This window comes from Prinia subflava, chromosome 13 (genome assembly GCF_021018805.1).
Source record: "Prinia subflava isolate CZ2003 ecotype Zambia chromosome 13, Cam_Psub_1.2, whole genome shotgun sequence".
In the NCBI taxonomy this organism is placed as follows: Eukaryota; Metazoa; Chordata; class Aves; order Passeriformes; family Cisticolidae; genus Prinia; species Prinia subflava.
In genome coordinates this window covers 14,422,472-14,635,087 of record NC_086259.1, presented here as the reverse complement: position 1 = coordinate 14,635,087, position 212,616 = coordinate 14,422,472, and the positions used below count along the sequence as shown (strand labels likewise).

The 212,616-nt window shown below is 52.0% G+C and overlaps 15 protein-coding genes and 2 non-coding genes across 27 annotated transcripts; 10 read left to right on the top strand and 7 right to left on the bottom strand.

Moving 5' to 3' along the window:
• Nucleotides 1-871: 871 nt before the first annotated feature.
• Nucleotides 872-22,618, top strand: NUTF2 (nuclear transport factor 2). Its single transcript, XM_063411145.1, has 5 exons — nucleotides 872-1,022; nucleotides 9,433-9,557; nucleotides 11,446-11,517; nucleotides 15,580-15,678; nucleotides 22,027-22,618. Exons 2-5 carry the CDS (start codon nucleotides 9,459-9,461, stop codon nucleotides 22,138-22,140), a joined length of 384 nt encoding a protein of 127 aa, XP_063267215.1. The 5' UTR covers nucleotides 872-1,022; nucleotides 9,433-9,458; the 3' UTR covers nucleotides 22,141-22,618.
• Nucleotides 22,619-23,254: 636 nt separating this feature from the next.
• EDC4 (enhancer of mRNA decapping 4) lies at nucleotides 23,255-55,504 on the top strand. Its single transcript, XM_063411144.1, has 29 exons — nucleotides 23,255-23,423; nucleotides 27,406-27,562; nucleotides 28,348-28,459; nucleotides 29,103-29,202; nucleotides 30,687-30,876; nucleotides 31,890-32,037; nucleotides 32,535-32,639; nucleotides 33,055-33,164; nucleotides 33,692-33,775; nucleotides 34,309-34,404; nucleotides 35,413-35,515; nucleotides 35,976-36,156; nucleotides 37,426-37,498; nucleotides 37,925-38,016; nucleotides 38,663-38,859; nucleotides 39,583-39,671; nucleotides 40,418-40,571; nucleotides 41,678-42,141; nucleotides 42,856-42,957; nucleotides 43,930-44,082; nucleotides 45,381-45,417; nucleotides 45,805-45,985; nucleotides 47,880-48,035; nucleotides 48,720-48,835; nucleotides 49,510-49,675; nucleotides 50,811-50,997; nucleotides 52,170-52,389; nucleotides 53,075-53,238; nucleotides 54,503-55,504. Exons 1-29 carry the CDS (start codon nucleotides 23,345-23,347, stop codon nucleotides 54,693-54,695), a joined length of 4,209 nt encoding a protein of 1,402 aa, XP_063267214.1. The 5' UTR covers nucleotides 23,255-23,344; the 3' UTR covers nucleotides 54,696-55,504.
• A 712-nt stretch (nucleotides 55,505-56,216) lies between these two features.
• Nucleotides 56,217-59,305, top strand: NRN1L (neuritin 1 like). The gene is made up of 3 exons (XM_063410915.1): nucleotides 56,217-56,342; nucleotides 58,640-58,802; nucleotides 58,883-59,305. Exons 1-3 carry the CDS (start codon nucleotides 56,285-56,287, stop codon nucleotides 59,154-59,156), a joined length of 495 nt encoding a protein of 164 aa, XP_063266985.1. The 5' UTR covers nucleotides 56,217-56,284; the 3' UTR covers nucleotides 59,157-59,305.
• Nucleotides 59,306-66,701: 7,396 nt separating this feature from the next.
• Nucleotides 66,702-96,877, top strand: PSKH1 (protein serine kinase H1). Its single transcript, XM_063410593.1, has 4 exons — nucleotides 66,702-66,752; nucleotides 68,115-68,270; nucleotides 69,357-70,379; nucleotides 90,818-96,877. The coding sequence occupies exons 3-4, from the start codon at nucleotides 69,444-69,446 to the stop codon at nucleotides 91,133-91,135; spliced, it is 1,254 nt and encodes a 417-aa protein (XP_063266663.1). The 5' UTR covers nucleotides 66,702-66,752; nucleotides 68,115-68,270; nucleotides 69,357-69,443; the 3' UTR covers nucleotides 91,136-96,877.
• Nucleotides 96,878-97,698: 821 nt separating this feature from the next.
• On the bottom strand, nucleotides 97,699-100,110 carry CTRL (chymotrypsin like). Its single transcript, XM_063410855.1, has 7 exons — nucleotides 99,721-100,110; nucleotides 99,475-99,578; nucleotides 99,248-99,327; nucleotides 98,921-99,002; nucleotides 98,655-98,835; nucleotides 98,112-98,245; nucleotides 97,699-97,884 (listed from the first exon to the last, which is right to left on the bottom strand). The coding sequence occupies exons 1-7, from the start codon at nucleotides 99,770-99,772 to the stop codon at nucleotides 97,723-97,725; spliced, it is 795 nt and encodes a 264-aa protein (XP_063266925.1). The 5' UTR covers nucleotides 99,773-100,110; the 3' UTR covers nucleotides 97,699-97,722.
• Nucleotides 100,111-101,197: 1,087 nt separating this feature from the next.
• EXOC3L1 (exocyst complex component 3 like 1) lies at nucleotides 101,198-110,102 on the bottom strand. The gene is made up of 13 exons (XM_063410846.1): nucleotides 109,097-110,102; nucleotides 107,976-108,136; nucleotides 106,795-107,014; nucleotides 105,841-106,501; nucleotides 105,542-105,659; nucleotides 105,240-105,365; nucleotides 105,022-105,122; nucleotides 104,509-104,619; nucleotides 104,265-104,394; nucleotides 103,185-103,307; nucleotides 102,727-102,882; nucleotides 102,278-102,402; nucleotides 101,198-101,863 (listed from the first exon to the last, which is right to left on the bottom strand). Exons 1-13 carry the CDS (start codon nucleotides 109,137-109,139, stop codon nucleotides 101,677-101,679), a joined length of 2,262 nt encoding a protein of 753 aa, XP_063266916.1. The 5' UTR covers nucleotides 109,140-110,102; the 3' UTR covers nucleotides 101,198-101,676.
• A 52-nt stretch (nucleotides 110,103-110,154) lies between these two features.
• Nucleotides 110,155-122,439, top strand: E2F4 (E2F transcription factor 4). Of its 2 annotated transcripts, XM_063410852.1 has the most exons (10): nucleotides 110,155-110,356; nucleotides 112,155-112,264; nucleotides 112,723-112,886; nucleotides 113,377-113,418; nucleotides 116,087-116,148; nucleotides 116,295-116,580; nucleotides 117,008-117,172; nucleotides 118,283-118,330; nucleotides 119,860-119,904; nucleotides 120,170-122,439. In XM_063410852.1, the coding sequence occupies exons 1-10, from the start codon at nucleotides 110,180-110,182 to the stop codon at nucleotides 120,283-120,285; spliced, it is 1,215 nt and encodes a 404-aa protein (XP_063266922.1). In that variant the 5' UTR covers nucleotides 110,155-110,179; the 3' UTR covers nucleotides 120,286-122,439. The 2 variants fall into 2 exon arrangements, with proteins under 2 accessions (XP_063266922.1, XP_063266923.1); XM_063410853.1 differs by lacking the exon at nucleotides 118,283-118,330.
• Nucleotides 122,440-122,548: 109 nt separating this feature from the next.
• On the top strand, nucleotides 122,549-130,550 carry ELMO3 (engulfment and cell motility 3). 4 transcript variants are annotated; one of them, XM_063410847.1, is made up of 20 exons: nucleotides 122,549-122,774; nucleotides 122,846-122,886; nucleotides 123,015-123,087; nucleotides 123,162-123,212; nucleotides 123,677-123,846; nucleotides 124,656-124,755; nucleotides 124,860-125,011; nucleotides 125,093-125,171; nucleotides 125,551-125,601; nucleotides 125,958-126,080; nucleotides 126,235-126,366; nucleotides 126,639-126,743; nucleotides 127,240-127,348; nucleotides 127,561-127,697; nucleotides 127,790-127,953; nucleotides 128,073-128,185; nucleotides 128,436-128,540; nucleotides 128,867-128,949; nucleotides 129,157-129,237; nucleotides 129,401-130,550. In XM_063410847.1, the coding sequence occupies exons 1-20, from the start codon at nucleotides 122,697-122,699 to the stop codon at nucleotides 129,611-129,613; spliced, it is 2,160 nt and encodes a 719-aa protein (XP_063266917.1). In that variant the 5' UTR covers nucleotides 122,549-122,696; the 3' UTR covers nucleotides 129,614-130,550. The 4 variants fall into 4 exon arrangements, with proteins under 4 accessions (XP_063266917.1, XP_063266918.1, XP_063266919.1 ...); XM_063410848.1 differs by having other exon boundaries at nucleotides 129,157-129,230; nucleotides 129,401-129,561; XM_063410849.1 differs by lacking the exon at nucleotides 129,401-130,550 and having other exon boundaries at nucleotides 129,104-129,212.
• Nucleotides 130,551-131,072: 522 nt separating this feature from the next.
• Nucleotides 131,073-136,270, top strand: TMEM208 (transmembrane protein 208). Its single transcript, XM_063410854.1, has 6 exons — nucleotides 131,073-131,135; nucleotides 131,207-131,302; nucleotides 131,389-131,448; nucleotides 131,563-131,699; nucleotides 134,683-134,767; nucleotides 135,817-136,270. The coding sequence occupies exons 1-6, from the start codon at nucleotides 131,130-131,132 to the stop codon at nucleotides 135,952-135,954; spliced, it is 522 nt and encodes a 173-aa protein (XP_063266924.1). The 5' UTR covers nucleotides 131,073-131,129; the 3' UTR covers nucleotides 135,955-136,270.
• A 643-nt stretch (nucleotides 136,271-136,913) lies between these two features.
• On the bottom strand, nucleotides 136,914-148,332 carry MATCAP1 (microtubule associated tyrosine carboxypeptidase 1). Its single transcript, XM_063410851.1, has 6 exons — nucleotides 147,861-148,332; nucleotides 143,797-143,940; nucleotides 139,768-139,900; nucleotides 139,070-139,375; nucleotides 138,219-138,316; nucleotides 136,914-137,722 (listed from the first exon to the last, which is right to left on the bottom strand). The coding sequence occupies exons 1-6, from the start codon at nucleotides 148,257-148,259 to the stop codon at nucleotides 137,558-137,560; spliced, it is 1,245 nt and encodes a 414-aa protein (XP_063266921.1). The 5' UTR covers nucleotides 148,260-148,332; the 3' UTR covers nucleotides 136,914-137,557.
• A 245-nt stretch (nucleotides 148,333-148,577) lies between these two features.
• Nucleotides 148,578-155,089, bottom strand: LCAT (lecithin-cholesterol acyltransferase). Its single transcript, XM_063410528.1, has 6 exons — nucleotides 154,861-155,089; nucleotides 152,302-152,458; nucleotides 151,719-151,834; nucleotides 151,293-151,388; nucleotides 150,981-151,205; nucleotides 148,578-150,211 (listed from the first exon to the last, which is right to left on the bottom strand). The coding sequence occupies exons 1-6, from the start codon at nucleotides 155,006-155,008 to the stop codon at nucleotides 149,589-149,591; spliced, it is 1,365 nt and encodes a 454-aa protein (XP_063266598.1). The 5' UTR covers nucleotides 155,009-155,089; the 3' UTR covers nucleotides 148,578-149,588.
• A 1,372-nt stretch (nucleotides 155,090-156,461) lies between these two features.
• TRNAK-UUU (transfer RNA lysine (anticodon UUU)) lies at nucleotides 156,462-156,534 on the top strand. Its single transcript has one exon. It is a non-coding gene; the product is annotated as a tRNA-Lys (tRNA).
• Nucleotides 156,535-158,496: 1,962 nt separating this feature from the next.
• On the bottom strand, nucleotides 158,497-158,568 carry TRNAH-GUG (transfer RNA histidin (anticodon GUG)). The gene has a single exon. It is a non-coding gene; the product is annotated as a tRNA-His (tRNA).
• A 1,563-nt stretch (nucleotides 158,569-160,131) lies between these two features.
• Nucleotides 160,132-162,337, bottom strand: LOC134557516 (C-signal-like). The gene is made up of 6 exons (XM_063410596.1): nucleotides 162,191-162,337; nucleotides 161,783-161,834; nucleotides 161,392-161,579; nucleotides 160,918-161,076; nucleotides 160,464-160,583; nucleotides 160,132-160,245 (listed from the first exon to the last, which is right to left on the bottom strand). Exons 1-6 carry the CDS (start codon nucleotides 162,335-162,337, stop codon nucleotides 160,132-160,134), a joined length of 780 nt encoding a protein of 259 aa, XP_063266666.1.
• A 1,690-nt stretch (nucleotides 162,338-164,027) lies between these two features.
• LOC134557515 (C-signal-like) lies at nucleotides 164,028-166,277 on the bottom strand. Its single transcript, XM_063410595.1, has 6 exons — nucleotides 166,050-166,277; nucleotides 165,599-165,650; nucleotides 165,248-165,435; nucleotides 164,773-164,931; nucleotides 164,546-164,665; nucleotides 164,028-164,228 (listed from the first exon to the last, which is right to left on the bottom strand). Exons 1-6 carry the CDS (start codon nucleotides 166,194-166,196, stop codon nucleotides 164,115-164,117), a joined length of 780 nt encoding a protein of 259 aa, XP_063266665.1. The 5' UTR covers nucleotides 166,197-166,277; the 3' UTR covers nucleotides 164,028-164,114.
• Nucleotides 166,278-171,865: 5,588 nt separating this feature from the next.
• On the top strand, nucleotides 171,866-177,197 carry LOC134557681 (C-signal-like). Its single transcript, XM_063410871.1, has 6 exons — nucleotides 171,866-172,134; nucleotides 174,393-174,444; nucleotides 175,202-175,392; nucleotides 175,698-175,856; nucleotides 176,129-176,239; nucleotides 176,903-177,197. The coding sequence occupies exons 1-6, from the start codon at nucleotides 171,994-171,996 to the stop codon at nucleotides 177,014-177,016; spliced, it is 768 nt and encodes a 255-aa protein (XP_063266941.1). The 5' UTR covers nucleotides 171,866-171,993; the 3' UTR covers nucleotides 177,017-177,197.
• Nucleotides 177,198-180,430: 3,233 nt separating this feature from the next.
• Nucleotides 180,431-212,074, top strand: RIPOR1 (RHO family interacting cell polarization regulator 1). Of its 7 annotated transcripts, none has more exons than XM_063410941.1 (24): nucleotides 180,431-180,562; nucleotides 181,319-181,746; nucleotides 200,249-200,375; nucleotides 202,301-202,450; nucleotides 202,766-202,844; nucleotides 203,152-203,175; nucleotides 203,652-203,705; nucleotides 203,785-203,937; nucleotides 204,027-204,090; nucleotides 204,173-204,216; nucleotides 204,430-204,555; nucleotides 204,840-204,988; nucleotides 205,188-205,317; nucleotides 205,524-205,664; nucleotides 206,385-207,197; nucleotides 207,460-207,599; nucleotides 207,907-208,081; nucleotides 208,230-208,365; nucleotides 208,536-208,697; nucleotides 208,835-208,993; nucleotides 209,327-209,523; nucleotides 209,630-209,713; nucleotides 210,020-210,110; nucleotides 211,110-212,074. In XM_063410941.1, exons 3-24 carry the CDS (start codon nucleotides 200,275-200,277, stop codon nucleotides 211,205-211,207), a joined length of 3,270 nt encoding a protein of 1,089 aa, XP_063267011.1. In that variant the 5' UTR covers nucleotides 180,431-180,562; nucleotides 181,319-181,746; nucleotides 200,249-200,274; the 3' UTR covers nucleotides 211,208-212,074. The 7 variants fall into 7 exon arrangements, with proteins under 7 accessions (XP_063267011.1, XP_063267008.1, XP_063267007.1 ...); XM_063410938.1 differs by lacking the exons at nucleotides 180,431-180,562; nucleotides 181,319-181,746 and adding exons at nucleotides 188,797-189,421; nucleotides 210,330-210,393; XM_063410937.1 differs by lacking the exons at nucleotides 180,431-180,562; nucleotides 181,319-181,746 and adding an exon at nucleotides 188,797-189,421.
• The last annotated feature ends 542 nt before the right edge of the window (nucleotides 212,075-212,616 follow it).

The window sequence follows — 212,616 nt, the reverse complement described above, 5'->3', positions numbered from 1 at the left end:
CCTCCAACCGAAATGGTGAGCTTGGTACTGACATCTGAGCCCAGATAAATCCCAGAAGTTACTTGGCTGGGAATAATGAAGGTTTGAAAGCTCTGGAAATGAGAGAGCTTTTGGGAGGGATCTGTTCTAGAAGGTGAAATGCTGGCAGGTTGTCCAGGACATCCTCGTGCTGGGCACATGCAGCTCTCAGGTTGTGATGAATGCACTGATCCATGGAACTGCTCATTCAGCTAAAAGCTGTGACACTTTCTTCTGTTACCTGTGGTTTGCTCTGTTCCTTATGCTTCCATCAGCCAGTGAGCTGAGCAAAGACTCCCCTTTCCTTTGTCCCAGGTGAAGACACCCACACAAGCCTTCAGGGAAGAGCTGTGGATGTCCACATCAGGCTGAACAGGATAGTGTGACATTTGGGAAGACCTTCACCACACTGCCAAACCTCGCAACCGTGGCCATCCACAACCAGAGTGATATCACAGCCCGCTTCCAGTGGAAGGCTTTCGATAGTCAGGAACAGGGTACAACCAGAGGGTACAACCCTGTTCCAGAGCGGCGCAACCCCGTCACAAAGTGGAACAACCCCGTCCTAGAGGGGGACAACCCTGTCCCAAAAGGTACAACCCTATCCCAGAGGGGGACAATCATATCCCAGAGGGGGACAACCCTGTCCCCAAAGGTACAACCCTATCCCAGAGGGGGACAACCCTGTCCCCGTTACTCCCCAGACGCACCGCGCCCTGACTCCGCTCCCCCACTATCCCACAATGCTCCGGGGCGCCGCCGCGGGGCCAGCGGCGCGCGGGCCCCTTCCCTCATTCAAATGAGCCACCGCGGGGTGCGCCGCGCGGCTTGTCGGGAGTTGTAGTTCTGCTCGCTCCCCCCAGTGCGCGTCCGGCGGCCGGTGTGACTCGCTGTCCCGGCATGCCGCCGGGCCGGGCGGAGCGGGGCGGGAGCGCGGGCGAGGGAGGCTGAGGGGGCTCGCGCCGCGCACGGGGCCGCTGCCGCCGCCATAGTGGGAGCCGCGGGTGAGTGAGGGGGGCGCGACCGGGAGTGGCAGCGGGACTGGGACCGGCACCGCCCGCGGGCCGGCACACGGTACCGCCACACCCCGCGCTCGCCCGCCGCGGCCCCGTGGCCCAGCCCCATCCCCGCCGCGGGGCGCTGCCGGCTGCCGCGGGCCAGGCTGGGCGGGAGCCGCCGACCACAGCCGCCCTGACCTTCCCCGTCTTTGAGGCGCCGGCAGCGCGGTCCCGGAGGGGCGGCGGCGGCGGGAGCCGAGCCATCGCCGGCTGTGCCCGGGAGTGGCGGGCCCCGCGTGTGGGTGGGCTGAGGGGGGTGGGCGGCCCCGACCCAGCTCTCCCGCGGGCCGCGAGGGGCCTCGGCAGGTTCGGGGGGGCAGATCGCTCCGGCGGGGCCGGGGGGTAACGGGGAGGTGTGGGCCGTGTCTCGCCTCGCCCCGCCGGCAGCCCCCGACACTCTCCGGGCGTGCTGTCCCCGCCAGCCACCCCGGCGGGCCCCGGCGCTGCCAGCGCGACCCTCAGAGGCACCGAGGCTTCTCGGCCTGGTGCCCGTGGATGCTTCTGTCTTGCTTTGCCACCGCTCGGTATGGCAGGGAGGAGAGAAAAGAGGGTGAGCCGGGAGCTGCGAGGAGATGGTTTGTGCAGGGCAGAAGGTGTACTCGGTTTTAATGTGATTGCTGTTTTCTGTCTTGCCAGAAGCTTGTGAGAGGACTGAAGTTACCTGACATGGTTGAAGCACTTTGTCCCATTGAACGTGAAAGGTTTATGCTTTCTTGGAGTGAAACTAGCCAAGTGCATGTGCTCAGTGATCTGCTGCAGCCATGTAGTTTTTTATTTTGAGTTATTCCAGTATAATCTGCAAGAGAGAATTTTTTCTTCCCTTCTCTGGCTGTTGTCACTTTTCAGCTTTGAAAACAATCAAAACCTGCAAAGGTGTGCAATAGCAAGGAGCGTGTGTTACATTCAGTTAATATGAGATAGCCTTCTGAAGATATTTAAACCCCAAAAGTCTGTTCTTGCAATTCATATTGAACTTCCTCTCAGGCTGAAATAATAATTCAGCTCATTTGAAGTCCATAATTTCCAATGTAAGCATATCTTAGAGATAGATGTACTGTATTGCAGTTGAACTGCAAAAAAAAAAAAACAAAAACCAAAAAACAAACGCAAAAAAAGCCCAGGTAAATGCTCGAGTAGGAATTGGTTACAGAAACGTTACTTGAAAGTGAATTCTGGTCCCTTAATCAGCTGCCATCTTAAGTTAATACTCTTTTACCTTCTTGAGAAGTTGTGTTCCAGCAGTGATTTGTGTGTAGTGACTTTAAGGTTTCTTTTAGCAGCAACAAAAAAAAGGCATTTCATAGATCTTCATCTAGAAGTAGCAAAATTACTGTATATAGTGAAATGCCTGATCTCATTTAAAGTGAGGTGATATTTTGGCTCACTTTTGGGCTATTTTCCAGCAGGCCCCTAATTATTAGTTGTTTAAAAGGTTACAAATTATTTGTTAGATGGTTTGAAATATATTTGCTTAACATCTGTGTTTGTTCAGGTATTTAGAAAAATGCAAATGGTAATAACTTTCTGCAGTTCTCTCTGCTGGTATTTCTTTTGTCCCTGTTAACAAGAGGATCCTTTAGTTAGTGAAAGTGTAGAGTATGGTGAGTTTAGGAATTGCAATATGTACTGATAGCTGGTAACATTGCAAGTATAATTCTTTCAGTTTGTTTTGAAACTCATCGATATTGTGGCAAGTTTGGCCATTAAATGCTTTGTTACTGTGTCTATAAGGTAAAGAAAAACAAGGTGTAGCAGTTCTCCCCTCCAGTTCCTCCCTGCCTCCACTGTTTTTTCAAACTGAGCAGTCCTGCATTCAGTTTGGGGAAAGGAAATGTGGCTTCAGCCTTGCAAATTTGAATTCAATTTTTGGCTTGCATGAAGAATACTCTGGAAAAAAAGCCCGTTGTGTAGCATTGTGGTTTTTGCTTAACAACAAAACATTATGTCCTCCTCTGCAGTTATGTGTAAGAGATGTCTGTATATTTGAAAATCATCCTGCCTGGCTCTGTGTGGCTCTCTTGGGTTGTCAGGTTGCAGCTGGAATGAGCATCAAGCTGCAGGCACAGGGAAGGTTTTCCCAGAGTCTTCCTCAGGTGCTTTGTGTGGCCTTACACTTGCTGACATTTCTAACAAAAAAATATGTACTTCAGGTTGGCATAATTCCCTCATTAATTTGTTATAATGAAGTTGGAGTAGAGGAATAAAAAGACTAAGAAGGGGAAAGTAAATGTATGTCCCAGAAGGAAATTGTCTGGACCTTGTCATCTTCCTCTTTCTCCCTTTCCATCCTTTCACTGTTCACGTATCTAGACTTAATTATTTTTTACTCTAAAAGCATATTTTGGATAATGTAATTTCTTGCACAGAGCAGTCCATGGCAATTGCTTGGTGGAGATTTCTGAAGTCAATGGTTTCTGACTGGCCTTGAGCTGTAGTTCACAGAGGGTTCTCCTCTGTGGATCAGTCAGCTGCTGTGGAGATAATTGTGAAAATACATCAGAGAAACACTTCTTTCCTTCAGTCTCTGAATGCATAAATTTATTCCTCAACTGGAAATTTTATAGGTTTTCAAATGGAGAAAGATTGACTGCTGAATTGGCATTTACCAGACAGAGATGCAGTGTGATGAAGATAAATGGCTGGTGAGGCCTCAGTGTGTTCCAGTGTTTCTGCATCCCTGTGTTACTGTGCATTCTGCCTGGCCTGGGCTTGCTTACTCTAGGAAAGGCTTGAGCAGGGCTTAATCACAGCCTCCAGTCTCTGTCAGGCCATTCTCTATCAGGAGAAGGGAGCCACGATTTTCTGAGGGTGCCTCATGGCAGGGCAGGACACGAGGGGCAGAACTGGAACAGATGGGATTCGGGTAGGACACGGGACAGCTGCCCTCTGTGTGAGGGCAGTCAGGCGGTGGAACAGGTTTGTTCTCCTTTGAGCTGGAGGGGGCCCCTTGCAAACGTGCATTATTCTGTGATAATTTGCATGGTTTCTCTGTTGGGAGTGTATCCTTTGCTAGAGGAGGATGATCTGTTATCAAGTGGTTGTTGGAGTTGAATAGCTGACCTGTTTGAAAGAAGATGAACTGGTCCTGTGATGCTGGTTTCATTGTGTTCCTAGAAAGTGCACGCTGGAGACACTCCTGTCTTTGCAAGTTTTAGTGGCAAAAGAAAAGCAATTGAAGGAAAAATAGTCTAAAACTGTCTGCTGCTTTACTTTACTCACCAGCCTAAAGACTGCTGACTCTTTAATCTGAGTGATCTAAAATACCTGCGTGGTAGAAATTGCAAGAGTATCAGGAACTGAAAAAGCTGAGAGTGCTTTCATTGTCTTTATTTTCTCCTGTTAATCAATAGTGAAGGGTGCAGCAACTCATGGTCCAACCATGTCTGCTGTGGATTCACATGTGTCACTGGACCAGCAGCACAGATTTAAGGGCAGTGTTTGTGCTATTTTGTTGCACTGATTCTCAAATCTTCCAGAAAACAAGCTTGAATTCAATCTTAAGAGAGTTTAACTTTGGTGGTGTGTTGGGCTGGCTTTACTATCCTGGGAGTGTGATTTATTTATGCTGAGATTACTTGTGGAATAAATATAGTCATAACTGGATAATAGAATACAATTTTCTCCTCTAGCATTAGAATGTATTGGTTTGAGATTTTTCCTCTTTAAATTCAATGGGTTTTTTCTTAGTGTTTTGCAGACCAGAAAGACATAACAGACATTCTCTGCCTGTGGTGGTTGTTCATTGATTCTTTGAATACAGCTTGCTTTTTAAATGTGAGAATCCCTGGCAGACCACCTCTGTTTTTCTTTAGCAATTTATCCTTTACTACTGCTCATGCTAGTTTTTGTTGACTTTTTCAGAAAATGTAGCATTCTTTTAGAATCACAGGCCCACCTTGCTCCAGTTCAGAATGACTTAATTTTTTTAATTGATGGCAGCAAGCTTACATGTGCCCAGGTCTGATAATGTGGTAAAGCACAACTGCTGGCTGGAGCAACTTTTTGTTCTTTCTCCATACTGCAGAGCTGTGACAGTACCTCACCTGCTCCAAATGTCACTGCTGTGCTGAGTTTCAGAGAAGGCAATCTCTTCATTAGTCTTTTTTTCCAAGTAAAAAAGTTACTTTTCTTCAAGCTACCCCTCTGAGTAGCTCTGATGGTGCCGCATGCGCAGAAAGATGGACTCTGTGCTGCAGCAAACTGAGAGAGAATCCTGTGGTTTGTAGCCTGTGAAGGAAGCAGTAGGAGGAGGTTTCATCGAGACCCGTGGCAGAAATGAGTCTGTTGAGGTATGAGTTCACCTTAGGAGTTATGGGCAATGTTGTGTGCTTGTGCTAATCTCACAGCCAGAGCTAAGGCAGGAGGGCTGGAAGAGGGGTGAGTGCAGACAGACACCAAAGCTGGGACAAGCAGTGGAAAAGATTCTGTATTTTTGGATTTTGTGGATAAACAAGTCTGCCTGAGGCGGTGTAACCCTAGTTTTACTCAAGGTCACTCATGGCTCATGTGGAAACTCTGTTCTCTTGTAAGTCTTCGCTGTCTAATGGGTGCAGCATTCTCTTTGCTGCTGCTGCTGAGTCCTGCAGCTTGTCCTGCTCCTGGTGCAGTCTGCCATGTGCCAAAGCAGATGGGTGCAAAGCAATCACTGGGGATGCCCTGGTACCTTGCAGGATGAGATGTGTAGGGACTGGGATGAGAGATGTGCAGAGGAATGGAATTTACTCTTGATATTTCAGTGTGTGGCCTGGCAAAAGTATTGGAGAATTTTACTTTGATGTCACTGCAAAAGGCTCCTGCAAAAGCACTGCAGTTCAGCAGTGTCAGTATATACCTGATGAAGCTGTAGTTTTTGTGCACTATATTGGGTTTCTGCTTTAGCACTGACTGTTGGGTGGTATTTGGGGTGGGGATAAATTCTCTAGTATGAGCAGATTCCAAGAAATAGAGTGAATAATGTGAATCAAGTATTACACTATGTGCTGGTAGCTCAGTCTTACCACTGCGTTTTTGTGAAGAAGCTGTAATCAAATGGATTGTGATGTTCTTAAGTGGATGTGAGGAGGTAGGTTTGAAGTGATGAAGGCAAGGAAATTAATTAGTTTAAGGAAATTATCTCTTTTTCCGTGGGGAACTAAGGTGGAGTATCCAGTCATGCATTTACACAATAGTAACTGGCAGCAGCTGCCTTTGAAAGGACAGGTGTGCCACATCTTAGAAGCTTTCTAGTTTATTGAAACTTCTTTTATGTGGCATTATATTAAGTGACTATTATTGTTTGTGTAACCATGGACAGATCTGAGTAAAGCACTGATGGATTTGGCTCGATGGCTCTGAAGCACCTCTGTGTTGCCCTAGTGTTTGACAACATCAGAACCTGTGTTTTCCTCATAGGTTTGCAATAGATCTTAAAGCCTTTTATATTTATCTCATTAAAATACTGTACTGATAAGTGTGTCAATACAGTCTTACATGAGTTGTGTCTCGCTGAAAAGGACTGGGCTTGATGACACAGATCATTCCCATCTTGTTCTTTCTTTAGGTACATCTCTAAGCTTCTTACATCTGTAATGACAGGCAGAAAGTACAAGACAGCATGGAGGAAAAGGTGACAAATCAGAAAAGGAAAATAAACCTTTCCAGGAAGAATGAGTGTTCAGCAAAACCATATATGAATGGCACAGGAAAGAAAGTAAGGTTGTAACAAATGAAAAAAAAAATAGTCAAGGGTCATTAATTTCAACACTTTTTTTTAAATCTTGTTCTCATTTCTGACAAAACCTTATAAGTGGTAAAATTTATGCTGTTCTTTATTTTATTTATTTAATAGTATTTTACTGATCAAAATACAAATACTTTTTTTAGGAGATAGCCAGCTAATGTACTAATTTGTAGATCTAGAAACCATAATTCTACTTTCCATATTTAAAATAAGAATTCCTTCATTCCCTGCAGTCTCTAAGGCTTTCTCACAGTTTCAGGATTGAACAGAAGGCATCTGGTGCTTGAGTGAGGCTGTTGTGCCTTGAGGGACTAAATGAGGTGCAGTGCTGGCTTGATCTTGCATTTTTATGATGGTACAGGGAGCTGTTAAGGGTGAATGCACATCTTGTGTGTGGGGAAGTTGAATATGGCAATTGCTAACTTGCTTTAGCTTCAGAAGAATAAGCTGGTGGTTATTCTGTTGTCCTTGACTTCTGTTCAGAGTTAGATGTGTGACTGCTGAGCATCAATACTGTCAACTAGATATGCCCTTAAATGTGTAGGAATCCCTGATAGTGATGTAACTTCATGTGTTGGAAGTTGAAGCTATGATGATCCATAAAAAGTGAATCAATGTGATTTTCACCTGTGCTGATTGTTGGCTCCATTGCAGCTATCCCAAACTACAGACTTGTAGGAACCCACAGGTCTGGAGTGGAAACTGCAGGCATCAAACTTAAGTCCTACTACTTCTGGTTTCCAAATATGACACGAGTCCTGCCTCTCAGCAGGGTGGGCATCACTCAGTGGAGTTTCCAGGGAGTTGGTGCCATGGTTTGGGGTGGTTTTTCTTCAACATAAAATCCCCTCATACATGCTGAAGTTATTTGATTTCTAGATCAACTCCAGATTAGGCTGGTATGCAGCAATTATGGATGTGCAATCAATACAACCTTTTAACTTATAAAGGACTAGGTTTAAGTTGTTTGAGAGGTGGGTGTGGGGTTGGATTTGGGTTTTTTTTTTAATGTGTTGTACTTGGGTGTTTTTTTTAATGTGCAATGTGTTTGCCCAGAGGAGTGACCACACTGGGTAAACTCCTCCAGACTGAGGTATGTAATGCAAGTATCAGGGGAGTGCTCATGATGGTGACTAACACCAGATGATTGATCCCTTTGGAGCAGTTGAAACAATAGTGGGGTGGCAACAAGACTGCATTTTCAAATTTTTATGTTAATGTGCAGTCTTGGTGAGTTTGACGCTGACTTTACTGCCTAGGTGTCTGATTGTGAAATAAGGATGTTCAAAGCTGTGATAGCAGTTGTTCTTGGTAGTCAAATTTACCACCCTGAAAACACAGATGTTACCTGCTGTTCTGTAAGTCTGGCCAAATTTGTATGACCTTAAAACTTCCAACCTAGACTCTGAACACATTTCAGTTTCCATTTGTATGAGTAAAGCTCAGACAGCCAAAGGCCTAAAATATGAAAAGAGCTTTCTTGTCCAACTGTGCCCAGAAAGCTGGGCCTGGGAGTGCTCTCTGTGGAGCTCTTGGGAATGTGTTTTGCTTCTTTAAGGAATTTGTCAAATCTTATACAGGTATGTGAGTTACTGATAGCTAAAAGAAGCCAAAATAACTATTATGTCCTGTGTCCTAAAATGGAATTTCATACCTTTCCAGGCTTGAAGGGCAATTTAAACCTGTAACTCCAAGGTTCCTGGACAGGGATTGCAAGGAGGGACTAGTGGCTGACAGATCTAGTTAAGCAAGTATAGTTTGCTTGAAGTGAATTCAGGTCTTAAAATACAACGTAATGGGGTTTGAGTGCAGCATTTTTGTGTTTTGAATTTTAGCACAATTCTTCAGACTTTCAGAGACATCAGCATAAATAAAAATTAATTTGCTTTCCTGAAAAATGTAATGTTGAGCTAAAGCCATCAGCTTCGGCCTGTCTAGTCTCTGGAACAGAGGGATTTGCGTTCAGAAGTGTGGGATGTGTTCAGCATCTTCACTGGGAACTGCACATTCTCACCACTATGAACAATCAAGATTTGTATCTTGAAGTTATTACTGGTTCAAAGATAAACATCGAGTCTACTTCAGCCTCATTGACAGGATAGAAGAGGATGGGCAGTAAGCTTGTGTTAAACAACGAGCTAGTGAATTAATTCTTGTTATGTGCCATTGACAGGACACTCTTAGAATGGCCTGTGGATGGTGAAATACCTGAGGAGCTAAATACATAAATCAGTTGGTGTAAGCCACTTGCAGACAATCCATGTGAAGAGGTCAGTTGTTACAGCAAATGAGATCAAGTTGAAACAGCGAGCACGCAGCTCGTTCAGATGGTGTAACTCCAAAATATGTGAAGGCAAGGTGGTAACACTGGGTTTTGTTCTGGTTCTTCACTTTTGTACATGAGATGTGACCTCACACTGAAATAGTACAAACTGAATCTATAATTAGAAATTAAACCATTCAATATCCAAGACTTTTATTTACAAGTCTGGGGTACGGAGGTGAGTTTGTCCTACTTATCCCAAAGAAAAATTCAGGCCAGTTGAGAGGATCTGTGTTTCACGATGCTAATACTCAAGACAAGTGTTACACTTATTCCTGTGATCTTTCTGATGATTTTGTTTGTTTGTTTTACAGTCACTGGCTCTGGTTGAGGATTCAGAATGGGAGACAAGCCTATCTGGGAGCAGATTGGATCCAGCTTTGTACAACATTACTACCAGCTTTTTGATGCAGACAGGACTCAGTTAGGAGCAATATACGTAAGTATCCACAGAAAGAGGGGAGCTGGGGCTCCATCCTGTTATCTGATGTGTGAGAATACACAGGGTGAGATAGTGGGCCTTATCCTGACTCTGGAATGTCAGTCAGTGCAATCACACTCACTTTTATTTATTGCATTTCTTTTATGTTTCACTTGTGTTTTGAGCTTTGTTTGCCTTATAGGCAGTCAGACTCACAAAAGCCCTGTTTAGCTGTAGGCAGTGATTTGTTTTGGAGGGGTTTGATGATAATCGTGTGATGAAGTGCTCTGTAAAAGCAAACATTCTAATCTTAGTTTGCCATTAATTTACAGGCATGGAATTGCTTGGATCCCTCTTGAAGTGGGACATAATTTAGGTCCTACCTTGTGTTTAGCAATTCTTGCAGGTGTTTCAGGAACCTCATGCTATATTAATCCTCTGAACATTAAAATAAGTTTACAATTTTAAATCCAATTTAAACATGTATATAACATGTTAAATGAATGTAAACTTAGTTTAAATTTCCTCAAACATTGGGTTTTTATCTTTGCTTCTTATTTGAAGTAGACTTGGATGCCAGAATTAAAAACTGTAACTAACAAACCCAAGGAACATCAGCTTTTAGTTTTGGGGAAGATTCCTCCAGAGCTTGCAAAGTGCTCTGTGTGTGGAGTTGATTGCTGATGGTGAGGAATGCTGCTGGGTGGCTGAGGAGTTGCAGCAAGGCATTCAAGACTGACATGTCTCCTAGCAGCATAGCCTGTTTTTCTGGCTGGTTTTTCATCCGCTGCATGAGCTGTGTGAAGTTTCAGCAGGCTCTTGAGGATTGAAATGGATTAACACCCTCTGACACCCCTTCTTATACCTCACAGTATCCAGCAGCACTGATACCATTTGCTCTTGAGATTGTTGTGCACTTGCTACCTGCCAGGTTGTTGGTTTACTTTGCCCAAGAAGCTGTGTACAGAGCCTAGAGAGGAAGAAAACCAAGCAGTTTGTGTTCTAATCACAGCTCTAAATATGGAGGCTCTTAGTAGTTTGTATTTTATTACCAAAATACATTCAGTCCTCAAAATGGTGGTAAGTACAAACTAATTTAAATTCCTGGAGATAGGGCCTTCCACACAGTGAACTCCTGGCTTTTTTCACCCTTGGGTCTTTCTGCCTTCCATCATTCAATGAGGAGTCCTGTGCACATGTAATTGGGAGAACTATTATGCAGGTCACTGATGTGTGTTGTTTTGTGGAGTTCCAGGACTGTGCAGAATGGGACCTTGTTTTGTGTGGGTGAAATGCACCAAGGTCACAATCTGTCTAAATTTGGGGAGATTCTATAGAAATGGGCTTTTAATGATGAGACCCTGGGGAAGCAAACAAATTTTATAGCATGCAGGAATGCAGCAGGGAGCACTTAGATATGGTTTGTGTTCCTATATCACTTCCACCACAAGATTCAAGGTTTGTCTTTAGTGGTGTACTCCAAGTCAGTTAAGACTTGTCACCTATTCCAGGCAGGGATCTGGCCAGTCACTTTTGAATTGCTTGAGTTAGATGAGTTGGAGCACTACCCTGGAGGTGTAACCCATGTTGTCAATTTTCTTCATGTATTTTTCTCTTTCCACATGCTTGACTTTCTGTCCATAGAATTTTTTTTTTTTATCCCTTAGATTTTCTTCTGAAAGCTGACTTTTATCCAAAGGCAGGAAATCTTTTTGCTGGTAGACTTACGATAATGAAATGTAGTCTACTTAATTTTTAGTTGATTGTTCCAAACTTCAACTGATTTTGCTGGTTTCTTTCTATGTTCCTTTGAGGTAGTTTTCAGATAGCTGGATTCTGAGGGTTTATCCTAAATTAACAAGGATTGCTTAAGGGTTACCTAAGTTGATGACACTTTTCCCCCCAGATTGATGCATCATGCCTTACGTGGGAAGGACAGCAGTTCCAGGGCAAAGCAGCCATTGTTGAAAAACTCACTGTAAGTCTGCAATCCTTACTGAATGTTTGGGGAAACAGTTAAGAAGACTTGACTATCATTGCTTCTGAAAATTTGAGTTAGACTTAAGCAGTTCAAAAAAATCTTGAACTTGTGCTTTCACCTTAGACCTTTAAGAAATGTTATGAATTACTGCTGTGTAGTGGATCATTCCACTGATGGCTCTAATGGTGAAATGTTAATTGATTCCGTAGTTTGCAAGGTTATTTTGTGACTGCAATTGTATTTGACATTATTGATTTATTTTTTTTAAAAGGTCTAATGCATAAGCTGCCTCTGATCTAGAGGAGTGAAAGGTGCCTTTGCTCTTTTAAGGCATGCCAAGGAAGAAGCAATAGCAAACCTGTTACTTGGATCTGTCTGTGATAAAGGCTAGACACATTACAGCAAGGAACAACTTGTTTTCTGATACGTAAACTGCAAATAAGTTCTGTAGTGGAGAAGCTGACTTATCCTCAATGCAGATTTGTCAGCAGTTCAGATATGAGCAGGTATGGTTCAGGACTTTTAAACATGTGTTTCCTCTTCAGCAAGTGAGAGGACACTGGAATTCCATATTCATTTAGTTAAACTAAAAGAATTTTTATCTTCTTCGGTAAATCCATGCTTCTGTTATAAAACTGGGGGTATTTGAAAGCTGTCAGGAGACCAGGAAGTTTGTTTCTCTTGCAAGATATGCAGAGGACATGCTTTTTAGGTCACCAGACAGTCTGCTCTGAGTATGGTATTTCAGACATTTTTATTACACATTGAGAAGAAAAATAATTGTAACTTGACACTTGGCTTATTGCATAGCTACTGCTCCTGTGTTTTGGAATTGCTTCTTTTGCCTAAGGCATCTTAACTGTAAAGACTGAGGTTTGCCCTCGGGTCTGTGCTTTAGGTACCTGTGTTGCCTTTGAGAAGGCTGCACATCTCAGAAACAGCAGCAACTGCTTGCTTGTAGGTGAGGAGATACCCAGGCTCCAGGGTTGCTTGTTTGTGTACTCAGTGTTCTTCAGACTTTTGGGCTTGCAGCCACTTAGATACCCAACCAGCCAAGCATTTGCTTGGCCACAGTGTCTGATTGCTGCCTTGGATTCAGCCCAGTGCAGATCCAGCCCCTTTCCCACTGTGACACAGCTCATCTTTACCTTCCCTATCTCTGGTGCAAGGTGGACTTTCTGGATTTATGTGCCTGCTGCAGTCGTAATTGGTGAGTGAAGACACACTACTCTGCTTTAGGGAATTCTTTTCTGTCTTGTATCCTCTGCTTAAAGTAAGGAGGAAATGCACTGAAGTTAATCTGTGCCCTTCCACCGCCGTGGCTCATTAAGGGCTGTATCAGCTTACAGTGCCTCTAATGTCGTTCAGCATTCCTCTGTCAGCACTGAGCTGCCTGGGCTCCCTTTGCTGTGTCAGCTTCATTGCTCACCTACTCTGCTTCTGGAGCTGCTTAGTCAGTTGAGCACATCCCTGAAAGTTTGACACTGAAGTTCTTATGCACTTCTGTGGTCTTGTGTCCTTCAGTCCCTGGCTGGTGAACTGATGTAAGCACAAAAAGGTGGCATTTTCTTTTAGATCAAATTCTTTGCTGTGTAACAGCAGTGGTATGGCAGCTTTTCAATCTGTTAATACAGTAGGGCAAGGTTGTATGGGCATTGCTCTGCAGGCCTGGCACATCTGTACCTTGTTACAGCGTGGGAGCTGACACTTGTTCCTTCTGTCCTCATTGGTGCTGGACTTGTTTCACATAGAGTGCCTGTGCTAATTAGGGGCAGCTTGATTTACACTGAGCATTTGAGATAATAATTACGTAGTTCTGTGAACATGCTGGACCAAGGAGGAAGCTGAGACAGGTATTCTTGCTGCCAGCAGGGAGTTTATGCTACTCAACTTTATTCTTGCCTAATTTCTCTTACCTGACTTCGAGGAGATTCCATGGTTTTCATAGCGAAACACCAGTCAATTTGTAATGTCAGAGGATGGTAAAACCTTGCTTGTCTTGTGGCTCCATGCTTTTTAGACACTTTGATTGTACTTTTCATACCACAAAATCCTTTGCTCCAGTACAGATGGATGTCTATAAGCAGCTATCCTTTTGAGGTAGCCTCTGCCTGTCCTAAAAATCAGTGATTTTCCTGTCACCTACACTCCTATTCTTTCTAGTGGGATTTCTCCCAGGGCATCACATGAGTAGCTCACTAGGCTGGCCACCTATGTGGGGTCCTTTCCTCTGAAGAGGACAATTACAAAATCTTTAAGGTTGGAAAAGATGTCCAAGATGGAGTCCAACCTTTGACTGAACACCACCTTGTTAACTAAGCCATAGCACTAAATGCCCTGTCCAGTTGTTTCTTGAACACTTCCAGGGATGCTGACTCCACTGCTTCCCTGGGCAGGCCATTCCAATGCTCAGCCTTTTCAGTCAACAAATTCTTCCTGATGTCCAACCTGAACCTCCTCTGATGCAGCTTGAAGCCATTTCCTCTTGTCCTGCGGAATCAGATACTTGAAACAACCACTGTCTTACCCAGCCTTGTCTTTGGTTCCTTGTCACTGTTTTGCAGAGCCTTTCCAAAGCCTTTCCTTCTTCCCTGGACACAATTGCATTCATTCCCCTTCATCCCTCTGCCTTTTCAAGAGAATCTTTGCAGGGCTTGTTCAATAGGAAGCTCTTGTGCTGAGGTGGGACTAGGCTTTGGAGTACCCTTTTATCTAAGGAACTCCCAGTCCATGCTGGTGCAGGCTGTGTGGGCATTTTGCACATTCGAGTTCAGGATGGTGACTCTGGAGAACAGTCTGCTGGTCATACAGAAAAGATGGCTCTGGATTTGTGTCGTTACTAAGTGTCTATTCCATACTACAGAGCAGTCGGATCACTTTGCACTCCTGAATTGGTTGGGATTGAACTCCCAGCCAAGAGGAAACACCTCAGGCTTTACTAAAGGATGCTCTTGAATAGTGTCCCTCTAATTAGAGGGCAGCTCCCTATACTTCATTTGCTTCCTCAGGTCCTGATCCTTCCATAGTTTCTGTGTTCTCTGTTATCCAAGGATTTAGCTTCCTGCAATTCTTCCTAGAGCTTTAGGCTTGTAAAGCCGAGACTGTAACTTCATATCCATTACAGCAGGACTTGTGTCTCTACCTAGGCCTTCTTGGAAGTCTTTGAGGCTCCTTTCACTAGAGGGAATGTTGCAGTTATGCATTTGGATCTGTTTCAACCCATTTCCAAATCAGGGAAATGCAGCAAAGGCATCCAAGTCCCAGTTGAGGTTTGAATGTCCATGTGCTGCCATCCTGTGCAGTTCCTGGACTTTGGATATCTGCCACATGGTCACCCGGAGCTCCATCCATGCTGAAGTGCCACTACAGCACCTAGCACTAATGCAGCTTTTGGGAGAGCAGTCCCAAAATTGCATTTGTGTGACAGGACTCTGAGATCTCCCAGATGTTTTATGTTCACTGTTTGGCATTGTCCATGTTGGAATGTGCATGTGGTCTAAGTTGAAAGACAGGAATTACTCTCCAGTGCCTGGTGTCTCTCCAGGTGTGTTCCTTGCACAGGTACCTCCATGGGCTACCTGAATGTCAAGGGAATTAAAAAGGGGAAGGATGGACATATGGATTTCAGGTCTTGACAATTTCATCCACTTTCCTTTCCATTCATAGCCACTTTAACAAAGAAGCAAATTTGGAGTTGTCTGGTAAACCTCAAGTATTGGATGACAAAGTCTTTTAATACAGTTAAGAGCAGAGGTTTGTTCCTTCATCATAAGAACCTTGAGCTTACAGATGATCTGAAGCTTTTCAGGCATTGCAGTTAGAGTAGGAAAAGGTACCATTTGCTGTGTATGGTGACATTATTTCCTCTTTTGGTGCTTGAGAAACACACCTGTTCAAATCTGCCCCGCATGAGTAGTGCCCTCATTTGCAACAGTTCTCTGTGCAGTACTGCCACAACAGTCTAACACTTCATAATGTTGGATTTGCTCAATCTTTGTTTTGTAAGTTAAAGAATTCTATTACTGTACATTTCCTTATTTTTATTTTTTTTCATTGCAGAGCCTCCCTTTCCAAAAAATACAACACAGCATCACAGCACAAGACCACCAACCTACACCTGATAGCTGTATACTCAGTATGGTAGTGGGACAGCTTAAGGTAAACTCTTTCCATTACAGGTTAATGAGTGCTTATGTCTTAGATTTTTGCAGGATTCTAAATATTCTGATTTCTGAATACATTTAAATGCTCTCATGGGTGGGGAAGGAACAGGGGTAAGCTTGCATTGGAATATTGTTCCTCTGCTGTTCAAGACTGTCAAGAAATGCTCCTTCCTTCAGATTCCTAGTTCTAGGCAAACCACTTGCAATGTGACAGTCATGTCCTGCCAAGCAAATTATTGTGGATTTTACTGTGCAGACAAATATGTGGGTTTTAGAGCCATCAGCATTTCCCTTACCCTGATGCAGTAAGGTTTTGGTGTCTTCTGTTGCATTTAAAAGCATTTTCACAGTGTTCTTGGACAATTTAAGCACATCTAGGTTAACATCCTCCTTGATGTAACATTTGCATTGAGCTCTGATTTAGCAGACTTCATTTTGTTTAACAGACCACCCTTCAGTGAGTCCATATTTTCTTTACTGTTGCAGACACAAGAATAAATCCTGGTGTTAGTGCAGTCCAGTACCTCTGTAATCAAAACTGATTCAGCAGTGGGAATGTTGCCTCTGAGATCAAACACTTATTGTTGAAACAGCTGCTTCTTGTGAAGCATCAGATTATTTTTCAGGCTTAGTATGACCATATTGCTGTGTGAGTGATACTAGTGAACTGTGTAAACTTACCCAATATACCAAGGCCACATACTTGTAAATTAATGAAGCTGCTTATGAATGAAAGACATTGTCCTGGAATTTGCAAAAAATACTCTGTATGTAAAGTCAGCTGCAGGCAGAACTTGGCTCACCGTGGGTGGTATTAGTTTAAAAAATGTGAAATTATGTAGCAGTAGTTAAAGTTACGAAGAGTTGGTTTGGTCCAGCCATGCTGTGAAGTTGGGCCTCCCATGCCATCCAGTCTTTAGAGTTACCTGCACCCAGTTAGTTTTAAAATAGCTGTTTAGATTTCCTTTTCCTGCTGACTCAATGGCACCTCTAGTATCAAAGCATTCAAACTTGCACTGACACTGTACTGTTTACTAAGCAGACATAGGACTGAATGTTTGAATCTGCTTGCTAAGCTGTTCTCTGTTTTGGGCTGGGCAGCTGAGAAGAGCAGTGCCCAGTGTAATGCATTCACTGCTAAACCTAACAGACAGCTTTGGCTCTCATTAAAGTTGCTCCTGCTTCCTAGCTGCAAGTTGGAGTCCAGCTTTTCTGTTGCTCAGTCCCACCTGCACACACTCTGTGGAAAAGCAGCCACATGTGATCATGGAAAGCGCTGAATTACAGGACAGATGTGCTGATCCCCTCAGCATTCCTCTTGGGTGTGCACAAAATTCTGTGACGTGATCAAGACCATCTGACTCCATGTCTTGGGTCAGTCACGTCTGCACTGAGTTTTGCAGTCATGTTTTTAAGGTTATTCCATGAGTATCAAGCAGATTGCAGCTGGCAACAGTGATTGTGTTGGCAAGATACCAAGTTCTAAAAGGTTCTGTAAAGCTATTGGGTTTCCTCAAATCATAATCCATTAATATGGAGGGATTGTAAATGCAGTCTGGGAGCTTTCCATAAATATCATGACTTGGAGTATTTTTTTTTTAACCTCTGAGTAATTTCAGCTTGCTGAAATTACTCAGTATAATTTAGGGATCATGTGTTAGAGCATCCAGGTATTTGGAGAGAACATACTGGGTTAAAGTATGCCTACTGTCATGATCAAATCCAACTTGCTCGTGAAATTTAGTAGCTGAGGAAATGTTTTTCCACTCTTCACATTTATGTGTCTCAAACCTTAGCTTTAAAAATCACATCTTAATCCCTGGGAACACTGCTTCTCACAAGTGTCCAGAAAGTCAAAGTCAACTTAAAACTTCACGCTTCTGCCCTGTGTGGTATTTATAGAGGTGGACAAATGAGATATCAGGAACAGTCTGTGGCATGAATGAAGCTGGCTGTCGTATGTAGTGAATGCTTTTTTCTCCTCCCAATTCACACATGTTGACAGCTATTTTACTGCATCTCAGTGCTGCTCTGTGTACTATACAGTAACTGACAACAACTGGGTGCAGGTGATGCATTTTAACAAGTGGCTGACATGTAGCTTGTTGAGCAGGGAACACTGTAACAGGCAGACGTGGAGCTCATACTCACTGTTATTTAAAGCTGCCTTCTTAATGGTGTGGGTGCTTAGCCTGCATATGTTGCTCTCGAGAACTGTAAGAGAATTTTGCACAAGGAAGGGCACTTCCAAGACCACCAGTAGCATGCTAATATACCCGTAAGTACTATAAATAAGAATTAAAAACAACAACAACAAAACCCTTTTGCAGCAGAATAATCACCTGCACTGAGGGGCCTAGGCACAATAGCTTCAAGAGGATGCTGCAGAGTAACAGAGCATCTAAGTAGGTGAATGTCACTAGCAGGGATCTAACTCAGTGACTAAAGCAGTGCAGTAATTGCTTTCAAAGATCCTCTTTAATGGATGCTGCTAGGTATTAATGTTTGGGTGGGGTTATCCTTTTGTAGAGGTATCGTAAATATACATCCATTTGTTCTAATCCTGTTGTTTTTTATTGCTGTTCTTTGTCTGAGTGCTGCTTGCTTGCTTCAACTAGGAAGAGTAAGCATCAGTTTAAGCCTTTAGGAGTGAATTCCTTTTGGTGTGACCCTGCTTTGCTGATGTTCATCCAGAATGTCACCCAGTATCTTCAGCGTGCTTCACCTAGTAACGTATTTCTCCTGTCATGCTCAGGCAGATGATGACCAAGTTCTAGGCTTCCACCAAACCTTTTTGTTGAAAAATTTGCAAGGTGCCTGGGTGTGCACCAACGAAGTCTTCAGGCTAGCCCTCCACAACGTTTAACCCTCTGCCTTACCTGTCTTCCAGTCCTCGCTGTCCCGGTTGAGTAAGGAGTGCTCTCTTCTCGCCCTTGTGTCCCTTGAGCTCAGCTGAGAAGCATGGCTGTGGCTTGTGTGTTCTCAGAGCCATGTGGCAGATGTGTGGCTCTCCCCAGAGTGTGATTTCTGAAGTGATGATGCAGAATTAATTGTGAATAACTAATTGTTATGCGGTGTTTCCCAGTCTTAAAAGGAAAAGGAAATTTGCAATTAAAATCACTGGATATTTTTGTAATGCATGCTGAACACTTAAAGCATTGCTTAAAGCCTGTTAAATAAGGCTTAACATCTGAAAGAACCCGCAGTCTCAAGTAATTAGCCTTTCCTTTGAGGTAAGGGTTGTTGCAACCCTTCAGTTCAATCAATTGCTGGGGGTGCTGCTGAAGAAACCTGACCAGGCAAGAGGAGGAAAGTTGTGTAGCTAAACCTGAAATGCAAAGCAGTGTTGCATCTCAAACTCTTAACATGACTCACTGCTCTGTGAGCTGAGGACTTCCTTTTAAGCCTCCAGGTCAGAAAGGATGTAGAAAAACTGACGGGTCAAAAAGCTGCCAAGATTGTGGGCGATGAGGAGCTTGTGGAACTGGGAGAGGAGGTGGCTAAGAGCAATCTGCTTGAAATGTCAGTGAAAAGTAATGGAGTACTTCCAACAAGCTGAAACCAAACTCTTCTCAGTGGTACTGACAGTGTAACAAGGGACAGTGGTTAGAAACCATAACTTGGAAGGTACAGATAGGACACAAGGGAAGATTTTCATGATATTGGTCTGTGTTTTCTGGGGCATCTTGAGTCACTGAACTGTGAGCCTTTGTGCTAATATTACATAGTCAGAATTTGGGAATAGACTATAAAGGATATACTTCACCTTGAATATAGTCTAGGATTTTCCTTGTTTTTAAAGTATACTGCTCCTCTATGCTATGAAAGGAATAAAGAAAATAATAATATACGACTTCATTGTGGGAATTTGCTGTCTGTACTACAGCAAGTGTTTTTGGGAGAATTCCCTTTTAGTCTTTCTTCATGAGTGCAGCCCTGAATTTCTTAAGAAAGGAGGAAATTTTCCTTAAGCCAAAGCATCAAGAGCTGCAGTGCTCTTATCAGGGTCTACCTAGGCTTATCAGAAATCAAGGAGACCTACACTGAAGCTTGTCTGCCTATGGTGTGGGTTTTTTTTCCAGAGGTGTATTTTAAAGCGTACTCATGTCAGTAATGACAAGCTCAAATTTGGTGTGAAAAGTACTTACGCAACTTGTAGTAGATACCTCAGTGATCTGCAGCAAGGAGGGCAACTGAGAGCTGAGAAGCTGCCAGCTCCCAAGCAGTGGTGAGGCTCTCTTGGGATGGGTTACATTGGATACCCAGGAGAAGCTGGGAAAGGCACAAACTCACAGGCTTCAGTGCACAGGCCACCTCTACAGCACAGACACGTGAGCCTCTCTTCTGGGCATTTGTAGTAGGGATAACACTTCTTTTGGAATAATTGCCATGACCGCTGTCATATGTGCTATGCCCGAAATGGACAGCTGGTCTAACCCAGCAGAATTGCTTGTGTTCACACTGGGCTCCTTCCTAGGGAGCCTCTGCTCATGCAAAGCAGGCGTGTACTGAGGGAAGAGCTGCCCTGTTTGTCTGCTGGACAGTCACTGCTGGCACTTGTCTTGCTTTGAGGATTTTTCTCTCATCCAGTCATGTATTGAACACTGACTTGCTCATATTCCTGGCCTTACTTGTTGCCTTAATTTCTGGCTGTAGTAGTCTCCTCATTGACTTTGTTCTTCGTGGTTTTATAGTAATTTGTCTTGCCTCTTCTCCCCATTGTCATTATGTTTTTGCAAGCTGAAGAGTTGTACTCAATTTACTTTCTTCAGTAAGAAACTGTCCCGTAGCTGGATCATTTTTCTTGTCCTTTTATGACCTTATTGTAGCTTTTATTTTTTTAACTTTTTTAATAAGAAATGCATGCAGGATTTGATATGTGGGTGTTCTTTGCCTATTTATGCATTTGCTTACTTCTGGGTTTTGGTTCTTTGTTCTTCCCTAACAACTGCTAACCCTGTGTTTGCCTTGACAGCTTTAGAGCCCTCAGCTGGTTAAATAAATATCATTATTTCAGTATCACTTTCATGAGGGGCCATTCTAGGGTCCACTTTGGCTTACCTCTGTGAATTAGCATATATTTACTGAAATTGCACTTCATGTACACCACTTAACTTCCTAGGCGGTTGTCACTGCGAAATCCTTGCAGTGATTTTTGGATCTGAATGCTTCCTTTCCATGCCCCTAATGCCACCAGTGTTCTGACAGACTTCCTATTCTGCAATACAACTGATGTCCTTTGCAAGTTGGTCCTCAAAGCTGACCTGTTTCACAGTCCATGAATATTACTTTTTAAAAGTAAAGTTTCTTTTTTGTTTGTCTGCTTTGCCCTTCAGACTTCTCACTTGTTCTTGGTGAACAGCAGCAGAGCATTGCCAATGAACATTCAGTGCTTTGACAGCCTCTTTCATGAGTGGCTCTGGCTGCTGCTTTTCAAGGCTCTTTTTTTATAAATTTCCTCCTTTTCTGAAGCTGAATAGTCATGTATTGAAAAAATAAAGCTTAAATTCCTCCAAATATGCTGAATTGAACACAATACAGCCACCATCAGAAGATTGTTTTGTAGTTTGTTCTGTGTGCTGTTCAGATTAAATCCTGTTGTGTGATTTCCAGCTGATTGATTTAGGAATCATCTGTGTTATTTTGAGGGTTTCATTTCTGCACAATGTCTCTGAGAAGATGGGTAAATAAACATTAGGTGGGAGTACAAGTCTCCCTCTAATACTATTTTCTACTTCTGTAGTAATATTATAAATAACCAGACATATTGTCAGAGGCAGGAGTGGAGCCATTCCCTATGCTTAGAACACATTATCACAGCTGTAGGGAATGCTCTGCTCCCTTCCAGCCAGTGGAAGTGGGAAGTACTGTCCCAGTTTCTGCCCACTGGACCTGCTCTGGCAAGGCTTTCAAAGCCCAGATCGCCTGGATCATCCAGGCAACGTCTTGATACCAACCTCTACAGAACTCCATTCTGCCATCAACCCAAACTTCGGAAGCTAAAAATTGAACCACCTTCTCCCAAGCTTGATTCCTGGGCAAGGGATTTGTGATTAAACACTGAGGCAGGCATGTTCCACCAGTGTGGTGAGGGACATGTCAGCAAACCTTCCACAAACGCCCAGCTTCAGCTGCCATTGCAGGATTTCCATGTCTCTGGGTGTTTGCAGAGCCCCTCAGAACAGACCCTCTGGTGGTATTGGTGTCTCCCGGAGTACTACACGTCTTACAGCATGTAATGTCACTGTTAATGTTAGCTTGAAGTTGTCTCATCATGAGTTTTGGAATAAGTTTCTCAAAAAATGAGTGTTTTGAACCTTTCCCCCCCCCTCTCTTTCTACAGGCTGATGAAGATCCTATCATGGGATTCCACCAGATATTTCTATTAAAGAACATCAACGATGCCTGGGTTTGCACCAATGACATGTTCAGGCTAGCACTGCACAACTTCGGCTGAGCTGTCCATCCCGAGGCACCCGGGCTTTTTTTTTTTCCTTTTTCTTTTTTCTTCCTTTTTTTTTTTTTTTTTTTTTTTTTTTTCTTTCTTCCCCCCATTTTCCTCCTCTCCTCTTAACTGGTATTATTCACACTCACGGAACATTCCAAATATCATACACAAACCTGCAGCACTGCAGAGCGTGAGCAAGCAAGACTTGTGACCTGCCCTTCTGCTGAGTTTACATTGTCACTAGATGAGTTTCTTGTGCATGATGTTTGGAAGTTAGACTTAGCTGCATTTGATAAGAGAAATTTGTGTTGTACCAGCATGCCTCGGAAAGAACTTATAATGCAAAGGTTGTTGTTTATGTACTGACAAGATGCTCTATAACCCAAAGAAATGAAAGAACAGCAGCCTGTACAGCCCAGTTATTGATTTGTCAAATGTTTCAATGCTACATTACACAATAAAACAGAGATTTTCTTAAAAGTTTAAATTATTTTTATGAGTTGGCTGTGGAGTGTGTGATGGTGCTTGCTGGGGGTAAGACTGTGTCTACTGGGGAAATTCTGGCAGAGCTGGATCTCGAACTGAACGATTCCTGGCAGTGTTACCAGTGAGTGCAGGGCAGCTCTGCCCTCCTCCATACACCTTTTCCTCTCCTCGCCAGCTTTCCTAACTGGTGCCTTCTGGCTCAGTTTTTAACACTGACTTAGCTTAGTTCTCACCTGTTGTATTTTACCAGTGCAAATTCCCCACGTAGTACAGGAGGATGAGAGCAGTGATAGCCCGTAGTCAGTCTCGGTGCCCTCTCGAAGCCAAACACGACACCGGTGTTTTCTGCTCAGGCAGACAGAGCAGCGGGTGGGTCCCGTGCCGCCCTGCAGGAGTTTGTGCCCGAAGCTCTGCTCGGGTTCCGCGCTGTGCTGTGTGTGCAGCCCCCTCTCGTTTGGCGGGAGCCGGGGTGTGCAGGCTGCTCCCGGGGCGGCCGTCCCCAGCCCGGCGGTGGCGGAGGGGGCGGCGGGGGAGGCCCGGGCCGCGCTCCCCGCCCCGGCCCCGCCGCTCCCGCTGCGGCCCCGCCCCGGCGCGCCGGGAACGCTCCGTTCGGGCGGCGGTTTCCGCCCGGCGCTCGCAGGGCCGCGCCGGAGGCGGAAGCGCGGGCGGCGGGGCCGGGCCGGGCAGCGCGGTGGCGGCGGCGCGGGCGGGCGGCGCGCCGGGCCCCATGGCCTCCTGCTCTAGCATCGACATCGAGGACGCCACCCAGCACCTGCGGGACATCCTCAAGCTGGACCGGCCGGGAGGTGAGGAACGGGGACCGGGGGACGCGAGAGGCCGCCGGGCCCGGCCGGGCGGGGCCTTGTCTCGGGCCGGGCCGCGGGAGCCCCTCGGCCGCTGCGCCGCCGCCCCGCCGGGTGTCAGCGGTGGCGCTCGGAGCCCGGCCGGGACCGCTTCGCCTCGGGGCGCCTGGCAGCGCCCTCCGACCCGCCCAGGGCCAGCGGGTCCCGCTCGGCGCTGCCAGGCTCCCCGCGGAGCCCGGAGCCAGCGGCGCGGCGCGGACCGGCCGGGGAGGAGAGGAGCCCCCGGCCTGGGGACCCTCGCTTGAGGGACGGGGGTTGTTGGAGCGAGAGCCGGTCGGCCCCAGAGCTCGCTGCTGCGGCGGTCCCGGGGCTCCATTCAGCTCAGAGGTGTTGCTGCTGGGAGCTGAGCAGCACCGACCTCCGTGACACAAGTGTCCCCCCTGAGCTGGAGTACTTGGAGTGTTTCCCAGGAATCTCACTGGGCTGAGTGGAAGGGGCTGTCAGGCCGCTCTGAGATCAGTGCCGGCTCCGTCCTGTACAAAAACTTTTCATTCTCCTTATTTGTATGTGAAAGGGGATCACAGATATGTCTCCTAAAGCGGTTGCAAGTCTTCTCGCTGTGCTTTGAACTATTACATTTCTCTGCGCAGAGTTCGGCGGGCTCCCTTCTGCCTGTAAGATTATCAGCTGTGGGCTCAGGAGTCCATTGGATAGTGTTCCCACTCTCCTGGAGCTTTGACACTCTCTCATCCCCCTTTTTGAACCTGAAATGGTGTTTCAGTCAAACGTGGTGAGGTAACACTCTGAAGGAGGCTGAGTCGTGAGTGCTTTGCAAAAAAATCTTAGCCTCAGGGTAGAGGACAGAATTATGCCCCTCTTGTGCTCCCTTCAAGGGAAAGGCAGGATAGGAATAATATAAATTCTAAATGTCCGGAGACTCAGCAGGAATGTGCTACCTCCAGAGTTACTGCCATGTGTGCTGCCTTTTGCTTGGCCAAAAGGAGGAGAGGTTGGGTGTGAGATAGTTGTGGAGGGCTGTAGAGGCACGTGAGGTGATGGACCAAACCTGCAGGAGGGCAGCTTCATTAGCTTTACTACCCTAAGAGAACCTTCTCATTAATTGGAATAGTTTCTCTGGTGTCTGAAGTGCTGGCACATTCCTGAATTCTAATTCTTAACAAGAAAAATACATTTTTTGTTTGCAGCACTGTACTTGAAAGACTGAAAGGAGAACCAGTGCAGGGATGGGGAACACTCATTTCACAGGCGGTTTCTGATCTGAAGGGATATGTTGTGGTTGGGAAATGGTTGGAACTGTTGCTCAAGATTACTTGAATTTCTCCTGAAGCAGCTTCTCCTACTGGTTGAAGTCAAGGTGCTACTGACAGAGTGTGACTTATTTCTTTTCATTCTTTTTTCCTGTTCATTCTCTTTTTATCTTCTCTGTTGACTTCAGTGCACAAGAAGGCAGTTGAGAGGAAAAGGAGCGAGTGGGCAGGAAGTTCATGGGAAGAACCTGTGGTGGTTCTCAGCAGAAATCCCTGCCTGGGTAACAGCAAATAAACTTGAAAAGAATGACATAATAATAATAATAATAATAATAATAATAATAATAATAATAATAATAATAATAATACTTCATGTTAGCTTAAAGTCTCTGAAACTCCTGTTAGGATGCCAGGGAAAAAGAAGGGAGCTTTCAAGTTTTGCAGTACTAGGTGCACATAGCTGTGAGCAGTGTTGTGTTCCTCTTGATCCTGTCCAGGCAGGCGACAAGAAACACTCCCTGCTGTAAAGAGTTTATACCTGTCACAATACTTTTATAATTCTGCTGGGCTTGATGATTGTGAAAGTGTAATCCACTATCCAGTCTTTCTCTCTTGACACAGTTTCTCCCAGTTTTGGCAAACTTCATCCAATGCTTCAGTAGCTGTTGCCAAAGCATGGACCTGCCTGCTAGAATGCAGAGACAGGCTGTCAGTGCCACTGTGCTGGGGAGGGGGCAGGATGCTTCAATCCATGCAGAGATCTCTGCTGGTGACCAGGTGTTCTGTGGGCTCACCCTGCTCATGTGTGTCAAGGCCGTGTTCTGTTCAGTACGGGCTGGCATCTCCTGGTGCAGCTGATGGGGGGAGCAGGGAGAGTTCAGTGTCTCAGCTTTGACTTCTCCTGCTTTTTGAAAAAGTCATGAATACAAACACACTTCTTTCCCTTTGAGGCCTGGATCTACCAGTCTGGCTTAACCTTTTGGTTTAGTTCATGTTCTTACTAAATAGAGCCTCTTCCCTTCTTTCATGCCTCCAGGATTGTGCACAGGCAGCACCATTCCTGAACTTTTGTACTGTTGTTGGGCCCAACAGTCTCTGGGGAGTGTTTCCTCCTTTCTTTTTCCCATGGAGCAAACATCACTATCCTGCTGTCTGGCAAAGAGCAGCAGTACTTACATGAGACACTGCTGTGGCTGCAAAAAGGGCAAAGCACATATCATCTTTCTCTGGGAGACTAGATGCTTTTTCTGTAGGGAATATTTTCCTGCCTTTGGTCACAAAGGATAAAGGGCTGTCAGTGGAAGGAGCTGCAACTGGACAAGCACCCACCATATGCTGTAGGAATAAGAGGCACATCTTATTGTGACAGCAAGCACAGCACCGATGTGAGGTGGTTACAGGATCACATTCCCTCACCTGAGTCTCCTTGTGCTGTGAGTGTTGCTGCTTTTTCTTCATGCACTGCAGGTACACTGAGGTGAGTGCTCAAGTTGTCCCTGCATTGGGGTACCCTGTCACTACACATTTCTGTGTCCATAATGACTCTTCATAAACAGGCGAGTTTAAAATACTCTTCTGGCAAATGAATAGTTGCAGGTGTGTTTTAGCAGCACTCACCCTGACCTGTTGAAGCCTATTTGGTAGCGGAAAGGTTGTGTCACTTTGGAAGGATCTGCCTCTAGCCCACACTCATGTTTAGGTTTGTTGCATGTGCCAGTGATGGGGGAAATTCTGGTCCTGGGAGCAGCCATTTTGCAGGAGCTCAGCAGCAGCTGTTACCTGGCAACAGTATACGAAATTTTGGGTTTCAAAACCAGTGAAAATTCCAAGCGAGGATTCGCTGAGATAGGCGGCTTTTCCTTGGGTGTGCTGATGTGGGGGTGCACACGGAGGGGCCTTGCTCTCCAGTGGGGATTGTCAAATTTTTGCCTTGCTAGTGAAGAAGAAGTCTCCTTGTTATGTCTGTCCCCTGTTAAAGCCTTCAGAAGGCATGGAAGCCACCAAGCAGCTTGTGCTAGGCCAGATGTGCAAAGTCAGGGCACACACACTCTTCAAAGCACAGCTGGGGCTCTGAACAAATGGCTGCTTTACACAGAATTTGAGTGCTGTAAACTTCCATGTGATTATTCAACCAAGGGAAAAATATGGGAATCCCATAGGCACAGCTGCAGAGTTTCCTAGCAAAGTTACTTAAACACCTGGACTTTGAGGTCAGGTGTCAAAGTCAGAAGCTGGTTTTGGAAAGTAACAAATGTATTGTTTCCAGCCAGCCCCAAATGTTGCAGCTCATCCCTGCACTGCTGGACTTCAGAGGTCTCTCTGCAGGCCTGAGGGTTAGAAGGGACCTGTCAAGAACCTTTTGGTCTGCATTTGATTCAGTAAACCTGAATTACCAGCTTCGTCTTTCTGATCTAAGGCTAGTTGCTCCTTGAACATGGTAAGTTCCTTGCAACATGTTCTTTGGTGTTTCTCTGATCTGCTGGAATGGCTTGTGTAAGAAGAAGATCTGTTTCACTCAGATGTGTGGAGGTGAGTTTCTCATCAAATGGGAGGCCTCTTACACATCCTTTTGGCAGAACACTTCTCCCAGCCAGTTCAGCGTATTCTACCTGACAGACCAATAGAGGCTGACAAAAAGCATCTGGAGGTGGTGTATTTCACACAGTGCTATTCCTGTTAAATGCATTTTGGGCACACGTGGTTGTGCTTTCCCTCAGGTGCGGTGAATGAGAACCAGAGGCCGTCGAATTCGTACAACGGGGACCTGAACGGGCTGCTGGTGCCTGATCCCCTGGGCAGCGGAGATGGACCCGCGCTGGCCAAGCCAGGGCATCGCAGCATCTCTCTAGGAGCCCTGCAGGAGAAACAAGTCATGTAAGTTGTGTCAAACAAATGCTGAGAGTGAGTAGAAACAACTCAAATTCTGTTCTCTTGAGCGTGGACATGCGTGCTGGGGGTCTGACAGTGGGTTTTATGTTCAGGTCAGGGGGCAGTTGGGAGACAGTGCCTTTGATTAGAGCTTTTGTGGCTTTTGTGAGGCTGATGCATGGAGTCTGCCATCCTTGCAGCTCAGGAACTGAAGAATATCTGCAGAGTTGTTCAGAGAAGGGGACCAGGACTGTACATGGTGAAATTTGGAGATCAGGGTGAATGTAAATCGTGAGGGCTCTGGTTGAAACTTGTGGTTCCTCTGTAGGTGTCCAGCAGGACTCCTTCAGGAACCCAAAGTCACCTGAGGTATTGCAGAGCTCATGGAAGTAGCTTTTGCTTGGGTTCTCTGGTCATGGTTTTGAAAGAGGATGCCATGAGGACCACGAGCAGTATGCAATGTTTTGTTGATGAGGTTCAGCTAGTTTTGATTTTGGTTTCTTTGCATCTTCCAGTGTTGGGGACTTAAATCAAATGTAAGTCTGTCAAATGAACTGAAGTGCTCAAGCCAAATGAACTGAAGGTTTTTAGGCTGAATAAAGCAGGTGTTTGACTCTCAAACCAGTGACACATAAGGAGGGGAGACTCAGCTGAGAGGAGTTTCTGTCTTCAGTTGTTCAGCTCAAGCTCTGCTGTGTTGCTGTTAAATTTATGAATTTAACATAAAGTATTAAGTATTCTGTTCCTGTGAGTCCTCTCTGATTTTTCCCCCCTCTTTGTTTTTTTTAAAGCTGCCTTTCTGGTGATGACAGCTCCACATGCTTAGTGATATCAGCAAAAGATGTGGAGATAGTGGCCAGCAGTGATTCCAGCATCACCAGTAAGGCCAGAGGGAGTAACAAGGTAAGGAGCAAGAGAAGGCATGGTCTGTCTCTTTTAGTCACATCAGCTCATGCTTGAATATTTTTAAACAGAAATAAATATCTTCTTTCCTGTGTCATAGGAGTTTTTAATTAGATAGAAGTTTGTCAAAGAGTTTGACTAGGAGAAAAAAGTCGGAGCAGAATCTTGTAACTGATTGTTTCTGTTATTCCAGAGTCTGGCCAAGTTATCCTCTAATTTTCAGAAGTCAATGATCTAAGCTGTAGATTCCTGGGAAAGTGTCCTTTTTCACAAACAAGATTTTTCTGCTGGTTGTTTCCTCCCTGGACCCTGCAGGGAGGGCTTCCCTGGCTGTTTTGCTGGCGTCAGTCCTGCTGAGGGCTCTGGCCAGGAGGTCAGAGCTGCAAGAACCAATATGCTGAAATTAGAGCTGGTGCTGAGCAGAGAACTAAGCCATGCTCAGAGCAAATGCTGATTATTAGGAGAGAGACCTCTGGTCTTGATCCACCCAGTCCTTTTCCACTTTGTTCCTTAATTTTCCATTTTGTGTTTTTTAATGTTCCATTCCAGTTTGTTCCTTAGTGTGCAGTGAACTAAGGGACCACAAAGATGGGAAAGATAATTCCAGACATTTCTCATGTTTTATTTTCTTTCTCCTGAACAGGTGAAAATACAGCCTGTTGCTAGATATGACTGGGAGCAGAAATACTATTATGGCAATCTGATAGCTGTTTCAAACTCTTACCTGGCTTATGCCATTAGAGGTGAGATACCTTCTTGGCTTGGGTGTGATTTGTATTCTTTTGCTCTGTGTATCATAGAGAAAGGCAGAGTTTACATCAGAACAGTATAACTGGCACTAACTGACTGCAAATACCTTGCAATACCCAGATCAGAGTGCTGTTGCAGAGGGAATATAAGCAACAGTGGAGTGAAGAGTTTGTTATGGGGGAGAGTTAGAAATAAAAGAGAAGGGCTCAGTGGGGATGTAGGAAGAGTTGAAGGACTCCATTGGTTTTACTGGAGAGCTGATGTTCAGATTCCTCCTCTAACTAAATATTTCTGCAGCAGACAAGTTGCTCTGTAGCTAAGCACAGAAGCAGCCCCATGGTAATTTGAGCAGATAAGTGTTTGTGATGGATTTGCTTGCATAAATTTAGAGCTGAGTTTATGGCTAAATTTTGAGGATCCTGAGCAACACAGATGCAGTGTCTTGTGCAATAGAGAGAGGAAAGCTGAACAACGCAGGGAAAGATTGATTCACAGCATGTGGAAAAGAAAGTGACAGGATGAGAGGAAATGGTCTCAAGTTGTGCCAGGGAAGGTTTAAATGGGATATTAGGATTTTTTTTTCATGGAACAGATTCCAAAACATTGGAACTGCCCTGCCCAGGGAAGTGGTGAAGTCACCATTCCTGGAAATGTTAAAAAAACATGTAGATATGGCACTTGAGGACATGGTTTAGTGGTGAACATGAGGGTTGTGCTGGTTGGACTTGATGATCTTAAAGGGGTTTTCCAGCCTTAAGAGTTCCATGAAATGAACACTTAAATATCTATAGTGTCTCTTTCTGCCCTCACAGAAGCACAGAGTGTCTGCGTCTCTTTGTTCTTAGTTCTCGCACCAGTTTGTCTGGTCTTTTATGAGATATACTACTCTGCTCTTGTGGTTTTTTCCTAGCTGAGGTTATTTTAGAGTAGCTTAAGGATGTCTCACCCTTTTAAAAAATATTTTTAAAGCTTTGGTGCAATAACACTGGGAAGCTGAGTGGTTTGCTAGGACTGGCATGGGCATCAGGAACTGGAATCACCGTGATCTCTGTAAGACTGTCTACTTTGTAGTGATTGGTGTCTGTCTAAAAAGAGGAAGCTGAAACTTTGGCTAGTGTGCACATGAAGCATCTTCTTTTCAGTCATGCAAGCCAGAAAGCAGTTCTTTTTGCAGGGTGAATGTTCATGCCCTTTGCTTCCCCTTTACAGAACGTGTACCCACATTATCTGCCTCTCAGTGACTCCTTTTCTCCAGTAACTGAAAATTAAATTGTAAATAAAACTAACACACTGTCACCGGAGGTCAGCCTTGAAAGTGCTCAGGATGAAGGTTTAGTCCTGGCATTTAATTGCGGCATCTTTAATGAGGATAACCCCGGGAATTACGAGAAATTGATGAGAGTTATGGGAAGTTTATGAGAATTATGCAGAGAAACCACAGCCCTGAACGGTGACTTCTCTCTCTGTCTGTCCACAGCTGCCAGCAATGGCTCTGCCATGGTGCGGGTGTTGAGCGTCAGCACTGCTGAGCGGACCCTGCTGAAGGGCTTCACTGGAGGCGTGGCAGACCTGGCCTTTGCTCACCTCAACTCCAACCAGCTGGCCTGCCTGGACGAGGCTGGCAACCTTTTTGTCTGGCGCCTGGCCATGGATAAAGAGAAAATCCAGTATCTTGTCCAAATACATCTCCTGTCAGTCTCTGTGTAATGATTAGATGTGAACACAACCTCCACGTCACCATTTAAATTGTAGCCTTTGCTGAATTGCAGCTTGCAGGGGGAAGATCGATAGTTATGCCCCTTCCAGAGTATCAAATCAGTCAACTTTTAGCTGCATTCAGCACAGTCATTACTTGATATTGCATTGCTTGAAATTCTAGGAGCACCTCAGTGCTCCTGGTCCAGGCAAAGTAGACAAAGTGAGAAGTGTCAGTCGGTACCAGCTGGCCTTGGGCATGGACAGTGTCACCTCATGTGTGTGACAGAGGTTTGTCTTGTCTGGTTCTAGCTCTTTTCCTCAGTTACTTCTCTGGGGAAGAGGATGTAATACCTCCCATCCACTCGCTATCTTCCTTCCAAACCTGTCGTCCTTTTGGTGGCCCTGGAATTTATTTTCAGTGCTCATTACCCTCAATATTTTCCTTTTGATTGCTCAGTGCTTCTGGGAAACATGTGAGGTATGTCACCTCGGAGTGTAGCTTTTTAATTTTAATTGTGTACCATCATTTCAAAAGCAAGTGGAGCAAAGGTGGTGGTGGTTGTTGAAGCCCTGATTTGTAGTGGTGCACTTGAGCACTCAGCTGGGGGCAATGTGGCAGCTCTTCTGTCTTTCTCTGGTAGCGTTGCAACGCTAACAAATAATTTAATTGTTAGCTGTCACATGGATTGCACATTCAGATGTGGCTGTGTACCCCTGTTGTGCTTATGCTGTCACTGCAGCCTGCAAGAGAAAACTGGGAGAACCTGTGAACTTTTGTAAGCTGAAGCTGTTCTGATAGTAAAGAAACTCTAGCTTGGCTGCTTTTTCAGCAGAATCCCTTTACCTGCTTTCTTTTTGAATCAATGGCCCAAAACCCCTTGAAGTTTACCAGTTATTAAAGCAGCAGACCAAGCCTGAACAGGTTACTGCTGGGCATTAGTAACAGAGCCAGAGTGTTACATTTCTTAACCCTGGTGATCAGAGAGGAGATCTTGGTTAACATCAAGCGACCTGACACTACCCCCCTGAACACCTTCCGAAGAATCATCTGGTGCCCCTTCATCCCGGATGACAGCGAGGAGAGCGGGGAAGAGGGGAGCCAGACGCTGGCGCTGTTGCATGAGGACAGGGTAAGGAAACTGCTGTGAATACGTTGCCCTAATTTATCATTAGGAGAGAATTTAATGGAGGAAAGAGCTGAGTTTACAATGGAGTTGTAAAGGCTCCTGTCTCGTCCGTATTTGGGATCCTCCTGTAAGATGCTGGATTCCTCCCTTCCCAGGAGAGATCATTCTCTGGGCCTTGGGAGGATGGAAAGGGAACTTCTGCTCAACATCAAATACCAAGGACCACTTGAAACAGAGAAATCACTTGTCTGTTCAGGCTGAGCAGTACCTGAGGGAGGGCTTGGTGGGCAGCAGCTACAAATGCCAAGAGCAACTCCCTGTGTTATGTACAGTGCCAGGAAAGCATCTAATGGCCAGATTGGGTGAAAATGGGAAGGTTTTAGGTCACACACTTGCCATTGGGTGGTGTATCAGGCCATAAGATAAGGATCTAAGAAGTTATGTGGTTCAAACCAGTGGATATAAAAATAAACCTGTGTGCCTACATGTTTGTTTTCCAGGCAGAGGTGTGGGATTTGGACATCATCCGAACCAACAACAGCTCCTGGCCGGTGGAAGTGCCTGATATCAAAGAAGGTTTCATTGTGGTGAAAGGCCACAGCACGGTACAAACTTGGGTTTTTTGGTTTTCTCTGGGTTGTCTCAGGAGCTGCAGTTTTTAGGACAGTTGGCTGTAAAAAAACCAGCTGTGAGGCAAGTATGATTGTTAAAAGCCAGAAGATCCCAAACCAAAAGGAACTCTATTCATAACATGAATAACAGTAAGAGCAGAGGCAACAGAATCCAATGTACTTGAATTTACTGTCTGGAAAAGGTGATAGCTTACTACCAAGAAGGAGGGTGCCTGTCTGCTGTTCTGTGAAAGGTGAAAAGGCTTAATGTTAGAAGCTACCAGTTTCTGTTAAAAATCATTCTTAGATTGTTAGTCAAATTCTTGTTTGAAGATAGAGCTTTTTCTTCCTGTAAAATAAGAACAGCTATAAAATTACTTTTCTGTGTCTCTTTTCCCTCTCTGTATAGTGCCTGAGTGAGGGAGCACTTTCTCCAGATGGAACTGTGTTGGCCACAGCAAGCCATGACGGTTTTGTAAAATTCTGGCAGATATATATCGAGGGACAGGATGAGCCAAGGTAACTGGAGAACTGGAAAATGAAGGATCTTGGAACAGAGAGCAGTATTTTCTCTGGGAGAATTTCCTTGATACAGAATCATCTGTGATGGTCATTCTCAGGACATTGTAAAGATACAGCATAAGTGTAATTTGTTGCTGAAAAATTGCATCGCTGAATATCACAGGATTATGGAAAGAGCAGAGAGCTTTGTCTGGAAACAGGAATTTTGTGCTTTGCCCAAACCGTAGTCAAACTCTTTTGGACTGTGTAAATGCAGAAAGCTGCTCTGAGCTGTTCTTCTCAATGTTGACTTCTTTTTGCATTGGATTTTTGTTAAAGACACCAGATCAAATGGCAACCTGGGATTTTATTTATTTATTGGTAATAATATTTGTCTTTGTGATCTCCTTATTTTATATAAGACTTGTAAAGAGCTACAAGTCATGCTCTGTGCCTTCTGGACAAGGAGTTGTGTATTCAGTGTCAGTATCCTCCTCATTTACCACTCCCTTCACACTTGGATGCTTTGTCTGATTTATTTCCAGGTGTCTTCATGAGTGGAAACCCCATGATGGTAGACCTCTTTCCTGTCTGCTCTTTTGTGACAACCATAAAAAACAAGACCCAGAGTAAGTCCCCAATCCTGTGAAGTATTAAAGTTCAGCATTGTTTTCTAACTCTGCCTTGCCTTGAGAGATCCTTGTAAAGAAATCATACTTAAAAATTTTAGCTTTGTAGCAGGAATGAGTTCTGTCATCTTTGTAGTCAGTTTTCTAGTGATGGAGAAATCAGTAAGACTCTGAAGCACAACCTAAAGTGACGTTATTCGTAGTACCAATTCCATAAAAGTAATGAGAATTCTAAATTGTGGAGTCCTCTCAGGTTTGTGTTATGGTCAGTCCTAAATGGCCTGTTAGTCCTCCAAATTTCAACTGCCATTGCTGAAAAGCCAGCTTTTATTGTTATTGTTTCTTCAGTCAGTTGTGGCCTTAAGGTCACACCTTTCTGAGAGGTGTAGTGGTTTGTAGTCTGCCTCAGAGTAGAAATTTGCTGGGAACTTCAAGCCATGGTTGGGCAAAATCAGCCGTGGGCAGCTTGTGAGGAGCTTTTCTGGGAAGGACCAGATCTTCTTTAAGAGACTTTGGGTCTGTTCTTTCTACAGAGTTCCCTTCTGGAGGTTTCTCATCACAGGAGCTGATCAGAACAGAGAACTGAAGATGTGGTGCACGGTGTCCTGGACCTGTCTGCAGACTGTTCGGTACGTGTTGGTGGATGCCCCGGAGGGTGGGGTTTAGGGGTACTGAACTTGCAAAGGTGATCCCTGATGCCCAATGGATTCTACTCCAGCCCAAATTTGAGCCTACTCCTTTGCCATTCTGACCTGTCGTTGGAAGCTCTCAGCTGTGGCAGACTGTCAGGTCAAGCTTTGGCAAGACCAGGGAAGTTTATACTTTTAATATTTGAGTTACCAGGATCTGCTGTCTTTGCCTTGTTCTGTAAAGCAGAGACATGGCTCTAGCATGAGAGGAGGTTGCACAACAAAACTGCACACCCTGAGTGTTTTCTTCTCTAGAAATTTTAGATTTAGATATTCAATAACCAATCTAGGATCTTTTCCTATTAGTTCTTTTTCTGTTTAAATTATGAGAAGCTGCTATGTTGGGAGAGCTTAAGAAATTATCCAAGGCTTAAATTATCCAAGCTGTGTAGGTCCAGAAATTTAAATCGTGCTTTAGTCCACCTCTTGACTCAGCTTAGGTTCCCTGATTTTTTTTTTCTGGTGGTGGATCATGGCCTCTCTCACCACACACATGCCTAAGGCCACTTCAGATTTTCCCTCTTTAAGTGAGAAGAATATGACATAGAGCCAAGTGCTGCTTTTGCCAGCTCTTGCTACAGAAAGTCCAAAACTTGTGGAAGGGTTACTTTGATTTGGTGGATTTTTGGTTTTAAATCTGTAGCTCAGATAAATTGACTCTTGTACTCCCATGAAAGTGGAATATGTTGAGTAATGACAAAGTCACCTTTCACTTCAGTGCTCAGAATCCATAACTTGATCCTATTGTGCCATCTCCCAGCTCCTTTCTTAGCTGATGTCAGCACTGATGGTATTTGTGTTCTAGTGGGTGGTTGCACTGTAATAGGGCTGTAAACTCCTTAAGGTTCTGTGGGAGTTTTGGTAATTAGTGCAGTTTCATAGCAATCATGCTAGTTGGGCTAACCTACCTTGCTGTCTGCATCCCCTCCCTTTTATTTGTATATGTAGCTTTTCTCCTGACATCTTCAGCTCCATGAGTATTCCTCCCAGCCTGAAAGTCTGCCTGGACCTCTCTGCTGAATATCTGATACTGAGTGATGTACAGAGAAAAGTAAGTAGTTCATTTTATTGCTGCCTGTGGGAAATGATGGCTGAAGCAGAATTGGCCTTGTGTGTGACTGGTTCTGCTGCCTAGGTCTGGGATTTGCATGTTAGTAGATAAAAATGCAGAAGCTGACTCAGCAATTTCACTGTTAGATGAGAAAGGGTAACAATTCAACTGAGTAATCCTGAGGAGCCATAAGGATTATTTCTCATCCTTTGTAAAGCTCTCCTTTGGAGGTACTTGTATCTGTTATGGTAGGATTGACTTCTTGATCAGCATTGACTCACCTAAGAATGTGGTGCTTGTGGTTCCCTTGAATGTTCCATTTCAAATTTCAAGACCCAGGCTTTATTCCTCACGTTACTTCCCTTGTTCCAAATCTGGTTTTGATGCTCAGCTCTGTATTCCCCTCACATGTGCATGGTCTGCTGGGAAAGCTCTGATTTACCATTTCTGGTTCTTCCAGGTCTTGTATGTGATGGAGTTGATGCAGAACCAAGAGGAGGGCAAGGCTTACTTCAGCTCCATCTCCGAGTTCCTCCTTACCCACCCAGTGCTGAGCTTTGGCATCCAGGCCGTGAGCCGCTGCCGGCTAAGGCACACCGAGGTGCTCCCAGCAGAAGAGGAAAATGACAACTTGAGTGTAGGTAGGTGACAAAATTTGGCTGCTGTATGATCAGGATTTCTTTTCTGGCTGGTTCTGACTTTCTCATGAAAGGCTGGTCACTTCTGACAAATAACAAGACAAGAGGAAACAATCTCAGGTTGGGCCCAATGAGGTTTAGATTGAGTGTTAGGAAAAATTTCTTCAGCAGGCTTAAGCTGGGTTGCCAAACATTGGAACACAGGATTCGAGGTATGGCCTGGTCACTGCCCTGGTCCTGCTGGTCACACTGTTGCTGAAACAGGCCAGGATGCCAGTGGCCTTCTTGGCCACCTGGGCACACACTGCCTCATTTTAAGCTACTCTCGACCAGCACCTGCAGGCCCTTTCCCACTGGGCAGCTTTGCAGCCACTCTGCTCAGCCCGTGGTGCTGCAGGGGGCTGTTGTGACCCAAGCACAGGACCTGGCACCTGGCCTTGTTGAAACTCACACAGTTGGCCTCAGCCCATCAGTCCAGCCTGTCCAGACCCCTCTGTAGGCCCTTCCTGCAGATCAGCACTCCTGCCTAACATGGTGCACAGCATCCTCAGCCAGTCAAGGGAGGGAATTGTCTTGTTCTGCTCTGAAGTGGTGCAGCCTTGAGTCCCGTGTGCAGTTCTGGGCACCACGACATAAAAAAGGCATTTAGCTGTTAAGAGAGTGTCCAGAGGAGGGCCATGAGGATGGTGAGGAGAAGCTGTGTGGAGAGTGGCTGGGGTCACTTGACCTGTTTGGCCTGGAGAAGGGGAGACTGAGGGAAGATCTCCTTGCAGTCTTCCAGCATCCTCACGAGGGGCAGGCACTGATCTTTTCAATCTCAGGACCAGTGACAGGACTCAAGGAAATGGCAGGAAGCCAAGTCAGTGGAGGTTTATGTTGGATATCAGGAGGAAATCTTTCATCCAGAGGGTGGTTGTGCACAGGAACAGGTGCCCTGGGGCAGTGGTCATAGCACTGAGCCTGTTTGATTTCAAGAAGCATTTGGACAATTCTTGCAGGCACATGCAGTGATTCTTGGGGTGTTCTGTGCAGGGCCAGGGGTTGGACTCAATGATCATCCTGGGTCTCTTCCAGCTCAGGATATTCTGTGAATCTGTGGAGTTGTCTGCAAACTTACTGATAGTACTCTTGATCCCCTCATCCAGATTATTGATAAAGAGAATCTGTATTGTGCTGGTTCTTTGCTCTCAGTTCATCCTGCTGTGATGTTTTTGTAGTACTTTGTGTGTAGCTTCCATGCAATTTCATGTTTTACCTTTGTCTCCCTTACAGAAGGTACCCAGGGCTCTGGGGCTGTTGAATCAGCAGCGGGTGTGCTGATAAAACTCTTCTGTGTTCACACCAAGTGAGTATTTGTGTGCAGCTGTCTGTGGTTGTCCTAACTCTGCACTGACCTGTAGAAATTTAACTTAAATTCTTTTGCTCGTAACAAAGTTACTTGGCCCCATAGAAATTTCTGGCTGTGGTGCATTGGCCTCACCAGGAGGTAGCCCTGAATGGTGTGACAAGCTTGTATTTCCATGGCCATGAGGGATTTAAGAATTGTGCTCACACACAAGTGTTGGGAAACATCTCGAGTACGCTGGGTGTCAGAGCTGGGTGACACAGCTGAGTGAGGATCAGCTTCTGCTGCTTCTGTGACAGGCAGAAAACACTGAAGCATTTTCCAAGGGAATTAGTTCAGTAAAGAGAAATCTTCTGAGCCTTAATGATGCCTTAAGTCTTCTCTTGGTGGTTCTTAAGCTGATCAGAGATACTTGTTTCTTTCTAGGGCCCTGCAAGATGTGCAGATTAGATTCCAGCCTCTTCATAGCCCTGACACAAGTGCTTCCATGCCTTCCCACAGCTCTCATGAAGAATTTGGTGAGCATGTGTGTTAAATTGGTCTTCAGTGTTGCTGAGCCTTTAAAAGGTTATTTTTGGAGAGAGCAGGAGGGTGGTTTTGGGTGTTTGGGTGGTATTACCTTTGTGGGTAACCCCATAAAGGGTTCTGAGTATGGAGTAGTAGTGAAGCAGAAAGTTGGTTAGACCCTGGTTGCATGGAGTTTGGGATGTGTTAGACCAGGAGTGCTAATGCTTTGTGCATGCTTGAGTTCACCTTCCTGGGTGATTTGGCACTTGTGAAAGAAACTTGAGGATTCTCTTGTCAGGTGGAAGAGATCAGGGTGACAGCAGAGCTGTGGGAGTACAGGGGGCTGGGCTGTCTGTGATGAGCTCTTTCAGCTCATTCACCATTCTGGGATGTGGCAGTTCAACTGGCCTTGCTTTTAGGGAAGAAAGGCACCTTGGACATTTTGTTATCAAAGCCTGATAAAATCCAGTCTGGCATACAAAGAGAAAGCATAACAGGATTTGCTTTGCTCTAAGCTTTGACTGGAACGTTGCAGGGTTTTTGCTTGTTCTTCTTGGAATCAAGCATGGCATGCAATGGCATAAGTTCATACTTCGTGGAATTAGAGGTTTAGTTTTGGAGGGAAGTTCCAAACTGATTTGTGTGTCTCCCTGGAAGCCTTTCCAGACCACATGGCTGATCTGAGCACGGAGGGGCTGGGATCTGAGAAGGAGTCTGTGCACGGCTCGCAGCCAGACCTGCGGCGCATCGCTGATCTGCCGGTGCCAGCAGACTTCCTCTCTCTCTCCAATGATGCCAAGCCCAAGCTGATGACTCCAGATGCATTCATGACACCGAGTACTTCTCTTCAGCAGGTAATCTGAGATCAGCACTGTTGCACTGATGCAAGGGGTGGGGGTGAATTTTGGTACTTTTGGACACATTTTTCAGCTGGAATGACTGTGATAAGCTCTGCTAGCTGGATGCAGAGCTCACGGGAAACTCTGCGTGTAACCAGACTGAGCACAGATCTGTTGGCACATCCAAAATGCTAAACTGGCCTAAGCTTGTGTTGTAAATGCTGTGTTTAACTGCAAAACCACTGATGTAGGTGTGCTTTGTAGAAATATGGGTTTGCTAAATAACTCTGTCTTGGCTGGGAGACTGCTCTTACTGGTTTACACGTGTGGTTTGGGGTTATGATATAACTGTAGTGGAAGAAAACATGCCACCTCTGCACATGCTGTCTGATGGGGTCCTATGGGAATTCAGACCCGAAATGATCACGTAGGGGGGGATGGGACTGTTCAGACTTGTGAGGCCCTGCTGGAGTACCCCACTCTCTGCCATAAGCCCTCTGCCTCTGCACTGGTGAGGTCACTTAGGGGACAGCAGCTCCTCAGTAAAAGCAGCCATATGATGAGGATGTTTTGGGACTTGCCTTTGACCAGCACCTGACCACCTTAGCAGAACAACCCAACCTATGGAGGTGTTTTCTAGTCCCTCTTCACCAAGGACTCTCTAGGAGTCTTTCTTTGTCTGGTTGAGGAGTGCTGTTGCCCTCTGTCCCATCCTGACTGCTGTGTGGTTCCTTACAGATCGCTGTCTCTCCAGGCAGCAGTGTCAGTTCCCTGACTGCAGTCACAGCCATGAGCAGCACTTCTGTCACAGATGCCTCTCTGCCCAGGTAAATAGCACAAGTTGAATAATACCTCTGCAACTGAACTAAAGCAGGCCTTTGGGATAGCACAGAGCTGTAGCATGTCTTGTAGGAGAGGAGATTGTAACTGGAGTTAGAAACTGGCCTGAGTCCCAATGTCCCTGTATAGGCAGCTGTTTGGATCCCTGATGCAGCTTGGAACATGTCTGTTGTCATCTAGGGGCCAACAAGAGTGGTTTTTGTGTGCCTCATAGGGATTCTTTTATTGCAGCTCAGTTTTGTTGCTCTACATGCTTTTCCCAAAGGGCCATTGTTGTTTACAGGTAAGAGAACACTGCAGCCACCAAGGACAGGGAGAGAATTAGGACTGGTAGGAAAATCTTACAGTGTGACAGTGGGTTGGGCTGCGTAACAGGCAAGAACTTCACTTCTAGGGGCTTGGGAAAAGGAGGGAGATCTATCTCATAGTGTCCTGTTTCTCCCTGTACTCTGTACAGTGGAGATATAGTTGGTCCCTTCTCTCACTGACCCCTCGAATTCTAAAAGATTGCAACGACCCCTTTTTTTTCTTTTTTGTTGTTTCCACCTGGTATCTCTCTGGGCTGTATGGGGACTGGGAGATGCAGGTGCTCATTGACAGGGAGTAGCTGACCATGGTGGAAAGAGCAAGGGCTCCTCCACTGACCCTTGTACCCCCTCTCCTCACCTCGAGTGTTTGATGCAGATCAATCATCTCTTTGGGCTGCTTGATTTGCTGGTGTCTGTTTCTGCAGAGCATCGGAAGACTTGACTGTGAGCCCCAAGATGCAGCTGGACACCAGCCTCACGCTGAGCAGCAGCAGCAGCAGCCTCCAGACCAGTCCTAGGAGTCACTCTGTTCTTATCCCAGGCCTCCCTGACAAGCTAACACCAAAGGCACCTGTTCCAGTAAGGCTCCAAATGCTGCTCCCTTCCTTCTCTTGGGCCAAGGATCCTCCCGGTGGGCCTGTATGGGCTGAAATTGTTCAGCTTGGAGAACAAAAGGCTCTGAGGAGTGGAGTGGCCTTTCAGAGTTTAAAAGAGATAAAAGTGCCTTTTTCCATGGGCAGACCAGGGGCAGGGCATGGCACTTGCCTTTGACCAGCTTAAACTAGAAGAGGGGAGGTTTAGGTTATGTGTTAGGAGGAAATTGTATTTTCAGGGGGTGTTGAGGCACTGGCATAGACTTCCCTGGAAACTGTTGATGCCTCATCCCTGGAAGTGTTCAAGGCGAGGCTGGATGAGGCTTTGAGCAGCCTGGTCTAGTGGAAGGTGTCTGCCCATGGCAGTGGAGTTGGAATGAGATGAGCTTTAAGGTCCTTTCCAACCCAAACCTTTCTAGGATTTTATAAAATTACACTTATTTGGGTGTTAGCAGGGAGAGTGTGTGCCCTTTGGAAAACACAGCTGCTGGCACAGATGTGCAGCCCAGTGTACTCAGCCAAATTGATGGAACTTGTCCATGTATAGAACAGTGTGTCTCTGAAAACCAGACAGCTCTAGCTTATGCTGTCACTATCCCAGTGGCTGGATGTGGTCAGCCTTTGTGTTGACAGTGCTACCTGGAAAGGTTTACAACCAAACCAACAACCTGCTTGTTGGTCTGATGAGTCTGAAATCATGATTTCCTATCCCTAAATTTTAATTTCCAGGTGTTGTGTAAAACAGATCACGACCAAAGCTTGAAATTGAAACAAATTTTCTGTCCAGGAGATGTTCAATATTAAAACTAATGTTTTCCCTCAAAGAGGAGGGAGTCTGGAGCAGAGCAGGGAAGTAGAATTACTGTAACATTTGTTTTAAAAGTGAATTGAAACTAGCATTGGCTTAAGTGTGCTGTTAGCCTAGCTGAGAGTCTGTTACAAGTCCTGAGGCTGTTTTCCATCGGTGAAGGAGTGGGAGACAGGGATCACATGAGGAAAGGATACAGTAGGCTGTTTCCAGAGGCAGTTAGTGTAAGGCACCTGCAGTTGTTATCATTATCCTAAAGGCTCTTGTTTGATTTTTGTTTCCAGGTCGCACCAGGAAACTCCTCTCTAGCACTGGAACTGCAGGAAGTGGAGCCCTTGGTGGTGCCCCAGGCTTCTCCCACCCGTGAGCGCTCCCCAGACGTCATTTCCTCTGCCTCCACAGCCATGTCCCAGGACATCCCCGAGATCGCCTCCGAGACCCTGCAGCGCAGCTTTGCGGCGGCGCCGGCGGGGCTGCCCGGGGAGGCGCTGGAGCCCGGGCACCACGCAGACAGCATGGCCTCTGCTGCCTCAGCCCTGCACCTGCTGTCCCCCAGGAACCGCCACAACTCCGAGCACAGCCACCACTCTTTGGACATGCCTCCAGTGGAGGTGGACAGACTGAACGCTCCGTCGTTACTGGAGACTGCTTTAACTCAGGAAAATGCATCTTCTGACAGTGTTGTGAGTCAGCCGTGGCCAGCAGCTCCTGACATAACCCGGGAAACCAGGAACAGCATGGCAGACAGGTGAGCACTTGGGTTCATCTGGCACAGGGCAATTTGTTTGCACTTGCCAAATTGGCAGCTTGGTGAAAAGCTCTTACATTGTGATTAATCCAGAGCGGTTCTCCATCCATCTTTCCCTTAAAGGATCTGATGAGTAAGCCTTCCTGTGTGCTTGGTCTGGATGCTGTGTCCTGAACTTCCTAGACCACCTCTAATCATTTTTGCTCTCTGATACCTTTTGCAGCATAAATTATCTCTTTTAAGAAGGTGAAAAGTCTACTTTGTTGACCTTCATGTTCACATGGAAATTTGAGATTTTTTTTGTGTGTGCTCTGGAAATCAAACCAGTACAAGCTACATTCTGCCCCAGGTGATGCATTCCTGCAGGCTTTTGTTGAATCAGTTGGCAACATGACTGACAGGTTTGCTTATAGGTTAATTGTATGTCTCTGTTCTAGGACTGGCTCTCTGCAGCTAGTGTTATAAATAAATAAAGTACTTTAGGAGTCAGAAGACAAATGGCAGTGGAGCAGAAGTGAAGGATGCTGCAACATCACTTAGGCTGCTTAGAAGGAGCAATCTGTTGTGCTGGACCAGTGCTGGGTTTCATCACAGAATTAGTGTCCCTGTCTCGTAGTGGGATGAGAACAGTGAGATGCATCTGGCATCTCCAGAGACCACTTAGGCTAGGGCTACATCCACCAATACCGTGATGGTATTTTCTCCTCTTTCTAGCCCAAGGGATGAGGTTGAAGAAAAGCACAAGAGCTCTTCCTACCATCGACACAGCTACCACCTTCTGCAGCATGACAGCCAGGATGCCAGTGCAGAACAAAGGTACCAGAGTGCTCAGCCCCCTTTCTTGCCCTGCATGGACTCAGCTCAGGCTGCGTTTGTGCCTCTGTCCCCTGCCAGCCTTCATGTATGGAGTGAATGTCTCTGTTTTGTCTCCTGACTTAATCTGAGTTTGCAGCCCAGCTTCCCTCATGTTCTCGTGACATCAGCTTATCTCAAGATTGGCCCCTGGGCACTATTCAGTTTATTGTGTGTAGGGAAGGGTTTAGTTGTGCATGCTGCTTCTAAAAGTATGGACCAAGCTTGGTTTAATTATCAGTAAAAACCTATTCAGGGATCGGTTTCCAAATATTGTGCCTTATATAAGGTAGCAAGAGTACCTCAGGAGTAAGTTTCCTGCTTCTGACATCTTTCCTCCCTTATGAGTCCCCCTGAAGTTCTGTGGGCACATTCTGTGTGCCTGACAAGCTCAGCCCTGTTTGACAGCTGAGGGTTGTCCACAACCCACATGTAAATTCCTACTGAAATGCGCAGCCTGTATTGGAAGCTGGTGAGCAGGAGAAAGTCTCCAAGGTACTGAGGATCACAGATGTTTTAAGCTCACCTGATCCTCCTCTGTTCTTGCAATGTGTTCTGTGTCCAGTGCTTGCTGTCTGTACAGCATTAAGGACGTGCTGTGCTTGGGCTCCCTGCTAGGCCATCCTGGGGCTTGTGTGCCACAATTTGCAGCTAAACAGGCACGGTTCAGCCAAGCTGCCTGGGCCCCTGTGTCCCTAGTGCAGGGACCCTCCAAGCCTTGCTGCACAGCACTCGAGCTCAGCTTGAGCAGACCTGCATCAAAGCAGAGCAGCCTGTTCTGAGCTCTGTAGAGGTGACCGAAAGGTTAAGGTGGGGCTGTGTGTAGCTGACTCTGGCCGTGTGTGGATGAAGAGCTGTGTGAATCCATCCCCGCAGTGAGGGCTGGCACAGTCCAGTGTAGTGAGTGATGTCCTCTCCCCTGCTGTTCCTTCACAGTGACCATGATGATGAAGTTGCGAGCTTGGCTTCTACGTCAGGTGGATTTGGTGCCAAGGCATCTGCACAGAGGCTGCCTGTGAAGGACTGGAAGGTCAAGGCATCCCCCCGGGCTTCCCCAAAGCTGAAGCGGAAGGGCAAGAAGGACGACGGGTACGCTGGGCTTGCCAGGCCACAGGGGGCTCTGGGACCAGCCTCCTGTGCTCACAGGGGTCTGAGGCAGCAGCCAAGTGCTCCCAACCCTTGCTCCATTTGCAAAGGGCAGGAACCCCACAGAAAGCACTGCTGGTTACTCAAACACTGGCACTCAGCCCTGGGAATAGGTCTGCACTGTCTCCAGCTGGGACTCAAAATCCAAAATATAGCCTGGGCTTGAGAGGAGTGTGTGAGAAATGAATTATACATTGTGAGGGGACACTGGGCCCTTTCACTGCTCTCAGTGAAGGCTTCACTGGAACTGTGATGCTGTGAGTGGCTTCTGAATTGGCTTCTGAACAGTGGCATAATGCCCTTGTTCATCAGTATCTGTCATATTTGTTACCTGTTTGCTGTTTCTGTGTATTTCTAAACATGCCTATATCATATCCTGTAAGTGAAAATTGGTGACTGGAAAGGTCTGCCCATGGCATGTTAGACCAATCTGTCTGCATCAGTGTGAGGAGAGCAGCACAGCTGCACAGGGCTTCCTCCTCTTCTTCTGTTCCCATAGCTCATGATTTGGCTCTGCAGATCACAACAAAGATGGGCTATGGCATTTAATTCTGACTGTGGTCCTGCACAGTGACATCCAGAAACTCTTGGCCTCTTAAATGACTTCCAAATTCCTGCCTCAGTCCTTTTAAAGTTGCTGAGTAGGTACTGTCTGGGAACTAAAAATGTTTACTTTTCTTCATAGATCTGTGACTTTGATGGAGATATGCAATATTAGTGGATCAGTTCAGTGTTTTTCTTTATTCTGCTCTATGAGCTGGAATGTGGCACTAGTTTCTTCACCTTCGCAGCTGGAATCACACTAGATGATTTGTGCTAATTCATTCTAAATTTTAACAAATGAATACTTGGGTTTTCTTTGGTAAAATATTGGGAGACCTTCAAAAGGTGTTTGGCAAAGTCTTCCCTGGCTTCAAATTTGGACAAAACTGAAAAATCTGTGTGCAGTAACAGTCCTCATTAACACTCGGTTCGGGTCTCTTCCCTGCAAAGGGACCAGTCTGGAAAGGAGTCTCAGGCTCCGTGAACAGTGCAAATGATAGTGTCACAGTGCTGTAAGGACTGGGATTTCATCACCTTCCCATCATTCTCATGTTACACAAGGCAGAACAGAGTTATGAGCTAGAGTGTAAAATCTAAAGCAACCATAAAATGCGTGATCTGTTTTGTCAGAAGACTTGGATTATAAGAGGAGTTAATTGACATAATTAGGTTACTAGTCTTCCTCTGTTTATTTCCAGGGATATGAACCAGTCACCAAGATCATCTAACAACCAGGTGAGTCATGATGCTTCATATCTTACTAGGAAAGATCTAAGAGAAAGTTCATCCTAGTGCCTTGAAATATCATGGGTCCTACCAGTACTGAGCAGAAAGCTCAGCTGACCTCCAGTCCTGTTAGAAATGAGTGCTTGTGCTCTCCACGTGTAGGTGACACCAGAGTTCCAGGATGAGCTGATGTGACCTCCAGTCCTGTTAGAAATGAGTGCTTGTGCTCTCCACGTGTAGGTGACACCAGAGTTCCAGGATGAGCTGATGTGACCTCCAGTCCTGTTAGAAATGAGTGCTTGTGCTCTCCACGTGTAGGTGACATCGGAGTTCCAGGATGAGCTGATGTGACCTCCAGTCCTGTTAGAAATGAGTGCTTGTGTTCTCCACGTGTAGGTGACATCGGAGTTCCAGGATGAGCTGATGTGCATCCTGAGGAGCCAGCAGCGGGAGCTCTCCGAGCTGCGGCAGAACCAGATGGAGCTGCTGCAGAGGCTCACGGATCACCTCGACGCCATCCAGAGCTCCCTCATGGGCCACATGGAGAGGGTGATCGACTCCCAGCAGGAGCAGGAGCGTATCCTTGCTTGCAGGTGTTGAGTGGAAGGCTGCAAGGCAGACTAGAGGTGTGAGGAAGGTCAAGGATCTTGGGAGCTGTAGGTGCAGTACAATTGCCTGGCTGCAGTACAACTATTTCAGTTCCTCTCAGGCATTTTCTAAGGGCAAGAAACTCAGCAATAGAACGGAGAAGGACTGGCACTTTCTCTGTACCACTAAATCTTAGTTCCCCATGAAGCTATAAGTGCTGCAGTGCTGGTGTAGACCAGAGGTGCACTTGGTACTTTATCCCACCTCAGGCAGTGGCCTGTTGCACAAGAGTAATTATGGGCTGATCCTTTCCTTCCTTTCCTCCTTAAGGCAAGTCAGTACTTGCACCAGAAATAGCATCTGGCTGCCATATTGCATAGCTGGATACAGAATTACCTTGTTTATCCACAATTATTCATATGGTGGTCCACAGGTCCTTATTGTGTTGTCTGAGTATTTTCTTTTGGTGCTTTCAAACTTGGTATCCAATTATTTGGTTTGTATTATGACTCATTGGTTCCTGTGTACATTTGCTGCACTGAATTTGGTTATGTTCTCTAAACTGAGCAGCTCTAGCCAGCCTCATGTCTGGAACCACTCTTAACTTCTATGACAATAGCTTTCTCTGTTAATGAGTCTTGGATCTTCCTTTTTTGACCATCAGTCTGGTATTCACAGATCAGATACCTTTCTACTGAATTTCTACTGAATGTCTAGAGCTATATTGTAATACTAGAATAATTTTTCCTTTCTCCACAACTTTGTGCATGGACTGAATTTTCTCAGCAGCTGAATTGTCATTTCATTGTTTGTTTTCTCAGAGTTTGGTGTTAGTTTGTTTAAGATGTGTTTGTGTGTTGGCTCCTTCAGAAAGGTTGCTTGCTTCATGAGGTGTGGGTAGCCTGAAGCCTGGGTTTGCTCCCATGCACTGTGTCATCTCCACTAATTCCATGCTGTAGAAACATTTTTACCAAATTAATGTTTATGGATGATAAACATTGGACTTGATGGTTTCTGGTGTCCTGGTTTTGGATCAGATGGAGTTAATTTTCTTCACAGCAGCTCATGTGTGTTATGTCTTGGATTTGTGACCAGAACAGTGCTGGTAACACACTGATGAGTTTGCTGGGTTTGCTTTTTCTAAGCCCTGTCAAGGCCTTCTCTGTTTCTCACGCTCCTTCAACAAGCAGAGGCTGGGGGTGGTCAAAAGTTGTGAGGAGCCAGAGCCAGGACAGCTGACCCCCAGTGACCAAAGGGATGCCCCACACTGTGTGATGCTGTGCTCAGCAGGAAAGGCTGGGGGAAAGGAGGAGGAGGAGGAAGAGGGGACACTGGGATTGATGGTGTTTGTCTTCCCCAGCCACCGTTAGCACAGGGGAGCCCTGCTTTCCTGGGAATGGCTGAACACCTGCTCACCGATGGGAAGTAGTAAATGAATTCCTTATTCTGTTTGGTTGGCATGTGCAGCTTTTGCTTTACCTCTTAAACTGTCTTTACCTCAACCCATGAGCTTTCTGAGTTTTACCCTGCCAGTTCTCTCTATCCTGCTGCGGAGAAGTGAGTGAGTGGCTGGCTGGGGCTGAGCTGCTAATGGGACAGCCAAGTTAACCACAGTATGTAGGAAACAGTACTGTCCAACTTATTTTAGCTGTTTGACTTTCCTATCTTCCTTCCAAAGCTCTTTCCTCACCCTGATGAATTGTTTAAGAGCACTCTGTTTCAGAAACTCAGCAGTAATGTTTTGAGACCACTCTTTCTCCAGAGCTGCACATTTGCTCCCACTGAGCCTCCGGAGGTGAGGCTACTGTCCACCTTTGTGGACAGGAGTGTTGTGGGTAGAGAGGAAATCTGTTGTTGTAGTCCTTAACACAAGTTCTCATTAGAGAGAAGATTGGACCGGGTGCTGATGGAAGGGCAGCAGCGCAATGGGCAGCTCCAGGAGCACCTGTCCCAGCAGCTCTCACAGTCCCTGTCCACAGCTGTGTGTAACCGGCTGGAGAGGACCGTCCGGGAGGAGATGAAGAAGACAGTGCCCCAGTGTGAGTGTGGCTGCCTGCCTCTGGGAGCTGGATCCCTACAGCTCCGTGGGGATCAAAGGCACAGAAGTGCTGGCACTGTATGAAGCAGGAGTTAGGTTGTGTGAACACCAGGCCCCGCTGTAATCTGAGACAAGGGGCTGTGGTTTAGAAGCATATGAGGCTCCCAGAGGGAATGCCTTTCCAGAGAGTGTGGTCTGACCTTCCATTACAATCTCTAAAGCCTTTGGAGTCTGTTCAGTGGAGGAAGGTGAAAGAGGCTGATGAGTTTGGAAATGCTGAGATTTGGCTGGAGCAAGCTTGAAGTTGTCTTTGCCCTTTCTCGATGCACTGGCACCATGCATGTAAGGAAATGTTCCAAAAACTGCTGATGGAAAAGCCTGCAACTGTAGCTTCCTTAAGGACAGGGCTACCTGCTATCCTGGATCAGGTCAACCGTGACTTTGTCACACCAACTCTTAAAAACCTTCAAGGCTGGAGGTCACTCCTGGTGACTTCCAGAGCTGTACCACCTTCTTAGCAAAAACTTTCTTCAAATGTCCAACCTTAGTTCCCTGGGCAAAGTTTGTGATCATTGTCCCTTGCTGTGTCATATCCAAGAATCACTTATTCTGTTTTCATTTCTGGGCTTTGAAGTGTGACTTTAGGCTTAAAGTTGCAATTTTGTCCTGTTTTTGTTATGCCTAGGCATTTCCAAGAGCATGGACCCTACCGTCAGCCAGCTCAGCAATACTATTGCTGCCAAGCTCACTGCTGTGGAGGGGACACTGAAAGAGAATATTACCAAGCTAGTGAAATCAAAGGTAAGGAGTACCAGAGTAGCTTTTCCAGGGCACACTGAGTTGTCACCTGACTGGGTAGCAACTTCTTAAGCCTTTTCCCCTCACCTCTGTCTCTAGGTAATGCCAGTTTAGCTGCTGGTAGCCAAAGCTTTTTCATGGTCTCATTAGGACAAGCTCTTTGTATGCTCCCCTGCCCACTTTGCCTCATTAACACTCTTTTCTTTTACCAAGTTGTTCATTTTCTACTAGAGTAGAAATTCTCACCACAGCAGTGACTTTTAGGGCCAACTCAGTCAGTCAAGTGGTGAACATTTGACTGGCTCCATTCTGTTTTCCATATCTACATTATTTAGGAGGCACAAGCTCCTTAATTACCTTGGCAGGGCATGATGGTTTTTTGGGATGGAAGGAGGAGAAGGGGAAAGGAGCTGTGCCTGACTGTGCCACCTTCCCTTGCTCTACAGCAGAAGTAGAGAGAAATAGTGCTGGTTTTGGGCAGCCCCTGAGCACGCAGAGGTTCTGCCTGCTGGAGTCACGGTGCAGCCTGGCCAGGGGGAAGAGCCAAGGGAGCACCCTTGGACACTGGGCTGTCCTCACCTGGTGTGGGTGTTGTGGGGAACTGGTGTTTGCTCACACCCTTAGTCTGGGAACAGACTGTAGTTAATTTTCTGGACTCTTCTGTGTGTGCTTGTAAGAACCTTACAGACAGTGTTGTGAGGGCCACAGCTGACAGTCTGCAGGGACCCATCCAGTCAGCCTACAGGGAGGCCTTCCAGAGCATCGTGCTGCCGGCCTTCGAGAAGAGCTGCCAGTCCATGTTCCAGCAAATCAATGACACCTTCAAGCAGGGCACACAGGAATGTGAGTAGGTTTTCTTCTTCAAGTCTTCTCTGCACTGTTTGCATTAGTGGCTGGCCATAGGTTGTCCTTATGCTTTTGCCTTGCAGAGTTTCACTGGTGAGTGTTGAACCTCTTTGCCCATCCAAGTGTTCTGTTTTGTACTTGGGAAGCAGAAGTGGGGAGCTTTTGGTGGGTGGTGCTATGGATTAATTTCTGGTCTTTGTAGCCTGAATAGCAAAACAGTCAGCTGGGAGTCTGTGACTTCATCTGCTGAGTAGGATTATCCCATCCTGGTGTCATGATGGACATGATGAATGGAGAGGGTAGCAGTCCTGCATCTAGGCCCTCCTCTCAGAAGGGTAATGGATTGGAGAAGGTTTAGAGAAGAGTACCAGGATGACCAGAGGTTAGATAGTGGCTGGACAGTGTGGACATAGGCTGAAATAGAGTATACCATTAAGGAAGGAGAACTATACACAGATGCACTGCAGAAGATTGTTCCTGTTCTCAGGCTTGGCATGCAGATCCTTGGCCTTTGGGGAGGCTGCACAGGTATCACTCTGCAGAGCTGGTTTTTGAGCTGGCCTGAATGTGGCCAGTGCTAGCACAGTGACTTCTGTTGGCCACAGATCTGCAGGGTGTCTCCAGCTGCTGTTTATTTTGCACCCTTCCTCTTCCACACCAGCCTCCCACAAATAGGAGAGCTTATATTCTTCTCCCTTTTGATCAGGCCGGTTCATAAGATATTTTAAAATACAGGTTTTAAATCTCAGGAGACAGGATTTCTTTTTTGTCAGAAAAGTTCCTTCTGTTTCTTCATGAGCATTGATCACAATTCACAGTATGTGTGAAATAAAACACCCTCACACCTGCCTTTATCTCCCCTGAACAAGGAGGGCCTGTAGAAGTCTGTTGTAGGAGAACTGGTGGGTTTGTTGCTGTGTTGTGTGACCCTGTGTGATGGGAAGACTGGAAGATGGGTTTCTAGTTTAGTATAATACAGCCCAACTCAAGGCTTGTGCTTCTCCTCTGTCCTGTGCTCATACACGGGCTCAACAGTTGCTTCTGCTGGAGAACATGCAGAGCCTGGCAGCTGCATTTCTGCCCTGATCACCTCCACAGATGGCACAAACGCCTCCCTCTCTGCTTGTTGCAGATATCCAGCAGCTGGAGGCTCACCTGAAGAACAAGAAGGTACGAGAGCAGGAGGTGCGGGACCCGCTGCTGAACCAGCTGCGGCAGCTCATCAGCACCTTCCAGAGCACCACGGAGCAGCTGGCATCCACCATTGCAGCCAGCGTGCATGCTGAGGTGCAGCACCAGCTGCACATCATCGTGGGCAAGTACGTTGGCTTGTGGAAAAATGTCACTGAGATGTACGTGCATGTATCACAAGCACCTCTCCCTGCTTAGCTGTGGAAGCAAGCCAGGAGTGCTGGAGGGCTGCTTGTTAGCCCTGCACATATGGCAGAGCAAGTGGGCTGGTGACTTTGCCCACAGAAGGTTTCCCAGCTGTATTGGGAAGCTCAGGGACTGCTTTTCCCTGAGTCCCATGCACAATGGGGAACACAAGGATTTAAGGCAACTCTCAGCACCCTCAAATCTGAATACTTCCTGAAGATCATTTCAGAGGAGTCTTTTGAAGGCTTTTCTTTACTCAGTGTCCCCAGGCATACAGTTTCTACTGACTGCTCTGTCTCCCCACTTTGTGCTTTGCCCTCCTGGTTTCAGGATGGGATCCCAGCACAGATGTGCCTCCAGCTCATTCACACTGTGAGGCAGTGGCAATTGCCAGGCATTGGGATTGGCTGGTGGTCACCTGCAGGGCAGAACAACCCTGTCTGTTTTAGGCCACTAGAATATATGTCAGAACATGCTGGAGTCTTTGGTGCAGGTCAGAGTTGCCAGGAAAGCCACCAGACTAAATTCTGGTCTTGTTTCATGGGCTGTGCTTGTTCCCAGGGAAGTCCTGCTTTTCTGCCTGTGGTAGAGCAGGTTTGATGCTTTGTACCCTTTGTGAGAGAGGAGAATCCAACCCTTGAGGGAAAAGGTGTCACACAGAGCAGCAGAGTCTGCACTGTGAAATCCTCTTGTGTGGAGAAGTCACAGGTACAGTGTAAGTGTGTTCTCATTCTAAAGGTGTCATCTGCACACTAGGAACTGCATCTGACAGATCTGCTGTAAGAAGCTGGCCCCATTTGGGGATAACCCCACAGCTTAGTTGCCTTGCTTGTAAGCCAGAGACATAAAAGATTTAAAACATTGTTTAATGAGAGACTTAGTTCTCTGAAATGTCACTTTCTTATACAGTATCCCAGCATCTTCCAAGTGCACCCTGGGACATGGTGGTGTTGGCCACAGAGTTGCCTCAGATCTATTTGTGTGAACCCTCAGGGAGCCACACCACAACAAGCAAACCAGCCTGTGCTTTCTCACTGGTAGAAGCTTTGTGCAGTGTTATCCCTCGGCTCTTCATTCTCAGAGGTGCCCATGAGTTCTGTTTTGTTTTTTCCAGCATGCAGGAGTCTATTTTGGCCCAGGTGCAGAGAGTCATTAAAGGAGAGGTGAGCCTGGCTATGAAGGAGCAGCAGGCAGCTGTCACCTCGAGCATCGTCCAGGCAATGCGCTCGGCAGCCGGGACACCCATCCCCTCCACTCACATGGATTTCCAGTCCCAGCAGACTCACATCCTTCAGCTGCTCCAGCAGGGACACCTCAACCAAGCTTTCCAGCAGGTACCTAGTTTTCTTTGTAGTCATCTACTGCTTGTTGGGGACTGGGATGGAAGAAAGGGCTCCTTGGGGTGGGCACATAATCTCACAACAGCTGACACAGGAGTTGACTGAAAAGACCTGTGGCAGTGGAGTGCTTGGGGAGGGCAGTTGCTCTCATGCAGGTGGAGCCAGAGCCATGCAGGTTCCATGATTTGGTAGCAGTTAAGTTCCTTCAGCCCTGCCCATGTCCTGTCAGGACAGTGTCAGTGCTCCTGAAAACCAGCGTGTTCTGCCAGCAGCGCTGGCACGTGGCAGCCTCTGAAGAGCAGCAGCTTCATAAGCCTCTCCAGGCAGATCTACCAGCTGGGACCTGACCTTGACTTTGAACATGCAGGCAGATCTGTTTGAGCTGCTGCAGAAAACTCCTCTGGGAATGATGAACTGCTGGCCCTGCTCCATGCTGCTGACAGTAACCTGCTCCCCTCTGTCTGGTTGTGCTCTCTTCAGCTTGGAACAGACACAGGTGGTTCCTGCCATAGAGCAGGAGCCTAAAGATGGCCTTGCTGGCCTGTACAGCAGAGGTGCAGAGATTTTTGCTCCCAGAGGAGGCTGTCAAGCCACTGAGCATCCCAGAGCTGTCACTCTGTCCTGTGTCCCTCACCTGCCTCTTGGTTCCTGTGCATTTCTAGCTGTGTCTTCCTTGCAGGCTCTAACAGCAGCTGATCTCAACCTGGTTCTGTATGTCTGTGAGACTGTGGATACTCAGCAAGTGTTTGGACAGCATCCATGCCCGCTGTCCCAGCCTGTGCTGCTCTCCCTCATTCAGCAGCTCTCCTCAGACCTGGGCACACGTACAGAACTGAAGCTGAAGTGAGTATGACCAGAGAACTGGGTCCTGTTCTCTGGCGTTAAATTCACTGCCTGAGGGTGGAACTTTGACAAAAGTTGGAGTTTTAGTAGCCTGTTTACTGGCATGTTTACAGCCAGTGGTAACTCAGAAAAATATGTCAGCGTTGCCACAGAAAGCTTTGCTGACCTGAGGTAGTAGTGGAAGGAGTATCCAGCAGTAGGTGCTGCTACCTCTGGAATTGTAGCCTGTAAATATTTGCAGCCTGTACAGCAATACCCATTCCCCAAGGAACGATTTCCTTGTGGAGGCAAAAGGAGGGATAGGGCCATGTTCCCTGGATAGTAAAATAGCCAGGGCAAGTTTGCTCTGTCCTCAGCTCTTAACCCATCACTGGACTTTGTGTTGGCAGTTTCTTGTCGTGACTGTCAGAAAGGCTCAGTGGGAGGCTGCAGCAGGAGCTACTGGTATCATTTCTGGTGGATGTTCCAAGCAAAGCTTGTGTGACAAAATAGTGACTGTACTGATACTTGCCATGAACATTTTTAGTGTCTGAGTCAAAACCCTGCTATCTGCCCTTAAAAGCTAAATTGTTAAGGTACCTACAGGTTTTGACTGTGGCTTGTGTGGAAAAATTACTTAAATCAAGTTTTTAACTCAATAAGGATAAAGCAAGCTAGAAAAACTAAGAGCTTCAAGTTACAGTCAAGTTACAGGCTGGTAATTGGGGTTAAAGCTGCTGCTGTAAAGTTTAAACTGGATTGTTGCTGAAAACCTGCAGTAATCACATTGCCTTACTCAGGCTGTGTTTTAAAAGCTGATGGCTCATCTGAACTTCAGAGTGTATTGTTGGTAAATGTCTGAATTTTCTCCCACCCCATTCCTGGATGGATTTTATTGTAACCCTACACAAACTAAGCCTCACTGCTGAGGGGTTTTACTGTCTAATGAGTGACTAATTCTGCTTTAAGGTATTTAAGAAAATATCTACTGAGAGTCACCTCCAGCACTGTGGGGAGTTCTCACTGGCTGTTGCCTCTGCCTTGGTTCCAGCAGCCAGGTTTTGGGGCAGGTGGGGAGGCTGGGAGCTGTAGGCTGACCTCACAGGTTTAGGAAGGGATAGGTGGACTGCTGTGAGTCAGGAACATTTATATTGTGACAACTGAACATACTGCCGAGTTTGGGTGGAATGGGGAACAAAACTGTGCATCTTCAGTGCCAACATGAACTAAATGGGATTGGGATTGTATTCTGGGTTGGGTCCTAACCTTGCTCTCTCTCCTTCAGCTACTTGGAGGATGCAGTGATGCACCTGGACCAAAGCGACCCCATCACCCGAGACCACATGGGGTCAGTCATGAACCAGGTGCGGCAAAAGCTCTTCCAGTTCCTGCAGGTGGAACCCCACAACCCCCTGAGCAAACCTGCGCGTCGCCTCATGATCATGCTGCAGGGCCTGGTCACCCCTGGCATGACCTAGGAGGACCTGGCTGTAGTTCCTGACGACGTCTGGCTGGTGTTAAGAGCTCTTGCCAGAAAATCTATCAACACGTGTGTGATGTCTCTAAGGCGAACGCCATCTGTGTATAGTTCCAAATAGTCACTGAACATTCACTTGGCTTATTTTTCCTAAATAGCCTCTTTTTTGAGAGTTAAGTCTCTTCTTCACCTGCCCATCCGTCCCCAAGGCTGGCTGGCAGTCCATGTCTCATGCAGCAGAAGCCGATGGATTTCTTACCCCTTTAAAGGTTTGGATCTGCTGCCATCAGCAAGGGAGCAGCGAGGTGGGCACTGAGCCCGAGCACAGGGGTGCTGGTGCTCCGTGCTCACCACAAACCTGCACCCCCACCCGAGTGAAGGGCTCAGCCTCCTCCTCCCTGGCAGGCTCTGTGGGCACGGGGAGGAGGTCAGCTGAGCGAGAGGGGTTAGTAAAAATTCATTAATTAGTTAGTTACTCCGAGGTTCGTTAATTCCAGATCCACAGTGGAGTGCCCAGCCCACCTGACCCAGCAAGGCAGGGTGGGCAGGGGGTGATTCCTCTGCAGTGCCCAGGGAGGGGCTCTGGGTCAGGGTGCTGAGGCAGCAGCAAACTGCCAGAGCCCACAGGGCCACTGGTTCTGTTGTGCATCGGAGCATGTCCATGTTTCAGACATTAGTTTTGATTTTCCAGCAAGGTTTTTCTTTTTATCTAAATTTTGAAGTTTTGGGGGGGGGTTTTGTTCGTTTTTTGGTTTCTTGGGTTTTTTTGGAAATGACATTAAGAACAATTCAATAAAAAACTTTTGGAGAAAAAAAGTGGAGACTTTCTTCTGTTGTGTGGTGGAGGGAAGACTGAGGGGTCTCTGAGGATATCAAACCATCTCCAGTCTGAGGTGAAGGGCCAGGATGCCCTCTCTTCCCAGATTTTTTCCTGAGTCTCTGCTCAAGCTTTCCTGCATGAGTCCAGCAGGGTGTAGTGGTCTCTGCTTCCTGGGAGAGGCTGGAGGTGATGGTGGGCTGCTGGCTGTGAAGGGGACGTTAATTCCCGCTTTCAGAGCAAAAATGTCTCTGGCTGCTCCTCCTTCCTGGAGAAGAGAAGACCTTACAGCACCTTCCCAATGTGTAAAGGAGTTCCAGCAGAGCTGGAGAGGGTCTTTGGACTAGAGCATAGAGTGACAGGACAAGGGTGAATGGCTTCACGCTGACAGAGGGCAGGATTAGATTGGATACATGGAAAAATTTCTTCCCTGTGAGGACAGTGAGTCACAGGTTGCCCAGAGAAGCTGTGGTTGCTCCATCCTTGGGAGTGTTTCACAAGACCAGGTCGCACGGGGCTGGAGATATCCTTGCCGGGTTGGAACGAGATGGTTTTTACGTTCCCGTCCAACCCAAACCATTCTGTGATTCCGTGAGCTGCAGGGCCGAGGTGCAGCCCCGGGGGCTCCTCCGCCCCTCGGCGGGGCCGGCAGGGCGGGCCGGGGGCCGGTCCCGGGGCGGTGCCGGGCGGGCCGGGGGCGGGCGGCGGGGCCGGGGCTGCCGGCGGAGCGGGCGCGGAGCACACGGCGGCGGCGGCGGAGCGGGGTCCGCACCATGGGCGGCGGCTGCTGGCGGCTGCTGGGCGTCGTGTGCCCGCTGCTCCTGCACCTCGGTGAGTGCCGCGGGGCCGCTCGGGCCGGGCTCTCCCCGCCGGGGCTGGGGGCTGGCGGGTGGGAGCGGGACCCCCGGCCGCGTCCCGCACCCTCTGTAGCTGCAGGGAGCGGGGAGCCCCATTGCCCCACGGCTCACGGATCCATCCACCCCTTGTCCCATGTCCTGAGATGCGGGGCAAGGAGGAAGGCGGCTTCGCGGCGCTGTCCGGGGTCTCTCTGCTCAGGCGGGGACAGTTCCCAGCTCTGGCTCTCCAGCCCTGTGTGCCCACCCCAGGCACCTGCTGCCTTTCCCTGCTGCCCTCGTTCACTGGGGCCGGAGGGCGTCCTGATCGCTGGGGGACTGTTATCCGGCAGGTCCTGCACCTCCCTGGCACCAGCGTGTCCCCTCCACACTCCCGCTCCTGCGAGAGCCAGGGAGGATGCGGAGCACAGCGGTACCCAGTGACTGCTCTGGAGAGAGATGGGGAGCTTGGGATTAACCCAGTCCGGCTGCACGGTCGATGGACAGGGACCACCAAACCTCCGGGGGATTTTAGGCTTAGAGGATGGGTGACTCTGACCCTTCCTCGGGAGCAGGATGGCTGCATCGGCACTCGCTGGGGATGCTCTGCAGCACCCTGGGAAACTTCATCCGTGCTTTTCCCTTGGGCTTCCTCCCTGACGGAGCCCGGGGCAGGTTTTTCCCCATAGTTTTGCAGCACAACAGCGGAGGTGATTTGCCCTCCTGCTTTCTCCTTCTTTGCTCACCCTGCCCAGCCTCCTGCCGAGGGAGCTGCACAGAGGGGAGAGCAGGGACCAGCTGGCTGAGGGGAGGCATCATCTGCCCCTGCCAGCTGCTGGGTCCTTGGGCTGGTGGGAGGCATGCTTGTTGCCTGGCTGGGCGAAAAGAGGAGCAATGGATCCCACTTTTCCTATTGATACCTGCGATGTTTGTGACCCACGTGTCTCGGCATCAGTCTGAGACTTTCCTCGGTGCTGTGCTCAGGGGGTTCTCATTGCAAACACCTAAAGTGCCCTGTGATTCTGCCAGGCTCGCCTTGGTGTTAGTCTTGACCACATCCTCTTTGCTCAGGACTCTGTTCCAGGGGTGCAGGCAAGGGGTGCCAGCAGCAAGGCACACGGCTCCCTGGAGACATCTGGCTGCTTCAGCAGTCACCAGGAGACTTTCAGCTGTTTCTGGGGTCACCTTTCCACAGGGGTCCCCTGCAGGGCTCTCCTCAATTAGAAACCTCCCTGGTGCACACCCATGTCACTCCCCAAACTCTTGTAGCTCCTGTGAATTGGCACAGGGACCCCACATCTTCTGGCCTTCGGGGCCTCTGGGGCAGAGCTGAGGACCATGCAGGTTTTCTCTGTGACCCAGTCACACACCAGCTCCTTTTGACTCACCAGTCATGGATGCACTCACAGCCCTCATGAACACACCCTGTCACCCATTGTCCCGTGTCCAGCACGAGGGTTTGGCCAGTGGCAGTGATGGAGTGGAGCAGGGAATTGGGGCTTCTCAGAATGAAACAGCCAGACCTGCACTTGTGCCTTTTCCTTTTGTACTTTTTCTTCCCCTTTCCCTCCCCCGCTTCCCCTTCCTGTCTTTCCTTCCCCTGTTTTCTTTATCCTTTCCCCCTTCCTGTTCACATTTCCCCCTCCCTCTTTCTCTTCCCCCTTCCTCTTCTCACCTTTCCTCTTCCCCTCCTTTTCCACTTTCCTTTTTCTTTCCTCCTTCCCCTTCCTCCTTCCACTTTCCCCTTCTCTTTCTCCCTTTCCCTTTCCCTTTCCCTTTCCCTTTCCCTTTCCCTTTCCCTTTCCCTTTCCCTTTCCCTTTCCCTTTCCCTTTCCCTTTCCCTTTCCCTTTCCCTTTCCCTTTCCCTTTCCCTTTCTTTCCCCCTTTCCCCCTCTTTCCCGCTGCAGTCAGAGCAGGGACTCCAGCTTGCTGAGCCCTTGCTTTGTTTTTTTTCTGTTGTAGTCACAAATTAATCTTTGCTGTCAGGGGATAAAGGCCGGGACAGATGGCTCTGGGGACAGCCCGGGAGGCCCGAGGTGACGCGGAGCCCTGCAGTCAATGGCAGCATCGCCGCGGGGTCGCCGCACCGCGTCGGGCTCCCGGGCCAGGAGCGAAGGGTCACTACGAGTGCCCGGGGAGGGGATGCCGGCGGTCCGGGGGGATGTGGAACCCCCTGGCCACATTTCAGAGCCCAGTGTCACCCCCACCCGGTGACACCTCACGCCACGCTCCCCTGAGCCGGGCAGGCGGGGGCTGTGGGGGCTCAGCTCGGTCTCTCCTCTCTGTGCCCCGCAGCGGCGAGCCAGGAGCCGGTCAGCATGGCGGGACAGTGCGACACCATCTACAAGGGCTTCGCCGGCTGCCTCATCAGCCTGGGGGAAAGCATGGCCCAGAGCGTTCGGCAGCAGCAGCAGGAGGAGGGCGGCGAGGAGGCGCAGGAGCTGGACACCATCTGCAAGTGAGTGTCCCTGCGGGAGCCGCTGGAACGGTGGGGTCACCCACCACCAGCATCGCCCCGACTCCCGCCCTCCTCCCCAGGTCCTGGGATGACTTCCACACCTGTGCCAGCGAGGTGCTGTCCAGATGCCCCGTGGAAGCGGCCACCATCTGGGAGTCGCTGCGCCAGGAGTCCCGCAAGATCCAGTTCCAGGGGAACCTGCAGGAGCTGTGCAGCGCCCGGGGCCGCCTGGCCAGCGCCCAGGGCTCGCCGGCCGCTGAGACCAACCAGGCCACGCTGCGGGGCTCGGCCACACCCCTGCACCCCCGTCTGCTGGCCCTGCTAGCCCTGCCGCTGCTGCTGCCCCGGCTCTAGCCCTGCGGGCCCGCGGGGTGCCCAGGTGATGCCGGCTCGGTTCCCCCGGCTGCTGGCCGGTCCCCGCCACGCCCGCCTCCCTCCCGGGCATCCCTCGCGGGGCACGGTCTTCTCCTGCAGCACTTCAGATGGATTTATATTTATATTAAAAGACACTTTTACATTTCTCCTGTCTCTCTGCCATGGGATGCCCCTTGAGCCCTTCCCAAGCCTCCTGTTTGCCCTGGGGACCAGAGAGGAGATGCTCCCTGCTCCAGTCCCCAAGGGGCAGTGGGAGGGTCTGTGACTCCATTCCCCCAGAGCATTGCCCATGGCCATGCCAGGCAGTCCATGGGACCATGGGCAGCCCCAGGAGGGGGTGATTCCCACTGCCCTGGTGCTCCCTGACCACCTTTCAGGGCTGGGCATAGCAGATATTCCCTTTAGAGGTGGGTCAAATGTTTTACTCATTTTAAAGGGTACCTTAGGAAAACACAGGGCACAGATTTGTCTTTTTGACAGCCAATAGCTTGTCCTCTGATGGGCTACTCCAGTGACATTTTCTGGCCTTGCTGGATTCATGGTCATGAGGAAAATTATGGTTTGTAGGGAAGAGAGGGTTTTTTTTTTTTTTTTTTAAACCAAGATGATGGAGGTAAAAAACTAGGGAACTGGAAATCTCACCCAGGTTCATAGGGAACTTGTTGAAGTTAAACCAAGATGATTTGGGGGCGTTCAACTTGGCTAAACCTGTATCTATCAGTGGAAGGTGCTCTAATTCCCATCTCTGTCACTGTTATGCTGAAAACTTAGGATATTTTCCCTAGCTACTAAAGCCCAGTGTGCAAACCAGCTCTCCTAGGCCTGGGCTGGTGAGGCATCCTCCCCACTCTCTTGGGCATAGCCATCACTCCCCACCCTAAAGAGCCACTGGAATTGCAAATGGGACACCCCATCCTTGGCACAGATCATGGGCTCCTTGCTGCTGTGGTCCCTAGACCCCAGCAGCAGTGATGGGTAAATCTGGCTGGCATGTGGGAAACCATCCCACTTGGGAATGGCAAAAAAAAATCCTCTGGCCAACAACACAAGTGCCACTGCTCTGAGGATTGTTCCAGGCTCAGTGGAGAGCACGAGTCATGAGCTCCTATGTGCCATGGGCAGCAAGTTGCTGCTGTTTCTGTGATTTCCTGACTTCAAGGCTGTCCCAGAAACATTCCAGCAGCTGGGCACAAGGTTTTGGCCCGGAGAAGTCTTTGCACGCTATCCTGTGGCTGAAAATCTTTGTGAGCATGTGAGCAAGGAGCTCAGTAATCACTGTCCTCATTGAGCCAGGGAAAAATATTGCTTGTTTCATCATAAAACCTCTTCCTGCAAGGTCTTGTAACTTAAACATGTGATTGGTAAACTCTGGGATGTCACCCTGGCTGTCCCAGTCCTCTGTTAGGCTCTGGGTCCAGGAAACACTAACAGGAGTGCTGGTGTATCCCATGGGGCTGAGTGGTTGCTGCTGCTTCCTCATCTGTGTGGGAGGCACTGTGTTTATTTCCCGCTATTTATCTCACTAACCAGCCTGAAGCTGGCTGGGGGGACACAAAACAGCTGGGCTCCCGGCAGCCTTGCTGGGGGAAGATGCTGATCCCGGGGCCCCGTGGGACAGGGGGCAAGACACAACCCCAGCTCTCCTCATCCATCGCTGCCCCTCCCCGTGTGTAGCGCCAGCGCCGGGGGGGATAATCCGACGATTCTTTCCTTCCCAGTTCCTGACAATCCTGTGTTTAAGGGTGAATTAGTGCCGGATCCCGGCAGGGTGGATAAGAGGATAAACGCCAGCCGGGCGCCGGCCACGCACTGCGCCGCGCCCGCCGGGGTGGGAGCGGTGGGACGGCAGCGGGAGCTGGCCGGGGAGATGGAGCGTCACCAGCGGGGTGCTGTGACAAGCTGCCACCACGATGGTGACACTTGCAGGCAGCAAACTGTGCTGCTTCAATACAGCCTGGGAAGATCCACCTACACCCACCAAACACTTCAGGTGTTTCACCCTCTGAGCAGAAAGACACACCATGGAAGGTCCCATGTCCTGGAAAATGTCACTGTAAATGTCACAGACCCTTGGCTATGTCACCACATGTCCTGAGCACCAGCATGTGTCACCACACATGGCTCACACCTTTGGCTGTGCTTCCATGTGTGTCTTGCAGCTGAAAGGTGTCATCGTGTCACCTGCAGGCACTGATGGCTCTGGGCAGCCAGAGCTGGGATTTGGGGGTGCCAGAAAAGTGTGGACCTGTCACCGCTGCTTGGTGACACCACACCTGCAAGAGTCCATGGCAAAGCACTGCCCAAACCCCAGTGTCACCTGTCACCCCAATCCTCCTTCAGGGAGGTGCCTGCAGGGCCGAGGGCAGCACAAGGGTGGTCAGGCTGATCCCAGGAAAGCTCTCTGGTGCTCCAAAATGGGGACACTGAGCCCGTGTCTGTCTTTCCATTGGGTCCAAGAGTTTGGGATAGTCCTGCAGCCGTGTCCTGCTGTGGGAAGGGACAACATCCTTGTTCCTGTCCCCAGAACAGCTGGCTGGCTGGCTCCCTGCACACTGACAGCATCTTAAAGCAACTGTCCAGGCTGAAAGGAGTGGGTGGTGGGGAATGAGGCTCGTGGACCCTGGCACGGGAGCCTTTGGAGCACCCGTCGTGCTGTGAAAACCCCTCGTTCTGTTATGAAACTCCGGTGACCTACTTTACATTCTGCTTTTGTTCCTAATTCCCAGATATGGCCGCTCTCCAGATTTTGCCCATCAAGACAAATTAATTGGAGTAGATCCTAATTTGCTCTCTGCTATTCTTTGGGCAGAAGATTAAATGCTCTGCAGACATTATCTCCCTCTCTCTTCTCTAAGAGACAAACCTGAATTATTAAAAAAAGAAGAAAAAAAGGGATAAAGGCCAGCTGAGTCCAGCTGAGTTGATGTTTGAATTCACTTTTTGTAATCGCAGAAGGGGCTGGGGAGGCCCTTGTGTCCCTGACAGCTGGAACCAGATGGTGACACTATTCTAGGTGGCTTGTGAGTGAGACAGCACACGTGACATGAGGGCTGACCTCCCACCAGGGTGCCCAACACCTCTGCCACACGATGGCTGAATCCTCCATCCCTCCATCCTACCCAGAGAAATTCCTCCTGATGAAGGTGCCAGCTGGGGAGCGACTCCTCATCTGTGGAGATGCACTTGGGTTTCTCTAACTGGATAGACTGGTGTGGAGGCCACCAGCAGAGGGGAGGTGGCTCCTTGCCCTTCCATGGCCCCAGTGCCACTGTCCCAATCTGGCATCCCCAGCCAGGCACCAGTTTCACTGCCTCTGGCTTTGCTGGCACCCTGCGGGAGTGGGACATTGGAAGATAAGCATAGCCTAGAGGACACTGTGTCACAGGGCTGGCCACTGTCCGAGTTTGCATGGGGATTTCTGCTGAGCCAAATGTCCAGCTTTCCATGAGGAAACACCAAAAGACAATCTCAATCCCCATGGACTGGAGGCAGTGGGAACAGCTGAGCTGGAGTCACCTCTGCCGTGGGGGCTGTGATCAGCCCCTCGCCTGGCACCCCATCTGCGCTCAGCTTTGGGGCTGTTTTACTCTCCAGAGAGGCATATGGAAAGTTGGATTTCTTTTTTAAGCAGCTTTAATTGAACATCCTCCCATTATGACCTCTGCTCAGCCTTGCTGGGACAACCTTGAGCTCTGGCCTGGCATGGCTGCTGGGGCTTGGGCTCGCTGCCACAGAGGGCAGGGATGCAGCTCAGAAGAAATCCAGGTTTCCCACTTCACCCCATCCATTTGACGGCAGATGGGAGCCCCTGTTCTCCTGGCTTCCTATGGCCTGGCACAGCAGGAAGCCCTGGGATCCCCAAATCGCCCCATGCTCAGGATGTGCAGCAGTGTCCCAGGCACTTTGTGGTGCTGGGGGATGCTGGATCCCATCATTCCACAGGAAATCACAGCTTGTTGCACCTTAGTGAGACTCTGCAGTCAGCTGGCAGCACCACAGGCAGGTGTGGGATGCAAAGGGAGCTCTGAAGTTCCCCCTCCAAGCAGGGTTTATGCTGGTGTTGGAGCCAGCTCTGGAGCATCTCTGCATCTCCAGGGAGAGAGGATCCTCCACCTGGGGGTACCCAGCACTGCCCCAGTGGTCCCAGCCTGCCTTTAGCAGCTTCCACAGGAGAAGCCTTGAAGAAGCCATTTACTGGAGATACAAAACTCTAAGGGAACCCATCCTTGCAGAGGGGTGAGGGCTCTCAGGAGGAAGCAGACAGGCTGCAGCACCAGGGGAGTCGTGGCTGCCCCATCCCTGGAAGTGTTCAAGGATGTGGGTCTGAGCAACCTGGTCTGGTGGAAGAGGTCCCTGCTCATGGCAGGGGGTTTGGAACTGGATGACCTCTAAAGGTCCCTTCCAACACAAACCATTCCAGGATTCTGTGATTCTTCACAGACATTCCTGCCTCAAGGGCTGAACACTTCACATAGGGCTGGAGGCAGGCTGTAGGTCTTGGTCATCAGAGTTGGCAGGGGATTTCTGAAGGGGTCAGCATGGAAGAGCAGAGGCAGGGTCCTCTTCAGGGAGAGCATTATCTTGGAAGGGAGGAGGCAAAAAAAAAAAACAAAAAACAAAACAAAAAAAAAAAAAACCAAAAAAAAAAAAACCAACCAACAAGGAGACAAAAGCCCATTTGGAAGGAAAACCTGCTCTCTGACCCTGCCCAAGCACAGCACTGCTTTGTGAGTGTGTCAGAAACCTGTAACCAGTCCCCTCTTGGAGAAGGGGGAAAAAACCCAATGATTTTTGGTTGGAACAGGTCTGGTGGGAGCCCAGGCACCCAGAGCCTGGCAGGATGAGCGGCTGCAGAGACTCTCAGTGCTCAGAGCTCCATGGCTGGTGGCCCCAGAAGCAAGGTGCTTATCCCAGTCAGAAAACTTCCTGCTGTAGCTGCAAGAAAGGCTCTGGATGGAATAACAGGCATCAGGAATCAACAGGCAATGACCCCAAACCGGGTGCCCGACCTGGCAGGCAGTGGATCACACGGATGAGCAGACACTTCCCCGCCTCATCCCTGGGTGTTTTGCCAAGCGGATGTGCGGATGTCTGGTGTGAAGTTCTCTTGGCTCCAGTGGGTCTCAGAGCACCACCACAGCATAAATTATACAAGAGCTGCTCTGACTGAGGTTCTCAGAAGTCCCCGGTTCTGGCCCAAGGGTTCAATGCCTGTTGGCTCTTTGATATTTTTCAATGGTGATGGACCTGGAACTGCCTCATTCAGTGTTCCCATGAGGCTGGTCAGGAAACAAAGCTGTGAGGAAGCGACTAATGGAAGATGCATCCCCTGTGGGAAATGCATCCTTGCAGAGCACTTATCCCTGTGTGAGCATCTGTGACCAAGGTGAGGCAGCCCATTGCTCTACACCCATCAGCCAGGATGACAGAGAGGAACACACTGGTGGAACCAAGCTAGGATGACCTTGAGAAACAGCCTAAAGTAACAGGATCAACTTGAACAGGGACACGTGCGAGGTTTCACATGTCAGACACAGGTTAAGCCACCTCTCAGGGACAGTGCGGGGGATGTGTGGCTGTGGAAACATCTCCAGAAAGAAATCGGGGGGATTAGAGGGCTGGAAACCTACCAGCAGCACCATTGCTGTGTGGGACAACAAGAACTGGGGACTTTCCCTTGCAGAGAACTGCACAACTCACCAGATCTGCCGATTCCAGCACAGGCAGCCCCTTCCCAACCCTCACACGTTTCAGCGCTTTGTCGGGAATTACGCAAAGAAGCTGGTGACAATAATGTGCATCAGCAGGTACAACTTTTACTACATTATGACTTACTAATCATTTTAAAACAGCCGAAGATCCCAGGAGCATCAAAATAAACCCAGCTATTTTTAAAAGCATGGTAGGAGTGTGAAAATAACCCCGCTCCACCTGAACCGCCTCGGGAATGACGTGACAGCCAGGCTGGAAAACAAGCCCGACAGCGTTTGTCGCGTTTGTATGCCCCCAGGGGAAAGGAGTGCCGTCAGCATCCCTGCAAGGTGCCATCCCTCGTCTCCCTGCTTTCAGGTCATCCAGGGCCGGGACGTGGAGTGCTTTGCTTGAGGATGAGGAAAGGATATGAGGAAGAAAGTCCACAGGCAGTTACCAAGCAAACTTTGTGGGTTTTGTGGCACTTAGTAGCTGGGGCAAAGAAGGGAGAAAGGAATGTGCCTCGTTATTCTGCTGTGCACAAGAGCTATCCCACAGGGACTGGGTTTTCCCTGCCAAGGAAAAGGACCAAGGCTTCCGGGCAATTCTCTTGCAAAGGGAATGTTTTTCCAGAGTCCCGCAGCCCAGCAGGGAGCCCTCGGAGCTGCTCCATGAGCTGCGGGCTCCAAGGCGCTGCTGGGGACCTGTCAGAGCTGGATTTGGCTCCAAAGAAGAGGCACTGTGGCTTCCAAGGCAGGAGCATGGGGAATGGGAACATCGCCCCTGCCAGGGCCACCAGCTCAGCCACGGGGATGAAGAGGGTACCAGTGTTGCAAAATGCAGAATATGTCAACATTATCTTAAGGCAGGATGTTCTTTGATGTAAGACCTTTGTATACTTTCAAGCCTAATCAGCAAAAAAGGAAACCTAATCAGTGGAACGGGCAGCAGCCAGCACCCTCATTCAAGGATATCCTGGAACTAACAAGATTTAGGGATTTAATAAACGAAGACGTTGATGTTTGCCTATGTAAACATTGTTAACTTGGCAAAATACTCCATGTCCATGTATCCTAGAGCTGAGCTGTCTTCACTGTAACACTAAAAATCATGTTATGGGTCAAAAAGACCCTGCCCAAGTGAAGACCCTTCCCCTGAGCAGAAGTTACCTAGAGTTACGTGATTTCTATGGAAATTACTAACCAATCTTAATAGGGGGGCTGTGCTCGAGAAATTACTAACCCCGAACTTCTCAATGTGAATACTGGCAGGGAAATCCCGCTGAGGTGTGCTGGATTTGTGGAATGGCACCGAGCGCCCGGGCTGGGGCAGCTCTGAAATAAACAATCGATGTTTCTCTGGAGCGTGTCACTGTCAGCTCGGTGCACACCAGGGGACGAACCCGATTTTGCGGGTAACAGCAGGGCCAGAGCGGTGAGGGGCGCCCGGGGGTCCACGGGGTGAGGAGCTCCAGGGGCCCGTGAGGCTGAGGGGTCCTGGGGCTGAGGAGTCCGGGATGGGGCTGAGAGGTCTCAGGCGGGGCTGAGGGGTCCACTGTGGCCCAGGGGCCGCAGGGGATGCTGTGGGGCCCCGGAGCCCCTCACGCCCCCGGAGCCCCTCACGCCCCCGGAGCCCCTCACGCCCCCGGAGCCCCTCACGCTCCCGGGGCGGGTCCGGGCTCTGGGCGGGTCCCAGCCGGGAGCTCCCGGCGGTCCCGCCAGGGGGCGGTAAAGCGGCCCCGCCCTTCCCGCGCCTCGGCCCCGCCCCCGCCCCGCCCCGCCCCTCCGCCAATCACCGCGCGCGGTGTCCCCGCCCCTCGGGCGTCCCCGGCGCGCGGTGATGACGTCAGGAGGCGGTGCCGCGCCGCGGCCGGAGCGGGCCGAGGTGAGTCCGGGATCGGCGCCTCCGGGACCGCCCGGCCCGGCACCGGCTCCGGCTCCCGCTCCCCTCCGCCTCCCTCCCTTCCTCCCTCCCTCCGGGGGCGGCGGTGGTGCGGCCCGGGAGGCGCGGGCGCAGCGGGCCCCGGCGCCTCAGCCCTGCCGCTGCCCGGGGCGCTGGGCCGCGGGGACGGGCGGGCCGGGGAGGGAGCCCTGCCCGCTCCCGGAGTGTCCCTTCAGTGGGGCGGGCCCGGTGCTTCCCAGGCCTGGGTCCGAACCTAGTGCGGGACGAGCTGCCGGCACCGGCCCGGCCTGGGTCCCCTTTCCAGTATAGCGACAAAGGGCCTGGGTTGGGCTGAGTTCTGAAAACAAACAGTTCGGGGAATCCCGGTTGCTTTGGCTGATTCTGGCCAGCCCCTGGCTCCGGCAGAGCTGCCTGCCGTGCTGCAGCAGCCCCAGCCCCGGTTTCCCTTCCGAAATCCAGCAGAAGCTCGCAGGGGGAATGCCGGGTTATGTCAGGTTTATGTCAGGCAGTGAGAGGCACATTTGAGATGTGTTAGTGAGACGGCAGGCGAGGAGCTGCATCTCCAAGAGGAGAAGCAAAAATCCCGTGCTCCTTCCCACCACTTCCAGCTGTAGCTCAGATAGTTTGCCATGCAGATAGTTTGCCACCTGCCAAGTACGTAATTTCCCACTCGGAGACCTTGTAATGCTTGTAATTTATCTTAATTCCTTTCCCCACATTCTTGGTGATTACTACACAGGACCATGTCCTGCACTAATGTGGAGTTAAGCATTTTGTTGCTGACTCTGGTGTAGCCTTCACTGGAACACTTAAGTGTCCAAGGAGGAGCCACTGACACGCTGGAGTTACTGCCAGATCTCAGTTAATGCCATTAGTGGATTTATAGATGATATTTTCAAGTGTTTCATCCTTTTGTTTTGTTTTATTTATGGGTGGGATGTTTTACACAAGTCTATGTGCTGAATTACTCTGTAATAATCTTGTGTATGGATGCTCTCATTCCGTTTCTCTGCTAATTTAATATACTTGAAGGTTCAGTAGTGCTGGGAACACTGTCCATGGGAGGCATTATTCAGGACTAGCCAGAGCTCTTAATTTTTTATCACAGTGCTTTAATCTGAATGAAGCCCCACCTCCAGGGCAGTGCTTGGTGAAAGTCAGCTAACCTTTCTGTGAAGTTGTTTTTAATTTCTACTGCCTGCACCCTACTACAGGCATGTCTGTGCATGGCTGGGTTGTTTGACTTCAGGGTGCTGCCAGGAGGGAACTTCTCCCTTGAGAAGTTACTTTGATGATGTTTGATTATAAAACCGAATCTTAACTAAAGCCTGCCTTTCTTTCCAGGTTGGATGAAGAGTCTAAACTTCTTCCAGGTGTCCCTTTAAAACATTTCTCCACTTGCTTCTTCTGTTGGAAGACCAGCTGGGGTTCCTTTTCTACTGTTCATGCTGAACAGTTGCTTGGAGAGGTGGTGCATGAGCGGAGAAATACCTGGTGATGGTAAGACCTAAAATCACATTTTCAAGGCTAAAGGTTTTCTGTAGCCCCCTGTGAAGGCTCAGGCACGTGTTGATGGGCTCTGAGTCTAAAAGGGCAAATGTGAAATGCCCAGTGCCTGCCAGAGCCACAGGTGGCTTCCCCATCTCCTGACCAGTCATGTTGTTTTAATCAGCACACAAAGACTTGCCCGAGTGCAGCTGGTTTGGTTTTGTTGGGATACAGTGTGAGGAGCAAGAGCTCCTAGTCTGGAACAGCTGCTTGGAATTCCACTTCTTACAGGCAGCTCTGTATGGAAAGCCAGAAGTGCCACTTGGTGCCTAAAGATGTAAAATAAAGCAAAACCGAGATTGTTGAAAGATGTGAAAGGTCACCTTGATTTCTCATGGTTTGCAGGATGAGGATTTTGCTGACTGAAAGCTGCTCTGGGTAGAGTGAACAGGGGCAGGGGGCTGCAGCAAATTCAGTGGTAAAGTCCAACTTAAAACCAATGTGCCTCTGGCTCCATATTCCCTGCCACTTCTACTATTCCACTGATCCCCAGCAGCAAAGTAGTGAGAGGTTTAAGACAGTGTACAAATTCAATATAAAGAGAATCTTGGGAAGATGTGTTAAGTGAACAAGTTGCTGAGGTGCTTTGTGGGCTTCTAGTGAGCAAACTCAGAACTATAAGGTTCGGGTTGGTTGCTGACTGAGGAAGTTGAGCTGATCTAAAAAAACTAAAGAAAATGCTTGACTTTTTACTTTATTTGATTGTCGTTAAGCAATTGTGTCTGAACAAAAAGACCCTCAGAAGTCTTATGCAGCCTCAGCTGCTCTGTGACTGATTCAGTGCTCAGCAGGGAGTGGAAAACAAAGTATCCTTTATAAAGAGAGATACTGTGTGATTTCCATGGACACATCTCTTCTAACCATGACTGGGTCACTTGTGATGAAAGCAGCAGAGCACTGTGCATGTTGTGGAGTAGAGAGAAGTGAAAATCCCATGTTCTCACTTTGTGATAGCGTGGCCCTATTGTTTTAATTTTCCCTCCATTTGAATCTTCACTACCTTGATTCCTCTTTGTTTCTTCTCATTGTTTTTCTAAGATTCAAATGTGGGAATTGCCCCGGATGTGGTTGCTGCTGATGCTCCCTTGGGAACATGCCTTGATAGGGAATTAACACCAGTCCGTGATGGGCTGCGGGACAAGCAAAGTGCTTCCCGAGCCCCCCAAAGATGTGCAGCTAGACCTGGTTAAGAAAGTCGAGCCTTACACAGGCCACAGTGACATATACAAGCATTTCATCAAAGATGACAGCGGGGCTGTCATCAAAGCTGGCTCTCCCTCCCCTCCTCATCACACCAACCCCTACCCCGGGAACGCCGCGCCCGCCCAGCCCGAGCCCCGCAAGAACAAAGTGGCCAAATACCGCGCCAAGTTCGACCCGCGCGTGACGGCCAAGTACGACATCAAGGCGCTGATCGGCCGGGGCAGCTTCAGCCGCGTGGTGCGCGTGGAGCACAAGGCCACCAAGCAGCCCTACGCCATCAAGATGATCGAGACCAAGTACCGGGAGGGCCGCGAGGTGTGCGAGTCGGAGCTGAGCGTCCTGCGCCGCGTGCGCCACACCAACATCATCCAGCTCATCGAGGTGTTCGAGACGCAGGAGCGCGTGTACATGGTGATGGAGCTGGCCACCGGCGGGGAGCTCTTCGACCGCATCATCGCCAAGGGCTCCTTCACCGAGAGGGACGCCACGCGCGTGCTGCAGATGGTGCTGGACGGGGTGAGGTACCTGCACACTCTGGGGATCACCCACCGGGACTTGAAGCCGGAGAACCTGCTGTACTATCATCCAGGAACCGATTCCAAGATCATGATCACAGACTTCGGGCTGGCCAGCGCGCGGAAGAAGGGGGATGACTGCCTGATGAAAACCACGTGTGGGACCCCGGAGTACATCGCCCCCGAGATCCTGGTCAGGAAGCCCTACACCAACTCTGTGGACATGTGGGCGCTGGGGGTGATCTCGTACATCCTCCTCAGCGGCACGATGCCCTTCGAGGACGACAACCGCACCCGCCTGTACCGGCAGATCCTGAAGGGAAAGTACAGTTACTCAGGCGAGGTGAGTGTGGTGACGAGAACTCAGGCAAGAAGCTCTCCCTAGGTGTGTCTTTGTGATGACCAAAAGCTGGCTGTTGTGTGGGTGGTAACATTACCGGGGTAAAAAAAAAATTGTGAGTCTGGCTTTTAAAATCCTTTCCCATTTTCTGTCTGCTCCCAGTGCAGCACAGCAAGCTCCAAGAGGAAACTTGCTGTAGAACAGAACTGGGATGCTTGTGGGTTTCTAGCTTGGCTGTGGTAAGCTGCTGTTAGAGGCTTTGCAGTTGAAACTTGTGCCAGAGTGTTTGAAATGTGGCACATGTATCACTAGTCTGATTTCTGACACAAATCCAAATGTAGTATGGAAAATAGTTTTGCTGAAAGACAGGGTTATGGCAGGCAAGGGGCACTTGCTTCTTTCATTTGGAGGTGGGACTATTTCAGAACTCGATCTGCATTGCTCCCTGAGCTTGGTATGTGAGAAAATGGAGGACTGAAGGATAGTTTTCATAGTTAAGTATGGAAAGAAGAGTCTTGGGGGATAATTTTTAAGCATTCTGTAAATCATAGTGGGGTCTGAAGGTTCTTCTTGCTCTTCAGAAGAAACAGTTTGAAGTTAAACACTTCTAAATAACATCTTCACACTTCTGATCAAAACCCAGTTGATATTAGGAATGATTGTTGCTGTTGTTATGTCCTTGCCATGCCATGCCCTTGATTATGAGTGTGGGTCTGTGTTCTCTGGATAAAAATACAGAGCTGAAAAGCACATGTAGAAAGGCAGTGTGAGTAACCAAAGGCGTGACCTGGCTTCTGTTTGAAGAATGAGTGAACAGACTAGGGCCCTTCCTCCAAAAAAATTAACATTTGAAGGGAGTTTGGTCAAACTCAGTGCAGCCGTAGGCAATCTGGAGAGAGTGAACTGAGTGTTTTGAAGGTTCCCTGGGGTAATTTATTGTGATGATGGACTGGTTTTGAGAAATATTCTCAATTGCAACTAGGCCATGGGGACTTGTTGATTGTACATGCAGAGGTAGCACATGTGCCACACAGAAAGCTTTAAACTCTCTGTTTTGAAAGTGTCAGTGCACAAGCCTGAGGCATTTCACTTGTTATGCCACCACAAATATCACATTTTAGGAGGCTGTTGTGGATACTGTGTGTGACATGAGTGGTTTTTTTGGGAAGCTGTCAATGCTTTATTGCTTGGAAAGCAAATATGTGTCAGCCAGCAGCATGTATCTGTTGCCTGGATGCTTTCTGTTCCTCTAAACCCAAGGAAAATGGATGCTTTAATTTACCAGTGTAATTAAGCCTATGCCCCTAAATTGCACAGTGCTTGACTGTAGGCAGGTATTGGCAGGAGATGCAGTAAGGAGGCTGCTCATTTTGTGAATAAATTCTAGGAGAAAACAAAGTGAGCCAGAGGTTTAAAGGTTTCTGCCGTGTTTCCCACAATCTTGCCAGCACTCTTAAAGCCATCTTCTGGGTTTTCAAATGCTTCCGAGTTTTTGTTCACAGACAATGGCTCTTCTTTTTTTGTGTTACACTGGAAGAAGGTGGAAAATGTCAGAAATGAGGCTATTGATAAGTTTGTCAGACTAATGGGAATGGCAGGAGCTCTAAGTCCTGGTTTCTTTGGAGTAGGAGTGGGCAGAATACTCGAGTGCATTGCCGAAAGCGTCTGTCTTGGATGGACACATGAGCAGAGGTTTCATGGGAACAACTGCTTTTCTTCTCTGTAATCTGAAAGTTGAGGATCTGAAACAAAAGAGGAAATGTTGAAGGCCTGTGAACTGCAGTGCCCAGAGCTGACAGCTTGAGCTGTGTGGCTCAGACAAGTTCCAGTGGGGAAGGAGGGAGCTGTCTTCAAGCTGTGCCATGGCAGGCAGCAGCAGTGCCCTCAGTTTCAGTGCAGAGTCCTGCTTTTTGAAAAGTCTGACCCCAAAATCTGGTCACAGAGGACAAAGTCGTATTGAAAGAGGAACAAAAGCCAAGATGTACACTGACCTGAGAAGCAGCTCCATTTTCTTGGAAAAACAAGTGATCTCAAGTCCAGCTAATGTAATTGCTTTCTGACTGGGACCCTTTTACCCCGGCTCATGTTCCTGGAGTGTGAGGTCTGTTTGAAGAGGCCATTAGCAGATCAATAGGAGAGGTCTCCCACAATGGGTTATTCAGGTACTGGTGACATCACAGCTCTGATTATCTCTTGTATCACCTATACTTTTTGAGCTGCTTGGAGTAATGGCAAGGATGAGGAAGGATGGACAGCTGGCTTTGTAACTTGGTGTGGGTTTTTTTTTCCTGAGCATCCTGAGTGAGAGTGAGGTGAGCTATTGACACTGCTTTGAGTGTAGCCTGCTGCAAAATCATTCTTTTTCTCTTGTTTTGTTAGAACTTACTAAAAATAATGTTTGGACATATTTGAATTTAATTTTCAATGGAAATCTTGGAGTTAAAACTGATTTCTGGGATCTCTTTGTAGCTTAAAAAGTTGATTGAGGAATAAGGCTGGAATTCCATTCTTAGTTTCCTTTGAATTTGAAAGTGCAGAATTGAAGATCGGACCATCATTATCCTGCTAGGACAGGCTTGCTCTGGTTCTGTTTCAAAGCTTCTCCTTCTGTTGAATGCCAGTACTTTTATGTTGCTCTACACACCTGGAAAATTGATGGAATAAGTGGAAGAGAATGTATGCTATGGTTAAATTGGGAAACTTAGCTAAGGTGTGTGGATTGTTCTGATTTTGATATCTGACCTGGGCAAATCTCTCATGGGCTGTTCTCCTATTCATAGAACAGAATCAGCTTTTTGTGGTATGCTCACAGTGGGTGAGGTTGGTGTGTGCTGCTGTGGGAACATGTCTTAATCAAATAACCAAAAAAGCTTGTTCTAAATAATGATGCTAGTGGATGCATTGATAGGAGAGACATGCTTGATATATGAGGGAAGTTGGGCATTGCGAGTCTGTAGGAGCTCTGCAAGGGACTTAGCAGCCTGTGGAGAGATGATCTGGTTTTGTGTGACTTAGATTTTCCAATGATTTTTGATAAAAGTCCTCACCAAAATCTCTTGAAGGAACTTTGCAGCTGTATTATGATAGTGGCCTTCACATGGATAAGCAGTTTGCTGGTAAGCACAGATGGGAAATATATGGTCAGTTCCATAGGGAAGGACAAAACCAGTGAAGATTGAAGGATCTGTTCCCTTCTGCCTAAAAGCCAGCAGGAGAAAGTTCCCTAACAAACCTGTACAGTCTCTGATGATACAGATTATTCAGAGGGTGGAAATGGGGGCTGTGGAACTTGGAAGTTTACTTCAGTTTGAAGAGCAACTGGACAAATTCATGGAAGACATTGATGGAGAGAATGACCAAAGGTCAGAGGAGAAGCCTGACTTGCAAATTGTATGTTCATTGCGTTTCTACTTTTCTCTCCTTGAACATTCAGAATCTTAATGATCTCCTGCTCTAACTTGAAGTTTAAGGCACCAAGTTAAATGCAGATGTTGAGTAAACTCTGCAGATCCTGTATGGATAGATTCAGGCCAGAAGAATGCCCTTAGTTACAGGAAAACCAAGTTGCTCTGGATGAGTAGCATGAATGGTGTTCCCATAACAACGAGCTCAGTCTGAGTAAAAAGATAAATCACTTTCTCCCCAAGCAGTTTTTCCTGCCTGCAGCTGATAGCAGAAGCAGGGAGCACGGAGAGTGGAGGCAGTGCATTAGCAAACAAACTACCTGTGCTACCTGGCAGAAAGCAAGATAAAAATAAAGCCATTCCAAGGCAGCTGGTGCGTGCTCACAGGATGAGTTCTTACCCAAGCACGTCTGCAGAGCGTTTCCCAAGTATCCTCATAATTGTCTTCATTGTGGGGGCTGGTTAAAAGACTGTGGAGGACTTGTAATCCCTCAAATCCCTTGTGACACACAGTGGAGGAGACAGGTGACAGGCTTGTCAAATTTTAGTATTAATTTCCTGCATTTATTCAACATTTTGAGAGAGAATGTGGTAGAGCTTGAACGCAGACTGTTTCTGACTCAGTTGGGAGCTGGTTGCTGAATCTCCCATCCTGCCCCAGAGGGACTGATCAGTCATTGTATTATGAATTATGATGACTGTAGTTGGATTTCCTATCAAATGCCAAACTTAATCTAAAAAAGGCTCAAGCAATAAAAAGAATCTGTAATTATTCTTGGTAACCTCCTTCCCCTACAAATTGCAGATGGAAATGTGTAGTGGTTAACTCAACTTTCTATTCTGCTTACAAATTTTACTGTAGAAACTGGTGTCCTATAAGAGGAAAAAAATTATACTTGCATATCAGAGAAAATCTCTCCATAGTCTTTATCACTTTCAGGAGAATTCAGTCAGTACAGGACAAACATTCTGAAACTTTGGATGAGGTTTTGTACAAAAGTTTTGCATTGATGCTGTGGCAGGTCTGGCTGGCTGCCAATCCTGGAGCGATTCCTGCATGTTTGTACCTTTGACATGTTTGTCACTTAAAATGAATTACATATACCTATGTAATTAAAAAAAATCAGTCTTTTGTTCTTTTAATGATAAAAGTACAACCACTTTATCAAAATATACCAGTTTAGAAAAAAATCAATTATTTCATACTGTATTAGCTTTATTTTCTATTTTATACTTAGTTTGCCTCAGAAGTCTGTCCAGTTTTTTTCCTGCAGTTCATACATTTAGTGTTACATATCATTAAGTTTTATGTAATGTGTTATATGCTGATTAAATTGATTAAAGGGTAGCAACTGTCCTGAAAGAGGGAAAACTCCGGTGATCTTGTAGTACATCTCCTGTTTAAGATGGGCAGTAAGGCAGACTGGCTTCCCTGAATTTGGACTGGAGTATGTCTTTGGGAAAACATTCAAACTAGTTTAAAATATAGCCAGAAACAAAGAAGCACCACTGCCCTCTAATGCTCCCTTGGTCCTACATATTTTTTTAATACAGGAGATAAAGTCCTGTATGTACAAGAGGCCAGAAAAGCTGGTGCCCCTCTTTATTGAAGATTTACTTTTGCAAAGTGTAGAGCTGTTCTTTGCTCTAAGATGAGCTCGGTGCAAAGCCACCTGATTCTTCTGGAAGTTCTCCAGGGCTCAGTGCCTGGGAGGGTCTGGGTGCAGCAGGACCCCTCCCCTGTGGGTCCCCAGAAGGCCACACTGACACGTGGTGTTGCCCTCCATGGCTGTGCCAAGATGGTCTTTAGAGCCATTAGATGCTTTTGCAGGGCAGTCATCACCTTGGCCTCTGATGTCTGTGCCAGAAGAGAGATTTCAAAGCAGCAGGGTGGCCAATTTTCCATTCTTTTCCCTGGAGTTTGAGTGGCCCAAGCTGTTGAATATAGTGTAACAAAGGAAACAGGGACGGGGCAGCTGAAGGCAAGATTTTAAAACACATTTGCAGTACTTATTGGCATAAGCATGCAAGTCTCTGGGACCATGTTTCTTCTTAGGGGAAGAAAGAGCTTTTTACTTAAAGCAGCTGCTGTTTTTTCCTGTGAGCCACGTTAGATGGTAGAAGTGTTTTACAATGGTCCTGTTATTAGAGTAATGCTGGCATTTTTTTTCCTAAAACCTAGAGCTGGCTTTTTTTCCTGTGTAGGGAAGAATTGTTTTTTATATAAATCGTTGAGCCCCTTGCCTGGAAAAAGTAAAACCCCATCAATTTACAGAGGAATGTGCTTTTGCATTTCACATGGCTGTGTGAAAGCAGTGATTTTGAAGTAGAACAACGAGAGTGTTGGCGAGCTGCAGTCATAGGGCTCTGCTGAAAAGGGCACTCTGCTCTCCTTTGAAGAGCTGGGGCACTTGAACAGGATGAAAGCTCCTCTCCAAGCCAGGCACAGAACACTGAGGCCAGCCCAATAAATGGACTTCTTTTGGCTTCTGCTCTTTCTTTTCTTTTAATGCACCAGCTCGGTGGGCGTGAGGATAGGTGTGTTTGTGTTGCTCCATCTCCAAGAGCTGAAGTGTTTGTCCAGATCTCTCCCTCTGCAGGAAGGGACATGTTTGGAAATGTGATAACCTCAATTAAAACCTGGAAAATCCTCCATCCTCCTGCATGTATCAGTTACCATGCTCCTGCAAAAACAGAGCATGCTGCATTGGTAAACACCTTATTTACAGGTAAGGAAACACCTTTTCCACTGAAAGGGCTTTGAAACCAATGCAAGCATTTGAAAATCAAGTCCCCCTTGCTCTGGCTGTGTCTTAGGATTCTTTCTGGAAGTTGTTTCCTCCAATGGAATTGGTGTCACAAGGAGCTTTTTCAAAATCACTCCTTTTGCCTTTTTACTATGTACTTGTGTTGCACAGCAGTGAAAAGAACCCCCAGTGGTAGGGCAGGAGAGGGGTGATCTTTCCCTGCCTACATCTGCCATTTCCATACTGCTGCAGTCTACTGCACTCAGTGTTAACAGTTTATATTTCACAGAATTGTTCATGTCATCAGGACAGGGTGGAAACTCTGTCTAAGCCTCAAAGCCTCTAGAAACAAAGAAAGCAGGGAAGGAATCTCCTTGGGGAAGAGGAATGTGGGTTTTCTCCCAATGATTTCATTCACAGCCCCTTTTCCTTAGGGCTGCTGTCCATACCAGTGGTACCTGCAGGTTCCAGGCAGAGTGAGGGTCAGCATTTGGTCAAGATTTTTGGGTGAAATCTGGGTTTGGGGAAGTGGTGCACAATGTATGGCACGTAATATAAGGATGAAGGAAGGCACATCTGGGGGGAGGGGATTTACAATAGTGCTGTGATTTGACATATATTTTCATTCCTTCATCTGGGGGCCCTATGAAATCCTGTTAATGGTGGAATAGTATTTCTGCAGAATTAAGGATGTAGGGATAAAGGGACATTGGTAGGGTAGAAAAAGAACATTAAGCTGCCTCTGTACAGAATACACATTATTAACAGAAAGGATTTGAACTATCAGCTACCATCGGTGTCTTTGACTCCTTTACATTTGCATAAAAATAGCCTAGGCCCGTTTCCTCTTTTACCTTTGACTGATTGAGTCCTTGGTTTTCCAGCTGTGGCTCAGATGTGTTGTTTTTTCTGATACCTTACTGGAGCTGTATTTTGAAGCAAGGCATGCTATTGCACACTCCTTGACTTAGGACCAAGGTTCAGACAGTGAGAATATGTGTTGATTCTGCTGTAGGAAGAGCTGTGACCTGCAGGAAACCTGTCCCTAAGTACAGCAGCTGTCCCCTGCTCCCTGCCCTTGGAAATGGTTACCCTGGGGTTGGAGTCTGTGTTGGAAGTCCAGCTGCAGCTGAGCAGGGTGTGAGCACCCCTTTGGTTCTCTCCTTGCTGTGGCACACATGGGAGTTTATCACAGGCTGTGGGATGAGTGGACTGGGGTAACATCTTACACTGCTTCACCTGGATTTCCTGGACCTGCTGAGGTCTTGAGGCCCCAGACGATTGTATGGAAGTACAACACCAGGACAGCATTGCAACTCGAGGGGCACAGGGAGGACTGGCTGGCACCTATAAAACATTTTTGAAGTGAGCTTTTAGGGTGGAGCTGTAAAAGTGTTGCACTCTGCAGAGAATTACAGCATCTTCCTAACTCTGTTCTGAGCCCTAGGCTGAGGCTTGGAGGTTTTGCAGATCTGGCACCTGGCTGTAGTTCCATCTGCTGTCCCTACTGCAGATTAAAAGCCACTTTTGTTTAATCAAGACAGAGCTCTGTGGGGAAGGGCTGTGTACCTTGCTGCAAATCACTTTGTGGCCTGTAATTGACCCTGCCTTAGAGAGAGGCGACTGAACCTGATATATTTGGAACAATCTGGCGTTGAAAGGTGTTTCAGATTTCCTCTGACTGGAATTTGGGACTTCCCTAGCATTTGCAGTGTGCTCCTGCCCTGGGATGTGATGAAGGAGAAGTTAAGGAGTGTCCTTGGCATAGGTAGGAAGTCAAGGTTTTAATATTACATAGTCAAAATCTCTTTTCAATTGCAAAAACTGTTTTGGGGAATTTCTGTTCATGTTGAGCTGGAGGGCTGAAAAGGTGCTTCCTAAGCCCAGAGGTTTTCTTGGCAGTCTCTTACCTAATCCCTGAAATCCCTAAATCTGCTATTGCAAAGTTGAGGCTGTAGACAGAGGGAACTGGATTAGTTGCTTGGAGCTGGAAGGGGTGGTTCAAACCGGCTGTGGTGCATCCAAGTTCCCTGGTTTGGAGCATGAGCTGCTCTTCCTCCCTCTGGTCTCATCACCCCCCTGCTTTGCCCCCCTGCTGCCCCGAGTGAGTGACAAGGTGGAAGAACCAGGCATGTTTTCCAATACCTTTGTTATTTCAAATGAAAGTTTTTATAGATTTTCCTGAAAACTGAGCTTTTACTAATGCACCAGATTAGTGTTGATTGGGGACGTGAGAACTGTTCACACAAGTCAGGGAGAGGCAGAACATTCTGGAGGTGACTGTTAAGAGATTCCTGCTGTTCCTGCAGGGTTCCCTAAAGTGCTGGTGTGGACCCGTGCCTGGCTGTGTGTCTACAGCTCGTGGACTTCCATAATCATGGTACTCCCTACACATCCAGTGCACCACTGCTTCAGGCACTTCAAGTGATTAACCAATGAGTCTGGTTTTATATCTCACAAAAGGTGGAACTGAGCTTTCTGATAAAAGTATTTGTGTGTTTCTTAGCTTTTCTTCTCTTCAGTCTGTGACTGAAGAGTAATTTCTAAGAGATTTTAATATTCTGAGCCACATAATCATTTTGAGAATGATTATGTGGCTCACGTGTGAGAAAGGTTTCTCCTTACAGCTGGGATGACTCAGAAGACTTTGTATACTGTTTTATCAGTGCTGATAGGATTGCCTGGGTTACAGTTTCTTACCTCTCTACGCTTAGTCCTTCATTTTTTTTTTTCTTTTTCTTTTAGCTTTACAAGCTTCTTGGTGGCATTCTTCAGCTACTGTTTTGCTCAAGAGGCTGATATTGCAAAACTAAGGAAAACTTGACACGTGGCAGAGAATGTAAAATAATTTCATGGTAAAGTTCTCTTCCAAAGTTATAGAGGTTCCCATACCTCCAGTGTTTGGCACTGGAGCTTGGATCTGGCATTGAAGAGATCTTCAGCTGTTTCGTGGAAATGTTCCATGGTCTCTGAAAACTTCCTTTTTGGAAGTGAACTGTGAAGCAAGGAGAGCCTGGGGACCAAATCTTGTATTTCCCCAAACCTGTCATGCTAAAAGTGACATTTACTTACTGGTGGCTCATCAACAAAGTGGACCATGGTAGTGATGGTGGTTCTCTAGAAATGGCTGAAGGTCCAGAGGTACTTAAGGATGACCAACCCAGGTGAGGGAAGTGCAGGTATGTTCATTATATTTGGAGATGACATTTAATTGGAAGGGCTGCAAAGGGCATTGAGTTACAGATAACCCTATCAAATTTGAGTAATTCAGTAGCAGGTGTAATTTTGGAGTTTTTTAAGTAAGAGTAAGTTAGTGCACAAAAATAGGTGAAGAACAGAAAATTAGGAGGTGTTGGCTTCTCAGAAAAGGGTCTGTCTATGAATCACAAACTGTTATATGAGAGCAGTATCATACTTGTGGGAAAAGGTAAATGGACTGGGGTGTATGAACAGAAATCCAGCGTGTGGTGTGATCCTGCTGTGTTCAGTGGCTGCAGATGCCAAGCTGAAGCTCTGACACTTCTGGGCAGCAGACTTCAAAACAGCACGGGCCAAGCAGAGAGACTTGACAGAAGATCAACATAAACAATTGTGAGTCAAAAAACCACAGTCTCCGGAAGACTAAAACATTTTTGGCTGTTTGGCCTCGGGAACATGTTGTCATAGCAGTTTGCAAATATGTAAAAGGCTGCTTCAAAGAGGAAGAGGAATAATCTCTTTTCCAGATTATGTCAAACAAGAGCCTTAAATGGCACTTAGAAAGATTCACACTGAACTTTTTACAACACTGGTGTCTCCCGCTCCAAAAAATGTTTACCCCGAGGATTTCTGAAGCTGTCTTGCAGAACAAATGAGGCAGTCATCAGTCAGGAGTGATGCATCTGTGCTGGATCCTTGGGGGACCGTGGGATGGATTGGATGATCCTTGGGTGTCTGTTGCAGCCCTGCCTGTGTCCTGATTTCCCAAGGAAGCAAACTTTATGGAACTGTGCTGTCTGTCTTTCAGTCTTCCAGAATTAACTATTTGAATTCTAAGGTCGGTGTCAACCCAGTTTGAGCAATGTGAAGGACTCAAAGTTCCTGTGAATTTTATGTAGTCAGTGGCTCAGTAGGAGAGAGAACTAAGACACATCCTTCCTGCAGGAAAGGTAATTGAACATCAGTCCAAATTTACCCGAAGCTGATGAGCACATTTATTTCTGAAGCATTCATGGTACACTTGACCCTATTAAGCATGTGGGGGATGGAGCCTGGGCAGGGATGTGTGTTGGAAGGAGGGATGTGCTGCTGCTCTGGAAGAGATGTGACAGTGCTGGCTGGGGGCAGGGAGGAGAAACACTTGAGTTATTGAAACCTTGGTTACAAGAGACCTTTGGAGAGCTCTAATCCCATTCAGCTTGAGACAGGAGTGTTGCCAGCACTAGGTCATGTTGGCTGTGACTTTGTCTTGAGTCTTGAAGGGCTTCAGGGATGAAGATCCTCCACCTCCCCACTGACCTTTTCCAGGGCTGCACCACCCTTCCCCTGGTATTTCCTGATACAGACCTTCCAAGGCACAGCTTCTCCCTGTTGCCCCTTGTTTGGACCTGTTGTGTGGCTCTGTAATCCCTGTAACTACTTTTAAATAAATGTAGTATGATGTTAGACTGCCCTTAGACTTCTCTTTGTCAGGCTGAACGAGTTCATCTCCTTTCACCCTTTCTTGAAGGCCATGTGTCAAAGATAGTCCCTGGCTATCTTGGAAGATCTCACCTGGATCTTCTCCACAGTCTTTTTGAACCTGAGAATGGCCAGGCTCAATCTTCTTTTGGAGAGAGAAATACCCCAACAATGTAGGTAAGAACAGGGTAGGATTTAACAGAGAAAAAGGTCACATTGGTATAAGATTATAGCTGCAGAAATAGGAATGTGTTACATTACAGATTTTTGGTTTGTCCTTTTTCCTTCTTGTGTATGTGCAGTTTGGTGCAGTGTCAATGACATACTTTGTTTTTCAGCAGGATTTCTGTCTCCATCACTGAATAGCTGGGATGCTGAAAGAAATTTGAGAAGAAAACACAGAGAAATGTGTTGGAATGGGATGCAGAGCAGTTATCCTGCTCTGAATTCTAATAAAAATGTCCAAATAGTGCCAGGAAAGACAATTATAATAGTGGTAAACCTAGCAAACCTACTTAGAATGTTTCCTGATGTTTTGTTTACTTTAAAATGGGCTATATTCACCTTGCCTACCCAAAACAATGCTTCCTGAGAGAAAACCAGGAATGGCATTGGGCCACACTGGCCAAACTTGTGAAGCACTAAACCTGGGCTTCCAGGAAATGCCCAGATGAAAGAGGCATCATTTCACCTCCTCTGAAACTATGACAGGGTTGGATTCTGGTTAAAACTGAAAGAGTGACTATAAGGAAGAAAGGAGAGTCAAGTCAGACAGTGAGGCAGCTGGGGCTTGGTCATTGCTGCTGTTTGCAGCACAGCTCCTCATCTTGATCCTTGTGGGTCCCTTCCAGCTCAGGATATTTTATGATTCTGTGATTCATCTGTGTGCTCGAGGAGGTTAAAGGAGCTGTCCAGAGCAGCAGAGGAGAGCTGGTGCCAGCTGGGGAGCAGGGCAGGGTTGGACTGGCAGCTAAGACTGTCTTAGGATTTACTCCCCCTTGTTCATTCCCTCGTAAGCGCCCAGGGCTTGTGCACCGACAGCTTGGAGCTTGCAGGAGGGGGTTGTGTGTACGTGGGAGGTTATAAGCTTATCTGTTCACCCCCCACCACTGCACTAATCAGCATGATGAAAGATATTCTTCTTCCCTGGGGAAGATCTTTCCTCCTTGTCAGGAACCACCATTTCCTAATTAAACTCTTACTCTGAATTTGTACGTAGAAACATGTATTGACTTCAGCTCCAGTTCACAGCCAATACTCTCTTAAGGTAATAGTTCAGAGTGAGAGAACATCATTCAGCTCAAATCTGAATTTTTTTGAGAATAAAAGCACTGAAGATGTCAGGATACCCAGATGTTAGGAACAGTCTGGGGAAGGTATTTTCCAGTTTAGTTACTACAAGTACTGCTGTGAGCTGGTGTTATATCAGTACCTTTGGAAATTTATGACTAATTCTGTTTTCATGGCAATCTCCAGCACTGTGTTCTTGGTGATCTCATCTTTTCACCTGCATCCTTTCAAGTCCAGGTCTCTTAACCCTGAGCTTCCTTAATAGACAATTATTCAGTCAAGGTAGTGGTTAAAGTCCCCTGTGTGCAGCTGTAGCTTGTTGACACGTTTTTAAGAGATGTAAAGTGGTCCAAGCTGAAAAATGGTATTACCCCATTTTAACAGCTATTCCCTAAGCATTGCAGTTAGAAGAGCCACCCCTGGCTGGAGAGAAAAGCTTTGTGTTTATTGTTTTTGTAGCTGCTGTAATTTTAGTGCATGATTCCAGCTGAATACTCAGTGCCTGTCCAGGGAAACTGGGCTGGCTATTTCCATTCGAAAAGCTGGGTTATGGAAGTTCACCGCACCAGATGGCTGTGCATACTTATAATGCTCTGGATTATTAAAGGGCTGTTGTATTTTCCTCTTTCATCCTTCCCTTATTCCTCCTCCCCACATCAACAAATTAATGCTGAATGCTTGGGAATCTGCCCTGTGCAGACTTTAGCACATTTCATCTTTTCACTGGACACTTTTTGTTCCGGCTCTTTTGAACCAGTTGGTTTTGATCACCTCGTTGCAATTGTTTGGGGGCTGAATGATGCCTGGGATGGTGCAAACCTGGTGTTATTGGAGCCCCAGCACAGCCCTAGGCTGGTTTGTCATGTCACAGCTGCTGTCCCCAGCCTGCTCCTTTGGACTTGACACTTTCTGCTTTCTGATGTCATGTGGGAATCTCCAAAATTAGACAAAACTGCTGCATCATGCATAAATGGATAATGCAATGAAGAGAGTTCTTGGGGACCTTCTTAGAATCATTAAGGTTGGAAAAGATCTCTTAGAGCATCAAATCCAGTTAATTTCTTTCTCAAAACTAACAGCATGTCACTTGTCTGCCACCAGAAACATCAGAATTTTAAGGTGCAGCTATTCTGAAAAATGACAGAAGCTGGAGAGATGTCTGCTGCCTTCAGCACTACGTATGTATGTCAGATGGAGTCATTTTTGTGAAAAGAAAATAAATTTAAGTCATTAACTTGTTTGCAGTGCAGGCTCTGGTCACCACTTTACAGCAGCTCCCATGGCAGGCAGAATAAAATTCAGGGCCTCTGCTCTGGTATCCAAAATCTTCTCATTTTGATCAGCAGATCAAAAGAAAGCTGCTCTGCTTCTGGAGCATTGGCTCCCACCCCTGCCTGTGTCCATCCAGTTGAGTGAGGAGATCCGCAGCAGTCACACAGGTCAGGGGTTTGTTTCCAACACTCAGAGCAGTCGCACAGGTCAGGGGTTTGTTTCCAACACTCAGAGCAGTCACACAGGTCAGGGGTTTGTTTCCAACACTCAGAGCAGTCACACAGGTCAGGGGTTTGTTTCCAACACTCAGAGCAGTCGCACAGGTCAGGGGTTTGTTTCCAACACGTGTTGGGAGCTCTGTGCGGCGCTCGCCGGGTCCATGCTCGCATCAGCTGCAGGGGAGAGAGGTGGGTTGGTTGTTCAAAGCAGAGAACAACACGTTGTTTGTTCCCCTCATGTCGGCGTGGCCGGCGCCTCAATAGCTTTTCTGATGTGAATAACAAGCAGGGGTGGTGAAGGGATTTAATCACACAGAGCACAGCGCTGCACGCAATCGCCCAGCCTAAGTGACACTCAGAGGAGGATCTCTTTCTTCTCCTCCTCCTCCTCCTCCAGCCTCGGAGCCTAAGTCTGAATAAAACATAACACACTTGAGAGCTCTTTAAGGCATTGTAAAAGACGCTGCTTTCCCCTTAGTTTGTTATCTAGCAGGGCTGGAGTTGCAGATGGGTGAAGCACCGTGTGTTTTATGCAGCTTAGAAGTCCAGGAGATGCTTTGTAGGGAATGCTAGTGCACCCTAGAAGCAGCAGCTGGCATTCCTGAGGGACCAGAGCAAAGCCTCCACCACGGGAGTCTCTCCCATTGTCATTGAGGCTGCAATGCAGGCTGTGGGATGGGTTTCATACTTGGTTGAAGTGCTGCTAATTCTGGACTCCGTTCCAGTCGCTCTCTTGGGTTGATGTAGAGACTTCTGCAGCCATCTGGTGAGTCATGCCAAGGAGTGGCTGGGCTGAAAACCCCAGCTGAAAAATTTACAGAAACTCCCCAGTTTGGCTCACTTTGTTAGCACAAACCAGACTATCTGTGCTGGCACGATGGGGAGTGCAGCATCAAGTGGGAATGACAACAGAAATGTTTTCATCTCATCTCCTGTGGTGTGGAGCATTGATGCTAATGGTGATAAGGGCACGATGTGAAAGCAGTTCCCTCTGACCAAGTGGATGCATTAAACCCAGTCTATTTGTTGGGGCAGGCTTATTCTCAATAAATCTATTTCATCTTGTGAAACTTTGAAGTAGACATCTGAAGGTTTTCTGTAGGAAAACCTTGCAGGAACCCATGTGCTGCTGTAGGGCTCCTCAGTCTCTTCGGTGCTTTGATGCTTCTGCAGCTCAGTCAGACTCATCCTAGGAATAAGTGGCACTGGAATACAGTATTTTTGGCTAAGAATAATCTTTTGCAGCTGTGATAACATGTTTTCTGCTTCATGTTTTTGTAAATACTGACTGGCAAGGGAGATCAGGCCTTTCCCTCACCTTCCTCATAAACATTGTCTTTCTTCTCCTGAAAACAGCATGTAACTTAGGTAGGAATCAGGAAATTAGTATATATCCTTCCTTCAGTGGGTACTGTTGAGACTAAAAGCAGAGCTTGAAGTCAGATGATTGTTCCTTCTTTCATTTGCATAATACTAACCAGAAGATCCCTCTGCAGCTCTACTCCCCACACTTCTTTTTTTCCTTTAAATTGTGCTGGATCATGGGTTTAGTCACTATGCTAAATTCTAGAGTTACAGACACTATTTCCAGTGGATTTTTAGTCCTCCCTCCAACATGAGGCCAATAGGCTCCAGTGTTAAATGAGTCTGTATCCAGGGATTGTCTCATGAAAGATGAGGTTTTTGAAGCAGACACTGCTTGAGGTATCACAGGTATCCCTGACAGAGGACATGATTGCAGCTGTTAGAAAAACTGATCACATGTAGGAAGTCTGTGTTGTCATTCAACACAGTACTGCTGAGATTCAGCTCAAAATATAGAGGCTATTCCACCTTCTTTTAAGGTGTGTGCAGGTGCTGGGGCCTTGGCAGAGGTTGCCCAGAGCAGCTTTGGTTGCCCCATTCCTGGAAGTGTTCAGGCCAGGTTGGGTGGGGCTCACAGCAACCTGGGCTGGTGGAAGGTGTCCCTGTCCATGGCAGGGGTTTGGACTAGATGAGCTTTAAGGTCAATGTCAACCCAAACCATTCTGTGCTTCTCTGCAGAAAGACACCAGAACTTTATCTTTCTGAAGGAACAGTGTCTTAACAAAGGGATCAGAAGTTGTACTCAAACTGCATCGCATTTGAAATTACTTTCTAGAGAAACAGAAATGAGAATATTGGTGACTTCTCTTCATTTTTGTGACACTGTTGTGGCATTTTTTGTGCAACAAAAGAGCAGGATTTGTCATTGCAGCACTGAGATTTTAAGGCAAGGCTGTCTGATAGAGTTTAGCTGATCCAGTTTCATGGCCACTGGATGGGAGCATTTTCCATCCAAGCATTTCTCTATCTCTCCTCAGGGAAGCAGATGGGCAGAATCTCCTGGATTGCTTCAGTCCTTCATGTCCTGCACTTGTGTCCTGCCCAAACACACCAGTGTCAACCTTCCTCAGCTCCTACCTAACCCTCTGTTGCTGCCCTGCAGTATTAATTTGGAGGGTTAATGGGATTTTGCTAAGTTAAAACTGCTGTTTTGTCAACTGATGCAAGTTTTCTGGAGAGCGGATGCATTTCTCCAGGGACTGGGGTTGCAAATTGTATCAGTAGAATGTAGCCTTACGTATTACTAAAGAAAAAGCTTCAGTGAAATAGGAAAGATGTGTGTGGTGCAGCAAATCAAACCTCCAGCTGTGTAAACAGATCAATAAACTGATTTGTGTTTGCTGACCATAAGAAAAATCTAATTGCAGGTAGTCCATATTCAACATTTGTGGCAAAACTAGAGTAATTGGAATAATGAGAAATCCAATGTGCTTTTGTTTGGAGTTTATTCTTCTTTAGGATTCATTAAACTTGATGGGCCTCTCAAGGTTTTGGTTATGTATCACAGTTCCCAGGCCCTCAGAAGTCATAGATTTCTTCAAATTCCAGATCATCACATTTGACATCTTTTAATAAGACTTGAAAAGATTGAAATGATATTGTGGTGTTTAGAGGCTCATTTCACTCACCAGAATCTCATTTGACTGAAGTTTGAATACATCTGGACAGCAAAACAGCTCCTGGTTTGCCTCATATTCCAGGTTTCTGCAATAACTTACACCTGGAAGAGAAAATAATGCTCTCCTGCATGTCCTGAAGATGTATTTCCAAGTACTGTTGTGCCAGTTCTCAAATACTTTTCATTCAAGCATCTCTTGCATTTCTTTGGACTTAGGTAAAAAAGAGAGGATGGGGGTGCTTGTATTTCTTTGAGGGACCATATTCAGAAAGGTAAAAGGTTTTAGGGGAAGAGGGGAAGAAATGCCCAGGAAAAAAACGTGAGCTTGGAGTTGTGTGAATGTGTTTTCTCCATCTGAGGGAAACAAAATCACTTTCAGGGTGGGTATCTTAAGTCATTTCAATTGCCAGTAACAGAAATGAAGATGGTAGTTCTTAAAAGAGTTCTTAAAAAGTTACTGTACAGAGAGCAAATTGTCATCTGCATTTACCTTTACTTTGAGTTAAAATTGATAAATTTAAGAGATGTATCATTAGCTTGGATGTCCCATTAGGATTGTTTGGAAGTGGAAAATGAGTCCTCTGTGAAGGAAACAGAATGGGGTGGGCTGTGGCTTCTGGGAGGAGGAGAAGGGAAGAAGGAATTAGGGATTGATGGAGTGTAGCCAGGTAATGACGAGTTTGTGATTTTAGCTGAATGAATAGCTGAAAGGGAGTCATAAAAAAACTACAGAAAATGGGTCTTTAAAAGCTTTTCAGTGCAAGCTTGGAAGAGTGGAGGCAAAACCTCCTGTTGCTTGGGTTTCGTTTGGATCTGTCCATCAGTGGAAGGGAGAACCCCTGAGGTCTGCAGCTGGAGATTTGAGTATGAAGGGAAGGGGATGTGTTACCATTTGACATATGGCACCACCTGGGATTAGCTGAGATTATGCCAGTGAAGATTAAATCCTCCAAGTTGATCTACCTTGCTATTATTTAAGAAATGAAATACCTTATCCAAAGTCTGTTGGGAATCTATAGGCTTGCAATGTGATTTATATTCCCTCATGGCAGGGCAGAGTCAGCTTTTTGGTTCTGTTGTTGTGAACGCCATGAAGATTGAGCTCCTCAATGGTCCATCATTCTGCAAAACAGACCAGTGTGTTCAGTTACAATTGAACCTTTTATTGTGGTTTGCCTGATTAATTTGAAAAGGATTTTTGCTATTTTATTTACCTTCTTCATAAACAAACACTTTCATGGGTCTGTGATCAAAATTTGTCCCTGTTCTTTTCTAACAACCTGCTGCTTTTTTCTTACCATTTATTGCCAAGGTACATTTCATCAGCTAAGTAAAAGTAATTTAAGGCAGGTTATGACAAACTTATTTTATTTATATATGATATTATAATTGTATTCTTTATAAAGCTGTGAGAAATGGCATCAAGTTGTGCCAGGGGAAGTTTGGATCAGATATTAGGAAAAGGTTCTTCACTGAAGGTATGGTCAGGCACTGGAACAGGCTGTCCAGGGCAGTGGTGGAATTACCATTCCTGAAAGTGTTCAAAAGTGTTCCTGTGGGTGTGACACTTGGGGAAATGGTTTAGTGGTGAACACGGCAGTGCTGGGTTAATGGTTGGAGTTGATGATCTTCAAGGTGTTTGCCAACCTTAATGATTCTGTGACAGAAAAGCTTGAATGTTTAGAATTTTTTGTTTGTCTGTTTGGATTTAATTCTTGAAATGTAGAGTGGAGTGAATTTTGACTTTGCTGAAAGCACTGAAGTGGTGTCTGATCTGCAGGAGAAGGCTGTGCTTCCTTCCTGAGCATTGAGTATTTCCATTTCTATTCTGAATATATTCAGGACCATTTATAGGTTTTTATTCACATAGCAGTATTTTCTTTATATCAAGTAGTTAATATTATTTTCAGTCTCTTCTCTTGCATAGTTGATCATGTATCCAACTTCAGCTGAGTAAGCCAGACTGTTTTAGTCCTTGTAAAGTAAGACTGTGGTATGCTGATCCCCCTCACAGCCAGTTCCTCAGCTGAAGCTCAAGTTCACCTTTCCTGGCCATGCACTGACAGGCTGTGGGCTGGGAGCAGTGCTGGAACTCTTACACCATCCTCCTTTTCATTAAAAACTCCTCCTGGGGATCTGTTCTCTTGCTGGTGGCTTGAGTCTTTTGAAAAGAAAATTGCTTTCTGTAGCAATGAATTAAAAACCTCCAGAAAATCAGGACATACCTTTTTTAGACCTTCTGCACAAGAAGAGGGCATTATTTCTGGTTGTACAGTCAGTGAACCCTGAATTTTAAAATAACTGGGTGCTTTTCTTCCTCACCCAATGAAGAGAAGAATGAGAGGCACAGAATAGCAGATTTTTGCTTTTTTAACAAGACACGGGTGTGTCCACTCAGTTACATATATGTCACAATTATTATATGGAAATCTTCATTGCAGGAGTCAGCTCAGGCTTTTTCTTAATGCAACTTGAGATGTGATCTCCACAGACTTGAAAAATTCAGTACTGGTGGTTTCAGGACAGGTGAGACCCCCAAATACCCAGTGATTGCAGAAACCTGCTCTTGCCTGGCTCCATTCACCACTTGATGTTTTCTGCTGGCCATACTGCCTTCTGCTCTCTGCCCTTACAGTGGATTTTACTACATTTCTCTTCACAGCTTTGTCCACAGTCCAGCCTTCACCTCATGCTGAAGGAAATGTTCTCACTTCCCACCTTAGTGCAAATACAGCATTTTGTCAGAAATGAAACAATTCAACATTTGTGGCTGTAGGTGTTTGACTCATAAGTTGTTGTGGTCATTCTTGGGTGTGCTGGGAGGATATTTATTATAGGACTAATTAATTATTTTGGTCTTGTTTCTTTAAAACTAGCATATTGTAAAACAAATTCCTTCCTCTTTCCTTGGTAAACATTATTGAAAATTTCTTATATCTAACATTTCTATATATTTAGAACATTTTTGGGGTTGTTTCCAGCTGGGCTGAGCTGCTGTTCCAGGGTTAACCTGTAGCAACATCTAAATTTCCATTTGGGAGTAAAACCAAGTTCCACAGCAGAAAATTCTGCCTAGTTTTGGTTCCAGGATCAGTGCACAGGTCATTGCTTCCTCCCTAGATATGTGCCTTAAGGTGAAGAGTCAGAAGAGCCCTGTGGGTCTGGTGTCAGAATCCTGTTCCTGCAGTAATGGCTTTGCTGGATAGAGAGCACTTGGACAGGGGAGGGTCTTCAATGAGATACAGTTACTGTGCTTCTGGTAATAGTTGCAGTGTTTTGGAAGGTGATGTGAGAAGGATCAGCAGCTGGATCAGGACATAAGTCTGGGAGCCTGTGTGTGTCAGGGAGCAAGTGGAGCAGTCACAGTGTGTGGATGGGTGTGTGACTGTGTGACTGCTGGTGAATGTGGAGCTGGACAAGGCCTGGAAGTGGGGATATCCATGTGTGTGTGTATCTCTAAGGACGAGGACGAAACGAGGAGGATCTGGGGATCAGATGGAGCAGGGAAGTCCCAGCCATTGTTGGAGAGAGTTGGATTTGGGGATTGACTGAGACCCTTGAGTGTGTGCACATGGGTGTGTGTCTGCAGGCTGGAGGGTCAGCTACTGAGTGCTGCTGGAGGGATCTACTCTGCACCTATGTACCTGCAGAGATTTTCCACTAATTCAGCTTCTTCCCCTAATGAGAAGTAGTTGTGTCTCATTCTCCTTGGGCAGATACTGCCGCTTACAGCTTGGAAGATTTGAGGATAAAAGAGAGAAGGGAAGCAGCAGAATGCCCCCAAGCGCCTTGCAGACATGGGAGGAATTAATTAATCAACAAAGCTGTGTCGGGATGTTTCATTCCAACCACCTCTTTTGTGTTTCAGCCCTGGCCCAGTGTGTCCAACCTGGCCAAGGATTTCATTGACCGTCTGCTCACGGTGGACCCCAGTGACAGGATGACGGCCCTGCAGGCCCTGAAGCACCCCTGGGTGGTCAGCATGGCAGCCTCCTCCTCCATGAAGAACCTGCACCGTTCCATCTCCCAAAACCTTCTCAAGAGGGCATCCTCCCGCTGCCAGAGCACCAAGTCCGCGCAGTCCACGCGCTCCAGCCGCTCCACCAAGTCCAACAAGTCGCGGCGCGTGCGGGAGCGGGAGCTGCGGGAGCTCAACCTGCGCTACCAGCAGCAGTACACGGGCTGAGCACCCCGCCCTGCCAGGGGTCTCCTCTGGTGTGCACACACTCAGGGAGGAGCAGCCACGTCCCTCCCTCCCTCCCTCCCTGCAGGCGTTCCCCCCGTCCATGAGGAGGTGTCCCCCTCACCCCGTGCGGTGGAAAGGGAACCTTGTGGTGGCCGTCGCACCCTGCTGTGTGACACGCCAGGAACGGGGGAGTCCCTGTGGGCTCGGAGCACAGCTCGGAGCCTCGAGGAATGCACAAATTAAGGAGCCACGTGGGGAGAAGAGCTCTTTCTGTAGCCCAGGAGCTTAGTTGTTCATAGTTATTTATTAATTCCAGAGCGTTCCGTTTCTCTCGCTTGTGTATGGGAAAAAGAAGAAATCACTTGGTGTGTCTGTGCACGCACGTCCGTGTGTGCACGTACACGTGTGGGGGTGTATATGTATTTAAAAATTATGTATACACAGATTTTGAGCTGGTTTAGTCAGACTCCGTGGTGCCTTTGCAGCAAAGCTGGAATGAGTCAGTCAGAAGTGGGATAGCTCTGACTCACTGCTGTGCTGCCCACCAGCTCCTTGCCAAAGAGATGCCAGACAGCAGTTTTCCACGAGGGCTGGGAAGCTGTGAGGTTTCCCCCAAGGGATCACTTGCCTGATGACATCAAGGGTTTACCCCTGGAATTGTCCTGTCCCTGTTTGCAGCAAGACCAGTGCCTGTCATGCAGGGTTGGTTGTTGTTGTGGCTCTGTTGTGTCTCTGATGTGTTACACACCTCACATCCCTCAGAAGAGGATTGAGGAGGTTGAGGTTTTTTGTGCTAAGGGGAAAAAAGAGGGAGGAAGTTTTAGGGATGTGCTTCCCACCGCAGAACTGCCATGGGCTATAACCACTGTAAGCACGGTGTTACCGAGCACGTCACTGCACCAGAACTTTGGTGGTTCCAGGCTGCTCCCTGGCTGCAGATTTGACAGGGCTCCCCTGCTCTGTGTGCCCGTGCTGCCCCAGCACTGCCATCCCTGCTTTGCATCAGTGGTGGTGGGAGCTGTTGGGGTGGCCACAAATAGCATCAGGGTAGGGCCTTGAGTAGTGGAAGGTCAGTCTGGGAGTGTCAGCAGTGACAATACCCTGGAGACATTGTACAAATGCCCTAGAGCTGTGAGGGGTGACTTAAGTTCACCAGAAAAAAGCTGCCTCTCACGTGTCCTTGTGCTGTATGGGTGATGAGATGGGCTCTTACAAAGGACTCTCAGGGGAGGTGGGGGCTGCAGAGCTGAGCTTTGTGCAAGCCTGCTGAGATCTTCTCAACCAGTTAGAGCAGCAAGGTGGGGCTGATGGCACAGGCACAGCATGGATTTGGCTTCACATGGTAGTAGAGACAAGATCAGCAGTGAAGGAAAATGAAACTTTTCTTACAAAGCCACATGATTTGCTTTGTGCTGTGCACTTGGGAAGGGCTTGCCTGGCTCTGGGCTGGAGATGCAGGCACTCCAAGCTCAAGGGGCTGGTGGGCTTGGCCTTTTCCTAGGATTGATGCCTGTGCCTCTGTGTTTCAGTGTCAGCAGGGCTGAAGTGGTCAGTCACATCTCCAGGGAGCTGTCACAGTCATCCCTAGTCAGCAAACAGCAAAGCAGCTTTAGTGGGAGATCAGAGTTTTCTGTGCTAAGGCGAAAAAAAAAAACAGGCGGGGAGGGGGAATTTCTGGGGTTGTGCTTCCCATCCCAAAGGTGGGACAGGCTGTAAATATGTGTAACCAGACTGGTGTGCCCAGGCACATGGTGGGGAATACAGCAGAAGTAACTTGAGGACAGCCACTGTGTGTAGCAGGAGTGAATTTGAAATCCTTTGCATGGTTTTGCATGTTATTTTGAAAACCTCACATCCTTTGCAGGCTGCCCTTTCTCTGAGCAGCCTGTCCTACCATGTCACATGTAGTCTTTCTTCCATCAGCATTAACAGATACTACAGAATTCTCCAATATTGGGGTTTTTTTTCAACTCTGTGGACTGCAAACAAAAATGTTTTCAGCATCTTTTACCTCCTCATGTAGTTTTTTCCTAGTTTATTACCATGAACTATAAACTAGATGTGATTCCTGACAAAGCAGGCAGCTTGCCACATTTTGCTTCATGAACAGTTGAGTGTCCCTCATGGTTCTGCAAACAGCTCTCCAAAAGCAGAAGCCCCTCCAAGGCCAGTGTCAACTGGACCGTGGGGGCCCTGCAGGTCAGGTGGTGGCAGGAGGCTCCCTCGGAGCATTTCTGGTTCTGAGCCATTCCTTGAAGAGGCTTTGGTGTGTTTGGAGCATCACTCCAGGCACTGTGATTGCTTTTACCTCCTGGCTGCTCCTGTGGCCCTCCCCAGATTATCCTGCACGTTTATCCACAAAACAGGGATTTTGCCTGTGTGAGGGGGTCAAACTGATGAACTGAGCCAAGACCTCTAGAACTGAGACCTTTCCCCTTAACCACTAGGCCATCAAAATGCACATGGCGTATACAGATGTTTGCCCATGCTGTTCCTTTATCTTTCTCTTACGGGATGAGGAATACATAAAGCTCTGGGCTAACCACGCTTGTTTCTCCACCTTCACAAGGCAGAGCAAGAATCTTCTCATCTGTGGCTATTTTTGCTTCATTGATCTTTTTCACCAGGAGAAGTTCAGAGTGATCCTTTGTGGTTACTTTGGGCTGGAATATGTTTTGGGGTGTGGGAGGTTGCTGTGTAGGTTCCTGACAGTGTCAGGTTTTGGTGGTGATGCTCTGTGATTGGGGTGAATTGGCAGAAGGGAGGATCCATCACGTATGTGAGAATATTGGATAGCTGCAACTGCCTCCCCGTGGTATTGAGGTCTCTGTGGTCCTTGGGCACTCCACTGCTTGGGAATTGCAGGAAGAGGACCAAGGCCATCCCTTAAAGAGCTTTGGCTTTTCTAAAAAAATAACTCTATTTCTTTTCACAAATGCAATGTTTTCTTGTTTGCGTGGAAAAGTCAGTATAAACTTTACAGGCTTTCCTTGCATCGTTCAGTTTTAACACTCTTGGCTCACTCCCTCTTCTTCTCCTAAATCCATTATTCATAGGAACTTTGCAGCCAGACAATAACTCTGTGTGGGCAGAGGGGAGATGAGCAGAGCTCTGCCCGAATGACCCTGGAGTCCTCAGTGATCTTTTTCAGTCTGGAAAACTGTGATGGTCCAAATGCCACGTTGGAAGGTCAGGCTTAAGAACAATTCCTCAGGTGCTTTTATCTTGCAAGTGGGACACGTTTTCAGTTGGGTCTGGTGCGGAGTGGGACAGCAAAGTGCTGTAATTCTGAGCCATGGTCCAGTGCCTTCAATCTCTCCTCTAAGAAGCTCTTCACTGTGAATTACCTTGATCATCTGTCTTCATTCCACAGGAGCAGCTCAGAGCTCTGTTGGTCTTAAGTCTCAGGAGTTTACACTTTCCAGGAGTGCCTTTTTTGGGGATTTTAGAAACTAAAATCTCTCTGAAATGCTTTTTTCTACTCTTTCATTTAATTTTTTAATGTCCTTCTTTGACTCCTAATGGTGGTTCTTAATTTGGGTCGCAGAGTGTTTTTTGGGAACCTTCCTCTGGTCCTGAATGTGCAGGGAGGACAGAGGTGACACCTGCCTGTTCCAGACCACCACTGAATGCAGTCTCTGTTATCTGGGGTGGAAATCCGAGTGCTTCTGTTCTGCCTGCTTTGGTTCTTGCAGGGGAAGTGGAGTGGGAATGACACCTAGTGGCAAATTGTGGTGTGTCCTTGTCCAAGCACAGCCCTCTCCTCGCTGCATCCCCTGTTTCTGGCTGAGATGCTCCTGAGGAGTAAAGGGAATTAAGGTGGTTTGTCTTTTGGAACTTAGCAGTACTGTGTAAAAAAGTCCCATCCTTTTGCCCTGGGAGTTCAGCTGCTCTCTTGGGGAAGAGAATTACAGCTTCAAAGAATGTGGCCTGTTGATTCCTAGATTTTTACCATTTTTGTTGAGGATTATTGGAAAAGAATGTGAGAAAGTCTTCCAGAAATTGCATGGGTGGATGGGGGGGGTCTGAAGATTCGCATCCAGGGTTTTGAGCATGTAGTGTATTTTCCTAAAACAGCAGTTACCAGTCCGTGTTGGATTTACTTCTCACTCAGGCTTCTAAAAATCTTAACACATCAACCCAGTGGGATAGAAACCACCCTTCCTTTGATCCTGAAGAGGTCTGTGCCATTTAACACTGCAGTTGTGATAGCATCCAGATGCTCCTGCTCTGTGTTGTTCTTGGAAGCACACAGCTATATGTGAAGGAAAGCCTGAGAGCCTTGAGAGGAGCTTGAGCCCAGACAAGAGGGCTCAGCCCTGCTGGCTTTGGGAGTGATGTGGAAACCAGCTGCAGTGCAGGGCCTGCTTCACGTGTTTGTTCTGGACATGATAAACCCTCACACTCTTCTTTGGAATCCGGGTGCTTTGCTCTTTTAGGCCAGATATTTTCTGTTCTGGTAATTTACATTATTTCTGAGGCCCTGCTCCATTTCTCAGTCCTGTTTCCTACCTGGATGTTTGACTGCAGTACTAAGAAGGTCAACTTTTATCTGATGCACAAACTGGAATAGGAATGATGGTTCACTTGGCTGCTGGGCAGCAGCTCTGGGTTTGGCTCTGCAGGTCTGGTGAGTCCTGGGGCGAGGTAAAAGCTTCCTTATGGTGTCTTTAAGGACCTGCAGTGCAGGCTCAGCTCAGTCTTGTACCACATAGGGCAACTACTGTGTGGCTGGTACAGGCTTCTAATTAGGCTGTGTGGGGCCATTTTAAGTAATGATACTAAAGATTTGGGGGAGTTTGAGGTGGGATAAATTAAAATCTCATAGTTTTCTAAATGATGCAAAGCAACACAGAGATTGGCTTCTTTGAGCCCTAGAATTTGCAGGGAGGGTGGTTGTGACCAGGCCTCTCACCCATTCAGCTTTTTCCTGGAAGGTGTCACCAAGTGCCTGTATCACTCAGTATCCAGCCCCAAGTTGCCTTCACCACTCTTGGGAGGGTTTTGGTGTTTTTTTTGACCACTCAGTCTCCTCTTTTACCCTGGATTAAGAGTGCAGCACTCCAAGGCAGGTGCCTGCATGTCAGCTGTGCCTTAATTTGCAGGAAACTCCCCACAGAAATAAATGTGAACACCAGGGATGTGCTGTGGCAAGCGGCATCGTGGAGCTCAGTGCCTTCTGCCCTCGGTGTGCCAAGGGCAGCGGGAGCTCTGCCTGGTGATAACTGTCCCCTGTCCCATGTCCCCTCCTGCCTGGTGATACTGTAGATCCCTCGTGTGTGACGGGCAAACTCTGGCTGCTGTTGCAGAGGTCGTTGCACTGTTTGTCTGCTGAATGTAGAATCTTTGCGAGGGGTGTTACAGAGCAGCAGCTCCTGCGCGGGTGCCCCGATGCCGGGAGCTTTCCTGTTGCCTTTCCCTGGGGAAGGACTCCTCCCGGGAGGCCCCTGGGATCGCAGCCCTTCCGCCACTGGATGCTATTCTCGGTTGCGCGGTTTCCGGTGCTGGGCTGGAGCAGTTTGGAAGCGACTCCGGTCTCATCCAGGCGCTCTCCTCACGGGACTGTCTGGAGAAGTGTCCCACACCCCGCCTTGCCTCTCGAGTCCTGGCTTTACTCTAAGGACTGTCCTGTCAGATGAGGTTGGACCCAGTGTAATTAGTCTGTAATGTTCAAGTTAGAGTGTACAGAATTATTTATTTGGTGTACTCTGTCTGCTAAAACATGTCCATGTATTCTGTGTACCCCATGGCTCTGCTGTCCTTATTTATTATTTATTATTTATTATTTATTGTCCTTATTACAGGAAAGGTGTTGTATCACCTTCACATCACTGGTCAGGAAAGCTAAACCCCACACCTCATGTTGGGACAGTCTGATCCTGCTTCTCTCCACAGTGCCTTATCACCAGCTCTATTTTGAGCTGCTGGGAACCGGATTGTAATTCATTGAGCATGTGTCTTGCTACTCCCATGTCCCACTAGACTATTTTTTTGTCCGCCAGCCATTGTCTCAAGACATTTGAGTGAAAGCCTGTCTCCTGGCCTTGATACTTGTCTTCAGCTTCAAATTTTCATTTGCAGTGTCCTTCAGTTTCCCACTGTTACCTGGCAGATCTGCAGGTGTGAAGCAGTGTGTTGTTCTCCAGCCGTCCCCTTCCACCTTCCCTAAGAGCTGCCCGTGGCACTTCTCCCTTTCAGCTCTGTGTTCCCAGCTGCTACACAAATCATGTTTTTAAACTGCAGGCAGGGATCCTTTAGGATCCTGTGCACCCACCAAGACCCACCTTCCATTGCAAGCTGGTTTTTTTGACCACTCGGTCTCCCCTTTTACCCTGGATTAAGAGTGCAGCACTCCAAGGCAGGTGCCTGCATGTCGGCTGTGCCTTAATTTCCAGGAAACTCCCCACCAAGCTCCAGCTCTGGGAAGTGCTGGGGTTCAGGAGAGAAGCACAGAGTGCTCCAGGCTCCTCCATGTGTCTTTGACCCTGCTCTGCATCGTGAGAAGAAAGGAGCCAGAGGCAGTATTTGGCACAAGCAAATGGTGATACTTTATTAATCCCAGTGAAGGGATCACGCTGGCAGCAGCTTTAGCCCTGAGCAACGACGGTGTCGATCCAGTTACGGAACATGCTGACACGAGTGTACATGGCCGGCGTGTTGATGTTGCAGTTGGAGGTTCCCCAGGAGACAATGCCAATCAGGGTCCAGCCATTCCCACTCTGGTACACCAGAGGTCCACCAGAGTCACCCTGCAGAGAAGATTCCTGCTTAGTGCTCTTGCCACATGCTCCAAACGGCTGCCCCGGCCACCTGATCCGCTGCACACAGCCAGGGGCTCTAGCTTAAATATCTGACTCCATAAGTGCAAGACCCCATGTACCCTGCTCCTCCACCCTCCCTGTGAGGCCATGGCAGCTCAGCAAGACCCCGCATATCCTTCCCACCCACCCTGTGCAGCAGGAGTTTGTCTCCTTACCTGGCAGGAGGTGGCACCAGCCCCACCGGCACAGATCATGGCGCTGGTGATGCGGTTGCCCCAGTACTGCATGCACTGGCTCTGGGAGATGAGGGGCACGGTCACCTGCTGCAGGACTGATGCCAAGGCTTGGGCTAGGGGAAAGAAGCACTGTTAGATCACCTCAGTGTCTGTGGGTCTCCTGGAGAGCACACAGGTGCCCTGGGCAAGCTTCCACAGGTGCATGGGTACTGCCATACAAAGCTCCCTCCTCCTCCATGCCAACAAACCCCTTCTTCCCAGGTTCACCTCGTGCAGGCAGCCCTGAGAAAGGGCAGGCTTGTGCCTGTGCCCAGTCATCCCTGGGTTACACACGCACCCAGCCCCTGAGCACACACCTACACCCATGTGCACACCCAGCTCAGACAGGGTTACTCCACTGCCCAGCTTCCCCCTTCCCACTCGTACGGGAGTTGTCACCCCCACAGACACCCCTGGAGCCTCAGAGCCCCGAGGAAGAACAGCAGCTGCACGCAGCCCTCCCTGAAGCTGCAGCTCACGTACAGTTGGGGTTGGTGCGTCCCCAGCCGGTGGTGACGGCGCGGGCGTTGTTGGGCAGAACCAGGTTGGCAGGGGCCAGGCAGATGGTGGACACACGGGAGTTCAGCTGGGCGGGCGAGGACAGCCTCAGCAGGGTGATGTCGTTGTTCATGGTGTTGGGGTTCCAGCCGGGGTTGGTGATGGCCTGCAGAGAGAGAAACACCGCAGCACTTCATGCCTGCCCTGCGGGAGCTGCAGCCCCGTCCCAGGACCGTGTCCCCCTGCCTCACCCTGGACACGGTCTTCACTTGAACGGCCTCAGCATTGGAAGCAAGGCTATATTCCCCGAGGACGACAACGTGGCTGCGCGGGCTGCAGGAGGTAAGAGGGAGTCAGGACATGTGTCCAGCCAGCACCCCAGATGGGAGCAGCACTGGGGGCAGCCACGGGCATGAGGAACCCAAGGGAAGCCACCATGGGGACAACTGGGGAGGAAGCCCTGGGCTGCTCAGGCCTTTGGGGCACCCTTTGAGTGCCACTCAGAGATGCCCAGCACGCTCCGAGCCCCTGGCCCTGCCCGTGCCACCGGTGTGGGCTGGGCAGGTGTCGCTCCTTACTCGAAGTTGCAGTGGGCAGCTGTGACGACCCAGTACTGGTTGATCAAGGAGCCGCCGCAGAAGTGGGATCCTGTGCGGGTCTGGGGAGGGAAGAGGGAAGAGGAGCTGGGGCTGGGTGGGCTGAACACCCCAAAGCTGGGGACAGGCAGAGGTCCCCTTGGTGCCCAATCGTGGCACCAGGCTGGCCATGCCAGTGCTTAGGGCAGTGCCCAGGGACGGTGCTGTACCTGCAGGGACACCTGCCAGGGCCATGAGCCGGGCACAGCGTTCTGCCCGTTGACAATCCTCTCGCTGTAGGCCACCGAGGGGCTGATGGCGGGCACCCCGCAGCCTGCAGGAGAGGCACAGGGTGATCCAAAAGCTCAGGACTCATATCTGGGGGCTGCCTGTGCTGGTGTGGGTGACTCTGTGTCACCCTCCCTCGCATCCTGCTGCACTCCCAGGACCTTCCCACACCCATGGGCAGCGCTTACCTGAGACGGCGCTGGCAAGGGCCAGGCAGGCAACCACCCACAGGAACGCCATCCTGAAAGGAGACAGGCTCAACCCCTGGAGACCACGAGCTTTATAGCAGCCAGGGAGCCACGTGGCTCATGGCTGGCCAGGTTAAGGTCTCCCTGTGGCCTTGTGGGCAGCTGTGGGCAGGGGCAGCAGAGACAGGCCAAGCCTGGCACATACTGTGCCACACACAAACAGGGACGTGGGAAGGTACTGTCAAAAGACACCTGGTGTGGGGCTTGGGCTTTTGCTGGCATGGGTTGTGTTAGTTCTGACTGCAGCCTGTGGAGCTGGAGTGGGAGAGCACCACAGGGCTGTGGTGGAGGGCACAGGGGGCTGGTTGTGGGCACACAGCTGGGGCAGCAGTGGGGCTGGACATGCTGGGATGGGCACCAGTGCCTGGGGTGGGAGGTCATCCTGTGCTCAGACTTGTTTCAGATCTGTTGGGACTAGAGCTGTTTTTCCACATGGCCATGAAGTCCTGGCCTGGCACGGAGCTGGTCCCAGCTGGATGTTCCCAGGGCTCATGGCCACCCTTTGATCCATGTCCATGGTGCAGGTGAACAAGTCCCAGAGCCAGTGGGGGCAGGTGGGGAGGGCAGGCACCTTCCCAGGCAGGGGGGAGCTGTGGCCAGCTGGGCAAGTACACCATGAGCCCCAGGGAGGACAGTGGGCACCTCCCCAAGCTGAGGTGGAGCCCTTCACTGAGTATGCCCCTAGCACTGCAGCCACCAGGGCTGGGGAGCACTCAGCCCCCTCTGTCCTGCACAACAGGTATGTAGTGTCTGCATCATCCCCTGGGCCCTGGGTGATCTCCTGAGCTGGCACAAGGTGCAGGGAGCCAGGTTTGGAGTGATGCTGAACACGGGGATGGATCCCTGCCCCAACCCTCTAGGGAGCAGAGCCTGGACACTGGGCAGCGAGTGCAGAGCTTAGGCCTTTATTTCCAGCAGTGGTACCACACAAGGACAGTGGGATATGGCCCATCCCAGGGTGGGAAGCATGGCAGAGCATGGAGGTCTCCCAGGGCACTGCAGGGGCTGGGTACAAGGGTGCAGGCAGAGACACAGACTGCTCCTGATCTTCACACGGCACCTGGGAGGAGATGCCAAGGGCTGGGCAGCAGCAGAGGATGGAGGGAGAGCCAGTGCTCAGGGTGGTGCTGCCCATCACGGAGGAACCTTTGAGCAGGACAACACACCGTGTAGCTTGAGAGCCTTCAACTGCACTCCTGCCTTGGATGCTGGCAAATGAGCCAGAGCCAGGAGTCTGGCAGTCAGCAGGAACTCAGAGCTGTCCCTTTGTGCCCACAGGGCTGATGGCACTGTCCAGGGTGGGGACACAGCTTGTGCTCTTCTCCTCCGCATCTGTGAACCACGATGAGCTGGCTCAGCAGCTCCCCATGAGCCATGCAGGGCCCAGCCTGGTGGAGCAGCAACACCCAACCCCAGAGGACCTCCCATGGCTGAAACCCTCCTGCCATCCTGGTCCCAGCAAGGCTCCAGAGCTGGAATGGTGACAGCCTCCATGGCCGGGACACACTGGCTCAGGGGGCTGTCTGGAGACTTGGGGAAACTCAAACATCCCTGCAGCCTCATGGACACGTGAATTTGCCCCAGCTGCAGATTCCTGTCCATTCTGCAACTCTTCTTTCTCCTGCAGGCAGTGGGCCTGAGCCTGAGCAGCCCTCAGTCACTGTCCCAGCAGGCCAGCAAAATAGCTGCAGGTTGGATCTCCCCCAGCCCAGGTATCCCAGGTGCTTGCAGGGGACAGTCTTCTCATGGGGCAAGACCAGAGGAGGATGGCCTTTATCCAGCCTGTCCCCAGCACAGGACAAGGTGCTGTGTGTAGGGGAGGCCACTTGTCACCTCCATTGTCAGCACGCACAGCCACAGAACTGCCCCGCACGGCCCCAGCAGTGCCAGGCAGGGTCAGGCACACTTGCCCTTGCGAAGGCAGAAGGGCAGCTCCGGCACAGGGACCAGGATGGTGCTGAAGATGGGCCGGTAGCCCTCGGGCAGGACCTGGGGGTGCTGAGCCATCATTTCCAGCACCACGTGCCGCACTTCCTTGGAGACGTCACCGCGGATATCCAGCAAGGTGGAGACGTGCTCGTCACTGGGCAGAGAGGCAGAGGTGAGCCTGGGCACTGCTCGTGTCCTGCAAATCCCCCTGATCCAGAGAAGCCGAGCCAAGGCCAGGGGAAAACTGGTGCTTTGCACCAGGCAAAGTAGCATTTTCTTGAAATCAATCCCCCCAAACCTTTTGAATTTGGTTTTGACATTCCAAATTTGGTGTTTTGTCACTTTTCACCGCTTGTTTGGCCACCAAATACAGATGTGCAAATGCTGCACCAGAACTGCTATTTTCTTTACACCTCTGCCCTTGGGACTTTTGAAGAATCCCTCAAATCTGGAGCATGGGAAAAGGAAACCTCAGAGAGAAGGGGGTAAAGGCTCAGGTTTCTGCCTGCTCTGCTGTGTCACCTCACAGGGTGCAGCCCAAGACTGGCTCTCCTGGGCAGTACTTTACCTGACATCGGGGTACTTGTTGATGAAGCCCAGCACCTCCAGGCTGAGTAATGCTGGGTCTTTGAGGCAGATCAGCTCCCGCAGGGCAAAAACAGCCTCCAGGCTCTGCTGGCTCTTTTCCAGTCCCTGGTGGGGAAAGCAGCCAGGTGTGAGACCCAGGGGAGGTCACTGCAGTGGCTGGGGAGACAGCTGTGTCCTCGGTGCCCTCGTGGGGACCTGCAGCTGGTGTCTTCCCACTCAGCATGTCCCACCCATCAGGGGCTGCTGGGCAGGGTGACGGTCCCCAGAGTCCCTAATCCAGCCAGTTCCTCCCATGCTGGCCTCACAACCATCCAATGTAACAGCCCCATTTGCTCGTGGGCTGTGGGCTGGAGGGGAGCAGGGGGGTGAGGTGATGCTCCCTTTCCGTGGCACAGCCCCGGCTCCCCTCCGCACCCAGGCGCCTCTCACCAGGCCACAGAAGAGCTCCCGGAGCTGCGTGGCGTCCTGCAGCAGGCGGTGGCACAGCTGGCCCCTCTCCTCCCGGCCCTTGCACACCATCTTCCTCTGCAGCAGTGCCCGCAGGTACTGGCTCGCCACCAGGAGCTCGCTCTCCGCCAGCAGGAGCTGGGCAGGGGACAGTTGTTAGCGCTGGCATTGCCTGGGTGTCCAGACCCCAGCGTCCCAGGGAAAGGCAGAGGCAAAAAGGGCTGATACAACACCAAGCCATGGGAACAATCTCCTGGGAAGACCTCTGACCGAAGGGACAGGGAAAACAGCTGGATTTGGGGGAAGCCTTGAATATCCCCGTGTGGCGGGGCTGCTCCGGAGGACACGGACTTCCAGTGTTCCCAGCATCCTGCACCCCGGCACGGCCCCCTGTCCCAGCCTCCCTATCCCACAGACCAGCAGCCCTTGGCAGGAGGTACCGTGAACAAGGGTTTCCTGAGGCGGGAGAAATCCTTGGCATACTTGTCAATCACTTCACACATGCTGCCGACGAGCTGGGACCCGGACAGCCACTTGCGGGAAGGCAGCTGCAGGCAGAGGGGCTGTGAAGGGAGCAGAGGAGCAGTGTCTGTGCCCTGCATCTCCGCAGGGCTGCCAGCTCAGAGCAGCACAACACCCGCAGCTGCTGCCTGGCACCACGGCCACTTTGCCTTGCAAAGCCCTCAAGCCCCTGCTGCCAGCCAAAACTCAATGTAAAAACAGCAGAGTGGTTAAGGTTAGGAAATTATGGAAACACTGGGGCTGTCCCTCCCCAACACCCTGAGAACCTCATTCTGGGGCTTTATCTAGGTCATGATGTGCACCTGAGGTGTGGGCAGCAAGCTGCTCCTCACACACTTGCTTTTGGCCTGTCCTGCTGTGATTTTATTTTTAATTTCCATTCCTCTTCACTTCCCTTGTGTAGACATAACATGTTTTTTGATTTCCTACTCCTGCCCTGCTGTCCTTGCCTGTCTTCCTGCTTGAAGGCACACACTCCTGTCTCTGCTGGGGCCACTGCTGCCTGCAAGCTCTTCACCTTTTGGCTCTTCCTTTGTTTTCATGGCATTCAAGCCCTAAATAGTAATGCTGTTAATTATTCCAGGTTTTTGGTCCAGACTCCAGGAAAGCTAAATTTGACTACAGTAGCAGGAAACGACTCGGGCAGTTGCACATGGATTCGTATCCTCCACACAAACTTTGCTGCTCCCCAGCTGGTTTTCTGCCATGGAACAGCCAGAAGGAGCATGAGGCAGCTCGGGGGGGCTATGGCTCTGGTCTCTGTCTGTTAGTGATTTGGGGGCCATGAGCCATCTGCCCCGGCGATACAGGGTGGTGCTGCTGGCAGCAGACATCGGGTGGTTTATCAGGGTCTGGGGGACAGGCTGGCAGAGATGTCTGCAGGGTGATAGCAGGGTACAGAGTGCATGGCAGGAACCCTGGGAGGAATGAACTCCAGCCTGGGGTGTTGCAGTAGGGCTGTTCTTGCTGGGTTCAGCTCAGGTGCTGGACCAACATACCTGCAGGTCCAGGAGCAGCTCCTCCAGCAGAAGCTGGGTGGCTTTCTTCTGCATCCTGTCTAGAGCAGCCTGGAGGGATGCAGGGACTTCTCTGCAGGCAGTGTCAGGGTGCAGGGAGGAGACAGAATTGCTAGGAGAGAGAAGAGAGGGTACAGGTAGCCTGGGAAGCATAGTGGGAACACTGGTCTCAGGAAGGATGGGCTGGGTGTTGCTCCAAGAGCTGCCAGGTGCTGCTGCAGGTTACCTGAGGGCCAGGTTGTTGTTGAGCACGGCCAGCAGGTGGGAGATGTAGTACTTGGGAACGGCCCGGTCCTGCCGGTGCTCCTTCCCACACTGATCCAGGGCTTCCCGCAGGCTGCAACACAGCGAGGCAGCTGTGATGGCCAGGCAGAGCCCCAGGTGCCCCACCACAGGGACCTGGCCCTGGGATGCTCCTGGGACCTCCCACGACCCTCCCAGCTCACTTGGCTCCTTCCAGATCCTGCCACCAGGTTGGAGAATGACAGGTCATTGGGCAGTGTGGGACAGTGGGATCTGTTCTGGATCCCCTTGGGAGGGCTCAGCAGGCAAGCATTTGGGGCAGCTGATGCCCCCAAAGGCTGAGACAGCAGCCCCATGGGTACACAGGCTGCTGAGCCTTCTGTGACCTGGATCAGCATTGGGTGCCCCAGAGCAGATCTCCACCGCCAGCCTGTGATGCTTGGCCATGGCCCCAGGGTCTGTGAGGGTGGACAGGGGTGTGAGTGGCTCCACTGACCAGCCCAGGAATGCCTCAAGCTCCTCCAGGGCCATGTTGTAGATCTTCTGCTGCAGAGAGTCGGTGATTAAGGAAGCCACCTGGATGTTCTCATTCAGCATCTGCAGCAGAAGAGGAAAGTGGAAGTGATTCAGGGAGAGCCTGCAGGCCACAGACTCCTTTTTGAGAGGTCTCAGCATGGCCATGCTCCACCTGTACCCATGTTCTTGGAGTCCCACCTGCATGACAATGGCAGGTAAGGCTGACTGGAAGAAGCCCTGATGGTCTGTCTCAGGTTCCTCTTCCTTGAACCATTCTTTGAACTCCCCCTCCAGCGTCCTCTGCATCCACTCGAACACGCTAGCCTGCAGGATGGACACCCACCACAGATAGCCCAAGAAGCCAAGTACAGACTCCCTTGAGACCCAGCATAGCACAGCAGCAATTCTTGGGCCTCATCCCAGGCTCATGATCTGCAGCTGCTGTCAGAGCAGATGCTTGGCTCAGTGGGAGTCACTGGGTCCCTGTCCCACTCACTCACCTTGACTTTCATCACATATCTCCTCTCTGTCTGATCCACAAGCTCAGAGGGCATCAAGGGATCCAGAGCAGAAACATCCACTTCTGGGAGGAGGTCAGGGTGACCCATCATCTCTGCGCTGGAGGGCAGAGGTGGGCAGGGCTGGGAAGGCCTGTTTTCCAGAAATTCCTACCTGCCCCTCTGCCCTCCTGGTCATCCCCTGGCAGCCAGAGATACTCTCCCAACCCATCCATGAGCTGGTGAACAACCCAGCTCTCCACAACATCCCCCGCTTGGCTGGTGCTGGGGTTGGTGCTGACCTGTGGTACACATGGAGCGCCCACTCAAGGAGGAGGAAGAGTCCCTGTTTGTCCAGGTCCTCCCGCAGGATCTCCTGGAGGTGGCTGGCGAGGGCCTGGTGGTAGGTGGCGGTGCAGACGCTGAGGATGTTGTAGTGAGCTGGGACGCACTGGACCATCAGGTCCTTCACCACGCGCAGCTCGGACACGATGTCCTTCTGCAGCACTGCCAGGTGCTTGGCCAGCCCTGGCCCCTCAGCATCCATGCGGGGAACATGGAAACGGGCTCCTCTGATGGTGTCCTGGAGGACTTGGTGGAACTTCTGCCTCCAGCCCTTTGGGCGGCCAGGGGGCAGGAAGGTGGCCTCCAAGAGCAGAGTGTCATCTATTTTCTCCTCCCGCTCAATGATCCTCACAGCAGTGACAAAGAGAACAGGGTCCTCGCGCACCAGTTGCAGGCTGCTGCCCACAATGTCCCATAGCTGCTTGGCCAGGCTCTCGTTGAGGTCCTGCAGGCCACTGAAGTAGGACAGCACAGTTGCCTGGGCACTGGAAAGCCCACGGAGGTGCAGCTGGGAGAGGATGTCATCCCGGAGTTGCTCCACCATCATGAGCTCCACGTGGGCCTCCAAGAGATGCTGCCCATGGAGCAGCTGCAGGATATGGGAAAAAACCTCGTGGACTGTGGGAGAGGGAGGAGAGATGCCAGCACTGAGTGTGAGATGAAGGGGTTTGCACCAGGAACATAGATGCAAGTTATCAAGGAGATGGTGAGGGGAAAGGTCTGGGGCTGTGGGAACACCATTGAATCAGGCCCGGGGGAAGCACAGATATCTTCATTCACCCAACTGGCAAAGCCTGAGTGACCTGCTCAGCTCAGGCTTTGCCATGAGCCCTGCACAGAGCCCGTGGTTGGAATGAGGTTCCCCCAGTGCTTTCCAGCCCATATTGACCAGGATTGGGCCAGTGCCTTACCCGAGAAGATCTGGGGCAGCACCTGGACCACCGAGGCCAGCTGCACATGTTCCTCCATCAGCTCCCTCATCTGCTGGAGGCCCTGGAAGTGGTCTGCGCTGTCGAGCAGGGCCCACCGTGCAGCGCCCAGGTCCTGGCACACGCTCTGCACCTCCTGGGCCGCCGACCGCAGCTGCTCCAGCCCTGCACTTACCCCCTCCAGGTAGGACTGGACAGTTGACTGGGGAGCAGAAAAGGATGGAGGGGAGCTCCAGAAGGAAGGAGGGCTCCACACCATTTGCCCCAGACCTGCATGATCTGTGTTGCAGGCACTCTCCCAGCCCCACAAGGTCCAGGGTAAACAGCAATCAGATGTCTCTTTCAGTTTTAAAAGATCACTTTGTTTCTGCAAAAGAGCAGTGGGTCACAGGCCCCCATGTGCCCCCAAGGCATGAAGGACCTCATTGGCAATATAAACCCTCCCCCAAATGGAGTGCCATCGTTTCCAGCCCTGCAGAGGCAATGGCACATCTCCCTGCCCTATTCACTCATTTAACTCCCCGCTCCTGGTGCCAAGAATCACCAGAAGCAAGCTGTTTTCACTGAGGCCTCCCAGACAATTCATCCAGAGTCAGGGGAGGAGAAACCATCTCTAAAATTATCAGGAGAAAGTTGTGGTGCTCAGACTGATTCAGTCCTGAAGTTAATAATTCCTTGGGTCATGCAGAAGGGGAGGTGGGTGAGGAGGGAGGTGTGCAGGAGGGCTGGTACCACCCTTACAAATGTGTAGAGATGGAATTTTCCCTGTGCAGACCCACAGGCAGGGGCAGGTTGGAGTTGTGTGCCTCCTCCCAGCCGTGGGGCAGGGCAGCCTTTGGGGCTGGGACGGAGCAGTGATGGGGTGCGCTGAGTCCTGCACATGGAATGTGCTGAATCCCCTTGGTGTTTTATTTTGAAGGATGGTCGGAGACACAGAAGACTCCTTTATAACACTTCAGACACTGCCTGGGGTTAAGGCAGAGGGTGAAGGGGATCTTCTCTGCCCTATAATTGCACTTCACCCACCAAGCACCAGGAAAGGAAAAGATTCAGTCAAAAGAAGACATACAGAGGATTCATCTCGAAAGAGGGGACCCTGGCTGGGATCCCTGCCTGAGGAGGGGGTGTGGCTGCAAGTGTCCATGGGATGGGCAAACACACACCTTCAGCCGGGACTGGATGGAGCTGTTCCTCTGCGTCTCTCGTCTCCGGTAATGCCCGAGCCCCTCCAGTTTCTCGGGGCGGTAAAACACCCCTGAAGCCCATTTCAGAGCGGCCCCCCTCGCCAGCTTCTCAGCCTTCTCTGCTTCCGGCCACTCCTCGTCTGGGGATGAAGCCAGGGGTCAGCGAGCACAACCAAGTGGGGCAGGAAGGGCCCCTGAGGCCAGAGGCAGGAAGTCGCTGCCAGTGGATTTCCAAGCACACACGGACATGGGAAGCTGGGGAGCCTGGCACCAAGAGGGTCCTTCTGCAAGGGACCCCCAGGATGCCACCACCACAGCCCAGGCTTGTCACAGCAGCTGTGGCAGCAAGAAGGCTGCTCTGGGGAGCTGTGACTCAGCCTGCCAGCTTAGATTGTCCCCAGGCTGAGCACACATCCTGGCTGCTCCCCCAAACACAGTGCTGGGCTGTCTGAGGGGATCTGATGCCACTTGGGAAGCTGTCAGCAGGGTTGAGACTCCAGCAGTGAGTCAGCAGGGAGATGGCAGCTCTCGCAGGAAGGAGAGCCAGGCTAAGGTCAGGATTGGAGACCAGGATTGGTCCTGGTCTCCCCAAAGCACCCATGCAGCTGTGTCCCCCTTGACACAGGGTCCGAAGCCATGCCAAAGAGCTCCTGGCTACAGTGGAGGGCTGAGAACCAGCACAGTTATCACACACCATTCCCAGTCCCCAGTGCCTGGTTTCATCACTCCCCACCCATCCCATCCCCAGCCACTCCCTGCAGCCCCGCGGGGCTGTCACCCCGTGCCAAGCCAGGCTAATGCTCTGCTGGGGAGTCACTGGCAGCCTTGGGGACCAAGGGATTAGGGAGGGGGACAGCAGCTTTGAAGATAAGATGTGCGGTGAGCTGTGCTGCCCCGGCGCAGGTATCACCATCAGGAAGCATAGCCAGGCTGCCACCCCGCAAGGACACAAGGCACCAGCCGCGGCACAGGGGAAAGATCCAGGAGGGAGGAGGGGGTGGTGAGGCAAAGGGCAGGGGAATCCCCAAAACGTGCCGCAAGCATCAGCCTCCCTTCCCTGCCCAGCTCGCCGGCTCCCCGGGGCGCAGCATCCCCGTTACCTCTGGGGCTGGCGGCGCGCTCGTCCTCGGCGGACATGCCCATGGTGTCCAGGCTGTGCGGGGCTGCGGGGCCGGGGCAGGGCTGCGGAGGAAGCCGGCTGCCGTTTCCTCAGCCGGAGCAGCCGCGCTCCTCAGGGCCCCATTGTGTTCCCGCAGCCGCGCTCAGGACGTCAGGAACAGGGGGCGGAGGGGAGGGGGGACACGGGAAGGCACCGCCACAGCCAGAGGGCTGGGGAGTAGAAATCACGGAATCAAAGGATCATTTAGGTTGGAAAAGCCCTCTAAGATCATCGAGTACCAACCGTTACCTGCCAAGCTCACCACTAAACCATGTTCCTAAGTGACACATCCACACTCCTTTTTAACATATCCAGGGATGGTGATTTCACCACTGCCCCGGCAACATTTTCCCCCGCCTGACCATCTCTTAATGAAGAAATTTCCCCTAATTTCCAATCTAACCCTCTCCTGACTCAGCTTGAGGCCATTTCCTCTCGTCCTGGAGATCACACCCTGTCTACTCTCACCGGCACCCCCTGTTCTCTGGACACTCAGCCCTTTCCGTGCCCACAGTGCTGCCTCCTCGCACCCACCCTGGCTCGGGGAGGACAGCGGAGTGTCACAGCCCAGCCCATCCTCTGTGCGAGCCCACTCGAGGCTAGATCCACTATAAGAGGGTGCGCTGTGCCAGCCTCGCCCGAAGGCGACAACGTGGGGATGGACCCTCCATGGCTAAAGATGGATATGTCCCTGCCACAGACTGCTTTCCTCGGGCACAGGCTGGAGGATTCCCCCGGTACTGGGTGTGCTGGAGCAGCAAGCCGCCCCCGTCACCGGGGCGGTGAGAGCCGGGTACATGGCTGAGGTTTGGCTTTGGTACCACAGGGCGGGAGTTTGACTTTGGCACCGCGGAACGGCGAGAGGATGGACGCACCCCTGGCTTTACCCGGGGGACCCCCAAACCGACGGGGCTGACGGAACACCGGCAGCAAAGCGGGGAGGCGGTGGGGGGAGTCCCCCGTCCCCGCCCCGCCGCCGTCCCCGCCCCGGAGGTTCCCGGGGAGCCCCGCGGCCCGGAAGCGGATGCGCGGCCCCGGAGCCGGCGGCGGGCAGATGGCGGAGTGCGGGGCGCAGCCCCCCGGGGGTGGCAGCGGGGCTGCGGGCGCGCCCAGCCGGCACGAGAAGAGCCTGGGGCTGCTGACCACCAAGTTCGTGTCGCTGCTGCAGGAGGCCAAGGACGGCGTGCTCGACCTTAAGCTGGTGCGGGGGCAGCCGGCGGGGGGCGAGGGCTCCGCCGGGCCGGGGGTGGGCTCGGAGGGAGCGGCCGCCGGGGGAGCGGGGCTTCGGCGGGACCGGTTCTCCGGCGGCTGGAGCGGGTTTGAAGGGAGAGAACGGGGACATGACAGCGCCCGGTGCAGCAGGTGGTTTAGATTGGATTCCAGGCAAAATTTCTTCACGGCAAGAATGGTCAGGCACTGGTGGTATGGTCTGCCAAGGGCAGCGGTGGAGTCACTGATCAAAAGGCTTGTGGATGTGGTGCTTAGGGACATGGTTTAGCGGTGGGATTAGTGTTGGGATCGATGATCCCGGAGAGCTTTTCCAGCCGTATTGATCCTATTTCTAGGTGCTCGGAAAGCGGGGTCCCTGGGGGCGCGGCAGAGCTGCCGGCCGTGCACAGAGGGCTCTGCATTGGCCGCCCTCACTCCCCCTCCTGCTTCTCCTTCCCAGCCCTTCTCCCCATCCCATCGGGTTGTCCCAGGCACTCTTTCCTCAGGACCTCGCCAGGTGTTTGTGTGCTTCAGCTGCAGACCCGTTTGACCACCTTGTTCTCTTTTGTGTTCTTGCCCTGCACTTGATCACTGGCACCATAATGATCCGGCTCTGCAAAGCCTCAGACATCTACAGAAACACCTATAGAAACTGCCCGTACAGCACTTCACCCTCCCGGCGCACACCAGGAGGGGGAGTGTGCTCGGAGTCACCTGCCATAGGTTATCCCCGATGCCTTTAGGCAGTGGAGAATTGCTCTGTGAATGCATCTTGCTTCTGTATTTTTAAGATCTTCACCTAGAGGAAGTAACACTGTGCCATATACAGTGCTTGATCTCTGGCTTTTCCTGTAGGGGAAGTTCCTCTGCTGTGGTTTATATAAGCACTTCTTATGTGGGCATGTGTGTAAGACAGACAAATGCCAGAAAGCCCCAATGATGCAGGGCTGGAGGAGTTTCCTGGCTCCATGCCTGTGCCAAATTGTTTTCTCTTTGGATTTTACAATATCTTTCTGCTTCAAATGTCCATTAAGTGGATTCGTGTTGTTCAGTGTGATTTGTGTAGTTGTGTGATGTAGGGTCTCCAAAGTCCTGGCCTGTCACTGGTGGGTGACAGGGACATGGTTCCTGTGCTGACCTGTTCTGTCTGCACTGCCATGGACATTAACTCTTGCTGATGCCAGGTTGCTGTGTAGTAGTGGAAACAGTGCCATTCCTCGAGTCCTGAAACTTGAGGGGAAAAGGGTTGTGTGAGCAAGGCAAGGAAGCCCCAGGGTTGCTCATGTTTACTCTCTACCTGGAACCATGTCTTTCAAACAGAGGAATCTCTTGAAAAGATATTGATTCTTTGTCAAGTGGCATCAGATCAGCTTCAGAAAAGATCTTGTGAATGTTGATTTCACTGAAGTGTTGTGCAGAGAGCTCTCAGCATTCCCCTTCCCTTCTCCTTTTCTACCCCGAGGGAGCACTGAATTTTTAGGCTGCTGATCTATTGTTTTCTAGCACTGCTTTGCTACTGGGTATGGTGATTTTTGGATCCACTGTGAGCAGGATTGCTGGAATTTGGTTTGTGTTTAGTGGGGAGGCTTTGGGGTAAGAAAAAAAAAGAAGAATGAGTGACTTCCCCTCATGGTCATATGAGATCAAGATCATGGCTGTGTAACTTGAAGCGCTGGAATGGGAGAGGTATGAAATGGGGAGCAAAGTACTTGGCCAGGAGTTAATCTGATGGGCAGGAAGGAGCTAAACACGACTGAGAGTTTGGAATTAAGTGTCTTAACCTTTTTCAGGCTGCAGATACCTTGGCTGTGCGACAGAAGCGACGGATCTACGATATCACGAATGTCCTGGAAGGCATCGGGTTGATTGAGAAGAAGTCCAAGAACAGTATCCAGTGGAAGTGAGTGGCAGAGGTGGTCTAAACCCTTCACAGGTCCCTGCTAGTGCAGGTGTAAGTGACAGTGGAGAGGGAGATTCCTCAGTGGTCCATGCTCTTGCCTCCCCCAGCTGGGCTGTGCTGATGGTACAGCGAGAAAAGCTGAAGTATGTGTGGTGTCTCTCTTACAGCAAAGGTGTTATTTTGGTACAAACTAAATATTTGCACTGCCTTGGGCTAGAAAAGATGCCTGTCATGGCACTGGAGGTAGGGAAGAGTCGCACTAGACAGGGGAAGTAGAAAGATGTACCACACATTGCTGTGCTGGGAGGTGGGGATCTAGAGCAGGTACAGACATGGCTTTCCAGGCAGTGTGGCATTGATGTTTGACATGGGTGGGAATAAGAGGCTAGCAGAGAGGTTGGGGTTGTTCTGTGTGCCTCCAGAGGCTGATACATCTCACCCATTTTTGCTTTACCCAGGGGTGTGGGTCCTGGCTGCAACACACGCGAAATAGCTCACAAACTGATCGAGCTGAAGGCAGACATTGAGGACCTGGAGCAGCGGGAACAGGAGCTGGAGCAGCAGAAGATGTGGGTTCAGCAGAGCATCAAAAATGTTACAGAAGACATGCAGAACAGTCGATATCCTTTGTGTGAACTGATGGCTCTGTCTCTGTGTTCACTTGCTGGGCTGGGGAGCAGAGACCTGAGGGCTTGGTGGGTGCTGACCTGTTGCTGCTGGAGAAGGTGCACTGAAAGGGTCAAAAGGCAGCACCTTGGTTTGAAATTAGAGTAACTGTCTATCCTGGAGACCTGCTTTTCTCTGCATCCAGCTTCTCCTCTGGCTTTTGGAAGTAAAAAACACAGTAATGTTTACCACAGTGAGAAAAGTGCTTCTTTCTGAGTCACAGGTGCCACTCTCTTGAGTGCAGAGCAGCTCTTGTGGCTTAACTATCTCAGGATGTCAGCTCTGATGGGCATGGAGCTTGCAGACCTCACCTGCAGACCACTTCAGAGTGTGGCATGGAGAGCCTTCTAGGAATGGTGTTCCTTGTGCTCAGAAAGGAAACACCAGGTGCCCTTTGAGCTCTCTGTGCAGGAAGCTGCAGCCTTTCTCCTTAACCTTGGGAACATTAGCATATGTGACACATGAAGATATCTGCAAGTGCTTCACAGGTGAGGGAATGGGGCTCCATTGTAAAGATGTAATGCTGCAGGCCTGTCAGTCTGTCCCAGCTGCTCTCCTTTCTGCAAGAAAGAGTGAGCAGCAGACCATGGGCTGCCCAACACCATCAAGTGAGATGTAATGTCAGTTCTGATGGCATCCTGCGTTTGTGTACCAATGAGTTGTAGCTTTCTTGTCTCCATTAGAAGGGACAGGCCATATCTTTTACTTGTGCTTAAAGGAATTGAGGTGCTGCTCCTGAGGAAGTCTTGCTGTGTTTCACTGTGTAGGTGTATGTGTGTTATGTTAGAAACCCTTAATTTTAAGGGCTTGGGTGGGCAGTGTTCTAATGACAGGAAACAAATTTTAGTGCACAGTAGAAACCATGGTGTAAGCAGGGAAATAGTATTAAAGGTGGTCCCTCAGCTACATCATTTCCCCTGGCAACAAGAATGCAGGAAGGAGACAGTGGAGGACAGAAGGGAATGCACCCCTTGCTCTGCCCTCACTCCCTTCATTCCTAAAGTTGTGAGGGGCCTGTATCAAAAGTCCTATGTTCTGTCTCTGGGCAGAAGGGAAGAAAACCCACAGGAGTCTTTGTTTCTTCTGTTGCCAGTTCTAATGACAGATGTAAGACCAGATTAATGCCTGATGGCCAGCATGCAGTGGAGTAGCCTCAGGACATGAACTGCTTTTCCCACTCAGCTGTGGTGGTTTGGGGTCGCAGCTCCTTTCTGCTTCAGTGGGTGCCTGACCTCTCCTGAGCTGGCAACCTGCATCTGCTTGGTTGCTGCAGAGATTGAAGTTGTTTATCCCGGCTGCCTCCAGCCAAGCATAATCTCACCTGTGTCTGGCTCTCCTCATCTCCTCCAAGCACTTTTCTCACCCTGCACTTCATCAGCTCCTCTGTTTGTTATTGCTACCTTTGTGCTTTCCTTGTTCACCAAGTTCCTGCTGGTGTAACAGCTGCATCACCACCCCCTTGGCTTTACTGTTTCTTCTGGCTGAAGCTGCACTTTTGGGGGCAGGGATTGTGTTTTCAGTTTGACAGTGCTGGGGGCCAGATCACTCGTAACAGTCTGGAAGAGTTTACTGGAGACCAGCAGACAGCTCCTTGCTTGGCTGGTTGAGTGTTTTGCATTTCATTGCACCTGTTTTTTGTAAACCAGTTTGTGTCTGAGGTCAGACCTCACCAAAACATGCAGAGATTAGATCTTACTGAGGGTAGGTGTCACTTCCCTCTAGAATGGAGGCTTCATCCATGGTTTTCCATTACCTGTCCAATTTTCCTGTATGAATATGCCTCACATGACTCTTTTTCCTGTCCTGAACACCTGAGCCTTACAGAGGTTCTTTGGTGGACCTCTTGTGTTCTCAAATTGTGGTGCAGGCTGAATTTCAGCTCCTGTTTTTTCTAATTGACTGGTATTGAACTTGCTTGCTCCAAGATTTCCACTCTTGGACTCTTGTTAAATAGGGATTAATTAAAAAAATTAAAAAGAGAAGTAAGAATATGTCAGTTTTTAGTGACTGGGAAACATAATTTCCCCACCTGTGGCTGTGATGCATCTTGCACTTGCAGATTCAAAAAGGAAGTGGAAACCTACTGGGTGCTGTTTTGTACATGTATTTGGGACATATTTATCAAAGGAGATACAAATCCAGCACCTGTCTTTGAAACTAACGGGTCTTACAGCTTCAGCTGGTGGCTTTGAGCTTCATTATGCATTTTTAATGTATTTTACATTTTTCTTAAGTGTAGATTTGTTAAACAAGTCACATCCAATTGACAAATCCCATGTTATTTTTAATCCCCTTACCTTTTGCTGATCTGACTTTTGATCGTCTGCCTGAAATGAAGGGAAGTGCTTTTCTGCTGTCCACTCTCTCATCACTCTGGGGATCTTCTGTGTTAATCACCAAGTGAAGCTTAATCAGAATACTGGGGAATTGTGAATATTAATCACACTAAAGCGTAAACATTCAAAGTGAAAGCTGCTTGATCTAAATATGTCAGATATTCACAGCTCTGGTATTTCTCTGTTCATGTTTCTCTATACCCAGATATGGGCTGGGAGCTGCTTGCCTGTGACTGTTGAGTTATTAAGGGTGCAGGTCTTAAGGAGCTGCAGAACTTGGAAAGGAAGGATGCTGTCAGTCTGGCTTCCAGCCCCACATGTGCTAGGCTCTTAGTACAACTAAGGTAGCTCTGGCCAGTAGAGACTGAGGAGTGCTGGTTTCAGGTGTTGGGACACCAGCCTGAGGTTGGCAGCCTGGCTCTGAGCCTGCTTCAACCCCATTTTTCTGCTGGCAGTGCAATTCTTTTGTTACTAATTCACATCTGAAAGCTTGTGACTGCAGAATGAAGGATACTTCCCTCTGGAGTCAGATGTTCTTAGGAGTGAATTTAAGCCAGTTCTTCTAGGGAAAAGAGAGATTAGTCTTGATAAGGACACTGCTGAAAATCTTCAGGGTTGCACTGGGAGAAGAATTGCAGGTTCTTTGTGCCCTGGGCCGTTGGCACATTCAGAACTGTATGAGGTGCTTGGGGTGTAGATGTCTTCCTTCCAAGGAGGATTGCCAGGAGACGGGGGAGGTTGAGGAGGGGATCTTCATCAGCGCTTAATTAACATCACAACAGCTTGTGCCCAGGAGCCCTGACTGGTTCTGTTTTCACAGGAGACACCCTCCTTGTGATTCGAGCCCCATCTGGCACACGTTTGGAGGTTCCTGTCCCTGAGGTGAGTGATAAATTCATGGGCAGAGTGCAGGGGCTGTGTGTGTGTGTGCACATGTATGTACATGTATGTTTTGCCTGTGGAAACTTGATGTGCTATTTGAAAATTATTTTAAAGTATGTCTGTGTTTTGCTTTTGATTTTTTTCAGGGCCTAAATGGACAGAAGAAATACCAGATCCACCTGAAGAGCACAAGTGGTCCCATTGATGTTCTCCTAGTAAACAAAGATACTTGGAGCTCTCCTCCTGTCGTACTCCCTGTCCCTCCCCCTGAAGACCTCATTCAGTGCCAGGCAGCTGCACCCTCAAAACCACAAATCCCACCACTCGCCCACTTCCAGGAGGCCTCTGTTCCCAGCAGCACCCAGCCCTCCACACCAACACCCACCAGCACTCAGGACCACGGCCCTCCCACACAGAAGAATGCAGGCACAGGTGAGAGGGAGCTCCAGGAGGCAGAAACGGGCTGGTGGCTGGTAGAGGAGGTACATTCCTTGGCTCTGTTTGGGCTGGCACTGCTGGATGCAGAGCGTTGAGAGCTCCCGGCAAAGGGGCATCACTGCCTTTGCTGCTGCTGCCCTTCCTTTGGCCTTGGTTGGTGGGACTGGCTGTGCTCAGGGAGATCAGGCTTGGCTTCAGTGGGTAGTGCCAGCCTATAGGAGCACCTGGAGGGGAGAAGCTGGTCATGCAGGTTCATTGATCAGCAGGAAATATGTCCAAATATGGACACGGAGGAAAGCAGGAAAGCTGCTCCCTGTGCAGCTGCCTGGCCAGCACTGCCAGCGGGGGCTGAGTCTGTGCTGCAGCTGCCTTGGGGCTGGTGGGAGATGACATTCCTGGGTGTGTCTGTGGCTGTTCCCAGAGTGCGATGTCCCGGCCGCAGAGTCCAAGGGCAGTGGTGACTTCGAGGGCCAGCCAGGAGCGTTGGACACGCAGCTGCTGCAGTCCTCAGCCTCGCTGGACAGCAGCTCTGTCCTGCCCAGCACCTCTACCTCCTTTGAGCCCATCAAGCCCGACCCCACAGGAGGTGAGTATGCTGCTTGTTTCATGTGTTGCTCCAAAATCCTGCTGCTGGGAGTGAGGGAAAGGCTGCTGGGCCTGGAGGAAGGAGCTGAACTCCATTCTGCCTTTGCTGTCAGGCAGGGTGTGCAAAGGATAAGTAGGCATTTCCCTGTGAGGCTGCCAGGAAACATGGTGACAAGGTGACTGTGTTGTGTCTAGTGTCCTGCTGCTTTCTGTGACACCAGTGCTAGAAAATCTGCAAGGGACACCCACATGATACACATCTCTGCTGCTACATGTAGGGTTATTCCCTTTCAATCCTTTCTGTAGAGTAAGGTCCTATTTCTGAGACGGCATGAAGCTATAGAATTTTCAGCCACCACTGAGAGCACCTTTGTAGCTCAGGGAGTTTCCTGTATTAGGAGAGCTCTTGTCTCCCTTTTCCTCATTTGCTCAGGAATACTTCATCTGTCTTTAGTGATCTTGTGTTCTTAGTGACCTTGCAGTATGTATTTGGGAAGTTCCTTGATATGCTTTAAAAAAGGAACCCTGGAGCTTTATGCCAGGAAATGGCAGGCTGGCCCAAGGAGAGAAAAGCATCCTCTAGGTAAGCCACACTGCTGGAATGTTTTGAAGCCCAACTTCTCTGCAGAAACACTCAAGGTTAGGTTATGGCTAGAAGAAGAACTCTTACTCAAATGCAGCTCGCACAGTGCTTTTTTCACTTCTGCTGCTGGTGTGTCTCAGAGAAGCATGAGCTGTCTGTCTGGAGTCATCTTAGTTGTGGAATTAGGCCTTGGATATCCACATAGCTTATCACTGTGCCTCTCCAAAGGCATGTCCTCATCCTACACAAGGTAATCAAGGCAGTGTACTGGGTGAGGTTTACAGACACAGCTGCTGACTGTGATAACGTGTTCATGTCCTAGGGCTCCTACAAATTTCTCCTAAAGTAGTGGAGCTCAAGTGTTTTACTTGTCATTGCAGCAGAAATATGTGACACGGAATGTGGGAACAGAATTTCTGGATGATTTGGGTGTGTAAGGAGCACAGTAGGTTTGTGGGTGATTCTGCTGTAAAGCATTTCAGACTCTTCATGTAATGATCCAAACCATCTGGTTTGTTGTATTTGCAGTACTGGAACTTCCCAAAGAGCTGTCAGAGATGTTTGATCCAATGAGAGGTACGTTCATTCCCTGACCACAGCTTTTTTCTGTGCCCATCTATCCACAGAAAAGGGACAATTTGATTCATTCCCTTTTGGATTATTTTGTGGATGTGGTTTTGTAAGGTGCTTGTGGTCATTGGTGGCTGCTGGCCCTCTACTAAAGAGTAGTTAGGCAATCTTAAAATCACTGGTTTCTGTATGTATTTTTCTGTCTCCATGTTTCCAGCAACCTCTGTTAGATCTTGCCTGCAGTGCACCAGCAAGGGCTTTCCTGTCCCCATGCTGACGCTAATCCGCGTTCAGCCTTCCCATGCTCCTCCTTCAGCTTGTCAGCAGTATGGAAAAGAAAAATCCCTGCTACATCTTGTTTCAGCTTTAGCTGCCCAAGGCTAATCCAAGCAAATAATCTGGGGAGATAGTGTTCTCTGTTCAAAATACTTCTCAGTGGTGGTGGTGGAGGAGCTGGTAATTTTGGAGGAGTAGGGGAGGGAGATGCTGTTACCTGTGTTTGTAGTTCTGACTCTGTCCAAGGAATGTCTGTGGGTTGCTGCCTAATGGTGGGACAGACTCTGCGTTAAGGGCAGAAGAGGTGAAGGAATTTGGTCTGACATAAACCTAAACTGGGAAACTTTTTATCAGTACATTTATTTCTCTTCACTGCTGGCAGAATACTTTGTAGCCCTACAGCCAGGCAGGGCCAAGTACACCTGAGCACTTCAGTGGTGGTCACAGGAGATGTACAACAGCCAGTCCCTAGTTCTGTGCTCTAGCAGATGCTTTGTGAAGGTGCTGCCTTCGGGTAAAAGTCCCCACAGACCCAAACACAGACACGTGTGAGTCTCCAATCTCTGCTCTTAGCCCTGTGCTCCACAATCAGCCTGGAGAACATCCTTCCTCCTTGCCCAGCACCTCTGCTGCAGATAGTGGATGAAGTCTAGATGATGTCTAAGTACATCTGAAGAGTAAGTCTGAGTTCACAGTGTGAGGTACAAACTGCTGCAAAGCCCCAGCCGTGTAGAAAATCTAACTTACCCAAAGTAACTCTACTGTGTCACTATGTGGATGCTATTGTAAAGAAGATGTTTGCTGTCTGCGGTAAAGTATGTGGTTTATGGAGTATTCTTCCCATTTTGGAGGGAGAATTTAAAAACTCCAGGAGCAAAGGACAAAACACAGTCAACAGTTACAGAGGCAAAACTCAGGACTGGAAGAGAGCAGCTCTGCAGAGCTTAGAGGTCCTTGTAGCACACTCCATGCAGCCTCTCTCATCTGTGTGATCCCAGTAACGGTGCCCTGGCACTGGCAGCTGCTTTAAGGTTGTGCAGTCTAAGCCACAGGAGCTGGAGTTCTCCCGTAGTGTTTTGTGCTGGAATTACTTTTACTACATGGTTTTATCTCTTTTAAACACAAGCTTCTTTCACTGCCTGCTGCACATGCTGTGCCTTAGCCAGAGAAGGGATAACAAGGGTGGGGAAAATGGGGAACTACTCAGGAGCAGACCAGGAGAGCAGACTGTTTTGTTACCATGCTTGTCTCTTCCCCAGAATGTGGGAACTCTGAGCTGCTGGAAGAGCTGATGTCATCTGAAGGTGAGTCTCAGAGTCTCCTGTCATGGTGTGGCCTTACTGGGAGGAAGACCACGCTGTGTAATTTTACCCAGCTGGCTGCCTTGTGACTGCAGACTTGCCCTCATCTTTTCTGGGCTCTGGACACAGACTCAGTTCTTGCTGTCCTGCCAGTCCCTGAGAGGGGACTGTTCCTGTGAGGTGGCTGCGCTGTTCAGTGCCTTTGGCAGCCTCAGCTGGGGTGGGAGTGCTGAGTTTTGTAACCAACCCTGGGCTTCTCTTTCCCCAGTGTTTGCTCCCTTGCTCCGCCTCTCCCCTCCACCTGGAGATCACGACTACATCTATAACCTGGATGAGAGTGAAGGTGTCTGTGACCTCTTTGATGTGCCTGTCCTCAACCTCTGACTTCTCAGTGTGGCTGTGAGCCCCGCAAACACGGACTATTTTGTAACTCTTTGGAAAGTGTCTATTTTTGGATTCCTTTTGTGCTAGAGCTCAATGGCCGAGTAATTCAGAGATGCTCTCAAATGGACTCAGAACCAAGAGATGTGGACTTGCAGGCTGGGAGCCTCCCCGTAGTTTGCTTCTTCCTCTGGTGCACGTGCCAGACACACGTGCAGCTTTCCCCCGCATCTCTCCACTGGATCCTGGGCCTCACTTCAAAGGGTCTGTGTTTTGAGTGTTCCCAGTTCACCTGCAGAGTTTGCCCACGTGCCTCTCTGAGCTTCCTCCAATCTGCATGCCTTGGTTTTTCCTGCACTCCCAGAGGCACTTTGCACCTCCTAGGTACCAGCTGCTACAAGGAGCCCCAATACCACGGTCAGTTCACAAGCCCAGAGGTTGTTAGTTAGATTTCTTTGTATTAGTGGTTCGGATTGGGGTAGTTTTATTTCTAAAAGGCATCAAGAGGAAAAAAAATGGCACCAAAGTGTCTATTTCTTTCAGTGACTTCAGACCAAGCTAGTATGTTTCACAAAAAGCACTTTTTTTTAGCCAGCTGTGCCTCCTAGTGGGATTCAGGAGCTGTGCACTCCTTGTAGGACCCAGGAGCACTGAGCCTTTCCCTGTTGGTGCATCAGGAGGAACGTTGGATCTGCTTTCACCAGTCTGCTGATGCACAACCCCAGGGGCTCCAGCTCCTTGTCCAGCAGCTGTGCTGTTTCTACAGGGCTAAAGCAGAGGTGCCAGTATGGTTTTGTTTTTAATTTTTGGTTTTGCCTGACTGAAGAGATGTTTGAAAGGATAAGACTGCTCCAGCTGGTGCTTGTAAGGTACTCCAGGGACATTGGAGCCTGCTCATATTTGCAAATAGCTGGGGTTTACCAACCATTGCACTTGAACCTGCAACTGTCTGAAAGGTGACCAAGCAGTTACAATTCAGTAGTATTTTGCTGTGACAGGTTATGTAGATGTTGTCAAAATAGTGAGCTTTTTTTACCCCTTTTTCTCTCAGGATCAGGTTTTCTGTATATTTGAATTTGCTCCCTTAGTGCCCATACCCACACTCCCAGTTCCTGATCCTGTGGCAGGTCTTTACCTACTGCAATGCTTTCTCTGCATCATTTTTCTGCAAGAGTTTCTTTATTGCTTTGTAACAGAAGGTCTGCCGTTGGGTTCTTTAGGATCATCAGCTGGTACCAGACCTTGTGCAGTTTAGTTGGAGTAAAAATACCCTGATGGATTTGTGTTGTATTTTGCAAGCCCCAACTTTGTGTTTTGGTCAGATCCTGTGAGTGTCTTTAGTTTTGCACATCTTCCTGCCACCACAGTGGAAGCAGCTGTCCTGCCTTTCCTGCTCTGCAAACTGCTGAACAGAGAGCCAGGCCAGGCCATGGCTGGCTGCTGCAGAGAGGGAGCTTCCAGCCATCCACTTAAGCAGCTGATGTTTAATTTCTCTGTGTGGCTGCTCACTTCCTGTGACCCACACAACCTGCTGCAGCACCAGCACTGAGGGATGTAAAGTATGAAGAGCCTGCAGAGGTGAGAAGAGTACATGCTTGGGACCCGTGTCCCTGGAGTGGCTCCTCAGGCCCTCTCATTCTGCGTGGGACTTCTCCACAAGGACTCTTTGTTTCTGCAGCAGCAAAGCACTGGCAGCCTCTTTGGGAAAAGCATGAAGAACTGAGGAGGAGCAATGGGACGCTAGTTTGGCAGCAGGCAGCTGTTGCTGGCAAGACAGCTGAGGTGTGAGACCCCTCTGGGGGGTGAACTTCCAGCCTGCATGCAGCCAGTCCCTGACCCTTTCCCCCTCCCCATGGAAGCTGACTGGAATCCCTGGCTCCTGCGTGCTATCAAGGCTCCGTGGCTTTGGTGTAGCTCGAGCTCTTCATGTACTGCCTGGCCCTTGCCCTCCTTCCCAGTGTTCACGTCCGCCGCCAGTTAGACCACCCTCCCGAAAAGGATACCTAGAGAAAAATTTACAGTTGCAAATGAACTTTTGATTCATATATAAAGATTATTTTTATACTTTTTTTTTTTCCAAGGAAAGAAAATTGCCTGTCATATTTGTAACAGAGTGTTCTCTGACGTGAATAAACAAAAACTTTCCAGAGTTTCTCACCTTGCCCCAGCCTGTGCCTCCTCTTGCCCCAGCCCAGGGGATGGGGTTCCCTTTCCCAGCAGGAGGCCGTGTCCTGCTGCCGGAGGTGGGTCCTGCCACACCCGCGTCAGCTCAGGTGAGGGGGCCGGGCCTGCCCGGGGCTGGGGTGGTGGCACAAGGCCTCGGTGCGGCGGCCGGGCCGGGCCCTTCGTGAGGGGAGGCGGCGGCGGCGGCAACAACCCGGAACTGCCGGCGGTGCGGAGCCGCCGCGGGAGCCATGCCGCCGCCCAAGGACGTGGTGAAGATCGCTATCCAGATGGTCGGAGCCATCCCGCAGCTCATCGAACTCCAGCAGGTACTGCCCGGCACCCCCGCAGCCCTCCCCGGGCCCCCCGCGCCAGCTCACGGCCGGCCTCCCTCTCGCAGACCAAGCCGCTCGCCTCGGTGATCAAGGACGTCTGTGATGCGTGAGTACCGCGCTCGCTGCCTGCCACCGCGCCGTGACAGGTCGTGACAGCCCGTGAGCGGGCTGCCGTGACCCGGTGGCTGCCGGCACCAGCCGAATGGGGCTGTGACCGGCCGCCCGTGGCCGCAGGTGGAGCCTGCCCAACCCCGAGCGCTACGCGCTGCAGTACGCGGACGGGCGGCAGACCTACATCACCGAGTCGGTGAGACACCCCCCCAGCCCCCGGCCCCGCCGCTGCAGCGCCCGCCGGCTCACCGGCTCCTTTTCTCCTTACAGAACCGCAGGGACATTAAGAACGGGAGCATTTTGCGGCTGACCACGTCCCCGGTACATCCCTCTGCCCCCCTGTCTCCTCCTTTGCTGCGTGCTCTGGTGCTCCATGCCCCTGCAGTGGGGTGCTCCGAGCCCTCTGCCTCTGGCTGCCTCCAACTTGAGCTCATGATGGCTCTTCTCTGTGCCTCAGACCCGGCAGAAATAACACAGGCAGGAGGAGTATCTCAGCCTTCATTTTCCCTCGGCAGAGCTTGGGGGAGTGTGAAGAGAAATTAAATCATCTTGAAATGCTTTGGATGCAGGGGCCAACTCATCAAGTGTTCTTGGTGTCATGCCAGTTTGACCTCCATCCTCAGCTCCACCTGGTCTGCTCTGGTGGCTCTCGGTCCAGCTCCTTACTGAGGCTGCTCTAGCCTGAGACTCCTTCCAAAACTTGCACTTCAGCTCTCACAGCCACCTTCAAGCTTCTCACTGTCTTTCAATGAGCCCCTTTGGCTTGATTCTTTCCTTCCTGGTAGGACCAAGAAGCAGAGCAGTTGTATATTGGGATCCAGAGCAAGAATGTGGATGTGAAGACTGACTCACTGAAGAAGCTTGCAAGCCTCTCCCAGGACATTACCTTTGCTCAAGAGTTCATCAGCAGGAATGGCTTGAAGCAAATCTACTCTATTGTGGAAGAAGGGAATGAGTGAGTATCAGGACAGGACTTTCCTTGCAGTCCTTGACTTTTCTTCTCCCTTGCTAATGCTGCATGAGCTCCAAGCTGGGCGTTGGAGTGGACTCTTCGTGTTCCTGACTTGTTGATGCCTGCACTGTGGCTGTGTCCCTGCATGCTGGCAGCCAGGGGAAGGTCCCCACAGATATGCAGTCCTGTCTCCTTGTGAATGTGCCCAGACTTGAACCTTCCACCCCTTCTCTGGCTGGGTTATCTGCAGCCGCATGGGGCTTGCTACCAGGAAACCTGCTGTGATCATCTTGGCCTCTAGTGCTGCTCCTCGTTCCTGCCACCCTGAATGATCCCTCTGCCCTGAGGTTTTTAGCTACAAGAGATCTGCAGGGAGCTTGAGGAAATCCTGCCAAATACCACTGCCTGTGTGACTTTTTCAGGATGTGATGGTGCAGCTCCTCTGAGCTCCTGTCACTCAGAGAATGTGGAACCAGGCAATGCACCACATTTCTTGGAAGTACAGGGAGGGATATGGGGTGGTTCAGCTTTCCTGAGGGCTTGCCTGCAGTGATCTTTGTACCATGGTGATGCAGCTTTCCAACTACTGAACTTCCCCTGCCTTGACTTCCTGGGGAAGTCAAGTTCCTGGGATGACTAAGTGAAAGTCTGTTTTCTTACCCAGCAGTCTCTTTCCTTTCTTTTGCTCACTGCTCTCTTCTCCAGTTGTTTCTGACATGCCCACCAAAGTTCAACTGCACAAACACCACTGTAGGATTGGGAGTGGGATAGCTGGAGCTATCCTCACTGCATTTGTTCATCTGTCCCTCCAGTGCAGGGGAGATGCTGGCTTACACCCTCAAAGCCTTCACAGAGCTGATGGAGCATGATTTTGTTTCCTGGGAAAATCTTAGTACAGTCTTCATCAAGAAGGTAAGAGTTTTCTACAATGTCCACAGTTTGTGCCTGTGGGATTCCTTGTTATCCTTGTGCTTCAGGCTCAGCCTGCCACTGACAGATGGTTTTGTGTCCCATAGATAGTGAGTTATGTCAACATGAATGCAGTGGATGCATCTATCCAGCAGCTCTCCTTGTCTATCTTGGAGAATATGGTGCCTACCAGTCGCCTTCTCTTTGAGGTGGTCAAGAAAGAAGTGACCTTGGACCGTCTTCTCACCCACCTGCAGGCGTAAGTGGAGAGGCCAGAGCACCATTCGGCCCCATCCTCGGTGCTGGTGCCTCTCACATCCTCCTGCTCTTCCTCCCACAGGACAAATGCCCAGCTGCAGCTGAAGGCGATGGCTCTGCTCATTGCGCTGCTGCTGAGCGCGACCGACGCCGAGCGCCGGGTGAGGGGCACCATGGCAGGGTGGTGGCACTGCAGAGCAGGCACCGCAGTGCCTCTGTCACTGGGGTGCTCTGTTGAGAGCCCTCGGCTGTCAGGACTTTTTGTCTGAGATGACAGAAGTATCACAGTTGGTGGTGGCACAGTGGTTGTGATGACCCAGCCTCTGGCACGTCTGAGCTGTCAGGGTGGGCCCCTCCCTGTGATGGGACCTTGGGCAGCTGGGTCCTCTGCTGTGGGCTTTGTGCTCTTTGGGATGGCAGGGCTGCAAGAAGGGCCCAGAGATGTTTAAAGTCTATGTTCTCACTCTGCCTCCTCCTTTTTTTATGGGAAATGGTGGTGTGCTGAGCTGCGGAATGTCTCACAGCCTTTTTTTCCCCTAGGACATGATGGACTACCTGAGGGAGAAGAACATCAGGCAGTTTATCCACAAGGTGAGGAGCTGGAGTTGTGCAAAAGTCTGGTTTGTGCTTCATTCTCTGTCCTTTCTCCCCAGGCCCTGTCCCCTGAGCCCCAACCTGTGGTGACTGTGCTTGGCTGGGTTGTCTGTGTGCCCCATACCCCTTCCTTGAGAACACCAGTGGGTGTTGCTCTGCTGGCACCCACCTGGGGGTTGCGCCCCATCTGCCTGCAATTCAGCACACACAGATCTTGCCCAACCCCAAGGGGAGTTTCCCAATTCCCAACACCCCTTTGAGCAGTACGACCTGCTGGGATTTGGTTGTTGGGTCCTGTGCTTGGACTGGAAGCAGCAGCATGGCGCAACCTTCTGTCTCATGATTTCCCATAGAACATTGTCCACAGCTCTGAGCCACTGGGGGATGAGATGGCCCATTATCTTTATGTGCTGCAGTCTGTCAGCCTCAACCTGTGTGAGCATCGCATGAAAATGTCCATGGATCCCTACTCACAGGTCTGGGAGTACTCTCCTTGCAAGTCTGGACCTGATCTCTTCCACCTGTGGAAGCAGTTCACTTTTGGGTGAACCCAACACATTTGGGTTTGCCCTGGGAGAACCTGCCTCTGTGGGGCCCACTGGCATCCCTTCCTCTCCGCTCTCCCTCCAGGAACAGCGGGATCTCCTCCAGTCCCTGCGCCAAACTGCTTTTGAGTCTGAGAGCGAGGTGCCTGCTGGCACCTTCAGCACCGAGCGCCGGCGATCCCTGTGTGCCAAGGAATTCCGCAAGCTGGGCTTCATGGTGCGTTCCCCCTGCATCCCCTCCTGAGCCCCATGCTGGCTTCACCACATGGCCTTGGTGGCACCTTCTGATGGCCCCCTAAGCCTGGTGACCCTGTTGATGCTGATGGATCACCATGCAGTGCCTCCCTTCTGCTCCCTCAGCACTCCTGAACAGTGAGTGCTGTGAGGCCGCTGGGACTCAAAGGCAAACCCCATGGCTGTGTTGGGAAGACACTGCTGCTTGAAGAACAAAGCAGCAGCTGCTAAATTGCATCCTTTGTGTCCTCTTAGAACAACAGCAACCCAGCAGAGGATCTCCGCCGTGCCCCACCAGGACTCCTTGCCCTGGACAACATGGTGTATTTCTCCAGGAACACTCCTAATGCCTATAGCAGGGTAGGTGCTGTACTCTCCTAGGGAACTTCCTGGTGGAGAAGTGCTGGTGGATCTCCACCTTCTTTTCCTTTCCTTGTGATCTGTCCTTGGCCACAGCCAGGCAAGTGTCCTGCTGTTGCTGTTTCAGATGGAGATGAGTCCTTTCTGTGCATAGGAGAAGCCATTTGAGACCAGTGCCTCTGAAGGGTCCCGATAGTTTTTAGGGGTTTGCTCAGTTTCTGGGCCTTGAGCAAACTGGGGCAGTTTGGGTAAAACCAGCAAGGCATGAGCCATGCTCCAGCCTGCATTGCTTGTGACCAGCTCCCACACTGCCACAAGGGAAGGAGGAGGCTGGGGCCGGATTTTGGGAAGAGTGGGTCACTTCTGTTAGGGATGGCTTCACCTCCTGGGGGGACAGCTTGACTAGGAATGCAGGAGGAGCGTGGCATGTCTGACACCCACTGTTGGAGCAGCCCTCCAAGTCTGTGTAACATGAGGTCATGGCCCTCTTTTCCAGTTTGTCCTCGAGAACAGCAGCCGGGAAGACAAACACGAATGTCCCTTTGCTCGAAGCAGCATCAAGCTCACCCTGATACTCTGTGAGATCCTGCACATTGGAGAGCCATGTATGTGTGCCCAAACTTGTCCTGCTCCCTGCCCTGCTGCCAGTGGGACAAGCTGCCAGGGCAGGGGACTGCATCCATGTGGCCACTAGGCTCTGGCATGGCTGACAGCATGGGAAGGGGATGTCGGGCTGGGAAATACCCAGGTTTCCCTGGACACTGAAATCCCCTGGAGAAACTGGGGAGTCTGGCTTCATGCATCCTTCTCACCACAGGCTCGGAGACGGCTCAGGCCTTTTACCCTATGTTCTTCGGGCAGGATCATTTCTTTGAAGAGCTATTCTGCATCTGCATCCAGCTGGTGAACAAGACCTGGAAGGAGATGAGAGCAACCCAGGAGGACTTTGACAAGGTGAGGGGGGATGCTTCTTCCCTGCACGGGAGTACAAATTCAGGGATTTGTGGAGTGTTGCAAAACCGGACTTGACGTCCCGGGCCTGGCAGGTGATGCAGGTGGTGCGGGAGCAGATCACCAGGACCCTGTCCCTCAAGCCCACGTCCCTGGAGATATTCAAGACCAGAGTGAATGCACTGAACTACAGCGAGATCTTGAAGCTGCGGCAGACGGAGCGGCTGCACCAGGAGGAGACGCTGGCTGTGCCTGTGCTGTGAGTGGGCTGTGGGCAGGGAGCAGGGGGTCTCAGGCAGAGACAGTGCTATCATCCTGGGAGGTCAGTGAGCACCTGTTGAAATGGCTGTGCTCCTCTTCTGCTGGCTTTCACCCCAGGGAGCTGAGGGAGAAACTGAAGCCGGAGCTCCTGGAGCTGATCCGACAGCAGCGTCTGCTGCACCTCTGCGAGGGAACGCTCTTCCGCAAGATCAGCAGCCGCCGCAGGCAAGGTGGGTGCCAGAACCCTGCCCGAGGGTGGGGCTGGCAGGGAGGCAGAGGCTTATTCCCATGCCCCCTGCCACCAGGAAAGTCCCAGTTAATCTGTGGGAACAGAATGCCCAACTCCCTGGACAGATGGTAAGGGCTAAGCCCATGGGCTGGGAGAAATGGGGAGTGCTGATAAGGGGGCAGCTCCATCCCCCTTGGGGAGGGCATCTCTGCAAGGGAGGCTGAGAATTTCTCCCGGCTCTTCTGCTGCAGACAAGCTGTGGTACTGCCGCCTGTCCCCCAACCACAAGGTGCTGCACTATGGGGATGTGGAGGAGGGGGTGCGGTCTCCCCCCATCGAGAGCCTGCCAGAAAAAAGTAGGTGATGGAGAGAAAGAGAGGGTGGGAAGGAGGGAGTGGAGCCTTCTGATAACCTCCAGGTTAAGACTGCCTTAAGGTGGGAAACACCCCTCTGCTTGGATACTGAACAGCTGTCCCAGTGTCTGCTGGTGTTGTCAGACTGGGAGCTGTGGGAGTTCAGGCTGGGCCAGACTGGCTTCCCAAAGGGTGCTACAGAGTGGCTTTAGTCCCTCAGCCAAAGCTGTGGGTGGCAGTGAGTCCCCACATTTGGGTTGTACTGGGCTCTGTACATGGGGGAGAGGGATGAGAAGAGAGGGAGTTCACAGCTCCTCCACTTGCCCCAGTTCCTGTGGCGGACATGAAGATGCTGCTGGTGGGGAAGGAGTGTCCACACACAAAGGAGAAGAGCTCTGGGAAGCAGAACAAGGTCAGCACCTCACACCCTATCCTGTCCAGCTGGAGATGGGTTTTGGGAGTGGGTGATGGTGGCAGGTTGCATGGTTTCATGGACAGAGACCTTTTGGGTCTCCTGGAGTGCAGAGGAAGAGGCTGGGTGCATCTCCTACTCTGAGCCCTGCCAGAGCTGGGAGGAGTCCATCTGAGAAGCCAGCTATCCCCTGTGCTGTCCCTGCAGGATGTCCTGGAGCTGGCCTTCTCCATTGTGCACGATGTGGAGGAATACTGCCTCAACTTCATTGCCCCCACCCGGTACGAGGTGAGCTCCAGGGACCTGCAGGGGTGGCACACAGTGCCCAAGATGTCTGCCAGGGGACAGCAGTCAAGGGAGTGAGCTGTGTGTGTCCCTGGGGGGTGGAAGCCCACAGGCTTTCTGGCTGCCCGGGGCTGGTGCCAGAGATGCCTATGCTCTGCTTCCCCAGTTCTGCCTCTGGACAGATGGGCTGAATGTGCTTCTGGGCAAGGAGATGACAAGTGAGCGAACACAAACAGACCTCGATGTCCTGCTATCCATGGAGCTCAAGCTGCGGCTCCTGGACCTGGAGAACATCAGCATTCCCGACGACCCCCCTCCCATCCCAAAGCCCCCCAGCAACTTAAACTTCTGCTATGACTTTAGCCAAGCAGAGCAGTGAGTTCCTCCCTGTGCCCTGTCCCCACCCTCTATGCCCCTCAAAATCAAGCCCCTCCCTCCAGGCTCTGTCCCTCATCTCTGGCCCAAAGGGACAGGCTGGGTGCTGGCTGGGGGCTTGGGTGTCCCACCCTTCCCTGCCTGTGTCCCGCCCTCCTGCAAGAGCATGGAATGAGCCACCAAGCATGAGCCTCCTGTTCAGGAGGGGTGAGCTGACTGCTCTGCCCCACTGCCATGGGGAAGTGAGATGAAATACAGTCAAATCCCTCTGTGGTGGCACTGATTCCCCCACACTGCAGCCAGGCTTTGGGCAGAGAGGGCAAGGATATGGGCTGGAATAAAGGTACAGGCAACCTTGGGATAGCTGGAGGGGGAGTAACACTACAAAGGTACGAATCTGCACTATCTCACTTTTGCCATCAGTGTAGGGGATCCTTTCTGGACAACACAGTGGTTAGAAGAGGGATGGAACACACCTCTCCATTAAGTTTGTCAAGCAGATGACATCTCCAGGGCACAATGTGCCTGTCCTGCCAGGTCCCTCCTGCACTGAAAGGTGTTTTTGCTGAGCCCTCTGCACTGTCCTGGAATGGGGGTGTTTAGGGTACAAGCCCCCTTTTCCCAGCACCATTCAGCTGGGCCTGGTGTGAGGAGCAGCCCCTGGTCTGCCCTTCATGCCAATTGCGGTGCCTTTCCCCCGTGGGGCGGATACTTGCACACTTCAGCCGTGCTGCTGCACTACTGCACCACCACAAGCTACCTCCTCCCCGGCCCACAGCCCCGCCCCAGCGCCCTGCACCTCCTCGTGTGCCTGCAGCTTCTCCCAAGGGTGTTGTGCCAACAGCCACAGCCCGGCAGGGATCCAGCCGTGCCTCTGTCTCCTGTGTATTGGGACAATAAACACTCGTGGATAACTCGGAGCCGTGTCGTTTCCAGAGGTTTGGGGAAGGGCTCAGACTGACTGAGGGTCAAAAGGGGCCAGAGTGGATGGCAGCACTCCGAAATCTGTGCATGAAGAAGCTGGGAGGATGGCTGGCAAGATCTTGTTCCCGGTGTTGAGGTGCAGGTTCAGAGTCAGATTCCCTGTAGCTAAGACTACAGCTAAGGCCATTTCCAGCCTAGGACGGCTGGGAGCACTGTGAATAGTCCCAGTCACATGCTGGGCAACCTTTCTGTTCCTTTGCGTTGTTACTCGCACAGTGAAGAACTTCTTCCCAGTCCGCTTGCCCAGAAAGGGTGAAGAGTCTCCCTCTCTGGAGATACTCAAAAACCACTTCGGGGAGGAAGGACAACTGACCCTTTCCAACCTCGCTATTCTGCGATTCTGTGGGAGGACCCCAGGGCAGGGCCGTCCCGTCCGGTCCGCCCCGGGCTCCGTCCCGCCCGCCCCGGGCTCCCTCCGTCCCGCCCCGAGCTCCGTCCCGCCCCGAGCTCCGTCCCGCCCCGGGCTCCAGCGGCTCCGTCCCGCCGCTTCCGTCGCGTCACGTCCGCGGGAAGGGGAGCGCGGAGCCGGCGCGGCCATGGCGGTGAGTGCGGGGCCGGGGTTGCGGGGCCCGGGACTCCCGGGAGACGCTGACCGCCTCTCTTGGCTCTGCAGCCCAAGGGGAAGGCGGGCACCAAGGGCAAGAAGCAGATCTTCGAAGAGAACCGGGAGACGCTGCGTTTCTACCTCCGCATCATCCTGGGAGCCTCCGTGAGTGCGGCCGGGAGGGCCCGGCGGGGCGCGGGGCCGGGGCGGGAGCGGGCAGACAGGAAAGCCGTGCCGTGCTCTCTCCGCAGGCCATATACGCCGTGGTGAACCTGGTCGTCTTCTACTCCGCCGCCTCCGCCTGGACGTGGGTGAGCCCCGGGCACCATCTTCTGCCCCGGCGGGGGCGCCTGGGATGGGGTTCGTTCATGCCCCCGAGCCCCGGGGTCTGGCCATCGCAGCTGACTGCGGCTTCCCTGTTGCAGGTCGCGTTCTTCTTCAGCTTGGTGGTCTACGGCACCAGCTACCGGTCCATGAATTCCATGGCAAAACCGTCTTTCACAGACGATGGCAGCCTTGCCGACGGGGGAATTGACCTGAATATGGAGCAGGGGATGGCAGAGTGAGTGTCCACACCCGCACGAGTCCAGGTGAGCAGGACCTGCTGCCTGAGCGTGCACGCAGAGCCAGGAGAGGCTCCCGAGGAGGAGGCTGGGCCTCAGCTCCCTCCTCAGCTTGCCCACTGGCGTGGGCATGAGGAGAGCTGGAGATCTGTAGCCATTTCTTCTCAGAGTGTACCTTAACTGTCCTTATTACCTGAACACTTGGCTTGGTGTGCCCCAGGCAGGAGCCAGCACGTGGGTGTGTCAGCCTGGCATGGTCACTGTCCATAGGGCTGAGCTGTAGAGGTAAAAGATCACAACGAGTGTAGCAGGAGTAGTTTACAATCATATTTCAGTTAACAAACACTGCTGCAGCACACAGTGAAAGGTATTTTCTTTTTAAACCAGCGTAGCAGGTAATGCTTGACAGAGCAGAAGGGGCACATGCTGCCAGTTACACCATCCTGGCTGCAAACTGGCCGTGTCTTGAAGTGCTCTACACACTAAAAATTCTTGCCTCTGTCTCAGCCAGTTCCTGTCACCTCCTCAGCCATTTCTGTCCCCTATGCTTGTGCATTCTTCGTGTCCCTCTGCAGACAGCACTGAGTCTCTGCCTGTCCGGTGTTCTTGGTGCCACTGTACCTGTCCTTTCCTTGGTGAAGGAATGCCACAGTATTACAGGAAACACTGCAGTAATTCCTGCAAAGCACTGCTAAATAAAATAAGGAGACAGCAGCACTGGTACAGCAAAAATACCTTCTAGATTTACATGTTTTCCAACAGTGAGCCTTAAACTAGTTACAGAAAACTGCCAGGTAGTTGTGGACACATCAGGCTTTGTTTTTTGTCTTCCCGGCCCTCAGCCTCAGCTGGGGATCTTCAGCGTGTGCCAGCGAGGTGCTGGGGTCCTTGGCTCCTTCCTGCCACGTCTTTGGCCTACAGCTCCAGGTTTACCTCTGTCCTTCCCTTGCTGCCAGGCTTTTGAAGCACACTGGGGCCTTGTTTCCAGCTGAGCCCTGTGTTGCATCAGGTGTTCTCAGGCTGTCAGGGTCTTATATTGATATATATTGTTTTATTAATGTAAGTTTTGATTTTTGCCTGGGGATGTTATCAGCAGGCAGCGGGAAACAGAACCTGCTGTCTCTGCATGGGATGAGTTCTCATCTTGTGTTTGGGTTGGTGGAATGGGACCTTTTTTGCCTGCAGCAGGAGTGACTCAGATGTCTGGTTTAGGAGACTCAGACAAAGGACAAGGTGGCCAGTAGGAGATGGGATGTCATCTATGAGCTGGGTCACAGCTCATAGGTGTCACCTATGAGCTGGGTGCTTTACCTCCTCTCCATGCTGTAGTGACTTCATTTCCCTGCTGGTCAGCCAAGTGTTTTGCTCCCATTTTACACTGGTTTGGCTCTCTAGAGTGGAATTGCAAAATATTTTGAACGCCTTCCTAGTGAAACAATGTGGGACAGTTAAAGAGGCAAAATACAGAACTTTGATATTTGGGGTGTGCGCCTAGTTGTGGGAGAAGCCTTTTGGAGTTGTGCAAGGCACTGAGGCAGAGTGCCTGATCACTGCCCTCTGTGTCTGTGATGGTGCTGTCAGGAGAAATTACTGGCAGGAGGTAGCACAGGGATCCCAGCACCTCTTGTGAAAAGGTGACAGCACAGCCAGAGCACTGCTGCAGTCCTGGATGCAGATGTACTCCCCTTGCTACTGAGGCATTGAGCTTTTTCTGCCTGAGCAATTGGGGTGAGGTTTATGATACCTTAAAATAAATGAATGATTATCTGAGTAATGGGCTATGCAAAACACAGGGGAGACAGAGCTCTAAAAACCTTCAGAGCTGAAGTTCCCATCCTTACCCTGTACCTCTAAATTATCTCTCTGGAGATCAGGGCTAGGCTAGCAGGTACTTCAGAAAGCAGGGGATGTTTCCAGCATCTTAGCTGAACGTGCCACAGCTGATTAATGCTGCTCCTTTGGAGCTGCTTCTGGAACACTGTGGATTTCATGGCATTTCTCTCAAATGGATGCTTTGTGTTGCTCTGGGCTTGAGAAAGGCCTATCTTCATGATCTCTGGGAGAGCTGGGTTTGGTGGGAGCTCTGCCTTCACCCCTCTGTGGCCTCTGGTAATGCCAGAGGTCACTGAACCCTCAGTGTCTGTGCTAGAGCTGTTGATGGTGGATTCTGCAGTGTCTTGAGTCGATGTTGTTTATGCCATAGCCTTTGTTTTCTTGTCTCTGTTCTTGGATGTGACTCAAGGGTTTTTTACTCCAGCAGATGATGATTTAACCAGAGTGAGAGTTGGCCTTTTTTCTAAGCCTTCATGGCACTCCCCGAGGCTTGTGTTGGAAAACTAATACCTGTTTACCTCTCCTGGGTGTCAGATCCCCCGAGGGTGGTGATTGCAGCGTGGGCAGCTTATTCCTCTCCTAGCTGCTCTCAGCTCTGCCTCAGGCTGGCACGGAAGAGCTGGAGTCAGATAAGCAGGAGGGGAGGAGGAGCCGTCTGTTGCTGTAGCTCAGCTTGCCGTGTGCTTGTCCTTCAGTGACCCCAAGTGTGCCTGTCAGCGTGTGAAATGGCATGGGGAAGATTCATGGCTCCCTCCAGCACAGCCAGCCGTGAGGAGTTACATTTATGTCATTATAGGTGTCAAATCAGCGGGTGCTGGCTGCTGTTTCAGCTGTGGGGGTGGGGGGTGGTTTTGTTGCTGATTCCAAACCCCCAGCAAGTCCTCAGCAATGTCATTTTTTCAGAGGGGATCATCTCTTTAATTCATCAGAGTATTTTGCTGTTGTTGTTTGTTTACTGCTTTGATCCTTCTAGATAACTCTGTGTGGCAAAGCAGTGCTGCAGGGACAGTCCCTGGGTTGGGCAGGGTCTCTCCCCTGAGGCAGTGCAGACTGTGCTGGCAGAGGAACTGCAGACTGTGCTGGCAGAGGAGCTGAAATGTTTGGCAGGGATTAGAATGAAAGCTTAATGCTTTGCTTTTCTTCCCTCAGGCACCTCAAGGATGTGATCCTGCTGACAGCTATAGTCCAAGTGCTGAGCTGCTTCTCGCTCTATGTCTGGTACTTTTGGCTCTTGGTAAGCCCCAGCCCCTGCTGTTTTCCATCTTGCTCTGCATCGTTGCTGTCTTTCCCTGTCTTCAGGATGGAGGACAGTATTTATCCATTTCTTTTCAGTGTCCTGTTTCAGGCCTAAACTACTTTCTGATATGTCTTTTAATTTTCTTGTCAAATCTTGTTTAAAAATGAGGCTGCACAAGGCAAAGAAGTCCTGATCCCTCTGGGTTAACCACAGAAAAACTAGACTGGCCTTTGTCTTTCCCTCTGTCCCATGAAAGAGCAACAAGCCACAGGAGGCAGGTCAAAGCTGTCTTGGTGCACAGAGTCTTTCTGTGTCTGTAACAAACAGTGCTTCTTCTTGTTTGGCTTTTTCAGCCATTCAGCCTGGACCAAGGCTGGGATCTGCTGGACACTGTGCCTCTGGGTAGATAAAATGCTACAAGCTTTCATTCCCCTTAACACACCAAACTCTTTCTGCTCCTGAAATACTTTTCATGTGTATCCAGCTAAAACTGCTTGTGCAGAAGGAGAAAAAAAAGTCTCCATTTAGTTAGTTTAAAAATCTTACATATGCTTTGAGGATATCCCACAAAGGTACAGAAGGCAATTGTGGGAGCATGGAAAGTTGTCCCAGTTCAGTCCTTGATGTCATTTCAGTCCTCACCCACAAATTCCTCTCTAGCTGGCCTGGCAGGGGGCAGCCTAGACTTGGCTGTCCCCTGGAGACCATCTGGATTGCTTTTTTCATAAATTCAAAGAAACGTGGGTGTGTTTTCCAAAGGAAGGAGAGGTGGAATGTCTGGGCAGTTGGATCCCTCTGGGTAATTCAGACCTGATGCTGGGATTTCTGTTTATAAAATCTGAGCACTGTATACGTTCCTCAACCATGAAATGAGATCAGGCCATTTATTCTGGACACCCACCACTGCCTTTGATTTCCATGCACCCTGAGATGCCTCTGGTCCAGCTGCTGTGTCTCCCTCAGGAGCACCAGCCCTCCTGCCTGTAGCAGCCCTGGGCCGGCGCTGTCCCCAGAGTGACCGAGTTTGTGCCACGTGTGTTTTGCAGGCTCCGGGGCGCGCCCTCTACCTGCTGTGGGTGAACATCCTGGGGCCCTGGCTCACGGCCGAGTCCTCGCCCGCCGCTCAGGAGCCCAACGAGAAGAAGCAGCGCCGACAGGAGCGCCGACAGATGAAACGCTTCTAGCCCTGCCTGGGGATAGATCAACACCCTCTCCCATCTCCATGCTGTTATTTCATCAGGGATGCGACCAAAACCAATCCAAAACCACCGCAGTAGCTCTGTTGCCCTCTCTGTCACTGCTGCCATTCCGCCAGAAAGGCTGCAAGAGACTTCCCCTGGCTGGGTCTCGGCACGGGCTGAGGCCTGGCTCCTTGGGCTGGCAAGGGGTGATGCTGGGATGTGTGTAAATATCTTTTTAAAGCAGCGCTGTATCGCAGTCAGCGTTCGGGAGTGCAATGTTGGAGGAAATAGTACATTAAAGAGCAGAGTCTTAATTGACCATGCTGGCAGTGGGTTTGTGCAGGGGAGCTGTGAAAAGTGCCAGCATGTTCTTGGAGGGCTGGACCAGAGGGGAGCAGAATCCCCAGAGATAACTGCTCTCCTCCTTTCCCAAGCTTGGTTTGTGCTGCCCTGCCTGCTACAGCCTCTGCACCCTGTGGAGAAACTGCAGCTGCCATGCAGGATCAGGAGTGAGGGGCAGCTGGGGATGCTGTGAGCAGGGCTTGCAGCCCAACTTGGAGCTTTTGGGATTGAGCCTGAGCTCTCTGGAGTCACAGATTGGCCTGTGCTACCTTTGCAGGAGCTCAGTGGGATGTAAGACAAAAAGCTGTGGGGTTTGTTTGGTTTGGGGTTTTTTTTGTTTTGTTTTTTCTTAAGAGGGTACTCACAGGGGTGCCATGACTGCTCCAGAGCTTATGTGTTAGAGCCTAGGAACAGCTCAGGGCAGTTTTTACTTCTGCCTGCTTTGATTTACTGATGTCCCTGTCCAGTATGTTGTTTGTCACAGCCCATGACCCCTTCCAGCCCCTGACGCACCAGCTCAGGGTGTGCAGCTTTGCCTGTGCCAGCAAGAGGCACGGTGGGTGTTCACAGTGGTGCCAGCCTGGTTTTTGGTGCTGTCCAGAACCTTTTGCCCACACGTCTTTTCCATTACATCACCTTTATTACACGCTTTTTCCTAACATCAAGCCCAACCCCCACCCTGAGTCCTCAAAGCCAGGCAGGGTGGCTGTAGTCGGGGTGCAGAGCTGGGCAGAGATTGGTAATGGGCTGGATTAAAGTCCTTCCCTGCTGCTGCTGGGGGACATGAGGGAAGGGGTGGGGATTGGAAAAGGCATCCATAGGGTGATCTGTGGGTGTAGTCCAGCCCTTGCTCCCTGCCAGGCACAACCCAGAGCCCCCAGCCCTGTCTGCTGGCCCCAGATGGGTGCCCCCACAGTGCTGGGAGCACTCCAGGTACCATTATAGAAATCCCCCCATTGCAACTCCCCCAGCACAGCCTTCTGCACTGGGGGACCAGCACATCGCCCTAGCTCTGCCCTTGCTCTCCCTGAACCCTCTTCTCTGGCTCCCCAAAGCCACCTGGAGCAGCACAGCCATCCCCAAAATACCCAGGGACGATGTGGGGGACACATCAACACAACCACACGGGCCCTTGGCCGCGCTACCCTACACAGCAGTACATGCACAGCGCCCGCCTCGGGCTCTGCCCTCTGCTCCAGCCCCAATAAACACCCAATAAACAGCACCAGTTACACCCTTGGGGTGCTGGTTCAGGGGATGCCCCTCAGTCAGGCAGCAGCTGCTCCAGCTCCTCCTCGTTCAGGCCATTGGTGGTGACAATGTGATCCAGCTGCTTCATGTACCGCTCCAGGTCCTGCATGAAATGGGGGATGCGGGCCTTCTCCAGGACCCCAAATTTCTTCAGCCGATTCACATCTTCATAGGAGACCTGGCAGGAAGCACGGACATGGGGTCAGCCCCCTCCATTCCAAACCCTGGCAGGTGCCATGGGAAGTCCCCTTGCAGTCCCCTTGGGTCAGTCAAAACATCCCTGCTGCTCGTGGGGAGTCAGTAAGAGAGCTGCTGGGGGTGTGGGATTTGCAAGGATTTGTGGGTTTGGTAATTTTCGGTCACTGCAAGGACAGGTGACAGCAGGACTGCTGTGGCCAGGGGCCAGAAAAGCTTAACCTGCTGGGTTAAGCCTCTTCCAGAAGGTCTCCCACAGAGGATTACGGATTGTCCTGTCCTTCCTTGCATCCTACCCAGCACAGCCTTTCCCTGGTACACAGAGACCCATAAACACAGGGCATAAGGACAAAGAGCTGAAGGGCTGCCAGGCAAGGGCTGGTTTTTGGGAAGCCATGAGATTGAGGGAGCCCACGTGAGCTTTGGGATGGGACTGTGGGACCAGCCACTCCCTGCCTCAGCCTCACCCTGGCTATTACCTTTCCAAGTGCAGCCAGCAGCGGGAAGTCGATGGTCTGGCGATGGCGCAGGATGCGGAGAATCCCATCCAGGTACACCTGGTCCTTACTGAAACAGCCTGGAACAGCAGGAAAGGCCTGGGAGAGGGCTCCTGGCTTCCCACCACCCTCCACCTGCCTGAACATTTGCTGACCACCATAACCAAAGTGAGGGCACTGCCCACAGGTGTGCCAGAGCTCAGGACTGCTGAGTCCCATGGGATGAGCACGGGTGCAGCCAGAGCCACAAACACCACTGGGACACTTTCACACTTCTTCTCAAGTAATTTTTAAAGAGTAAAACCACTGCAAGCATCCAAATGTATCCACAGTAATGCTTATTTTTCCTCTCCTTTGCCTGCTCCTTCCCCAAGAGCTTGTGCAAGTCAGTCCCATGACACAGGGAGAGTGGTGCTGGGGAGGGATGCAGGGACTGGCTGCAGTGGCTGTGTTGGAAGGAAAAGGTTAAAAGCAAAAGACTGATCTGGAGGATTGTAAATTGCTCAAGTGACCTTGGACCTGGGTGTAACTCTTGATAAGCTTGTGAACAGCAGGCTGGTGACCCTCTGATCTCATGTTCTTCTACCCAGGTGTTGGGTGTTGTTCTGGGGATACCCCAGTTAGCAAAGTAATGCAAATAAATTTACTTTTTGTGTTCTAGCCATGAACTTGTGCCTGTTCCGGCTGCCTATGCCAACTCACACTCTACAGGATTGGTGATGCTCAACCTACACAGCAGCAGAACATACCACACTGTTTTATCTTAAGAAAAAAAAACCTAAAATAAGTAAATAGAATTCTTCCCAAATCTCAATTACACCCCCAAGCAGTACCTGGCTGTGAGGTGTCTGTCTGGCCCCGCTTTGCCCGCACACAGTACTCCCACCGGACACCAGCATCCTGGACATACTGCTCCAGGTCCTGGAAGAGGGCAGAGAAGGAGAGGCGGCTGGCCCTCTCGATGGTGTAGTAGAGCAGGGCTGCTCGCCACAGGAAGGGCTGCTTGCGGAACAGGACGCTGTGCAGGCTGGCCAGGCCTTCCTCCGTGGGGTTGGCGGGCTTCAGGCTGTACTGCTTGCGGCCCTCGGAGCTGTGCCAGGGCTGGCGGGTGTTGTTGACCCCCCGGATGTAGTGGGTGCCTGGGGAGAGGGGTCAGGAGTGAACGCCTGTTACATTCCCCTGTGGGAATGGTTTCTCCCCCCTCAGGGACCCCTAGAGCTTGTGCCATGTAGTTTGACCCTTCCTTCCCTTTCTGACCCCATTGGCTGGGTGCCAACTTGCCCCACCCTCACAAGTGCTGAGAAAAGACCCTGTTCCCCTCTGCATGCCCTCTTTCCCCCTGGAGACCACCTGGAATAAACATCTTACTGCAGCTAAGGGTGAGAGCCTCTTTTGAGTCCTTTTTCCTGTCTTTTGATATATTCCTCCAGGGCCTGAAAAGGACTGAGTTATCTTAGACCCTTGAAGGGAATAAAAGGAGGATTTATTATCAAACGCCCCTCTCAGCCCCACCTAGGGCAGCCCAGCTCACCGATCTCGTGGCGCAGCATCCCCTCCAGCCAGTGCTGCCGTGCTCCAGCCAGGTTGATGGCCAGTGTGGGCCGGCTGTCCTCCACCATCATCACTGCCTGGGACAGCAGGTCATCGGTGAGCTGCACCACCACCTGCAGAGGAAGGAGGAGGCAACGGCCATGAGCCGGGGCTTGGCTCTCAGCAGAGGTTGAGATGGTGGCAGATGGTCAGAAAAATCCACTGAGACCAGGGATGGCAGCGTTTGGCACTGCTGCACCATCGCTGGGTTGTGCTGCAGCTCCCCAAAGGAATGACAGACAGCAAGAGCCACTGGGGGTGGGGGGGGATAATGAGAGGAGATGATCTCATGCAGGGGTGAAGTAGCTCCTTTAATCTCTTTACAGCCAACAAAGCTGAGCAGGCACCGTGGGGGGAGCAGGCAGCTCCTGGGCAGCCTCCTCCAGCACCCCTCTGGCTCTAGTATCACTCTCCCTGGCTTCTTCCCATGGCTCCCCACACTTTGGTGGCCACACAGGATGGACATCCTCTGGAGACCTGCCTGCTCCCCCTTCTGCATCCCCACTGGCAATGGGATGGGGCAGTGACTTTGGCCATCAAAACAACCCCACTCTGAACACCCAACAGCACCAGCTTCGTAATGGCTCTGCACCCCCAAGAAACACCTCCTGAGGGATCCAAGGCTCTGGCTCCATTTTCATGGATTCTTCCACAGATTCTCCCATTTGAGGCTTCAAGACATGAGCAGTGAGGAGAGCTCCACGCCAGTCCACCCTCACAGGAGGAACTGTGTGTGCTGCCCACAATTCACAGCAGGGGTGGGCATTGCATGTGCAGCACTATTCAGTATCCTTATACAGAAAAAAAACTGGTATTTTGAGAAACCTGGCTATCACAGGTGCTGGAGCCAAGAGAGCTGCCCACCAGAAGTGAACGTGCCAGCCAGCAGCACTTTGTGACTGCCTGACTTACGATCTGCAGCAACTCAAAGCTGCAGCATCACCAGAAGATGGTCCCATGGAGCTTTTGCATCTGAGGTTTGGCAGTGGCAAACCTCAGGATAGCAATCAAAATCCCCTACATACCTATTAACTCTGTTATTTCATAACTGACACTTTTCAGGATGAAAACGTGTCTGTTACTACATGAAAATTCTTTTCTTATTAAAAAAAGGAGAGGAGACTGAATTGGTGTAAGTCAGATTTATTATTTATTATGAAAACCAAAAGTGCAGCCTAACAGAGTCCACTGCTGGGCAAACAAACAGCATAAAATACTTACAGTGCAACTGCTTACCTGGATCAAAATATACCAGTGTGAAAAGGAATCCCTCCAACGCTGAGGCCTGCCAGTTCAGCTCTTGTGCAGAACCAGCCATCCACGAGCAATGGAAAGGGACTCTGGGCAGTGCCAGAGACCACAGCTTCTTCTGCTGCCCACTGCAGCCCTTCTCCTGCTACAAAAACCCATCCTGCTGAGCAGCACCACTTGCCTTGTTTTGGGACCCTCCAGCTTTGCAGATACAACCAGGGCTGCAACTCCAGCCAAAGAGCAGCAGCACCAGCTCTCCAGGCCTGTGACCTCTCTTATTCTGAGCAGCATCCCCAGGGCATCCTTGTGGTCCATGGTTTTGCTCAGCTTTTGTGAATGCACTGATGGAGAAAGAGCTCATCCCAAAGAACCAAGGGAAGGCTTTTGGTGGTCCTCATGGCTATGGGTTCCTGTCTCTCCCCAGCAACCTGGCACTGCTCACGACCTCCAACACTGAGCAAGCAGCTCAGAGGTAGAGGGATACCATTGATGGGATCCCAAGAGACACCAGCTGGCACTGTTTAGGCTGACAACCTCCACAACCCCAAGGATTGCCATGCAGCACTTACCAGTGGGGCCAGGTGTTTCTCTGCTGCAAACTGCGAGCCCACTGAAACCCACATGGAAACCTCTGGCAGCATCATGTCTGTCCTGAGTCAGAAGAAAAGCAGAAGAGCTTCAGGATCTTGCAGCTAGGACCCCAACAAAGCAGCTTTTGAGGGCACAAATTTAATTCCAGCACGGACACTTACCCAGGAGCGCGCTGCCTGCGGAGCTGCAAAGCGGGGTCCTGCCTTTGCCGGTCGGTGCTGGGGACAAAGGGCAGCTGCAGGGGCTGCCACCAGCCCGGCCACGGTGCTGCCAGCACTGCCCCTGGGCAGGGACACACCAGCTGCTCTGTTCTGGGTAATGCTACCCCCACACGAGTTTCTTCTCTTTTAAGCAAGCCACCACCATTAGTATGTGTCAGGGAAGCAAAGGGCACGGCAGAGCAGACAGGGCACAGATGGTGAAGGTGAGGAATCAGAGATACAGGTGCAGGGAGGGAGATACACGCCTGAAACCACACAGTTCCCCAGAAGGGTGTGAGATCATCAGTGATGCAGAAGTTTCAACAGGTTTTGGTCTTGTACAGGGAGCAAGCTCTGCCAACATGGCTGTATTGAGAGCAGGTGAAACCCTTCTCTCTTCCCTACCCCAGACATATCCACCAAAATTTCCATCGGATAGAAAGGAACAAACCAATGCTTTCATTGTTTTAAAAGTACTTATCAAAAAGCCAAAGATAAAACAGCCACATCAATGTGCAAACAGTGACTGAACCCTGCATTGCCTTGAATCACAGAATGTCCTGAGCTGGAAGGGACCCACAAAGTTCATTGAGTCCAACCTGTAATAGCTCTGAGCACAGGGATAATTACACAGGGTTGGAAGGAAGCCAGTTGTACACCAATATGTAAGAAAATCAATGGCTTTCTGCCCAGCCAGGGCTCAATTAACAGAGAAGAGAATAGCTGAATTTAATAAATTAATAAACCCAAGAGATGAGCTCAACTAGCAAGTTATAAGTAAGTGCAGGTCTGTAAGACTGGCAGCTGCTTGGCTGGGTATTGGGACTGGTTCTGGGCACTCAAAGGCAGATGAATTATAGGGAAACATCTGCAGAAATCTGTTCTGTCCAAGCAAAGGCTTAGGAAGATGCCAAATCCACATCCCAGGAACACTCTCGGGAGGCATCAGGGCGAACCAAGGGTGTTTGAGAAGGAAAGGAATATCCTCGGACAGAAGGGACCTCAGGGGACCACTCCCTCCTGCTTCTGCCTGCATGGAAAGCACTGGGTACCACTGGACGAGGTGATGCTTTGAAGAAATGCTCATCAATAACCCTCTTTGGAGACAGAAGTGAAAAATCAGAAGCAGGAAATAGAGTCTGACCAAGAAGCAGTGGTGAGGAAGCCCCCACACCAGCCAGCACTGCACAGTCCCTGCCCTGCAGCCAACAGCCCCAGGGAGCCCTGCAAGCCAACCCACGCAAAGCCAGGTCCAGAAATCCTTCTCAGACCTTGAACCCAGGACAGTGGAAGTGTTTTCCCCACACCTTGCTGGCAGAAGGGGAAAAAAAAGCTCTTTAATGGCAGCTGTGGGATGCCCCACCCTGGATGCTGCAGGGGGTGCAGAGAACCCAGGTTAGGAGATGTTGAACTTCTCCCCTGGCTCCATCCCACATGGCTACTGCTGTATCTTAACCAGCAGCCTTAAAACCCAAGCCTGGGGTTTCAAAGCACCATGACCTGCATGTTCTGCAGGACAGCAGGAAATCTCTTCCCCTGGCTTTGCTTTTAGACATGTGGGTTAAGGCACCTGTCGAAGTCTGCCCTCCCAGTGCCAACAGCAAAATATGACTTCCCAACAGTAATTGATGCCTCATGCACCCAGCAAAAGGCACCTGGCATGGCCATGCAGACAAGCAGCAGCTGCTCCCTCTCTCTCAAGCACAGAAGGGAGATACACATGGAAAACATCACAGGAAAATTGTGGGGAACAAGCACCCATGTCCTAAAGCTGGGATATGGTGAAGCTGGAGGTGAAAGGACACCACTGCTCAGAGCAGAAAAGCTTCCTCTTTCTAACCAAAACATTTCTTAATCTGAGTCCCTTTTTATCAGAAAATAAATATTTTGCTGTGTTTTGTAAGCAATAAAGCAGGGACACGGATTACCTCTCCCACACAGCCTTCCTTCTGCATGTACTTTCGGATCACGGACCAGATCTGGCACTTGCTCAGCAGCCGCCCGCCCGTGGCCACCTCGAAGCTCTCGTAGGTCCCGTACTTCTCCAGGACAGTACGGATGATCCTGATGGCCTGTGGCACACAGAACACACAAACATAAGCACAAACACATCTCCTTGGGCTTACAAATACAGCCTAAAATCCCACAGGCAACAAACCCAGTGAGGTTAACCCCAATGAATGCCCCTAAAACACGATGTGGTCTTGCACTATCTAAAAAACCAAGGAGCCCGCACCAGCTGGAGGTGGCCACCAGGACAGTCAGACACTTCACACCATCAGCATGACCCACAGCATATACTTTCTGGTTTTTGTCACCCTTACAGGCATCTCTTGCAGAAATGGGGCAAAGCAGAAGTGAAACTTTATCATCACAGCGTGGTTAAATCCATGATTATTTTCAATCTTTTCTGCTTTCAGTTCTCCTTGCAAACTCCGGTGCTTGCACAAAGATCTCCAGCTTCTGAACTTGCTTTTTACTCCCAGAGTTTCTTACTCCAGGGCTGAATTTCAAGCTCAGCAGTGAGGCTGTGCACCCTCTGCAGTGATCCTGCTTCAAACAGGGTCTCAGCACCACCAGGCTGTTGTACACCCAGCAGCCCGCTAATAAAAGCACCAAGTGCTCCATTATTCACATTAACATTTATGGAGCATCTATAAAATATGAACATTTATTAGCACATTTCCTCCCCAAAAAGCGTGCTTCCATTGCAGACATTTTCAAGCAATTACTTTCTCCAGTCATTGGAATATATATTAATATATTAATATTATATATTAAATTAATATTATATTAGTACATATTCCAAAGCAGATGATTTTCAACAGATTCTGGAGTTTTTTCAGCAGTTTTATTGCATCTGCAAACCTGGCTGGGCTGCTGCCAAGTTTCCCAGCCCAGGACCAATTTCTGCCCCTCCCTGGTCCCTAAGGTTACCCAGGATCAGGAGATGGGTGCTCCCCACCAGTACTGGTGCTCAGATCACCCAACATCCCATAAGATAAGAAGAAATGGCTCAAGTTGTGCCAGAGGAGGTTTAGGCTGGATATTAGAAAAACTTTTTTCATGGAAAGGGTTGTCAAGCATTGAAACAGACTGCTCAGGGCAGTGGTGGAGTCACCATCCCTGCAGGTATTTAAAAGATGTAGATGTGGCACTTGGGGATGTGGTTTAGTGGTGGGATTGGCAGTGATTAAATAACAGCTGCACCTGATCTTAAGGGTCTTATCCCACTTAAACAATTCTGTGATCCTAAGAGGGGCTTTAGGTCTGCATCTGGTGAGCAACCTCCTCTATCCCTGCAGCAGGTCCTGATTTTCTTTCCCTGGGCAGTTTTCACAGCTGGTTTTTATTCTCAAGTCACTTACTGTGTCTTTCCAGGAGAAGCTGTGCACAGTTTTTCTGTTGTCAGTTTTGTTTTCTGAGGGTTGGGGTGGGGCTTTTTGGGTTTTTTTGTTTTGTTTGCTGAACAATCAGGTTCATTTTTACAGCACTGCAAGGTACCTTCAGCTGACCACAGCAGAAAAAGGACCTTTCTTCCTCCCACCTCTGCTCAGCCATTTGCTCTCTCTCCTCCCAGGGGACCCAAATCACTGAGCCAAAAGAAACCCAGCACAGCTGGTGCCCAGGAGTAAGACAACCAGACAGCTCCTCCTGGACCTTCAGAGCACATCCTGGTGAGTAAAATTCCTCAGATTCCAAGTTTAATGTTCTGAACATTCCTAGACCCTGCACCCACCATATGCAGTGGGATAACAAATCCTCCAGCTCTGTGCTGGTGCCACTCAAATTCACGTGGCAAACCAGGGGGATGTGATCTCCAGGGTGATGAGCCTCCACAGGGCTGGAAGAATTCTCTTAGCTTAATTAAGTTTTCTATTAATAAAATAAAATAACCCCCAAGCAGATGCAGCACAGCTGGAAGCAGGGAGCTGGTGTTGGTTTGTCTGCTCATGTCCAAGGATGCTGACTTAGCAAAATGCCTTTTTTATTTAATCTCCACGATTAATGAAGGTCTTTGAAAATAAAAGCAGTTTATTAAGAGTTAGCTGCCAAAGAAAAAAGCATCCCAAAATAAAAGAGACTGGAAGGAGGTTACTACAGGGTAAGAGCAGAGGAACAGTGCCATGAATGCTGTCCCATTAGCGTGTCACGGAAAACCTGGAGAAACATTGGCAGAAACACTCAACACTTAGTATCTCTTGCAAAAGCATCCAGGATCCACAGTGGTTACAAACCTCAATTCCATTCATTCAAAACACTTCCCATAGAAAAATAATCTCAATTATTCATCTTTTACTCTGCTGCAAACCAGCTGCACCAAAGGAAAAAGCACGGGGTGAAAGCAGAGCAACTCATTTTTCTGCACGACTCAGGGAATAAAATACAGGAGGGAAATGCCAAAAGCTGGCGAGATCTTTGCAGGCGTCAGAGTGTCTCCCCTGCAAGAGCCTCACTGGCACCAGTTTATCTGGGGCAGAGGTATGGCACACACTGGGAATGACAAACTGCTTAAAAAGCTGTTTACAGAAAGGGCCTGAATCATCATATAATAATCCAGCCAGAGACATGGGCAGTGATGCGGGAATAAGTAAACATTCAAAAAAACCAACAAATAAATCAGTGAAGAAGTTGTTATCTGAACAAGTAACTCCCAACTGAGAGGTGCAAAGAAGCACCTCTGGTGTGCCAATCTGGATTTGGGTTAAGAGGAGGTTTTTATCAGCTCACTTGTTTGCATGGCAAAAAGGATGCTCTTCCTAGAGGCAGGATGCTCACTCCCAGGTGCAAACTGGTTTTGGGACACGGCCAGGCTCCCAGCTCCAAGCACAGGGCAAAGGGACAGAGCAGCTCTACTCCTGCATCCACAAAAGGCTTGTTTGTGGGCAGAGCACCACCTTGAAAGCACAATCCTGCCTCTTTTCTCCTGCTGAATGACCAGGAGCTGTTTTCTCGGTGCCATCCCCATGGCAGAGAGCAACTCAGAAATGTTTCAGTGGTGTATAAGCCATGGAAACAGTTAAGCAAAATAATACAGACTCCTTAAGTGGAGTCTACACCAATTAATATCATTACTGATCATGTTTGCTGATGCCTCAAGGATGCTGTCACACTGGACAACCTTTAGACCTTCCAGAAAACAAGTCAGACTTAACCACAAGGTAATTCAGGCTAAGGACCACTTCCCATGCTGTCACCCATGTGTTCCAGTTCCTTTGCTGTTATTTCTACAGCAACAAGTGCAAAAACATACCAGCAAGATATCCCTGATAATCAGGAGCCAGTTTGATCATAGAAACACTGACTGGTTTGGGTGGAAAGGGACATTTAAGATAATTTAGTTCCAATCCTTCTCCAATGGGCTGGGACACCTTCCACTAGAGCAGGCTGCTCCAAGCCCCATCCAGCCTGGCATCACTCAGCACCAGCATGACCCATGTCCCCATGGAGCAGGCACCAGTCCTGCAGGTTGGTGAGATCCAAAATCTGAGGTTTAAGAAATCGCAGGGTGAGTGTACGGAAGGAGGGATACAAAAGATGTTAAGGGGAGAGAGATCAGGCAGCAGCTGGGAAGAAAAGAAGGCAAGGTTTCAGAAGGACAAAAGGGAATGGTCTTAAGTTGACTGAGGGTGGTTTTAAGCTTTAGGAATAAATTCTTCCCTCTGAAGGTGATGAGGTTGGCAGAAGTTGCCCAGAGATGCTGTGGCTGCCCCACAGCTGTGTTCAAGGCCAGGTTGGATGGGACTTGGAGCAACCGATCTAGTGGAAGATGTCACTGTCCATGGCAGGGTGTGTGGGCGAGCTTTAAAATCCCTTCTAACCCAAACCACTCCAGAATTCTATGACCAGGGACCATGTCCTGGCCAGCCCCACCACGAAGCAGTCCCACCTGGACACATCCCACACCCTCGCACCAGCCCACGGGTGAGCTGGGGTCCCTCCTTCCTCCTCCTCCTCCCAGGCCGAGCATCCCTCCGAGGCGCCGCCTCACCTGAGCCACGAAGCGGTCGGAGGCGGCCCCGTACTTGTCCAGGACGGCGGCGGGCACCGGCTCCGCGTACTCGAACTGCGGGTCGTAGGCGAAGCTGGCTTGGAAGAACCGCTCCCGCTCCGCCTCCACGTTCCGCGGCCGCAGCGCCACGAGCAGACAGGGGCTGCGCCGCCCGCCGCCCTCCTCCCCGCGGCCCCGCGCGATGTGCGGCAGCGAGGCGGCGGCCCGCAGCCCCCCGCGCCCCGCCGCGCCCTCGCTCCGCCGCGATCCGGCCCCGGTTTCGGAGAGGCGGCGGGTTCCCCGCGAGCAGCGCGGCGCGGGGGGCGGCGGCGGGGAGGGGCAGGGGCAGGGGCAGAGCGGGGCGCCATGGCCCGGCCCGCCGGCCGCCCCCGAGCCCATGGCCCCACAGCCCGCGGCCCCACAGCCCGCGGCCTCCAGCGCGGCACCACCGGCGCTGCGCCGGCTCCGCGCCCCGCCCCGCCAGCCCCGAGCACGCGCCGCCGTCCGCCAATCGGCGCCGCGCCCGGAGCGCCGCGGCCAATGGGAGGGGAGCACTGACGGACAGCCCCGCCCCGCCCTGCCCCGCCCCGCCCCGCCCCGCCCCGCGGCGGCAGAGCCCGGGCCGGCCCCGAGCGCTGCGCTCCGCACCGCCGGGCGAGCACGGCCCCGGCCCCAGCCCTGGCAGTATGGCCAGCCCCGGAGGCAGAGCCGGTCCCGGTTGCATAGCTTGTCCCCGCTTGTCACAGCTGCATTGCTGCCTCGGTTGCATGGCCAACCCCAGCTGTGTCACCACATTTGTTTTGCTACTCCTGGCTGCATCGCCACCCTGTTTGCATCTCCATCCTTGGCTGCATCGCCACCCCTAACTGTGTCACCAACCCCAGCTGCATCGCCATCCCCCAGTTGCGTCACGAGTCCCAGTTGCATTTCCAAGGCCACTTATATTTCCATCCCAGTCGCTCTGCCAGCACCAGTTGCATCATGCTTCAGTAGCACCACCAACCCTGGTTATGTCACCAACCCCAACCACATTGTCACCCGCACCATGTTGCTAGCCCCGATCGTATCACTAACCCCAGCTGCATCATCGGCCTTGTGATCTTTCCCAAAGCCCCGACTCCTGGAGTGCCTGCAGGCAGCAAGTACCTCACTTTTTGGTTAGGGATGGCTTCACCACCCAGCTCTGAAAGACAAGGCAGGCTCAGCATGCAGAAGCAAAGTGTGTTTATTATATTGTAAATCTGCTGATTTTGAGTTGGTCTTGTCGAAGGAGCTTAGCTCACTGCTCTGTAAGCCATACCTACTGTGCCACCCCCATGCTACCTCTGTGACCACCTAGTAAGTCACAGCCTGCTCTTGTTATGTGAGTTGTTCTGTCCCAAGTGAGCAGAAGCTACAGCACCACAGGTCCACAGCCTCTAAAGTGCCTAAAAATGGCCTGCTAGCAATGAGGGCTTGTGCGTATGCTGTAATTCACGAGTGTGATGTTAATGAGCTGGCAGCATGGTTAATTATCCGCCTGCTAGTGGGAAGTGACAAGCCTCTGAAGTAAAATGAATCACCATTCCTGAAAGAAGAACCAATCAGTGTGGAACTGGGTGCCAGCCCATCCACCCGAGCTGTTGGTCTTGCTCACTTTCCTTCCAAACTCATCTCCAAGTCCTTTGCTCCCCTGCACGGCAGTTTGTGGTGCCTACCATCATGGAGGGAAGCTGACCCTCCATCCTTTCAGTTCTTTTTAGGCTCCTTAAGGACCTTGTGTTCACGCAGGATCTTCCCCAACTTCCCAGTCTCTGGGCTGGGTCTCGCCTGCCCTGGCTCCCCCTGCTCCTCTTTGCTCCCCAGCAGGATTTCGTTGATATAACTGAGTGTCCGGTTGCTGAAGACCATGTTGAAGTGGTGGGCACCTCGCAGCTCCTGGACATACACCTTCTGCTTTTGCTGGTCTCGCCATCGCTTGCACAGCTCCAAGCTGCGCGTGTTGACGCTGTCGTCCCCATCGCCATAAATGATGTCCACAGGGTCCTCGTAAGGGAAACGCTCGTCATAGATGTAAGTCTCTGCAGTGGGGAAGCCCGTGCCATAGAGGCAATACGTGTCCACCCCAGGAGGGGGCAAATCCTTCAGCAAGTCCTTCATGTCCTCCCACATGTACCAGCCATCCTCCAGGTTGACGTCGGTGAAGAAGCGCTGGTAATCGCGGTAGGTGTAGTTGTAGGAGGGCGTGGAGATGAAAACATGGCTCTCGGGCCAGGCCAGGGTCGTGGGGAACATCCAGGGGCTGGTGGTGGTCATGCGCTGCTCCTCACGGAGCTTGATGTTGGACATGAGTGGGATGCCCTGTTCGTCACCTGTGGGACATGCAAGGGCTCATCACAAATGGCACCACAATGTCCCCTCACAGACGGAGCCTTGGGGCAGCTGGGATCAGCCGTCCCCGCAGTGACTCACCACTGTCCCCCGGCCTTCTCCAGCTCAGCTCTTCCCCTCCTTAGCCCTACCATGCTCATAACCCTACATCCTCCCTTACTCCCCTGTCTGCAGATATCAAGAACAGCCTGCCAAACTCTCCTCTCCACATCTCTAGCTGCTCAGAAGGCCTGAGTGGAGACAAACCTGGATGTGCCATGGCACGGACCAACCCAGCCCTGAACATTCCCTGCAACCATGGCACCTCCACACCTGCCTGCAGGGACAGGAGGGAGCAGTAGTAGGTAGCCAACTTGCATTTTTCCTTCAAGCCTTGGCATTTTTGGTATGTCTGGAGTCCTAAGACCATGCAATGACCTCAGATGACCTTAAAAATATCTCTGGCTCTTGTGGCAACAGAGAAAAATATTAGCAGGTGACTTAAGGGTGATGCAAGGGGCCAGATGTTAAAACCAACCTTCAAGCACATGATTTTTAATCTCATGCATTTTTTGACTTGTGACTTGTAGATATTCTGGGCTGTCAGCATTAGGCAAGTGATTGTGGCTTTCTGGGCTGCAAAGAGGCTAAACAGGAACTGAGTCCCCCACCTCTTTTACCACTGTGCCCTTTCCTTGCCCACCACCCCCCTTCCATTTCTGCAGGAGAGAAAGAAAATGAAGAGGTAGCTGCACACAAGGAGTCACCCACCGGACGCCAGGATACGCAGGGGCTTGACGGAGCCTCCCCAGGGGGCACCCAGGGAAATGAAGCCCCCAATGTACTGATCTTTCCAGGCTTGTGTCTGCTGCAGCAGGAAGTAGAGGACGTGCAGGTTGCCCATGCTGTGTGCGATGAGGAAGACGGGTCTCTGGTATGCATCATGCATCTCTTCAATCAGCGCCTTCAGGTTCTGGAAGTATTCAGGCTGCTCCTCTGTGGACAAGAGGGGAGCATGAAGGCATGCAGCATTCATCCTGCTTCCCTCTGCATGGGGGGCCTGGCCACAACCCCCAGACTTACGGGGTCCAACCCTCCAGTCGTAGGGCGCTGCCCGAACCGTCTGGTCCCTCACGTAGCCGTTGTTCACCAGGTTCTGCACCATGGTGTGCAGGTAGCCTGTGGGCAGAGGGAATGAGTGGGAATTAGATCTGTGGTCTTCTCTTGTCAAACTTTTTCCATTCTAGTCCTGGTCATGGGCAAAATGTTCCCTGGTAAGCCCTGTAGCTCAGTAGGTCCAGCCAGACTGTGCATCCCATCGAGTACTGGGGTCAAGGATGGGGTGGTCCCTGCCAGCACTCAGCTGGAGTGTGTCCCCCAGGCTAATGTCCCTCACTCCCAGGGCAATGGGCTCTCTGCAGAACAGTCCCTGCTGGAGACATGAGGACACCTCCCCATTTGAAGGGAGCATGTGCGATCCCCAGACACCCTGGCCTCTCCTCCTCTCACCTGCCAGCTTGCTCTGATCCAGGTATTCCACAGAATAGGTCTTGCCAAAGCCAGGAACACGGATGTGAACCCCTGGGGCATTGGACATTTTCCGAGAGGTTCGGTTGTACACCACCCTGTGGGGACAGGACAAGAGGTGGCAGAAGAGCCATGTCCCCAAGGGGAACATGGGGCTGGGGTTGAGATCCCTGGGCAGCAGCTTGGACCTGGCTGTTTCCAAGCCTTGTGTGGATGTGAGGTGCACTGGAGCCCAGCCAGTGTCCATTCTGCTCTCCTGGCATCCTGGGACAGGGGGCTCTGATGGTACCAGCTGCCACAGCCCCCTCACCCTGCAGCCCTGGGGAGCGTGGCAGCATCTCCAGTGGGTGCTCAGGGTGGTCTGCTTGGGCTTGAACACGTGGCAGGGACATGGGAAAGGGACAGATGCTCAGAGCAGTAGTCAGTCACTTGTGTTCCCAAACAATCCCATGGTCCTCCCATTTTTTCCCATGTGTTCTAGATCATGGCCAGGGGGAGGAGAGGGAAGGGAGATCCTTGGTAGGTCATTTCCCCAGGGAGCTCCCAGGGTAGGGTTGGATGGTACCTGGTGTTATCAATCCAGCAGTCAACTCCCACTGGCAGGAAGGTATTGAGGTTGAGCCAGATGGTGAAATAATCCTCTGTTTTGCGGTAGCACATCCAGTTCACCACATCTGGCTTGTCCAGCTTTGCTTCCAGCTGGTTCCCAAGACACCCGGGCACTGGAGACACCACAGAGGGAGAGCAGAGCCAGTTACAAACCCCATCCCACTGACCCTGTGGGGCTGCCCAGCCTGGTGCTTACCCCAGCCCCAGGCAGTGCTCCCCTGGGGTTGCCTGGGGATGGCTGGGCACCTGCTGGAGCAGCATCCCTGGAGAACGACCCGCACAGGAGAGAGGGTGCTTGGAGCTGAAATGCTGGGTGAGCATGGAACAGTGCTAAAGTACATCCTTGGAAACCCCTAGAGCTGCATTTCCATGGGGTGACCCCCAGAGCTGTCAGTCTTGGCTCAAGCATGCCCCCAGCAGCACAAAATATCCTAGATTACTCCCCCTCCCTGGATGGGTTTCCACCCTCCTCTCCTTGCTGCAGCCTGGGGGAAGAAATTGGTGCTGCTTGGGGCTCCCTATTCCTAATGCAGTCCTGCCAATGTGTCCTGGGGTAGTGGGCAGCTCAGGGATGCAGAGCCCCCAGGGAGTTTCCTGAACTTTAAATCCTTCCTGAACTTTAAATCCTCATATGGGGTGAACAAGGTCTCTGAAGTGGTTCAGTGCTGAGCAGAACTGTACTGTGCAGAAATTCAGTGGCAATGGTGTGTCTGGGAAGCACAGCAGAGTTTTAAGAGAGTTCATTTGTGTGCCCTGGGCTCTCTCAATGGCGGGTGACAGTCACCAGGGTGTTTGGTGTGGTTCCCTGAGACATGTGCCTGTGCTGGGATCAGACACCATGGAGAGCTTTCCCAGCTCTGTGCAGCAGCAAAGAGCCGGATCCTGGTGCCAGCACTGACTGTGAGGGTGAGGACAAGAGGTGAATGACTGCAGGGGTCAGTGAACCTGGTGGAATGGGAGCACCAGGTGACGAATCCCAAGGCCCAGCAGGTCCAAGGACTTGCCTGCAATACACGGCTGGGGCTGGCGTGGACTGTCAATGCCTCATGCTATGCAAGAGGGGAAGGAGATGTAGCAGTTACCCTCCTCAACCTGCCTCAGGGCTCCTTCCTGCCTGTGGCATGTCCCTAGGGGTACAGAGAGGGTCTAATCCTGTCTTCAAGGCACCTGGATGGGGATCAGACAGGTGTAGGAGAGCCCTGGTAGGGAGTAGCAGGAGGGACTTCCCTGGTCAGCAAGAGAAGCAGGATCATGAGCTGCTCTGATGGCTCCTGAAGGTGCACAGCCAGCACCCCCCTGCCCCTGGCACACAGCCCTGAGCTCTGCCTCCCCTTCCAGAGGACATTAGGTAATTATTAAGGGAGTTCTGTGAGGGCAGAGGGGTTATCAGTGGTCCCAAGGGCGCCGGGGGTTTCCGGGACGCCCAGCCCAGGGGGATGGGTTACTGGCGGATGCCGAGCAGCAGGAGGAGCAGCCAGGCAGCACAAGGGGCATCCGGGCCTGGCTGGGCGTGGGACATGGCCTGAGGCTGCTGCCAGGGGCAAAAGGAGATGCTCTGACTGTCTCGGATAATCCTGAAAAGAGGCACCTGGTGACAGTGACCCGGGTCTTCTGACCACCCCAGGACATGGAGGCCTGTGCCCTCTGATGCCCCTGGGAAGGGAATTTACAGGGTCAGCCCTTGGCAATGCAGCAGGGAGGGATCTTCTGCTTTTTCTCTTCTCTTTTTTTAAGGAGAAACTCACCATGATTCAAGAAAAAGGAGGAAAACCCCAACTCTGCTCAGCAGAGTTTTCATGGCAAAACCTGAGCTCAAGTGCCTGGTGATGGCACAGGGGCAAAGGAAGGCAGAGCCATGCAGCACAGAGGCACCAGCTGGTAGTGGCTGCTTCCACCTCCCTGAGATGATGCCCCCACATCTCCTTTAATTTCCCTGTTCCCCCTTTTCCTCCTGGCTTGCCCCCAGCCAGAGTTGGCATTGGGTGAGATGTGAGATGGATCCTCTTTGGCATCGGCAGAGGATGTCTTAGCCATCTCCAGGGAGTGGGAGAAGACACAGGATGGAGTGGGCTTCAGCAAAGTGAGAGGTGGTGGATCCACCCACTGCTCCGATGGCAGCCTCTTTGGGAAGTGGCAGAAGAGGTTGTGATGCAGCCCCTGTCCCTCTGCCAGCAGAGTTCCCCAGACCCAAAAAAGCCCTAAAACACTCTGTGAGCCAGGTGTGAGGTATCAGAGACCCATTTGCTTTCTGGGGTGCCCAGTCTACCCCCTCAGCTCCAAAACGCTCTCTCTGGGCACTGCCAGCCCTGTGTCCCTGTCCCAGTGAATGGGAGGGCACTGAGGAGCTGTGTGACACCCTCACTTGGTGGCTCCAGTCCAGACAGCCAAGAACAGCCCAAACCCACCAAGTCACCACGGCACAGGACCCCAAACTCACTGTCAGCTTTGGGGGGCTGCGTGGCAGCCGGGGTGCCCGCCCATGCCCCACACGGTGCCCGCGCCGGCGCGACCTTACCAAGCACCACGGGCGGCGTGCTGTTTGTCGGGGGAGCCTCGGGGGTGGTGGTCGGTGGAAAGAGGACGTTGAAGAGCCAGAACTGGGACGTGGGCTGCAGGAGCAGCAACAACGTCAGCAAAGCTACCCCGGCGCCGCTGCTCCCCATGGCAGGCTCGGCCGGGATCCTCCGGGCGGCTCCAAGCCAAACAGCCTTTTATAATTTTTACGCAGGTCCAGCCAAGAGGCACCCGGGCTGCAGGGGAGGGGAGAGCTGCAAGGGGTTGGCCATGAGGAGGAGGAGGAGGGACAGGGAGGGACGAAGGACTGGCCTTATAGACAAGCCATGGCCTGTCAAAACCAGTCCAGCAGTGGCATGGGGTTCTTAGTGCCCTGAGAGCCCTGCTCAGGGGTGCTGCAGGTTGAGCAGCTTCCCAGTGCCTCGGTGTCCCTTTGCCACATTCTTGCCCCTGCTTGGTTCTCTAGGGGTAACACCCCAGGGCTGCCCAGGGCTGCTCACTCCCTGCCTCAGTGAATACAGCCCCTCTCCACTCCTCCTGCCCCTGGCAGGGGATGCTGATGCTGTCAGTGTGGCCAGGTGGACCCCAGGTATCTGGGAGAAGATGGAGGGGCTGGCACTGGAAAAGCCAGATCTGGGCAGCTCTTTGTGCCACATGGCAGTGCCACATTCCCCAGTGCCATCCTGGGCACTGTCCCTGCCCTGTGCAGCATCCTCCCAGTATCCACTGGAAGGTCTCCTCTGTGACAGTCCCAGCTGGGGGAAGCCCCTGCAGCTTCAGCCTGCAGTGGGTAGTGGGGACCCTAAAGGACAATGTATGCTCAGGCTGGAATGGGCCTTAAAGTTCATCTCGTTTCAAACCCCCACCACGGGCCAGGATGCTAGACCAGGATGCTCCAAGCCCCCTCCAAAGTGGCCTTGAACACTTCAAGGAATGGGGCAAAATCATATTCTCCTTATGAAGGGAAGATATTTTCTTCCTCCCAGGGAAGTGTAAGGTGGGACAGGGATGCTGTAGGGCACTGGTGGGTGGGCTGGTGAACAGGGTGGGTTCCCTGTGGGGCAGAGGTGCCTCTACCTGAAAAATGGGGAGAAAGGGCAATAGAATATGCAGGGTGGCACCTACAGGTTCCCATCTAAGCTCGGTATATGAAACTGAACTCCCTGCAGCCGCCTCCCTCCTGCTTAAACGCGGCTCCTGCAGAAGCGCCGCTGGCACTCGGATTCGAACGGAGGCTGCAGCAGCCACGGAGCAGAGCTCGGACCCTTGAGCGGCCACAGCCACCGCTGCTGCTCCTGTCCCCCGGCGGGACCCTCCTGCCTCCCTCTGGGAGCGGCGGAGTTTTACAGCCGCTCCCGCAGCATCCTGCTCCCCTCCCCGCCTGCGGCACCGGCCTCTCCCCGGGGCGCGTCCCTGTGCCCGATCGGTGCCACTGAGATTCCCGGCAGTCCGGTGTCCAGTCTGGCCTGCGCTGGCAGCCCTGTTGGGGTGGCGTGGGAGTGGGAAATACCGAGTGGGTCCCCACAGTGTCCCCGCAATGCTGCAGCAAAGCGGGGTCCCCCCGGCTGTGACAGATATGGCCCCCCCCAAGCCCAAATGTGAGCCTGGATAGCTCAGTTGGGAGAGCATCAGACTTTTAATCTGAGGGTCCAGGGTTCAAGCCCCTGTTCAGGCGGTGCCTTTATCCTTTAGGAGCCCGTGGGCAGCAGCGGCGCCTCCTCCTGCCGGGGCGGTCCCGTCCCGCCCGGGGCGGGCGGTGCAGCGGAGCAGGGCAGGGGTTTGGGCCAGGCCAGTGTGGTCTCTGCTGCTCCCTCCCTCAGTGAAGGGTGCTCCGGTGCTCCAACTGACTTCGGGCAGTGTTCCTAAGTTTGGTTTCGTGCTGGCAACTATTTTTTTTTTTTTTCTGTGTGACGACCTCCGTGAAGATACTGAAGGGACTGGAGCCATCTCTCCTGCGAGGAAAGCCGGACTCTGTTCGGTGGCGCCCAGTGCCAGCGGCCACGGGCACACACTGGAACACAGGAGGCTCCACTGAACATCAGGAGACCCTTTTCCACTGGGAGGTGAAGAGTGGAAGTTTCCCAGCAGAGCCTTGCATCACTTTAAGGGAATACAGTTCGTGTTAGAGCAGAGGCTGCAGTGACTCGTGGGGCCATCACACTGCCTCAGTCAAGCCCTGGACTGCCCTGTAGGTGTACAGACACTTCAGGATAGTTTTGCAAAATAGAAACTCTTTTAACAGGAAATCAAGCAAATTTGGATGAAAAATATCCCCTCTCCTATGTAAATTTTTTAAATGTTTTTCAACCTGAACATACATCAGTTGCTCAAGCATAGTAAATTATTTTTCAGTATGTTTAGTGGCTTTACACATCACACTGACTTTCTGTGGGGAAAAAAAAAAAAAAAGAAAAGAAAAGAGGAATGAGAAGTTATGTATTTCCTTGTGTTTCTGCTGCTCAGCTGGGTAAAAGTGGGACAGGCACTGCTGCTGCTAATGGGCAACTTCTCCAGATGTTTGCCTTCTCTTCCTCCTGTATTGTCTTTAGAAGGGAAAAATGCTTTTTGAACTTTCCCTAAGTAAAGAGATACATATGTTTTCAGTAAATGAATGTTGAAGGAGGGAGAAGTCATGCAAGTAAATGCCCTATAAACTGCAAATCCTAAAAGTAAATATGCAATGATTCTTTTTCCTCTTCATTTCTTGCTCTGGATAAGATACAAAAGAAAATAAATCTATTTTGTGCTAGGGGAAAAAAAAAAAACCAAACCCACCCTGTCCTTATCCCAAGCACCAGTCCTGCAGATGCCTGACCTCATCTGCCTGAGTGCTGCAGCCTTCTGCTGCTTTCAGAAGCCCCCACCGTGGTGAGCTGACACCCACTGCTTGGGTGGTGCCTTCTCCACCAGCCTGTGCCACACCTTACGTAACTTCTCTTCTGAAAGCTGCCGACCAGAGCGAGTTCTGCGCAGCTGTCAGGAGAGGGCACCAAGTCCAAGCAAACAGGGTGACTCCATTAAGGCTCCAGAAGGGTAAAAGCAAGTTTAAGAAGCTTCCTCAGGCTGAAGCATCCCCTGGTGCACCCAGAGATCTCCACCTGCTTCTTGGTGCCTGTGAGACCTCTAGTTCCCATACCTACAGTTTGTCAGGGTCACCTCTCAGCTCTGGGTGGATTTTGCCTCTGCTGTGAAAGCATCCCTGAAGGTCCTGCAACCAAAATCCTGCTCCCCTGGAGCAGGGAGTGTCAGCACTGGGACTTTCCTCTGGTTATCTTCCTTCTTCTGCTGTGCCAGATCCTTCACGCCCTGGGAGCCAGGAGCTGAGCAAGCTGCTGCCTCCCACCTCCTCTCACTCTGCAGGGTAGCCACAGCATCTTCTGCTCCTCTTTCTGCAAAACTGTGAGGAAGTGGAACGTGGAAGGCTGGGCAAAATCCTCTAAATTCTCAGGTTTGCCTGGAAAATGGAGAAGCTGGAGTACTTTCCCAGAAGTGTCACTTCAGCTTCACTGGAGAGACTCTGCACAGGTCAGGAAATCATTGTTGGTACGAGTCTGGTCACTCTTGCCCTCTCTTGGCCGTGGCATCTTTTCATACCAACCCCCTCCCAGCTGCCTCCCTCCCGGCTCTTGACAAAAGCTGCTGTGACTCGGATTCGAACCGAGGTTGCTGCGGCCACAACGCAGAGTACTGACCACTATACGATCACAGCAGGACACCCTGCCACCGCCGGGCCCTGCCGCGCGCCGGGGCCGCGGGGAGGGATGTCCCCGCACTGTCCCCTCCCCTGGCACGGACACCCAGCACAGCCCGGCCAACAAAGCCTGTTTGATTAAGGAGGCTACAAATGGACTCGGAGGCTGCTGCTCAGAGCCTTGGCAATCTGGAATGGGGCCCTAAGTGGTGCAAAACACTGGCAGTGCTGGGTTGGCACCCAGGAAATGAGACTGCTGCCAAGGACAGCGCGGTTTGGGGGCCTTATGCAATGGGGCCATCATCCTATAATACAGCAAAGTCAGGGCTATGATAATTTCAGCTAAATCTAAGTGATACAAGAGGTGAGGAATTAATTAACTTTTTAGCATTGTGTGCAATATATCAAATTTGAGGGAATTCAGTTAAAAATACAACAAATGGCACAATGATTTCCATGGGGAGTTGAGTGGTGCTGTGGGAAGGATACAGTTAGGGAGGTCTGGGTAATCCAGAATGTCCCTGGCCTCTGTCATCCATCATCCCTTGGGCCCTACTGTCACTCCAGAGCTACATTTGCTGCTCCTGGCCCTTGTGCAGGTTTGGCTCAGTGCTGGTGGTGAAGAAAGGACTCACAGTGGGGGTGAGAGCTCCCTGCTCCACATCCAAGGCAGCCCACAGTCCCCTGGGTACCATCCCACTGCTGCCTCCTCCCCATCCCTCCAGGCAGCACAGGATATGCAGGGGGGATCCCTGGTGTCCCCATGGACCCCAAGGCCCCATTTGGTCCCACACCCCACTCACTCCATCAGCCCCATGGTGAGTCCCAGAGGAGCTGTGGGCATCTCTGCTCATCATGGAGCCTCCAGTGCCCCGTGTGCCCCATGGAAATGTACACAACACCAAGAAATGTACACAACACCAAGAGCCTATCCTGCCTCCACACACCAGCTTGGAGCAGGGAGCACAGCCGCCAAGGAGAGAGGTACAGACAGGATTTCACAGGAACACAGAATATGTTCCCATCCCTGAGAGGGCTCAGGACTGCACTTACAGATTTCCCATGTGAGGCTCTGGTCTTCATGGGTGTTTTTAACTACCTTGATCTCTGCTAGAGGAACACAGCAGGCCATAAGCAAGCCAGGAAGATCACATCAGGTTTTGTCTTCCTGACCTATGTGGTAGAGGAGCTAATGATGAGCAGTGCTCTGCTTGGACTTTCAACTGCCAAAGGAGGAAGGACTCACTGGGAGGAGTGCCTGAGTCATTGTAAGGCAGTGCTGCCATTATGAGAGAGAGCTCTGGGACAAGCCCAGGGACAAATTCCTATCAGGATGGTGTCCAGGTCCACAGTTAGACAAGAACAAATGTTCAAACCAACCTAGCTCAATGATATGCGGAAATAATTGAGAAGAGCTCTCAAAGCACCATTGAGGACTCTCTCAGTGATAGTTAATAGAAGATGAAGGAAAGAAGGTTTACACAATGCTACTTATTGTTTGTGGACATTCATTTACTAAGGGACAGGCACAACATGGTGCAACAGCAAAGGTCCTCACAGTTGGAATCCTGAATCAGCATCTCACCAGGGTATGACCTTCCCTTCCCAGTCCAGGAAGGTCCCAGTCTCCTTCTCAGAGATGGAGGACAGCACCTTCAGCATCCCTTGCACGCTCTCATCCACTGTTAGGGGAGGCTGTGGGGCAGAGGGAGAAACAGATATGTGCTCAAGGGTCTGCATTGAAACAGATCACTGCTTTGGGCAAGAAGCATTCCCAGATTCTCATCTCCCACCCTCCTGTGCTTCCAGGGTATCTTCCCAGGAGCTGTCACACAGCCCAGCATGAGACCCCAGCAAATTCTGCATTCCTGAACGATGAGGTTCTCCCAGACCATGGACAGGAGTTCTCTTACCTTAAGTGAACCTGCAGCCCCCATCTCGGTTTGCACCCAGCCGGGGTGGAGAGCGACGCAGAGGATGCCGTGCTCCTTGTACGTCAGGGACTGGCACTTACTCAGCATGTTCAGAGCAGCCTGTGGGGAGACAGGGAGGGGATGGCAGTGGAAGGGGAAAGGCAGCTGCAGGGGACATGTGCAGACCCTGCAGCTGGGGCAGGGGTAGGGCAGGGGGAGCCAGTTCCTGGGGTACAGGATGCTCCCTCACTATCCCTGTGCGGATGCCCAGCCTAGTTGGAGTCCCATTGTATCTTGTCCCTCTGAGGTAGGACCCAGGGCCAGGCACATAACTGTGCTGTGATGTGTACTCAGGGACTGACAGGAGCTCAGTCACAGCATCGAGAGGGGCACAGACTGAGGGGAAGATTGGAAGGCATTTGGAGAGGAAAATGTCAGCAAAATCTGGCAGTACCTTGCTGCAGCGGTACGAGACAACTTGTCCATAATCCCATACGTACATATCCTGAATGGAGCCTGCATAGCTGGACATGTTGACAATGGCAGCCTTGCTGCAGCTCAGCCCTGAGCCTGGGCTCCCCTGGGCAGCCTTCTTCAGCAAGGGCAGGAATGCCTGTGAGGAGACAGAGGGGACAGGAGCACACACAGACGTGGCACAGGGCAGGGGAGAAGTTCCTTCCACAGTGGGGAACACTGGCAGCAGAACTGAGACATCCTCTCTCCTCTTCCCAGTGCCTCAGCCTGTCTGGCTCCAGCTCCTGAGCTCCAGTCCATGGCTCCACAAACTTCTCATGAACTGAGTGCCCATGGGGGCACCAGAGCAGTGACAGGAGCCTCTCCCACTGGCCCTTCACACCCTCTGTAATGTCCAGCTTGAGGACATGGGAAGGGATCCTTCTGGAGCTGTGCTGTAGAGCTGGGGACTCACCTGGCCCATCAGCAGGGGTCCAACAGTATTAGTGGTGTAAACCTGGGTCATAGTCTCCAGAGTCTCATTATCAAGGGATTTTGGCTTTGCCATTCCAGCGTTGTTGATGAGGAGGTTCAGCCCAGAGCCCCCCAGGTGCTCCCCAACCTTGGCTGCAGTTGCCTTGATGCTGGCAGGGTTGGCGACTTCTGCAGAGCCAACACAGGGGAGGTCAGAGCCTGTGTCCCCATGGTGGAGTCCCTCTGTTCCCCAGAGGTGGCAGTGCCCGATGGCCCCGCAGGCACCAGCCCATTGGCACAGCTCCCTCCCAGCACGGGGCTCCCAGGGTGTGCCCAGCCTGGGCACTTGCCAGAGGACCTGGGGCAAAGGATCCCCACCTCGAGGCACCTACCAAGAGGGACGATGATGATGTTGGGGTGCTTGGAAGCCAAATTCTGTAACTCCTGTAAGAGAGGGCACTGTGTAGGCATGGAGAGGCGGAGGGGCTGTGCAGAGGCTCAGTTTTTCCTTGGTAAAGCCCACATTGCTCTGGCTCCATCCCTGCACTACTGTGAATCCTGCACTATGCTCCAGCTGCCCTGAACCCAATGGATGGGGAGGACTCTATGACAAAGTACCACTGTTCCCTCCACACATCCATGCACAGCTGCTCCCACGCTGTCTCAGCCCAGCTGCCCTGGGCCCCAGGTGCCTGACTGCATCTCCAGACACTTACAAGCACCTTCCCTCTTCCAATCTCCCCCTGCCGCTGACTACTCCCATCCCCCAGCACAGCCACTGCCTCCCAGCCCAGCCTCACCTGTGCTCTCTGTCCCTTGGGGTCCCGACAGCCTGCAAAGATCCACTGTGGTGGCTTCGACATCCTCAGGAAATGCTGGACAAACCCCAGGCCGAGACCCCGGTTGGCCCCAGTCACCAGAACGGAGCGGACACAGAGCTCTGCCATGCTGCTTGTCCTCCTCTGCTCCAGCTCTCACTGTTTGCTCTGTTCCCTAATGTTTCCTTATAGCATTTTCCACACACACCCCACCCACTCAGGGTTTACACCAACCCTTGGATCCAGGAGGAGCAACTGCTCCAGCCCTTCTAACTCCAGGACACAGATCATATCTGGGAGCCAGTCCTTGTTTCCACAGGGCAAAAACCTTTGGTGGGTTCAGGCAAATTCTGCTGTCCTTGGGAAACCTAGTGCCGTAAGCCAGGAGATGTGGATGAGGAGGGAAGGAGCAGCATGTGGAAGGGATGTGGGAAGCTCCATGGCTCACATGGGCTTGACACCTTCACAAGAAGAGCTTTCCACATCAGACCCACACAACACTGGGAACAGGTTGATCTCATGTCCCTTCCCCAGTCCCCTGAGCCAGAACATTCCTCACATGGCCATGAGCAGTCCCTGCCTTGATCTTGCCTCCTCCAAGCCAATGCCCATTTCCTGATTGTCAAGTGAAACAGAGCACCCATGGAGAGAAGCAAACCCAGTGGATCCAGTCTCCTGGCAGAAGGATTGGCATCTGTATGGCCAGCACATCACCAGCTGCTGGCCTTGCACTCCACCAAGAGACAAACCGCAGGTTTGCCACATCTTAATGCAACATCTGTGTCTTTGCATCAGGAATTTCAGCCCCTCCTGAAGCAGGCTGCAAAGGATGTGAGAAAGGAGGGTCTGAGCTGCAGCAGGGGCGCTGTCATCAACATCTCCACCAAACTGGGCTCCATCAGGCTGTGCCTCAGGGTGCCAGAGGCCCCCATGTACCCATACCGGGCCAGCAAGGTGAAGTGCCAGGGGAGGTGCTGGAGATGCTGTCCCAGGCACAGTGCCCATGGAGGGGAGGGAGCCCATGGGTCACCCCCTGCCTGGTTCTCCCAGGTGGAAGCACAGAGACCGGGACAGCAGCAGCCAAGACTGAGCCTTTCCAGCAGGCCATGCTGATGCTTTGTCCCAGGACCAAGTCCCATTTCCCACCTCCACAGACATTTTGTGGCTGGGAAATGTCTCCTCCCCTGCCCACCCACTCCCTGGGTTGTGCTGGCAGGGCTATGCCTCTTCCAGGCTGCCCAAAACATGGTGACAAGGTGCTTGGCTGTGGATCTTCAAGAAGAGAAGGGCTTGGGAAGGAACTTCTCTCCCCTTCCCCAACTCACATGTGCCCCTGTGGTCCCCCTGTACCCCCCACGTCTGTAAACTCTGGCAGCTGATGTCTCTCTGCTCTGTCTCCACACCCAGTCTCAAACCCCCCTGTCCGAGCCTGGGGCAGGATCCCTGTGCTCTGCCGGAGTGCTGTGTGTCCTTCTGTCCCACCTGTGACCAGGCATCCCCCCACTGAGGGGAGAGGACAGCTGGTCCCTGTGACCCCCAGCCCATCAGGTAGCTCAGCCTGGGCAGGGGAAAGCCAGTCCTGCAGGGGCTTGGAAGATCTCTCTCCTCTCAGGAGAGGGGCCCTGCTCCAGCTTCTCCAGTGCCTCCTGGAGGGGAGGTCTCCAGAGGGCAGTCACAGTGCCATGGGACACTCATGGGGATGCCAGTGACAGCCGTGGGTCAAGGGCAGCTGTGGGCACCACTGCATCTCGGGATGAGGAGTGGGATATCTGGGAAGGGGCCATCTCATGAGCTGGAAATCCTTAACAGAGCTGGAGGCTCTTGGCAGGAGTTTATTGAGGATGTGGGACAGGTGGAAGCAGTGGCACAGGGTCCCTTCTGGCTGCCAGGATCTTCAAGTGAGGTCTCACCAGGGTACAACCTTCCCTTCCCAGTCCAGGAGGGCGCCGGTCTCCTTCTCGGAGAGGGAGGAGAGGACCTTCAGCATCCCTTGCACGCTCTCATCCGGTGTCACAGGGGGCTGTGGGGCAGAGGGGAGATGCAGCCCATGCCTGAGGCCCTGGTCCAGCCAAGGCTGGGAGAAGGAGGCACTCCAGGGCAAAAGGAAAGGCTGAAAATGGTGAACAATCTGAACAAAGGTTGAACAATCAGGATAGAGGGGCCAAGCAGGGGACCAAGGGGATGGGGACCCCCAGCACCCAGGACCAGGAGCGGGGGAGCTGCCCCAGCAGCGATTGGGCAGGCAGGGAAACCATGGGCAGGGGCTCAGGACAGCAACTCCCACCCATGGAAAATCAGCACAGGAGCTCTCAGGGATTCCTGAGGTGGGATTGCTACCATGTCTCCAAAAGAGCAGCCCATGTCGGTTTGCACCCAGCCGGGGTGGAGAGCGACGCAGAGGATGCCGTGCTCCTTGTACACCAGGGACTGGCACTTACTCAGCATGTTCAGAGCAGCCTGTGGGGAGACAATGCAGCGATGGTGGTGGGAGGGGAAGGGGGGCTGCAAGAGGACCTGTGGCTGAACAGGACAGGGGAAGTGAATTTCCCAACATGTGACAGCACCTTGCTGCAGCGGTAGGAGACAGCTTGCCTGAAGTCCCAACCAAAGGTAGAAGCGATGGAGCCAGCACTGCTTGATACATTGATGATGGCAGCCTTGCTGCAGCTCAGCCCTGAGCCTGGGCTCCCCTGGGCAGCCTTCTTCAGCAAGGGCAGGAATGCCTGTGAGGAGACAGAGGGGACAGGAGCACACACAGACAGGGCACCAGGGCAGGGGAGAAGTTCCTTCCACAGTGGGGAACACTGGCAACAGCACTGGGGCATCCTCTCTCCTCTTCCCACTGCCCCAGCCTGCCAGGTTCCAGCTCCTGAGCTCCAGTCCATGGCACCCTGAGATTCTCATGAACTGAGTGCCCATGGGGGCACCAGAGCAGTGACAGGAGCCCCTTCCACTGGCCCTTCACACCCTCTGTAATGTCCAGCTTGAGGACATGGGAAGGGATCCTTCTGGAGCTGTGCTGTAGTGCTGGGGACTCACCTGGCCCATCAGCAGGGGTCCAGCTGTGTTAGTGGTGTAAGTCTCAGTCATGTCCTCCAATGTTTCAGCATCAATTGTCTTAGGCTTCAGCATTCCGGCATTGTTGATGAGGAGGTTCAGCCCAGAGCCCCCCAGGTGCTCCCCAACCTTGGCTGCAGCTGCCTTGATGCTGGCAGGGTCAGCGACTTCTGCAGGGTAAACACACTGAAGGTCAGTGACCCTGTGGTGGTTTGGGGTCCCCTGTGTCTCCCCAAGGAGGTGCTCCCCACAGCTGCCTCCAGTGTGGAGCTCCCAGGGCTGTGATGAGTGCCCAGGCATTCACCAGAGGAACTGGGGCGAGAGGGACCCTACCCAGAGCAATGATGACCAGGTTGGGATGTTTGGAGGCCAAATTCTGTAGCTCCTGCAAGAGAGGTTGCAATGTTGGCACCAACAGGCTGGAAGAGCTGTGCCAAAGCTCACCCAGCAAAGCCAGCCAAAGCCCGTGTCCCTCCAGCTCTGTCCCTGCACCTCCATGTTCCCAGCACCCTGCTCCAGCTGCCCTGATCCTGATGCAGGGGGAACACTCCACAGCTCCTGCACACACCATGTATCCCCGTCCCCTCCACACATCCCATGCACAGCTGCTCCCACAGTGTGCCAGACCCTCAGCTGCCCTGGGCCATGGGTGCCCAGCTGAAGCTCCAGCTCCTTGCAAACACCATCCCTGTTCCAATCTCCCCCTGGCACTGACTACTCCCATCCCCTGACACCGAAAGCTCCCATCCCCCAGCACAGCTACTGCCTCCCAGCCCAGCCTCACCTGCGCTCTCTGTCCCTTGGGGTCCCGACAAGTTGCAAAGATCCACTGTGGTGGCTTTGGCATCCTCAGGAAATGCTGGACAAGTCCCAGGCCGATGCCTCGGTTGGCCCCAGTCACCAGAACGGAGCGGACACAGAGCTCTGCCATGCTGCTTCTCTCTCAACTCCAGATTGCATTGTTTACCCAGCTCTTTAATATTTCCTTACAGCGTGTCCCAACCCACACACCCACAGCTTGCACCAATGCTAGCTTCCCTCTGGGAGGAGCAACTGCTCCAGCTCTCTGAGCTCCAGGATAAAGGTCCTGGCTGGGGATCAATCCTAGTTCCCTAAAGGCACAAATCACTTGGCTTTTCCAGGAAAATTATGCATTCCTTGGGTAACCTGATGCCATAAGCCAGGTGGGGCTTTTGTGCAGGAAGAGGGAGGGACCAGCATGTAGGTTGATGTGGGAAGATCCATGGCTCAGGTGGGCTTGACACCTTCACAAGCATCCTGTGGGCTTGCTGGTCTTTGCACATTGTACCAGGCTGAGCCTCAGGTGCCCCTCAGAGCAAATGTTCTGTGCCTTGCTCCTGCCTCTTCCAAGACAATAACCTCTTCCTCGTTGTGGAGCAAAAGACCCATGGAATGGGACAGCAAACCCAGCGTGGTCTCCTGGCAGAAAGGTGGGGCAGAAAGGTGCCATGGCTGGCACAGCACAGTGCTCCAGGTCATGCGCCACATCCCTTGGGATGCAGTCCTAAGTTGAGCAGTCCCTTTGTTCAGAGCCACAGAGGACTCAGGCACCTGGGACATTTACCTGCAAAGGAAAGGCCCTACTCACAGCCTATCCTCCATCTCACCTGTTGCCATGAGGCACAAACAGTTCTGTGCTATGGCCAGTGGAGCGCAGTGCTGTTTGGTACCTCAAGTGATGCATTACAGGTTTGCAAGGCTGGATCAGGTGTGTGTGTACATCATGTGTTCCTGCCCCACTCCCCAGAAACCTCTTGCCAACCCCTTATTTTCCTACATTGAGTCCCAGTCCCATTTGTGTAGCCTTCCACTGGTTTGGAGCTGTAGTTTATAATGTTGACTTTGCTCTGGGGCCCCACACTGCATTATTGAGTTTAAACAGCACAGCTTCACCAGGGGTCTAAGTCCAGCGGGGCACAAAGAGGAGAGGGGAAAGAAACCAGCCTCACTGCCTTGCAGCCCAGCCTCGTCACAAGGGCTACTGCTGTCCCCAGGCCTCTGGAAAGGATCTTGGTTCAGCTCCTAAGAGGGGATTCAGATGTTTTCTTTGCTCTGAAATGTTCTTGCATGGTCTAAATCTCAAACTGAGCATTAAAGTCCTCAGAATCATAAAATCATTTAGATTGGAAAAGGCCTCTAAGACCATTGATTTCAGCAATTAAGATAACAGTGCCGATTCCACCACTAAACCACATCCCCAGGTGCCATAACCATGCATTTTTTAAACACTTCCAGGATGGTGACACCACTTTCCTGGGCAGCCTGTGTACTAGTGCTTGACAGTCCTTTCTGTGAAGAGATTTTTCCTAATATCCAACTGAAACGTCCCTTGGCAAAACCTGAGGCTTTTTCCTCTCATCCTATAACTTGTTACTTGGGAGCAGAGCCCGACCTCACCTGGCTACACCCTCCTTGTCAGGGAGTTGTAGAGAGTGATAATGGTCCCCTGAGTCTCCTTTTCTCCAGGCTGAGCCCTCCCAGCTCCCTCATCAGCTCCTTATCAGACTTCTGCTTCAGACCTTCTCTAGCTCCATTGCTCTTCCCTGGACACACTCCAGCACCTCAATGTCTTTCTTGCTGTGAGTGGCCCAAAACTGAACACAGGATTCAAGGTGCAGCCTCACAAACATCAAGCTCAGGGGCACTGTAGCTCCTCTCCCACCACCCCCCAGGCTGATGCACATTTTACCCATGGATCGTTTTCACATCACCACACTGGGAAGACTTGGAGCCAGTTTTCCAAGAGGTGGTCACACCGTTTCCACCCTCAGTTACTGGAGGCTCACGTGTGCTCTCAGTCGCCGAGGTGATTGCACAATGACAGTGCTCCTGACAGAAACACGCAGGAATATGTTTTTCTCTGCCTGCCAGGGGAACAAGGGTGAGGCACAATTAGTTTTAGTAACTTGAATTTACTGTAAATAAGAAAAAAACTCGCTGCTATTTATCAGGCTGATTTGCTCCAAAATGTATTCAGGTCTGTCATCACCTATTGATCATTTGCTAAAGAATCAACTGATAGTGCCAAGTGAGCCACTCATCAAGAGAGGGGGTGAGACCAACCCAGCACTGTAACTGAAGCTGGGCAGTACCCATCCTCCCTGATTCGTTTTCTTTTGGGCTGAAGAGGATTAGTGATCTAGTGAGGGTTGGAAACCCATGGCAGGAGGATTGGAACTACATAATGTGTAAATCTCTTCCAACAGAAACCATTCTGTGATTCCATGATATGATTTTTCGAGTAGTGACACCAAATTGTGAAAGGATGAGGGATTAGGGGCAAGAGCCTGAGCTTACCTGCAGCTCCCAAGTTCCGTTCCCATGGCACCTTTGTCATAGCTTTGCTGTTTTTCAAGCAGACTCGTCCAGGTTACATCCACATTGTGTCAGAGCTGGAGAGAGCACAGATCCTCACTGACCTCCTTTTCTTCCATCCTCTAAGGATAGGTGGCTGGGTTATTCTTCATGTTTCAGTGCAGTGCCATGAAGAGAGACCTCAGAAACACCAAGCAAGATGGATTTGCTTTCCCACTATTAGATTTGCTAACAGGGATGGCTGAGAACGGGCTGTTACACATGGCAGATATGCTCCATCTCAGGAACACTAAGGCACAGGCTAAGTGATCAGCTTGTGACTGCCTTGGTCTGACACCCACGTGTTGGAGTGAGAAAAGGGGGCACATGTAAGGTTAGGAATAAATACATCATTAAGTTTTATTAAGGAAAGACATTTAAGCAGGAAAGAGTGAGTATAATCTTTAAATTAAAAAGCATATAAGGGACTATTGAAAATTTGCTTCCTGTAAAGAAGTTAAAAGCTGAGCACCATTCTACTCCAAAAATGCCATGCCAGCCTAGATGATGAGACCCAATGCTCACACAGCTGAGCAAAAATTAAAAGTTCAGTCTGTGAACAGCAAAAACTCATATTGTTCTGTAAGTAGCTGTGTCACTGCTTGAGTAAAATGGGCTGCACTGGTATTTTATCAGCAGAAATTAAAACTTACCATAGTTGTTCATTCTGATTTCAAATCATATTTGTAAAAAGGAAGGGGGAAAAAACCACTTTTTTTTTTAAGATGTTCCCCCTCTTCCTCTAACTGCATTTTTTTTCTAAATCCAGTGACTTAAAGCAGCACTTATGATGGGTTCATCAGCTCAGTGCAAAGGACATGTGTTCACATGTATTTTGTTCTTTACAATGGAAAAACTTTAACCAAATTACAGCATCAATGAGCTGATAACAGGAACTACTAGTTTTGATTTTTAGCTAAGTGAACTCAAATACTTCTTTGGATTCTTAGAGAGGTCTAGTGGAAAATATCCCTGCTCATGGCATAGGGGATAGGTGATCTTTAAGGTTCTATTCAACCCAAAACATTCTAGGATTCTATGATTTATACCCTTGAATGCTCCAAAATTCACCAATATCAGACTCGTGCTTTACCAGGCAGCTCGAGTTTCCCAATGCCTGTTATAATGAAACTAGAGCACTTGGATAAGCCTTGGGGCTTTTTTGTTTTATTATTATTCGTTGGTGTTCTTTTCCTTTTGGTTGCATTTCTCATTATTACCTACTGGAAGCCTCACAACACTTAACTAACAAGGTTTCCAAAGAATGGATAATCCTCTATGTCATTCATGGGGAACCGAGGCAAAAAAGCAGGTCAAGCAATGCCCACCCCGGCAGGAAGATACTCAAGTTACTGATTCTTGGAGCTGCCTTTCTTTCATGGTTTACATTTGCATTCAGAACAGGCTCCTTCAGCCCTCAGCTGTGGCTGCACTTTAACTGTTTCTGCACAGCCGGGGATCCCAAGGCTTTTTCAAACAAACACTTTTCGGGAAGAGTTCAGCAACGTAATTTGCCTGCAGTATGCAGGATCTGTGTGGCACAGGTCGCCAAACCCTGACTGTGGCTCACCCTGAGTGTTTGTACCCCTTGGTCATTGTTTGCCAAACTTTGCCAGAGACAGAGCAGCATTTCTGGTGAGAAGTCACCAAATCAATGGCCTGAGCTTAGAAGGAGGCAGGAAAAGGAGAATGAGACCTTTAATCCAAATATTTGCTAAAAGGAAGAGGTTTTTTCCTCTAGTATTTCGTAGTATAATCAAAGATTTATTTTTATTAAAGTCCAACTTCTGTAAAAGAAAAGAAAGGTCTAAAAGCATTTTAATATCCTGAAGTAAACTGGGGAACAGAGGCTCCCATGTACTTGAACCACCATGGAGCAGGACAGTGCCAGCACAAATCACCTGATGCTATCACCAGACTGATACAAATATTTAGTTTCTGATGTATTTATCAGTATCAGAGATGTTTTGTGTAGTGCCTGTCAAACAGGGATGAAAATAAGCAACATAAATAACAACGCTTATATACATCAGAGTTGCTCAATCATTACTTCACTGTTGAGATCCCAGTTGTGTGCTCACCATAATGGGATTTTAACAGGTATTTGGCTGTCCATATAACAGCAAAAAATAAAACAATAACACCCACCTCCAGGCTGGCAGCAGGGCTGATAAATGCAGACCCCCTGCAGACACTGTCCTCCAGCTGATGCTGATTATCTCTTTTTCTCTTTTCCCTCTAGCCCTGTTTTCCTATCCCTAGATGTCAGCAAACCTTTTCCTTGTTTTATTCTATACTTCCCCTTTGGTGCAGCTGTTTAACCAGGTACTTGCAACAAAAATAAGGGGAAAACCTCCCTTAGAACCCCTGCAAGCCCAAACTGCTGCCTAAATCACAGAATCACTTGGGTTGTAAGGAACCATAAGGACTGTCTCATTCAACCCCTCTGCCATGAGCACGGACACTTTCAGGTTGCTCCAAGCCCTGTCCAACCTGGCCTTGGACACTTCCAGGGATGGGGCAGCCACAGCTGCTCTGGGCAACCTGTGCCAGGGCCTCACCACTCTCCCAGGGAACAATTTCTTCCAAATATCCAATCTAACCCTGCCCTCTGTCAGTTTGAAGTCATTCCCCCTTGTCCTGTCACTGCAGGCCTTTGTCCAGAGTTCCTCTCCAGCTCTCTTTGAGCACCTTGAGGCGCTGGAAGGGGCTCTAAAGGCTCCACGGAACCTTCTCATCTCCAGGCTGAACAACCCCAACCCCCTCAGCCCATCTCTGCAGCCTCAGAGGATCTTCATGGATCTATTTATTTACCAGATTTATTGCATCTGATAGTCCTGGAGAAAACCAAATCATGTGCATTTCCAGGCCGGCAATAAAAACAGCTTGTAAAGGGGCTAGTACTTCTCATGCTAAACGGGTTTAGTTTGGGCTGGGCTTTTGTGGTTTTGGTTGTTTGGGGTTTTTTTTTCACTCTTATCTATGGTGAAGATTAGTGTGCTAAAGGTGCTGAAGACACCACCCCAGACCCGCTGCAAGCGTTCTCCCTCACCCACAACCCTTGGCAAGAGTCCCCTCAGCCTCCTCGGCTCGCTCCAGACCCCTCACTCCTCCCCTCGCTCCTCCCCTCGGGGACGCCAGGGCTGGGACGCGGTTGTTGTGTTTGCACCGAACGTTGTGTGTGCAGGCAGGCAAACACACAAACAAACACACACACACACACACAAACACAAACACACACACGCACACGGTCCCTCCCTCAGGCGTTCCCCCGGGCTCGGGGCAGGCGGCGCGGCCCGCGGGGTCGGGAGGCGGCGCCAGGCGGGCCGGGCCGGGCCGGGCCGCGGGCGGCGATGGCGGCGGCGCGCACGGTGCTGCTGACCGGCTCCAACCGCGGCATCGGCCTGGAGCTGGTGAAGCAGCTGCTGGGCTCACCGCGTCCCCCCGCCTGGATCTTCGCCACCTGCCGGGACCCCGAGGGGCCGCGGGCACAGGTCAGTGCGGGCCGGGGGGCGGCGGTCACACGCTCGGCCCCTGTCACCGGCCTGAAGAGCGCGCTGCTGGCGCGGGGCTCTGGTGTCCGCGCCGTGCCCTGTCCTGTGTGAAAGTCACCGCTGAAGTGCAGCCGCCGAAGAAGCGGCCGTGCCACCCTTCAAACCGCGCCGCTGGGCCGTTCTGGGCTGTGCTGGATGTGCCTGAACCAGCCCTGCGGTGCCAAGGCTTCGCCCATGCGCTGCGGGCACGGGCCGAGCTGGGCTGGCCTCGGGCTGAGGCGGTGGAGCGGCAGCGATGCTGCTCGGGCTGGTTCGGCTGTGTCACGCTGCTCTCTGCAAAACCTGGAGGTTCGGAACATGCGGTTTCCAAAAGTGGTGGTCAGTGGAGCTGTGGGATCGTCTGTCCCTGCTTTCCATTTTGCTAAAATGGGAGACACTCAATACATGTTGCTTCTGCCGGGAATCACAAAGCTTCCCTGTTCCTCCAGCTTTCTTTACATCCAGCTTGTCTTCCTTTGCTTGCTGTGTCCCACTGAAATACTAATAGGGAGAAACTTGCTCTTTCATAGAGAGAGCAAGCTGGCTCCAGCTGATTTGTTTGTTGCATCTTCTTGCAAGTGTGTATTACTCATGTCAGGAGTAGTCCTGGTGCAGCGAGAACCCATCCTGCTGCCAACCCAGGGGTGCCCAGCTCCTGCTGTGGCTGGTGCCCAAGTTGGCTGGGTCAGAGATAGGCCAGGTCTCTTATTTTTGCCCCATTCTTCCTCCCCACAACTTGCAGGACTCTTGCGAGGCAGCAATGAGATCAGGGACTATTTTCAGGGATGGACTGGAGCCAGTTTTCCTACAAGGTGGTCCTCATGCAACTCTCCTAGCCAGAGGGTCCTTTCCTAAGGAAAGACTGTGGTAGGGTGAGGGCAGGGTCGTCAGGGTGCTGCTGAAGTCCATGAGCACAGACACAGAGAGTATTGTTCCACCAGGCTGGTGTCACATCACTTCTCGTGCCCTTTTGTGCCTGGACCATGTGTTGGGTAGGGGAAGCTCCTAGGGATGGTATGAGGCTGTTGAGGCAGGCAGTTGGGAAAAACAGGAGAGGAGAAATACCTGTGGGCCACCACAAACCAATTAATGGTTTTTACATAATTTCCTGTGCCCAGGGCTAATGTAGGAAGATTGAGGTGAGGGAGCCCAGAGATAACTGAGAGTGAACTGCAGCCAGTGCCAGCAGCTCTGCTGCTCCTTGTCCCTCTCAAAAGAAACCACCAATTTGTGTTTCTCCTGTGGGCATGTTTGGAAGAGGTTTTTAGTTCTAAAAACAATCCTTTTGGGCACATTGAACAAAGTGGTTCGGTTTCTGGTGTCTGAAACCTACCAACAGGTGGATACTGAGAGCAAAGAACTGCTAGGAACTGTGAAGTAGAAACTTTCCTTTTTGAAAAGAGCTTCTGAACCCTCCACTGTGTGAACTGGCGCAGGCAGGCCTAAAACACAAAGAGTAAATTTATTTCTGTTATCTTGATAACCAGAGGATCCCTGAAGCAACACCAGGCAGAGGTACAGGGAGGTACAGAGATACAGGAGACACAGTTACTGTTAATATCCATGCCAGTGGATCACTGGCTGCTGTTTCTATGTTTATCATGCGTTACTCCCAGCTCTAATATCACTTGAATGATTTACAGTCCTCCTCCCGAGTCTTTAGCTTTTAACCACTCCTCCCAGTATCCACATAAGGTGAAAACAACCAATAAAAATGCGCAAAGTAGTTAAATTCACTAATCATTAATCAAGTCCAGAGTGAGTGGATCTGGGAGTGGCCTGTTCTGATGTGATTTCCTCAAAGGTCAAATCTGACATTGGCACTCACAGATGTTTCTCCTCTACCTCATTTCCAGCAGCCCCTGGGAGACACTTCTGGATGTATCCCCAGCCAGTTCACATAATTTCCCTGGTAAACTGGTCCTTCATAATTTGCTCCCATCCTTTGCTGTGGGCCTGGCTGGGCTGTGGATGACCCTTTGGGAAAGTGACCACAGCATCTTACAGTCATGGCCATGTCATGCCCTGAGCACATGCACGTTGCTTTGTGGAGCTGGGAGAAGGCTGAGAACCAAGGCAGGTCCCCAGCCCAGCTGTTCACAAGCACTGAGTAACACCTGGAAGATGTTTCCCTCAGGGTGGGCCATTGCTGGCACCCCAGCATGATGCTTGGCATCACCTCTGCCTCGTGCTGATTGTTTCCGTCTCTCTTTTTGTAGGAGCTGAGAGATCTGGCATCCAAACACCCAAACCTGGTTCTTGTAAAGCTGGGTACGTGCGCTCTGCATCTGAGCTGGTAGATCTGGGACTGCCAACCATGTGTGTCCCATTTCTCCTTCCGTCCCTCCCTCCCTTCAGGCTGCACATGGGGATCCAGTTCTTCAGAGCTGCTCCAAGTCCTGCTGCCAAAATCCCAGCTTCTCCAGACCTGTCTCAGCCTCAGTACCCCATTCCCTGGAACCTCTTTGCTCTGTGGCCACAGTACCAGAATGTTCTTGAGACCCATCCTGGTCAGCCACTGGCTCTCCCAGCTGAGTGACCACATCCTTGCTCTGCCTTGATCCCAAGTCCTAGGCAAGACCAGGAGGGCCCTTGGGAGGAAGGTAGCTCCTGTGGAAATGCTGTAAGATCAGCCCAGAGTTTGAGCAGGACCAGAAGGACCTTGCAGAGCCATCCCACAGCAGGTCCCAGTGCGTTTCCCTTGGGGACTTGTCCCCCCGGAGACTGCCCTGCGTTCTGCAGAAATTACTGAGACGTAGACTTTGGAGGCGGTGGCTGCTGGGAGCTGACGCAGCATGGGAGTCACGGCAGGGGCTTGCCCCCACGGGGGCTTTTGCTGGTGGGAGCCTTCAGCTGCGGGCGGAGGAGGCGGTGTTGGGATGAGTTGGGATGAGCTGGAGCTGGTTTCACAGCACCATCTGGTGCCCATGGATGGAAAGGCCGCGCGGGTCGGAACGCTCGGATTCCCTCGGCATCCACCTCTCCCTCTTCACCCCCGGGGCTCTCAGACTGTTCTCTCCCACTGCAGATGTCGAAAACCCCTCGGCTGTCAGCGATGCAGCGAAGGTGGTGGAGGGGAAGCTGAACGGAATGGGGCTGAACCTGCTGATAAACAACGCCGGCATCTACACCCCCACGGCCTCGCTGGAGACGGTCGACGCGGAGGACATGGTCAGGGCATACAAGACCAATGCAGTGGGGCCAATGCTGGTGGCCCAGGTACGGGTGAAGCTCTGGGGATGAAACTTAGCCCAACTTGAGGGTATCCCAGGCTGTTCATGGTCACAACAGCAATCTTGGAGGGCTTTGCCAAATTTCTCCGGGCTGTGCAAGGGAGGGTTAGGGCTGCTCTGCAAGCCTAAGCCTTCTGCAGCCTCTCTGAATTGTGCAAGTCTAATTGGAAGCAGGCAGGGCCACTGCAACACCATCTGGGCTCTCCTGACATCCTGCTGTTCTTCCTCACCTTCCCTGGGTTGCAGTTGCCATAAATGGGACTGGCTGTCCCACTAGGTTGTTTCTCCCAGGCCTTCCTGCCTCTGCTGAAGAAGGCTGCCCAGGACAGCAAAGAAAAGGGCCTGAGTTGCAGCAAGGCAGCCATCATCAACATCTCCACCATCTTGGGGTCCATCAAGAAAACGCCTGATTCCTTCTTCCACCCTGTCATCTCCTACCGCTGCAGCAAGGTATGGACAGTGGTGACCTGCCCTGGCTCTTGAGCTCCATGGCGGGCAGAGCTGCCCTTGCCAGGCCTGATCTCAGGGAAGCACCTGGGATTGAGAGATGGAGGGAGTTTCCAAGCTCCCAGGGCATCTCCATGCACACCCAGGGGAGACACACACTGTCTCTTGAAGACCTGGCATTGTTTTTTCTCCCTCACCAAGAGGCAGTGATGGGAAGGGAACCTGGTTCTTGAAGCTTTTTGCTGCCCATGGATGATGCTTCCTTCCTCACCCAGGCTGCCCTCAACATGCTGACCATGTGCCAGGCTCTGACCTACAAGGAAGCTGGGATCCTGTGCGTGGCACTGCACCCTGGCTGGGTGAAAACAGACATGGGCACCCAGGAGGTGAGTTCTGGCCAGCAGGTCAACAGGGAACCCATGGGTGGCACCCAGGGCTACAAACCTGCACAGGAGGTGGCCCAGGTGGCCAAGATGGCTCTCTGGAGGGAGGATCCACATGAAAATGAGCTGCCTCTTGGGCTCCAAGTTGCCCATGTCTGTGTTGGGCCCCTGCAGAGCATGTGGATAGTGTCTGGGAAGTAGCATCAACACATATCAGGCTGCTTGTTCAGGGGGAAAAAGGGGTTTTGGGCAGCCTGGAAGATATTCAGAGAACCTGAATCCAACAGGGCAGGGAGGAGAGGAGCAACACCATCTCATCCTGTGCCCCATTCCTTGAAGAACTGCAGGTCTATGAGGTTTCCACACATCCTGCAGGATCCATGTTTTGCTGTGGGGGTGGTGCCTGCAGCACTGGAGTTTTGAGAAGGCTGCACAAAGTATCTCATTTGCAGCAGGGTTGTTTGGTTAAACCTGTGGCTGGCTTCCCAGGCCATCCAAGCCAGCAGTGCAGATACCCAACCATCCTCCCACACAGTGAACTTATCCCAGCTCCTGTGGCTCTCTGCTCACTCTGCATGGAAGGAGCCTTTCTGTCACTGCACATGAGCCAAGTGGGTGCTGCTGCATGGCTGGAATGATGGTGGTGTCTCATTTTGCCCTTTCCAGGCTGACCTGACAGTGGACACAAGTGTGCGGGGGTTATTGTCTGTGCTGCCAATCCTTTCTGAGAAACACAGTGGGACTCTGATCAACTGGGAAGGTAAAGCTATCCCCTGGTGACTGCTCTCTGTCCCTGCAAGGGACTCCACAGTGCCACGGGACTTCTGAGTGCACAGGTGCACCAGGATGCTCAGCCCTCTGTGCTCTGCAAGGGACCTACTTGGGACTCCAGTGGGTGGGCAGGATGTGATCCCTGTCTTCACATTGCTCATAAATAAAGTCAGTTAGTACCTGTGCCTTCTCCTGGCTGCAGTGTCTCCACTCAGACTGCCTTGCCCCTGCAAAAATAGCCTGGCATTAATGGCTGAACTTGATGATCTTGGAGGTGTTTTCCCAACCTAAATGATCCTGTGATCCGAGCAGTCTGCCTGTCTTGGCTTCAGCTGCTCTGAGCTGAAGTGATGTCCCAAGGCACGTGTAACTCACCCAAAGCTCTGCTGTCCTCCTGCTGTCCTGCCTGGCTGCAGGATCTGCCCAGGTCTGCCTGGTCCCTGCCATGCTCCCACCAAAGCATGGTGTATTTGCCATCGTTTTCTTGGGATGACTCTGTGCTGGACATGGTGTCTTTGGGAGCAGCCCCATGGTTGGAAATGGGAAGACCAGACACTACAGTCCAGGTCTGCAATCCCAGGCAGACAGATCTTGCCATGTTGGAGTGGTGCTCCAACATGGCATGGTCCCCCCAGGTGGGGGAAATCTGCTCCTGTGGGGGATCACAGCATGCGAACAGCCCTTCTGTGGGATGGAGAAGCTGAGAACCTTAATAAGGTGGGCTGGGCAGCCCCAGACTCCATGAATTTGACCAGGAAATGGTAACAGCCCCAAAGAAGTGAATTTTGGGGTGGTATTGGGGTTTCTCAGGAGGGTTTTTCCCCTTCTGAAAGAGTTTCTCTTAAAGGAGCATGGCCAAAAGGAGTCAGGTCTCAGGTGGGCAAAGCAACCTGGCCTGCAGGACAGGCTACCCCCTGCTCTTTCCCCCTGCCACCACCTTTTTTTTCTCATCCAGAGGACCAAGTGAAGCATCCGGGTCCCTCTGGGTCTGGGCTTTGCTGGGGTTGTACCTCTTCCTGGAGTGGGAGCTGACTGCCACCATGAACTTTCCTGGGAATCTTGAGGCCATGCCCCACCTGGCTGTGCCAGAGGAGCTGTGTTCCCTGTGCCCAGGCTGACATGCTGTTTTCCAAGCCTGTACTGTGCCTTCCAAGGCCCTCAGGAGCCAGCAGTGCAAGCAGAGCTGCAGGGAGCCATACCCACATGAACCACCCACTGCTGCATGGGTGCCCCCTGCCAGGGAGACATTGACCTTATCCTCAGGGGAGCTCTGAACCATCTGGGCTCTTCCACCTGATCCAGCCACCTGATTTCCCATGTAAATGCTTGTTCTTTTCTTTCCCAGCTCATATCTGTGGCCAGAGTGGTCAGTGCCCACTTGGGCACCTCCCTATCAGTGCTGCAATAGCAGCAGGGGAAGGGAAGGAATGGCTGAGGGACAGCAGCGTGGGTGAGAGGCCTGATCTTGCCAGTGCATTGCTGTTCTCAGCCCAGTGCTGGCTCAGAGACACGGCCAAGCCTCCCCTGAGTGCCCTCCCTGCCCCTTGGCAGAGGTTTTGCCCCAGTTACTCCACACAAGCCAGCTGGAGCCTGGCCAGTCACCACAGGCTGGCTCCATGCCCATCTCTCTCCATGTTTCTCCCTTCTGTCCCACGCCATGTGCTGGATCCTGGGAGATGAGCAATGCCAGAAATCCCACCATGGATTGCTGACAGCTTGCAGTCATTGTCCCCCTCGTGATCATTGCCAACCCCATGAGATGTGTGTCACTGCTCCCTTGGGAACACGGTGGGAGACAGGACTGCTGACAGCTGGGACAAGCTCCACCAGCCTAGGACATCACCTGGGATGTGGCCAGGTCACCCAGGGCGTGGGCAGGTCACCCAGGGCGTGGGCAGCCCTGTGTTCTGAAGGTGGTAGGAGGAGGAGTGGGAAGCTCTGCAGGTGGAGTCCAGTCTGGCAGTACTGGGTGCAGGTCCTGGGGAGAAGGACTCACCCCAGGGCACTGCTGGGCATTGAAGCACCTGGACCATCAGCCTGTAGGAATCCCAGTGCAATGATCTTCCCTTTGGGTGCTGGGAGAGCAGACTAATTGCTGTGCAGAGCCAAGAGGAAACAGGTAAGTTCATCCCATTTTTTAAGCCAACACAAGACCAGGGCAGGATGACCCAGCTTGGACCTCTCTGCAGCTGGGATTCAGCCCTGGCGAATGCTTTGCCTTTACAAGTGCAGTCAGGTGCTCTCCAGGAGCCCACTCTTCCACCCTCTGAGTCAAGGCTCATCCCAGGGAGCACATGCTGGAGCTAAGCCACCAGGGACTGTGCCACCCATGGTAACTTGGAGGCCAGGGACCTCTGAGAACCTTAAGGTGCTCCAGGGCACGTGTTCTTCAGGAAGCCTCAGTAAAAGGCCAGATGGGCAGGTCTCCCTGCTCAGATGCTTGCCAAGTGGTGTTGGCTTTTCCTTTGCACAAGTTCCGGGTGTTTGTGCTCATGGAGCTGATTATCTCCCCGTTTCCTCTCCTGCCTGATGTTTCCTGCCTCTCTCCCTCCCTTTTGCTGGTTTTGCCCTTTGTGTCAGGCTTATTTCCTGGCTCTGGGAAGTGTCAGACCTCAGTGTGCCCCCTGTATATAGCCCTGTATCCTTTCACTTGACACTTGAGATCCCAGCTCCACCTAACCAGCTAGCTGCTCCCTGGGAGCAAGTGGGATTTAGTGTGATCCATCTGCTCTTAGCAGCTGATCCATCTCTATTCTGAAGCTGGGGCACTGGTGCCAGCACTGGTTCAAGCAGTGGGGGAAGCCAGACAACCCCTTGAGGATTCTACTCTTCCTGAGGCTGCACCGGGTCAGGGAAACATGTCTGGGGACTTCCAGAGACCATGGGCGGGGAAGTTGTCACCCAGAGCAGCTCAGAGAGCCTCCCCCAGCCTCTTTGGAGCCATAGTAACATCTGGAGGCAAACACCTCTCTGCTCCAGGGAGCCCAGCAGCTCTCCAGGCTCCAGGGATTGACCTCAGTGGTGGAAAGACTCACATTTCCCAAGGTCTTCCAGCAGCTGCCTTACTCCAGACCAATAGCCACTGGCAAAGACTTGTTGCACCAGGAGCTGGAGTCAGGCAGGTCTGTGGGTTGGGGTAGGAGCAGTGAGGACATCAGGAGTGCTGACCTGACTTGCCAGGATCAGGACAAAACCCATTTTGAGAGACCCCCTCCCACACCCGAGTGGGGCAAACAGCAGCAGGCAGAGCCTCTGTGAAAGGCAAAGGCTGCTGCAGGAGGAGAGAGTCAAAAAAAGGAAACAAAACGGAAAAGGGCTGCTCCTGTGACAGCGATGCAGCTGCGGAGGTGGAGCAGCAGCAGGTCACAAACAGCCGCGCACGAGGAAGTGCTGGGACAGCAGCCAGCGTGGCCAGGCTGCAGCAGCTCCAGGTGCAGCAGATCTTTGCTGAGAAGAACCAGGAGCAGAGGCAACCAGAGCTGCGGGGACCTCAGCCAGGACCTGGAGATCCCCTTTGCAGGAGTCATCTTCCAGCCAAAACTTCCTCCTGCCAAGGTGTGGGCACTGTGTGTGATGTGGGGGATGGGGCAGCGGGATGGTCGATGTGGGGATCACATGCTGGGTGGCACCCCGGTCCTGGGGCTCCGAGGCCTGGGAATGTGACCATTCCCAGAGCCCCCAGCAGTGGGAAATACTGATGCTGGGAAGGCTGGACTATCTGGGAGTGCAGGGTTTGGGGTGTGCTGAGTTCCGGGGCTGCCATCAAAGCACAGGGACCCAACTTGGGTCCGTGAGAAATGAGGCTCTGGAGGAGGAATGACCCTGTCCCTGCAGCACCAGGGCTGCTGAGGAAGCTGAGAGGGACCAGCAGATAATGTGCTGAGGCTTCCTCCAGCACAGCTGCAGCTGCAGGGCTGGGGTTGCTCCATTGCTATCAGCCCCTGCAGAGCCCCACGCATCCCTTCTCCCTCCTGTATTATTGTTTGCTGGGAGGAAGCAGCTCACCAAGTCCCACCTCAAGCTTTTAACCCCACTGGTGCCTGCCCTGATGCTCTCCACTCTCATCAGCCAGAGCCAGGCAGGCTCCACTTGTGCCCTGGAGAGGATGTTTTGGTAGTGAGAGCTTCCTCCAGACTTAACCACCCTGGCAACCAGCAGCACTGCTTGACTCATCTCCCCCAAGCCACTCTGTCTCCCACGGGTCTCCCACAACGCCTTTTGCAGAGGGCAGACACTGGCATTGTCACCTCTAAGACCCTGAAAGCTTTAGATGCCAGTGATTCCCTTCTTCCTCTTTCTTCCCCTTTTTAGCTGGTTGGATCCTGTCGTGCTTCCTCTGGAAGCCCCCTGGTCTGCTGTGGGGGGTACCATGGAGCCAGCAGCTTTACCAGCTTCGCACAGACTTAACCCAAATCCCTAATAAGGGGTTTGGAGGAAATCCATCTTGGGGAAGAAAACTGCAACACTTCACCAGCTTCGTTTGACAGGCTGGGATTTAATCAAACCCCAAGATCTCCAGAAGTGCTCCTTGGGGAAGTGGAAATCAGACAGAACATCTCAGCAGCCTTCTCCAGATTGTCATCTTCTCAAACAACTGAGCTCTGCCAAATTGTCCCCACTTCTCGACTGGCAGGGAAGGGACATTAGTGTCTTATCAGCACAGACTGGGCTGTGCCCTCCCTGGTGATGACCACCGAGGGACACCTTTCCTGAGCGTCAGTGTCCCTGCAGGAGCAGAGGTAGGTCAGCCACTGCTGAGCCTGATGGGGTGATGCAGAGGTGCTCCATGTCCCCTGTGAATACACCACAGATGCTGACAAGCCCATCACAAGCCCCCCGTGCTCCCTGTGCACCCCAAGAATAAACCAGAGGTTTGCTTGCTCTGTGCCCTGGGGCCCTGACACTGCCACACCCATGGATCTTAAAACAAAAAATCCCGTTTGGCAGCACAGGAGGGTGCACCCATGGGTCACAGAGAGGTGCTTGCCCTTCCTCCCACAGCTGGGCTCTGCCCATGCCTTTGCCCCCAGGGATGCCCACAAACGGGATGATCCCTTGGCCATGGCACCCAGTCCTGCTCTGCAGGGTCCTGCCAGGGGTTTGGAGCTGGTCAGCCTCTCCCTGCCCATCCCATGGCACCAGCTGGGCCTGCATTTCCAGCTCTTGCAGAACAAGGTCCCAGGTGGCTGCACTTGGAGCTGGCACTGTGCCGAGATGCCAGCGTGCCTGCCCAGTGCCGTGAGCGTGCAGAGGGAGCTGTGGGGGTGGCGATGGGGGTCAGCCAGGCATGCCACGGGCTGTGGCAGGCTTCCTGCTGCTGTCTGCAGGACAGGAGTTGCTAGAGGGGTCATCTCCTCGATCCCCAGAATGTCAGCACACAAATGTATCTGTTCCAACTCTGCACCCAGACCTGCTGCCCTGGAGCATCTTCTCCCCCTTGTTGTCTCTAGGAAGTGGAGTTAAGACCCTGTGATGGCAAGAACAAAGATCCAAGCTCATTCTAATGAGTTCTCTCCCCCATGTCCCTCTCCTTGGAGCCAGGGAAGTGACGCTGGGGAGGAACTTGGCTCCTCTTGTTTGTTATTACAGGATAAAGTTACCCTTTAAAGCAGAGCCAGTGCTGTCAGGGCTGCATACCATCCGGGAACATCGCTCCTTCCAGCAGCTCCACACACTTCTGGTTATTGTACTTGCACAGAGCCAGCCCAGCCCTGGTCACAGCAAGGGGGATGCAGGTGGGGGGATCCAGAAAGGAGCCTCCAGGCTCTTTTCCCACCCTGAGAAATTTGGGAGCATAAGGAAAAGGCCTCTTTGTGGAGAGGAGAGCTGCTCTGACTCTGGAATATGTGTAAAAGAGGAGCAGAAAGCAAGGGCTGGGAGCAATGAAATGGAAGGGAAAGCTGGATGTGGCTGGGGTGTTTTGGGGTTTCTCTTATCTCCTGGGATGCTCACTCTGGCTCAGCTGGGGACCCTCTGGATAGGTCAGCCTGATGGTTGCCACAGTGTGCAGGCTGGGCAGTGGTGTGCAGCTGCCACCCATCCCACCACCCCACAAGTCCAGTGGCAGCTTAGCATCTCCAGACAATGTGCAGGTGGGATGAGGGCTGGCTTCTCCTTCGAGCTCCAGCCTCTGTCCATGGGGGGCCCAAATCCAGGGGACCCCTCTCTCCTGTGAGCTGGCACCCAAGGAGACACTCCAACACCCCAAGGCTTTGCAAGACAGGGGGTTTTCTTAGCAGCAGCCTGGCCATCCCACCCACACTAGACCCTCTGGAGGTGGCTGGAGGCCTGCTCAGGGTTTGACTGCCCCATGCTGAGCCATGACGTGCCTGTGGGGTGGAGGGGAAGGAAGCTGACCCGGTGGAGCTGAGCCAGAGAGAGCTTCCTGGCAGTGAGCTCCAGCCTCCAGAGCCTTCCGTGCTGCCGCAGATGGCTCCGGGTGGGATGGGAAGCAGGCAGAGGCTGTGTGAGCCCTTTGCAGCCATTCCCCAGCCTGGCATCCACCGGCTCTCTGCCGTTCAGGAGGCAAACGCCAGCTGGGGCCCTGACACCGCCACCTCAGCGGGGTGTCGAGGGAAGCCTGACTCATCCCCAGCAGGAGAATCTGAGACTTGCACATGTAAACAGAGCTGGCCCTCGCACGCCAGGACATGTGACACATACAGGAGAGACCGGCTGGAGCCACAGCCTGGGGCTGGTGGCATTCACACAAGTGCTGGAGGCACGGACAAGAGCTGGAACAGGCCCTGCTCAGAAGCATCACTTGGGTGGGGAGGATATGGCAGGATCCCTGCTATCAGCATGTCCCCCCTCTGCCACCCCTACCCCAGCAGCAGCTTTTAGCAGCTGTTTTTAGTCCTGGTCTTTCTGTTTGACTGCCACTGCTTTCCTCCAGGGACACCCCACCCAGCACAAACCCATTTGGGCCAACAGCTCAGGAGAGGTAGAATAGCTGCAGGATGACCAGGGCAATGGTGGCCTCACCACCTCTGGAAGCATTAAAAAAACACATGGATGTGGCATCTGGGGGATGTAGTTTAATGGTGGGCTTGGCAGTGCAGGGTTAATGGACTTGGTGATCTTGGAGGTTTTTTCCAACCTTAATTATTCTATGAGAGCAAAACTCCTGAGATTCCACCCCACAGTGCAAGCTTCAGAAGCAGAGTGCAGCTTGTGGTGTCAGGAGGTCTCCCTGCACATTGTTGGGATGGAGAGAGCATTGAAACGCAAGTCTGGGAGCACAGAGGCTCCCCAAGTGTCCGTTCTGTCTCAGGAGCAGGGATCACTCAGAAACCTCCCAGTTATTCAACGCACTCTCCAGCACGTGATTTCCCTTAGGTTTATTTGTGCCATGCTGTGGGCTCTGGGCTGGGAGAGCTGTAGGCCAGTGGGGAGAGAAGATATCACAGCCACTTCCTATCCTTGCTTACCCTGCACAGCCGGTTTCATTTCCTTAATCCCCATCCCAGCATTTTCTTTGTTGTTTTCTTTGGAGGGGAGGGAGTTTGCTGGAGGCTGGTGCTCACTGCAGTGAAGGAAGCACTTTCTCACTCTGGGAGACCACAGACCTGGCTGTTCCCAGTGGACTCACTCTGCTCTTTGGGCGTAGCAGGTGCTGCTCACAGGGGACAGGGACCCCACCTCAGCAGATCAGGGTGTGTGTGGGATCCCCTGCCCTGCTTGGGAGGACTATATTTACATGTATTTGCATACAGCTCTGCCAAATTTGTAGACTCAGCCCTGCCAAAACACCTTGTGCTCCGAATGGCCTTCTGCTCTCACATCCTTACAGCATCAGCTTTGGGTCAATGTATTCCTACCTGCAGTGTTGAATCCTCAAGGCTGCTGACACCTAGCTGTGGTCCAGCTGTGCCATTGTGCAGCTGTGCCAGTTGCCCTGCCACCAGCTATGTATGCTGGGCTGGGCTGGTTTCTGGGCTTGCCCACAACTCAGCCTTCCTGCTCAGTGTTGGACAACAGCAAGAGACTGTAGGAATTTTGTGAATCATGGATACTTTTGGAATGATCCTGTGGGTGTGTGCGTGAGCTGGTTCCTGCTGTGCTGAGGTGGGGATGGCTGCCTGGTTGCAGGAGGTGGAGTGGTCCCAGGGGATGTTCAGCCCCCCAGGCTGAGCTGGGATAGCAGTTGGAGATGCTGCCAGCCACCTTCCCAGGGTGGAGCAGGGAGTTAGGAGCGGGGACAGGTGGCCAGAGAGTCAGGACTAGTGCTGTTCTGCAGCTCCTCACCCTCCTGGCCCGTGCTGGGGCTGGACCTGATGAAGTCACAGTCTGGATGTCCTGGCTTGGCTGCAAAGCCCTGACCCAGATTCCGGATTGCTGGCCAGGGTCTGGGAGAGCTGACCAGCACCAGTGCTGGCCAACACTGGGTTTGTAGCCACTCTGGGGTTATCCTCTCTTCCCTTTTCCCAGCCCCATGGGCAGGCAAAGTGCTGGGACACCCCATGGAAAAGGACAAGTTGGGTCAGGGCTGTGCCCCAGTCTGCTGCCGCTGTGAGCTGGCCCCGAGTGTGTCAGGGAAGGTTTTCCTGCAGAGCTCAGAGGACCTGCTGGCACAGCCTTTCTGTGCTGCTGGCCAGTTCCTGAGCATGGCCAGGGCTCTGGTGAGTCAGCTGGAGCAGCAGCTCACATTGCTCATGCTGCATCAGCACCACCCTGGCTCTCTTAGCTTTTTACCAGGTTGTGTTCCGCAAAAATGCACAGCTGGAGGGATGTGGAGCTCCGTGCTGGGATGCTGGGTGCTCATCTCTGAGGTGGTGGCAGGGATGGTGGCAGGCTCTGTGGAGGCACCTCAGCTGCTCAGGGGGGTGGTGGCTGGGCTCTGAGTGTGCTCAGCACGTGTGGCTGTCCCGGTGCAAGGCTTGGAGCCCTGGCCTGTGTGTGTTGCCTTGCTCCAGCGCTGAGCAGGAATGCTGAGCACGCAGCAGCTCCAGCCTGGAGCCAAGGGCTGGCCTCCAGCCCTCCAGAGAGAGGGGAGAGGAAGACGTGGCTCCAGGCCCAGCCTGCAGTGAGAAGAGCAATTTGGGCAGAGACCCGCGGTGCGGGGCTGCGCCAATGGCTCAGACCTTTCTCTGCACCGCGGCAGGCGGCCGCAGGCAGCTGGCACGGCTGCTGCTGGAGCTCCAGGAGGAGGGGAATGTGCTTGGAGTGGTCTCGGGTCACCAGGCTCTGGAAAGGCTCGATCCTATGCTGGGAGGAGCTCACTAATGCCAGCAGGTTCTCAGACAAAATGCCCTTGGGCTCAGGGACTCTTCCCTGCACCAATGCCCAGCTTGCAAACCAGACTGCTGGGAAGGCTCCTGCAGTGACAGGAGCCCAGGAGTATCCATATCCATAGCTCATGAGTATCTGTATCCATAAAGAAAGGATTAAACCAGGAGTATCCATCCATATCCTTGCTGGCAAGATTAGCCCAGGAGTATCCATATCCATAATGAAAGGGTTAAACCAAGATTATCTGCATCCATGCTGGGAAGGTTAACCCAGGAGTATCAAAATCCACGCTGGGAGGTTTAACTCCTTCCTGCCAGCAGGCATCATACCTCCATAAATCCAGAAGGGAGTTTTGGAGGGCAGGCAGGCCAGGGGTGCTGCCGGAACTGAGGCAGGAGCCTGTCCTTGTTTTTGTTTGCCAAGCTGGTCCGTGCTGAGCAAGCTCCCAGAGCAGCCAGTGCAGTGTGCCAGCCCTGGCCTTGGCACAGGGAGTGCTTGGCTCCACAACCCAGCCTGGCAGGGCAGGCAGGCGTGTGGCTGAGGGGAGGGTGCAGTCCCCTCTCCTGCTGTCTGCAGGGACACAGCTGCTCCCCAGCAGCAACCAGGAATGTGATTTTACCTTGGGATGGTGGTGCATGGGTAAGTGGAATGTGGTGGTGTGGGTCAGTCTACCTCCAGGCACCCCAAGTTTTTACTGAAAAGGTGATCAAACCCTGGAACAGACTTTCTGGAGATGTGGTTATGCCCCAAGCATGTCAGTGCTTAAGAGGCATTTGGACAATGCTTTAACTTTGTGTCAGGCCTAAAGCACTCAGGCAGTTGCCCCAATAATCCTTGGGTGTCACTTCCAACTGAGAATTTTCAGTGGTGACACCATGTACAGAATCCAGCCCCTCACTTGATCCAGGTGGGATCAAGTGATGGCAGAGTGGCACAGTGGTACTGCCCATGCCAAGCACATGGTGGGTCACCCTGGTAGGATAGTGTGGCACAGGGACCTAAGTTGAGAATGGAAGGACTTGGGGTGTTGATTGAAGCTCAACACGACCTGGCCATGTGAGCTGGCAGCCTAGAAAGCCAAACATATTCTGGGGTCCATCCTCAGCAGAGTGGGCAACTGGCTGAGAGAGGGAATTCTGCCTCTCTACTGTGCTCTGGGGAGATCCCATCTCCAGCGCTGCATCCAGTCTGGGGACCCCAAAATAAGAAGGCTGTGGACCTGTTTGAGTGAGTCCAGAGGAGGCCACAAAGATGCTCAGAGGTCTGGAGCATCTCTGCTGTGGAGACAGGCTGAGGGAGCAGGGGCTGTTCAGCCTGGAGATGAGAAGGCTCCAGGGAGACCTTGGAGTCTCTTCTAATACCTCAAAGGCCTCCAAAAGACCTGAAGAGGGACTTTAGACAGCAGCATAGAGTGATGGGACAAGGCAGAATGGCTTCCTAGTGTCAGAGGGCATATTAGATGGGATATTAAAAATAAATTCTTCCCTGTGAGGGTGAGGAGGTCCTGGCACAGGTTGTCCAGAGAAGCTGTGGCTGCCCCATCCCTGGAAGTGCTCAAGGCCAGGTTGGATGAGGCTTGGACTAACCCGGTCTTGCGAAAGGAGTCCCTGCTCATGGCAGGGGGTTGAAACCAGGTGGTCTTTATGGTCCCTTCCAACCCAAACCATTCTAGGATTCATCAACCACATGGCTTGGTGGATCCACCCTGGCAGCCTCTCCTTGTTGGCCTTTTGACTTGGCTTTTCCCTGGTGGCCTCAGGACCAGGTCTCCTCTCCCATCTTTGCATCACTTCTCCTTCTGTGTAACCAGGCCATCCTGGAGAACTGGGCTGGGAGCTGGGACGCCCTGGTTCTCACCGAGCAACCTTGGCAGCAAATGCTCTGCTCCTTGGTGTGGCCCCAGGAGAGTGAGAGTGGTGCAATGATTTCCTTGTCACTGATATTGCCCTGCTCCGCTGGGCTCCAAGACCTGATGATGGTCTAATTAGTGTTTCTGCCTCACAGGGCTGGCGGGAGCACTGCGCAGCCTTGTCCTTGCATGGAGGGTGTCTCACCAGGGCTGAAAAGGCTTCAGTTCCATTTAAAACTGGGTCGACTCAGTAGGATCTAGGACAGGTAGGAGAAGGATGGTCTTGGGAGAACAGAGAGGAGCAGGGTGCATCCCCCCAACAGGCATGTGGCTTCCTCACCCCGCCACCTTCAGGGATGCTCAGAGGTGTCAGGGTTTAGGAAGTGGACTGGCAGCTGTGGAAGCAGCACCGTGTGACTGTGGCATCCCTCGAGTGACAGACTGCATTTGCACTGGGGCTACCTGTCCCTTAGTTGGGGAAGCTGGGAGTGCTCTTCTGCTGCTTCCCGAGGATGCTGGAAGCTGGTGGGATGGGGAAGGTGGATCAGTGGCAATGCTCTGCTCCCCCAGAGTGGACTTTCTGATTGGCAGAGGTCTGAGCACGGCTCAATTGGATGCAGGAGCTGTGAGGGAAAAGGCGGGGTGGGGTACTGGATGTCACAGGGCTGGGAGCAAGGCTGGGTGTTCCCTCTGCCACCGACTGACTGACTGCATAGCCTCGGCCATGTCACTTCACTGCTGGAATGTGAAACATGCCCGGGCTCTGTCAGAGAGCACTGAAGCCTGGGAGGCTGTGGTGGCCCCTGTGAGGGGAGACGGCGCTGGTGAGGGACGAGGTGTCGCTCCAGCCATTGCTTCCCTGGCAAGGGGAGGCCGCGGGTGCTGTGTGCGGCAGGAAGGCAAACAGCCCGGGGCCAAGCCAGCCGGGCTGTCCCCACTCCCCTCGCCTCGGTGGGATCCTGCTCCAGCACACGGTGGGGCTTGTGGACCCCCGCGGAATGTTGATGGGCCGGCGGGTCTGGAACCCCGCAGGGCCGTGGCGGCGGTGGCGGTGGTGGCGATTGCGGTGTCGGCAGCGGTGTCGGCAGCGGTGTCGGTCGCCTCGGGGAGGGAGGTGCTCCCGTCCATGCAGCTGCCATTGGCGCTGGCTGGGCCGTGGTTTCCTGCCGAAATCACATGGCTCCCGCGTTTCCATGGAGAGAGCCGGGGTGGGCGCTGCCAAGAGCCTGCACGAACTCCCCGCTTGCTCCCGTCCATGGGAGTGGAACAAAGGGGATGCACCGAGCCAGGCCCGCTTTCGCCCCGCGCCTCGTCCCCTGCCTCTCCTGGGACATGTGAGTGCCATCCGCACCTCCGCGCCCCGCGGTCACGGGGGGGTCGGGGGGAGCGGGGTTGGTGGCCTTAGCGGGGCTACACCCTTGGGGGGACCACGTCGCCGCAAGGCACCGCCCGCCCGCGTCCCCTCTGCCACCACCCCCGGTGGGCGCCCCACGCCGCGCTGGGGTGTCCGGGCACGGCGGGAGGGCGGGGACGGGGACACGGACACGGACACGGACACGGGGCTCCGCTCCTCCGCCCCACTGCGGTTCGGAGGGATCCTGCGCACCCCGCGGCCCGGCCGGGAGCGTGGCCGGAGACGCCCGGAGAAGGAGCTGCCTGACAGCGGGATGACACCAGGGCGAGCACCCCCAGTGTCACCCGGAGCTCCCCAAACCCTGTCTGGGATATATCAGCTTCTCCAGCCACTCTTTCGCTCCCGGGTTTGGAATGACGCTGGCGACGTGAACCGTGTCCTGCCCCGAATCCCTTGGGACTCCAGGCAGGGGTACGGGCAGGGGTACGACAGGCGAAGGAGAAGCTGCCTGTGCCCATATAGGGCCGTGCCCGAGCGCCTGCGGCACTCCGGAGCCCTGGATCCCGCGGGAGAGGCTGCAGCCATCTCCCCCATCCCACCCCTGCGCCCAGGCGGGACCCGGTGGGCTCCTGAGGGACCTGGGTGCACCATGTCAGCTGGGCGCTGCCTCCTCCTCCCCTCCAGGGTGACGGAGGGAGGAATGCTCGGAGGAATTAATGAGACAGATCTCGCTTTGTTGCTGGCCCGATCCTCCTATCTCCCAGCCCTTCCCAGCCTGCCAAGAAGTGCTCGGGAAGGCCTCGCACCATTAACCCTTCCCCTGCCGCACCTCCGGCCACCCTAGGGCGTGCAAACAGCCTCAGCGGGTTTTACCCTTGCCACATTCCCAGAGGAGACTCTCGAGGGCACTGGGAAGTCCTGGCCATCCTATAAACCCCATATCTCCTGTCTCCTGGCTGGTGGCCTCACTGCGTCCCCCGGGCAGGGCTGGGACATGAGGCTGTGACGCCGCGCAAAATCCGGCAGTGCAGGGCTTGTCACCAGCGGCGTTGCCTCCTCTCGGCTTGCGGGGGTCCCCAATGCATTGCCACAGTGCCCTGGGTGGAGAGGAGCTGTGGTGGCGTGGTGCTATCCCTGGCTTGGTGGTGGCTGAGTCCCCGTGGAGGACATGGCATGATGGAGTTGAGCATGGAAATGGGGGCAGCAGTGGACATGGCACTGATAGGGGATGTCGGGGGGGTGCAGCTGAGAGGTGTTGGGGTGCAACCAGGGGATAATTATTGATCTACAATGAGGACAGTGGTGAGGACAGGGGTCTATCTTCCCAAGCCTTGCTGAGGCTCCTGGTCAGAGCTGCTGCTGTGCCCAAGAATCTGCTGGCTGGATTGCAGCAGGGTGCCTGTGCTGGGCAGTGTCCAGTGCTGGCTGGGCGGGAGGAGCTGGATGGGCGTAGGGTGTCCCCCAGGAATGCCACCAGGCTGGGCTCCAGATCGTGCCCGTGGCTGAGGTTCAGCAGATGTGTTGGAGCTCCTGCCATGACACTGACCTAAAGGACAGGACCCTGGGAAACCCATGGTGGGCAGGGAGCAGCTGGCATTTGAGATCCCCAGGGCACGGTGAAGGCAGTCCAAGCCCTGGCTTTGCGTGGGCTGGGGCTGGTGCTGGGCTGGGACGAGCTCCCCGCCGCGTGCTTTGGGGTTATTTATAGGGCTGCCATTTATATCACTTCTATTTCTGCTGCCGTGTGGGGACGATGTGAGGAAGCGAGGGGGGAGGGCTCGAGTCTGCCACCGCCCTGTGCCCGGCCCCTCCAGGAAGGGATGCTGCTCACAGCGTTAGGGCCAGCCTGCCTGGGGGTAGAGCCTGGCTTGGCACAAGGGCTGGTCCTTCTCCAGCCCTTAAGGCATCCACTTGTGGAAAAAACTCTGTTGGGCTCCCAGGATTTTTTGGAGTTAGCTTTGCCAGTTTTAGCACAACGTAAAGTCTGAGAAGTCAGCTATAGCACTGTGGTGAAGGTGACCACCTGCAGCTCTAGGACCAGCTGTCCTAGCCCAGGACAAGTCACTTGGTCACTGTGCTTCTCCTTCAAGCCATGACTGTGTGTCTTCTTGCCAAAATTGTCATCTCCTGCCTTCTTCCAGGACTCCCCTGTTGCCAAGAGCTTTTTGGACCTTCACCAGGCTGGTGCTGACTCTACCTCCACAAACCTTTTTAGCCAGCCATGACTTTTGACACCTGACTGAGGCTGGCCTATGCCCTTTCCTGTCAGGTTTCCAGCTGTGGTGACATTCCCAGCCACTCAAGGATGTCTGTGGCTGGGGAGCACTTGTCCAAAACAGCCTGAAATAGCTTCTTCATCACCTTGGCCTTTGGTTCTGGTGCCACCAAGGCAATGTTATGTTGGGGCTGGTGGCTTCGACAGGATCTGGGTGCACTCAGCCTCAGTGCTGATGGTCTCTGGGCCATCAGGGACAAGCTGAGGAATTTCCCTAGGACTCTGCTGGCAGGATGTGGGATGTATGGGAAGCTGGTCTTCTATCCCATGGAGGGCAGGGAAGTGTGAATAACCTGCTGGGTGTTTCTGCCTGTTCACAAACTGGCCGTGGCTGTATATGTGTGTCCAAGAATGGCTGCCCACAGCGTGTTTTGTTTGCAAGTTCAGCTGTTGTGGTTGGGGTGGGGATTCACAGGGTGGCTCTCCAGGCCTGGTAACAGGAAGACATAAAGGGACACCCCCAAAAGGGAGCACCTGGGGCATTACACCCACATCCCTGCTGCAGAGTAGGGATTGAGGCAGCCACCCTGGCAAGCTGAGCTGGGACAGAGTAGTGAATATGCAGGGAAGCCCCTTGGGCTGAAGAGTCACATAGAGATGTTCTCTTCCTTGCACCCACTCCCTATCCTTGGCCAAGCCAGGAACAGGGACTCATTTAACTCAATTACCACCCTGGCACTGCTGGCATGACTTGTGCCCTTCCTCTGCCCTTCCTTGGCAGGGTGTCCTGAGCTGTCAAACCCCGCCAAGTGTCATGCAGGGTGCTGTGAGGTGCTCAGAGGGCATGGCTGATGTGATGTGTCCTTCTCCGCTGCCCTCTGCCACTTTTGGAATGCCTGACCCTGCCTCCTGCCTGCTCCTGGTGGTCTCCCCAAGGGTGATGCCGGGGATGGTGCCATGCCAGGCACCTCACCCATGTGTCAGCTGCCACACAGATTCCCCTGGCACTGCAGGCTACCCAGAGGCAGAGTCCCCGCAAGCAGCACAGCCTGGCTGTCACCCCTGTGCAAGGGAAGCCTGGAAGTCCCCTCACTCTGCGTGGCACCGGGGAACGCCCCTCCCGCAGCTGGGGCAGCTTCAGCGTGGCTTTCTCATTAACCTTTAATGAGAACAAACAAGCTGGCATGGGCCGGCGCTGCGGGCGCGCTGCCTGGCCGTGTGCCGGGCGCTGGCTCCGCACGGCTGCCAGCACGGCGCAGGCTGTGCACAGGGATGGTCAGAGCCGGGGCGGTGCCGGCAGTGATGCCATTCCCTGGGGAGAAGCAGCACGGGGTGAAAAGCCGGGTGGTGGCCGCTGCCTGCGGCAGCTGCCAGGATGGGACTCTGCCCATCGGTGGGGAGCGCCGGGGGGATGCGTCGTGTCCAGATGAGGTAGGAGATGGTCTTCATGCAGGTTCTGGAAGGCTGGGGTGGAGATGGGCTTTGCAGTGTGCTGGGCTGCTGGCTTCCCATGGCCTGTGGCACTGGGATGGAGGCTGCAGGCTGGTGGGCACCTAGGATGGTTTTTCTTTGGATGCTTCTCAGAACCAGCCCAGCTTCACCGGCTCCAGCTGCTCTCCCTGTGTGGCCGATGCTGTGCACCCACCCGGGCACCCACCTGGGCACTGGGACCTGAGGGTGCCCTGGATCACAGCACTCTCTGGTGACACCACTGCAACCCCAGCTCTGCAAGCCTGACTGTGGCTGACTCCAGAGCCACATGTGGGTGCCCATAGTGGGGCAGCCATGCCATCATACGTGGGAGCCCCTGGTGCTTCTCGTCCCCTACAGGACCTGCAGGGAGGGGACCTGCTCTGGGCTGGGGAAGCAATCCCACAACAGGCTCACTCTCTGGGGGAGAGGTTAACTTTGCAAGAAGACCTCCTATCTGCAAGGACCAAGATCCTGTCCCACTGCTTTTCCTCCTGAACCTCTCCTGACCTTGCTCTAAAATCAGCAGCAAACAGGAAAGGAGCCTGGGAGGGAGGTGTTTCTTCCTGCTCCAGTGACGTGGTGAGGGCAGCTGATCCCAGCCTGGACAGAGCTGGCTGCTCCAGCCTTTGTCCAACCTGGAGGGGGATGCCAGTGTTGGGTACTCCCAGGACCAGTACTGAAGCATGGTGACATCTGTGCCACAGAGTCTCCTCATTTTTAGGGTACTAAACAGGGAGTTACGGGCATGAGAGGTGCTGCTGGCTGCTGGGATTGGCATGGAGGGCAGGAGGGTCTGCCACACTGTGCTGTGGGAGCTGGACCCCCATGGAAAGCAGGACAGACATTCCCACATGGGAATTGCACCCCAGCATCTTTGGAGAGCCCTGTGAGGAAGTCCTAGCTGAAGCCAGCTCCTCCAAAGCTTCGGATACTTAGTATACAAAGTAGAGACTTCTGAGCCAGGAAACCCTTTTCCCAGTGGCTCCTGGGTCTTGGAGGGTGCCCACAGGCATGCCACGGGATTGCATGCTGTGGGAAGCCTACAGCAAAGCCACGGTTTTATATATACATAAATATAGCTATATATATATTTATTATATTTGTATATACTTATATTTAAACCCAAGCAATGCAGAAGCAAGCGGCAGTGGTGTGAGCGTCAGCTGCCCACGGCTTTGTGCCTGCCCGCAGTGGATCCAGCAGAGATGGGGGCGAGGGGCTCTGCATCCCCGCCAGCCTCGGGTGCGGCTCGGGGCCAGCGGTGCGTTCGGCAGGGCCGTGTGAGCTCCCTGGCGTGCCGGCGGCAGCGGCGGTCTCCAAGGAAAGCCATCCGGAGAGGGGCTGGAGGGGAGCTTTGCAGTGTGTTCCCCTCCGTTCCACCCGTGCCTCAGTTTCCCTCGGGGGGAGGTGGGGAGGTGGAGAGGTAAGGATAAGGACCGAACTGTGCTGTGCTCCGGGAGTGGCCGGTGCTGGTGGGGCCCCTTCCCTCCAAGGGGGTCGGGCATCCTCCCGTGTCCTCCCATCCTCCGTCCCCTTGAGTCATGCCGGGGCTGCGGCGCTGGGCAGTGATGTCAGCCCGCGGGCTGCAGGGGAAGCGGGGGAGGAGACTGCTGCCCAGGGGGAGCCCTCTGGCCACGGCCCCCGCACTCGGGAGGACAGACGGACGGACGGCATGAGAAAGCAACAACCACCCGGGACGCTGAGCCCAGCCCGAGGGGGATGTGCTGCCGCAGCACGCCATGAATGGCAAACCGAAAGGTACTGAGCACCGGCAGCACCAGGGCGCCCCAGCAAACGGCGATAATTTGGGGACCCCAGTTTGAGGCTCCCGGGGTGATGTGGCTGGGCTTAGGCGGGGTTTTGAGGGGTGAGGAGTTTTCTTGAGAGGAAAGCTCTCCCTGACAGGGATACCAAGGACATATGCACCCGCCACCTGAAAGGGACACGGTTGTCCCCTCAGGTTGCGGTGACTGTGTGTCAGGACAGGGTGTGCAGGATAGGATCCCCTGGCTGCCTGATCTTGCTATTGCCTACACTGAGATCTGGGCTCTGTGTCTCAAGGCAGGAGAGGGGCCACAGCTACAAGCTGCTCCGGGGTGATGCACCCCCTTATGCCACAGCAATCCCCAGTGCCATGGCAGCACAGTTTTCCTTGGAAAACTGCTTTTCCCTGCTCATGCCCCCGTGTCTGATAGGGACAAACAGAGCCCATCTCCATGCAAAGCATCCCTGGCATGGTGGCCCCAGGGGACCTGGGCAGAACAGAGGGCTTTGGGGTTGCTTTTGTGTACTTGGAGCAAGTTGTCTGGGCAGGATATGTGGAGGCAGATACTGGTACCCAAAAGATGGAGATGCCACATCACCCTGGAGATGGGGAGGTCAGGGGGAAGGTGGCATGTGGGACCACCACAGGGTTATGCCAATCTCAGGAGGATCCTTCTAGAGGATTCCAGCACTTCTGAGAGGGATCACAGCCCACTCAGGAGCAGAGTCTGCTGCCCATGGCCAGGATGCAGCCCCGTCTCACAGGGTGCAGAGATGAGTGGTGTCTGTGGGGATCCTGACTGGGTGCTTGGTTTGTGCCTTTGGTGGTGGGGGACTCAATCAGGCCCACAGTAGTCCTGGACTGGTTCCCAGGAGCCATCCTGAAGAACTCATTGGGCTTGAGCTTTGCCAGCCCCTGGGAAATCCCCTGTGCCAGTTGTGGTCACTTCCCTGCGTTACAGTTGGAGTTTGCATCTCCTTCTGGCTGGAGACAGGGAGCCCATGGGGTGAGTGGCCAGGTCGGGGGCTGTGAGCCCCCCCAAGGAACTGGCTGTGAGTGTCTGCCTGTGCCCTGCCCTTCCGTAGGGATACTCCACGGGGTAAATAAGCACTTCCTCCAATTCTTCCCATTCGCAGCTCCTTCCCTTTCCTGCCGCCCTCCCACTTGGCCCAAGGAGCCAGCAGCCTCCCATGGCCGCTGATATCAGCGCCATGTCCCTACTGCCATGGGGCTGACAGCACCCAGCACCCACCCAACCCAAACTGCTGAGAGCAGCCAGTACCCAAACAACCGAACCGTCATTCCCTGTTCCGCTGGGGGCTGTGGGGCTGTGACCTTATGGCTGGGACTTTCTCTCCGGGTGAGTCACGGGAGCCGGGATGCCATTCACTGACTCATCTGACTCCCAAAAGCCCCCGGTGCCTCTCCTCGCCCAGCACGGGAAGGAGCCGGGGGTGTTCTGCCTTCCTGGAGGAGAGGCAGAGCGTGGAGAGGTCAGGGAAGAGGCGGCTCTCAGGCTCCTTGTGACCAAGGCAGCATGGCTTCGGTCCCCGGATGCTCCCATCCTCTGTGCTGAGGGGGGATGAGGAGTGATGGGAGGGAAGAACTGCTCCAGCCCACGCTGGGAGCCGGCCAAGGGCCGTCCCGGGGCCGGAAGGGGCCGGCGGGGGCCGGGGTACGTGCCTGGGTTGGGGCAGCGGGGCCACAGCTGTGCAAACACGGATGCAGCGGCTGCTCTGGGGGGAGCCAAGCCAGCGGGCTGAGTTCACAGGCTCCCGAGGTCATCCCCACCGTGCACCCAAGTTTCACCCAAAGGTGCTGGGGCAGGGCGTGGCAGGGCCCCCCACTTGTCCCAGACACCCAAGGGGAGGATGTATGGTCCTGTGGCCATCGTGGCCTCCCCCACTGAGGGACACTGGTGCCCTGCTGTGCCCCGAGGATGGCCGCAGTGCCACCAGTGCAGAGAACACAGCCCACCTCGTGGGGGCCCAAGGTGCTGCTGGTTGTCTTCCTCGAGATGAGGGGTGCTGGAGTCTGCTGGGTTGGCCACCCTGGGCATTGGTGGCCTTCAGTGAGTGACATCCCTGGAAGTGCTGGTCAGAGCACCCCCATCTCCCAGGGCTGCAGGGCTGGGACTCAGGGGGAGCCAGTTTGGGGCGTCTCCGACCAGGGCAGTGTTGATAAACCCGCTGGAGCGACCTGAGGCTGGTGTCTGAGTGTCGGAAACAGAAACCAGCTGGGACCAACCCAGCCGGTCGGACTGCCCCCTCCGCTGCTCAGACCAGCATTCTTGGGATCCCAATCATCTCCAGAGCACCGGGAGCCGAGAGAGGAGCCGGCGGCCGGGCTGGAGAGCCCCGGGGTGGGCTCCAGCACCCCGCGCTGTGCTGCCTGTTCAGCTGCTCACTGCCCTTTTGGCCACTGCCCACGGGCAGTGCTGGCCAAGGACGGACAGAGGGACAGACTCCCAGGATTGCATTTCCTACACTGGAAGATCTGGAGGCAGTCTGTGGCGCGGATAAGGTGGAAAGCTTGATCGGGAGGCAGGTTTGTTAGCACTGAGCCCTAACTAAGGGCAGGGGGCGGTGGGGCTTGCTGGGACTGATCCTTTGGGGCAGGGCCTCTCCTGCTCAGGAGAGAGAAAGGATGTGCCTGGGGCTTTAGCCCATAGCAGGGACATGAGTGTGCCGGTGCTCTGCTGGTGCCAGCCTCATGGTAAGCCTGGCACGGGGCTCATCAGCCTGGGTGAGATATGATGCCCAGTGGTCCCTTCCAAGCATGCCCCAGGCTCTGCTCCCCGCGGGGGCTGGCTGTGCTGCTGGTACCAGGTACCTCTTATCTCGGTAATGTCAGGAATGCACTATGCTGGGGATTTTTCCTCTGTGAGCCAAGCCCAAGAGTGCCAGGAACAGAGACCCCACATCCTGCCTGCCCTGCCTCATGCAGGCAGCGCTGCCCTTTGGCACCCAGCTGTCTGCCCACTGGTGCTGGGCTGGAGCATCCTTGGGGCTCCCAGAGCATCGCTCCTGCAGAGCAGGGGTATGGTGTCCCCCTCCTCCAAGGGGGCTTGGTGTCCTGCCACAGGGTCTTGGTTGCAGGGTGCCATGGGGATGCAGGGTGCCATGGTGCATCGTTGTGGAGTTTTGGGGGAGAGCCAGGTCTAGGGCTGGAGCGCAGGGATGTGGTCCTGTCAGCAGCCACTGCTCCCTGTGAGGGAGCTCACCACCAGTGAGAGCCTCCAGTGCTTTGCAGCAGGACCCAGCGTGGCACAAGTATCTCTGGAGCCTCTGAGGTGCCTGGGCAAGGGGCTGCAGATTGCTCTGACTGCTAGGGAGTTGTGCTGGGGCATCAGTCCCCTCCAGCACACCCAGCATCCTTCTCCCCCATCCAGCATCCTCCTTCCCTTGATGCTCTCAGCATCCTTCTCTCCTCTGACAGCCTCAGCATCCTTCCCCAGTGCAGGCTCCTGCCTGGGAAAGCCTCCTTAGAGGTCCCTCAGTGTTCCAAAATGGCAATGTGGGCTGGAGAAGGATGGGTTGGCAGGACTGTCCTCATCCTGAACCGAGACCTGCCCCACACATGACAGCTTTGTCCTGTGGGTGGTGAGTGCTCTCCCTATGGCTGAGCCACTTTAGCACCCAGCTGGGGAGTAAGCACGGGTGCCACAGGGCCTCCTCGCTCAGTGGGGAGCAGATTAAAGAGCCCTGCAGAGGGTAATCTGCCCAGGCCTGCAGGTCAGCCGGCTGCCAGGGATTACAGCTCTTCATAATGAGCTTAATTGGGACAGTGTTGTCCTGGAAAATGGAGGGACTGGCACCCAGATAACGCTGTGTCCGTGGGACCCGCCAAGTAGCTCTGTGTGGTGTGGGCTGGGACACGAGTCCCAAGGGGGAACCAGATGGACCTGCTGCCTCCTGGCTCCACTGGGATAGAGGTGAGTGGTGATGGTGGTTAGCTTTGACTGCAAATGGCTCCGGCACATCCTGGGTGCGGCAAATCCCTGGCCCCAGCCTGGCGTGCGGGGTGGCGAGGGGCACAGTGCAGAGGGGGTGCCCACTGATGGCTGAGTGGGTGTGAGCCATGTGGGACCAGGCCCAGATGGGTCCTGGGAATGGGGAAGGAGTAGGAATGGTGGTGGAAGCGCCAGCAGTGCCTGCGTCCCTGTGCTGTTCACTGTCAGCCATGCTGGAGACAGGAGGAAAGGCAAAGTGAGCTCCTTAGGATGGAGGGATGTGACTGGCTCAGTCTGTCAGCCAGAGAAACTGTGCATCCCTAGGGTCCTGCCTGGCTGTCCCTGGGGGGGTAGTGTGACTGCCGGGCACCGTGTGAGCTCATGCCCAGCAGCTGCCGCAGCTCTGCTCAGGGCTGGCTGGGACAGCAGGATTGATCTGCCATCAGTGGTGACCAGAATGAAGTGGAGCATCCTGCATCCTGCTCCTCCATGGCTGCTCAGGTGGCACTGCTGGGGGTGGCAGGGCCAGGAGCCCTGTTCTCCTCTGCTCTTGCCTTGTCCTTTGGGCTGCTCTCCCCAAGCCCCGGCCCTGGCAAGGGCTACAGGGATGGTTCCTGTGACACAGAATAGCAGCCAGGTCCAGGCCCTGAGACTCAGAAATCTGCTTCATCCTCAGCTGGCATCAACTGCACCAGCTGTGGTGGGGGCAGGCAGGTCAGGGCAGCGGTTTCAAGGCTTCTGACACTGTCACTGCCAGGAGCAGAGGACGGGCTGCAGCAGCCTTGGGGCTGGACACGTGTGGCCTGCACAGACTTTCCAGGGTCTGGCAAGGAATGGCTTGGCCTTTTCTCCCCCCACACAGAGCTCCTGGCAAAGCTGGGAACTTTCCAAAGTGCTTTGTTGTCCTTGGGTTTCCCCCCTGGTTGCTGGAGTGAGCGGAAGCAAGTGAGGAGACAGTGAAGGGCTGGGCAGCCGGGTCCAGCCCTGTGCCTTTCCTGCCCCTGCAGCAGGGTGGCACGGATGACAACAGCCATGGAACAAGGTGGGGTTCAGGAGGAGGTGTCTGGGCTTGGGCACCATGTAGAGTTTGCCATGGACATGTCTGGGAAAGGCCGTGGTAGGCACCAGGCATCAGCCCCTTTCTGTGACTCCCGTAGGACCAGCCTGGGACCTGTCTGTCTGGGTGTGCCCACTAAGAGATCACAGTGCCAGAGTCTCAATTCACCAAGGACAGTATCTCTGGGGACAGCATGGGGTCTGTGTCCCGGTGCCAGAGACACCAGGAGTGTTCTTGGACTGAGAGACTGGGAAGTCTCCCAACCCATGGTCCATGTGGGTTAATCCTGCCTCCATGTGTGTCCTCACCCTGCTGCTGGTGACCCCGATGTCTCATTGTCCCCAGGGCGGCCCTCCAGGTCACACTCAACGATGTCCCTGTCTGTGCGCCCGCAGCGCCGAGTCCTCGTCACCAAGATCAATAGGAGCCAGTCCTTCGCCGGAGTGAACTCATCGGCCGACCGGCCCTTCAGGTAGGAGATGGGTGCTCGTGCTGCCTGCCACGAGGAATGGGGCAGGCTTGGGCTGTGTGGTGCATCCTGAGGCTCCTGCCTATCCAGCTGTCTCAGCATCTCCCTCAGGGATCTTTTTGGTAGCCAGGGGCTGTTGCACAGGGGGCTGCAGGAAACACAGAGGGATGTAGGAGCCCATCATCCCAACCTTTTGCCATGTCATGCCCCAGGTGGGGTGAGGACCCTGCAGCCCTGTGGTTGCTGCCATGAGAGCACAGAGGGGGCAGGTGTAGCTCACCTCATTCTTCAACCAGCTCTTAAGACTTCCCTGTGACCATCTCCTAATGTTTAATGGGTGCGGTAGAGCTGGGGTGGCTTTGAAGTGTCTTGATGGCCTTGACATCCTGCAGCAGCCAGTTTCAGGGTTGATTGCTGGTGTGAATCAGGGTTTCCTCAGGGTCACCTCAAACCTATCGTTTGAAAGGTTTTACCAGCTGCCCACCAGCTGCAGTGTGAGGAGCAGCTGTTCCCTGCTCCATCCTCTCCATCCACTGGTGATGTTATAGTCCCTTCATACTCTTCCTCCTCATCTCTGCTGAGCATCCTCACATGCTGCACTACCCCACCAACCCTCTCTGCACCATCCCTAGCTCCTGACTACCTTCTTGCAGGTAGTTCTTGGGTAGCAGGCAGAGCCTCCCTGTGCTCTGACCTCCTGCCCTGCTCAACTTTGTCCCCAAGTCCTGTCCAGCCTCTGGGCTAAGTGACACTTTCCAGGTCACCAGCACCTTACTGGATTTTTGGGTACCAGAGGGGGGGCCTTAGACACAGAGAAGAGGGAGGATGCCTGCAGCCTGGTTGCTGGGGAGATGTTTGTGGGAGATGCCTCCAGGGACCATGGAGGATGGGAAGGAGAAGGAATGGTGGAAATTAGGTGTTTACCCATAGCTTGGGAGGAGGCCAAGACATTCATTTCCCCACTGATGATTCGGGGAAGTCTTTTGGTCACTTCTGTGAAGAGCAGCACAGGATGGGAGGTACAGCCTGAGGCTGGGAAATGAGGAGCCCGTGGTGTCTCCTGGGCACTGGTGGTGCGACGATGCTTTGGAAGGAGGAAGGGAAGAGCCAGTCTGAGTGAGGCGTTGCTCGCTGGGCTGGGGAGTGACTCCATTGCACAAGGCAGGAAGGGTGGTGTTCGGGTCCCAGCGCTGGGTCGGCATCCCTGGGGGAGGCAGCTCCATCCAGCAGGTTTGGTGACATCTGGAGAGGCATAGCATCAGTGAGCGTGTCCCTGCCCCATGTCACTGTGCTGGGTGATGAGGTGACAGGGCTGCTGGTCCCCATGATGCTTCTGTGCTGGATTGGGATCCTTGCCTGACTCTGGAAGCACAAGGTGGCATATTTCATCCTCCCAGAGGGAGCACCGCTATGCCCTTGGCAACCTGGGTGCTGGGATGGAGCCAAGCATGGCCCTTTTAGAGGGCAGCCAGGGCTGGAGATGTCCCCATGTACCCTCCGGGAATGCTGGTGCCATCTTCCTTTGCCTTGTCTCCCCCCAGCTGGCACCAGGGATCCCCCACATCCGCAGAGGCTACACCGAGGCCAAACGCTTCAACCGCACTGGGATGGTGTTGCCTTCCTAGTCTTCTCCATCTTGTTTTGTGGTTTCTCCTTGTCCTTCCCCTGACTTTGGGGCAGCCAAATGCATTGCCAGGGGGTTGCAGGCATGTGGTGCAGGCAGCACTGCCCAGCCTCATGGTTCTGTGTCTTCCAGCCCTGCTGGACGCTTAGAATGGCTGCCAGGGAGTCCAGGGAGGGGCAGGCAGGTCCCAGTGAAGCTGGTCTCCGTGCTAGAGATCACCCTTGTCTTGAGACAGGGAGTGTGGCTGGCTGGGGCACCCAGAAGGACACTGGCACTGTGTGCTGATCCCAGCCTCTCTCTCCAGGAATCTCTCCCCTTTCACCCCTACTGTCTCCCGCAAGACTGGCTCCAGGGTCAGTAGGATGTTCTCAATGTCCCACAAGTCCCCACCACCCAAGGTGCCTCAGCCCAACCGCCTGGACGAGGTGTACGAAGCTCTCAAGAAGGGCCTGACGTAAGTGCTGGGTGGGTGGAGGCAGGGAGCTCCTAAGGGGCATGGGGACAGTTTGTGACATGGCTTGGGGTTGGCAGTTCTCTGCTTTCACCAGACAGGGACATGCCAGGTCTCTTGGGCACATTGCCTTGGGGTCCCAGATTGTGTGGGATGCGACATCCCACCACGTCCCATGTAGAGGGATGGATCCCACACCTGTGTGCTGGAACAGGGAGTGTGGATGTGTTGCCATGTGTGCTGGGTTGGTGTGGGCTGTGGGGAGCAGAAGCTCTGGACAGCATCCCAACCTGACCCCTATGATGTGGTTGCCCCCAGAGCCTACCTGGAGGTGCACCAGCTGGAACTGGAGAAGCTCAGCACACAGATCCGTGAGTCCAAGAGGAATTCGCGCCTGGTGAGTGCTGCTTGGGAAGTGCCTTATGGGGAATGGTGTTTGGGTAGACAGCCGGGGTTGTGGGCACAGCTGGAACAACTCATGGTCCATCTGTGCCTGGGGCACAGCCTGTTTCTGTGGCGTTGTAGGGGCCAGCCCAGGCTGTGGTGTTAGGGCTCCCATCCCTCTGTCATGTGCTCTCCAGCCCTGGCTGGGTGCTGCGTGTCCCACTGCCGTGCTATGGGTGGTGGGTGCCACGTGCTGGGTCTTCTTTGGGTGGGCAGAGCTGGCTTTGTGCTATGTCTTATCCCTCTCATCTTTCCTCCAGGGCTTTCTCTACGATCTGGATAAGGTAAGCGGGATCAGTGTCTCACTCCCCCTTGTATTCCCCTTGCTTGTACCTGGGGTGTGCTACTGCCAGTCCCGTCCTGCTAGCACTGCCCTGCTGCCTTGTCCCCTTTGGAAGGAGAGGGTCTGGGGCTCTGCAGGCAGGGTGGCCCAGGTGGGCAGGGAATGAAGCAGAGATGATCTTGTAACCCCTTTCAGGCAAACAGAAGCTGTTGTTAGTGAGTGCAGGGCATGGGTTAGCTCACAGTCTGGGAAAAAAACCATCCTGGAGCCTGGCTTGGCTCCTGGAGGACCTTCGGGTGTGTGGGAGTCTGGAGGAGGCTGCAGCACATGGGTGCTTCCCACTGGCTGCCACCCTGCAGCTCCCAGGCAGGACCTGCCCCAGCCTCAGTGCAGAGGACGCAGAGGCCACATCCTGACCTGTGGCTCCTCCATGGAGGGGCTGCACTGCTGCTGACACCATCTCCTCTACTTTTCCAGCAAGTGAAGTCAATCGAGCGGTTCCTGCGTCGCCTGGAGTTTCATGCCAGCAAGGTGAGAGCTGGGTCAGTGCTGGGGTGGCCATGCTGTCCCCAGCCCTGCGCCTCACTGCAGCTCGGGCCTGTCCTTGCAGATAGATGAGCTGTATGAGGCTTACTGCATCCAGCGGCGGCTCCGTGATGGAGCCCACAACATGGTCAAGGCTTACAGCACAGGCTCGCCGGGCAGCCGGGAGGCACGTGAGAGCCTGGCCGAGGCCAGCAAGGGCTACAAGGAGTACACAGAGGTGAGGCAACTGGCTGGGGTGGGCTGGCAGGGTGCTGAGTCCATGGGTGGCTGCTTATGGGTCCTGTCCATCCATCTGTCTGTTCCCAGAACATGTGTCTCTTGGAGAATGAGCTGGAGAGCCAGCTGGGCGAGTTCCACATCCGGATGAAAGGTACCATGTCCTGCTCCATCCCTATCCTGCTGCCTGCCTGCCTGCCTGCTGCCTGCTGACGCCCCTCTGCCTTCTCTTGCAGGACTGGCAGGCTTTGCCCGGCTTTGTGCTGGTGACCAGTATGAGGTTGGTGGGACCATACGGGTTGGGTTCTGCTCTTCCTCTTCCCTGTTGTCCTTGGGGTGTCTCAGGGGTGTAGGTGGGTGCTGGCATGGAGGGCATGTTGCAGGGTGGTGGTGGGTGGCATGGGTCCATGGCCATCCCTAGGGACATACAGAGAGCACCCTTCACCCTGGGTCGTGTCGTGTCTGCCCCATACCCATACCTCTGCATCCCCAGATCTTCATGAAGTACGGACGGCAGCGGTGGAAGCTGCGAGGGCGCATCGAGGTGAACAGCAAGCAGGTGTGGGACAGCGAGGAAATGGTTTTCTTGCCTCTCGTCACTGAGTTCCTCTCCATCAAGGTACAGTGCATAAAAGGACAGGGCTGGGGTGGGCCAGCTATCCCCCTGCAACATAGAGTCATTTTGGCTGGAAAAGACCTCTCTGATCATCAAGTCCAACTGTTAACCCAGAACTGCCAATCTCACCATTAAACTGTGTCCCCGAGTGCCACATCCACACACTTTTTGAACATTTTCAGGGATGGTGATTCCACCACTTTCCAGGGCTTCCTTCCAGCACCTCACCTAAACATCACCCTCACTGGCCCATGGTTTTATTTCCTCCTCTACTTTCTCTCCCTCAGGTGACAGAGCTAAAGAGCCTGGCCAACCACGTTGTGGTGGGCAATGTGTCCTGTGAGACCAAGGACCTCTTCGCGGCTCTGCCCCAGGTAGTGGCTGTGGATATCAACGACCTGGGCACCCTCAAACTCAGCCTGGAGGTGACCTGGAAGTGAGTACCTCAGCAGGCATTGCTAGTGGCAAATGGCAGTGCAGGGGATGCCCAGCAAGAGATGACCCACCTCAGGTTGTCTCCCATCCCCAAACGGGGCTGTAATTATAGAAAACCAGAGCTGGTCTGGAGGGAGTCCTGGTGTCTTGAGACCCCCTGGGCTAGTACAAACCCCTCACCTCCCTGCTGTCCTCCCCAGCCCCTTCGACAAGGACGACCAGCCCTCGGCAGCCAGCACTGTCAACAAGGCTTCCACGGTGAACAAGAGGTTCTCCACCTACAACCAGAGTCCGCCTGACACGCCGTCCTTGCGGGAACAGGCATTCTATGTAAGTGTGCACCAGGCAGGGCTGCTCAGGAGACATGGCCAGTGGAGGGGCCTACACAGGGATGTGCCTAGGCAACGTCTCAGAGGGTGGCACAGCTCAGGGATGGGTAGGCAGCTCCTTCCTCTCCAGCCATCCCACCAGGACTCCCCAGTACCGGCACCTGCTCCTCCCTCCCACGTTCACAGCTCATCTTCTCTCTGCCCAAGAGCCCGGAGCGGGCGGCTGACAAGCGTGGTTGGTCCTTGCTGGACATCTTTCGGGAGACACTCTTCGAGAAGCTGTCTCAGAGCTGCTCCTGCGGCGATGTCTCCTCGGCCGAGCTTGGGAGATGGCCACAGCAGGGCCGCGTAAGTGCAGGGCTGGAGCAGGCCAGTAGCTTAGCCCAGCGCTGTGGCCATCCCGCAGTAGCTGTAGCCGCTCCGTGTCTCCTACTCACTATCCCAGCCTGATGCTGCCAGGCTGGGTCTGGCTAGTCCTGCAGAGCTAGTCCCCAAGCTAGGGGAGCCTGGGTTCACCCCCATGCAAGAGCTGGGCACTAGTGAGTAGACAGCTTCTCTGTGTCCCTGTGCTGGTGGCGTTGGTGTGGTACTGGTGATGGCGCTGGTGAGATGGGGCTGGTGTGACAGTGCTGGTGTGGCACTGGTGTGATGCTGTCATGGTGCTGGTGTGACTAATGTGGAATTGGCGTGGAATCAGTTCAGTGATGGTGAACCACAAAATTGGTGTGGTGCCTGGTGCTGGAGCTGTTGCTGTCCTTGCAGCCATGGTGGTTGGTATCCTTGGCTCCATGTGTTGCATCCCATTGTGCTAGGGGACTGCTGGCATCCCAAGGCTCCAGAACATACGGGGCTGCTCATGGGGAGCTGGATTACCTGCTGGCATTGGGTGGGATCCAGAGCTGGAATCTGCCAGGTGTTTGCTGACCATCCTGCTGTGTCAGCAGAGCCATGGAAGCCTCAGTGCCCTCCAGCTCAGATCGATCCTGCTCCCACTTGACATGCAGACAGCTGGAGGAGATGGGGCTGCAGGAGCAGAGTCTCAGCTGACACCATTCTCCCCCTCTCCAGAACATGCTGCGACGCCAAGAGGAGCTGGAGAACGGCACAGCCTGGTCCATCTCCTCCGAGTCCTCGGATGACTCCTCCAGCCCCCAGCTGTCCAGCAGCGCCCGCCATACCACACACAAGCCCATCGTGCAGCCTGAGGTGCAGGCCTCCGCCCCCGCCATCGAGATCTCCTTCTCCCAGCAACCAGAGGAGGCTGACGCTGTGCTTGGGGCCAGTGGCAGCAGTGTCCCCTCTGCTGGGAGCCAGCCGGAGGAGCCAAGTAGCCGTAAGAAGGAGACAGTGGCCAATGGGCACGTGCCCTACTCCCGGACTCTGAGCCACATCAGCGAGGCCAGTGTGGATGCCACGATGGAGGTCAAGACTGCGGAGAGCCCTTGGGAGCCTGCGCCCAGCACGGACAACTCAGGGATGAGCGAGGAACACACACACTCTCTCCCTGGTGCTGTGGTGGCAGCTGCTGTGGCAGGGCAGGACAGGGCCACTGAGGCCAAGCCCCGCGCCTCTGTGGCATGGGCCACCTCCTGCGAGGAGGAGGCTGGCAGTGCAGAGCCAGTGCAGAGCCAGGCGCCAGCACAGAGTGACTATGGCACCGGGATCCCCACAGCACTGGCACAAGCCTCTGCAGAAAAGAGGCCCATCTCAACCCCACCACCCTCCACCAGCATCCCTGAGGTTCCACGGGGGAAGATGGTGGATTCAGGTCTGGAGGAGGCAATTGGCCTCCTGGGCTCAGCTCTGGATGACTATCGGGGACAGTTCCCGGAGCTGCAGCCCCTCGAACGGGAGCTCAAACGTCTGGAGGAGATGCTGCTGGTAAGGGGCTCCCAGCAGTGTCATGGGGTGAGGGTGACAGGGTCATCCTGGCTGGCACTGCCTGGGGTTGATGGGGACAGAGCCTCTCCCTCAGGCCCTCGTGGCAGTGTTCAGAGACAATGGAGACAAGACCAACCCTGCTGGCAGTGCCCAGGGGTGATGGGGATGGGGCCATCCATGATGGCATAGCCTGGTAATGCAGGTGGCAGGGCTGTCTTGGCTGGTGAGCCAGGATTCAATTCCACCATGCTTTCCTCCACAGCAGAAGCAAGGCGTCTTCCTCAGCCGGGCCTCCAGCATCAGCCTGACAGTGGAGCATGCACTGGAGAGCTTCAGCTTCCTCAACACCTCTGACATGGAGGACTCAGAGGGCTCTGAGGAAGAGCCTCTCCAAGATGAGAGGTGCACAGTGGGGCTCGTGACATGGGGCACAGGGCAGGAGATGGCCTTGGGGTAGTTGGAATGTGGGAAATTCAAGGGTGCCCAAGCATGCTTAGACCTGTTCATCACAGCTTAGGGAAAGTCCAGGTCAACAACCAGCAGTACCTGGTCATCCTGGTGGCACAATGTCACCCTGCAGCTCTCCATTAGGGGTGGGCTGGGGCAGCCCCTGTGCCCCTGGGACTTGTCCTCTGCCCTGTGCGTGGGGAAGGGCCAGGTCCAGGCGTTCTGTGCTGATCCACTGCCTTGATCTCTCCCTGGCTTGCAGGAGAGCTGGCAGACCCCTGCGCAACACCAGGGCCCCCAGTGCTGGTGAGATGGGAGCAGATGACACTGGAATGTGCAGTGGTTCTGAGGCCAGCACTGACCCCATGAGCACCGGCAATGAGTTCCTGGATAAGGCTCTGGTGCTTCACCTCAACAACTGCAACCGCCTGCTGCTGGTGAGGACCAGGGAGGGATGTGGCAGCAGGGGACACCCTGGGGTGGGCTGTATGTATCTCCTTGAAGGGGGTCTTGCTGCAGTCTGGAGGCTGTGATGTGGGCAGTGGGCTCCATCCCTGAAGTCCCTGGTTTGGCTGTGCCTTTCAGAAACTGGGCACCTTCGGTCCCCTGCGGTGCCAGGAGATGTATGCCCTGGACAGGCTGCTGCGGGAGTCGCAGGTGCTGGAGATCGTGTGCCAGCTGACAGAGGAGCGTGCAGGAGCAGCCAGCTCGGCCGCTGATGGTAAAGAAACACAGCTGAGGGGACACTCTGTGCCATCCTGGAGGCTGTGTGAAGCCTGTGTCCCCTCGTGGGCATTGCTGGGCAGTGAGGGACCATGCCCAGACAGAGGGCAGGAGTCATTGGCCTGCTGCCATGGCCTTGGGGAGGTCTGACAGTGCCTGTCCCCACAGTGGTGCAGTTCTCAACGCGGAAGGAGGGTGTGCTGCCTCTTTGGGACCTCTGTGTGGAAGTGCCCAACGTCTACACCTGCCCTGTGGAGCGGTTCCTGCAGGTGCTCAGTGCCCAGTATGCAGCTCCCATCAGCGAGCAGCACGCTGGTTTGGCTGATGCTGGTGAGTGAGTGCCCAGGGGTGTTTGGGGAGTTGCCAGGCTCGCTCAGTGACCATGAGTGGGAGAATATGGGTGCCAGGATCTCCACAGAGGGGTGACCATGGCTGCTGCAGACTGTGATCCCAATTTTTTCCCACAGTATGTGTGAAACTGGTGGAGGACGTGCTGAATCGGCGGCTGCCCCGGCGGCCTGGCAGCACCCAGAGCGAGCAGGTCACCATCTTCCAGTACTGGAGCCACTTTGAGTCACTTGGTGCCCTGGTTCTTGATACCTACATGATGGAGCTGGCAGAGGAAGGTGCGTGTCCTCCCACCCTCCTTAAATCGTGGGATGGGGTGCCAGAGTACCACCAGAGTGATTGATCACCCTGCAGCAGTGCCATGACCATTGTGGGGCATCACCCAGAGGCTCAGCCATCCTTGGGGTGGGCAAGTCAGTCTGATCCAGAGTGCAGCCCAGTCCCATGCTGCCTTCCCAGATCCTTGCTGTAGGTCCCCAGTGTCTTTGGGAGCAATTCCATGCATTGGCACCTTGCATGGGGCCCCCTCTGCCCAGCAGATCCCAGAGATGGGTAGCAGGGGTGTAGGGCAATGCCATATGACACCCCACACCTTGGATGGCTTCCTGCAGCACTGCTGGCACAGAACCTCAACTCAGACGATCAGGACGTGGTGCTGCGCGCCCTGAAGCGCATGCCCGAGGGCCGCCTGAAGAAGGAGGGACTGAAGGCGCTGAGCCTGCTCCTCGTGGAGGGCAACAGCAAGGTGGTGAGCGCCGTGTCAGCCCAGCTCCGCAGCCTGGCGGAAAACCCCCGCTTCCGCCAACGGGTACGTGCTGGGCAAGCCAGGGATGACGTGGGCTGGTGCCACAGCCCCTGGGGTGCTGCCCCTGCTCTGCTACAGATGGTGGCACTGACTCCCCCATCTCCCCCAGGCCCTTGTGTGCTTCCTGGAGCAGCTGGAGGATGAGGAGGTGCAGACACGTGTGGCAGGGTGTGCGGCGCTGGGCTGCTTGAAGGTGAGGGATGTGGGGAGGAGGCAGCAGGGCTGCATGTTCCAGAGGAAGACAAACCCATGTGGCTGGTGACTCTGGACACACCTGCACAGCCTCCTGCTCCTGGGAGAGAAGAGCTGGAGATGCCCCAAATGTGCTGTAGCGGCAGGAAGGGGCAGAGAGAGAAGGAAAAGGAGGAGGAAAAGAAAGAGGATGAGCTGCTTTTCTGCACCATGGGGCTGCAGCACCCTGTGCTACCTTCCCCATCTGACTGTGTTCCTGCTCCAGCCCTGACAGGCAAAACTCATCTCCTTGTCCCTTCTCCTGCAGGCCAAGGAGAGCATCGAGCAGCTGGTTTACCTGTGCCAAACCGACAAAGAGCCTGTGCGGGAGGCAGCCAAGCAGAGCCTGATGCTGTGCGGTGAGTGTCCTGCTGCTTCTCTGCTTGCTCCCCACCCACAGCATCCCAAGTGGCATCTCCTGGTGCCAGCAGTGCCCATGGGAGATGGGGCTCCATAGCTACTCCACGCACTCTGGTTCATCATGCCCAAGGCTCTGCCAGGCAAGAGCAAGCTGGCAGCAAGGGCCAGGCATCCTGCAGCCACAGCACTAAGCCTGGTTGTTATTTATTATTTGCTAGATGGCCCTGAGAGAACCATCTGAGTGTGTTTCTAGGCCTCCAGATCGCGGCAGCTGCTGCACAGGTTGGGACACGTGAGCTGTCCTCGTACCCCTTGTCCCTGCTCTGGCCGCTTTGCTCACGACTGTCTCTGTCTTAGAGCCTGTCAGCTGTGTCACGTTTTGGAGTCTGTGTGTCTTGACTGTTGATAGTGCACATCCCACTGGCACCCTGACACATGTTAGATGCCTTGTGTCTTATGTCCCAGCAGATTGTCCATGTCACCATCTCTTGCTGGGGATGGCTGCTGCAGGCAGATTTGCAGGCAAAGAGCTCAGAGCGAGCCTGTAGCATGGATGTGTGCATCCCTGTGTGTGCCTGGGGGTCCTGGGGGAGCCCTTGTGACCCCCATTCCAGTGCATGCAGATCTGCACAGTTGTTGGAGCCACCACAGCTGGCACAGCCATGAGCTCTGGTACCTTGGCCCCAAGTGAGGCTCTCCACAAGCCAACATCCTGCAGCCCAAACACAGGTTATCCCTGCCCCACGTGGGCAGCTGAGAACAGGATTTGCAACCTCTGAATCAGGAGTTCTGGGGACTTTTTGACCCAGATCCCAGCTGGGACCTGCCCATGGTGTGCTATAGAGAAGAGAGGTTTCTATGCTGTGGCCATAGCACGCAGGCTCAGCTCTACCAGGTGTTAGGCATGTTTTCCGGGAAAGGCTGGGATAGGCGGCCAGGGATGGGCAGGGGGCAGAACTTCTGCAGTTTGTATCACTGACTGTGGCATGTACTTGCAGGGGAAGACGGTAAATCAGCTCACCGGCGACTGGAGGAGACCCTGGATAGCCTCCCACGGATCTTTGCACCAGCCAGCATGGCCAGTACAGCTTTCTGAGACCCACGCACACCCACCTGCCATCCCTGAGGGCAAAGGCACTGCTGGGCCACCCGGGCTTGCACGGACTGGGGACCCGGCAGCTCCCGCTCTCGGCAGCGCACCACAGTATTAGCCCGCCCGCCGGCAGCTCGCCACGGCCGCACACTGCCTTACGGAGCACCGCTTCCCTGTCCCCGGCCACTGGCCCCACGGGTGCCACCTCCGCACCGCTGGGCAGGGCTCTCTGCACATCCCACCCTCTGATTGCTATTTAAAGTACCCGGGGAGCCCACCCTTCCTGCCCTCCTTGTCCGCTACAGCTGCCAGGACTGGGGTGGCAGGAGAGGTACAGGATTTCTCTGCCTCCTCTTGCCTTCCTCTTGCTCGAGGGCATGTGCCCTGTCCCAGAAGGACCTGCACTTTGGAAACCTTGCTGTTTCTTTCCAGGAGCTGCCAGGGCCATGGGGACTGCTGCCCTCTGCCACCTGGAGTCCCCAGGACTTAAATAAAATGAAATATGAGATATTAATATATTCTGCTGGCATTTCTTCTTTCCAGCTCCACGTGCTCCTGTCCCTCCCCGGCTTGTGGCTGTAGGCAGTGTAGTGAGATGTGGCCTCAGCCCAGAGCCTTTCCTGGCCTGTTGGGAAGTGCTGTGGAGGGCAGGGGCAGGAGGAGCGATAGAGGGACGGACAGACGGATGGACAGAAGCTGCCACCCTTTTTCTGTTTGTTTTGTTTTATTTTATTTTTATTTACAGATTTTTGCAGAAAAACAAAAGCAAAAAATTCTTTTCTATAATGTCTCTATAAATCTATATATAATGTAATTACAGAGAATGACTAATTTTGATTTTAAAGCAGAAATAAAAACCTTTAAAGAGTGTCGGTGTCACTGTAAGGGTGTTTCTTTGTCCCCAGTGCCCTGAGACAGGGCAAATTGGGTGTCAGCATAGCTGCTTGAGGGTGATGGAGAATGTCGTGGGAAATAACTGTGATTTTTGGCCCTGCAGTTTAGCCAAATGTTGCCAAAATTTGGCTGCTGGGCATGGCATGCATCACTCAAGGTGGTACGAGGTGGCCACACAGGATGAGGGCTACCAAAACCCGGGCTGCCCTGGGAATGGAAACAGCCCTGTGTGTGTGTGTGTGTGTGTGTGTGTGTGTGTCTGTGTCTGTGTAAATCCACACATTCTCCATCTCCAGCTGCTGTTGGTTATCTAGGTCCTGACTTCCAGTTTGGACTTGTAAGAACCCATGTCCAGCACTGGAAGCAGACTGCAGCAGCTGTGGTGGCCAGGCCATGTTCCCAAATGTCCCCACACCGGATGGGTGTGACAGGGAATGCTAAAATACCCTGTGAGCTGCTCTGTCTCACTGGCCGTGCCTTGTCCCAGGATATCCGCTGTCCCCACCTCACTGTGTGAG

Excerpts from the sequence above, each read along its gene's own strand:
- NUTF2 (XM_063411145.1), top strand. The coding sequence starts at position 9,459 with ATGGGAGACAAGCCTATCTGGGAGCAGATTGGATCCAGCTTTGTACAA. Across the intron at positions 9,558-11,445 it reads CTCAGTTAGGAGCAATATAC|ATTGATGCATCATGCCTTAC; the intron begins GTAAGTATCCAC and ends TTTTCCCCCCAG. Across the intron at positions 11,518-15,579 it reads CCATTGTTGAAAAACTCACT|AGCCTCCCTTTCCAAAAAAT; the intron begins GTAAGTCTGCAA and ends TTTTCATTGCAG.
- EDC4 (XM_063411144.1), top strand. The coding sequence starts at position 23,345 with ATGGCCTCCTGCTCTAGCATCGACATCGAGGACGCCACCCAGCACCTG. Across the intron at positions 40,572-41,677 it reads CACCAAAGGCACCTGTTCCA|GTCGCACCAGGAAACTCCTC; the intron begins GTAAGGCTCCAA and ends TTTTGTTTCCAG. Across the intron at positions 45,986-47,879 it reads CTCCCAGCAGGAGCAGGAGC|AGAGAAGATTGGACCGGGTG; the intron begins GTATCCTTGCTT and ends AGTTCTCATTAG.
- NRN1L (XM_063410915.1), top strand. The coding sequence starts at position 56,285 with ATGGGCGGCGGCTGCTGGCGGCTGCTGGGCGTCGTGTGCCCGCTGCTC. Across the intron at positions 56,343-58,639 it reads CCCGCTGCTCCTGCACCTCG|CGGCGAGCCAGGAGCCGGTC; the intron begins GTGAGTGCCGCG and ends TGTGCCCCGCAG. Across the intron at positions 58,803-58,882 it reads GAGCTGGACACCATCTGCAA|GTCCTGGGATGACTTCCACA; the intron begins GTGAGTGTCCCT and ends CCTCCTCCCCAG.
- PSKH1 (XM_063410593.1), top strand. The coding sequence starts at position 69,444 with ATGGGCTGCGGGACAAGCAAAGTGCTTCCCGAGCCCCCCAAAGATGTG. Across the intron at positions 70,380-90,817 it reads AGTACAGTTACTCAGGCGAG|CCCTGGCCCAGTGTGTCCAA; the intron begins GTGAGTGTGGTG and ends TTTGTGTTTCAG.
- CTRL (XM_063410855.1), bottom strand. The coding sequence starts at position 99,772 with ATGGCGTTCCTGTGGGTGGTTGCCTGCCTGGCCCTTGCCAGCGCCGTC. Across the intron at positions 99,579-99,720 it reads CCTTGCCAGCGCCGTCTCAG|GCTGCGGGGTGCCCGCCATC; the intron begins GTAAGCGCTGCC and ends CCTCTCCTGCAG. Across the intron at positions 98,836-98,920 it reads AAGTGAAGACCGTGTCCAGG|GCCATCACCAACCCCGGCTG; the intron begins GTGAGGCAGGGG and ends CTCTCTCTGCAG.
- EXOC3L1 (XM_063410846.1), bottom strand. The coding sequence starts at position 109,139 with ATGGGCATGTCCGCCGAGGACGAGCGCGCCGCCAGCCCCAGAG. Across the intron at positions 106,502-106,794 it reads GCTGCCCCAGATCTTCTCGG|TCCACGAGGTTTTTTCCCAT; the intron begins GTAAGGCACTGG and ends CCTCTCCCACAG. Across the intron at positions 102,883-103,184 it reads TCAGGAAACCCTTGTTCACG|CTCCTGCTGGCGGAGAGCGA; the intron begins GTACCTCCTGCC and ends TCCCCTGCCCAG.
- E2F4 (XM_063410852.1), top strand. The coding sequence starts at position 110,180 with ATGCGCGGCCCCGGAGCCGGCGGCGGGCAGATGGCGGAGTGCGGGGCG. Across the intron at positions 116,149-116,294 it reads TGGAGGTTCCTGTCCCTGAG|GGCCTAAATGGACAGAAGAA; the intron begins GTGAGTGATAAA and ends GATTTTTTTCAG. Across the intron at positions 119,905-120,169 it reads AGAGCTGATGTCATCTGAAG|TGTTTGCTCCCTTGCTCCGC; the intron begins GTGAGTCTCAGA and ends CTCTTTCCCCAG.
- ELMO3 (XM_063410847.1), top strand. The coding sequence starts at position 122,697 with ATGCCGCCGCCCAAGGACGTGGTGAAGATCGCTATCCAGATGGTCGGA. Across the intron at positions 124,756-124,859 it reads GTACAGTCTTCATCAAGAAG|ATAGTGAGTTATGTCAACAT; the intron begins GTAAGAGTTTTC and ends TGTGTCCCATAG. Across the intron at positions 126,744-127,239 it reads CTCCTAATGCCTATAGCAGG|TTTGTCCTCGAGAACAGCAG; the intron begins GTAGGTGCTGTA and ends CCTCTTTTCCAG.
- TMEM208 (XM_063410854.1), top strand. Across the intron at positions 131,303-131,388 it reads GCATCATCCTGGGAGCCTCC|GCCATATACGCCGTGGTGAA; the intron begins GTGAGTGCGGCC and ends CTCTCTCCGCAG. Across the intron at positions 131,700-134,682 it reads ATGGAGCAGGGGATGGCAGA|GCACCTCAAGGATGTGATCC; the intron begins GTGAGTGTCCAC and ends TTCTTCCCTCAG.
- MATCAP1 (XM_063410851.1), bottom strand. The coding sequence starts at position 148,259 with ATGGGCTCGGGGGCGGCCGGCGGGCCGGGCCATGGCGCCCCGCTCTGC. Across the intron at positions 139,376-139,767 it reads GATGCTGCGCCACGAGATCG|GCACCCACTACATCCGGGGG; the intron begins GTGAGCTGGGCT and ends CCCTCTCCCCAG. Across the intron at positions 138,317-139,069 it reads GACAGACACCTCACAGCCAG|GCTGTTTCAGTAAGGACCAG; the intron begins GTACTGCTTGGG and ends CTGCTGTTCCAG.
- LCAT (XM_063410528.1), bottom strand. The coding sequence starts at position 155,008 with ATGGGGAGCAGCGGCGCCGGGGTAGCTTTGCTGACGTTGTTGCTGCTC. Across the intron at positions 151,389-151,718 it reads GGATCAGAGCAAGCTGGCAG|GCTACCTGCACACCATGGTG; the intron begins GTGAGAGGAGGA and ends CTCTGCCCACAG. Across the intron at positions 151,206-151,292 it reads CGACTGGAGGGTTGGACCCC|AGGAGCAGCCTGAATACTTC; the intron begins GTAAGTCTGGGG and ends TCTTGTCCACAG.
- LOC134557516 (XM_063410596.1), bottom strand. The coding sequence starts at position 162,337 with ATGGCAGAGCTCTGTGTCCGCTCCGTTCTGGTGACTGGGGCCAACCGG. Across the intron at positions 161,580-161,782 it reads CATCATCATCGTCCCTCTTG|AAGTCGCCAACCCTGCCAGC; the intron begins GTAGGTGCCTCG and ends TTGGCTCTGCAG. Across the intron at positions 160,246-160,463 it reads GGGCTGCAGGTTCACTTAAG|CCTCCCCTAACAGTGGATGA; the intron begins GTAAGAGAACTC and ends TCTGCCCCACAG.
- LOC134557515 (XM_063410595.1), bottom strand. The coding sequence starts at position 166,196 with ATGGCAGAGCTCTGTGTCCGCTCCGTTCTGGTGACTGGGGCCAACCGA. Across the intron at positions 165,651-166,049 it reads CCAAGGGACAGAGAGCGCAG|GAGCTACAGAATTTGGCCTC; the intron begins GTGAGGCTGGGC and ends CCTCTCTTGCAG. Across the intron at positions 164,229-164,545 it reads GCTGCTCTTTTGGAGACATG|CCCCCTGTGACACCGGATGA; the intron begins GTAGCAATCCCA and ends TCTGCCCCACAG.
- LOC134557681 (XM_063410871.1), top strand. The coding sequence starts at position 171,994 with ATGGCGGCGGCGCGCACGGTGCTGCTGACCGGCTCCAACCGCGGCATC. Across the intron at positions 172,135-174,392 it reads CCGAGGGGCCGCGGGCACAG|GAGCTGAGAGATCTGGCATC; the intron begins GTCAGTGCGGGC and ends CTCTTTTTGTAG. Across the intron at positions 175,857-176,128 it reads TCTCCTACCGCTGCAGCAAG|GCTGCCCTCAACATGCTGAC; the intron begins GTATGGACAGTG and ends TTCCTCACCCAG.
- RIPOR1 (XM_063410937.1), top strand. The coding sequence starts at position 188,812 with ATGTCACTTCACTGCTGGAATGTGAAACATGCCCGGGCTCTGTCAGAG. Across the intron at positions 203,938-204,026 it reads GCTACAAGGAGTACACAGAG|AACATGTGTCTCTTGGAGAA; the intron begins GTGAGGCAACTG and ends GTCTGTTCCCAG. Across the intron at positions 205,665-206,384 it reads GATGGCCACAGCAGGGCCGC|AACATGCTGCGACGCCAAGA; the intron begins GTAAGTGCAGGG and ends CCCCCTCTCCAG.